Source organism: Plodia interpunctella, chromosome 2 (assembly GCF_027563975.2).
Source record: "Plodia interpunctella isolate USDA-ARS_2022_Savannah chromosome 2, ilPloInte3.2, whole genome shotgun sequence".
Lineage (NCBI taxonomy): Eukaryota > Metazoa > Arthropoda > Insecta > Lepidoptera > Pyralidae > Plodia > Plodia interpunctella.
This window is the reverse complement of record NC_071295.1, coordinates 1979128-2221221: the sequence shown is the minus strand read 5'-3', so window position 1 is coordinate 2221221 and position 242094 is coordinate 1979128. Positions and strand designations below refer to the sequence as shown.

At 35.5% G+C, this 242094-nt stretch overlaps 17 protein-coding genes and 1 long non-coding RNA gene across 31 annotated transcripts; 8 read left to right on the top strand and 10 right to left on the bottom strand.

The window, feature by feature from the left end:
• Nucleotides 1-2769: 2769 nt before the first annotated feature.
• Nucleotides 2770-5268, bottom strand: LOC128674663 (zinc finger CCHC domain-containing protein 24-like). The gene is made up of 3 exons (XM_053753405.2): nucleotides 5089-5268; nucleotides 4012-4173; nucleotides 2770-3132 (listed from the first exon to the last, which is right to left on the bottom strand). The coding sequence occupies exons 1-3, from the start codon at nucleotides 5134-5136 to the stop codon at nucleotides 2956-2958; spliced, it is 387 nt and encodes a 128-aa protein (XP_053609380.1). The 5' UTR covers nucleotides 5137-5268; the 3' UTR covers nucleotides 2770-2955.
• Nucleotides 5269-7834: 2566 nt separating this feature from the next.
• On the top strand, nucleotides 7835-27197 carry Rab6. 2 transcript variants are annotated; one of them, XM_053754942.2, is made up of 6 exons: nucleotides 7835-8058; nucleotides 8436-8494; nucleotides 10104-10263; nucleotides 18356-18561; nucleotides 19035-19101; nucleotides 25283-27197. In XM_053754942.2, the coding sequence occupies exons 1-6, from the start codon at nucleotides 7989-7991 to the stop codon at nucleotides 25351-25353; spliced, it is 633 nt and encodes a 210-aa protein (XP_053610917.1). In that variant the 5' UTR covers nucleotides 7835-7988; the 3' UTR covers nucleotides 25354-27197. The 2 variants fall into 2 exon arrangements, with proteins under 2 accessions (XP_053610917.1, XP_053610926.1); XM_053754951.2 differs by lacking the exon at nucleotides 25283-27197 and adding an exon at nucleotides 21815-24869 and having other exon boundaries at nucleotides 7836-8058.
• A 1941-nt stretch (nucleotides 27198-29138) lies between these two features.
• On the bottom strand, nucleotides 29139-113044 carry bib (big brain). 2 transcript variants are annotated; one of them, XM_053754877.1, is made up of 6 exons: nucleotides 112530-113044; nucleotides 98394-98520; nucleotides 37213-37411; nucleotides 33476-33852; nucleotides 32438-32643; nucleotides 29139-31857 (listed from the first exon to the last, which is right to left on the bottom strand). In XM_053754877.1, exons 1-6 carry the CDS (start codon nucleotides 112852-112854, stop codon nucleotides 31703-31705), a joined length of 1389 nt encoding a protein of 462 aa, XP_053610852.1. In that variant the 5' UTR covers nucleotides 112855-113044; the 3' UTR covers nucleotides 29139-31702. The 2 variants fall into 2 exon arrangements, with proteins under 2 accessions (XP_053610852.1, XP_053610857.1); XM_053754882.2 differs by having other exon boundaries at nucleotides 33503-33852; nucleotides 112530-113043.
• Nucleotides 78202-80374, top strand: LOC128675465 (uncharacterized). Its single transcript, XM_053754894.1, has 2 exons — nucleotides 78202-78610; nucleotides 79423-80374. Exons 1-2 carry the CDS (start codon nucleotides 78324-78326, stop codon nucleotides 80297-80299), a joined length of 1164 nt encoding a protein of 387 aa, XP_053610869.1. The 5' UTR covers nucleotides 78202-78323; the 3' UTR covers nucleotides 80300-80374.
• LOC128675473 (putative nuclease HARBI1) lies at nucleotides 81256-83035 on the top strand. The gene is made up of 4 exons (XM_053754906.1): nucleotides 81256-81706; nucleotides 81839-82125; nucleotides 82227-82447; nucleotides 82612-83035. Exons 1-4 carry the CDS (start codon nucleotides 81483-81485, stop codon nucleotides 82972-82974), a joined length of 1095 nt encoding a protein of 364 aa, XP_053610881.1. The 5' UTR covers nucleotides 81256-81482; the 3' UTR covers nucleotides 82975-83035.
• On the bottom strand, nucleotides 82465-84892 carry LOC128675479 (uncharacterized). Its single transcript, XM_053754919.2, has 4 exons — nucleotides 84126-84892; nucleotides 83578-83932; nucleotides 83018-83291; nucleotides 82465-82573 (listed from the first exon to the last, which is right to left on the bottom strand). Exons 1-4 carry the CDS (start codon nucleotides 84308-84310, stop codon nucleotides 82524-82526), a joined length of 864 nt encoding a protein of 287 aa, XP_053610894.1. The 5' UTR covers nucleotides 84311-84892; the 3' UTR covers nucleotides 82465-82523.
• A 1269-nt stretch (nucleotides 113045-114313) lies between the features above and the next one.
• Nucleotides 114314-125569, top strand: Cul4 (Cullin 4). Its single transcript, XM_053754854.1, has 14 exons — nucleotides 114314-114692; nucleotides 114771-114913; nucleotides 115191-115411; nucleotides 116106-116294; nucleotides 116837-116983; nucleotides 117393-117579; nucleotides 118037-118229; nucleotides 118689-118825; nucleotides 119207-119371; nucleotides 119990-120214; nucleotides 120832-120939; nucleotides 121530-121700; nucleotides 122634-122786; nucleotides 123230-125569. Exons 1-14 carry the CDS (start codon nucleotides 114452-114454, stop codon nucleotides 123323-123325), a joined length of 2376 nt encoding a protein of 791 aa, XP_053610829.1. The 5' UTR covers nucleotides 114314-114451; the 3' UTR covers nucleotides 123326-125569.
• On the bottom strand, nucleotides 125558-132874 carry LOC128675438 (uncharacterized protein). Its single transcript, XM_053754865.1, has 11 exons — nucleotides 132714-132874; nucleotides 132320-132477; nucleotides 131410-131921; nucleotides 130895-131083; nucleotides 130025-130341; nucleotides 129482-129645; nucleotides 128654-128875; nucleotides 127917-128030; nucleotides 127345-127467; nucleotides 126847-127029; nucleotides 125558-126402 (listed from the first exon to the last, which is right to left on the bottom strand). Exons 2-11 carry the CDS (start codon nucleotides 132464-132466, stop codon nucleotides 126280-126282), a joined length of 2094 nt encoding a protein of 697 aa, XP_053610840.1. The 5' UTR covers nucleotides 132467-132477; nucleotides 132714-132874; the 3' UTR covers nucleotides 125558-126279.
• A 481-nt stretch (nucleotides 132875-133355) lies between these two features.
• On the top strand, nucleotides 133356-154510 carry HDAC6 (Histone deacetylase 6). 2 transcript variants are annotated; one of them, XM_053754840.2, is made up of 19 exons: nucleotides 133356-133574; nucleotides 133647-133787; nucleotides 134361-134450; nucleotides 136623-136753; nucleotides 137199-137382; nucleotides 137766-137968; nucleotides 138358-138426; nucleotides 139458-139650; nucleotides 144099-144158; nucleotides 145437-145630; nucleotides 146108-146361; nucleotides 146989-147070; nucleotides 147893-148039; nucleotides 148506-148629; nucleotides 149889-150116; nucleotides 150419-150544; nucleotides 151281-151410; nucleotides 151896-152944; nucleotides 153155-154510. In XM_053754840.2, the coding sequence occupies exons 1-19, from the start codon at nucleotides 133572-133574 to the stop codon at nucleotides 153374-153376; spliced, it is 3630 nt and encodes a 1209-aa protein (XP_053610815.1). In that variant the 5' UTR covers nucleotides 133356-133571; the 3' UTR covers nucleotides 153377-154510. The 2 variants fall into 2 exon arrangements, with proteins under 2 accessions (XP_053610815.1, XP_053610806.1); XM_053754831.2 differs by lacking the exon at nucleotides 144099-144158 and adding an exon at nucleotides 143988-144047.
• A 2148-nt stretch (nucleotides 154511-156658) lies between these two features.
• On the top strand, nucleotides 156659-160678 carry PIG-Z (Phosphatidylinositol glycan anchor biosynthesis class Z). The gene is made up of 3 exons (XM_053755243.2): nucleotides 156659-157016; nucleotides 157250-158189; nucleotides 158880-160678. Exons 1-3 carry the CDS (start codon nucleotides 156851-156853, stop codon nucleotides 159721-159723), a joined length of 1950 nt encoding a protein of 649 aa, XP_053611218.1. The 5' UTR covers nucleotides 156659-156850; the 3' UTR covers nucleotides 159724-160678.
• Nucleotides 160679-160940: 262 nt separating this feature from the next.
• On the top strand, nucleotides 160941-167940 carry LOC128675718 (uncharacterized protein). Of its 4 annotated transcripts, XM_053755304.2 has the most exons (7): nucleotides 160941-161117; nucleotides 161213-161408; nucleotides 161571-161661; nucleotides 161848-162262; nucleotides 162418-162527; nucleotides 166622-166809; nucleotides 167713-167940. In XM_053755304.2, exons 1-7 carry the CDS (start codon nucleotides 161028-161030, stop codon nucleotides 167790-167792), a joined length of 1170 nt encoding a protein of 389 aa, XP_053611279.1. In that variant the 5' UTR covers nucleotides 160941-161027; the 3' UTR covers nucleotides 167793-167940. The 4 variants fall into 4 exon arrangements, with proteins under 4 accessions (XP_053611279.1, XP_053611260.1, XP_053611270.1 ...); XM_053755285.2 differs by having other exon boundaries at nucleotides 161213-161661; XM_053755295.2 differs by having other exon boundaries at nucleotides 161213-161661; nucleotides 166874-167833.
• LOC128675685 (osteocalcin 2-like) lies at nucleotides 162564-166463 on the bottom strand. Of its 2 annotated transcripts, XM_064436723.1 has the most exons (5): nucleotides 166164-166463; nucleotides 165734-165860; nucleotides 165456-165557; nucleotides 164935-165267; nucleotides 164548-164646 (listed from the first exon to the last, which is right to left on the bottom strand). In XM_064436723.1, the coding sequence occupies exons 2-4, from the start codon at nucleotides 165858-165860 to the stop codon at nucleotides 165017-165019; spliced, it is 480 nt and encodes a 159-aa protein (XP_064292793.1). In that variant the 5' UTR covers nucleotides 166164-166463; the 3' UTR covers nucleotides 164548-164646; nucleotides 164935-165016. The 2 variants fall into 2 exon arrangements, with proteins under 2 accessions (XP_053611230.1, XP_064292793.1); XM_053755255.2 differs by having other exon boundaries at nucleotides 162564-165267.
• Nucleotides 167941-167956: 16 nt separating the features above from the next.
• LOC128675699 (peptidyl-alpha-hydroxyglycine alpha-amidating lyase 1-like) lies at nucleotides 167957-185187 on the bottom strand. Of its 2 annotated transcripts, XM_053755268.2 has the most exons (10): nucleotides 184971-185187; nucleotides 184799-184889; nucleotides 184395-184632; nucleotides 183304-183432; nucleotides 182083-182234; nucleotides 180968-181165; nucleotides 174210-174364; nucleotides 173313-173430; nucleotides 171008-171139; nucleotides 167957-169108 (listed from the first exon to the last, which is right to left on the bottom strand). In XM_053755268.2, the coding sequence occupies exons 1-10, from the start codon at nucleotides 185043-185045 to the stop codon at nucleotides 168951-168953; spliced, it is 1446 nt and encodes a 481-aa protein (XP_053611243.1). In that variant the 5' UTR covers nucleotides 185046-185187; the 3' UTR covers nucleotides 167957-168950. The 2 variants fall into 2 exon arrangements, with proteins under 2 accessions (XP_053611243.1, XP_053611248.1); XM_053755273.2 differs by lacking the exon at nucleotides 167957-169108 and having other exon boundaries at nucleotides 171000-171139; nucleotides 173305-173430; nucleotides 184971-185185.
• On the top strand, nucleotides 174844-180779 carry LOC135309950 (uncharacterized). Its single transcript, XR_010370219.1, has 2 exons — nucleotides 174844-175166; nucleotides 180106-180779. It is a non-coding gene; the product is annotated as an uncharacterized LOC135309950 (long non-coding RNA).
• Nucleotides 185188-185868: 681 nt separating the features above from the next.
• Nucleotides 185869-191269, bottom strand: Zcchc7 (Zinc finger CCHC-type containing 7). The gene is made up of 6 exons (XM_053755230.1): nucleotides 191081-191269; nucleotides 189499-190999; nucleotides 189058-189127; nucleotides 188158-188281; nucleotides 187861-187998; nucleotides 185869-187755 (listed from the first exon to the last, which is right to left on the bottom strand). The coding sequence occupies exons 1-6, from the start codon at nucleotides 191087-191089 to the stop codon at nucleotides 186112-186114; spliced, it is 3486 nt and encodes a 1161-aa protein (XP_053611205.1). The 5' UTR covers nucleotides 191090-191269; the 3' UTR covers nucleotides 185869-186111.
• A 1447-nt stretch (nucleotides 191270-192716) lies between these two features.
• Nucleotides 192717-209071, bottom strand: LOC128675745 (uncharacterized). Of its 4 annotated transcripts, none has more exons than XM_053755381.2 (6): nucleotides 208845-209071; nucleotides 196175-196345; nucleotides 195510-195728; nucleotides 194998-195149; nucleotides 194199-194365; nucleotides 192717-193585 (listed from the first exon to the last, which is right to left on the bottom strand). In XM_053755381.2, exons 2-5 carry the CDS (start codon nucleotides 196343-196345, stop codon nucleotides 194221-194223), a joined length of 687 nt encoding a protein of 228 aa, XP_053611356.1. In that variant the 5' UTR covers nucleotides 208845-209071; the 3' UTR covers nucleotides 192717-193585; nucleotides 194199-194220. The 4 variants fall into 4 exon arrangements, with proteins under 4 accessions (XP_053611356.1, XP_053611334.1, XP_053611345.1 ...); XM_053755359.2 differs by having other exon boundaries at nucleotides 194246-194365; XM_053755370.2 differs by having other exon boundaries at nucleotides 194258-194365.
• A 5706-nt stretch (nucleotides 209072-214777) lies between these two features.
• On the bottom strand, nucleotides 214778-216259 carry Chrac-16 (Chromatin accessibility complex 16kD protein). The gene is made up of 2 exons (XM_053755404.2): nucleotides 216034-216259; nucleotides 214778-215782 (listed from the first exon to the last, which is right to left on the bottom strand). The coding sequence occupies exons 1-2, from the start codon at nucleotides 216157-216159 to the stop codon at nucleotides 215516-215518; spliced, it is 393 nt and encodes a 130-aa protein (XP_053611379.1). The 5' UTR covers nucleotides 216160-216259; the 3' UTR covers nucleotides 214778-215515.
• Nucleotides 216260-218803: 2544 nt separating this feature from the next.
• On the bottom strand, nucleotides 218804-222545 carry LOC128675731 (arginine kinase-like). Of its 3 annotated transcripts, none has more exons than XM_053755345.1 (3): nucleotides 222394-222545; nucleotides 220204-220382; nucleotides 218804-219906 (listed from the first exon to the last, which is right to left on the bottom strand). In XM_053755345.1, exons 2-3 carry the CDS (start codon nucleotides 220367-220369, stop codon nucleotides 219005-219007), a joined length of 1068 nt encoding a protein of 355 aa, XP_053611320.1. In that variant the 5' UTR covers nucleotides 220370-220382; nucleotides 222394-222545; the 3' UTR covers nucleotides 218804-219004. The 3 variants fall into 3 exon arrangements, with proteins under 3 accessions (XP_053611320.1, XP_053611310.1, XP_053611301.1); XM_053755335.1 differs by having other exon boundaries at nucleotides 221847-222436; XM_053755326.1 differs by lacking the exon at nucleotides 222394-222545 and adding an exon at nucleotides 220859-221133.
• Nucleotides 222546-242094: the final 19549 nt, after the last annotated feature.

Below are 242094 nucleotides of genomic sequence, written 5' to 3'. Positions count from 1 at the left end.
GAAATATTATATCATGAGTCATTATAAAGTCTATGATTTGTTGACGATAATTCCGAGCTAACAGAAACGGAATAATCTATATTAATATTGTCATGAACATATTTTACCTCAGCTGATTTCTCTGTCGCTCATTCACTTATGTCACATTAATAAAAAGTCTACATGGTCCCATCCATATTTTTTTTATAATTAAAAATAATAAGTCGCAACGAGTCACAGAGAAACCACTATCAACGAATAGTTCTGGAAAATTCTACTCCCGCCAACGCGTGCGTCTTTTCGTATTGCAGTTTACAAAATGACTTTATATATATTTGACGCCACATTATCGAGTTTCTGTCACTATGTTGGATATTTCTTATTAACCATTGAAGTGTCCGTATCAAAAAATATATATTTTCATATGTTCTGATATATTGTGATTTTTACAGCCAGAGTATTTATGTAATGGTATAATCGGATCGGAAATATCTGTAATCCTGAACAAATAAAGTTTCTTTCCACCGAAAATATCTAAGGAATACATATATTTTCGACGTATTATATTCAAAGACCTTATAAACATACTTTTCCTTTGCATTATGATATATTAAAGATGATATTCAGTGATATCGCGCACGGGCATAACATTGGTTAATGTCTTCTCATCGTTTCTTTCCAATAGTGTAACTCAAATGTTCTAAAACATTCTAGTATCGGTATATTACCTAATGGCCAAGTTTATGTAATAGTAGCACAATGTAGATATATCGGTCATCGATACGTGAAGTCTTATGATATCTGTTCTGTGACAATGTACATTTTATTGGCTGTACAGTAATAGTTGTATAAATATGTGGCATGTTTACTTGTATAATAAGCTTCATGATGCACAAAGTATTCTACTTTTATAACAACTCATTCTGAGCCGTTTTAAAATGGCGTTCCCTGTCGGCTAATGTCAGGTACGAACTACGAACATCTCCAAGAACGTAATTGTATCGTATCGACAAACATTTATAAGGAAAATCAACAGTTCATTTTACGAACAACAGAGGCGCTGTTCATTTTCCATATATTCCATATATTTTATATTTCACGTGTATTTTTTGTCGATGTCAATATTACGTTTTCACAAAATTGCGATGCGACCCTCTGATGTCAATATCGAGGTCATTGAAGTTACATTCAGGTCAGTTATTTTACAACTGGACATAAGAAGGAAGCGAAAAAATAAATAAAAACATTAAATAGTAAATATTGTGTAATTTTTTATTGACACGCTGAACTAATACGCGAAATAAATGCGAATCCATTACAATATAGAATTAGGACAGTTAAGCGATCCCCCGAAAAATAGCATGATCTGGATTTGAACATTCGATTTTCACTGCTTTATATTAAAATAGAAATTAAAAATACTTTTTTAGTTTCCACTTGTAGTAAAATAACTCTCTGAATGTAAATTTTACTAGTTTTACAATGCATTATTATTATACTTAGTTAAATGTTTCTGTTTGTTTATTATTTATGTAATGTAGTTATTAAACGGATATATAATGTGTAATATTGAATATAGGTGAACAAAAAGACGAATCGGATAATTTACAGCCAAAAGGTGATCATACCGTGACCTATGGTGGCAAAACTGAAGTACAATTAGCCGGTACATTGTATAAATATGTTAGATTTCAGAGGCTTATATTTTATGTGCCCGAAGTATTATGCTATCTTCACGAGTTTATACCACTTGGCTGTAAAGTGTTCCCGTATGAGGTATTTAGTTAGGGTTTCGTTTTGTTACCGTGGTAATGATGTTGTTGTGGAAGGTCAACTTGGTGAATTTTAATTGAGAAAACATAAGCAGCAACTATACAATGTGTCACTACAGGCTACATAAACTCTTGCAGTGATCAATTGATATGAAATTCATCCCGCATATTTTTAAATCACATAACACTTCTTTTTTTAATTTTACATCGAAATCTTTTTGATGTATACTTTTTTCAATAAAGATGTAATCAAAATGTTCTAATTTTTATTCTAAAAACTACCACACGTGCTACTAATGTAAAATAAGATACTTAAAAAACAAGGTTTGAAATTAAGAAAAAGGCCTTACTAGAAATTTATTTAAAACTTTATTTAAAGATGAGGTATACAAAGTTACGTTATGATAAAAAATGGTTGAACCTAAAAATAAGATTTTCAAAAATGTGCTTAAAGCATATTTTTATGTTGACAGTGCAACCAATTAAAAGAATATAAAAAACCTCTGTATCCTTATGGATGGAGCTTTAGAGGCATAAATAGCTTTAGAGATGGGAAACTAAAAATCAAGAATAAACTTCGATCAAAAAGAACTTAACATCTAATTTAGACTTATAAAAATAATATAGAATAAGACGGCGGGCTGACCTATAGTCTGTCCGGAAAGTGAAGAAAACGGATTTTTGTGGAACTACATTTTTTTGCCATTGCAATACCAAATATAATGGTCAAGATTGGTTGATACACAGTGTTGCCAGCCAACAGGAGACAGCGGCCTCATTTTATTTCTTCAGTTTCTGGATAAACTGTAAAAGTTTCAACAAACAGCCCAAGAAAAAATCAACCTAATGAAACACAATCACGTCTTTGCCCAGCAGTGGCACACATAAATAGGCTAAAAAAATACGAAAAGTGTATTGATAGTGGTTTTAGTGCAATCTTAATTATTAATTACTAAGGTAATGAGCCTTATTCACTTGTACTACTATATTTATATTGATATAATTACGAATCTTTTAATATAAGAAATAAATTCTAGTCGAAAATTAAAATAATTAAAACTTTGATCTTTCCAGTGTTCAGATAATCCTTTGAAACTAATTGAACATTTATTTTTATTCTGCAGTCTTTAAAAACTTAGCAAAATGAAACAATGGATATCTATCATTTTCAGAAGCAAAATTTAAATTATTGTCTGGAATAAATTCAAGCACTGGGATCGGAGCGTCGCTTCTTTCGCCTTCTTCTCCGTCGTTTGCCCGAGTCTGGGTCACGGCGGCGACAGTAATACCCCAGAGCCATACATTTCTCACACAGCTCCTTGGGATGGGTCTTACTCTCATCGTTCACCTCGTCCATAAAGCCGGGTTTGTCCAGGGGGCGCTGTAAGGAACAACCGTAGTGTTAGTAGTTTTGATTTAGTGAGTTATCAAATCACGAAAGCTTTTCAGGCAGATTTTGATGGCACAGATATTATAACCTTCAGGAGTAATATACGCTATTTTTTTATTATGGTTTTCTTCTTCATAGTCGTATTCCTCATGGCTGAGGGTCGTGGTCATTACGTGGAATGAAACACACACAACAACTTTAATCAACCAGTGTGCAGGTTTCCTCACGATGTTTTCCTTCACCGGAAGCAAGTGGTGGTCAATGAAAACTACTATATATAGCACGAGAAAGATTCGAACCTGGGACCTTTCGATCCACAGGCGGGCGTCTTAACTATTACACCACCACCGCCTCACCATCACTGCTTCCATACCCGAGTATTCAATAAAAGCAGTGGCTCTTTTGACGAAAGTCTCCACGCGCTGTGAACGAAAAATTCAGCATCTGACAATTTGTCAAAATGCAATTTATATAAATTGTGTAAATTGGTTTGTTTCCATTGTGTTGCACTCGTGGATTTTAGTCGTCAAGCGCCTCCGATTCTTCCTGTGCATTTGATGCCGTTGGTCGGTAGCTTGATATGATATCTATACAGGGTTCTTGCGAATAGCGAAACAAAAACGAAAACAAAGACGATGTTGTAATTTGTTTTGGTGATAAATGAGAAGACGTTAACTTCTATAACTCGTACGAATCAAGTGTGCACTCCGCTGGAATGTGACCCCTCTCCCGCGAGGTGCACAGTTAATTAGTACCGGTTGTTGTACCATGGATAAAAGAAATATATATATTGTACCGTATGAACCGGTGCAAATGCGCCGGTCAATTTGTGTCTCAATTGTCCGCGATCGACAGGTTTGTGTGACATACCTGGGTAAACGGGTAGACATTGATGAGGCATTGCTGACATTTCTGGCCGTGGTTGGCCCAAGAGTTGCTGCTAACCCAGCTGCGTGAGCATTCTGGACATCTGTACATGCCAAAACATCGCCTCTGTCCCTGATATGGAGTTAAAGGTTTGTTTCCTGACTCCTGAAATTTACAGACACATTTAACACATAGGTAAATCAATGCTGTTGCCGAAGTACAAATGTGGTCTAGCACCGCAACTGCCTGACGTGTATGAAGTCAGATAACTCTGGTACCGACGTGTGTGTGTGTAAGCTTTGCACAGAACGAGAAGCAACGAAAATATCACAACGGAAGTAGGTACCTACCAGCTAACTGTACCTAGGTATTACTGAACGGGACGTGCCACTACTACACTTGGTGCTGTGTGAGGCGTATTATTTCTGCCCTAGAAAAAGAATAGGACCTCTTTCATGCTCTCGTGGTTGTCGTACGAGGCGATTGAGAGATAAGAAGTCTTGACAGCTGATAAGAGCCACATTTTACATCGATGATTTAATGCAACCGATTTTTTAATCCAGATATCTAGTAGAATATTTCTTTTATCTATGCTAGTAGGTATGGTATGGCGTTACACAGCCAAGCAAAGGTTGCACATGATTAATGTGCGCCGCTGCGTCAGCTGTACAGAAATGTACGTCCGAAAAGTAGGTATTTACCACCATTTTACCACGTACACATAAAAAGTATAGTCACAACACAAGTACTTATCATCACAGTAAGTATAGAAATGTTTGTGGTAGGTAAATATATAAAATGTAATTTAGTTACCGCAATCATGATTGATCTCGCACTACCTAGATTTCATATTCTTATCCCTCAAGGCTAGTGGTTTTGGACGTTAGTACGTGAAATGAAACATACAAAAACGGCATTTTTTGGCATTAATGGAGTGGTTTTGCCATTCCCTTCCTCACGGTGTCTTCCTTCACCGGGAGCAAATTGCTGTCTTAACGATTACACCACCACCGCTTCTACGAGATTAAATAGGTACGTGTAACAGAACAACAATATACTTTAAAAGACTTTGCAACTAACCTCTGCATTGCCCTTGCCTTTGGACCCCCTCTTCCTCCTCCTTGGCATTCTGTACTTCCTGCAATGTTCGCTTAATCGAAAAAGGGTACTGTAAACTGTATTTAACTATTTAAATTTAAAACTCAATTTGTATATCACGGCATTTATCTAGTTAATTCCGGCTGACTGATGGGTATTGTCTTGCAAAATGCTATCCTACACTTTCTTGTTAGTGTTTATGCGGAACATATATAGGTACTCTGTGATATTATATATATCCAACTTATCAGTAGAACGAACCGAAACTACATTAAGCTTTATCGGATGTATTGATAGCAATTTAAACTAAAATAATAGAAAAAAAATATATTTTTATCTACCTACGACTTGTTTCAAGGCTTTGTAATCAAGTTGCAATGATGTTGAAGATGATATCAGGTTTCAGGAATGCCCCACCTCAGTCACGCTGTGTTGCCAGTAACGAACTATAATGTTTCCTACCAATACTATCGTAATGCTGCGTCGCGCGTCGCTCTGTCTGTTAATGCCGGCGACACATAATTAAATGTATAAGAAGGAAACGAAAGATGTGACGAAATCGAATGGTCGAGCCAACGTTGTTTTTTTATGAGTATCGTAATTCGCGCCGGTGAGCCCGTTGATCTGAAAGCTTGCCTAATGAGATATAACATAACACTAAAAACATTTACAAAATAAAGTGCATGTTGGTAATAAAATTTAATACGATACGCAAGGGATTGGCCTACCAATCTACCAAAAGGTTTTGAACGGCAATCTTAGTTTGTGGCTCGTTATAATGTGGCTTATAATTTCAAACCAATGTAGTAGACATTATATAATATACTAGCAGGCTTCGCTTAGGTGAATAAGCCTTATAATTTAGGGGTTTAAACCTACCTAGGGGTTTTTACCTATTGTCATAGCTACTGAATATATCAATAGATAAAACTGACTGACAGACAAAGTACAGCCGAAAATACTGGGCGTAGGAAGCTGAAATTTGGCATGTAAGTAGGTTCTCTGGGGAGCACTAAGAGAGGACTTTTGGAAATTCTGTGAAAGGGGTGAAAGACTTTTATATGAAAGTTCCACACTGTTGAAGTTAGTGACTTGAAAATTTGGATTTTAGTTGTTTACAATATACTTTGTTTTAGGTGTTTCCAATTAAAAAAAAAATTAACCCTCACCCTCTTCAAAAGGGGGTTGAAAGATTGTATGGGAGTTAATACATGCGGGCAAAAGCTAGTGTCCATATAAAATTGCATTTCGGAGTATAGTTACTAAAACTGTGACACGAGAATTTTACATAAGTATTATTCGGTTCCACATGTTTGGCGAACTTGGCAAATTCGCCACACATTGCTGGTTTTTCATTGCGGTAAATAAAAACATTCATACTAACTACGAAATGTTCATGTACCTATTCGTGTTGACATCTGTCTGAGTTGGGCGATAATGTATAGCCGACATCGATTGTTTTCGACGGAGTTCCACGAAACGAGAATAGCGTTTCGTGGAACTCCGTCGAAAACAGTCAACTCGTCGTATACAAAATATAGTTGGGTTGAGTTGGGTGTCAACTGATAATCAAATAATAAGGCAGCTTTATTATTTTCTTGGAACAGTAGAGTCTGTCTAGCGATTCGTGGCACAACAAAACCGCGGCAAATTTAAAAATGTTTTAGTTTTTAACACTGAATATACTACGAAATATCAATTTCATACTTTCATTATTTTATTACATATAGCTACATATATACCTAGATGTTTAAGAATCCTTGGAAGAAACTACGTAATTATGCTACACATTGAGATTTAGTAATCTCAATGTGTAGCATAATTACGTAGTTAGCTAATCTTTTAGGCGTACTTAAATTACAACGATGATGCTACTGGTACAACTAAGGTACGCAAACATTGCCAATGGAGGCAAAAAGCGCCAATGTTCAATATTGTTGCAATTTTACGACCCAAAAGGAAAAAGGAATGATTTAGTGGATTATCCTGAAAATAATAACACTATTTTAGGTTATGTTCTGCATTATTTGGTCAACTGTGGTCATAAACTGACATAAACTTGATTTTGACTGAAGATCTTACCTGTATGAAGTCCATATTTTAATAAGTTCTTCACGTGTGAATTGTTCGAAACTTTTTTTCGACCATTTACTGGCTCGTAAATTTTACAGCGTTAGGCGTATCCCATTGTTTTAGAAGTTTTTTATCTTATGGAAAACGATTTTTTCCAATATTTCGGCACCCGAATATGCGACGAATGCTTACATAATGAAAGGATTAATAAAGTACTCTAAAATAAACGCTTTAATCGACATAGCAAAAGGCGGGAAAGTTTTTGTGTACCTACCTAAACATACAGTGCTGTACTCTAGCGGGATAAATGAGTAGTAATACTCCCTAATCGAATTTTAAACCGTTGCGTGCTGGCAACATTCTAATCTGAAATCGAATTTTTTTCTTTACTCTATGTATGGTATTGTGTATTGTAGACATTGAATTGACAGCACAGAGTACTTTCTATTTATAATGAAAATTGACAGTTTCGTTCAGAAACATGCTAAACGAAATATAATTTGTTTGTTGTATCTCTATTTTGAATGTTTACCTGGATTGATGATACAAAAAATTTTCAAATAGGTATAATTATTGGTTTGAACTTTAATTACATTACATTGCAATTTGCCTTTTTTCGAAGATGAAATCAAACTATTTTTGATGAGTTGGCTTGCGCGTCGCGCCGTCAGTCTGCCGTAACGTGGCGGCGCTGCGCTCGTGTGTGTGTGCTGCAGGAGTGGCTTTGAACTGTCATTGTTCATGTAGTTTTCTGTGATAAGAATTTTATTGTGAAATTATAGTTTAGCGAATTAATTTATACAATCACTATGTCTGCGTCGGGTGAATTTGGTAATCCATTACGGAAGTTCAAGCTTGTATTCCTGGGGGAACAGAGCGGTAAGTTCTGATCGAATTATTGGTACTTGGTCATACATTTTTAATATTATATACTTTTGAGTTCTTGCTATGTAAATTTATATCTGTCTAGAGTTTATCGAATTACTTACCTACGTGGTCCTGGAGAGGCACAGGGTCTAGCTAGCGTATAAGGCTAGGCTATCATCATTTTGCAATCGTAATGTCTGGCATAGCCGAATTACATTAGATGTAGGTTACACTCTCTAAGTGCGTTATTAGACGTCGAATCGTCTATAAAGCGACGTTCTCACGCATCATATAGCCTCTGTCCCGTTATTAATTGTGTTTTTACATTCGATTTCTCTGGCATTATGGTATTGGTAGGTGCATTGACATTGTTCTTTTCTGTTTTTCAGTGGGAAAGACCTCGCTCATCACTAGGTTCATGTATGACAGCTTTGACAATACTTATCAGGTGAGTCACAGTACGTCAGAAAGCACATGAACATGTTTTGGGAGGCTGTATGGCCATTGGCATTAGGGTCATTATTACATCATGGTTAGTCATCAGGCCTCATTAACATAAACATGCAATATTCATTTGATGAAAAGATAGTGATGATATAATATGATGCAGAAGTCTGATTTATGTAAACACTGATTTTATTCAATTTTTTATTCATTAAATTTCACACACAATCATATTCAATCACAAGGGTCATTGACCAGGCTCATTATAAGTTGTTATGCTATGATTGATTTGCCTATTATTTTCATAGTACAGTACCAACTCTTGATTTATAATATCAAATGAAATTTATAATGATATTGATGCCTTTTGTTGTTTGATTAGATATTAATTTTGAAAATGTAAAAGTGAAATAATAAAAAAAAAAATAATACATAGAATAGTTAATCATAATGGAGATTGATAAAACCAACACATGATCTTCACAATAAAAATTTATATTTTTATTGCCTTGAAAAACACTTGATAACATTGTTGTGGTTTTTAGAATAATATTGAATTCAATAAGAACTTGATGAATAAATTAGGTTTTATTGCATTTATTTAATTCTCAATTAACTTATTTTAATTACATTGTTTTTTTTTTAAATAAAGCCGCACCATTTAATGCTGCACTATTTGGCATACAAAAAAGAAAAAAAAATGGTTTGGATATATTGTATCTATTCATTTTCCTTGAGAATTTCTAGTTTATAAAGACATTAATTTAAATTATATACATACTCCACAAATAAATTTAAATAAATGTAAAGTATACTTTGATCATAGCAACTTATATCAGTTTCATGTGCTGGGTTTATTTTTAAAAGTGTAAAATGTATTGTATTGTATCTAATATATTGTTTGAACTTATTTTAAGTTCAAACATTTTGACATTACAATAGATTCGAAATTCAAAAATAATTTTAATTTTGGTATATTTCATACCAACCATCCTATTTAAACAAATAAATAAATATATTAGGACAAATCGCACAGATTTAGCTAGCCCCAAAGTAAGTTTGAGACTTGTATTATATGATACTAACTCAACAATACTATGATACGATTTGTGATTGATGTTTAAGCAGTTCAGAATAACGGGAGCATGGATCTGGGAGCTGCATTACTGGATCGGGTTTATAGCACATTAATAATGTAGCTGCACTGCCAAACATCAATTGCCAGATATTTAATAAATTAAAATTTTTACCATCAATTTTCTGAATAATTAAATTTTAAATATTATTACATTTTTGATTTATTCCACTTCACCTATTGTCATGCCTTGATCTCTCTCAATCTCTTAAAACCACTTAATTTCTAAAGATTTGGCTGTTTGGAATGTTTGTTGCCTGTCAGCTGTCACAGCACAGTATTCAGGTAGTTGATTGGTAAGGAATATTATTTCCTTTGTGAATATTGTGTTTAAAACCAGGAGGTCAGTGGGCGATGTTTTCGTTTGGCCATTTTGGTCATTCATCAACCAATCTTGAATATTCAATTTGTAAAAAAATTAGTTCATGGCCTTATTCTGGGAAACTTTAGCGTAGCTAATGCATGTATCTCTGTCCAGGCGACAATTGGTATCGACTTCCTGTCAAAAACCATGTACCTGGAGGACCGCACGGTGCGGCTGCAGCTGTGGGACACGGCCGGCCAGGAGCGGTTCCGCTCGCTCATACCTTCCTACATCAGGGACTCCACAGTCGCTGTTGTTGTATATGATATAACAAGTAAGTTATGTTTTTGTATACACAAAATATTTGATAATAAGATAATGCTTTTAGCATCGGGTCTGTGTATTACACCTTTACAAATGCCTTAATTGTGCGATAAATAAATAAATAAATACATAAAATGCTGTACTGTACAATGAAGAGTCAATTCATTCATGCCACAAGTTTCGAGCTTGACAATTATTATGCAAAATCATTTTGAAAATGACAACAGTTTTTGAGGTAAGCCGCGGACAAACAGACAGACAAATGGACATGGCGAAATTATATTCATGGCATGGCATTATGAATGCGACTGTGTGCCACTGTGTGTATACAAATCGGCGGTAATCTTATTGGATAAAAAAAAAACTACAATAGTAATCAAAATATTAAATATGAATTTAGGCTAACATATGATTAACTGCTCGTCTGAACGCTGAAACTGGGGCAGCAGCCTCGGCCCACAACCGAAGGTCGTTACAGCCTGCGTAATGAATATTATATACCTAATGCAACTTGATATCCTTCGCGGCATTGCTAATTAGGTACTTGCCAAGTGTGCACGTGTTGCGCACATTGCGTACTTGAGAATCCTTGTTTTAACACCTTGATGAAAAAAAAATAAAAAAGTTTTTCAGGTAGTTTTTCATGTTCATATTTACCACGTTCTAAGAAATAAATCAATAATTAGTTCATAACCACCTGCGCCCCAAAGCGTCGCTCGTGTGGGTTTAAAATTTTGACTGTGTCCCATTTCTTGAAATTTGTATAAATTTTAAACCTGTTATAAATGAGCTTAAAGTGTGCTTTATCATTTTTATGAATAACAAGGTAAAATTTGGATCATAAATAAATAATATTACGTTTTGAATATGGAACCATGGATTAAAACTTTACACTCTTGTATCCAGTCTTGCAATATACATTGAAATAGAGCCTAAAGGAACACAGGGTTTGTTTAGCGAGTCGCGTCTCGTAGGCGTCGCGATGACCTCATCTGCCTCTGTCGGACCTTATTAAACTTTTATACGGCTGTGTACAGCCTACTGCATGTCACGGCAACCCGATTGAACCGGACTTGTTGTCTATAAAATGAATTTAAGAAAACGGACTTGAAAAATGAAAACAAAAAGTTTTGTGTCAATGTATAAACGAAAATAAAACAGAAAATAATTTTGAATAATAAGAATTGGAGCCAATTACAAAGTCGAGTAACTATTTTAATTTTTAATTTTATATCAAAATTTGAACAAAAAAAATACAAGGATTTTTTTCAATGAGTTATCTGTATGTACTTATTTTTCGTACAATAAAGTAAAACAAACCAAACAATTTGCCCTTTTCATTGAATTTTCAATTCTAGATGGAAATTTATTCTATGTTAATTAATACCGGCAATATTCCGCTGAATCCCATAAGTCTGATCGTGCCACCTTACCCCGTATGTTGGCCGTTATCGGACCAACCAAAATGGAGGTCCTAGCAACAGGTTACGTTGTTTACAAGCATTTATTCAGCTCCTGAAGGTGTCTTTCTCAAGATTTCAGCTAATTTGTTCCTTTTCGATTAGTCAGAAAATATTGCGATGAAGTGAATACTATATACACACTTAGACAATCAAAATCAAAACATTTCAATTGTATTTCAATAGCTATTGACAAGACAAGACAATTTACATGAATTACCAATTTTTAAGTGCTAAAACAAATTGGGCATTATAATCTACTCGCTCTGTTATATGTTGCCTCGCGTGTGTCTGTGTTCGCGGCTGTGACGCCGCGTAGCCCGGTTGAATCTACTAAATAAAATAATAAAAACACTCAGTTATTGGGCAGAAGTGTAATAATTGATAGCAAGGATCCATTCCTTATACAAACAGCGATTTGGCTTTCATCCTGAGTGAACACGTAGAGTACTCGTACGTATGAGTGCAGTTTTCGTAAGTGCAGTCTAGCAATGCTTCGGTGCATTAGCCGCGCGTAGTACTATACATGTATGTTTTATACAGTGAACTACCACATTATTCTGAATACAACTTTGTGGCGAATTTACAATTAGTTTGGATAGCTTGATGTGCCGGTTACTGTACCTGCAATAATTGTTATTTTCCGTAAGGATTTATAATCGATGGATTTGTCTTTTCTATTTCTTTAGTCTTGTCAAAAATATGCTCTATTTTATTAGTTTCGGTATTGTTACTCTATGGTATTATTTCAATTGTAACGATGTACACGTACTGTTATTAAAATAATAAATCCACGAGTGTGTTCGTGTGTACTGATATACAAAGTCTTTGTGGTTCAGACACCAGTCTCTCATAATCTTAAATTGATCTACCATATAATTATCATTTTTTTATAGATTAGGTATTATAATAAAGTATGTTTGAAGCCAAAGATTAAAAATTGTACCTTCACAGGCACTTTTTCAAATCAAATTTTAAATTACATTTTTGTCAAAAAGCTGCAAACTACGGGCTTGATGTTTTGTAATGACATTCCTCAAGATTGGACCCTGCCTGATTGGTGCCGAGCGAATGTCACCGGTCCCGATTCCCGATTGATCCCCGATCTGGGTGTTTGATTTACAGGCGACCTTCGTCTGGCCAGAGACAAATATTTGTCACGAGCCCGTGTCACCCCAGAATGCCTCACAGCTTTCATTGCTTTTAAATGTACCGTCACAATTTTCTCAGGAGACAAAAGCTATTATCGTCCATAGCGATAATAAAAGCTATAGTCAAACAAGATGTTTTTGTACTTAATAATACTATATCCATACATATTATAAAACTAAGTACACCTATCGCGTCTGTCTGTGTGTCTGTATGAACATGCTAAACTCAAAAACTACGGACAGATTTAATTACGGTTATTACCAATAGTATGATTCCTGAGGTAGGTTTAGGTGTGTAATTTATTATGGTTTTACTTGAGTACAGCCAGAACCGGTCGCTTGTACATTAAAAAACATTGAACAAAAATACTGTCAATTACAAAACAACCGACCAGATAAATTAAATATTTAAGGTGGTTTACGACAAGGAAGAAAAGGATTATCTCAGTATCATAGTCATTTTAATTCTTCGAAAGTAACTAATTTATAGTATATTTGGTATTTATATTCAAACGTTAAGTCCATTTCAGATATTTATGCGCGCGCCAATTGAAATAGTTTTCTTAATTGATCGTTAACGTCCGACTCGCGATTGCAAAAACACGGAAAAATCGGTTAAGTGCGAGTGCAACTTGCTTACTTAGGGCTCTGATATATATATATATATATTCTGTGTTTTCTTTTCTATTTTTTTCTGTCGTAATTATGAGAATAGATTAAAAATACAGCGGCTAGATTTTAACTTACATCGACACAACGTTTTTAATTTGTATCTTTGTCAGGAATTTCAAGATATTGTATGCCTTCTGTAACAACGTAACAACTAGCGCATGTACTTTTGCATGCGTCAAATTCACTTAACTGTTTTAAGTATTAGTTTACCAAACTATGTGCAATGGTGACCGAGTACATTCGTGTTTTAGTTAACTATAATTATTCTGAGTAATATCTTGGTAACAAAAATAAAATGTAAGGTTTTAAAATGTAAAGTAAATACTTCGTTAAAGTTTTACTAGAATACTGGATGTAATACAGGTTGTGGGGGTGGTCGTGTATCACCTGTCTGGGGGTCGCAATAAACTCGGAGGCCGAGCCTGTTTACATGGACTTAATATTGGCACTTCGAACCGACACGACTTCATGCCTGTAGACTTCTATTTGTTAGTTGGGTCCAAAAGCCCGACCCTTGGACCCAACTGACAAATATCGACAAAATTCTTGTTATTATTAAAAAGAAAATTGTGGTAGACAGAGAGAAATACATAATTCGTTGTTTTGCTCAAATTGGAGGCCGTATTTATATTATATACTTAGGGCGAAGTGCGTGTTTACATTTCACTACTCACTATCGAATCGATTCGAAGTGAGACGCAGCGAACCAATCACATTGCGGTATGGTTGTCGTTGCGTCATAATGGCACACAGTGATTGGTTAGCTGCGTCTCACTGTGAGTCGACTCGATGGTGGGATGTAAATATCAAGTCGCACTAGGCATACTGGTAATATACTAGTGAGTAGCCAAAGCTATCTTCATCTCATTTAGCTCCACCGTTATTGCCATCGCATAAAAGTGCATGAAGGGTATCTTGTTATGTGGTTGTACTATTATAGGCATCATTTCAGATTTCGAGCACAGGTCAAATATCCACAAAAGAGATATAATTTATTTTATACTAGACTTAACTTTTGCCCGTGGCTTCGCTCGCATGTATTTCCCACGGGAACATTTATTTTTTCGGTTAGCAAGGTACCCTCCATACTTCAAACTATATGTATGCAAGATTTCAAGAAGATTGATTAAGCTGGTAAAGCGTGAAGTGTGTTCGCGTAACAAACATACAAACATACTTTCGCTTTTATTATTAGTTAGGTTGGGATGGCTGGAATATATATGGATAGGTCAGAATAACTGGAAATTTTCGAAAAAAAAAAACAACCAGTTTACCAATCTGTCGCGAGCTCTAGAATCTTGTAAAAGGCCAGACTTCGTTATTTACCGAAGAATAAAAAGTTTACAGTCATGAAATTCATTTTTATGACTCACTGAAGCAGACGGCCATAGACTAAGCTTTCACTAGAGGAACAAAGAGAGATTGTTGCAAAAAGCCATTCGAGTAAGGCTGGCATAAAGTGCAATTACGTAAAAGAGTCGTTTAGCGCACATTTAATATTAAAATGCCTGTGATGACGTTTGTACAGATAAATTGTAGTCGTTAGAATTAATTTTGACTCTGATCTCATAAATGTTTTATCTCCTTCAATGTATGTTACCCAAACCAAATCTACTAGACGGATTTCGTTGAAATTTTACATACAGGATGAATCTTCGAAATTATTCTAAGGCGTACCACGCTTGTAGTATCGATTTACAATAATATATATACTATCGATAGTTTTGCACAATCGATAGTGACAAGTAATATTGCAGAGTAATACTACCGATAGTTTAACCGTCATCGAGACTATCGATAGTATTGTTCTTTAACAATAGCATGGCACTAAAATCGGCTATCGATACTATCGATCATTAGAGTATGGTGCTTTTTATTTCAAAATTCCCAAAGCGAGCGAGCCCCGCGGTATAGCGTATATAGATTCTCTCAGGTAATTATTGATATTTCTGTACCGTGTCAACTTTGTTGTTTATTATTTAGAAATATAATGGGAAGATACGTTCGTGTCGGGCGCAGTATTTTATTACGGGCCTCAGGGGTCCCTGGCAGTTTATATCTCTCTCAGAACACGTAAAATTTAATATCGACCCGCTGAGCTCTTCGCCTTCGACGGTTTTATTAAGTCGATTATCTAAAACTAGGCACTTTTTATATATCTTGTAAGTCGACATGGGATTCACTCCTGTCGGATGGTAAACTGGTGTTGTGGGATGAGCGAATCCTGAAATTATATATTTTCTTATTATTGTTTATTTGTAAAATACGGGGTATTGTTTTATTTACTGCACTTTATAATATGCTTAGTATATAAATACAAAAACTAAATAAATGAACAAACTAAATAAAGAAGAGCGAAAATTTCGACTTTCCAAAGTGGGTTCGATCCAGCTGTGCAGCCAAATTGTATAGCAGCGGACCAAAACTTTTTTGTAATTTTTAGTCATGGATTTCTTTGGATACCGACTCAGTTTCCGCATTACATATATGCAATGTAAAAAAGATTATATAGGTACATGCATGTTTAGTCGTTATAATACAGCATACAAATTGTTTAAATAGTTAATAGTTCAAAAGTTTGCTTGATAGAGAAGGCAAAATAAATTTCTATGAAATTAAACTTGAACATGTACTCGTATTAGTTCTATGAATAGAAACATGACAAAACTTGAATAGTTAGCTGACCCGTGAGTTAACCAGTGCGTATTTTAATTAAATCTGCTTGTCCCTAATCTGCATAAAAATTTGCACTGGTATACCTTTCGATCATAGGTTGGTGGTCCACGAAAGATTAAAAAAAAAAAAAGATGGATTCACACAGCTTGTCTGCATATTTATCTGCAACTCGAAGTGATAGAAAGACCTGAATTGGCGAATTTTAAACAAGTACAATATAATAGGTACTTATTTAAACATAATTAATACTTGCATTGCTTAACTTGGAATGATAAGATTACATCTGGTATTTTTACGCAACGAAAATCTGTAACGAAACACGGATAATCCCTGAAGATAAGTTTTATTCAACTTGAGACTCTGTTCGGTCGAACTCGGGGAGGAAATAAGGAAAATGAAAATTATAATATCTTCCATGTTTATCCGAGAACGGCAAACACATCTAAATTCGGCAATTTAATAAAACTGCAAATAGTTCGCCAAACTTAGAAGTTTTGACGTGCATTGCAGTTACTGAAAACAATCAAATTTTGCCATATCAAAACAAGCTCGGGCATCATAAACTATTGTGTTATACTAGCGGTCCATTCCGGCTTTGCTCGCGTAAAAACATAATAAATGATACCCCTAAACCTTCCTTAGGAATCACTCTATCCATACATGAAAATCGCATGAAAATCCGTGCAGTAGTTTTTGTGTTCATCGCGAACAGACAGAAAAATCAGAGGACTTTGTTTTATAATATGAAAGGATAACCAATAAACAATATTCTACTTGGGAATATAATACCTACCGCAATGGCATATTTAGCTATCTGACAACAAGAGTTAAAGGAGCTATGAAAACTTAACATTCTTTTTTTCGGCAGTTGTGTTGTAAACAAAATGAGGTCGTCGCACTAGTTAATAGAAAATGGTGTAAAATAATTTGGGAATGTCCCCTCATGACCCCAATCTGCGTCACTGCCTGTATACAAGGGTTTTGAGTGAACTTTCGCACCGTAACATATCGTAAAACTGTTGAGAAATGTATGTCATGATAGATAGTGAGCATTTAAATACTTTTGTCACACATGCTTCTTAACTAATATTGAAAAGGATAATGCGATGAAAAAATTCGCACGCACCACGCCCGAATCGAACCGGAGCAGTGCTCTTAACCACTGAGTTATCGAGACCATGTCAGTCGGTCGGATTAATTCATCTATTTACTTTTTATGCCGACTATAAGATATTCCATATTTTCATAAGAGAGTACTAATCCAGAAAATATAATACTGAATTGTAATGCATGTGATTTTTATACAATAAATATAAGAATTTTGCAATTGTAACTACAGCTGACTTGTAGATTATGTCACACGACAGTGATGATGATATTTAAAATTACCGAAACCAACAGGCAAGGAAAGTACTTCAACGTGGGTAATGTAGTTCCCTAACTTCAAAGATCTACTTTAAGCTTCCCAACAGTTCAATCACAAAACAGCATAACCGTAACATATCGGTTTCATTATGACGGAGTAATGTTCCGCTATATACCGCTATATATTGTGCACATTTTTTTTTTCTTTATAACTTCGCCCGCTCTTACTTGTCTAGTTTTTGTTACCGGCTTTTTATCACTACGTGTAATACTGGGGGCAAGATATTCTTGATTTTGAAGTAGTCTTGCAATACATTTGAAATACATTTTCACTTCGCTCCCGTGGGAAATTCGAGATAAAATGTACCCAACGTGTTTTAAGAAGAAGCAAGCATTTTATGTTTCTGTTTAGTTTATTTATTGCGAAAAAAAGTCTTTCTTTGAGTCTTTATTCCTTGTCAAGATCAAACAAAGATGGGATGAAGAATGGCTGTGGGTTTTCAAATCGTCCAAAAATTATATGTATAACTATAGCGATACGTCCCGGTTTTGTTCAGTAAAACCATAATAAATTATACCTAAACTTTCGTCTTGTATCATTTTATCTATAAATAAATTCAGATCAAAATCCTTCGGGTAGTTTTAAAGATTTCAACATACATAGGGAAGGGACACACAGCTAGCGGGAAGCATCTTTGTTTTGTACTATGTCATGACTTCACATAAACACGACATACATTTTGTACGGTAAATAACAAACATTTTTATTAATTTCCAGATTCAAACTCATTCCACCAGACGTCTAAATGGATCGACGACGTGCGTACGGAGCGCGGCTCTGACGTCATCATCATGTTGGTCGGCAACAAGACTGACTTGTCTGACAAGAGACAGGTGTCCACTGAGGATGGAGACCGCAAGGCCAAGGAGCTCAACGTGATGTTCATCGAGACCAGCGCCAAGGCTGGCTACAACGTTAAACAGGTACTGTGCCATCACAATACTGACTAGAGACTAGGACTCCTACTGAAGATGGTGACCGTAAGGGTGAGCTCAATGTGTCTAATCTTCAAAACTTCAATTCAATTTTTACGCTGACCGCCGGCTTCACAGCCCCGAACTTAACCGTGAATATGCGAATATGAGAGAGAGTATCACATTATTATCGCCACATAATATAAACCAAAGTCACTTCCCGCTTTCTGTCTCTCCCTATGTATGCTTAGATCTTTGAAACTACGAAACGGACTTTGATGCGGGATTTTTTAAATAGAGCGTGTTATGCGAGCGAAGCTGGTACGCGCCGCTAGTTTTAATACACGTTGAATATTTCATCTATATTTTATATATATTTGAGTTAGTATCCCATAACACAAGTCTTGAACTTAGGTACTTTAGGGCTAACTGAAACTGTTTGTTATGTCCATAAATATATTTATTTAATTTAAATCTTCCAGCTGTTCCGACGAGTGGCGGCGGCGTTGCCAGGCATGGACTCAGCCGAGAGCAAGCCCCCTGAAGACAGTATCCTTTTTATTGTAGAACACAACAATTGCCACACTGTGGCAGCTACTTCACCTCCCCCCCACAATTACGACGTACCAAAGGCGAAAGGGCAAAATTGGCTACTTGGCTGGGTATAAAATAAAATGCATATAGGTATTTAGGCATAACCAAATACAATAATGAAATGTCATTTTAATTGATCAGTTTTATTAATTACATGATTTACTATTGTTTTTAGATCTCATTTAAATTATATTACAAATGCTTTTTGATTCCAAAATCCTTGGCTAGTTGGAAAGGAGCCATTTGCCCCAGCCATCAGTTTTACACCTATCGGAGACTATTGTACACGATTTGTGCACTATAAATCAATATAAGCGGTTTTAATCACGAAGGTGATAAAAAATAAACATTTGTTTATTGCACATCTTCAAAGAGGACATAACAGGTTAAAATTACTAAGCATTGTTTTCCAGTCCATCTTTGGGATAATGCGAGAATGTTATGTGTAGGTGTGCAAACGATACCTTTACTGTACCTTTGCAATATAATAATATTAAAAAGGATTTGTTTAAATCATGTTGGGACGTGATATGAAAGGATACCAAAGTTGTTCCTTTCAGTGTAAAAAATAATACATTTTTAAATATTTAAAATATATAAAAACTCAGCCCTACTATTTAATTCATATAAAGTCATTTTCTTACTTTAGGTAAAATATGTTTTGTCTCATTTTGTCCAATTCAAATACTGTAAGTAAAGTGACAAATAAAGTAAGATAAGTGAGACAAAACATGTTTTGTCCTAAAATAGACTTAAACATTTTTATAAATACGTGTTTCACAGGCTTTTGTAGGCCCAGTGGGACTCAAACAGGCAGAAAAAATAGAGTTTCACAAAAAGTATTCCTTTAAATATAAGCTAAATTGTTTTCTTGCATTTGACGCAATAATATCCCGCAAATATATATAGTTAATAATATATAGTTTCGCGAAGGGTAGGCAAAATTTAAAGTAAAATATTATGCGAATCGACGAAAGTTGCAAGGTTGCATTCTCTTCATAAGAATTGATTATGCTGAATTTGTGGTTCACTTCATTCTTGCCATGAACAGATAAAAAAATATTTATATTAGATATATGAGATATTTTAATAAATTTTATTTCAATGGAAAATTACAATTAGTTTTGTGAATAAGATGTTTTTATTGGATTAAAAAAATCATAGTTTTAGGTCATTAAGTATATTATCTATATCCGCCCGCGGTTTGAATTTTATCAAAATCGGCCCAGTGGAATTTGCCGTGAAAGAGTGACGACAGACTTTCACATGTTGAATAATTATTATGGATATCTCGCCTAATTAATATTTTATTCTCAATAAAATATTAATTAGCCGTGATTGGGTTTATGACACATACACACATTAAAAATATCACTGAATATAATTAGATATATTTATACCACACACATATGTACCACGCTCCATACATGCACATATATAGACAGCGGTATTTACGTATTTATGTATAGTTTTGTGTGACACGTTTGGCTAGATTTCCTAGAACCAGTACCAGGAATATTGGCGGACTTGTGGAGATTAATTTAACGATAATATTTAACATTTTTTGAGATTAGCTACTGTCAGTGTTTAAAATATTACTTATATATAGGGAAGTATTAACAGCGTACTATATATGTATTTATCAGAGATTTAAATGCATCGTGCTCGCAATAAAAAACTATTGAACGCAAGTTTACATTTAACTAGTCGTTGTGTTCGCCAAAATAAGAAGAATTAATTTTGAAAATATAATATATATTTTTTTATTAAATACATTGATTAAATTGAATATACATTTCAGTTTAATCAACTGAGAATTAAAAATATCGAAATGCCTATTTGGTTCGTGTATTCGGTATTTACGAAGATTTTTTTTTAATAATGAAGATAAAACAAAATTATTCTTTTTAAAAAAACCAGTAGCCAATCTCGTGAGTGCGTGTGTCTGTCACGGTGGTGGTAACGCCTAACACGTTGTAAGTAAACTTAACGATACTAATTTTGTGCGTGATACTTGAACGCAGCGGTTAACAAATATTTAAATGTGTTTTTTTTTTAATTCAAAGTATGGCAATACATATGTTTGTATACAAAAGTATTTCTAACACGATTTATGAGTGAATTCAGTTACCGGGTCGACGTACGATTTTTCTTAAATTACTTTAAAATACCTCGGCATTAGCTGCTGCGTTTTAAGCCAATCTTTTTTTTTTTTTTTATTACATTTTGTAATCGAAGTACTAGGTATAGATAACATTCATTGGACTATCATGATAATATATTGTGTAAGTGTCAACGGGAGCTATTGATATCTTCTTAAAATCTTTTTCTTCTGGTGTTTGGAATGGCTACTATTTTTACTCAGTTTAATATATATTTCCTGTAAATCATCTAAGCCCATTATTAATTCGTACACTACTGGAAATTAAAAAAAAAATCTTTATACCTAGTAAATCGTATTTTTCCCTCTCTATTATACTGATACTAATACATTATTGAAACTATTTTTTTTTGTTTTCTTATTGCTTATTATTTATTTTTATGTCGTAGTTACTCATATACGAATGCTTCATATACCTTCATATATACAATCGCTTGATATTTAACACTTTGTTCGCTTCTCTTGGTTTCCGTAGTTTTTGGTTTTTTCCTTAATTTATGTGTACAGTGCACGAGGTGATCCTGAGACAGGCGCCCGGCGACAGCAAGGAGGCGGACGGCGGCTGCGCCTGCTAGAGCCGTTGGGATTCACTTGTGTACGGTGATGCATTTAGTTCCGAGTGAGAGCCGAATGGAATCAAATTCCCTATGTTTTTTTTTTTTTAATAAACGACGGTAATGTGTAAATTGGATGTACAGTTTCTATGTCAATAAGGCTCTGTTATGTCGCCGCGGATATTGGCATTTCCGTAACGTCATTTAAGATAATTTGGTAATACTAAAAATATACTAAATCTAATTTGGACTTTAACTCCATTTCCTCCACACAAAGTTATTTTTTTAATGCAACATAAATTCGTTAGTTTAATTCTCATCCGCGGCTACGTAAAAGTCTCGAAGGTTATGAAATCACGTCGAGGACGACAAAGTGTGGACAAAGTGGCGATCTGAAGTGTTTGTGCTATGTGCTTTTGTGTTCAGTGATATTAGTGTCTAATTCAATAGCTTCCGATCGCAGTAGGTCCTCACTAGCCTAATTATGTGAAATCTCATAAGTGCCTTAAATATACCGATGATTCGCATAGATGGCTATCATTTGTCTTGCTGAAAATTTAAATTTATGTCACAGTTTGTCAAAATTGACAACACGATGTATATTCAATTTTAATATACAATTACAATTTATTAAAAATGGCTGCTATTTTCTATGAGCGGTACGCCTATTAGGCGTGTTTTGACCTTCGTTTTCTATAAAATATTGTCGATGTGTTTAAGGCACAGATTCCTCTGAACGAAACACTTTTTTTTCGTCATACAGTTATTATGAAAAACGCGTCAATTATTTTAAAGTAATATGTACACAGAAGCACGATTTCGTCCGCTCCGCCGCCACTAGTAGCTTATTTTGTATAATATTAGGTGTAAAGGGTTTGTATCTAAGTCTAAGACTGACTCAATCGACGCCATCTTCTGATTACCTGATTTCGTGAACCCCCACGTTATTGGTCGAAATATTTCGCTTTTGAAAGAGCTGATTGGTTGCCTCTATCGCTGTTTCTGTCACTCAATATTATTCTAAAGCCCGAAATGAATTGTCTATATTATCATTCTTTTATCATCAGAATTCGTTATACACGAAAATAAACGCGCCAAGACGCGTAACAAAGTTTATATAAAAGTAATAATTTTCAAAGACCACTTTTAATTTTATTATGGTCAAATACTAATTTGTGCTAGGGGTTGTATATTCTTCAAGTAAATTAGTTTCCAAAATCTGGAGGTTCCCTACACCCGCAAGATTTATGTCAATTTTTCTTAGATTTTTCATGAGGGTTACCGTTTTCGCTCACTAGATGACGCCACTGGCGAGAGAAGTATTGTTATTGCTCACAATAAAAAAACGGTTTTTTTCCCACAGCAAATGTTGAAATTTGCCTCGGGCCCAGACCAGAGCCTCTAGCGGCAAAAATCGCGATAGCTCTCGTATTGTAGGTTTTCACGCTAAGCTATGAAATTATTCATATGTTTTTTGTTTTAAAATTTGCTCAGGTGCTCTTTAGTGTACACATCAAACGCCAATCTTTTTCGATGCAATATTATTGTGTATTTAGGTACAGATCCTATATCTTATGCACATACATGTCATGTGCGAGTGTAGTACCACAGTGCATAGATAGCGATTTTAATATTTATTATTGCTTTTTTACGAATGAAACATACGGAATGATTAAAAATGTTTTACATAGACGGTATGATCACCTAGGTTTTTATTTCGAAATTGGCTAGTGTCATACATATATTCTGTAAAATAATGCAAATCAATGGAAGCGATTATTAAAATCTCACATTAAATTAGATATGCTATTAAATATCATAAAATAAATAATAGTAGTAGGCATTCACGGTAATTTTTCACAATTTTCAATTAAAACATCTATCCAGTGATAGATGTCAATCTTCATTGATACAATTTGAATTTAATTCTTAACTCAGAATATGCAGAATATAACATATTGAAAATATTTGTATACAGATTGAGTGGTATTATTTTTTGAGTTGGTATAGATACATTTAGTTTCGTGTATATTTGCTATTGCCCATTTATATTTAGTTTTATTTATTTATTTAGTACTAAGTGATCTGTATCGATACTTTTATTCAAATTAGTGAAATTGTCAGCTAGCTTCCTATTTTAAAACTGACTTTTTGCATCATTCCGAAGCTTTTTTAAAATTACATATTACATTGGATGACATCGGGCGATCATAAGATAAATAATAAATCGATAAAATTAATATTAATGCTTATTTAAAATAAATTATTTTTATAAATGAGATTTCTATATATTTACTTTTAAGTTTTTAGTGGTTTATATGTATAATCAATTAATATAAGTTCGCCTTCAATGGTGCCAGTTAGTTAATGTGGAATACCACATTTGCGTTTCTCACCAATTGGACAATGCAACTTTGTCACTTTTACGTAGTTTACATTTAAAATTGAATTCACTTAATATGTTATCATAAAGGTATTTTTTTTTATATTATTATTATTATTATTTTATATCATTTATTATTTCTTTATCACCGTTATTCTTATATCACCTTAGTTGTCAGACCAAAGTTGTTTAAACAATTTAGGAATAAATTTAATAGTTTTTTAGAATCGATAGTTGCATTGCCCATAACTGTTACAATATTAAACAATATTTGTGTTGCATTTGCCATGAATATGTCAAGTAGATTGCGATGTGCTCTAGAAGCAACTGTGTTACACGGCTATTTTCAAAGACATAGAAAACTATAGACAATGTTTCAGCGTAGCCACATGAGATAGACTACCCAATTGTAGGCTGTCCATATGAAAGACGATACATGATGGACAATAAAGACAATATATATTATAACGCTGTCTCGTTTCTCTTGTATGAGCGAAATGAAAGATGTGACGGGGTCTATAGCTTTCTCTGTCTACAGCTATTTTACTACGCGACTGTAAAGATTTTATTTGTAAATACCGTCTCTCACGCTGATAATGTTCTCAATAAAATTTATAAACACTAATTTTTGTATTATTCTTTTCATTTTGTATATGCCTTTCTTTATTCTCTTCTGATGAGATACGTGCGGAGGTTTTTACTCTAGTTGCGTAATTAAAATGTTATAAAATGCATTCAGCATAATGTGTTTTATAAAAACATCAAATTTATGTTTCAATAATGCGTATTGCTACGCACGTGTAAATTCACTATGTAAACCTTATATGTTTTTACATATAAGGTTTGCATAGTGAATTTACAACACATTGTTTAAGGGAAGCTCATTACTAAATCAATATCAAAATAATAGATTTCCTTGGTAACGCATTATCAAATTATAAATAGGGATATACAAATTAGTTGAGAATAGAATACAATTCAGTATAATCTTATCGATGTGTACACTTTTTTCCCGTGAGTTTCTTAACTCTGGCACAGCGGTGGACCTCCAGACTCAGTCCCCCTTGGGCTCCGAGCAGGAAGGCAACGAGAGCGGCTGCGTCTGCTGAGCTCCCCCCCCCGTGCCCCCCACCCGCTTCCGCGCTGAGAAGCCCCCACGATTGCGGATCACGACCGACGCCTGAGTAAAAATTTTCCCGCCTTTACCTCGTTCACTGCGTAACTCCAGCTTGGAATAGTTGCGACTAAGTGGGACGTTATTTTGGTTTGTGTTACAAAGAAATAGTCTGTAAAGAATTGTTTCTCAATTATTTCTATTCTTTATAGACAGACTGTACAAAAGCAGTTTATGTATTGTCACGGCACAAGTTTGGTGTTGTCTTTGTCTATGATTAAGTTAAAAGGTCAATGTGACTTTTGTAAATTCAATTAATTCGAATATTGAGCTGGTAAGAGCTAAGAAGAAAAGCTACGACTGATTTAAGAGCGTCTTGAAGTTTGAGGTTTTATATATTTGGTAAACAAATCAAATAACGTGATTCACTTTGTCGATTGCAGTTGCTGAACCCAGTTATATGTATGGTATTTAAAATTGCTAAATCAATCCTTTCTACTTTTTTTCCAGTTCACGAAACAATAAATTTTCGTGGCATTATTTATGGAAACAGTTTATCGTCTGATAATTCATCAGACGATAAACTGTCTCAAAAGATATCTTTTCCTAACTTTTATTCGCCATATAATAAAAGCATAATCAACTTCATGAGTGTTTGGTTATTAATTCCTAAAATAGCCACCACTGCCTCTAGCGCCAAAATGGTGAAACTTTCAACTAAAGTCCGCGCCACCAAAAGTCGCGGCAGAGGGCGGCGCTGCTGTCGCTGACAACAACAACGAAGCCCATCTGTTATTGATAGTTCCACATATGGCCTCGGGACTTTTTTAATAGCAAGGATTCATAATAATAAGCATATGTATAACTGAGCTCAATAGCTAAATTAAAATCGATGTATGCTCTATCAAGCAAGGAAACACGAACTTATAACGGCGAATTTTTTAATGGAATTTTTTAAAGCTATTTGGATCTCTTTACGTATTGCGATTATAGTTCGATAATATTAAATCTAGGATTCATTTTAATAACACAAGGAACCCGTCACTTCCAAGTTACATGCATTTTGCACGTATGTAACAGCGTTTTGGCAATAAACTATTTTAAACGAAACTTACTATAACTATTTTTTGTAAATTTGCATGTAACTTGGAGTGGGGATTGTGCTTCGAATGGCACTCGTAGATATTTCCTATAATACATTTTAATTTTAGACGGAGTATGTCAATTTGTGATATGTAGCGCGAATTAGCTAAATTAGACTATGCTACGATGACTCTTCCGTAAATTGTACCTTTATTATTTCATTCTGACTCATACAGTATTACTTATTTTGTCATTTGATTTCTGCGATTGTAAAGACTTTGTATAATGACAAGGTATTATGAAAGGGAGACGGATTTTTGATATCTGCAATGACTTGTCTTTTTCTGTATCTGTTTCCTGTTAGGTATACGCATTTATACCTCTGATATTAGACTTAAAATGCGTTTACCTAATCTCAAACAAAAAGCATGTATGAAGATTATAAAATACGATAGAAAAATGACATATATATGGAGATTGGAGTTCCAATGTTACCTGTTGGATTGGTAGGCAGAAGCTACTTTTGGTTGGCAGAAGCTACTTATATAATAAATGTGCAAACTCCGTTTTTTTCTTACAAGTCTTGTTATTTAAATTATCTTTATATCTTTTTATGATTTCACAGCAATATAAATTAAAATATACTTTTAAGGAAATAACTTCCGTGGTTAATAAATGTTTTACTTCAGAATATACATTCTGAGGTTTCAACTAATATACGACTTATTTTCAACAAAATTAGAAATAAAAATAAAATTATTCACAGCATACATACATCACAGATGTATCACAGAAAATGAACAAAATTTTAATATTACAAAGGTACATTAAATATGCTACAAAAGGGTAACACTCAGCTTGTGACGTGACGAAGAGCCATGACGCTGATTTTCAGTGATACCAAACAATATGGCGCTACCAGAAAATAATTTGCAAGATAAATCCGCGAAACATATATACATACAATTATATTATCAAAATAACAATGCAGCGATAAGTACCTACTATGATGATTGTTTAATGTTAGGATTCGTAGAAAAAAAAACGGAGTGTATGTACATATTTTATTGATTTTCTATCGACATCTTACTAGTACTAAACGTTTTATAATTGTCTCGTGTTAAAGAAAATCTTTTTGTGTGTGTGAGATCAGTGTAACTTAACACGTCGGACAGTATTCCTCTTATTCAAAAAAAAGTTACATTCCTATCACTGTTTACATTGAAAAAGACAGAACAATACAAAATACACCTCCATGCCTTATCCCATCTCTCTCGGAGTCGGGTCACCTCGTTCACTCGCGTCAGAGACTTCTGTTTCATTGTCATGAGGTTTATAATTTGTCTCCGTATCTCTTTTTTTATACAGAACGAGACAAATAATGTGGGCTTTAGTTTTTTATTTGATTAAGAGGACAAATTGATAGTTTTTTCCTGTATCAATCCCTAAATCACTCTTTTGCCGACCATACCATCAAGGGAATATATATTGGACTGTCTTGGAATGATTTATTTCAAGAATATCTGGGTGTCTGTGCTTACGCCGACTGGTTAAGCATTAAATGCCGTGAGATTTAAAAATTAATACTAAATTTTAAATTCACGTCATAAATGTTCATACAACGTCGAAAATATGCCTCATTTTTATTACGCACTGTTTATGTAAGAAATTACGCTAAGTTACTTACAAAGAGTTTTTAAATTTTTTTTAATGCTAACTGAAGTAAAACTTATGTAATAAAATGATTTACTAGTGCCTTTCCTTGGAAGCAAATCAATAAATCAAATCATACTTAATACAAAAATGGCATCTATAATCTTCTTGACTTCGTGTAAAATTATTTTTAAATCTCATGGCATACGATACGGCGTGTGTGTAACCAAAATTAAAGTAAGCTTAATTGTTTATTTAGCAACTATTTTTTCGAGACGGGCATGTTGTGAGGATGGATGTTATATCCAGAGATGTATTTACGGAGAAGGCTAGGTTACTACAGATTGTATTGATTAACAATCGATTTCGTACCATGTCCGTAATATCTGATTTAATTCGATTAGTTATATCGAATGGAACCTTTATTAACATGTGAATGTAAGGAGTGCCCAGTCTCGATTTGTATATAGTTTGTTTTATACTGATTTCTACAAACTATTGACGCTGAATGTATAAATATCGTAGCCGATTTCTACAACACCGCTCCCACCCGGCAAAATTACGTTCATTAAAATTTGAGCTCTATGCCGTTCTTTGTAGACTTATTTTGAATTGACAACAAATGAACAGACTGGTAGGCAGGCATATAAAATTGTCTAAAGCGGAAGAATTAAAACTCATTTTTCAATGAACTTTTTTTTCTCAGAAGTCGGCTATGACTTGGATTTCATAATATAATAGTTAACGCAGGACTGCAATATTGTAGGTATTTTAAGCACAAATCGTGTAATATTTCAGTATTGTAATTATGTTTATGTGTAATTATGAGTCGAGCTTATGTTATGTTTTGAATCTTCTCCACGACAGCTGGCAATAGTTATATGTATATTTAATTAAATATTTAAATAAACTTTATTTAACAAAACAATATTTTATTGTGATGACTCAAATAGTATAATATATTCAAAAAGTATTGACACTCTTACAAGAAATCATGATTTGTCTACCATATTGCATGAGATTAAAGTTATTGAAAGAAAACGGTTGAAACTGCAAGTAAATTTATTTGTCAATTTATTTACAAAATGGATTTTGTAACATTTATTATTTTACAATAAGGGGTAGAATGACAAACATTTTACACTGGAAAATATTAAAATGTTCTAATTAATAAAGTAAATCATACAAAAATACACGAAACATATTCATGGTAAGGATAACATTTCTAACTTCACCAAAATTTAATTTAGTGTTTTCAACATTTAATTTCATAATAAGTTATATCCATTAGAACTAGAACAGTATTAGTTATCGCAAAATCCGACTAATAGGAATAACTTTTGCTGTGTCCTAAAACATGGACTCTTAATATTCCATTCCTCTAAGTTTTAGGAAAATTATCAAACGGCATGACCAACAAGAACTTTGTCGCAATGGTGTGATTGTGAAATGAAAGGTTCTTTAGTGTCACACTGACGTTACTGCGAAGGAAAAATTGAAAACATAGATTCTAATATTCCATGCTTTAAAATTTTAAATTTTTGTTAAATGTATTATCCGACATATTCTTTTTGTTACAGACTATATATTTTTTACCAACAACAACTTATGCGTAACTTTCTGTGTCACAATATTGTAACAGAGAGCCGTGAGTGCTTTTGAAGCTTAAAAACAAATACTACCCAAAATTCTAGCTAGCTTCTTAAAATAGCATGTAACTTTTCTCGTAACCACTATAACATACATATTTTAATTGTTATCCTTATAAATATAAATACTAATTAGTGGATTTTATGGAAATAGGTAAATAGAGATGTAATAGTCTTACAATATGATAGATTGCATCTTTCTCCTGAAAAGATGGTCCACATAGTTAATTTATATGTTACCTTGCAATTTTTTAAAACTATAATTGAATATATCTAGGTACCTAATCAATTTAATTAAAATTTTACAGTAACCGTTCATAGCAAATGACGGTTACAAGATATTTTCCTTATTTATATTTACATTCAACATTATCTTATACTAGTAAGTCTTTCGAGAGTTTAATTTTATTTATGAATTAGAAATGCTACATAATTATTTAGTAATTATTTTGCTAACTTACCTATTTTTCATTTTGGCAACATTATTATAGTTCAATATATGTTCGATATACGAAGACAGCTTCGTTAACATCAATTAATGTTAACAGTGGATTAAAATTTAAATATAGTATTTCGTTGGAAGCCTTATTTAATACATGTCTTAAATATATAGCAAAATGTATCTTAATCTAGTATTAATAAGGATAGCCAGATAATATTTGGTTCGTTAACGTCTGAGTAACTATAGAATCTTATCTATGAAGACATAAATATGGCACTAAAATAATATATGGCAAGCCTTAATAATATGGAATTATGGTCCTTAAATCCAGCCAGTACAGACATAACTAAATTAAATATAAGCAGTCTTTATATAAAATAACTGAGTTATTAAGTGAAAATCAATTTATTAGACATACATTTGGATTTAACAAATGAAGACTTATAGAATAAAAAGCTATTATTCATTAGACTATTTTACAAAAGTATTATTTCAAAGAAGTTAGGTAGTCTATAAATCTAGCTCAGGTTAACATTTCAAAATCTTGCGATTTTTTTTACAAAATAAAACCACTTTACAACACGCTCAATCGTCAAAGATTTGACTACGAGTACCTTTAACTTTTGCGATTTTTAATACACCATTTAGTATAATCATAAAGTTAATTTGATTTAATTGCTTGTTAATTAATGCTAGGTATTCCACAAATTGTTTGTTATACCACCGAGTCCAACATCTATCTATATATATAAAAGTACAAGCGATTTTTACTAATCATGCCCAGCCTAAATCATTGAAGCTATAAACGCGAAATTTGGGCAGTAGCTTTATGTTATTACGTAGTGCTCAGATAAGAAAGGAATTTTCAAAATTCGACCACTAAAGGGGTAAAAATTTGGGGTAAAGTTTGTATGAAAAATAACGAAAATCTTTACGGATCTATTTGAAACTTGGCACAAATGTTATGCAAAATAATGAAACCAGTGTTTCAGGATTTTTTTAAATTTGACCTTTAGGGTAGTTAAATGAGAAGAGATAGAAAGATATCAAGACAGCTCAGTGGTAAACACCATTGAATTCGCGCTGTTACTGTCGATGATTCGAATCCTGAACTTCAATTATTTTGAATTAAATCTGATTATCTATAGGGTGATTTCTGTGAAGTTTTATTGTGATTTTACCCGAGCGAAGCTGGGACGGGCTGCTAGTATATACATATATATATAGTAATTTAACTTTCGTCATTATTATTAGAACTTACCTTAACTTACCAGAATAATTTCCACTTCACAACAAATTCAAACAACACTGCTAGGTCGTCTTTACTGATATAGCGGGTCGCCATGTACAACGTACGGGAATACATACGTAACGTTCCCATGCGCGCAGATGTTATAGCTATTTCACAAACGGTTTATACTATTCTTCATTATGAGACAGTTATTACAAGATAAAACCACTTCACAAAACGTTCAAACGTCAAAGAGCAGCGCAATGTTGTGCTGCGAAGGTCGTCGCTAGTAATGGTCGGGCGGGGTGGCCCTGTAGGGTGCGCGGGAGTAGGTGCCGCTGCCGTACGCACTGTCGTCGGACGGCAGCGGGCCGCGCCGCGTCGTGCTGCTTGCCGCGCTTGCGCTGTACACCGACTCGCGACGCTCCGTTACTGCTGCACCTGAAAGGTTAATTCCTTATAGTCATATTCCTCATAGGATCATTAAGTGGAGTAAACCCACAACTATTTCCTTGGCATTAAATTTCAATACTAAATGATAAATTATCAGCTAGAGTGCAGGTTTCCTCACGATGTTTTCCTTAAGCGGTATTAAATCCACTTCGAAAGCCTTCATCATCATATCGAGTGTTATTGCTAACACTGGTCAGAGTCAGATATTATTGAAGTCGCCTAAAGTCGTCAGACATGACTTTTACGACTACCTACCCGCCATCTAGTGGCAGGTAGTAGGATACACACCAATGTGCAGGTTTCCTCGCAATGTTTTCATTAGCCGGAAGCAAGTGGTGGTCTATGAAAACGAATTTGCAATCCGATTATAACCTACAGAAGTTTCATATATAAAATCTGTAAGACTCAGGTCTCCTTGAAAGCCAGCGTCGTGACACAAATTGTGAGGACTTTTATGATTGTATAAAATTTGTCAAAATGTGTTGCAAGTATGTATAGGTAGGTATTGTTATTTAGTTGTAGGTACTGTATTAAACAAGTAATCTTTTATTTTTCAAGGTATGTTTACCCGCAGGTCCCGGCCTGATGCCATTCACCGTAGCCCCGTACGCCGGCTCGCGCTGCGCATTGTGCGCATTCTGGTTATGCGTTAATGCATGTTGCGTGTGCGCGTGCGTGTGCGTGTGTTGCGGCGGCCGCAGCAGCAGCGACTGCGCAGCCACCAGTGGCCCGCCTGCGCCCGCGCCGCTGCTTTTGCTGTATACTGACTGGGATCTGTGAAATGAGAATAGCTTAGTGACAGGTTTTCGTTATTGATAAAATAAGCAGGTAGGTATGATATTGATAAAATATAACGAATTTTATTGCCATGCTTTTTTGCAAAGTTCAATGAAGTTAAAACCTATTCATTCCTATATTTCAGATTAGTTTTTAAATCAAAGCCACAGATATAAGAACATTACATTCTTTCACTTAAAATAATGATAACTTTGGAGGATTTGTGTATCTTTTTTTTCGATAGTATTAAAATATGTTTCGCCTTTGCGCGTTTCTGCAGGTACCTACATATTCAAATCTTGTCTAAATTGATTTCTGCTTACGTCACGTTTTATTTTACAAAACATTTTCAGCCTCTGTCGATGTTTCCGATGGATGCGACTTGAAATAACAGAGAAACACTCGCAGAATCGTGGATGGCAGACAAATATTTGCTAGCTCTAGAAATTCGAAGTATATCGGAGTGGCGAACACTCGTATGTTCGGGATGGTGATGGATAGATGTGTATCGGGAATCTAACTTGACTTGAAAATCCAACTTCGTGGATTTCGGTTTGAAAGTTACAATGGCATATCTGGGTACTGTTTAATATATGTGAAATGCGTGCAAGTTAAAATATAAAACCTAATTATTAGCGTAGATGCCTATTACGCATTATATAAAAAGCATCTTTAGAAATATTAATTCCACTGCGTCTGCGTGCCTCCCACACTCACAGACAATTCAGCTGTGGTCTGGTGGTTTTTACTGGCATCAATGCTGGCAACATTCAAACAAGTTAACTAACGTGCTGTAAAGGTGCACATTACAACAACAGAGCATAATTACGTGCAACAAGTCGATCCTTCAGCTGACCTGTGCAGCGTGTGTCGAGCGGGCGGCGGAGATCTGCAGTACAGCGACTTAGTGCCAGAATACAAGGGTTCCGTGGTGTCAGGGCGGGGCGCTGATGCAGCACAATACGTTGGTGCATGCCGATAATGATGGTGCGACGTCGGGAATGACGGCTTGTCCAATTCATCGAGATCTCGAGGCGAAGACGCGCGGGAGTTTGAATGTGTTCGCGGCCGCTTCGTGCCCCACTCGTGGAGCAGTGCGCAGGCTACCCCACCGCCTAGACCACCCACCCAGCACACCCAGTGACTGTCCCAGCGGGATAGCACGAAGGATGGGCCGAGTGACCGTGCCGGGTTCAGGGAGGGCATCTGAAAAATGAAAAACATGTTGGTTAGTTAAGAAACTTAAATTCAGTGGCGTTTCACGCAAGGCTATATGGGTGATTACTATAACAATGACCTTGTACGTTGATATTTTGAAAACACTAAGTAGTAAGAGAAACGGCGGCTAGGCTAAAGTGGAACTGGGCGGGTCACGTTTACCGTATGCAGCCTGAGAGATTGGCCCACATTCTTACAAACTGGATTCCAACTGACGGGTACAGTATGGAGACATTGGATGGAGAAGGCTAAAGAAAAGGACAAGTGGAAAGAGAGAGGGGAGGCTTTTGCCCAGTGGGACATGTTATAGCTACTAAAAAAAGTAGACAATAATTCGAAAAATATAAGTAACTGTTGTGATGTTACGAGTGACAAACAAATTATCATTAAAATTAAATGTAGGACAGGCCACATAAAAAGTGTGTTAGTTAAGAAAGAAAAGAAGGTTAATTTATGTGTCCGGCCGGTACTGAAGTGACAGGTAGAGATTTCGTTGCGTATTTCGCTCTATTTAAAACGAACGTTTATTTCAATGGAATGGTAGGAAAAGAATGAGCGCCGCGTTGAATTTTGATTTCCAACGAATATAGTCGCATTTTTTGCCTCCATTCTTGAACGGCAGAACGGAAACGAACGTACGATACAAAAAAACCGCATGCATTGAGTTGAAAGGATCCTGTGCAATTACTATACACTGGCGTGGGGTATAGATATGCTTTAGAGGTAGAGATACTATACCTGCTTGATGCTACAAATTATTGAACTAACAGATACATAATACCATACGCAACGCATTCTAAATACCTGCAAAATATTACTCATATTATAAATGCGATAGTTTTTGAAGTTGTATGTGTACGGCTACTGGACGGCTTGTTATGATATTTGGTGCACGGGTAGAATATAACCTGGAATAACACATAGGGTACTTTTACTTTTTATCCTGTAATTCTCACGGGAGCAAAGTCTTGGGGCGCTACTAGTATCTACATAATTTGAGAACTCAGTGAGATACTGTTTTTCTGCTATCTAAGTAATAAATGTACAAGACTCGCATGTTCGCGTGTTTCATTCGAAGCTGTGATGCCGCGAAGACTGGTCAGCGCCAATAATAAATGTAAATATAATATAGATGAAGCAGTAGAAGTGGCTCGGCTCTGGTAAAAATATTTTAACATCCAATAACAGCGTTGTAGATATGGCATCGACACGCAAGAATAAGAATACTCTTTTTTTAGAAATTTCCTATACATTACGAATGTAGGATAGGCGGTGTTCGTCTGTCGTTGACGAATTGAACACGAAATCCCCATCTATACTTTGGTTATTTTACAATGCAGTGTTTTATTCGTCATATTTTTTTGGACGGCCATTTCACTTTTCCAAGAATAATATTGTATGTTATGCGTCACACTAGGACGGTTAATTTATATTTTTCAGAATGTTTATGTGAACTATCTCAATAAACATTCCCAAACTGGCTACGGCAAAAAATACGATAAAAACGGACACAGAATATTGAGGAAAAATCTTTGTGACTTCCATGCCTTCTTAATTATATTTTCTTTAGGAAAAATATCTGTTAAGTTGCTCTGAAGTGCTTACTTATTAACCAACTTACGATCTTATTTGGTTTTTTAGTCTCCTTATACATAATTAATGGTAATATAAAGTATATAGGGTAGATACCTACTGTATGCGAAGTTTAAAGTTAACACTTTTAAAAATTAGAGTTTAGTCGCGTCCACTGTAACGATTACAAAACAGAAGAAGAAAACAAAAGAGAAGTGTTGAAATTAATATGAAACTTCGCTTATAGAATTTTCCCAAGGAACTTTTGTTACACTCTGAGGAGCATACGGTGAAACATTTCAAAATTGTAAGGTTTATTTTTTAAGCTGATCCCGGGCTTCGCGGCTTCACAGTCCCGAACGCAACTGTGAACATACAAAGAAGAACTATCGGCTGTTCGCTAACAACAAAATGGACAGAATCTTTCAAACAAAATAAGCGTATCCACCACGCCACGTCCATTTTATTAGTTGCTGTTGTAGGTAAGTACATCTTCCAAAATCACAACCTTTGTCCCAACAGATGTTAACCAGCAGCTGTCCTACGATCGCAGACAAAGGCAGGTACCCACACCTATAGCACATCATCCAGACTCTATTCAACATTGTACTGTGTCTCGAAGAAAAAAACACCGAAGGTACAGGGCGACGTAAACGTGAACTCTTGTATTAATAAAATCGTCAATGATAATAATATCTGTAATAATCAGATTTGATTCTAGATTTGAAGTCGCCTAAAGGCATCTTCCAAAAAATAGTGCAGGGCATCTCAATGTGTCCGAAGTTATTAGACTAAGTCAAAATTAATAAGTCAAAATAATGTGCCACACTAATGTAAATATAATGTGATACACTTTATTTTATATGTATAAAGCTTTATATCTATCCCAACTACCTACTTTGTGTCATGTTATATGAAGATCGTCGATACGTTTCGTCATTCGAGCATGAGCCCTATCAAGTTTCTCAATTCATGTTTGAATGTCTACAAACGATGCATTGTTCTAGTTTAGTTCTGAGGCTCTTCCAATTGATTAAAATTTGAATAAATACACAGGAAGCCATTATTATTCATTATCTATAGAGCTTTAGTTAGAATAGCTCTAGGAAACAGTAATGGTCATCATTCATGTTATGAAAAAGGCGCGTGATTCTGCTATAAAGATAAACTAATAACTGAGCACCATTTATCTTGGAGCAAAATGGTTTCTGCCGACAGACACATAGGGCTAGAACTTCATTATAAATAAGTTTTTTTACAAAAAGTATTTTTTGACACAAGGTTTTATCGTCGTCACAGAGATGTTATTGCATTCAATGTGTGAGAAAAGAATCATCTCCGTGCAGTAAACCGTTGAGGAGTTCCCACGTTGAGACGTTTCTTGGTGTACCTTAAGGTCATGCTTAGGTATTATAATAATCATTGTCATCCAAATCAAACTAAACGTGTGCAAAATTTCAGCTCATTCGGTTGAAGATATCTGCTTTAAAATTGAGTTCTAAGATTTCATCCGAGACATAGGGACAGCGACATACACATAATTAAGTAGGTATATTGCAAGATAAATAAAATCTTTTAAAATGGCTGCTAAGTTATTCAGTAGAGATAAGTTGAAAACAATTTGGTACGTGGGATGGGTGTTTGTTATTATTTCAAGTCTCCTGGTCGAAGAAGCAACTGTTAATGAGTTTTGTTTTCAACATTATTATTTCTCTATTTTTTCATTTCCTATTTGTACTCACGTACCTCATGTTTTTCTTATAAATTTAAACTTACAGAAACAAAGCTAGCAGCGCAGTAGGCGACTCCCAGCATGGCGGGCGCAGTTCCCGACCAGCGGCGCTCCATGGCTGCGAAGTAGGCCGCGGACACCAACCCCGACAGCACCACTTCAGCTCCCAGCCGCTCCCACGCCGCTGCCCCGCCTCCAGGGAGTGATGCTGAGAGGCTACCAGCATAGCCGGGTACGCTGACGCTGCAGCAATAGGAATATTGTAAATTTTGGTTAGTATCATTGACGTATGTTTCTATATACACATCCTGCCCACTATTGAAATATAATTCGAATTAAGATCTAAGCATACGTAGGGACAGACAAACAGCGGGAAGCGACTTTATTTTATACTTTGTAATGATGATGTAGATATGATATGTGACCTGATTAGGAATGTGCGGTATGTGGCATCGAAATAATAACAGTAGCGTAAGATAAACACGCATAACTTCCTCGATGGCGATATGTTATTATCTCACACTACAGACTTATATATTACCCACACTAATTTAACATCTAGCGCTCGTCGTGTTCTAACCAGCTACTCGGCGCGTACTCAATTTGAACACGGCCTTGTAAATTAGTCCAATATATTAGAGTAACAAATAGACTGATTAGTGTCGAATCTAGTTAAATAATCTAAAATGAGGTGAATGAGGAGACCTACATTAGGCAGTGAGTGCACAATGGATTGAAGAAGTTGAAGAATATTATGTATTAGTAATAAGTAATAATATATTTTTTATGAATGGCTGGCATCTGACAAAAAATTTACACCGACATCGTGAAACGATATAATTTCGCGTATAATATGAAATTGTGGAAGTAATTGGAATGTGTTCCGTGCTACAATAGGACCACTGCATATCCTACCGTGGATGACGTAGGATGCGATTATGGGATACACCGAAACCTTCTTCTTCTATATCTATTGGTGAAAACCGTATGAAAATTCGTGCAGAAGCGCGCAGAGCGCGTGGGAATTTGTTTTATAATATGTAAAGATAAGGACACGAAAGTAAATAAATGTGACAACAGTAATGATTAATGATGATATAAGCTTTATGTACTAAGCTAACGCGAAACATATATTTAATGCTTTATTTATTCGTATGTCTTCTGAGATGTACTCGTAATTTGTCAAAAATATCATAATGTTTCATACGAATGTCATTCAGAGCCTTTGAGCGAAATATGTCTGGGTATCATCTTCCCAACCTAAGACTTATTTATTTCTATCCAAAAACATTTCATTCTCTGTTTAACTCACTCAGTTTGCGCTTCGACAACATACATGAAGCATGATAATTTAATGAATATGTGTTTACATTACTTAATAAGTAAAACTAGCTGTTATCAGTTTCACTTTATCTCGAAACACAATCAATATACAAACTGCAACTACGTAAATTCGTTTTCTTCATTTTTAATATATGTATAAGACATATATTTCTTAATTGACGTCCTTGGAGAAAAGGCTGCGGTGAAGTTTGTTGCGCCGTTTGTTCTTCACCTGCGCTTTGGAAGTCGGCAATAGACTTTAGTTTAAGTATTTTTTTGATGTTAATAAGTGATGTATATCATCGTAAATTGAATAAAGAATTTTGAATTTGAATTTGCATAGTTTATATATTGATTGTGTTTCGATATAAATGCAGCTAAACGTGGCTTTGTCGCGACTCTCTGTTTGCCTGTTCTCTGTTTCTCTATCTAAGCATTTTCCTAGTTACTTCTTCCGCCGGTAAATGTCGGACCCGTGATAGTTACTATCTGTATTAAGATTTACAAAATAAAAAAGACTGAATTAGATCGATTGGAGGACAAACACAGATTTGATTTTTTTTGTTTCGATTTCAGCGGCTAATATGTTTTTATTGTTGTACTTGTTTTTTCACAAAAATGAACGTTTTTTTTTTCAACAATGATGACAACAATTCAAGCGTTTTTTTTTCAACAATGATGTAATAAGAAAAAAAAAACTAATGCAAACATTTCGTAACATGAACAATTTAACTAACACTGGTATCAGATTTTATTCAAGTCACACTGTATCCCTAACTGTGTACCAACGAGGCATATGCAAAACGTTGCACGAAAAAGCATTCACGCGATCGGATCAAGACATACATTCTCTCACTCGATATTCACACGACACATATGACATTTTGTAGCGATACACTGGAACTCATTATTTTTAGGCTTCGAGGTTCATTTGCTGGGTATTTTTGTGCCGGTCAATATCTTTCGACCCGGGTATTATTAGATGAGGGTGTATGCCGTGGGAACAAAGGGAGATCTAACATCTGATGATTTGACGTCATCTAAACAGTGAACAGACAGACAAACAGGCATTATTTACGTTTTATTCTCACAGAAGATGTCGCTTGTTTTTTTTTTTTTAATTATACACGTGATTCGTTACGAGCGCCTTATTTTGCTAACTTTTGTTGCGTATAATTTTATGAAATCATTTAACAAATACAATTTAAAACATATCCAACTGGATATGTTTTAATTAAATTGCATATTATTATTATGTATCTTGGTTGGTGCATGTTTATTTAATCGTATCGTATTCTGTTTAATAGGTAAATAGATTCAGTGTGTAGATTCAGATGAATAAGTATAAAAATATATAGTGTTGGCCCTGATATTTCTATTTTTTTTTTGTTTATCTATGGTGTTGGCATATGAATAACACCGGATAGTTTTTATTCCAAAACTCCAATCTACGGCCCCGCAGTGCAGCCTTTAAAAATATTTATTTTCCAACCCGTAGCTAACAAGCCGGCTACAGCGAAACCGCTGTAACTAGATGACAACTTGAGCGATTAAAACTGGTGATATTTGCACTAAGCTAATTAGGAATTACGTTGGAAGGTATCGTTATAATACGCAATTTGATAACATGAGTAAAAGTTGACAAATTCGCCCCAAAAGTTCTATTATTTTTTTTTGTATTGGGGTCGAATTGCTGGCAACAAATTGATAAGGATGGACCAGGGCAGAGATGGTTGGTAGGTTATTAAATTAAATTAAAAAAATATATAAGACCTCATATTAAATTAAAGTCGGGAACAGGTGTTTATCTTTGATTTGTTTACAACTAAAGTTTACAAAAAGGCTAATATTGGCAGATGTGAGACTAAAATTGATATCACTAAGATTGATTGAAAAGAATTATAAAAAATGCTACAAAAGGGTAGGTACCACGCAGCTTGTGCCATGACAAGGAGCTATGACGCTGATTTTCAGTGATACCAACAAGATGATACTACCACAAAAGAATTTACAAGATACCTAAATCCGCAAAACATCCACAAACCCAATCATATTTTATCCAAGTAACAATATCAGGATGGATGAATACACAATATTTTAATTAATATATTAGTCGGTAGGTAAGTATCACCGCTTTTTAAAAGAAATGTAGTGAAGATGAGACACCGGAGCCAGGGTCAAGAGAGTTCAACTGGTGAATAAAGGAACAAACACCTAAAACATCTGCGTGTGTCATTGACATTGGATTATGTAGACCATGCGAGGAGATCCACAAGGCGAGGTATGATTCAATTGACTGTTTAGAAGCATGTTTACTTAGTTTAAGGAATAGGAAGGGGGCTTGTAACAACATTTCCAATAGGCTAATAAAAGAAAATATTTAGTAAATGGCAACAACTGCTAAGAAAGATGCCGTTAAAAAATTATAGAAAATTTTGGCATTATAAAAAGTACCCTATATTCCATGTGTAAGTATATATTTTTTCAATTATTTAGTTTCACAAAATATTTTGTGACAACCCTGACTGCACTGTCGACACGCTGACGGCTGTTTTGATTTTAGCAAAGTCGACGAGTAACCATCGCCTTTTATAGGTTAGATCTCGTTTGAACGTTTGATAATCTAACACCCTATATTCCAGGTACCTATATTTTGCACTCGTGTACCAAACTTCATTGAAATCCATGCCGTAGATTAGGCGAGGTTCAGTAAGAGATATTCTCACATCCAAACTCGCGTATTTACTATTTAACAGGATGTAGGACTTCCAGTTCTGTCATTTATTTTAACTTTTCTTTTTGAACGATTTAACACATTTTTCTGGTTGGCTACTTCATTACCGTCGCCATTATATGTTTTGTCCAGTTATTTCCACATGCTTTCCTCTCATTTGTATGGCCAACAGCCACACGTAAGTACATTATAGAAAGAAGATGAGAAATATTCTCTCATCATTTTTCCGATTGCTCTAGTGTTTGAACGTTGGAGCTCAGGATGGATGGACTTCCTACTTTCTCTTCTCCAAGTCAATATATTGCCACAGCTTCACTGTTCTAGCAAAATAGCTAGACTGATGAACCGACAATTAATTGAATAAATATTTAACTTGCCTAACAAAATGAACAATCAAGATTCTGACATTCTCAGCGGAATATACAAATTCATAATTATATATGTATTCATTGTGAAATAGGTACGTTAGATGGTTGATGTCCGCTATGCCTTACCACTGAGGTTTACAATGTCACAACATAGGAGAATATTTAAGAAATAAAATGGATTCAAATCATAGGATATATTAATAATTAGGTATAATAAGTAAGTTAAAATTACATTCTTCGTGAATATGTCAATTTAGGTAAATACTTTTAATGTAACATAGATTATATTTTAAGCTTAATAGCTAGACTGGTGAACTGCAAACAAATATTGAATTTGCCTAAATGAACAATCAAGATCCTGTCTATCCCGACGGAACTAACGTTATTGTATTCGCCACCATTCATCTGGTACGAAGCGACGCTCCCAATTGCTATTGTGAAATGGTACGAGCGCTTGATTCACTTCGAAAGTTCTGACTGGCGTGATTTACTTAGAGCCTAAACACATACCTAATTGAAAAATATTATTATACTTGTAGTGGATTGCATCAATTAACTTTAACGCAGAAAAAAACAATGTAGGTACGTCATTTTGTCTAAACGTCATCGGTGCGCAGTAGAAACTCACCCTTATAGTGGGTGGCACCAGTCAACTTTGACGTTAACTTTAACCTGGGCACAACAACGTAAAGTTCACTAATTTATGTAGTCAGCGGTAGTGTTCTTGTTTGAGTTTGTGTCTATTAGACTAATAGAACCACTAGGTACAAGCTTAGTGTGGACAGTTGAGGCTAGTCCATTATTAAAAAAATATCTTATAGCTAATCTATATAATAGGACTTATTGAAACGAGATATAAACAACTGACGCATAGGCTTTGATCTCGTTAAGATGAGAAGCTGTATAACGCCACTATAATCAATATATTTATTAGAATTTAATTAAGTATGTGTTACGTACGTCACAGCTCTTGCTTATAACACTTCAAGGAAATCTATTTAATTATAATCTTTATGAAGTATTAGCTTTTGCCCGCGACTTCGCCCGCATGAGTTATTCAGCGAAAGCAGAACACAAACTTTCATCCCCCATTTGAAAAAAATCTACCCACAGATTGAATATTTTCTCTAGAAATTCCGAGTAATCGAGACTTATGTTCTCTCGTATACACATATTCTTGGTTTTATACATTTTTTAAAGTGAGGTGCCGATATTCTCGGCACAATGTGATTGGAACTTTTGAAAGTATTCTTAGCCATAAAGTTTTAGTACTTACTGCTTCTTGCAATCCAAGAAATTGTAAAGTGTAGTTAGAATTTTATAAGAGTTCTTTTACCGCATGTTTCAGTTGCGTATAGGGTTACCATATCTCGGGATCAATGGGCAATTCTCGTTCAATCTCAGGACTTTTAGAGTTTTGAAGAAAATAACGATATGTACATATTTATAGAGTTAGAGTTATATTATTAGAAAGTAAAAAAAAAAACAAAAGTCTACATATATACTAATTAAACAATGAGATTTGGTGACTTTTCACAAATAAAATAAACCATAATATTTAATTAAAAAATCAATTGTGTTTGAGATGATAAGCCCCAAGGGATTCCTAGTAATAATTATGACCTATTTGATTGTAAATATGAGTTTGAAAGAAAATTCTCATATTGCAACAAAATCTCAGGATGTTTTGAAGGGACTAAATAAGCATAAAGCTTTTCCTCGGGACCTTCAAATCTCTCATTTGGTAACCCTAGTTGCATAGCTCGCATCTCACGTTTTTAAACATACAGTAAAATTGGGAAGTCCCAACTTAATATTATAAAATGTAATAAATGTTTGTTACTTCTTCTCGCCTCATCTCCTTACATTTGAACTACAGAGAAGGACATACGGTACCTTTCATCCCGAAAAAATTAATACTTCCGTGGAAAATCCACACGGGCGAAGCCGAGGGCAAATACTAGTCCTCTATATATTGGATAGTTACTTCTAAACAAACTGTTGATGGTTCCCGCCCTAGATTAGGGCCACTTGACATCCCCGGATGGATGGATGTCGTAAGAGGAGACTTAAGGGATAAGAACATACTTTGCCCCAAAGCGTTGGGCAAAGCTTTGGTTCAAAGTTAGTCCCAAATATAAGTACCCAACTTACGAAATGAAATGGAAAGCTTACTTTTTCATTTTTTAATGCTGAAATCTCATTATTGTTTATGAAAAGAATCCTTAGCGTGGACGAGCGCTATATAGCGGCCTTAATTATTTTTTATCAATGAAATGGAAGAAATGAAGGAAGTCCTCAATGCGGCCGGCAGGATGCCAAATGAAGACATTTTTTTAAAGTAGAAACAGCAGTCGAATTAAAACATAGATTTTGATAAATAAAATATTGTTGAATTCGTTTATTGCCAACAATTGAACCGTAAGTTGTGATAAATTGTGCCAAACGGTACTATTTTATGTTACCCGTCTGGTGGTCATAAAAATTAAATATAATGTATAAATATATGAACCAGATAAACTCAAAAACTACCAGACGGATTTTCAGATTGTCAGTAAATCTTCCGCCGCTAGTTATATCAATTCGAAATCATTTCATCAAAATCGATTCAGAATAACAGACCGACAGACTTTCGCATCTAATATTAGTAGTATTTTTGGTGTACTTATATAAGTATAGACATGTGCACGCATGAAGTTGATGTTTTAATTATTATCATCATTATATGTACTGACAACCCATAGCAAACTAATTACATTATCTAAATAGATAAGGGTAATTCTCCCAAACCACACCGGTACAGAATTAATGGATATTATCTCCAGAGTACTCATTAGAATTCATCATCTAACATTGCATCTAATGCCTCTTTATGCGATTACGGCCCATGGGATTTTAAGCTCATTTAAATGTTTGCAACGTTAGATACGCACGTGGACATTTGCCACAAATTAAAAACGTGATAGATGTGCTACATTGATTAATTCAATTATTCCACTTAAGGCTAAAGCAACCAGGTGCTTTTTGGTGTACTTAAAACCCAGGTGTTTTAAAAAATAGTACTTCAAACACCGCGGGTGTTTGAAGTACTATTTTTTATAAATATACATATTAAACTGAGTGATGAAGTTAAATCACCTGATTTATCTTCATCACTCATTTGCCAAAAATTTGTCAAGCCAGGATTTGCCAAAAATTTGTCTACATAACTGAAGTACCAGTAAACTTAAAACACCTGGGTGTTTTAGCTAAGTGCTTCGAGTGGAATAATTCGAATAATTCACGCTTTGAAACGGGACATAAAAAAATTATATATAATTAGATAGTTGCAAGTTAAAGACATAATTAACCAAAAATATTTAAGCAGGTACTATGCAAATCAAAATCGATAAAAATATACCTATTACTAGATACCTGATAGGAAAATGAAAAAAAAAAGCTCTAGTCAAACAGTAATAAATTAGCTTTTTCAGAATTAGAGAATCCTACAAATATTATAAATTGCGACATGACGCAAAATCTAATGTATGGATTATTATGAAATTTGGTACACGGTAAATTTGCTCCACCGACAAGAACAAAGTTCTTAAATTAACTGATCATAAATGAATTGATAATTGATGTGTACCACACGTGTAAAATATAACTAGGAATAACACATAGGGTACTTTTTATTCCGGAATCCCACGGGAGCGAAACACCCCGGGGTTTACCCGCGCAGCTAGTAAGTTTTATAAAAAGGGAACTTTTCTGTACCCTGGACATTTTGTGCCCTAATTGTTATTTTTGTGGCAAATCAAACAGATCTAATGAGCGATAGCAAACTTTTTCAATTTTTTGTTCATGTTTAGATGTTGTTGAATCGCGGTTTTTTTGGTTTATATAGGACTATTATTCACTATTCAGCTTTTTAGCCTTTGTAACTTTAGAGTGCTTTGTATTGTTCAATATTCAGGTTTGTCGGCTCTAGTAAATTCGCTGAACAACTTTTGATTTTAGTTTGAATTTTATTCCAGAATCCATATAGTTTGGGAAACTTTTTTGTATATATTATATTAGTACTAAATATAGTTTTACTGCACATTTATCTCGCCAGAGTAGAGAACTGTATGTTAGGTACACAAAAGCTTTGCTGCCTTTTGCTATGTCGATTAAAACTTCAATTCAATAGAGTGATTACAATTTCGTTATTACAATATATTTTTAGGTTATAACAGTTTATTAATTATGTCAATTCATATAACATACTTAGCTTTTGTAAATTCGGTAAAAAAGTAGGTACAGAACGACTGTATAATTATAAAACAACGTGAATTGTACAATAACTAACCTTCAAAAAATAAGGTGATAAAAATGTTTGAACGTATTGTATATAATCGCCTACTCGTACACAAGTAATGTGTCGCGTGCCCTAATTCTTCGTTCACATGCATCAAGCGCATCCCTGCATCCATGATTATGCATAATTTATGCATCGGGGGTCAAGTGGGCATGGCCCACTTGTGGCCCTTGTGGACAATGGCCCACAAATTGCTGACATTCACACCTTATGGCGGCTTGGACGCAACTTTTTTAGGGATCTGTCAGATTAGCTCCATATTTTTGGACAATAACCGTATTAGCCGTTTTTGTGGTTTGAGATAATATTTTATGCGACAATGATAGTGAAGTTTTGTGGATGACCAAGCAGTGCGTTTTGTTGTTCGTATTTCATCGTGTTTATTCGTGTTTCATCACGGTTTTAAGCAGTAAACGCTTCATAACTGCACAGAATATTGACTTGTGATAAACGGCTTTATTTATGCCATTGTCTTAAAAAAATCCTTAGAAACAATGGTACTTAATGATTGATAAAAATACGTCTAAGAAAAGACATCTTCAAAATTGATTGGACAATATCTATTGTAAAATTATCGAAATTAATATTCGTTAAATTCAGCTTCAATGTTGAATCCTTCTATCGTCCAACACAATTGTAGGCATCGATCAAAGGTTTTGAAAGCCGCGTAAATTGCGACATTTCGATTCTGAGAAAACTCGTAATTTGCCAAAAAAGTTGCAAATGGTATGCCATTAAGGCCCAAATTTGTGTAATTACTTCTTGATTGTGAGAAAGTAATCTTGTTACCTTTCGTGATATTGAAAAATGGCGACAAATTAATGTGTGAAGTTACAAAAGCGAAGTTGTATTAAAATTTGTCATATCTATGTCTAATTTGTCTTAAATACTACTTAATTAATAGAAAAAAGTTGGGGAACTTGAGTATTTTTGAATTGTATAAACTCAAAAACTGTACGGTTGTCCAATACGGTTTATGAGTTCAGTATTTAACATTTGTGGTTATCAATTGCAAAATGTCGTGAAACTGATTTTGTATTCTTTTTGTATAAAGTGGCATATGCCACGAAATCTTTTTAGATGCACAATTGAACCTTCAAAATTAGAATCTAACATTTGTAGATTCAACAATAAAAAATGTGAGCATCGGTCCCCTAGCCGGTTAACAAGCGAACAATTACATTTAATTTACCGCGTTTTTTAAAGTGTCCCAATATGGCCGCCATTACACCCTGATGTTAAACCGCTATCCAGTGGCTTAAGTAAGTCTTTGGCCCTGGTGCATAAAACTATTTGGGAGCCCGACCGAATTTTTTATGCATAAAAACACATACATTATGTATTTACTATAAGGTTAATATATTCATAGAAAGCGGTGAATGCTTGTATCGTAAAAATTATTAACGAACAAAAAAGTATCTTTGAATGCTCACTAACGACACTTATATTATGAATATTTCAATATTTTCTTATTAAGTGCTTTAATCTCAGCTTTGATATTTCAATCATTTAATCAGCAAGTGTCCGATTTTGTATGCAAAGATGTGTTTGATGAAAAAAGGTTAGGGTTCGAGGTCCCTTATCATTAGGAGGGCCCAGAGCGCGGCATCGTTTAGTCTTACGGTAAATACGCCACTGCCACTATCATTATCATTTGCAAGGATAATCCACCGCGACATTTGTTAAAAATATTTTCGAGAGGGTATCGCGAACATTTCTAAATTTCAATTGTCGTGAGTACCACTTCTCCCTACTTATTGTTATTGTAAAAACGAGATTTTGAACCTTATGATTGTACAGTAAGGTTGATTGTTGGTAAGCATAGAATAATTATAAAGATTGTTACAAGTGCAAGGTTTAATTTATTGACGTATAATTTTCTATTCAGTTAATTTTGTTGTAATGTGCATTAAATTCGCGTTTCCGATTCAATAAATTTTTATGGCGAAAAAATATTAAATTTAATAGCAACTTTAGTATTTATTGCCATAAAATCTGTAATTCTGAACTGTTTTATGTAAGTAGTATTTTTTCCAGCAGCTACACTAAATATTTGTGGTTATGACTTCTTAATAAAAGTTTACAAATTACAAAATTTTAGTTTTTTTTTATGGTGGTTGAGTTTGTTTTTATTATTTCATACTTTTTGAAAATTGACTTTTCAACCAAGTTTAAATCTTCGTATGAATGATCCAGCTGCATTGTTACAGTCCATGAATTATCATATTGATCCTAAATATATCTATTTTACGTACATTATACGTATTTTAAAAATTCCCTCACCTTGTAAACTACTTTATTGACGCCAAAACAAATTTATTACATATTTCGTAAACGACAAAATTCACGATTGTATTCCAAAATAGTATTTTTACGAAGTTAAAAGGGATTTCATCTAACAAAGCATTTCGTATTTCTTTACATTCGTTCTCAGTTCTCAGCCAGTCAACAGATGGAAAGTTCACTGCAAACTCGACTCTTTTACCATGGTATAAAGGTGCATGAAAAGTTTGATATGAACTGTACCGTATGAATGCTGCGATATTGTGTCATTTCGCAAAATAAGCGGATCCCAGTTAAGCCGATACTCGTACGTAATGCCAGGGCGGAGAGCATAGCTCATAATACGTGTGTCTTACGGGGGCCGAGTCGAGATAAAGGCCGTGTCGGCACTCTTTCTTTTATTTCTTGGCGAAAAATAAACATTTTAACAGATTATGCCACACCAGATAAAGAATTTATTAAGAAAATATTATAGTTTTCTATAATATAATGTGGTCACCTTTTTCGTTATAATATGTTAAAATATTTTGTTTACTTTTCGCTAAGAAATAAATGAAATTGATTAAAATATGAGGCGCGCTGGTGAGCGGGGACAAAGCGCCTGAACTGAAGGACTCACTTTCTTGACATTGTTGAGAATATATTTCTAAAGAAGTTTAAGCATATTATCAAGCTAAAGTATGTTTGTCTTTTTCTCTCATTATCAAATGCGATAGTGACAAAAGTACTTTAGCTTAAAGTATGCTTTAACTTTTTTACGAATAACAGGGTAAATGTTTTGTGGACGATGTGAAACTTTTGTCTCTCGTCGAGTACACACATTTCGAATTTATATTTTGTGTCTAGATGTTAATTTATTTTGTTAAATTATGTGAAAGTTTCTTGAAAGTACTTGAAATAACATTATTGTTAAGTACTTATTAAAGTTTGTGCATATTGATGGATAGAATTTTCCTTTAAATTTACTAAGTAGATATTAAGCCGCGCAAAACTTGAAAACAATCTCGGAAAAGGGAAGTCGATAATGGAATTATTCTATCATAATATTGAAGTTATAAATTGCGATGACACGTGTGAATTACACGAGTGTCCGTGTTAGATTCTCTATTTCACTATTAGAACATACTTATATTCTACGAAATTCAAAATTCTTTAATCAAGTTACAATGTCATAGGTACATCTCATTGACGTCAAAAATTTACTTAAAACAAGTTTACTGTCGACTTCCAAAGCGCAGGTGAAGGAGAAGCGGCGCAACAAACTTCACCGCTGCCTTTTCTCCAAAGACGTGAAAAATATGAGTTAATAATCTACTTACCTACTACTACTACCCTACAAAATACATAAATGCGTTACGTTAATTGTACATAATAAAATTAAATATGTTAGCTCCGACGCTCAACGGCTGAGGAGGCAACCGGGAACGCTCTCAGATTCGAGAGAGTAAAATTAAATAAGTATAAAACTATGGTCATGGTTTTATCCTTTCAACAACAACAACGAGCACCATGAATCCAATCATAACATAAATATGTCGATAAAATAAATGGCTAAAGCTATTCGGCCCACAAAAAGGTCGTACGCAAATAACACCATATGCGGGGGACATCCTCGCCTAACAATCCAACTAATGTCACAGACAGACAGACAGCACAATAAAAACTCAACTGTCACCAAAAGGGCGCAATACTCGAAAATCTGCGGAACGCTTAGCACCGTTTATATGATAGATGTATAAAACGCTAGATGGTGTATCGTTTTTAACTTGAAGATTCGAAACTAGTCTCAAAAAAAGTATTATTACTTCTCGTAAAAAAGAAACAGAAACGAGCTTTCACTTTTTCTTTTTACTAATATCATTTTCTTATATTAAATACAATGATTCATTTTATTTCAGGTAATTACATAAATGTAGTTTTAAAACCTAATAATAATGCTAGTACCAGTTTGTTTCATCTTCCATTCTGCTGATGCTCATTTTCTCGTGTTATAGAATTAGTATTTTGCCATTTTACATTTTATCCGATAGAACTTTAGCGGGTGTGATAACAAAATAGCTAAATAAATAAGCGCCGAATGACAGAACGCTCTGCAACATGTGGTATCTACCGAATATAAATCTATGGTTTAACCCTTACGCAGTCCAAATTGCAATGAATCTATCACAGTGTTGTTTATTGGCAACTATCGCGGTTACAGACATGTGTGGGAAGGGTTAGTTGAGGGTTAAAACTGCTGTTTTCTTTATGGGTTAACAAAACAAAAGGGCAAGGTTCAGAGTAACACGTTCGCGCCCGGTGTCGCCCGCTGTGCGATGTTATAACTGTAACCCCTTTTTTGGTCGAAAAAAAGGATTATTGTATGAAAAAATATTGATGTCATAATTTTGAGCTATTTTTACCCGTTTGGGGTGTTTTTTGTTTATCTCATTTTTTTTATTTATTTGGCAGATTTTGTAATTAAATTATATTATTTATAATATTACGGTAGTATGTTTTCATTTTTTTTCATATACGTATATTCCATAATAAAAACCTGGAATGATTGAGATAGGTATAATATGACAAGTTTATATGAATTATTTATCATTAAATACTAGACAGACTAGAATCAAAATCAAAATCAAATCATTTATTCAGAAATTAGGCCTTCACAGGCACTTTTTCACGTCATATTCTAAATTAGATACAAGTACAAAAACTCGATAAATGTCAAATCAATCTTACCTATAGTCATATCGAGTGCAAATCCTAGAGTACAAAAGCCATTTATGTACATAAACAACACATAAACACAACACACGAAAGTTTGGACTCAATGTCAGATATTTGTCAGACTGCAGTGATAAACCCGACATCGCATTCCGGCAGCCAAATGAATCGTGGACGAGTCCAACTTAATCCATTAATTGTGGGCGAGTTCATTTTAGTCCCTCGTCGGTATTATCTGTTTGCTTACGTGACTGTCGGACAAAGAGTATCCACGCTTTGTACTATCAATGGAGATATTAAATTATATATGAAGCGCACCAAATCAAGTAAATAAATCAAGATTTTACCAAAAAATCGAACGGCTTTGCATATTAAATGGGAATACATTAAACTACATTTATAAATTATAATTAAGGTGCTATTATTTATAGAAGAAAGAATTTTAGTAGAAAGTAGGTATTATAAGTTTTCTACAATACAATGTAGGTAACAGTTGACTAAACAGATTTTGACGGCCCCCGGTGCGATTTAGTAACACTACATTGTATAATGGAAAACTAAGATACCTATTCAATCAAATTATATTATTTATCTAGTGAGATCTTTTGTTTTCGCAAGGAAATAAAGGAATTGGTGAAAATGTAATGGTGGTGCCAGTGTGCAGCTAAATAACGCCTTAAAAAGCATATTATATAAAAATGTAAAGTATAATTAACTCACGAAACGTAATGAAAATGGAACAAAACAGATGGGCGTAGTTTGAAACAATTTAAATCGCCTACGAATTTGCTACGCCGTAGGCCGTAGATAACGAACTATGCTACGAGTGCTACGATTCGTAGAACTATAACTTTACAATTGAAACTTTTCATTCTATCATAGAATTCTGTCGTAGTTCAGAAATAGATTCCTTATGTCTTTATAAGTAAAATATTATTTTAAATAAAGAAAGATCATAATTTTTGGGAATCGGGAATCAAAATACTTATTTATTCATACAATTAAGGACAGCGGCTATATTTATCCTCTGAGTGTCAACGCAACAAACTGAGAACATTGAATTTTAATATTCATAGTTAATGTTTGCGAAGTTTCAAGATTGCAGTCTCTTAGGAAGACGAAGTGAAGTTTCTGTCTATATGACGACCTCGGTGGCGCAGTGGCAAAGTTCTTACCACCGAGAGGTCCCGGGTTCGATCCCCGGTCGGGTTATGATGGAAAATGATCTTTTTCTGATTAACCCGGGTCTTGGATGTTTATATATATATGTATTTGTTATAAAATATAGTATCGTTGAGTTAGTATCTCATAACACAATTCTCGAACTTACTTTGGGGCTAGCTCAATCTGTGTGATTTGTCCTAATATATTTATTGATTTATTATATTTCTAGCTGCTTGGCTTTACTCAAAGCTCGCAGGTAATTCTACTTTAGTATAGTTTACTGCTTTCTGGAGCTGATGCGGCCTGGCGATTTACGGCCAGCCACAACTATCTTTTACAATTTTTGTATTTCGAAAAATTTAAGAAAGCAATACTTCGTGGAATTCTGTCAATAAATTCTGGTAACTATTATAATATGGCTCTAGTAGTAGTCGACAGCACGTCGATCTGTCCAATACACATTTATTGCAAATTAACCGTTATTACCTTGCCATTGAGGTCCATGCAGAATAATTTAGCATAAGTTGAATGTAAAAAGAATCATTGATGGCCATTTAAGTAAATGATAAAACCGGCCAAGTGCGTGTAGGGACAGTGTAGGGTTACGTAATTCACTACAACAACTAAACATTATTGTTTGTTTAATATAAGTTAAATTTAAGCTGTGATAACTTATGGATAATAAGAAGTAGGCTCAAATATTTTTCATGGAGTAGTTTGAAGTTTTATATTTGAATACAGTTAGTCAACTATTACTCGTAAACTTATAAAGACAACTTGCGTGTGATATTATTCCTTGTTATTTCATTTTATATGATGAGTGTCAATTCTAATGAAAATTGGCACTTTAAAGCTTAATAGTTTACAAAACTATAAGGGTTCCTTATCACTACTTAGGGACTACAGAATCCTAAAAACTTTGTCTTTGTATGTAAACTTGAGCATTTTTCTATCATGATTATTAAGACGTTAAAATGCAATAAATTTTGTAATTTTAAACTTATCACCTAACCTATATGGACAATGAATTTATCACCGATTCGCGACGGCCCACACAACGCGACATCGTATGATAAATGATAACGTATGATGAGCGAGAACTAAATAAAGGAAGGGTTCAACTCAAAGGGTAGACATTACAAGGGTTCTTCAGAAGACCCTCATTATTAATATAGTATTTTAAAAACATTTTGCACATTGTAGACTTTTTGTGAAACAACTATATCACTAAGAAATGAGACGATGGTCTATAAATATATTATTTTTAACCCCCACGCAAAAAGAGGGGTGTTATATGTTTGACCACAACCATAAGTGTGTGTCTGTCTGTGTACATGGCACCGTAGCTCATCAACGGGTGAACCGATTTGGATGCTGTTTTTTTTATTATTTGATAGCTATTTTTTATGCGGTTGTTTTTAGATATATTTGATCAAAATCAGTTCAGCGATTCAAAATTTGTAGCGTAATGAATATTGAAAGTCGGGGTTTTTTTTAATTTGTCTGTAACAAATAAACTTGTTAGAACGGAAAATTTTAATATACAAAAACGAAATACTTCACTAAAGACATTTATAAAGCTTCCAAAATGTTTGACCTATTTTTAAATTCTAGCGCACACAATAGATTTGTGTAAGTAGATGTCCGCATCAATCATGGCATTACGCCCAACGCCAGATAACAATATAAAAAGCTGGAGTTCAACCAGTCGTGTCAGATGCCATACATCTACAGTTCGGGCGTGGGCGGCCATATCTTCAAATTTATTTTATTTTTATGGCGGGAACCCAGCTCAAATTAAGAACTGTACTGGCCATGTAGTAACGAAACATAAGATGAGAATTTAAAATATGAAAATCTAATACGACGTGGCAAAAACTGGAAGCTAGTTTGATTAATAAAAAAATATTTCTATGTAGGTACATACTTTGAATCTACGTGAATTATTTATCTTTGCCTTTATGTCGTACCGGAAAACAGTTACTTATGTAAATAGCCGCCTACATGTGTGTGCCATTAGGCAAATGATTATTATTCTAATTACAGCAGAACCAATTTGTCCCTTATAATTGAAATATTACGTATGTATTGTTAGCATTATTATCGTAAGGTTGTACAGATATACCTATTTATTAACCGTTAAAATAGACCTTCAATATTTCAAAACACATATTGAGAAGTACATCTAGCATGTCCTAACTAATAGAAACAATGGAACCTCTTATCCTCAGCCCGCATGGGAACTAATAGCAGTGGCCGAAGGGATACACATTAAAAGAGCGTAATTGAAATATCCTGTTCCACACAGATTAATATTAATTAAACTGATTTTGCGCAGATGCTCACTGGGCAGCCCGCAGCGGTTTAATTAATACATAAATCATTACACTTTCAAGGATTTTAAAATTCGGCCAAAATCCAATTGACAGGGTAATGAGGCGCGGTATTTTCACGGTGCACAGGAACTTTATATGGCTCGGTGAGGGCGTCGCTACTGTTGAACAAATTTGAAAAGATACAGATTTAAATATTTTCAATCTCCAATTTTTATTGCTCAATTTAGTACATTTGTTATGTACAGTATTATTTACCTACATTATTCTGTCAGTATGATACAAGACACGATTTTCGCGAATGCGGAGCGCGATTTTAAAGCTGATTATGTGATGATCAATGCGCGCCTTCGTCATTCATCTCTTTTAAATAAAGAAGTCAACGTTAACTATTCAGAGCTCTGATTATACGAGAAAATGTTAAAAATACCTTAATCATTTCCTTTGCCAACTCTCCATCAACAGGAACGAAGCAATTTATGTGTACTCAGTATTTCAGTTGTCCAGTAACTCTATAACTCCAAAATACCATTTAAACTAAACGCACGAAGTTGGTTTGAATGGACTTCACTAATTTTTCGTTAATTTACACTGGCTATAGTGCTTTATATCGATTATAATATGTTTAAATATTAGAAAAGGTGCACAAAATAAGTAATTTAACTTTTTTTTTTTATGTGGCATTTTTTGAATAAATATATTTATTATGATTGGTCAGAAATATAAATTGAAGTACAATTCGGTCGATTGATCAAAAGTAATCGGTAATATCGATATCCAAAAGCCATCTCGTTTCTCTTTATGAAGCTATTCGAAATATTTATCAAAGCGTTCACAAAATCGTTTGACAGTCGCGATCTATTAACCACGTTTTATGAAACGTCTATATTCATTCTATCTACGCAAAAAAAAATAATAAAAATTATCAATTGTTTTAGTTTTTTTTTTTATATTGCAAACGTAATAAACAACGGGCACTACCGTATCATAAGCAAACCCGTAATGATCATTTTGCTTAAAGTAAAAAAAGAAACGCATAGCCTTATATGGTATTTGTATTTTTACTTTCAGTGTCGTCTAACAAAATGAGTAATTTTTCTCTGTGTATATGACGACGAACGAATATAACATTCGCTATATGTATTTGCACACTTATTCCATGCTATCGAACGGAATATGGTGGCAAATGCGATATGCGACATGTTTTCGTGTAGGATAACAATTTTACTTTATTAATGTCCTGTCTGTGCTACTATATTTCTGGCCAACAAACGTTGTAGGCCTAATTATCAAGACCTAATCATAAAGGTTTCGTGAAATTTCAATAAGAGCAGTGCTCTTATTGAAGTTTCACGAAACCTTTTGTTTGTTTGAAATAACTTTTTTGCATAAGAAAAACGAAGACATAGAAATCAGAAATAGCATCAACACCTTACTAATTTATTTTCACGATGAAAATGATAAAAATAGTATATAGGTACTCGGAAGAAGTCGCTGGCAAATGCTCTGTTCAGAACGAAATTTTAGGACCTAAATATATTACAGTCTTGCAACAAGCTTTCACGACTTTCACCCGCCAGATAAAATTATATACTGCATTTAAATGTGGATGCAACATGGTAACTTTCAATTGTAAAAACGATATGGATAAAATTTAACATACATGGTTTCACATGTTCCTTTACTTGTATGAAACATGTGAAACTATTTATCTTGTAAAACATTCGTAAGACGCTGTCTGTATAGCTGAGAGACTGCCTCGGACAGGATTCACTTATCTACTGAGTCATCTCAACTCAGTGAAACCAGATATTTTACATGAAGACGCAATTTAAGTCCTTCGTAAGGGATAAAGGAGTCCAAGAGATCCCGGGACGCCAATAAACAAAAAGAACGGCGGTAAATGGACCACCGTGGATATGATTCTACATCCAAGTTACTTTTTTATGAATATTTTGGTTACAAACACATCTAATTGACTTAAAATTTGGACACCAAACATTTATTTATTGAAGATGAAGTTTAAGACGTAACTGTATGTATTTTATGGATGATACGGAGAAAGACTTGTACCTACCATATTTTTTCCGCGCCAATTACCTATTTAGGTAAGGTAGGTCAATCACTTGTCATGATGTCCTGTTCAGATCTTTATACCGCGGTGATAGGGGCGAATTCGCAATGAACTTGTGTAGTCTGACTGTGTAGATGGTTGACTATACATTGAACTTGCCATATAAAGTTTAACGCAGTGGGAATCGTTAAATTTCCGTCTAATTTGACCAGGAAAATGTAGACGTTATTCGTTTAATTTGTCCTGGGAACAAATTACTGTAACGACATTTGAATAAAATTAACATTTTTCATTTAGTTAACGAATTGGGTATTTGTTAACTGAAATTTATGTTTAAGGATATAGCTATGCTTTTCTGCCACACGAAACGGGTCAGTTTTGGCATTGTTTCTCAGCAGCGGTCGTTCTGAAATGCTAGAAAACGCTTTGCGAGAAAACTATTATTTTTATAGGTAATATATACATATAGGTGATAATGTGACGCGAATAAGTGTAAAGTGATTTTTTAGATGGGTATTATTAAAATAGTTAATACACTTACATAATCTGATGAATATTCTCAGACACAATAAGTATTAAAGAAAGCCTGTGTGGATGTAATCGATCGATTACCCCTATAAAAGATTGATCGATTAAAACCAAAGAAGATATATTGTCGACGTAAATCCAATAACCAAACACAGTGACGGCCATACGTCAAACCTGCCCAAACAAATATGGTAATCTGGGGAGTATGGTAATATTAATATTCGAAAAAAACATATTTTACCTAAACTGGCGTCCTAGGTGAGTAGCGGAACAGTGCATGACGCGACATGATACAGTACCTACACCTGCTGGTACGGTACTCTAGGTAATGTTTGACCTCGGCTCAATAACTATGACTATTCCAAATTTAATCAAAATAGGTCCAGAGATTTAGTCGTAAAAGCGTGACAGATAGAAAAACAGACTTTCCTTAGAAGTAACGTACGAGTTTTAATTATTTTTTATTCAAAACTTTTTTTTGTTGAAATTAGTAGTTAATTTAGGTAAGTCTAGTTTAGTTTTATTTTAATGATGAATGATCTTACCTTCTAATTATGTACCTGTCTTATTGTTGTCACTTAGGAGTTAGAAGCAAAAGTAACTAATTTTCACGTAATACTGAGGCATGGTGCTGCGTCGCGCTGCCTCTTTGCGCTTGTCGCTCACCTAGGACTACGTGTAATAGATAGCGGCATTCAGGGGCGTCCAATGTTTTCGCGAAATGCGGCCCGCGTGTACAATAACTCGGATAATCATAACAGGTATGTTTATATCTGGTATTAGGGGAACAAAGAAGATATTTACATAGGAGCCTTATTTTTCGTTAGTTGCGTAATGTGAGTGAAACTTAGATACATATATCCTAAATAATATTATAAATGAGAAAATTCTTTGTTACCTCTTCAAGCTATAGAGCTTGAAGAGGTAACAAACAATTTTCGTATTTATAATATTATTAATATTATTTTAAAAAGATTGGTTGAGTAGATAGCCACTCAACCAATCTTTTTAAAATTTTGCATACATGTAGTTTGAAGTATGGAGAAGGGCACGGAAAACTAACGCGGATGAAGCCGTGGGCAAAAGCTAGTGATCTATATTATAGAATCTAGTAGGTAGTTATATATAGGTTTGATGCGATGAAATCTGTAGTTAGAATTTTAGCGAGAATGTAATTGTCGATTATAATAATTTATAATCTTTGCACACCTTACCAGGGTAAAATGTAAGGGACAGGAACTGATTTAACCTCTAGTGACATGCTAAATATTACTTTGAATACTTCCCATAATATACATAATAACTATACAACGAATGAAACAAGTCAAAACCCCACTTCATAACAAAGCGAGGTTCTAAAACATTTTTATCAACTTGTTGAAGTTGAGTTGCCATTTCTGTCAGATCCATTTCTTTTATTGAATTTCGGAAAATCTATGGTCGCCCCCTCGTTATACGAAAAGTCCAGTAAATTCTCTCCAACTTTTGGGATTCAACTGTGCCAATAACTTTGTAGGGAAACGGTCGGTAGTTTTACGTTCGACCTGAGGTGATTCCAGAAATCCAGCGAAAGCTATGATTTAAACAGTTAATTTAAACAGTTTGCGGGGTTCGATCGAAATACTTAAAAACTGTGTGAATTTTTAAGTATTTCGATCACCATCATTACCCCTCTACAAATTTGAACAAAAACGAGAATGTTTTACTACCTTAATTTATGAATAAACTGTGTTGAGAATATTATAAAATTTTATCAATATTTGATTTTTAAGATTTTAGAGAAGATCTTTTAAGATTTTTTTTAAGGTTCTTTATTTTGAAGGACGGTAATGAAAATTCAGCGTTTTACACATTTTTTTAACCTAGTTTCATGCTCATTACTAATTGTTGTAATTATTCGAAATTCATATAACAACAGTCAATGTTCATTTCATTCGGCTCGCTCACTTCGTTCATCGACAGTTCATATCTCGTTCACTACACTTTCATTTTCACTGTGCTTGGTGTCAGACGTATTAACTTCCTAATCATATTTAAAAGGAAATAATAATTTCAGATTTTGAATTACAAACATCACTTTTAAACATAAGTTTCAGGTGTACAGTCCAATCCAAAATGCACTGCAATCTAGCCGAGATCCATCCGCTCAATGTGCAGTTGACTGTACAATTCTTAGATTATTATTTCTAGAGATAAAGGTAATACGCTGAAAGGTGGAAAGGTCTCGCAAAAATATATTATTTCGAGATAAATGTATTTTTGTTATAAATAGAATCTCAACCACGTTTGCGTGTGGAGGATTACAGCGAAAATTATCAGAAAATCATTACTGTCACATTATAAGCAGAAATATTCTGACAAATATTATAATGGAGGTAGTCGTTATATAATATAACTAGGGACCTGCCCCGGCTTCGCTCGGGTAAAACCATAATAAAAAAGGAGCCTATATCACTACTGAAGGTTTCGTCTCTGTGCCAAATTTCATCAAAAATAGTGCAGTAGTTTTTGAGTTTATTCATTACAATCAAAGAAACAAAAATACAAATCCTTTCTCTTCATAATATTAATATTAAGAAAATTTTTGTGTTCCGAGCTGTGCCTACGAGTACATAAAATTTTATCCATTCTTTTATCCCGTGTCAGGCGGGACTCTTCTTCATAGTCGTGGTTGTTACGTGGAATGAAACACACACAATAACTTTCTTGGCATTATTAATGGAGTAGTTTGCCATTGCCTTCTCCATTTCACATACAAGTTTTAAGAATCAACCAGTGTGCAGGTTTTCCTCACGATGTTTTCCTTCACCGGAACAAGTGGTGGACAATGAAAACTACTATACATGAGTCAGATTGGTATATAAACTCATGTGGCACGAGTAGGATTCGAACCTGGGACCTTTCGATCCACAGGCAAGCGTCTTAACCATTACACCACCACCGCTTCTAGTTAAGTTTACGTTAAGGCGGGACTAGTTTATTTATATGCGTTTTGTCATCCATCCATGTCCAAGTACCCGCAGATAATAATTTATTATTTTCTACTAACCAATCAGGAATTTATTATTATTATTATTATCCATAGGGACGGGAAGTGATAATGCAATACAATAATGAATGACCTAGCTCAATTGACAAATCTAGATGAATGAAATCCCAAACACATAAACTAAGTGTAAGTATACACAAGCTACTAAGAACAAGGATTGTCATAAATAACTTAACGACAACCTCATGAGACAATCGTCTAGGGTCTCAACCGTCCAATACCAGTGGTATAAAATTTATCTCGTAATTTCACAGAGTTTCGAATAAAAATCAAAGAAGTGTCAAAAACACGTGATTTATATGTGATCGTTTATTTTACTCACGCTTTTTATAGTCTCATTTTCTGATCGGGATATGTTATATAACCTACAAAATTATCCGGCCCGGTGACCGTGTCGCTACTCTTGAAGCAAGAAAATTAATTTGCTAATTGTTCTTTTAAAGTCTCCAATTTAATTTTTTTTATTGACATTACCATTTGTAATTTAACAGAAAGAGCGGAAGTTACTCTTTGAGTGATGCGACGCCAAGATATCCATTTTAATTTTCATCTTCGTGAGTTTCACACCATTTCGAAGATTTTTGAAAACTTTTCTAATATAAAGTATATATTAAATTATTATTATGACATTGAAAAATTGAAAACAAAATGAAACGAATTTTTAGGAGGATAAAATAGTCATTTTTGGTTATTAGTTATGAAACAGTGAATGAAATTTCCTTTTTGTAGTTATGAAAATTGATCAAAGAAACACTGCGTGTGATTTGACGACATTCCCGATTTATTATTTCGAACTCTATGTCAAGTAGAATAAGATTAACTTAGATATTTACTCAGAAAGGTCCATTTTATTAAGATTAGACTCCTGCGTTTGGACCCATTCGAGGCCAGAAGACGATACATTTGTATATAAATACGTTTTTATAAAAACTTCAGTCAACTAAGCCAAACAAGCACAAGGATTTATTTTGTCCTTTGGCATTTATTTGCTACAACTTTGTGATGTAAATGATACTCTTTATATGTATGCCCAATTTTCAGAAAAAAAAAAACACAAGTTGACGAAACAGAAATGACGTCAAAGCGATTTCTTACAACCAACCTTCGGGTGGGAAGAGAAAGAAGTGAACCAGATGGTATTAAATAAAATAAAATAAATAATATATTATTATAAATAAATAATAAAACAAAGAGATGTAAACTAACATGTCCTCTCAACCAATCGCCAGTTGACTGTAAAAGATCCCCACGTGGGATAAATCCGCCATTGTAGGTACATGTACCTACTATTTTCTTGTATTAATTACAACTTACTATTAACTTTTAATTGATGTACTTATTCTCAATAATGCAATCATTTTCAATAATTACATTACAATTTATCCATTAAAAAATCACGTATTTCAAATACATCGTCTATAAAAGCTTCGTGGTCAGAAGCTCGAGTGAATCGCTAGAAAGCTCGCTCGATATTAAAAGTTTATGAAAATACTACAAAAAGAACATTTATCTGTACTCTGATGCGATTACTTTATTTATATTGAAGTATCTTCAAAGGTTTGCTTTGAAATTCCATATAATATTTTTAATACCTATTCGAAATTGAGTCAATGAGGTCCTTGAAATACGGCGGATTTGATCAAATATGTTGAATAGGATCAGAAGGTCTGCAGCGCAAAATGCACGCTTACTTTATAATGGTCTTTTTGACTAAGTGAATGCAATACCCATACTTTCTTGATGATTTCCTATTATTTGACATTTTGCGCTCTAACATTATGCTTCTAAGCGGTGTAAAATGTTCGTATCGAGGCGCCGCGCAGGTGTCATTGAATAAATATCTCGGCTCATATAACCCTTCACCTCCCTCTTCGGACCTATGGGCTTGGATGTTAACTCGGAGGAATGAAAAAGGACGAAAGACTTGACGCCCGGGCGTGGTGACCGTTCGGCGGTCGTCAAAAGTGCTAAAACTGGGAACAGACTATAGAACAGTTTGCCGAACTTGGCCGAATGCCCGCTTTTCCTTTTACATTGTTGGTTTTACCTCGCGATAAAAAAAATCTCACATACAAACTACCTAATGTACGTTAATTCCCGTCGTAATCTGTCTAAATTTGAAGATAATAATAAATAATAATAAATAAATATATTGAGACGAATCACACAGATTGAGCTAGCCCCAAAGTAAGTTCGAGACTTGTATTATGGGATACTAACTCAACGATACTATATTTATATAATAAATACATATATAAATAAACATCCAAGACCCGGGCCAATCAGAAAAAGATCATTTTCCATTATGACCCGACCGGGGATCGAACCCGGGACCTCTCGGTTCAGTGGCAAGAACCTTACCACTGCGCCAAAGAGGTTGTCAAAGATAGTATGCAAGAGCTTTAAGTAACAAACAAATCTCAACAATCGTACAACAGAAGTAGGTTAGGAAACATCCCGTCCCGTCCTAAATAAATTTTACCAAAAAGATATAAAAAGAATACCAATCTTGCTGTAATTTAAAGTTTATTAAATTTTAATGAGGTATGAAAGGTTTTATTTTGAGGTCCTTATCCCTTGAATGATAACATTTGTAATGAAGTGGCATAGTTTGTTGGTTGTGACTTGTGATTAGTTGTACCTACATCAGCAGAATACGCTTTGCCTACCATGAGAAAATCAGGCCCGGAGCATACCTGAAACAAAAAATAATAATTGGCTTAATATTTTAACAGCAAGGTGCGAACACGCTCAGGTGAGAGGGACAAAATAGTCTATATTTTGTCCCTCTCACCTGAGCGTGTTCGCAGTATAAAAAGAAACCTTAAAATTTTGGCCGCTTATTTGACATCCACCTTCTCTAGGAATGCTGTTGTTGCCTACAGTGAGTGGTCCTATTCTAGGAGAGGAGCCACACACAAAATTATTAATATTTTAGGTATGTATTTCTCGCAATTAAAATCTGTGTATTACATTAGTTTTATGGTTTCGGTAATTTGAATTTTCGAAAATTCCAGATGGTACAAAAAGTAATAATCCAATTAGACCATACGGTTGCTGCGTTGGCTGTCGAATTTCGCTAAGAAATAACTGGATAAACCGAGGTTGCATTGCGGGTGCACGTCAGTTTCCAACTAGATTATTGTCTATCATTTGTTTAGTAACACACACACACAGTATACAGTCACCTTTAACAAATGCCGGATTAGCAACGAAATCTAGTTGGCATTTCAGTTTTATGATTGAGTTTATAGTGGGGACCTTAACGATGTGGTGGCGACGATGTAATTATAATATTTCAAGGTTCCGTGGAACCATTATAAAAAATAACCATCAAAAGAATCTATGTCAATTTGGTCCAAGATAACCCGAAATGTTTATGTGTGTGTGGTCTGAAGGCACACTTCTTGAAATCCTATGATTTATTTAATTATAACTATCGTAATAACTGATCCACTTGTTCCCAGAGATGTATCCAGGTCAGTTTGTTTGACCCGAGTACACTAACGCAGTTTGGAGTTTAAAAACTTTGGAGTCAAACTTGCCCGTATTTGGTGGTGTTCGCGTGTGACGTTCATTGAATTAAAACTTCAGGTATATGGCATTTTCGGGACATGTCAAAAAGCTAAAAATACTACAATTGTGTTTTAGCTAACTTTATTAAGTCGTGTTACTGTTTTGGTTGGTATATCATGCTAAATTGAGTTTGTTATCTCCTCGCTTTATCTACTCCTGCGATCTTCTTGAAACGAAAACCTACATTGTTATCTATGGAGTTAGGATTAGGAGGAGAGAAAGGTAGGTATATATGTATATGTATATAATAATATATATAAAGGCTATGGGCCATTATATATATATATATAAATATATATATAAAGGCTATGGTATCTTAGTCCCGGAAAAAACCACCGCTCCGGCAATACTGCAATTGTTTTTATAATTAATTGAAAGAAAAGCAAATAGGCAAATAAGAAATTGCTACTTGATAACATAAAAAGAAACAAACATTTTGTGCTTCGAATATTTAATATTCCAAGTTCATAAAACCGTTTTGTTTTACTTGTATAATTCTGACATCGAGTTGAGTCGCAGCAACTTTTTAAACAGTTTTTTTGTCGCCGCTTCAATACCCTGCCACGAATACGTCCCTGGGCGACGACATTGCTCTGTCAGAATGAAAAACAACACTTTTGCCGAGTTAATTTACATACTTATTATGATTTAGCTGCTATCTTAACAGAACAAGAATTTGTGGAGTAATGTAAGTTAAGTGTAGTAGTAAATATCATGAAACATCCTGAATCATCTATTGTGCATAACCGCGTCGCTCCATCTTCAAAAATCTCACCTCATTAAAGTCTGGTATAGGTAACATCGCGATACCTTACTTAGAACCCGAGATATTGACAATAATAAGTTATGGGCGGACTCATGAAGTAAACGAGGAAGAAGCCGCGGGCTTAAGTTCATATAAAAATGCTGTTAAAAAAATGACACAGTTTAGCCTAGTTTATTGTAACTATATATATAGAAAACCAACCGTCTTGGTTCTCCGTGACAAAAAGTCTTGTCGTGTCGCGCCGCTTGGACTTCAAGTTTGTGATATATTGCACTTTGTAGGACGCCTCGGGCGAGAACCCTTGCCGTACACTCACCAGCACATCAACCAACACAAATTCTTTGCAAATTCCTGTATTGCCGCTTCGTAGAGGACAACTTGCCTTGTAGTCGACTGCACGCGTAGCCTTGTCACGAGATCTTCAGGGTTTATGTACATTTTATGATAATTAATTGTAAAGTGTAATCCGCCCTCTTCAAGGCCATGTTATTTGTTCCTTTTTACGTTTACGTCGAAAGAAACTAGAAGGACATTGCTCTATATATTTTATATTATTTGTTTCGAAACTATTTCTGTTCACAAATCCAAAAGTAGATTGCGTGAGTATGTATGTTACTCTTTCACGCAACATCTACTGTTCGGATTGTTATGAAATTTAGTACACGGGTACATCTTATCCTGACATTGCCACGAGAGAGAAGACCCGGGGCGCAACTAGTTGTTACGTATACGTATCAGTAGTACCCAGTTGATATGAACATGACAGCTGACCTCTCTGGCATCCGTTTGTGTTTGACAGAAAGATCTAGATAAAAAGCGGTCTCCTTATCAAATGGGTGATTGGGCTTTCTCGCATGTACTTTGTGAGTGTATTGTGTTTCAATTATATGCTTTTGTACCTATGTCTTTTTGTGTATATCATGCAGTATAGGCGTCTCTCTCTCTCTCTCTCATCCTCGCGCTTTCGAGTTGCATTCGGGACCGGTGTTAGCGTAAAAAATAATAAATAATTTCTTAGCCGCCTCGTACGATTTCCATGGAAAGGTATGGTCCTATTTTCGGGGAGAACCACACACCGTTAAATACTGGATAATGTATCTATAAGATCATATGATGAGGCTTACTTTTGTGAAATGTGAATTTATCTTTAAGAAATAGCTCAGTCACGATCCTTTTATAAAAAAAACCTTTCACTAATAAAAAATTAAATAATCACAATAAAATTTAAAACATAGACAATAAAATTGAGTGAGAACATTTCATTCTATCAACAAAATAATATTATACAGTATTAATGAAGCTTCCAAAATATTTACAACTCACAATGTAACCCTGACGACTTAATTGGCTGCAGACTCTGCCTTGCCGTCGTTTTTTGACAATATTTTTTCCGCATCAGTTCTTGCAGCTGATGGCCCTTTTCGGCATTCCAAAGTATTTCTAATTTTAGATAGACAAAAAATATAATGTGCCCCGTTTTGAAGCTACCGCTTATTACGGAAGGGCTCGAATGAACTCTAATGAACGGAAACTATGGCCCTTAGATTTGTAACGGGTTTGGTAAGCACATTAAACTGTGTTTTGATATAAAAAAGCGAACCGAACCTTTTTCACTTAATGAAAGTAATTTTCTTGAGGTTTTCAGGTTATTAGTATAATTTTATGAGAATCCGGAAAGAGTTTCTAACCAATTAAATTTTACTTCTTTGTAAAATATGAAAGACAATATATCAAAGCAATATATCAACTAAACCAATCCCAACTAATATTAGAAAGGCGAAAGTAAGTTTGTTTGTTATCTCTTCACGCTTTATCTACTCAACCATCTTCAAATTTTGCATACATGTAGTGTAAAAAATGGAGAAGGACATAGCGTACCTTTCATCCTGGAAAAATGACAATAGAGCCGCGGGCGACAGCTAGTAATTATACAAATGCTTCAAGATGATACTCGATTATTTCATGTCAATTAGATGGATATGTCCTTATTTAAAACAATCTACGTATCTAGAATACACACGGCATTCATTCAGAATAGTTTATTACACATATTGCATTTTACGATTCATCGAAGTCGATGCCGATGGCCCGGATACAATTCGGTAGTGGCAAGGGCCGTCGATATCGATAGTATAACATAGACTAATGTTTTAAAATAAACGTGTTCTTAGTAACTTGGTAAGTGATAACATAAATGTAATGTTTACGTCTAAGATAGAATGGTAAATTGATAAGAATGATGCTATATAAGCTAAGCAGTTCGAATTCTTACGGAAAAATGGGTAAGTTAAAAGAAGTAACGTATTGAAAATGTAACTTTTATATCAAATATCTAGTACTGTAGCGGAAAAAAAAGTGATTTTCTGCCTCGGGCTTGTGCTTTCCTCATCCTTCACCTTCCAGAAATCTACATCAGACCGTCCGGTCCGCCATCCGACCACTCATTTGCTACATTGCTAAATTTCAAGGCACTTTATATTAGTGAGGCAGCAATAATTTTGAAACCTAATAGACAATGATGCAGTGATCATGTTAAGCTGAAAATTGGCTGTATAATTCCCAATCACTGTCATTTACATATGGGATCATATTATCGTCGAATTCAAGTAGGTTATTGTGGCTGTCACGTTAATCATTCATCTGCATATTAAAGCGTGGTTATGATGGGTCAATGATCCATTGTTACAAACAAAATCTTTTGTTACAAACAAAAGATTTTGTTTGCATAACTATGCATAATATGTCCACTACATCCCCTATTATGTATTTTCACGCTGTTGGAAAAGGAATCCCTAATAAGATGACAAATTCCTGTGAACTTAGGCAGTTCCCAAGATCAATTTGCAATACCTGTAAAAGATGACTAATTTATAACTCGACTACTAAGTAACTCTGTAATAATTTGAAGACCCTCGTAGTTAAAAAAAAATGTAGGTACCCCTAGTTGGCAAATATATGAATATGAATATCATTCATTATTTCTAATAAGTGATATGGTTAGAAAATTAAATAACCATGATAATTATGTGTATTATTTAAATCCCAATAATTAAAAATCCCGACTATTAAAATAAATACAACTCTATGATATTATGGCACAACACTACACCATGTATAGCAAATAGTACGCTAACAATTTGAGATTCTTTGCGAAAGACATATCGTACTTTATTCAATTCGATAGCTATTACAATTTGTATGTAGACAATCATTTTAAACTGTTCTTAATAGTCGTATTCCTCCTGGCTGTGGGTCGTGGTTGTTACGTGGAATGAAACACACACAACTTTCTTGGCATTATTAATGGAGTGGTTTGCCATTGCCTTCTCCATTTCACATACAAGTTAATAAGAATCACCAGTGTGCAGGTTTCCTCACGATATTTTCCTTCTCCGGAAGCAAGTGGTGGACGATGAAAACTACTATACATGAGTCAAACTGTTATACAAACTCATGTGGCACGAGTAGGATTCGAACCTAGGACCTTTCGATCCACAGGCGGGCGTCTTAACCATTACACCACCACCGCTTCTTTCTTTTAAACTGTAGTTCTACCGAAATTCTGGCGACTCGATCAAATGGTATGAAAGCTATCTAAGTCTACCTTACGAACCTGTGCAAATGCCATTCAATAAATTGTTTATCTATTGTGTCTCGATTCTTCGCGATCGAGGGGTCAATGAAAATTGGAAGCAAATTATACTCTGTCTCATCTGAACGTGTTCCCGATTCGTTCCTCAGCCGTTAATCGTCGGCGCCCAGGGTCTCAGCTGACGAAATAATGTGCCGTAATCATTATACAGCTATTTATTCGAAATCGGTCAAATCATTTCAGAATTTATCGCGGTAAAACAACTTGGTGTAAACTGTACTTGATTTTGAGGCATTTATGTTTAAATCGATCAGTTACTGAGAATTCCGAAAATTTACACGAAAAATACATTAGGAGGCGTAAAACAAAAGGTTTGCGGTTAACCTGAATACAAAATACTTCCGATCGAGTTAATATAAAAGTCAATACAGAGAGCTTTCACTAATGTAAAACAAGGCTTTTGTGGAACAATTAGCAAAGTACGGAACCCTGAATAATCCGAGTGGATTCATTAGGTAAATTGAGGGGAAATTAGTTAAAATTAACTAGGTCGATAACCCCTTGTGTTAAAATTTAACGTATTCATACAATAGTAGCTGATTCATTCACAGTAGATATAGCTGATTGCGAATTTGGTTGTAATTTAATAAGTATTAAAATCCCGGCAAGTAAAGCTCCGCCGTTTGATCTTTTTGAATACTTTTAAAAATTTACATCTCTTGTTTCCAAGTATTATTATAATGTATTGGGTTTTATAAACAGTTAAAACTTTTAAAATTCATCTTTAACGGTAAAGATCTGTGCACACAGACGCGATTGCGCGTACGTTTTTTTTTGTATTAAATTGTAACGTATGCACATGCATATGCGCGCGTGTACACGTGTTTTAAAAATCGATACAAAAAACTGCACTCATTGTGCACTAGTCTTAAAAGAGAGGCTGCGAAAAGATGTAGGGTTTTTTTCAATTGGTTTTTAATCTTGTCATAATCATAACATACTTAAATGTAATTTTATGAAACAAAGTATACCACAACTTTTATACTATACTAAATCTGATAAGGATTAAAAATGTGATACTCTCTCTCTCACCGAAGCGTTTTCCCTGTTCCTGGCATGTGAAAAATTTAAATCTCAATTTAGAGGTGATTATTCCCACTTATTGCAGGCAGGGTGATTCGGAGCCGTGCGGAAATGAGAACTGAAAGTGTGTCAGTGGCCGCATTGCCCGTGCCGTGAATGGGCCGGTGTCAAAGCCTTTTGAAGCCGTCCTGTGCTGCCTGCCATCCTTGTTGGGACGCGAAAAGCATATCTATATAGCGAATCTATATCTACTAATATTATAAATGTGTTTGTTGTCCTTTCATGTCAAAACGGAGTATTACGGTGTGGATCGTTTGAAGGCGGGAGAGTGATATAGGTAGCTTATAACCGCTGGCGGATTCGCAGGCATTAGCTAGTTGTTTATAAATAATTTTATTTATTTATTTTATTGACTGCGACACCGTGCGTCTCGCTTAAGAGTTTGTTTGAATATATATTCCCAACTAAACCCGCAATCGAAGACTCTGAGAGATGCAGCCGCTAATAAAATACACGAACATTGCGTAGTTTGTATGAGAGCTTTTATTTATCGCAAATAAAAACCATCAATGTATGTCCAATCCGTCAAATTTTAATAATACCAATAGCAGCTGATTGAATGAGAACATATCTTAAATGGGTCCTTACGGTCTGACATGAGATGGATTTGGAGATACGGCGATTATTGCCGAGGCTCGGATGGGGAGGTGAGATATAAACAATCATTTGTTACTGGAAATATGTCTTGAGTGCATCAAGTTGCATGGATCTTTATGTCGCAGTCATACAAGCTAGACTGTACTTACGTTATGGAACCGTTACAAAATGACGCATGTAAAATACCTACTTACAACGGAGATTGGCATTGAAATTCAAGATTTTCACGGTTGTTCAAAGTTGTTTTTAATACCACTAATGTGAAAGGCCGACCAGAAAACTGATAAGTACAAGCCTCTGATTGTTGTACCTTAAAATATGTTCATAATAAAATAAACAAATTCATGACAATAACAATCGGTACGAGATAATGTAGCTATGTTGAATTTTGCGAAAAAATCTTACCCCGAACTCCACAAAGGCCGCTTCTCATAATAGTCACAATAACAGGTGTGATGTCGCGTGTAAAGCATATGCGAAACTGGTTTGAGTCAGTCGTAGCCGGTTGCGGATAAATTGGCGGACATTTTTGTTGCAATAAAATATCGAACGTGGAATTTTTCAGTCATTACTGGTAACGGATTACGCTATTGGGATTTTGTTTTTATGTTTGTTGATAGAAAAGGATGATAAACTGCTGCATGCTACAGACGTGCAAGGAATAGACAAAATTCGGAATTAGTATGTAAAAGTATGAAAGCAGCACCAGTGTATGCGAAGCTAATATTACTTACAAAGTTTCGGATGGTATGGTCATATTTTTAAAACCATATTACTAAAAGGACGCTAAAATGAAAGTCAAAGGTGTGATAAATAACTATAAATATAAAAATTGACGAGAAAAAGTGCCTGTGAAGGTCTAATTTCTGAATAAATGATTTGAATTTGAATTTAGAGGAAAACCAACGAATAGATTTTGCGTTATTAATTGGATTTGCGTTAAAGAAAGTATGAATAAGAAGGGTGTCTTAAGTAAAATGGCAAGACTGATAATGACGATGTCAATAACCTTCCCATCGTGTGTTTTATTTCCCTTTTTATTATCCCTTTCACGGTTTAAAAGCTGTGAGTTTTTTTTAAACACGTGCAAGGCATGTGCTCTGAAAAATAATTACAGGAGTCTGCCTCGTCTACCGTTCATCGAGGGAATGACGGCTGCGAGGAAATATCAATGAACATCGACCTACGGACGTTTATAGGATATTCACCGCTATAACAGTGGCGTAGGGGTCAATGTTGGGTAACTTGACATGCAGTTGACTGTATGGATGTAGCCTGAGAATAATAAATAGACCACGCTGAAAATATTTTAATAAAGTTCTATATATTTCACAAGCTGAGTGACAAATGTTGCGCATCGTGCCGTTCAAATAATGAATGGCATTGATAAATCAAAGACTCACGTGCGCGGAGATACAAATTATATAATGTATCAAAACGAATTCAATACAATTTTAATGCTCACTTGATTTTATTGTATTTTAGGGCATAAAATCGACGAATTACAAAACTATTACTATGGTAATATAGTCGTATAATTAACGCTTTGCGTCTTCGGAAGTTTTAGGTTAGATTCCTACAAGAATAGAATTTCAATTTGTTTAAATTAAGATTAACCTTTAGCAAATCTGTGTTTAACTCCGCTAGAAGCCACAACCTTGCCACAACAGAAGGCTTTGTCACTCTGTTATCGAATGAACTCTACTTTCGTGAGTGACAACTTACACCATCTACACGAACCTACCTACTTATAAATTTGAGTTTTGATTACCCAGATATACAAAGGAAATATTTTACTAAGGTATCATAATCAAGGTGCCAATTAAATAATTTTGAAATCTCAATTAACTTTTTTATGTGGTCCGACTAGACTGTTGGTGCGAGCCTTTGATATTTTATTTCATCGGGCGCAGCTAATGGGGCATGTATTTGAGAAACTAGTCTAAGTTAGTACGGTACCTATATCGTATTAACTTATCATACAGAGATTAGGATGCTGTGTTCGAAGCCAGCAAACTTGGTAAGCAAAACCTTACAGATCGTAAATTATTCAGTTTGTACACAACAACGCCATCTGGCGGAAGACGAAGCGAACTTCTGGAATTTCAGTTGAGGTATGTTAATAGAACACAATATGCATAGTTTTGATTTTGGAACTGTGTGTTTAATCTATGGACCTATATGATAAGGCTGTAAGGCCTTCACACATGAGCCTTACCATAAAAATAAACAGACCTTACCGTAGGTTACCCAATAGTTAACCCACTTGTTGGTATAAGGGGATAATTAATTAATATTGCCTAAAGAACGTTAATAAGAATGCTTATTGCCTACTCCTTCACGTTACCATCATCTTAGAATACAAAATTTATGTACTTAATCTAAGTTCTCTTCAGGATGTTTCAAAGTCTCTAGCATATAATACTCGTATTAGCATATAATTTTGATTCCGAAATGTATAGGAAAGTTCTAGACCGATTCTAGATAGTCCGAGTCTAGGTAGATATCTATGACGAATTTGACTACTTTGTCTTAAGAGCCGCCGTGCAAGCTAGAGAGTCATAGATTGAAGAAACCTGAATCATATCATGACAGTGTCAGTATAGTCATAATATTCGCCCGTCTCATTAGTACGTAATTCGGGCGAATTTTCGGGTAAATAATGAAAATATATTCTGTCGCCGACTTCGCCCGCTAAATAATGCACTGGGTTCGTTTACAAATAACAGTTTTTCTGGATTTGGCGCGCCGTGGAACAGTTAGGATACAGAGAGGAAGATACGAATGATTTACTGAGAGATATATGAATTTTATCTTTTAATATCTTTGGAAGTCGACAGTAGACTTAGTTTAAGTAATGTATATCATCCTAAATTAAATAGAGAGTTTCGAATTTGAATTTATCGCTTTGTTGAAAATATGAAATGTTAATACTAGTTTTTTGCCGCGAACTTGACCTCGCGAACACAATATTATTTTTACAAAATTATGAATATTTCAAAAACGACTTAACCGATTTTGTTGCCCCACGAACTTAAAACGTCTATTGACAGATCCTACAAACCTTTTAAATTTCATCAAACGTTATCGCGTTACAAACATACATACATAATACATACAAAAAATGCATTTTTGTACAAAGTTGATTTGTAGACGTTGTTGTTCCCAAATTAGACGTTCAATAAAATAATTATATATGTATAATATGTTACACAAGTATAAATGTTATCAATAAAATCCTATTTTCTGCACTACCAATGTATTATGTCCGAGCCGCGTTATTAAACATGCAGCTCATGACCCGTGGGACTATTACGACGTAATTGCCAGAAAAAAACATTTTTCCACTTAATTGCCTGAACTTCGGCGGGAAATTGACGCCGGCTGTCTATAAAACCGGCGTTTTCGGGAAATTGCTAAGACATAAATAAGTCGTAACGCAAGTAGACATTTTGGGCAGGTGATCGAAGGCTTTATTAAAAATGTATGCCTTGAAACTTTAAAGACTTCAACGTCGTAGCTTATCGATCTTTTAGGATGTTCGTAAATTGATGATGTGAAAGTTGGAGTCATGGATAATTAATTTACGTGGAAATCATAAATGGGACCGTGTTTATCTAAAAACAAAGTATTATGAGATGTTAACCATCGTATCCATGCGTAAAATTTCGCTGTTTAAATGAATGTTACTTACATTATATCTAGATACAAAAAAGTATAGATATATATATATAATAATTTTATTTTAATAAAACTTCAATTTTAATCGAAGTAGGCCCTGGAGATGCGGGCGGAGTCAATAGGCCGCATGTCTGTTTGTTTGCTCGCTAGTATAAAAATAAATAAAAAGTACATATTCATGAAATAATACAACGAAAGATGTATTTTCGTGTCAACAGTTATTATTTTCTTAAGTGAGATGGAAATATTCAAGCATTTCTTTAAAAGAAATAAGAAATTATATTATTTAATTAAGAGTATACCAGTGATATTCCCTATGCGAACACAAGGTAAAATTAATTCCGGCAAAGTGTAACCTACACTTTGCCCCATGGGGTCGGAGGGAGGCCAGTGTGGGCCATGGATAAATTCAAAAGCCTCTAGTACTAGCTTCCAAGGCTTTTGGTAGAAGTATTTTAGTTTTTGGTAATAGTATTTCGCTATCGCTGTACAATTCGCCAAACTTTGGCGGATTCGACGTAATAATATATTGCTGGTATTCCATTGCGGTAAATAAAAGCTCTCATAAAAACTACACGCAATGCTTATTTGTTCGCGTCGACATCTGTCCGAGTGCGGCGATAAGTAGTGGGTAGCCGGCATGAAGTAGTTAGGTATTTTTTCGGCATGAAATTTACACTATGTCCTTCTCCATACTTCAAACTACATGTATGCAAATTTTCAAGAAGATTGGTTGAGTAGATAGAGCGTGAAGAGGTAACAAACATACTTTCACATTTAGGTATAATATTAGTTAGGATTCGTTCATGTTCATTTTTTTTTAACAATATGTACATTATTATAAAACAAAGTCCTCTATCGCGTCTGTGTGTCTGTCCGCCATAAACTCAAAAACCACTGCACGGATTTTCATGCGGTTTTCACCAATAGATAGTGTGATTCCTGTGGAAGGTTTAAGAGTATTAATTATTATGTTTGAAACCGAGCGAAGTCAGGACAAACCGCTAGTTAAAAATAAAAATAAATAAAAAAATTACTAGAGTTTACGCAGAAATTCCTTATGTCAATAGAAGGTGGAACGTGTTACCACACATTACCCAAGCCCACTTAGTGTAGGCGTTTGTGTGTCTGTTCCCACGACTGAGGCTCCGAAACTCCATCTACTAGTTTGTACAGAATTTGTCTTGCTGCGGTTTGGACTTACAAATATAATAATTGAACCGCTTTAGGGTTACCATATACAAATCATATTTTGAAATTAATTTACAAAAAGCAGGCTCTATCTATCTCAAATAAGGCTATTTTTTATAGCATAGTGGCCCATGGATACAGCAAACCGATACGTGTCGCCGATGCGTTGCTTTTTAAGAAGAGGGAGACTTTTTAAGAAAGCGATATGCTTAATTCGCATTCAGTAATTGAGAAACGTACAAAGTTTTATATTTTTATTAGTAGGATAAAGGGATTCCTAGCTTACCAAGCCTGCCAATCTCATCCTAGAAAAATATCCCAAATTCCCTTCAAGTCAGTGAAATTTTGTGGCAACCCTAAAACCCATGGGACACAGGACAGGAAAAAACAGAGTGATATTAGCATAGGGTCGAATATAGATCGTACTTTACATGGGAATTGTACTCAGTCGACGATAATTTTCGACTTGAAGTAAATTGGATTGATAACAAGAATTTTATTTTTATTGTCGCCATATTATTTTCTTCTATTAATCCTTGTTATATGTATTCCCATAGGTGCTAATATTATAAAAATGTAAAATCGGTCTGACTTTCACATCTAAACCGCTGAACCGATTTTGAAGATATTTGGTATGCATTTTATAAATAGTTAAAATGCCCAAATTAGGACATGGATTCATGTTTTAACTTGTGGAAGTTTTTATGATACACCGCACCCGATACATGTGTCCGCAGGCGGGGCTGCGTTCAACAGCTAATCAAATTTAAGTATATTTGAAATTATATTGTTGTGTCAAAATTAAGTGAAAACATGGAGATTTACATGCGCGTGATCTCCCGCTTCTTGGAGTTCTAAGAACGTTCTACGTCTGGTAACGTGTCCTCAGGTCGTATTGTTTTCGGATACATTTTTTCCATTTGGAATGCTTTAATAAAAGTAGAATACTGCTGGCCGTCAAATTCATACGGACTTAAGAGCTATACTTAGTTATATTTTGCAACACAAACATCGCAATTTGTATAAACCCTGAATTTATTCTACATTTTTAACGAATGGCAGTCTGTTAACTGGGTGAGAGTCAATAAATAACTGGCTACAATATATTACATGAAAACTTGTTACACTGTTTAAATTCCATACATTTTAAACGGCATTAATATTATACCTTATTTGTAAACGGAACATTCCAACAATATTTTTTTTTTTTTTTTTACGACTGGTTATAATGGGCAATGATCTCAAATGCGCTAAAGTGCCAGTTACATATTATTGTTTTCGCTGTCTTTTAACTTTCGCAAATGAAAATATTTATTTATATACAAGTTCATGAACACGAAATAAAATAAAATTATATATGAAGTGATTGTATATGTAGGCTTATTAGCATAAACACTCACACCTGAATTAACAAATTTGACCTGTCAATAATAGTTAAAAAATGTTGTAGGTAGCTTAGTATATTTTCCATCTCATTCTTATTAGAATCCTCATCATTTTCAGTATTACAGATTCATTATTATTCATTTCATCTACTGAATTGATAGATATGAATATCAGTTATGATAGATATGATTAACATAGGTTCTTTGTCCGGCAAAATATCGAAAAGTTAATTTCAACAAACCCTATTCAAGTAAAATGCCAATAGCCGGCGCGTTTTTTCTTCTTTTCATTATGAACTTCCCTAATTTAACATGAAACAAAAACTCCTTTAATTAAAATTTACGCACCAAGAACGAGATCAAATTGCTCATAGATTATTGAATTCCCAATTCAGAAGTGTCAGAACTTTGATCTTAAGTATGGTACCTATTCTTTCAATAGGTTATTACTTAAATAAACTATCTATATAATTAAGTCTATTGAATTCTAATAGTACTAATGTCAATATTATGTTGGAAGTGATTGATATATTGTATAATTTTGCATTATCCGGAGGATGTGTTGCAATTGCATTTTGGATTCGAATTCGTTGCCACGCCACAATTTTCAACAAACATTTCACTTCACACAGACTTTTAGAAAATATATTGAAATTTTACCTACTTTGCAGGTAAAAATAAATGTTTAATGAACTAGAGTATAATGGAAATTGTAATTATAAATAAGAACAAAGGAATACTGAAGTGCAATGCTGCATAAACAATGCACTAATGCGTTATCTATATTTAATATCTCTCAAATTACAAAAGCCGGTCGGAGTAAATTTGTAAAGAAACTTCAGTCATTTCGCCTTTGCAAGGCATATTGTAATGCCTCGCACCACAATTTATGAGTATGAGTTATGACATAAACTTGTATCATTAAATTAGTGCAGTCGCAGAACTCTAATTAAGTAACACACTGTTTTATTTTTTTACGGAAATATGAATCTGCAATTATATTTCCTCATAGCATTCCGTTAATAACAGAATTAATAGAAAACTTCATTGCGATGTTTATGTTTTGTTCGGTACAGAATTAATAATACCGATATTAACAATATTAATAATACCGAACTATTTTTTATAAAAAAGTTGTAAAATCACAGGTTATAAATCAAAATTTATTTTAGTCCGGTAGTGGAGAGCAGGTGACTCAATATTTCACAATCGCAAAATTAACACATCCATTAAATATATCCCACTCTTGTTCCTTCTGTTCCATGTCCTTTAATCTATGATTCTGACGGACAAGTTACAGCGTGAGACGAATAGGCAGTTAATGGCATGTTTATTATTATTTGTTTAAGTTTGCGCGTGGGAACCCGCTGCCGAGCCGCGGCGCGGCGATCGGCGTTTATGAGATCAGTCAATACCAGGCAAGGGTGTGACAGAGCCGGGATCAACGTGTGACGGGGCCCGGAGCTTCAAGGAATTAATTGAATGAATGAATGTTTATTCTCAAACAACAAAGATCTATAGTAATGTTATGAAATACTTATAATATGTTAGTAATTAAAACAAAATGTAAATTTGGTATAAACTAACGATATATATTTTAAAAAAACTAGTTACTTTGGCATATAAAACATTTGTCAGTTTATACATGATACAAGATTTACGTTCTAACATGGAATTAGTAGGTACTCGTAGTACCTACCTACTAATTCCATGCAATCTAAAATGATTCTAACATATTTTTAAATTGTAGTCGTTGCTAATACTTCAAATCGATAAAATCGATTGCAGAGAAAGGATGTAAATTGAGGCAGCCCCAACGGCAAGAACAATGTTGACGACCTCGGTGGCGCATTGGTAAAGTTCTTGCCACTGAACCGAGAGGTACCGGATTCGATCCCCAGTCGGGTCATGATGGAAAATGATCTTTTTCTGATTGACCCGGGTCTTGGATGTTTATATATAAAATATAGTATCGTTGAGTTAGTATAATAGAAAACACAAATCTCGAACTTACTTTGGGGCTAGCTCAATCTGTGTGATTTGTCCTAATATATTTATTTATTTATAATGTTCATTTGATGAAGATGACAGATTATTCATATTACAATTTTCGCTTGAGAAAACATTTTCAATTATTTTCACGACGCGCGTCTACTATTCCATAAAGGGCCCCTGGTTGATGCGGGCCCTAGTGCTTGTTCACGTAGCTACGCGCGGGCGCGGGGGCGGGTGCGGGCGCGGGAAACGTTGCGAGTTCGTGTTCACATTAACCGCCAGGCGTTCGCGCGAGTGTGACGTATTGTCAGAGGTCGTAAATATGGACGACGATCTTTTATTTTTAACCGAAAATTCATACCTAAAATGGGAGATGCTAAAAATTAGAATTGGTGTCCACGAAATCAATAAAGAAAGAGAACGGTATGGTGAATTTCATACTTTATATGGTAATTTGAGAGAACATCCTTCAAGATTTTTTGGATATACCAGGATGAGTGTCAAATGTTTTGATTACATACTGGATTCAATAAGGAGTGATATTTCAAAAGTAGACACAAATTTTCATAAAAGTATAAAGCCCGAAGAAAGACTATTTGTAACTATAAGGTGAGTTTAAAAAAAGAATTTTCATAGTAAGTAAATTATCATTTTTATCGGGGTACATATTCCAGTCATTCAAATTCAAACTCCTCTTTATTATTTTATTTAAGTAATTTACATTATCGTTATCAATAATACAAAGTTTAATTTCCATAATTAGTTGTGTTATAATCGTATGTATTGTATCCATGGTAGGACTGAGTCATGCCACTATTCATTTCATCCATAATAACTTGTGTTATATTGTTTCTAACACGTAGTTTTTGCATAGGAGATAAGTCTTTCATGTACGGCAACAAACTTTTAAAAAATAACAGATCTTCGCAATCTTGTTCTTGTCTTTCGCTGCTTTGTGACAGTTTAATTTGTAATAATTCCAACTTTTTCTTCTCCAATTCCATAAATTCCTGTCTTACATCTTGTGCACATTTACGTTTGGTGCTCGTATATTGTGTACTTGAAGATGCACCAGCTATGGATTGGGGAGTTGAGGACCGCTCATAATCATCATCATTATTATTGCAGTTTTCATCAGTAGTTTCATCTAAATTGCCTTCATTTATTTCTGGGGTAATGTCATCTTTTATAAACAGCATCATTTGAAAATATGGCCACATTGACGTGTTTTGATCTGTTCCAGCATCACCAGAACGAGAAACTGGAATTTTCTTAAATTCTTTCATAAATTGGTCCCGAATGTTCTTCCATTTTTTCCTTAAAGCCTTTTCTGTAAAATCAGAAATATTGTTTAGTGTTGATGATTAGTGTAAATACATTTAAGTTTTACATTATAATTGTATTTTTTTATTATGTTTCAGATATCTCTCCACTGGGTTGGCCTTTCGATCTTTGGCATATAGCTTTCGTATGGGTGTTAGTACTGTTGCTGAGATTGTTTATGGTACCTGTGAAGCAATTTGGAAAAAAAAATTGAATGTCCACATGCCACAGCCATCTGAAGACCAGCTTATGAATATTGCTTCAGATTTTAAGGAGATGTGGCACTTTCCTAACTGCATTGGCAGTTTGGACGGTAAACATTGTAGGATTAAAAGACCTAAAAAATCAGGATCGGCATTTTTTAACTACAAGCATTATTTCTCTATTGTTTTGCAAGCTGTCGCTGATGCGAGGAAAAGATTTTTAACTATTGAAGTGGGAGGTAGAGGAAAGCAAAGCGACGGCGGTACATTTAATGCCTCGTCCCTGAACCGGTTACTCGAAAGAGGTGCATTTAATATTCCGGAACCAAGAACATTACCCAATTCTAACATTACAGCTCCATATGTTATAGTAGCCGATGAAGCTTATCCTCTTAAAGAATATATAATGCGTCCATACCCACAAAGAACATTGAATCAAGAGAGAGAAAATTTTAATAATAGATTGTCAAGAGCGAGAAAAACCGTGGAGTGTGCATTTGGAATTTTATGCAATAAATGGCGAGTTTTGTTAAAACCTATTGAAACTGATGTTAAACATGCACGCCTGATAATAAAAACCGCTTGCTTATTGCATAATATTGTAATTGATACAGATGGTTACGATTGTGATAATGAGTTCACAACTCCAACTCGACACCAAAGGCGACAAACTAGAACTGGAAGAAACAACAATCCATCAAATCGGGCTAAACAAGTTCGGAATCTATTCACAAAATATTTTTGGGAAAATAATCGTTTAATATACACGTAAGTCGCCTTTGTATAATGTATCTTTAGTAGCCTTCAGGAAATAAAAAGTTTAAAATACCTGCAAATAATAACATAAGTATTTCATTTACTCACCCTCCATATCAGGAAACAATCCAGCAATTTCCTTCCATAGCTTATTGAGAACATTTCTGTTCATATGATGACTGTGTTTACTTTGCCAAATAGGAGTTCTAGCCTGAACAGCACTAATAAACTCTTCTGTATTGAACGACATGATTACGTGCTATCGTTTCTAGCGACAAGATCAAACTGGTTGAACTTACCTGACGTCGCGAGTGAATCGCGCGCGCCGCCGCCAGTTTGACATGAACACACACAAACGTCTCACGCGTTTGAAATTGCCGCGAGCGCGCCGCGCGTGCCAGTCGCTAGTTTGCTCGCTACTTAGACCGCACGTGCGTTTTGTACGTGAACACTCGGAAACACGTCATATGTTTGATATTTCGTGACCGCGCCCGCCACCGTGCCCGCGAGTCAACGTGGACAAGTAGCTAGTCTAGCCCACACTGACTTAACATCGTGGACCTGTATAAATTGTGTGTTAATGGAAGTTTGTTATCGTTAAAGAGTTACGTTTTTGGCTTCACCTGTGGTTGTTTACGTTTATTATCACACATGTGAGGTTATATCAGTATTGTAAGCCGAGGCGGAACGAGGGTTAGGCATGAACAAAGGGAGCTTATGTTAACTAGTGAACTGGATTTAATTATTAATGTATGGATTGCTGTGTTATGTACTTAGTTAAATATTATATTATTTGGGGCTAAATCGATCTGTGTGATTTGTCTTTATATATACTTATTTATGGTGGCATTAAAGTTTTTATCTAAAGCAAATTACTTTAAAATGTTGAACCATAAGATAAAATACGGTGTTATTTGTCATATGACTGTACCTACTGCGGTTGACTATATGAGTGCACACTTTGCAACTCTATTGCCCATTTTCACCAGCGGTACCTAAATGTTAAGTGTCCCCTAAGACAGTTTTAAGAAACACTTAGCGGACATTTTGTTTTCACCAATGCATAAGTGTCACTTAACGTGTTAAGAGGTCCCTTAGATTTAGGAGGCAAACTTTTGACCACCTAAAGTTTAAGTAACGGATATTTTAAGGTTAGCTTTTTGTAGCACAGTACGTACGTCTCAACTAAATATTTAAAAATGGATAGTGACAATGAATTATTTGAGGATTTAGAAGCATTAGAAGCGATAGAATTAATAAATAACCCAAGGTTGTTTACACGACCTCGTATATATCGTGAAAGATCGAAAGACTTCGTGAAATATGATGATAAGGATTTCTTCATCAGGTATAGATTATCAAAGGAAAGTGTTTTATTTATACTACAGAAGATAGAAAATCAGCTAGAATTCAACGACGATAGGTAAGTGAATAACTAAATATATATATTGAGAGTGTTTTCAATAGACGCCGGAGCCGGCGGCAGTGCTATTTCTTGTAGTACCTAACTAATAATAAATAAATCTAACCATCTATATTTCTTTGTTGTTCACAGAAACAATTCTGTACCACCAATCAACCAAGTTCTGTGTGCCCTTAGATTTTATGCCACTGGGAATCAATTAATGTCTGTGGCGGATTTAAATGGGATCAGCGTTGCCACTTGCAGCCGAATAGTTAAAAGAGTTTCCCAAGCCATAGTGAGTCTTCGAAGAGAATTCATTAGATTTCCTGATACTGAAGTAGAGCAACATATTGTGAAAGAAGAATTTTACAGAATAGCTCGTTTCCCAAATGTTCTTGGGTGTATAGACTGTACACACATAAAGATTCAATCACCAGGTAGGTACTTAATCGAAAATTTGAAATATACAATTTTTATATTACAAAAAGTTACAAAATAATTAAATTTCTAAATAATTAATAAAATTTTATAATTTCAGGTGGAGATGATGCAGAACTCTTTAGGAATAGGAAATCTTACATGTCAATTAACATGCAAACAATCAGTACTGCAAAGTTATTGATAACTGATGTTGTAGCACGTTGGCCTGGGTCAACACATGATTCCACAATTTATCAAAATAGCCAGAGGTATACTAAATTTGAACATGGCGATTACCGAGGGAATTATTTATTAGGAGATAGTGGATATCCTTTAAAGGTAAAAATAAAAGTACATTTGCTAATGCAATACAAAATTTTATTCTAATAGGCATACAATATATTCTAAAATAAATTTAATTCTTCTTTTGACCTCCATATAAATTATTTAAAGAGAAACCACCACCTGAAAAAAAATTAAGTTATTATTTTTTTCCTTTTCAGAGCCATCTCCTGACACCATATCTTAATCCAGTTTCTCGTGGACAGCAAAAATATAACGAGGCTCACATAAAAACAAGAAATGTAGTTGAGAGGCAATATGGCGTTTTGAAAAGAAGATTTCCTGTCTTAGCCGTTGGTATTAGACTTCAATTACCAACAGCCATTAATGTAATACTGGCATGTTGTGTTTTACATAATATATGTATTATTCGGAAAGAGCATGAACCTATAAATGATGGCACTATCCCAAATTTAGAAGAATTGATAGTAAATGGTCAAATTCCTCAGATACCAACTACAGTAAACGACCCCACTTATGGTTTTCAACGAAACCAAATAACTCAATACTTTGATAATCTGTAAATAAATTATTCTTTATATCCAATGAGAAAAATAAATACATTACCTTGAATTTGTTCTAACATTGCATTTTTTATTTCAAGATCTTTGGCTGCTGCTTGCAATTGTAAGGAGTATAACTTTTTTTTAAAATCTAACTCCTCCCTCAACAATTTTTCTTTTAAATCCTCAATATTTTCTTTTTTTTTATATACATCTCTTATACTTGAAGAAACTAAAGTCGAAGCTTCAGTACGCTCATTATAATTTGATATATGTGGCCGTCTCCGTGACCACAATGGGGTTTTTTTAAGCTGGGACTCGTGGAAATCTTTTGGCACCTGAAAAATAAAATATGAATTATTAATGAATAATGCTGCAGGGATTACCTATACAGTTTATTTATATGTATCTATAATTCTATATAGTATAAGCTGCTTATCCACACTATTAATAAAAGAAAAAAGATTTGTATTTTTGTATGTTTGTAATGAATAAACTCAAACTATGTGACCGATTATGATATATTATATAGATAGAGATATAGATGAATATATTATTATAATTTTATATGGAACGATGATGATATAGAAAAATCTACATCAACAATTAGAATTTTCAACTTACTTCACTTTCTTCAGTCAAAATTTCTTTTGGAGTATCAGTGGAATTCTGACAGTTGTCCATTTTTATTTCTAAATCCACGTCCTCAATTGTCTTCCATATATTACTGTCATCTTGAATGCATATGACCTTTGGTGTCTCAAATACTTCAGGACCAGTGTCAGCGTCACAATCAGATACACCAATGATGCCAGTGCAGCCACGACCAAGAATGGAACACACTTGTTCCAGCACGGGGTCAAATTTTATGATGGATGGCCCTCCTCCAGTTTGTGTTGTATTTCTTTTCAATTGACCAAAATACAATTTACTCTCACTCTTCAATTTGTCCCATACTTTCATGAGTGATTCTTTACTCCTAAATTAAAACAAAATAAATGATTATTTCATTTTGAATAAAGATTGTCATAATGTGTAATAGGTACTATCTACAAGACTATTGTATGAATATATTTCATGACTTTGAAAGCATCCTTAAAATTAAAATTATTTAAGGTAGCAATGGAACTTTGAAATAACCCAGTAGTTATCACACAAAAATATATATGTACCTGTATATATTAGACGACGAGTTGAATGAATTTGTAACCGCTGTCCAAGCTTCACACTTTGCTTCATTTGTAGCCCCATCGGTTTTTTTATTTAAGATTGTATCTTTGTGGAGAAGTAACAATTTTACAAGTTTATCCTTCTCTTCGAGAGAAAAGTTTTGGCCGCGTTTCCTTTTTTCAGCCATCGTCGATTTAACACTGGTATTACAAATTGGTGTAACTTGCAGTCGGCTGTAGTCCGTAATGATGAACAAAATCACCACGCTACGCACGTGTTGATTTTATGAAAAGAAACTATTCTATTGATAAACAAAGCCAACGAACCAAACAATACAATCTACGTTTAAACGAATCGACGAGCGACGATGCGCGGCACGACTTCTGTCAAACCAAATGTCAATCAAACTACATTAACTTTTTTAGGCACAAGCGATCGTCCGTACATACTAGTTAAACTTTATTTTAATTTATTTTTGCTAATTTAAGATTCAAAACGTACTGTTAATTCATGTTCTATACAATATTATAAGTAATTTATTTTATTACTGTCGTATTTTTCGAAAATATTAATTGTAAATATGTTATCGACAATCACTTCCGTGTTGGCTTCGCACTATTTGTCACTTAACTAGGAGACTCTTAATTAGGTACCCCCTGGGGTTGTGAAACAGGATTTAAGAAAGGGAATGGTTTAAGATGTCCTTAATGCTAAGAAATCCTTAGTAAAGTGTTTGTTTAGGATCCGCTGGTGAAAATGGGCATATGTGCTCTACACGTGATTGCTATAAAAATTTATAAAGCGATATCGAGACACTTTCTTTGTATGCGTGGATTTCCGATGGAATTTCAGAGCACGATCGAGAATTTATAAAATTGTATACTTCATCGAAAAGTTGGACATTTCTGAACCCAATGGCTGATAATAAAATTTTTATAGTTTATTTTACAGTCTGTGAAGTGTTGACATAATTTTAATCAGAATATCAAAATACAATCTAATGTGGGTTTCTTATGTGGTTATAATAGAAAACACGAGTCAAAAATAGGCAACTTATTTTTTATAAATTACCCCTCGGGTAATTAAATATGGGAAAGCAAAGGTGTCCTCTAATATCATGCTATCACTGCCTTTTTTAACATAAATTCTCACAGATAACTAAGCCCAAATACCACAGAAAACTGAATTATAATTAGGGGTTTTTAAATTGTAATTCAGTTTTCTATGGTATTTGGGCTTATACATGTTTCTTACATTACATAGTACTTATGTAATTTAAACTTATATAACTCTTTAAAAAAAAGGGCGCCATTATTAGCGTCAACAATATAAATCAAAACAAAAACTCGGGCACATTAGCGACCGACGCGACGTCACAAAAAGGACATGTGACGCACAAGAAAAAAGAGCTATAACAACCATATGGGGTACCCTTAATGTACTTATACCTACTTCCCGACAAGAGCCTTCTCCATATACTTCATAAATATATTCAAAACTCCCCTAAGCGGAAAAATGTAGCGTGGCTAAATTGAGTGATAGACCGGGACATTTCATATATTGAGCTGTCACTTTTATATTTACCTATGTATTCGTTATATCATTAGTCCTATGTTAGTGATAAATAGCAAAATATTATTTTTTCAGTTGTATTTTTAGATCACCCTAATCAAAGGAGTTTTAAAATTGTCAAAATTTATCATTAAATTAGTCGTTGCATGTAGCGTGGTAGCCTACGTTTGATCTCGGGTAATTCAGTATATATATATATATACCAAAATTTCATTAAAATCGGCTCAAAGGCTTAAACGTGAAAGCGTGACAGACAGACATTCACATATAAGATAATAATTTGGAAGCATGGTTTATAACGAGCATAAAATAATGAATTATCGATTCTCTCATTCGCTTCTGAATAGTTCAAGCATTAAAAAAAACCTGTTGTTGATTGAACAATATTGATTTTACTTAGATTAGAAATGTATTAAAGATAAATATCGAACAAAATTGTTTCTATTTAGGTAAGCAAACTTATTTGCATGTATCAACATAAATTCAAACAAAATTATTCCATTTAGTCAGTTTGTAATAATATTGGCTTTGAACGGGATATTTTCTTTTTATTCTTTACGATACAGGATTCTTTACAGGATTAAAAACCTTTAGGTATTTTTGTATTTATTCATGTTTTGAGCGGCAAACTGACTCACATAGATAAAATAAAATGTTTATTTATTGCATGAACAGAAGTAGAAAAAAATATAATTATCTACCATTAAAGTAAAATAAATAAAACTAAATGAACATAAATTAAATTTTAATGTTTGAAAATAAAAATTATTTTGCTTATTTGAATAAATGAATGTTTTACTTTTACACAAATGGTAACATCAATAAAATTATATAGAAATAGATAAAATTAAATTGCAAATTCTATCAATGTTTTGAGGTGATCAGATCAGTCAAGTTCTAAATGAAGAAAAAATCAATTAATTAATTTCCAAGTAGAATAATGAAAAGCAGTCAGACACATCATTCTCGGAAATTTAATTTCGAAAATTCTATAGTTTATTTTATTCGAAATACCATAGATAAAATATTTTTTTTTATCCATAGATAAAAGAAAAACGTAGTCGAAGCATGCTTTGTTTATAAACATAGGCTCGGAGCGTCTGTGTCGTTTCAAACTATGATTTTTGCGGAGGCTTTTCACGGGTGGTACAGTGGACTACATCGGAGTTTAATTTATCGAGCTTATGGCATCGCGTTAAGGGCTATGTAAATTGACTTGTGCAGCTGATTGTACGGTGCACGGTGCAGAATGCAGGTGGGCGGGATCGATACCTTCCCGTCACAATGGCTTTTGTTTGGATTTTAAATTAATGTAACTTTTAGTTGGTACATAGTGGATTTTCTACGTAATCTTGTGTTGTATTATGGACTGTTTTACACTGAAATTCTCAAATTGAATTGTGTGCGTGCCACACAAGAATTATACAAAGAATTACACAATAATATTTAATTGTGTGTTTTTAATTCAGCGCATTCAATTTTTTTTTTATAATGTTTGATGAAGGTTAGGTTTAAGATGACTTTTCAAATGAAATTTCAAATGATTTATTTGTTACATGTTTTATATTTGTTACATTATTAGTATATTACATTAATTATTAATTGCATTTAAAACTTTTCTGATATCTAAGGATGCCAAATAAGTGGAAGATAAAAGTAAAAAATGGATCCAAACCTTGGGCTCTGAAGATCTATGGCCGAAGAAGCTCGTATGACTAAACATATGAATAAGGTTTATTATCTATATTATCTATAGACTTTTAGAAAAATAGCCAGTTTATTTATACGCTACACTAAGTCAGAAGTGGGATGTAGCTCGCATTTGTAAGCAGTCATTGTACATAAATATTAATGTCATGACCTAACTAGCCCTTTGGGCCTTTATCTCCAACATAAATTTAAATATGACCACATTATTAGAAGATTTATGTTTTACGAATGTGTCTTTTGCCGTTGGAATAACTAATTATTAAGAAATTTATTTTATATGCGGTTTTATCGAAGACTAATTAAATGAAAATGTATTGTTTTTGACTTACCTACTCTACTTACGCAAACCACCGACATAAAAATATCAAAACATACCTGGAACAAACAATATAAAATTATTGTCAATATTAATTTTATTAGCGTGAAAAGTAAAACCATTTCAAAATCCAAAACCACTCATTATACGTTGTCAAAAAAGTCGTTGGAGAATGCGACGACGACGTGAAACAGAAGAAAATACGTAATAGTATTTAATAAGGGACTCTGAAATTAATTGCGGCGTCTACGTCTAAATGAAAATGTTCTATTCATTCGCAGTGCCGGTTTTAGCACAGTAACCTACCTGGGCGAAATTTCTACGTACAGACGCCCTGTCTGTAAATCTAGGATAAGGTAGGATAGCGCATCTTTTACGAACTAAATAAATCTCATTTGCAAAAACAATCGGCGGTTATTATAAGTACTAGGTATGTGTGATACCAATAAGATTGGCTACAAGCCACATGCAAGCACAACAAATGCAAATTTGTTGTCGTCTTGATCTAAATCGATCGAACACAACACATTACATTACATCTGTCAAACATTTTGTATCATGTGGACCTACTAAGTAACAAATTTGTGTAATTAAATATTATTATGTTATTAATGCGGGGTGACCCTTCGTTCTTTAATTCTGGGGCGACCGCGTACTTCGAAAACCAGCGTGGCTACTTTTGAGCCTATCTGTAATTCTAAGGCTTGTGAATCGTCGGCTGACGCCCCTTTGTACCCAGCGCCCAGGGCAGTGGCCCTGCTCTAACGCCCCAGTACTGTTCACTCCTAGCTGCGTAGTTGATTGCGGGCGGTTTAATAGCTTGGAAATAAAATGTCTCGTTATGTTTACAGGCTTCTTACGCGAACGATTATTTCCAAGAACAATTGTAGTTGGGATGGTATTAAATGTGAAGGTAGGTACTATTTGTATTGTGAGGTATAAACATTTTCATCATAGAATTAGATTTTATTTAAGTGAAAATTCAATTGTTTAAAGTTTCCAGAAAATTTAAACGATCGCCTGGTCTGCTGGTCTGTTTACAATACAATATTCAGTAGAACTACGCCCACGTCGTTCAATTCCGGCTCGATTCCAGAATATTTTCATCTCATAATTATCATTTTCAAAATTAAGTTAAAAAGCGTGTGTGACATGAATAAAAAATCTATTCAAATATTCAATAGATTGAATTTTTCCATTTTCAAATAATTCCAGGAAACGATCGGAAAATTTTCCATAATGTGAACATTCATCAGAAAATTATCGTGTCGATAATAATTTATTCAAAGCGGAAATATTCAAAGGAAGAAATTTCCAATAAAAAAGCATTTCTCAGGGGCACATCACTAGCTTACGTGTACCTATTTTGGATGATATAGATACTAGATACTATAGAACACTAAAACAAAAGACTAAAAAGACCTAGGCACTGAAAAAAAGCTCAATTCGGACTAATCCAGCTGAATCGATTGATTTTGGTCCGAACTTTGATTAAAACCTCCCACCTGGCGGCGCGTTTATTCCCGCTATGTACATTCAATAGCGCATCAACCTGTGCAAAGAAAATTGGGAATTATCACCGCAATATAGAAGTCCATATTGTGTTAATAGATATGCAGTTGTCTGTACATTCAGATTGCATTCCATAAATGCCTGCATTTGCAAAAGTTTACAAAGTGACGAAGTTTAAACCTGATCAACATGCCATATTTTTATGTAACACTGAGCTGATCAGATGAAAGAGCTATAAATGTAACGTAAAAATCAAAATAAATAAAAGAACATTTCCTAAAATCCTCCTAAAATTGTATTTCCTATCTTATAAATAAAAAAATATCACGGTACAAAAGATTAAAGACAGTTAAGTAGTGAATCCTAAAAAGAAACTTTGTTTTTGTAAAATCAAATAAATGGATTGATTGATTCTTTCATCCGAACTTTTAATCGAATTGCCACCTAAATTCTCCCCCTTCTTACGCTCACCCACTCTGCATTTTATCAGGCGTCAGAGCAAATTAACAGATAGAGACCCAGGTAAATATTCTCCGCAATAAACACTGAAAGAATCACAAATTGATGATTCATTAATGCAAAATTAAATGGTAATTTTCGCGATATTTCACGCTTCAATAACTAAAATAACAATACAAGTTTGTTAAAAATTCTATATTCAAAATTTGGAGCATTTTTTTTTTATTCATCACAATAAGAGTAGATTGAAAAGAAGTGGTTGGAAACAAAGAGGGGAGGATATTGCCCAGCAGTGGGACATGAGAGCTACATAAAAAAAAGAGTAGATTTGTAAGTATGCTATTTATAATCAAAGAAGGCCTCAACTTGCTTATTTGTCACAAACTCACAATGTTGCTGGGACTCTAATATCGCTCTGTAACCCAAGGCACAATTATAGAAGGCGTCTAAGCTGCGCGCGGTTCTTGAAAATTACATTTAATGTATTTACAAGTTTTGTTGTTTAGGCCTCGAGACGTGTAACGGGTTTATAATGAGACGTCTGAAAGACCAGCCATGGGCCTAAAAGGAGACGGATCCGAAACGACCGGTTTCCCTAAAAAGTAAGCCGTTAAAAAAACCCACATATGGTCTAATCGATTTGGGGTATATATGATCTCGCAGAAGACTACATTAGCAGTTTTCTGAAGTTTTACAAATAATAATATAATATAAATAAATATATTGGGACAAATCACACAGATTGAGATAGCCCCAAAGTAAGTTCGAGACTTGTGTTTATGGGATTATATTATGGGTGATATTTTATAACAAATACATAATCCACACATCGAAGCCCCGGGCCAATCAGAAAAAGATCGTTTTCCATCATGACCCGACCGGGGATCGAACCAGGGATCTCCCGGTTCAGTGGCAAGAACTTTACCACTGTTTATCTATTTATCTATGAATGCATCGATCAAGCGAACTTTATTATTTGTGAATGACATACATTCACATTTATGATATTAGTGTGGATAATACTTATGATTCTTGAACATAGGTTTCCAGCGGCAATTCTTTCTTTCAAAAATGAATTATGCGAAACTTGATATCTAGAAATTATTAATTTGTCCTAATATTATGAAACACTTTTTCAATATGGGTTAAATACTAGATATTTTGAGAACCAGTTTTGGTCCAGAACTTGCCCATCCACGGTTACCGGCTATTCGGACGTGTCTGATGACAGTCATAACCTTTACAAATTGTTGCTCTTAACATCGCTTTTCGAAATTGGAACCTTGTGATAATTTCACCACTGGCAACAAAGTTGTCATTTTTTTTCAACTCTTTCCTAATAAACTATGGACCATGTATAAATATAGTTAGGAACTATAGGAAGGAATAGGTTATATTATCTGTTGAAGCAATTATTCATAGGTACTAACACTAGATGTACCTTGGAACTTGGCGATAAAAAGTACCCTATGTGCTGTTTTTAGGTTTATTCTCTAGGCGTGTATCAAATTAAACAAAATCTATTCAGTATGTTATGGATGAAAAAATCACATATCATAATACTCACAAATATTCACATGTCTTATAACTATATCATCTGGCTTCTAGGACTAGGAAAATATGAAAGGTATATGAAAGGAACTATGGGTTGAAAGCTGGAATAACAGGCTACATTTAATCCTAAAAGCAAGTAATAAATATTATTACTTGCTTTTTGCAGCATTACCATATAAGTCGTCAAGCTCTCGGTAACTGAGAACATAAAGAAAGCTCGAGTCGGTAAGAAAAGAGGGTCTCTGAGTAAACGCGATAAGTGAGTCTCCGACTAATTCTTATTTACTTTCCAAGAATTTACACGTAAATGCAAGAAATGTCATTATCCTATTTATCATTTCGCAGTTAAAATGTTCAAAAGAAAAATATCAACGTTGGTCGAATAAGGATAGTGTATTTATAAGAATACACACTAACTCATCTTTGGTTATTACTCAATCACGCAAATTCTAAATTTATAACTGTCGATAAAATTTGATACACAATTATTTGACAAGTATGAGTGATGTGATGTGATGTGACTTTCGGGTTTTACGGAATCGCAATGCTGGAATAGCTACGAGAGCGAAGACAGTGTTTTGGATCTGAATATAGCCGTAGTTGCAAGCATTCCAAAACAACAAAGACAAAATTAACGACATTAACTAGTGACAGAGTAGTACCACTGACCTGGTACTTCCGACATTACGTCGTATATTTGACTAACTGACAACACGATCAGCTCAGCCAATCCTGTAATATCCTTTCCGGTTACTTTTTGATTCATTGACATCATTAGTCGTGAAATACAGCCTCGTTGATCCAGCCCGAGCCACCTGAACGATGATAAAACGCTTCAGAGCAGATACATTTTATATCAACATATTAATTTTTAGCTGGGCCATATATTCGCCGTAACGCAACAATATTTTTAGAGTTCTGCATAAAAATGCGAGACGTATTTGTCTCCGGAGCGAATGCAAACGGCTTTCACTGAATCAAATAGGGGCGAAATTTAAAACTTTCTGACGTGAAATTCTCGTACTAAAAATATGTCGCTATGGTACTATAGTAGCTAAAGCCGAGTAAGAATTTGGATGGTAGAAGAAATCGAATAATCCCGTATCACAGGATAATCGGCAGTAGACTTGTTTTAAGTAATTTTTGACGTCATTAAGTAATCTATATTATAGCAAGTTAATTAAATAATTTCGAATTTAAATATAATAGACATATATGATCTTACACCAGGAGTAGTAGCGGTGTATACGGAACCTAACACCACATATACCATCCCAGCTTTATTCACAATAAATATGAGCTACTGCTTTGAATGTTATGAAACGCAAAGTTTTGAAGTTTATGTTTTGTTATAAAGTTTGGACCGCCTATCAACATCAACCAACTTCACATGTACGATACTGAAACCAATGAATTTCCAACGCAAAGAAAAGAATAAATTAAATTACAGTTATAAAATAACATAATTTAAAAAATAAATGAACGAATTAAGTCGTTATGATATGTTATATGATATGTTATACCTATATACTTTATATAAGATATGTTATACCTATATCAGTCTCAATTATATATTGTAGACTAGATGTGCCTGCAACTTCTAATCTAAGATAGTAATTTTAGAATAGTCTTATTTTATAACAGTTTAGAAACAAGAAATACAGAAACCAGAAACTCGCGAGGAAGAGAAATAATCTCTCTTTGAGTTACGTGTTATATTAGAGAAAACAGTATTTAAAATAACATAATCTCTGTTATAACAGAGTTATGTTATAAGATTGTGTTTCCTCAAATAATGTATTATATAAGTATATCATACAGCTGAGGCGAGAGATACCAATGAGAAGTTTTCTACCCTGACGGGACCTTATAAAGTCATTGAGGTTATAACTTTCACTTTCCTTTAATTTGGTCGGAATTATTAAAAATATCACGAAGCGACGTTCCTTCCAAAACCTGATATACAGTCTAGGCAGCTTGTCTTTCATGCGGTGCTAAATGAATCCTTGTGTATGTAATCATAAGGGGCAAAATACTGTGTACACTTTGTTGCAAACATTGCACGTGCGTTGCAACATCTGCTGGCGGTTCACTGCACTGCACTTGAAAAAATAAAGTCTCCGTTTTTTTTTTCAACTTTTTTGCTTTTTATGGTGAATGACTATGCTACACAACACATATTATGAAAACTAAAATGATTATGTTGAAAATTTATTGAAATGCCAAGATGTCTGGATATTGTTAAAATAATTAATTCGTCGTCTGACTAGATAATTGCTCATCTAGATTCCTCTTAGAAAATTTTTGTTTTCGTAAAAAGGTATTAGATTTTATAACGTAAGTAGATTAGTAAATTAACTTAATTTACGTTACAGACTATTTTGTATTTACAACACATATATTTACTAAACGATCGAACCTGAAGGTAATTGGGGAAAGTATTAATATGTGTAAGCCTAATAAGCTTTGCGGTGAAAAAAACCGTAAAATGTTTCATATTACCCAGGCATCGCAGTACGGCTTACATAATTACTGGCTTTTAATCCCGCATGTAAACTTAATAATCGCTTATTTTGTATCGCTCAAGCTGAAACTTAATGAAAACAGCATTGCATACACGAAAAATGTATAGCATATTAGTTTAGTTGAAGTAAATATTCTCAATGATTCAATGTGTATTGATTAGCCGGCTGGCACATATGTAGGTGTCAAAGATACAAAAAAAAAATGTATTTTTAGGCTTTTAAATGCTCCGTGCATGCCGTTGTGTATGTTATATACCAAAAATATATTACTACTAGTTAGGTAGTAATATTTTTGAGTTTATTAAAATAAAATAGGATGCAAAATGAAAACGTTCGCGACTTACACGGAGGACAATTTAAAAGATATGAATTTATTCATAACAATAGAAAGTTGGACTGCTCTACGGAGTTCGTAGCCTTGTGATATTCATACGAGCTCGGCGCGACTCCGATAAGTTTGCATTCAGATTGTGGTCGCCATGCTTAGAAATTGAATTCTTTGTAGATTAAAAAGGAAAAACTGATAACAATATCGCAGGATTTTATAATTCCACACTTTATTTTCTAAGGCTTTGACATTTTAATGCGCTGATACAAAATGGTCTGTGAGAAAAGAAAATATGTATACCTACAATAAAAAATAAAGTATCAATTAATTCACCGATGGATTAAACATAAAACAAACAATAGTAATATAGAATCCACCAGTGTTTGAAAGAGAAAGAAAATCCACATGTGAGTAAGTTGGTGAAGAGAAAGGAGAGGATGTAATTGAGATTAATTTAAAAAAATCAATATATTACTTGGAGAATTTCTCAGATTCCAATCACATTATTACAAGCTGAATTAGTCTGAAAACTGAATTGAAGTTTCTACTCGGTCTTTTATCTAAGTTACTACCACAAGTCAAGCCAATTAACATTAAAAAATCCTGACGATAACGACCTAAATCCCTCCCTAGACGTTCATATAAATTTACATACGTTATAACCATGTTAAAATTCAGTTGAGTATCATCTACGCAACCGCGTGAAAACGTTTAAATTTAAATTAATCTAACTTGTCGGAAAGTTGAAAGTTAGACGATGTCCAACGTTTTATCCGACATAGAAACACATTTGCAGCGGTTTCCGTCCGAGTTTCGTATCAAATCTTATAAATCTACAGCAACAAGGACAGCAATTCAGCGATTCGCCACAGCCGTGAAATGGCAGAATCGTGTGAAAAAATCTCCGAGTTCAGGTAAAATATTTCTTAGAAAACAAGGTGGGTGGATCGGGACAATCATTGCTTTGTATAGAACCCCTCTTTGTCAGTTATACAAATGTGTCATGCGTTCGCAGAGGTTATAAAAAGTGTCTTATAAATAGAAGCAGGTGGGAGCGATAGTATTGTGAAGAAACAGAGACCCAAATTGTACAATGGTATCGCAGATGTCAATAGATATTGGCGACGACTGAATTATATGGTCTACATGCTGCGCTGGAATGAGGAATTTGGGAATCGACTAAATTGAATAAATATTGCCTGTAATTTTGAACTTTATTATAGTGACCACTTACACTAGATGCTACTTATTAAAATACTGTTTTAACTTCCAATTTACGGAGGATATAGAAAGTCTTCTGATTATCGATATCATAGAAGTCCCTAGTTGAGGAGCTCAATAGCGCTCAAAAGCGCGCTCGGCATTTCAAACTCACAATGGTCGGTCATTGGATGGGTGGCCAAAAATGTATAATACTAAGCTCCCCCATACTTAGGAAGTAACACGTAAAGCCGTTGGTCCTTATTACAGTCGTTTTTGGAGTCGTTAAAAACCCCCAATCAGCAATGGGCCCGCGTGGATCATGGCTCATACTCCTTCTCTTATACTGGCATTCTTATCCCCAGTAGTGGGGACGTTAATGGCTGAAGATGGTGATAATAAGGTCCCGCGGGTACGAACCCTAAAAGCCACAGAGTAAAACATACTCAATTATGTACTCTTGCATTTATGACATAACTTAGTTGGAATGGCCATCGGTCAGTCTGTGTACACAATCTACAATTCCAAATGCCAACCGTGATTACCACGAGAGAAGTCGGCAGCATAAATACATAATGTATGACTACACAGCAAACACCGCACGTTTGGTAACTGCCAGTTGTTATGCACAACCGCACCGACGTCCTTGGACTCTCATCAGTCTGAGTATACTTTCGGGTGCTTTCACGACTGTGACGTCTTTAAACCCGGGATCCGTCGAAAATATATAAGCCCTTAGAGCCATACCCCATTGCTCATTCACCTTGACATCCGTCGATGGACAACGCAGAAATTGTATGGAATTTCGACGTAACGACGTAGTCATCAAGCCAGATTGCTACACTGTAGGTCCTGTGTTCGAACCCCAGTCAGGTCAAGATGAAAAATGATATTTTTCTGATTGGCCTGGGTGATCAGTTGTTTATAAAAATATAGAATTGTTGAGTTAGTATACCACAACCCAAGTCTCGACCTTACTGTGGGACTAACTTCATCTGTGTGATTTGACCATATGTATTTATTTATTTGTATAGTAAAACTATGATTTGACGAGGGTTTCCTTTGCATAACTTATACTATATGTAACACATATATATATATTAGAGTGTTCTATCTGTTCGGAGAAATTTTATTGATATCTTGTCTGGTAAACATGTCAGTATATTTGTACTATGGCTTTAGCACGTACACCGTAAGATGTTTGACCAACAGACGGACATATCAGTTTATCGAGTGATATCGATAAAGTAAATAACCGAGAAATATTGTGATTGACAGATTTCGACATAAAAAGTCTTAGTAAAAATCTTGGTAAAAATCTAAATGTCGTCGAAAATCGAGTAATTTTCGAAAAAAATCACTTAAATTATTAAAGTCAACGGTCATGTTCCTACGTAAATCACAAAACACTGGCTTTGTTTGTGCAATGTGCTCCGGTACATTACATTTTTATCGAAGTTTATAATTATTTACAATCGCCATATAACCACTATAAATATATTTTTTTTAATTGAATATTTAGGTAGGTGTTTACACTTCTGAAAAACAATATGGCGTCTCGCTAGTCACAGCTGTTGCAACTATTCTACCTGGAGTAAAGGGCAGCGGTAACCCTTACACCCGTTATGGATTAGCCCATTAATGGGACGAGAATGCAACGATCTTATTATTTTTTAAGACCGACGTAAAAATATAGCTTGATTAATCTATACCAATCTTAAATCTGAAGGATTGGTTTCTTTATAAGAAAGAGCTAATGAATCTCTGTATCGCCTGATTGGAAAAGTATTTTTATTTATTTATGTACATACACATAAAACTTAAATTATTTGTAGACTCGTTGCAAGATAAAAATGAGTACAAGGGTGGTGTTTCTCGTACGTATTTCAATAGAAATCTCTTCCAGTAGATTTAGGAAACACTTTTCGTACATGATCCATGGGATAAAAAACATTTATCCCGAAATTTCCACATCAACAAAGGTGCGGTATAAAGCAAAAGTAGGTGTCTTCTTTTTTTAATTTACTTTAAAGAATAAAAAGCCCTATTTATATTTTCTGTTTTACAAAGTCCCGAAGCGTTACTTTGAATTCAACTACGACAATCCTAGTTCATTCATGGAAGCACAGATTAAGTATTGCACCACACCAGCGAGAGGGAATACCAAAGTCTAAAGATTCGTTTACACGAGCAACAACATTAAGTAGTAACAGTTATGAAATATTTGTATAATACAAAGGTGTTTGTAATGAAATTATTAGTGGACCTCTATTACGTTCAACAGCGAATTGAAATTTAAATTTGTGTAGATATGTTAATATATAATAAACATACACACATAAACTTGTAGCGGTAGCTACGATCGTTTCAGCCGTACTACATGTCAAAAACCGCGTGGAACGTGGATCATCGTTTTGGCGATTGGAATCATAACACGAAAATCAAAGTGGAGCAAAAATTATCACGCGCGACGTACCATTTTTTTTGTCTGTATTAGCCCTTACCCGTGAAACGGTGGTGCTCTATAACAAATGAGCTCTTTCTACGTGAGTTCAGGTTGCACGGCTGCATTTCACACTATCGCATTGCACTTCACCTCGCTTCGGTTCGAATGTCGTTTAGTGTTCCGGCTGAAAACTTATGAGCGTATAAGTTTTCTACTGAATAAAAGATTGTGGTTGTATTTCTTACACTTTGGAATTTGAAAACCTTTCAAGATGCTGATAGGATACGTTTTTTATTTCGTTGGTTAGTAGTAAATGACTAAAGTCGATTTTTGTTTCCGATCAATGGAGCGAGATTCGTACCTATTTAAATGAGACGTAAAAGTAGTGTGGTGGTAGAGATTACCATGGAGATTAGAAATTTTGTCCGTATGTGCCAAATCGTTGACCAATAACAACATAGCGCAGGAAAATTTGACCTGACGTCGTAAGGGTCAACCCTTACGACGTCAGGTCAAATTTTCCTGCGCAGTAGACGATTTACCTACACCATTCTACTATTGCGAAAGCAGTCCATAAGTCTCATCTTTATTCTTCAACTTCAGAAAACTCTCCTTGCCCCGAGGTATCAAGCTATAAGTATTGCTTACCCATATATCGCAGCTGCGCCGGCAATGGCTCCTCCGCACTGCGCAGCGATGTACAGCGCAGTGCGCAGCGGGGACACGCGCCTCCGCACACACAACGCCGCCGTCACTGCAGGGTTCACGTGTGCACCTGTCAAAAAAATATAGGTTATAAAATATGCCGCAACTTAAATATATATTTTTCTTTTAATTTCAATAAAAACCTGTGTTAAAAAAACTATGACTATTTATTGTGCAAACACCCATTTATTTCAGTACGTCACACTCACATTATAACTGAGCAATAATATTATCAAAGGCTTTAATTTGGTTCCAAGATTTGCAACAATACTACTGCAAATCTTGGAACCAAATTAAAGCGTCACTGTACAAATTGAAAAATTCACACGAATTAATTCGTCAGAATATTACATGTTAATGCATTTCACGAGCACTGAATAAATGTTTGGAGCGAATAATAGTCGAAATTGCTACCCGTCATATATATGTATAGTTAATTTCATCAAAATCGACTCTGCGGTTTAGCCGTGAAAACGTAATAGACAGATAGATTTATTTTTTTTTAAATGGGAGGTGTTTGTGTTCATTTGTTATACGTACAAATGAACACAATCATCTCCGGACCTACTTTCCAAAATTAAAAAAAATCTTTCACTAGTACATAGTTACATTATTCTTGAGTGACATAGGGTAATTTTTATTCCTATATTCCGACGGGAACGAATAATTTATAATATAATATTATTAAATTAAGACATTATAATCTACACCTAAGAATTAGTGAATATTAGTTAAACGAATGATTACTTGGCTAATATTATAACTTCAGACAGTTTCAGACTTTGGCACCACAAATACACAGAACATTAAGAAGATAACTTCTCAAGTTCATCGGGCTTGACGAGATATTTATTTTACCACAGAGCATCTATCACAATAGACTACACAGTTGTTAGTTCGAAAGTATAATTTGTGTCATAAAACGCTATGTTTGATTTTTTACTACTTCGACAGAGACACCGTGAGAAAAAACTTATCAAATTTTTAGCATCGAATTTTATCCTAAAAAATTACAAAAATCCTTCCAAGGTACCATGGATATTGAAAGGGGATTGGAAATGATTACTTCCTCAAGAAAATTAACGGATCGTAATGACAGCGCGGCCGCAGCGGTCAAAACGCTATGAGAAACACTCTTATTTAAAATTGCATTGATATTATTCGCTAATTCATATCGTTAAGTGTCATATTCGCATAAAAATATGTAATTAAAGTAGTTTTACCATTTTCGCCACAGTTTAGTTTCGCCGTTTGCTAGGCCTGAAAATTTATTGGGCTAATGATTGCGGGTTGGAGCGGGTCGTTTATACCTGCGAGGGTCGTACTGTAGTAATTTATGCCCGAAACCTAAGAATAGCAGTGAATTACAGTAAGTTCATTCTTGAACTTAAGCGACACGAGCGTTTATTTTCCATTAACGAAAAAAACTATGTGAGATACATTTGGGAGAAGATAAAATCTGACATTAGTGTTACTTCTTAATGACTTAACTATTTAATTGAATAATTTATTTTACTGTGAACAAAACTAAGTAATAATTATATGTTTAAAGTAAGCGTACCTAGCTTTGTTTGTTTTTTATTATAAGTATAGTGCATAGCTGATCAATTAGTATTAACTTTAAGCAAATGAAAAAATATGTTAGAGATGAGTTAAGTCTGATAGCGTTGTCGCTTCATGCTCTGTGTAAACCCGTGTCTAATGACGTCACTGACTTAGCCCCTCAAGGGATCCTGTGACCATCGTACCTAAACTTCGAAGTAACGCGCCCTAATACCTCCATTCCCTTCTAACTTCCAACATTACCGGAACGAGCGAATATTTCGTACTGCATGTGTCGGCAACATTTAAACGTGTAGTTTCCAAGTGCTTTTGAGTTTGCTGGAAAGTGTTAAAGAATGTTTAGGATTGAACATTTCAAACGCATATATTATTTTAAACCGACTTTTCTCTCACCAAATATCTGTGTTTATAAAATAAGTTTGTTTACGAAGACAGTAATCACCAGATGTTACTTCGAAGTATGATTATTTTATACATAAAATCATTATTTATATCTACTACAAATTATTATTATCTACTGCATTTATCATCACTGATGAGAGAGAAATAAAAGTATCATTAACAAAAATTGTTATAAGCTACGAAGTGCTACGACACGCTACGTGCTACGCTTACCCTACGAATTCCTGTACAACTATTTAACTATGCCACGATAAACCATTCTACTAAAAATGAAAATTTCCCTCCTAGCTTCCTTGTATAATTTAGTTACACATACATAATAGACGCATGTAAGATAGTATATCTCAGTAGCCAACCGCGATTAGGAATTCTCTCAGCTTTCGATGAACGCATTATATATCTTGATGGACCCAGGTGGAGCGCTAACACAAATTCATGATGCTTACAGATATATTTACAATTTGATAGTTCTACGCTAGATATTACTGAAGAAAATGGCACAATGTAAGTATACTATGTACTTTACACGGTATAAGATATAAAATTATAATTATGATCTGAGTACTGATGAAGAAATTGACATATAATTGACCAAACGAAATAGGTGCTTTTAATAAGAGACGAGACGAGTTGTCACGAGTTGACGCATGGGTCAGCCATCGCGAAGCTCAACCACAATAGAGGGAACCTCACGATCCGGCTCATAACGCCGCCACCGGTTTGACCATTTGAATAAAAAATATATAGCACGGGAGTAAAACGCGTCATTCTATACTTTTAGCATTTTATGAGCGGACAGTAATCGCTTTACTAAGAACCATAAGCCCAGCCAAGTAATGGACACGTATCTTATAACGATCGCTTTCACGAATCTACTCGCTCCTGACTTATAAATGAAATTGCTTGTTTGATACGAAAAAAAATACCGTTGCTTAGGAGTGAGGAGCAAGTGGTGGTCAAATGATAAAGTAAAATAGAAAATTTTTTTCTCCACCCGATCAGAAGGTCCAACAAGCAAAACGTCTAACAAAGCGAAACGTCTAATGAGCAATCTGTCTAGCAAAACGACTAACTGAAGGGATCTATATAATAAAACGCCTATTTAGGAAATCGACAGTTTTTTTTCTTCTTCTAAATTTATGGCCGGCCTTCTATGGCCATATAACGGATATAAACAAATTCCTACCAAAATAGCCAGAGTCAGAAAGAGGCGAGTGGAAGCAAAAGGAGGTCTTTGCCCAGCAGTGGGCAACAACATTTACAAATAAAAAACTTCGGACACCGCACAAGCAAGAACATTCAAAAGATTTCTTCTTATGGGATAGGTACAAGAATTACGTTACCTATAAAAAGTTTTATAACACTATAACATCTACCTACTCATGAATTTGCTACCATATCTACGATTACTGATATAAAAACAAATCCTCTTCTAAGAAGTCGATATCATAAGTATATTGAAGCAATTTCGTACCTAACTCAGAGCCCAACATTGATATTCCTATCAGGGGTCGCCGTAGTCCTTAATTTCCCGGTTCCGTATAAAACAACAGCTTTATGAAAACGGTGTAACATGATAGGCATTTTTATGATCAGGGTAGCGTCTCGCGGGGATTGGGATAGTAGCGTAATTTGGACCACCTGTTTGGACCTAAGCTGCTCAGACAGAATGGAGTGATATAGAATTTTAGCTGGCCGTGTATTGTGCATTTTTGCTTGTGTTACAATTCCATACTTACATATTTGTTCTATAAATTCATATAGATATAACAGTAAATTTATTAACAATTAGCTTACAATATAAAGATTTTAGAGCCAATGTTCACTATTTTTTTTTATTTATCATAGAATCAACAGCACTTGAACAAAATTACATTTTATCATACAGTGTTAATCTTAATGCCAATTACAGATTCTTGTTTTGTAAATTAAAAAGTTATAAACAGCTTAGAACAGAAAGGAAAGAAAAACAATAGACAAACATGCATGTTGCCTAGTTAGTGTGGGACCAATTGTATAAACAATGTAGCAAAGTTTTGTTTATTTAATAAATATCATTTCATTTTATTTCAAACATCACGTTATGTGTGTAATGGGTATAGACTATCACATTATATGTGTGTAATAGGTATACTAATCAATTAGACCAATGAAATTATCTGTTACGTAGGATGGAAGAAATAAATTTTTTAAATGCAGCTTTGGAGTGAAAGAAAATGTCAACAGATGATGATATAATATTATAATTATCTAAAGTCTTCACAATAATTAACAGTGAACAATTTAGAATGTACTGAAAGTTTTGTATACGTATTGCACCAGCCTTTATAAATCTCGATTTATTTTTAATATTTTCGCGTAAAATGTCTTCTGGAAAAATTGGTTGGCCAAATAAAGATGGATCGTGTTGTTGTTCTGATTTCAAAATCTTCCGCCGATCGACGCTAAAAATAAACTGTGTGGTGATCGATGACAGCCAATTTTAATATTCATTGGATTTGTGACAAAGTTTTAATACAGATGCATCCCAAAATCATGCAAGTTAAGATATCAAATCAATGAGGAACCACCAATACGAGTACATCTGTTGTAAATAGCAACATTTTAGCATTGTCTATGTTATATATATTGTCTTTGGATATATTTCCCGCGTGCTCTCCCTCTCTCGCTCGCTCTCTCCCCTTCTCATTCTGGACGAATACACGCATTTCATCACCTCCGGACCTTTTATTAAAACAACCCTATTTTAAATACAGTCCTATAAATATTTTCACCCATTAACATTGGTCCTTCGAGCCGGATATTTACTTATAAGGTTTTACTATCTCTAAGAAACTTCGTGTAGATGTGCAATATATCATGTAGACCACATATTTATTGAATTTGTCGATAATAATAAGCTATCTTCCATCTAAATAATTATTTCGACAATCTTCCGACATTTGTTGTCATCTTAAATCAATATGAGTAAAAGTATTGTAAGTAAGTATTTGGATGGGCGACCCAATAACAGGTCTAGCCTGTAACTTAGCCTGGAAACTTTGAAATAAAACACCTAAAAAGTATGAAAACTAAATCTCGGTTCCAACAATTAACGGCTAAGGAAGAACTGGGAAATCGCTCACATCACAGCAGCTAAAGTAACACAAACACAATTCCGAAAAGCCTTTGTTAAAATGCATGAATGCACAAAAGCTGAATGGCTTAATTCAGTGAGGAAATCGTAAGAGGGAATACAAAACTGGCCGCGTTTGCATATGGCCTAAAATGTACTGAAATAACTGAATGCTAATATATATATATATAGCTTTGGATTAGGTCTATCACACACAGTAACGACCTGTTTACTCGTAGTCAAAATAGCAAATGTAGTTTTAAGACAAACTTGGGCAGTGATTATGTGGTTTCAATGGGCAAATTGTGGCTTCACTCTTCCACAGATTATATAATACTTCCTGTAACTCTACAAACTGGGGGCTACCAAGGAACATAAACCACGCGGCACATCATTGCATATACACGTTCTCTTTCTTTTTTAACATGATGCGTACACGATATAGGAGAAGAAAAAGCAGAGTATATAAATAAATATATTAGGACAAATCACACAGATTGAGCTAGCCCCATAAGTTCGTGACTTGTGTGGGATACTAACTCAACGATGCTATATTTTATAACAAATACATAAACATCCAAGACCCGGGCCAATCAGAAAAAGATCATTTTCCATCATGACCTGACCGGGGATCGAACCCGGGACCTCTCGGTTCAGAGGCAAGCACTTTACCACAGCGCCACCGATGTCGAGGTGAGTGAAGAATCAGAGTAAAGAAACAGCATGTGGACGTTAAAACGGGTCGTGTTTGCATGTTTCATGGTAGACCTCCCGTAAAGGCTTAGATTATTTAACAATACCTAGTACTATTAATAGTTACTTATTACTATTCTAAAAACCTTTGCCTTTATGTAATATGGTTTAACCCGAGCGAAAATAATTTATATTCTTTCGAAAGATAACTTATAATCTAGCCTAGGGACTACAATCACATTGTGCCACAGCTGTGTTGGTGACAGGTCTTAGTTAATCTGACGCTAAAACTGGATCGTCCAGGTTTTAGTGACGAGTCTACGCTAAAATAGAAATTGTCCAGCCAGCCATTAGAAGTAATTAGGCCACATCGGTCGATGCTGTTACAAACGACAAAATCTAAGCATAGTTTTTTCATAAACTAATAGTAAAACAACTAGCAAAAACATGTTAAAATTACAATAAGATATTAATTAAAAATATATATATTTTACGTCCGGCCGCGTGCCTGACGCCAACCCTCGTTGGAAATGTTATTGTTACCTATCAGCTGCCAAGGCTGTGTCCCTTAGTCGCCTCGCACGACATCCACGCTAGGATATGTGCACTTTCGCATTAGGTACATCATGATGTGAATTATAATTATTTTGATTTTGTAACATTAAATACCTATTTAATGTGTCTATTCTGTTCAAAATGTCATTGTTCCCGCCAAAGAGACGCCGCCATGACACAAAGGGCATGTGAGAAGGGTGAGATGCAACACGTGTGTCTGTTATAAGTTTAAATGAGTTATGTGTATAATTTACCATATTAATAGCACATAACACTTAATTGCCCTTTCTTGTCGCACCCTTCCGAAGTAAGTCCCTCTCCTCTCGGACCGCGTAAGCGAACAGACGTGTGCCCCACGATTTTTTACATAAATATTTTTTAATCAATTTATTTAATTAAAATTCCCTCTAAAAAATTAAGTGAAATACTAGGCGCGCATAAACCAGTGAAGTTTATCGAAGTGTGAAGAAGACAGAAATAAAGGATAAATATATATCGTGTTGTACTGATCTTATAATTTCTAAGTTTTTGTGCGGCGATCGGCTGGTCATCTTTTGTTCTCAATCCATTTTAACAAGAACTACATTAACATAAAATCTCAGTGTCTACGGGGATCTACGCTATCTGGTCGTACTGCAAACACATAAACTGCGAAATTAGGAACAAAAAGAAAAATGTCAAAAGTTTTAAGGTCGCCACCTGGTAACAGTGTACATCAAGTTTCCTCGGAAAATGATATTACCAACCTGGATCCTGATATACCATTGAGTTATGTGAGTAAACGAATGAAAAGACCTCGTCAGGAGGACCAAGAAGAAAATAATAATAGTAGTCTATTGACGAAAGAAGAATTATTAACTATATTGACCCAGTGGAAGAAGGATCAAGATGTGGTGCTAAATAGACTATCAGTTGATATAGCGGAACTGAAAGAACAGAACTCCAGTATCAAATCATCTAGCATGGAAGTAGAAAAGTCTATTCAGTTTATTTCCAAACAATATGAGGAAATGAAGATCAAACTACTTAATATGGAGCAAGAACGTAAAGAAAACTTGTCATATATAGCCTCGCTAGAGAATCAAATTGAGGACTTGCAAAAAAGGTCGAAGTCCGCAGTTGTCGAGGTCCGCAACCTACCTGTTAGCACACAGCAAAATAGGTCGGAAACACAACAAGATCTTTGCGACCTTATGCAAAAGACCTGCGGGACCATAAATGTCGATATAACGAAATCCGACATAAAAGATATATATAGGATTAAGAATAAAACTGGATCCACAATAGTGGTGACAGAATTAACATCTGTATTATCGAAAAACAAAATACTAGATGGAGTCAAGGAGTACAATAAAATTAATCCCCACAGTAAACTCTCAACGACATCGATTGGGCTACCGGGACCACGAGTGCCAATTTACATAACTGAAAGCTTGACGAATAAGGATCGCAAACTTTTCGGGCAGGCCCGGGATACTGCCAAAATCTCGGGGTTCAAATTCTGCTGGACCAATCGGGGCCGTATTTATATGCGGCAATCCGAAGGCGGTCCTCGTATAGAGATTAAAACTGAAGAGAATTTAAAAGCACTGAAAAAGGCATGACTAATTTTTATAATCTTAGTTGATATATTCAATTTTGCTAACGTTAAGTTTACCATAACTCAGTGTATCCCAAACCTCTATTCCAATACTCGATCCGCTGTTTTAGTCAAACTACCCACTTTTTATTATTATGCTATTGATAAAGTTGTCCTTGTGTCTCAAAAATCATCTATATCGCATACTATTTACTTTTACACTTATTTAGAATTAACATTATTTTTAATATCATATATAAAGATCTACTGTTCCAACGATTTAGATTACTTCATAAAATTACAATTAGGAAATACCTACACTTTGCATGGTAGATTATGTTTACCATTGTATAAGTGCCTAATATATATATGCCTATATTATAGTAAGAAATACCATATAAAAAAATACTGTAAACATTTTATACATAAAATATGTCTATATAACGTAACTACATTATTTATTTACTTGAATACGATACTTGCCTTGTTCTACACCAATGTAAAAAGCTCTCAATCACAAATTTACAATGACTTAATTTGTGCGTTTTGTACCTCTGAAATATTAATACCTCAATTACATGACTTACTTGCCCAACTTGCAAGCTACTACTTGCCCACCGTTATTTTCTGTCTCGTAGGATTCACTGGCTTGATTCCGCATTGGATACATGAGTATGAAATGAGTCATCGATATGAGTGCGTCAAGACTGTTTCTGTAAAACTCAAATTTATGTTTTGTCAATTTTTAAGTGTATTGCAATGCTTTACTAAGGATTATCTAAATTATAATGTGTGCTATACCTATTTGAACAGTGAAGAAATTATGATTCATACTTGTGTAATTGTTTTATTTTATATATAAAATTCAATACATTAGTATCATCTATTAATGCTGAAATTGACAATTCGGACCAAATTATTTGTCATAGGGTAGAGGACCCTAGTACTTGTCCAGAATTACTGCAATATAGCTCTAAGAATGATAAATCACTCACTATAGTAACATGTAACATATGTAGTATCAATTGTAATATTGATTCTTTTTTAGTATTTGTCTCAAGGATTGAAATACCCATAGACGTTATGGTACTGACAGAATGTAGAACTAGTGAACAACGAAATCCACCAATAATACCTAATTACAATATGTATCATACTAAGATCAGTTTAAATCAAAATGATGGTGTGGTGGTATATGTGCGGAACGGCCTTGTAGTTACCTCTGTTGATGAACCCCCATTTAATGATGGAAATTGTTTACTTGTTTCTATAAATGACTATACTCTGATTTGTTCTTATCGCCCGCCATGTTTTTCTAATACTAACAATTATATAAATTCATTGGATAGAGTCTTAAAATCAATTAAAACGAAAAATATTATTTTGACTGGCGACATTAATATAAATATAATTTCTACAAACCCAGACAGTAATACTAATGAATATCTCAATCTCATAGCGACTTATGGGTTGCTTCAAGGGATTAACTTACCGACTAGATACAATAATTGTCTAGATCATTTTTCAATTAAAACTGATAGAAAGTGGCAGACAGTTGTTTTTGATAGGTTAACTGACCATTCTCCAATATTACTGTTCTTATCTGACGCTCAAGTAAATAAAAAAAACCCTGCACTTAATAAAAATAAACTAGATTATAACCGCATATTTGAACATCTGAAAATTAAATCTTGGGATGAACTATATAATTTCAAAGATGCAAATATAGCAACTGAATACTTAGTTAACTATTTGCAATGTTTACTTAACCAGAACACTAACCGTGTAGTTGTCGCTAATAAGAAACGTCCTCTGAAACCCTGGATTACTCCAGGTATAATCAAATCAATACGCAAACGAGATAAATTACATAAACAAGCTAAAAGAAATGTAAATAATGATGAACTAAGTAAAACGTATAGAATATATAGAAATATTTGCAATAATATTATCAAATATGCTAAAATACAATACTACGAGACAGAATTTAACAAAAATTTAAAAAACAGTAAAGAAACTTGGAGATTAATAAAGGAAATTTGTCGTTTGAATGGAACAAAGACAACAAATGATAATATATTAAATATAAAAGATAACCCAGTAAATTCTTTGAATGTAGTCAACAATTATTTCACGGGTGTAGGTAGTTCCCTGGCAGCTAAAACAAAAAATAAGCTAAAAACGAATGACATTTTATTAGCCAAATCAGCAAAAAAAGAGAACACACCGGTAGAATCACTAGCATTGTTTTTTACAGACCCAATAGAAGTTAGAAACATCATCAATAGCTTAAAATCAAATAGTGCTCCTGGTTGGGACCAGATATCAACGTCGTTCTTAAAAACCTTTTCTCCATTTTTAGTAGAACCCATATGTTTTATATGCAACCTAAGTTTTGAAACCGGCATATTTCCAAATTTATTTAAAAAAGCTAATGTATGTCCTGTATACAAGTCGGGAGATAGGTTGGATCCATCTAATTATAGACCAATTTCACTTCTATCTAGTCTTTCTAAAATTATTGAAAAAGTTGTAAATACTAGGTTGATGAGTTACTTAGAAAAAAAGGGTCGTATTGTGGATAATCAGTATGGGTTTAGACAGGGCAAATCGACCGAGGACGCGGTACTAAGACTGACGAGTTTGGCCACATCCTACTTGGATAAAGGAGAGAAATGTGTCGGAGTTTTCCTAGACTTTAAAAAAGCTTTCGATACTGTGTCTTTACCCATATTGATTACAAGGTTGGAGAATGTTGGTATACGCGGCTATGCCTTGGCATGGTTCAAGGACTATCTCAAGGATAGACAACAATGTGTTAAAGTTGGAAACCATGTCAGCGACAGTGCAGTTAGCAACTACGGAATCCCTCAGGGAAGTACGTTGGGTCCTAGTCTCTTTCTGTTATATATTAATGATCTGTGCAGCCTAAATATAAATCAAGCAAACATATTTGCATTTGCTGATGATACAGCGATCCTGTTTCATGGTAAAACATGGGAACAGGTTAATAACCTAACTGAAGAAGGTCTGGCTTGTATCAGCTGTTGGCTAGAAGATAGCCTTTTAACATTAAATACATCGAAATGTAGCTATATTTGTTTTTCAATAACGGATGCAACTAGTCCAGATCCTAATTATAGAATAACTCTTCACACGTACCCGTGTAACCGTATGGACCGACGGTGTTGTCTGGATTGTGCAGAGTTAACCAGAGTTCATAGTGTGAAATATCTTGGTGTATTAATCGACTACAGACTTAAATGGGATGTGCATATTACTATGCTAGCAAAAAGGGTCAGGAAACTAATATATGCTTTTAAAAACATAAGAGAAGTTGCACAATCACGTCTGTTGTTGAGAATATATGTAGCTCTTTGCGAATCTATACTGAGCTATTGTATTTGTGCATGGGGAGGTGCTGGCAAAACTATTATTATGGAGCTAGAACGTTCACAACGGGCGGTTTTGAAGGTACTTATGCGCCTACCATTTCGATTTCCAACGAGTGAGTTATACAAGGTTACCAAAGTCCTCTCTGTAAGAAAATTATATTTTTACAATTGCATTCGTAGGTATCATTCAAAAGTAGTCCCGAGCCTACCTGTGCAAAATAAAAGAGTCGACCGCTGCCCAGTTCCCTACACTAGGACTAAATTTGCACAAACTCAATATGACTTTCTTGCTCCATATCTCTATAATAAGTATAATGCAAAATATACGGCAAAAAATTTAAACAATTATAAAATAAAGACGGAATTAAAACACTGGTTAGACAGTTTTGATTATGATGGTACAGAACAACTACTTGAAATATTGGGTTAAGTGTATAATTTAAAATAACATTGCATTAAATACTTGAATAGTAATAATTTTTTATAAGTAATAAAATAGTTACGTCTATTAAATAATTAGTACAAATACCTAGTTATATATATAAATGAAGATACTGATTTACTCCGGGATACCTTGTAATGTCAAACATGTGAGGGGGACCTGGTGACCCAAGACACAGGCTTTTGCCTAGTTTGGTGTCTCCAGAGCTCCCACAAGTTTTATATTTATAATTGTGATCTGTGTGTTTATTTATGTCCTTGTATACTTGTGGAGCTAAATAAAGGTTATTTGTATTGTATTATATTGTATTGTATTGTATTGTAATTAGGGATTAAGTCTTTTAAAGTAAATATGGAGTAAGGGTTTTACATTAATTAAAATTTTAGATTATTAGAAGTGTTTTAAATTTTAACGACTACCATAGCATGATGACCGGGACTTCCTCCAAAATTTCAATGCCAGAAAATGCAATAAAAATGAGAAAAAGTTTCTACCTAGCTCAGAGTAATCGAGTAAACTATGGGATAGTGTTGTAAAAAAAAGCCTGATTGAGAACATCTGCGAATGCCGCATGCCGCTGTCCGGGCTAGGGTTGTCAATGATTCGTATTCTGCCTACTATAAAATAATATAATATAGAAATTTTTTTTTCTACCAAAAGTTCAACTCTGTAAATAGGATCTAAGTATACCAGCCTGAATGCTGATAGTTAATTGAATACTGTTATTTTACGCAGCTGCAACTTTAATTTCCATATGACATTTACCACCAATATCGGCGCGTACTTAACGCGCCGATATTGGCGCAGCTTAAATAAAACGAAGCTTCCTTCAAATTTACGATCTTTATGAAAAATTTCTTCTTTACTTAAGTTTGAAAAAAAAAACAAAGGCAATATGGCAGCCCTAGTCGTGCCCCCAGAATAAATTAGTGTGATGTGACGGCGAGGTTTAATTGGTTCGAGCCAGCCCTATCTACCCGGGGCAATTGAAGCACGCACCTTGCGTACGAAGCTAACGAAATGAAATACGCCAACCCACGGGAAAATACCCGTAATTTTATATCTATCAGCTCAAAGCTCTAATCGTGACTGATTTTTGGTGATGAAAATAGAGTCAACAAATCGATTAAAGTATGTACCTAACAAACTACATAACGTTGCTGGTTTTACTACTTACTTTCGTGTAGATATCATTTTCTATTTAAACAAATATAAATTGAGCAGAGAGATACTGAAATCCACTAATTAAAATATAACCAAATCAAATCATTTATTTATTCAGAAATTAGACCTTTAATTAATAGTATATTCTCACTGTAATTAAATACCGAAATAGGTGTTTAAATTGGGTTCAAGGATTTTCTAGATATACAAATATTAAATACAATACAACTGTAACTTTAATACGTATGCATGACATTTCAAATTAGATTTAAATTGAGCCCAAAGTATAAGGTCAATTATTGTCTAGAGGCCCCGGACCCCAGTTGTAATTGTAACTAATAATGGGACAGCCCTAGCTTGCACCTTGCGTCGAACTATTTAGAAAAAAAAACGCAGGTAGTGCACGTGCGTGCATCCTTCTTTTTGCTATATTTTTTTATTATAGTATGTAATTGTTATTTTTCTGGAATAGGTGAACTTTTGTATCCAAGAATCTGCAAAGTATATTGTCTGTGTTTTCATATGAATTCCAAACCTAATAGAGGTATTAACAGCATCCATATCTAATTAACATATAGATTTTGTTTTGTTTTATTCATAGGTTTTATAGATTGACTTTAATGCTAAACATCTGTTTTTAATATTTTTAATACTGTAAAACATAAGCAAACTTGGAATTTAACTCCTATTTCGACTATGTTGAATAGGTAGTTTGTTACCCTAAATGAATAAATAAGATAAAACCATTTTTATATGTATAGATAATAGATACACTTTATCTCTTTCCTTTTTATGATCCAATCGTAAATACACAAGTCAATACTTCGCTTTGAGATAACAAACCCTATCCATATTATAGGCTTTGATTCTTGCATTAGTTAATTGGAGGGCAGAGGGAAATACCTGGGTAAATAATGTCACTTGTTCCGGTTTTATCCTGTTTTATTAGGTCTAGAAAGGATCGCCGGAAATTACCATGGATTTATGGGCCGGTAGGTAGGGAAACGGAAGATTATTGAATTTGGAACAATGCTTTGTAATCACGTTTCGTGGCCTCACAACAACGGCGGGCTAATGGGCTATATATATGTTTTTTACTCTATAATTTTTAATTTATTACTTTATTTATCAATGTAAAAAGTAATTATACTTATAGTTTATAAAAACGAACCGGAGATGTTGACGAAGCATAAGGTGAGCGTAGCGATGGCACATCCGGAAGCGAGCGCCGTCGCCAGCAGCACAGCTGAAGCGGAAGCCCCCACGCCCGCGCCGCTCGCCGCCCCGCACACTATGAACACGTACAAGAACGACGCAGCACATTCAGCCACAACAGCCTTCCACAACGACAAGGTCCGCACTTCCAGTCTGGCAGGCACACGACCCGGCAAACCAGCATCGCTACCATCTTTCCGCAAACACTCCAACTTCTCAAACAACGTCACTATATGATGCTCGATATTGTCATCGGAAATCGTAAACGCTTGCTCACCCATTATTAAAAAATAAAAATGTCACACAATAAAAACTATTAAATCTATGATCATTCTAATTTGAAAAGCGCGCGAACGTAGTCCGGTACGTTCGGAAACGGCCGCGGGAGCCACCTACGCGACACGAGCGTCGCGAACGCAATGCCGGCGAGTGGGCGCTGAATGAAAGCGACTGAATGAGAGCGGGGGCTCCGCACATGTCCCGGACCCCCGTCCCGACACTTGTTACGCCCTCCCCGGGACCTGCACTTTCAGCGAGGGTGTAATCAATTCACTCGGCGGAAGATCACAATAGGATTTAATTAGATCGACATTATGGGATGCACTTTTTACTTTTTTAATGTTTTTAGCATTGTTAAAAACTACCCTCGTTTATTTGCAACAAGTTATCAGTTGCAGTTTTCATGAAAGTTGAAGATTACTTATTTCGTTATTACTAGCATCTCGTCCCGGTTTCGCTCGGGTAAAAACATTCACGCTTCCTGCTGTCTGTCTGTTCCCGAGAAAGGTTTTATATGTAGGTAATAAATTTATTAAGGTTACCGGAGCGAAGCCAGGCCGGGCTATCTATTGGTGAAAACCGCATGAAAATCCGTTGCCTAGTTTGTGAGCTTATCGCGACCAGACAGACTAAGGATAAAAGAAGTATCTACTATAATGAGTAACTATTGCATCAGTTTGACATTAGGGCGGATGGTAGAACTCATAGGGCGGGCGGTAACTATTGCAAATGGTGATGGGTTTCTCAAGTTTCTTTTATTTATTATGCGATTGTGCCTTCTTATTTATGATTAAGTATCTCTTATTCGTTTCTCATGTGACAAATACAATAATGCTTATTTAAGTAATATATAAGTAAGTCATCACACACACGAAAGGTAAATTTATATTTCTGCTAAAATCCAACTGACTACACTGCCAAAACCACCTATAATTTATTCCAATCATATGCATCCTTGGTCCTTTCTCTATTTTTCATGTCAAACAACTCTCAAATCTTGAATAATATTCTTATTCTTGGCGTTTTCTTCTTGTAGACATCGGCTGGAAGCCAGGTGGTTAAAATCTGTGTCCTTCTCTTTGGTTGCATACGGAAGCACGCCCCATCCAATCCCAAATCAGTCTAGCCGCAATTTTGACTGTATTTGAAAACTAAAAGAACTAAAACACGTACGCTCGTTAGCAAAAGCTCATGGTCTTGTTGAATGGCGGTTGGTTCACAAGCAATAAGACAGCTCGCACGAAAGCGTTTCCCAAAATTCCTAGAAAAACTTAATTTTTATGCGCATATGAAGTCGCGAGCTAAATATAGTTTTGCAGTAAAATTCCCCCTCACAGACCCAAAGTAAAAAAGCCCTGAAATTAAATATCTAAGACCTTTGAAATCGTAAAACGTAAAACTGTCATTTGGTTTGTCAGTTTTGACAGCAAGAAGGCCAAGTGCGCCCTCTAGCTTTTCAGATCGGTAAACTGAACGTAATGGTGGTGTGAAGATTGTTTAGCTATTGACTGATCTAATATTTTTATTATTTGTATTTTATAATTAATTAGCGTTAATTATAAATTTAGTGTTGTGGCTGCGGCCATATTATGCTTTCTTATGTGGAACCTTAAGCCGCCAGTGTTGGCCGAGGAGGGTGGCAATCAATGTAGAAAACGTTCCCTTCCGAGCAGCGAACAGTGCCTCAAAAAAGCAAAATCTGACGATATGAGTGCCAACGAGAAGAAATCGAACTTTTCATTGTTAACTCCAAATACTAATGGAGCTGTGAAATTGTCGTCAACATCTATGAACAAGCCAGGGGCGACTACAAAGAAGCTAATAATAAAAAATTTCAAAAGTGTGTTTACGGAGTATGTGTATCGTCATAGCATAACCTATTTGGTAAGAGACCTAAAATGTTGAATCTATGTTTTAGGTAAACCGAATCTGCCGGAGAACTACCAGGAGACGACATGGAGCAAGTTGCGAGAGGCGGTGATCGCGATCCAGACGTCGAAAGCCATTGCGTACTCTCTGGAGGAGCTGTACCAGGCAGTAGAGAATATGTGCAGCCATAAGGTAAACATTGAAACTTTCTGGAATATACGCACATAAAAATTATTCGGTATTCCATCATGATAATGTTGATGGACATCTGAAGGTGATTTATATTTAGATCTAAAAAAATATTAATTAAAGTGGCTGTTTCATAATGATAACAACAATTTAACAGTTATTATTATGCTAGATGCAATGAGTTCTTCTTTGCATGTAGACACTCCAATGATATCAGAATTAGATTTTCCACAAATGTTGTGCCACGGCCACAATGTATTAATTCATCCTTAACTTCCAGATGGCATCTCAACTATATGTAAACTTAACCAACCTAGTGGAAGCCCATGTCAAGGCAAACATCGAGCAGTTCCTGTCTGAGAGTATGGACCGGCAGGTGTTCCTCAAACGCATGGATGACTGCTGGCGGGCACATTGCCGGCAGATGATCATGATCCGCAGCATCTTCTTGTACCTGGACCGCACTTATGTGCTGCAGAACCCTAGCATTCATTCAATTTGGTATTCATTTTGATTTTATTTTTACTATTTGTTATTATTTTTAGTATAAAACTTTTAATATTATGCATTTGCTTAGGCATCTGCAAAACTATATTTAATGTTAGGACAAAATCTTGACATGTCTTTTTATTGAAATATAAGGGTATTCTGGTTTTGCTGGATTAAAACTTAATAACCTGCTCAGATTCCTCAGAAATCACACTTTTGATTGGTGTCTGTATGTATTTTTTGAGTTTATCCTTCATACAGACAAATGTGACTGGGACTTATTTTTATAATATGTAAGGATAGGCTTTAAAATGAATTAGCACATAAATAATGTAATTTATCATATAAATTAAGTTTCATAAGGAATATTTCAATAAAAAGATAGTCATGATTGTTAATTTTTTTAAATTCCTTAAAACATATATAAATTTACCTAAAGAAATAGTTTAGAGAGCATACAAAAGTGATTGAGATATCTAAATAACGTGTTTTATACTTTATTTCATTGTAGATATGTAGAAATTATTTGGTGTGAGTACATTTATTTACTGCACATGATTTGTGCCATTAGTTAATTTTCCTACTGGAGTTTCAATATTATTATATAGATACTTTTCATAAATCTTAGGTATTTGACAAATAATGAACATAGGCTGATTTCCTAGTGTAGTCGAACAACATATCTATATTTTTATATAATTTCCAGGGACATGGGCCTAGACCTATTCCGGCATCACATAGCTATGAACACATTAGTGCAGACCCGCACGGTGGATGGGCTGCTGCTGCTAATAGAGCGGGAGCGGGGAGGGGACGCAGTCGACCGCTCCTTGCTCAAGAGTCTGCTACGGATGCTCTCTGACTTGCAGATTTATCAGAAAGCTTTTGAAAATAAGTATGTATCCTTATTATTTTCTTGATCTTCTTCTTCATAGTTGTATTCCTCTTAGCTGTGGATCATGGTCATTATGTAGAATGAAACACACAGAACAACTTTTTTTGCACTATTAATGGAGTGATTTGCCATTGCCTTCTTCATTTCACACATAAGTTGATAATCAACCAGAGTGCAGGTTTTCCTACATAATTTTCTCGTGATGTTGTCCTTCAACAAGTGCAAGTGGTGGTCTATGAAAATTACTGTACATACATGAGTAGATTAATATACAAATTCATTTGGCACTAATCGGATTAGAACCTGGGACCTTTCGGTTCACAGGCGTCTTAACCATTACACCACCTCTGCTACAACATTATACAATTTTCGTGGTAAGACTTAATAAGACACTAGAATATCACAGCACTTGTGTTTTGTGAGTATTTAGTCTATTTTTAATACTGTTTGTACTAAGAGTGCTTATAGTTTTGACTGGCAGGGTTCTAAATAAAAGAATTTACGGATGATGTGAATCTAAATATTCAAAATGTTTGTTTTAGGTTCTTACAAGCCACCGAGAGGCTTTATGCCGCTGAAGGCCAACGCCTGATGCGAGAGCTGGCTGTCCCCCAATACTTGGCTCATGTGGAGAAACGGTTGCGGGAGGAAAACGAGCGGTTGCTGCATTATCTGGACCCATCTACCAAGTAATATTTCATTTTAGTAATATGTGAAGTTCCAATAGAAAATGTATGATACAGTCGATTATTGCGTTATGTATATTTCTGTAATATGCTAGTTAAAAATTACTATCATTCATCATCATATTGAGTGTGTTATTGCTAACACTGTTGTCAGATTTTATTCAAGTCGCCTAAAGGCATCTGACATGACATTACTATCACTACATCCTACTAATATTATAAATGCGAATGGTTGTGAGGATATGTGTGCGTATATTTGTTACTCTCTCACGCAAAATCTACGGATTGTTATGGAATTTGGTACACGGCTAGAATATAACCTGGAATAACACCTTAAAGCACATTTTATGCCGAAATTCCCACGGGAGCGAATCCCCGGGACGCGGCTAGTGACAAGTACGAATGTTGTCAGATGGCAGCTGGTGCACACGATAGAGCGGCAGCTGCTGAGTGAGCACCTGGCGGGCATCCTCAGCAAGGGGCTGGAGGCGCTGATGGCGGGCCCGCGGGTCGCCGACCTCACGTCGCTCTACGGCCTCTTCGGCCGCGTCAAGGACGGCCACGCGCAGCTCTGCAACCACTTCAACGCTTACATCAAGGTTGGTCTACCATATACCATATATACTATAAGACCGTATTGCAACATTGTACCATATTTTTTCCTAATATTGTAACCTAGTTTTTAAGTATTCAAATGTGCAATACACTACCCTGGGGTGCGGAGTAACTCTCTGGGGACAAAAAATAATAATGTGGAGTCGGTGCTCGTGTGGCATGTGCTTCTGCCCTAGAATACGACCACTCCATATCCTCTAATAGATGTCGTATAAGGAAATTGATGGACACAAACATAGCTTAGGCAGCTGATAGGCTACAAATGAATCTTAAAAATTTTAAAGGTTGCTGAACCTGGGCTTTGCGGCTTCACAACCCCGAACGCAATCGGGAACATGCTGCAATGAAAGAGATAAATTAGGAAAATATCTTTCCGTTCACGTAGTACGTAGATTTTAACCACTGGCCCACCACCGCTTCAAAACAACGATTTGTTTCCAGAAAAAAGGTCGCACGATAGTGATAGAGCCGGAGCGCGACAAAAGCATGGTGTCGGAGCTGCTGGAGTTCAAGGAGCAGCTGGACCGCGTGGTCAGCGTCTGCTTCCAGCGCAACGACAAGTTCTTGTACTCCATGCGCGAGGCCTTCGAGCACTTCATCAACCAGCGGCAGAACAAGCCCGCTGAACTGATTGGTGAGTCTCTCTCTGTACCATCGTCACTCTCTTTTATTGTATTAAGGCTGGAATTTTTTTTGATGGAAGTGCATGGGGTGGAGAAGTTGATGGATACTTCCCAATCTCACCCTGAATGGTCCGGGCTAAAAATGCTAAATTTGGTCCAGTGTGCAGAGTGCAAGTGCTTAAGGTCTCTATGAATATATTAAGCAAATATTTAGTTTTAAATATTGTTTTTTTTACTAAAACAGATAATTTCTTACAATCACTCGAAAGACAGTAAATAATTTGATTTGAGATTCAATCCAGATTCGATAAATTACTATCAAAATCGTAATGTTACTAATTTGAAGCGTTATCAAATTTAAATAATATGTATTAAATACGTACGTACCTTATTATACCTGGCACGTTTCGGATCGTGTTATAACAACTCGTGATCCCCACATTTTCTATTAATGGCTATTTTCTTCACAGCCAAGTTTGTGGACGTGAAATTGCGCGCGGGCAACAAGGAAGCGACCGAGGAGGAACTCGAGAGGTTGTTAGACAAGATCATGGTGTTGTTCCGGTTCATACACGGCAAGGATGTCTTCGAGGCTTTCTACAAGAAGGTGGGGGAATCATCTTAGGGAGTTCCTATGAAGTTACATTGTGTCAAGATAGTGGAGAAATTTTTGGCGAATTTTTTACAAATACTCATCACTCTTAATGCATGTTCTTCGGTTATGGGTGCTTCTAATATCTCCCTTACGAAGGAGATCATTTAAATTGTTTTTTATTTTTTTTTTGTTGACTTCAATGAACAATCTAACTAATATTTTTACATTATACAACTAAAAGTAATTAAAACTATCATCAATTATTTTAAGAACTTTGTTCTTGTCAATGGAGCATTTTCCATCTAATTCTGTCCTCGGCCGTTCTTCTCTCTTAAAACGAATAAAAACCAATTATTAAAATTATTTATGGTGCAATATAATAATAATTTTTAGGACCTCGCAAAGAGACTGCTGGTGGGCAAGTCGGCGTCGGTGGACGCGGAGAAGTCGATGCTGAGCAAACTGAAGCAGGAGTGCGGGGGAGGGTTCACCTGCAAACTGGAGGGCATGTTCAAGGATATGGAACTTAGCAAAGACATCAATATCACTTATAAACAGGTACGTTTTTTATTTGGAAATGGTCCAGTAAACACTGGAATAGAAGTAGGTACAGAGTGGAATACTAGTTTAATTTTTGATACAAAATAAAATTTTGTTAAGTTACTTATCGACAGAATCACTATCACTACTATAATATAAAAGCGATGCTGGTCCAGTGGTTGAGATTGTGAGCGAAATGTTCCAGGTTCAAATTTTACTTGTGCCACATGAGTTTGTATACCAATCTTATTAATGTATATTAGTTTTCATAGAGCTACACATGGATTTTTTTTTTGTTTTTTTTTTGACAACAATGAAAAATTACTTTTTATTTTACTAGCTTTTGCTCGTGGGTAATATTTTATTGATGGGAAAATTACGCGAGCAATCGCGTGATTTTCCCATCAATAAAATATTTAGACTTTTAAATAATCTGATTTTCCCACACAAACTTTGAACCCCCATTTACCTCCTTGAGAAATCCTTACTTAGTGCACCCCTAGATCACATATGAAACCTACGTGGTAAATTAGAAGTTTCTAGACCCAGCGTTATGTTACGTTAGAGTTATGTTTTGTCAGTTTGGTAATTGGCAATAGAGAATATATTTCTGAATGAACACATGAACCCGCGCAGCACCTGGCGCTGGCGACGCCGCCGACGGGCGCGCTGGAGCTGTCGGTGTACATCCTGACGCAGGGCTTCTGGCCCACGTACCCGGCGGCGGACGTGCGGCTGCCGCTCGCGCTCACGAGACATCAGGATCACTTCAGCAAGTTCTACCTCGCCAAGCACTCCGGCCGCAAGCTGCAGTGGCAGGCCACGCTCGGCCACTGCGTGCTGCGCGCCAGCTTCTCACAGGTACTGTCTCATTAACTTCATTTTCCTCTGCAGTGGCCAAAGACCACGTTTATACACCATCAATAAATATAATAACCGTTTGTTCATCGGGTCTTTTTAACCCCTGACACAAAAAGAGGGGTGTTATAAGTTTAACGTGTCTGTGTGTCATCTGTCTATGGCATCGTAGCTCCCAGCAATTTTATCCCGAGTGTCCTTAGCCATGTTTCATGAAAATCGTCAGCTCAGCCATTCAAAACTTGTAGCGAAATGAATATTCAGTCGGGGGATTTTTTTAATTTGTCTAACTCTGAATTCATGATTTTCGTATAGATTTTTATAGTTCTTTTCAAATGTTACGGTTAAGGTATATATTGCGGTTTAGAAAAATTTACAAACGAAAAAGTTCCATTCGATCGATGCGTTCGTTCGAACTTTTCGACGGTGCCTTTGTAAATGCAGGAAAATTGCTACCATCGAAAAAAAATTGGAAAAACCTGATGAAGGGAACTTCGATGTGACGGCCGCATGCCAATTTAATTGCTTGATAGTAAACAAAAAAATGAATTCCTCCAATTTGAGTCCAGATTTTTATTATTTTTCATCTAAATAATATAAATGATTGATTTATTGTGAAGGGTAACAAAGAGCTGCAAGTGTCGCTGTTCCAAGCGCTCGTGCTGCTTCTGTTCAATGATGGAGACAACCTCGCTTTTGAAGACATAAAGACCGCCACGAACATTGAGGTATGAACTGTTATGAAACACTCGTGTCATCCATACTAATATTATAAAGAGAAAAGATTTGTATTTTTGTTTGTAATGAATAAATTTCAAAATTTGGAACGATTTTGATGAAATTTGACACAGATATAGACATAGGCTACTTGTTTTACCCGAGCGAAGGCGGGACATATCGTTAGTTTATTCATAAAGTGTATAGCAGATAAACTCGACTGCCGCCTCCGCTGGTACGTAGGAAACGAATGCCTCTGCCGCTCCTGTCTGTCTGTCTGTTCGTGAACTCTAAAACGACCGCACGGCATTTCGTGCGGTTATCACAAATAGATAGTGTGATTACTGAGTAAGGTTTAGATAGGTTTTTTATGTTTACCGAGCGAACCCGTGACGGGCCACTAATATGAAATTTATTAAATATTGAATACTAATATCTAAGCTCTCTATTTTCTGGGACGAAAGGTACACGTATGTCCTTATCCATGGAGATAGATGGATTACATGCAAAATTTCAAGAAGACTCGTTTGAGTAGATAGAGCGTGAAGAGGTAACAAACAAACTTACTTTCGCATTTATAATATTAGTATTAAATATATAGGATGGCGAACTCCGGCGCACACTGCAGTCGCTGGCTTGCGGTAAAGCGCGAGTGTTGAGCAAAACGCCGCGCGGGAGGGAAGTCGCGGACGGGGACCACTTCTCCTTCAACGCTGACTTCACCAACAAGCTGTTCCGCATCAAGATCAACCAAATCCAGATGAAAGAGACGGTAATTCAGTTCTATGTATTGTTTTTAACCCCCGACGCAAAAAGAGGGGTGTTACAAGTTTGACCCCTAAGTGTGCCTGTCTGTCTGTCTGTGTACGTGGCACCGTAGGTCACGGTTAAACCAATCTGGAGGCGGCCAAATTTGGCGAACGGCGTTATATAGCTTAACCACGTATCCCCATCATCATATCGAGTGTGTTATTGCTAACACTGGTGTCAGATTTTATTCAAGGCATCTGACATGCCTTTACGACTACTTACCGCCATCTAGTGGCAGGTAGTCGCATACACACGAGTGAACTAAACTGTCCACCAGTGTGCAGGTTTCTTCACGATGTTTTCCTTCGCCGGAAGCAAGTGGTGGTCTATGAAAACTACTATAAATGAGTCAGATTGGTATACAAACTCTTATGACACGTGTAGGATACGAACCTGAGACCTTTCGATCCACAGGCGGGCGTCTTAATCATAACACCACCACCGGCACCACATGTCTAGAATTTGCTTTGGGGATAACTTTGTCATGTTGTGTATGCACGTTTTTGGATTCAGTCCAGATCGTAGTGTTAAATTACTCTGTTTACTGATGTTATAGATAAATATAAATAAATATATTAGGACAAATCACACAGATTGAGCTAGCCCCAAAAAAAGTTCGAGACTTGTGTTATGGGATACTAACTCAACGATACTATATTTTATAACAAATTCATATATAGATAAATATTCAAGACCTGGGCCAATCATAAAAAGATTTTCCATCATGACCCGACCGGGGATCGAACCCGGGACCTCTCGGTTCAGAGACAAGCACTTTACCACTGCGCCATCGAGGATCGCCATAGATTGTTGTGTATGCCTATGTAAATAAATATATAACTCAATCTGTGTGACTAGTCCATATATATTTATTTGTCAATTTTCCAATATACAGAGCGAGGAACAGAAGGCCACCGAGGAGCGAGTGTTCCAGGACCGGCAGTACCAGATCGACGCGGCCATCGTGCGCGTCATGAAGATGCGCAAGGCGCTCTCGCACAATCTGCTCATCTCCGAGCTCTACAACCAGCTCAAGTTTCCTGTCAAGGTTGGTAAATCACACATTGTCACAGGTTTCTCATACATTACTGCAGGTTTCTCATGCCTGAAGGCATGGTATGATAGGGACCAACACTGTTCAAATGAGTTTCTTCTCAGCAGTGGTCGTTCCGAAATGCCAGTAGTTTGTAGCTTGTGAGAAATAACTATAAATATAAAGATTGACGAGAAAAAGTGCCTGTGAAGATCTAATTTCTGAATAAATGATTTGAATTTGAATTTTGAATTTGAATTTAAATTTGAATTTGCCTTTCTACAGGTTTCTGATACATTTCAATAAGTCGATTGAAGAAATTTCTACAGGTTTCTCAGATATAAGACCATCACATTGAACGGAGCCGTACGAATTACGACGATCGATTAGACGATCGTCACGCGGAATCTGCAAAATTAAGACTTTTTTCAAAATGTTTTCATTTGTTTTCCTTACAGCCGGCAGACCTCAAGAAACGCATAGAGTCACTCATCGACCGCGACTATATGGAGCGAGACAAGGACAACCCCAACCAATACAACTACGTCGCGTAACCCTCCTCTCCCCCAACACTACCCCCCTCATCCCCACCCCTAGCGCGACACTCGTATGCCGCTACCCCAGCGGATTTCGACTGGCGAATCAACAAGTTCGTGTTTAATAATAAACGATACTTTTGTTTTTACATATGTGTCTAGGTTTTTCGATAAGATATTTTCCGTTTTACTAAAAAATAAAAAACGATGCTAAACAATTCCTAAACACATTATATTTCCAGTTTTGGATGGATGTTTAAATGACATTTTCTAGTTGTCAGGTATCTTATTATTTTGGGCGTATAATGTGTTTAGCAAAGTTTAAATATTGGTTTAAATCTTACGGATTGTGCCCAATAATGTTTGTTCTACAGTGTATCTAATACAGGTTTTCAAATACTATTTGGTAGGAAACGGTCTATGATTTTGAACGAATGTGTTAGAGAATTTATCTTGTAATATAATTTTGTACAAACAAGGTATTGTCGTTTCGTTCCAAAGACTGAGAAAACTATAGACGCTGTTTTGACGTAGCCACAAGACTATCTAATACACGGCAGATTGACATAAAACAGGGTCCACGATGAGGAACAAAAGATATTAGTGATCTGTATGTATCTGTCTGTATGTATCATATCATGCATTTATAATGCGCGTTAATCTTGTAAGAAATATGTGGAAGATAGACAATGTCTATACTTTTCTCTGTCTACTTTTCGTTCACACATTTACAGGGACTGAATCATTGTTCTATCGCAAAGAATGTATCGTTTATATGCTTAGTTGGTGGTGAAATGACATGCAAGGAATTTGTTTATTAATAGGTCATTCGTTCATCAGTTCAATCGTACCTATTTCATTAAAAATCATATTAAAATTTTAATTTTGAAAACATTAATATAGACAATTTTTATTGTCAAAATTAGTTAAAAAGAATGTGTGACATGCATTTTAATAGCTTTCTTATACATATAACAAAGTCATTTCCAATTCGTTAATTTTATATGTAAATGCTTATAAATTTTGTCCGTAACAACCATATTAATAGTATAGTGTAGGCTTCAGATAGTAGGAACACTTGGGCAGGAGTCTTGTATGGCATACTAGTATCATAGGCAGTGCTAGTGAGCACATACGTGTGCTCTATAAGCGATGCTAGCTCCGTGCCTTTGGAAAAATAATCACACAATATCTGCTAACAAGAAAACGCGGGAAAATTGCATACGGATGTCGGCAAACGACCCTTTTAATTTACAACTGGTTGGCTAGGTTATTTAAATGCAACTTACAATAGGGGATTTTCTGTTCCAACTTAGTTTACTTGGTACAGCTATGAATATAGGACAATTCCTTGTGAATAGAACTGTAGTGGAGCGCGAATATGGTCCTAATTGGTAAAATAATAAGGATCATGGTTTGTCCTCTGAACGAATTTGATATTGTAACGTGGGTTGGTTCTGTGATGCCAAATAAAATGGACCAGATCTAGGAGAAAGGCAACACGGAGAACGACAATTGCCAATGATTTAGTACGTGAAAATTTATTTAAATATTTTGGGAAACAAGCAACTTGTTCGTTTATGTATAAATAAATATTTATAGTTAAGTTTCATTACTTTTTCGTTTCCTTTGATCCTAATATTTCCTGTCATTTTTTTCTGTAAAACAAGATCTTTAATAAAACTGATTGATAGATTAATAATAAAATCACTTCAATGAATTCAAAAATACGAACATTTTCCAATGTTATAATATTAAAAAGCAGCTACACAGCCTGCCACTTCTCTATATTCACACTAAAAATCAATTCAAATAGACTTAGACTATGTATTTAAACATTGTTATATCGCCAACTTGATAAAAACGCTTGAAATTACTATTACCTTGGTGAGGTGATACCCAGTAATGTTGACTGGTAATAAACGTAGTATATAAAACTTAGGTATAATTTAATTACATAACGTGTGATATTAGACAATCGTTTGCCCTCCAAGGACGCATTTCAAGTTCTTTAGTTAAACTACATTAGGCTTGCCTCAAGACTGCTGAAAGTAGCGTCGGTTCGGTAACATGACAATTGGTGTGCAATGTTTCATAGTTATATGCTGTTGTGGCGTGCATAGTGATTGAATATGTTTGTGTGTATCACATTGAGTATTTATCGCAATGGAATAATACCAAATACGAGTTTAGTTGCGCCCCAGATCACTAGTTGCGTCAATACGGAGGGAATACTAATTAAAAACACTATTTATAATTTTCCGATGTTGTTTTATTTACCATGATCACAAATGAAATATCATGTAAAATAAAATTTTAATACTATAAGAACCATGCCCAATTGATTAGTCGCGTCGTCTTGACGTCCGTCAGATCGCAGAAATTGTATGAAGTTTCGACGTACATTAACGCACATCAGTGTCAAAACCTATAGACAACAACCGAGCGTAACGTGCTGCGTAGTTGCAACGCAGCACGACTGAACAATGGGGCATGGCTCTAGTCGTGATCACAAAAGAAATATCAATGAAGTAGGTAGATTGAGATTCGACGGAAGACACGTTTTGGTCCAGCTATCGCCAGAAGGCGAAGACCGAGAAAACTATAGGTAAACGTAGCCGCGTATTTGAACGATTCACGCTCGACCTTCTAAAAGCCGATAAAGATATTAAAATTATTATCTGTCTCGTTTTTTCTCAACCATTTCTATTTATTTCATGAACGAAACCAAAGATATGACTATGTCTTCAGTTTTCTCTTTCTATGTTATCAAACTATTTTCACTAATACTCGCAAATATAATTAAGAATATTCACTACATATTTACACCAACATTATACAACAATATTTACATAGAAAACAATCAACCATATCATTTTCCCATAACTCATGAGATAATATTTCGGGTCAAAGAATGATCCAATAAAAATGAAACTTTCCTCGAGTTGATATCATAATAACAAATAGTTTGTTCACTTGTCTGTCATTTTGAAGACTGTGTCGAGATGGTCTTTATGGTAGTCCAACTCGTCGGCCAACGCGTTGGCTAGCGTGTTGGGTGTGATCTCCGTGTCCAGGTATTCGCGGAGGAGTTTCTGCGGACGAATGATTAAAATCTGTGTCGGATAGTTCTCGTAATTAATTATACTACAATATAATAAAAGTATTAGCAGTATACAGTATAATAACAGTATAGCCACTTCCAGCCTGCCCTCACTTACCGGCCCAATGTGGCTGATTCAGTTATCGGCGAGCCTTCTCATAAGTTTTCGAAAACACTGCGTTTGTAGCGACAATTCTGACGTCTTAACTCACTCACATGCTTCGTACGCGTTCAACTGCACGAACTTTGCTAGTTTTCATAGCGTATTTGTCTCATACATTTTGTTGATAATATCCGACGGACACAGAAACAACAGTCCGAAAAGGATAACTGGCATCAAAATAGGGAACTAATAGAAGTATTTTTCATAACAGCGACTCCTTCCCCATGCCAGATTTCCTTGTCTTCCTGTATAAATGGATAATTTCTTCGTTACCTGTGGTGGAACAGCGCCCCCATGCCTCAGAACAGACTGCCTGAAATGGTCCCCGGCGGTTCTACTGAGAGGTTGTTCGTGAAAATGTTTCCTCCACACGCTCCAGGCCACGGCTCTGGATATGAGGTACGAGTAGTACTTTGCGCCGTAGCCGATTAAATGGCTGAAACGGTGCTGCCACGCCTGAAAGGTATTGATTGCTTTTACTTGAAGCCCTAGAACAGTGGCGCCCTCTTAGCACAGTTCGATCCTAAATGTATAGGTATAATTATCTAATTAACCAATCTTCGTATGCAGAATATTAGGAAATATTTCAAGACGAAAAAACGCACGGTTACCGTGGAAAAGGGACGTGAGAAACTACGAGCAAAAGCTAGCTAGCTAGAATATTATTTAAATAGATACATGAGAAATTCAAAATTCATTCAAACCAAAATCCAAAAAGTGTTAAGTTATTTGATAATTTTCTTTTAATTTTAAAAACAATTTTGAACTCACGGTATTCTCAACATAAGGCAGGCCGTAGTATTGTTTCTGTACTTCTTGTAACACTTGTGTTGTTTTCCCACCAAAAGATGCGTCCGGTCCGTGGTAACGCTGGTCTAGCGCTGAGTAGAACACCTGGGGAAAAGTAATTATGAAAAGTTAATGTTTACACGTACATGGGCGACCTAATGATGATAGTCAATAAAGATGATGAGAAACATGTGCAACATAGTGATAAGGAGAAACGCGGGCGACATGAATATAGAGAGAAACATGGGCACATAATGGTAGTGAGAAACATAAGCAGCATAAAGCCACGAATGCACTAGGGAACATTTGACGCGCAACATATCGTTCTTTCCTTTTCATTACAATTTGCATGAGTGAGATCGACTATGTGCTATTTCACTGGACGCGATGGTAATGCGTGAGACAGAGTGATTTTGCGTGTCAAATGTTGCCTATTGTATTCATAGCTTAAAGATGTTAGTGCAACATATGGGCGACATAATGATTATAGTGAGAAACTATAAGTATATTATTGAGTTGGTAGCTGGAATAAATGATGACGGTGAGACCCAAACCTGCAGTTGCATTTCGCTTGCACCGAAGAGATATTTGGAAGCACACAGTCGGTGGATCATATCTTCAGGCATCGGTTCGCGGGTTTGGAAGTGACGAGCGAAGCGGCGCACCACCTAAAATGTATATATTATTTTACTATTATAAATAGATATTTTCTGTTGACGTATATAAATCGAATATCTGAAACATCAGATGTGGACTTTCAAATCCAGCTGTACTATAGCATATATGAAAGTAGTTCGTATGTGTTCGTGTGCGCCAGAGTCATAGAGCCACGCGAACTAAGTGGCGGACGTCAGCTAGTTTTTTTTTTAATCATTAATCTGGTGTGTATCCGCTAATAAATAAAAGGCATTGATTAAAATGTGATGCTGGCACTAGTGGGCGGTCAAATTACATGGGCGAGTTTATCCCCTTCGGTCTCATTTATCGCTTTCCCGGGACCTATATGTATAGGACCTACATTTGTTAAAGACTTAATTAATTGAGGTCCTTGGAAAAAAGGCTGCGGTGAAGTTTGTTCCGCCGCTTCTTCTTCACCTGCGCTTTGGAAGTCAGCAGTTTTATTGACGTCAATAAGTGATGTATATTCTAAATTAAATAAAGAAATTTGAATTTGTTCCAAATAATGCTTCTCACGTTACTTAACATGTATTCCTAATATGCATGAGCGAAATAGATTATGTGACGGGGTCTATGGCTTTCTCTGTCTACGTGTGCGGTTAGGTGAGGCTACCTGCGGACTGCTAGCGAAGTACTCCATGAGCACGCTGGGCACCTCGGCCAGGTCGGTGGGGCAGCGCGTGCCGGCCACGTGCTGGTGCCGCGCGCGGCCCAGCATCGAGTGCAGCGCGTGCCCCGCTTCGTGCCACAGGTTGTCCACCGCGCCCAGCGACAGCAGCGCCGGGCCCGAACGGTGGCCCCCGCAGAGCGACAGCATTATCACTACTATCGGGTTCTGCGGCAATTCGTATCATGACTATGTGTATTTTTACCAAACAGTAATTATTTACCCGCGACGACAGACGAGAGTTATTTGTGAGATTTTAGGACAAACATTTTATGTGTTTAGCAAATGTTACCCGCGACTTCGTCAGCGTAGAATAGTTACTTTTGACAGCATAATTATACACTTTTGGTGGTTGATTATGATTTTTTTTAAAGTTACCTGTGTTTGAACGGGGATAATAATATCCATACCAAATTTCATCAAAATCGGTTCAGGGGTTTAGAAGCGGGACAGATTTTTGCATACCAAACAGCAATTATTTACCCCCTGACAACAGATAGAGAGGACATTTTTTTTGATTTTAACACAAACAAATATTCAATCGTCAATAAAGCATTTTGAAAGAGACATAACGATGCGCAGGCAAAAATGGATAGTTACACTGAAGGTGAAAGGTATCCATTTAGGATTCGAGAAAATCTTCGCAATAATCCTTCCCTTACCACAACTTCGAAAGACATGCTTCAAATTCCCAATCAAACAGATAGATCCAATATAAAAACTCCGACGATACATGGCATATTCCCCAATACCATCAATGAAAACATCACTAACCTGATAAGAGCCATCTGGCAACAACTTCCCGCCCTGTATGGTGAAGTGGCAGTCCTGGTGCGGCTTGCCCGGGCGCGAGTACAGGTCGCAGTACATGTGGCCCAGCAGACCTTCACGCTCGTGCACCACCGCCAGCTTGTACACGTCCGGGGACCACGACTCACCTTATGATCAAATGAAAGAAAGAAAGAAAATATTTATTTGCCAAAAACCTTGGTACAAATATACAAAAGAGGAAAAGATTTTTCCTGAGGTCCCATTCTCACGTAATCGATATTAGGTTTCGTCAGTTTCCTACATTTGATTTTGATGATTTTGAATCATGTGATTATAATTGGGCCCTGAACATGTTTTAATACATTATCAAACCCTGTAATGTAAAACTGTTTGTTTGCTAGTTCACTTAAAAGGACAAAATTTATTTTTCCTAGACAATAATAGAATGTTACCATATATAAAAGAAATCTTATAATTTTATAAATAATATACTGATGTGTATGTACAATCCAATGTGACAAAGTCTAAAATTGAATAAATGTTTACCTGGCAACATTTCTTCAGACTTCAACGTGATACCGTACAGTTCCTGGCATAGCATATTGAGACCCTCCATGCACCCTCCTAAGGAGAAATATGGGCTGAAATCTGAATTGGCTACATTCAGTAATTGCGTCTTGGCCTTATGTGTGAAGTATGGAGTGTCCCAGCAAGCCAGTGCGTTCTGGTATGGGGTTTCCTTCTTCTTCATCTTGAGCATAGCTTCGAAGTCCAGTTGAGCGCGGTCGTGGAGGTTGTCTGATAAGAGGTCGAGAAACTGACGCACGTTAGGTGCTGTCTCCATTGTGCTTGCATTTATCGCTCTAAAAAAAATATCAACTTTTCTTGATTAAGGTTATCCAATTTTGCCACATGTGCACTGATGTAAATCTTACGAAAGAGAGATCACATCATGTGTTTGCCACATTAATAACGCATTTATCATTGAAAGTAGCATAATGTTTAGAAGTTATAAATGCATTAGATTCAAAATGCTACTGCCTGGTATGAAAAATAAGATTGTTTTTTTATTATAAATAGAACATGGCAAATAATGTTAGAAAATATATTCCAATCAGATCTCTATTATTTCTAAGGCGGCACCTAAACGTTAAATTATATTGCGCAATATAATTGATCGTCAATAGCAGGCTGAAACGTCCCAACTTTAAAACTGATATTATAAATGCGAGAGTGAGTATTTTGTTCGTTACCTCTTCACACATTATCTACTGGACCAATTGTTATGAAATTTTGTACACAGGTAGAAAATAACTTGGAATAACACACAGGGTATTTTTTATATAATTCCCAATTCCCACGGGAGCGAAGCCCTGGGGCGCAGCTAATAGAGAATAAAAGATTATATTATCTTACCTGTCGGCATAACAATCGAAACCACATATAGAAGCCATCTCATGCCTTGCATCAAGTGTAGTTGTCAACAACTGGTCCTGTCTCTCATCCGGAGCCAGGTACAGTCTGTAAGCAGCTTCCCTAGCGGCGGCCTCCCCGCACTCAGCGTACACACCGCTCACTATTATGTCGTCACCTTCTGTGCTGAAGCTGGGAGAAGTCATAGTTTCATTTCAAAATCCTATTTGGGCATGATAAATATAACAGAGGAATTAAAAAGGCAAAGTGAAAAGTGAGTCTGAGAAATACTTAATCATGACTGTAATAAAAGAAAACAAGCATTATACAATATAGAATAGATGCAATAGCTGTTGGCCACAGCAATAAGTAGCCCTAGTCACTCAACTATCTCAACACCACATTAATAAAGCATAAACAAATTTTCACATTTAGAACATTACTATTATAGATAGTACGGGTTCATAAAGTTTTTGATAGCAATCCATAACTATAATTATAGAAAAATTGCAGCTTACAACTGTCTGACATTGGAGGGCACCACATTTCTTGGCACTCTTCTAGGCTGGGCCGCGCCCGCCATGAACCTCTGTCCTGTCTGCAGAATGAGGTCATTGAGGCCCACGACACGCCTCCTCTTCTTCTCCTCAAGCTGAATGCCACTTTGCTCAAAGTCAAACAGAAACAATTCTGCCAAATGCTGATCACCCGATGTGCCTTTCTTCACTGAATCTCTTAATGCCTCATATAATCTCTTATCTGTGTTCAGCTTTTCTACAACACCACTAATGCTGATGCATGCATCTTCAGCAGCATTTGCGAAGTGTGATTGTGGGTGGGCTATTCTCACAAACTCAGCTAAATCAGCAACTTTACATAGTGTATCGGAGAGTTCATCGAAGATCTCCACCATGGGTCTGGTGGGATTTGAAGTGGCTTCTTCAATCAGCTGCTCAGTGGCTGCAATGGCCTGTTCTTTAAGTGTATAAAAGCCTTCGAAACTGGTGAGCTCTGGTTTGTTAAAAAGACCCTAGAAAATAAGAAAAAAAACTGTTGAGATTCTTAAACAAAACTTATCATTCATACTACACTATGCTGAATATTGTCACTTTATTGTACACTATCACACAGATGGTGACATATTTTTAAGTTAATTTATCAATCATTTAAAGACAAGTGCAGTGATGTATATCATCCCCTTCATCCTCCACTCATCAGCTTAAGCTGCTATTGAATAATCCCTTGGTTAGTTGCAAATATTTAAATTCTAATGTCTGGAACGTGTCATACACCTGATACAAAAGGAATTGAATGCTTAAATAATTATCTACTTCTATGGCTTAAATAAATAAAAAAAGATGCATGGGATAGCAAATTTATCCACAAGAATATATGTTAGTTGAATAAATAACCAACTCTATTACTTACAGTTCTTTCCCTCAAATTTTCAAATATGGGCCTAGTGCTGGGTCTGGTGTTAAAGGCAGTGGCAAGTGGAGACCATGTGCTGACATTCCGGCCCAATTTCCGACGTGTCGACGGTGTCAGTAGCCACAAGGACTTTGGCAGCTTCATCGTTACAGCCCCTATATTAACCAAAAAATAAAAGAAATTTATAAATTATTTAAATAAATATACATTTAAAACACGACATGTTTTCATTACACTACAATTGCTAAGGTTTGGGAAATAGGAAGGTATAGCTGAATGATACGTACATAAAAATGTTTTATAGATCTAAAATGGGGACAGAATAGATTCATCGAATTCCATCCTAGCTAATTATTGTGTATCTAACCTTTCGTCAGATAAAAATACATACCTTTGAATTAGGTCAATTTTTAAAGATTTCTTTATAACTCCAAAAATATATAATAATATGAAAGTGGTTTAATTTAGAAAATACAATTTTTCTAAGATTTTTGGACAGATTTTTAGCCTTTTGGGGATTTACTCAATCAATCAAATCAACTGACTGAAATTGACGATTTTGACAAATTAAACCAAGGATAAAAATGACAAACGGTGACCCCAGAACCATTGACAGAGCACCCACAACCACAATTTTATACCCAATAAACATATTGGCTGCCAAAATAAAATTATTTGCAGTTTAAACAGCATAAAATAACTCATTATTTTCGCATCGCAACTTCTGGCGTAAACTATCATAATCATATAAAGATCATATTAATATGATGGTGTTTGTAAAGTCAACGCCAGAGTGAACAATACACAGATAAGGACAGCTATTATTAGAAATAGAATAAGTATATTAAAATCTAAACCCTTACCTTACCTTATTAGCGGACGCATGAAATTAACGCGGGTGAAGCCGCGGGCAAAAGCTAGTATTTTAATAAGATTCGGACAATGACATTTTGGCAGCCAAAATGTTTGTTGGGAATTTATTGTCAAACGTAGTAAGTGACAGTGACAGTTAGTTTTAACGTGACGTCTGTATGAAATTAACGAAATGTCGAACGAATGCAAGAAATGCACGCAAAAACGCGAATTGCATGCAAACAACGAATACACCGTATTTATCTTCGCTTGTTGAATTTAATGTAGTGACCATGTCTCCCATTAAGAGTATTTGATATTAATAATTCGAATAAAATAAATTAAAATAATGGAACTATAAAATTCCAGTAACAAGCTCATTCAGAAAAAGTTTACAATGGTAAGTTTGTCAATAATTTAGCGACTGATTTCCTTAAAAGTAGTACCTACTTAATTGATTCTATAATTTTAGTCGACCCCACCACCCCAGCCAAGACGATCCGCCGGCGCAGGCGATAGTAAAAAAAATACCCCACCGCCCTCCAGTATTGTTACCAGGAATGGAGCACGCAAGGCCAAGATTCAGACTCGTGCCATGTCTGCTGGTGCTAAGGTAATATGAACTGTATGTTGTGGTCATAAGGAATAATAATTTAAGTATGAAATGGCGTGGTTGATGTTTGTAAGCATTGACGATCAAAATATGTAGAGCATATTTAAACACAAAAGAATTGGTTAATTCATTTACAGTATAGTCTCCTAAACATGATAGTTTCACATTTCATGTATTCCTGGAGTGAACCTCTGGATCACAGCAATAAATTGGTGTAATTTAGGAAATTTCACCAACTACTTACGATCCTATTCTGTTAATAACCTGTATTTCATCTCTGTATTTGCACCTTTGGAGCCCTAGTTGACATTATTATGATCAAGCTGGTATGATATAATGATGACTAGGCTTTAAATATTAATGAGCTTTGTCTTTGACAATTAGATTACCACATGTATACTCTGTCAATAAACATAAATAATTTATTTAATGAAGCCAACATATAATCTTATCTTTAACACAATTATGTAATAATTAGCCTTATCATTCTTGTATTCGGTTTATTTCTTATAAACCATTTGGTTGGAACAGCTGTATTGTTCAGTGATTTTAAATGAATAATCCTTGTTTCAGCCCTCAGCTTCAGTTCTAGCTGCTAAGAAAAAGGCTTTGCATAAGAAGAAACAAACAGTCGACACTGTTTTAAGGGATCACTATCAAATTGTAAGTATGTTTATAATATTCATTCATATTATTTATCTGCCAGCAATACTCTTGATTTGAACTGCACAGAATTCAGGTATTTCATGAATGTGCCCTCTATTGACTTTTTCACTGAAAATGGAAATCATTTAAGCAAAATAAAAATATTGAATTTTACATTACATACATTTCTATTATAAAAATATATTGGTAATTGAATAAGTTAGGTGAATTAGATTGTGTGTACCATACATTTGTATTTGAAACATTATGGTAAGTTCAATTTTTTTTCTACAAAACTTTGCTAATACTACCTAATTTATTAGACCTCTTTTGAGTTATAGACAATGAAGACTAAAAATTCTAAATTAGTCTATGGATTTCATTTTGGCATATTGTTTTTGTGATATAGTACAGAATATTGTCACAATGATATATATTTTGGAATATATAAAACATTATTGCCTAGTAAGCTATGTTTTCTATATACATAACACAAGATATATATTTGTTTATTTGATACACTTTGTAAATATAATTTATAGAAAATGGTCATAATATTGATATGCAATAAGAGAGTTGTTAATGTTTCTTTATCTCTAATGGTATAAAGAATGTCTGTGCTCTTTGTGTCTACCATCGAATTATTAGGTACTCCGCTAAATCCGTGGTGTCTACTTTTTAATGATTATTTTTACAGAGTCTTAGAACCACTAGTCTTTCCCTAAAAGGAACTCTGGTGAATGTTCTGATGTCTGTGGCTTTAGTCAGTATGTTATTTTATTTTGCAATTGATTGGTTACACAAGTAACACCCACACAAAACAAACTGTTGCGTCGTATAGGCGTGGGAAACGTTCATTCATGATGTTGCACTTATTTGGTGTCACAGCTCGAAATCAATTTCACAATGCAAACCTTGAAATTCTTTAGTGGAAACTAACATGATGATAACTAACATAAGGAATTATATGTTGTATTCTATGTATGTATTGTATACCTATCAGAATTGTTTTGCTGCAAGTCAATTTTTGTTACTAAGGTGTTTATGTTTAGCTATATTGTCTATTTAGTAACTATGGCATTTTAATATCAAGACGTTGCGGGATATTGTCATTTGTTATACAATGTAGTTATTCTGATAGTAAATATTCTATTAATCATGCAAATCAGTCTGACAGTCTGGGCATAGTGTGATTATGTTGACGATATCTAAAGTATATAAGGACAAATCACACAGATTGAGCTAGCCCGAGTAAGTTCGAGACTTGTGTTATGGGATACTAACTCAATACTATATAACAAATACATATATAGATAAACATCCAAGACCTGCGCCAATCAGAAAAAGATCATTTTCCATCATGACCCGACCGGGGATCGAACCCGGGACCTCTCGGTTCAGAGGTAAGCACTTTACCACTGCGCCACCGAGGTCGTCCACTAAAATAAAAGTAAAGTATCCACTAAGATTTCATTTATTACAATACAGGCTGTTTCCAGCAGCTTAATCATAGCTCATCTCTCATCATCTATTAACCAAGTGATAATGAATCCTAAAAATTCTGCTTTCTGACATTGTTTGTGGACTATTAGTAGTTGGGTAACCATAGACGATTAAGGTAACTTGTTCACGTGTAAAAATTGTTCACGTCATCTCTAACGTCGATGTACCTTGACTGTGTACAAGCCGATATGATTGACAGTGGTTGCCGCCACTTAAGGATGCGCTAAAACCCAGACATACGATAAGAGTAATCGTAATTAACATACAATGACAGTAAAAACATGATCTTATCAGTGAAAAATTATGAATATCATTCCTTCATTCTCAGACGGATAAAGATATATTTTTATTTAACAAAAAAAAAACACATGTCATGCATCATACATAAAATTGCGTTAAAAGACAGTTACTTAACGAATTGAAATATAGGAAAGCTTGGTAAGTGGAAATGGCCTATGTCTACTGTCTGCGAAAGACATGCGTGACAACATGTACTTATTATATTAATAGAGACTGTAATCTTATGTATAAGAATACAATGCGCGCCACGAGAGTACCTGCGCTATTCCTGTATCAAAATTTAGATAAAAGTAATCTGGCGTGTCTAAAATGTCACATAAATCTCTAAATTGGCGCTGGTGCCAATAAAGGATTGTATAATTTCCACAATTATCTGACGTTCAACAGGCCATGGAGTCCAAGAACAAGGTGAAGGGCCCCACCGGGTTCGTGACGGAGCCCCGCATGGCGGAGCACCGCTGTCTCTGGGACGCCAACTACCCGGAGTGCCCGGAGAGGCTCGTCAGTGTTATCGATAGGTATCTTTTTTAAATTTAATTGACCGAGCGAAGCGAGTGACACAATTCTACTTCAGGCATTTTTTTAAATGTATGTGTGTATGTTAGTAACATGATAACTTTCGAATCGTTGGTCTAGTTGTAGGATCGTCTCTGTCAATAGAATTTTTAAGTTCCTGAAGCATCAAAATCGGTTAAGTCGTTTTTGAAATATTCACAATTTTGTAAAAATTCATCAAAAATTTATTGTGTTCTAAATTTGATAAACTAGTTTAGCTTTATTGCACAAAAATACAATTTTTAAAACTACGAAGTTCTGAACTTATTGCTATACTCATTGTCTAACAGTCAATCAGGCTTTGCGCCATCACAGCCCCGAATGACCGGGAGCACGCGACGATGATAGAAAGATAGGTCTTGTTTTTTTTTACTGTTGTAAACCTAAATATAGTATTTATTTAAACAGGTGTCGCGAACTTAACCTGATCTCGCAATGCCAAGAGTTCTCGCCGCGGGCAGCTTCCAAAGAGGAGCTGAGTTCCCTTCACTGCCCCTCCGTGTACGAGATGCTGGAGACCACTCACAACAACCACGACGCGGAGTACCTCGAACGGCTGTCCGCGAAGTTCGACGCTATTTACATACACCCTGTGAGTTTGTGAGGATTTTTTTTAATACAGATACTAACTTTTTCTCTTTGAAACAGAACATACACGATTTTCATATAAACTTTTACCCCAATTTGTGGGTTGATTTTAAAAACAAAAAGTAGCCTATGTTTAAATGGGGGTCTTTAACTATATGCATACCTTTTAGAAGTGTTAATATTAACAAGAAACTTCGTATAAAGAGATATACCGGGCAGGTATCTTAATGTATAAAAATATGCACCAGTTAAAAATATATATATATAGTACAACATTACTTTATAACAATTCTCAAAATCTAATTTTAGGCAGCTTACATCCAATCATAATGTTCTTTACGAGCATGAGAACAGAAGTAAAAAATAATTTTTAACATTTATTTTCAGAGCACGCACGAACTGGCGTTGATCGCCGCCGGGTCGACTATAGACATGGTAGACCGTATAGTCTCTGGCGAGGTACAAAACGGGGCGGCCTTCGTGCGCCCCCCGGGGCACCACGCCATGAGGGCGGAGCCCTGCGGCTACTGCTTCTACAACAACGTCGCTTTGGCCGCTAAGCATGCCATAAACAAACACGGACTCAAGCGGTGAGTGTCATAGACAAGAGAGAAGAAATGCCGAAAGAAACTAATTTAAACAGTATTGGTCCCTATCATGCCACCCTTATTTATGCATTGTGTCTCAATTTACGCGACCGAGTGATTAATTATTGTTGGGAACAACATAAAAACTAAATTTACTAAAATTCATTTTTGTGGTTTTGTTTAGTTGCTGCATGGACCCTCTTTCTCTCGCCAACCCATTGTATTCGGACTTCTAAATCCTTTGCTCCATTCTTATAACTGTTTTTCATAACCTATAAAAAAGGACGAGTAGCAACAAGCTGTTTATACAATCCCTAATTATCATTGATAAATAGTAAAAAAAAAAAGTTAAATTATTAGTTTTTTTTTTTTAAAGATTATCTTTGTTTCAGTATACTGATAGTCGATTGGGACGTACACCATGGGCAGGCGACGCAACAAATGTTTTATGATGATCCCAGGTAGGCACATACGAAATCATTTGGGTTTTGGGTCACCATAAAATATTACACTGTAGAATAATTCGATAAAATAAATAAAAAATACACTTCTCCTATTTGGGAACGCCAGTGCAAGTACCAGACGTGTGATCGATCCACCCATTTGGGCACTATTTCATTCAAGAATTTAAACAGTGATGGTCCAGTGGTTAAGAATGCCTTCAGGCGAGTTGAATTAAATCTGGCACCAATGTTTAACAAGAACACATTTGATAAAATAGATATCTATATTATTTAATAAATTAATTTTATAAATTCGAAAATCTGTTACAATCTTTCACAATTCTTAAAGCATTCTGAAACTCCTTCACAGGCACACCTTGCCAAATATTTTAAATTATATTGTATTTCTCAAAGCTACAAATTACTGGCATTTCGAAACGACCACTGATGAGATGAAATTCCTAAAGAATCTCATTTGAACAGTGCTAGTCGCTATCATGCAAGAAGGTAGGATAGATTAGTTTTACAATGTATTACAATGTGTTACAATGTGTTACAATGTATTACAATGTATCACAATGTACTACAATGTGTTACAATGTGTTACAATGTGTTACAATGTATTACAATGTGTTACAATGTATTACAATGTATTACAATGTATCACAATGTACTACAATGTGTTACAATGTGTTACAATGTGTTACAATGTATTACAATGTATTACAATGTGTTACAATGTATTACAATGTATCACAATGTACTACAATGTGTTACAATGTATTACAATGTATTACAATGTATTACAATGTGTTACAATGTATTACAATGTATTACAATGTATCACAATGTACTACAATGTGTTACAATGTGTTACAATGTATTACAATGTATTACAATGTATTACAATGTGTTACAATGTATTACAATGTATTACAATGTATCACAATGTACTACAATGTGTTACAATGTGTTACAATGTATTACAATGTATTACAATGTATTACAATGTATAGTATTACAATGAGAACGAGACAATCCACCCGCAGAGTGGTATACTTCTCCGTCCACCGCTACGAGCACGGGTCGTTCTGGCCCAGCCTGCGCCAGGCCGAGTGCAGCTTCGCCGGCGCGGGCCGCGGCGTCGGACACAACTTCAACGTGCCCCTCAATAAGACCGGGATGACTGATGCGGACTATCTCGCCGTTTGGCACCAACTGCTTTTACCCATGGCTTTCGAGGTCAGTGAAAGATCCCCTCTTTTCACATATTTTTATAACATAACGTTTCGCACGGTATTATTTTCGCATATTGTACTTTAGTCTGTCAATAAAGTGAAAACGGATTTTTAACGAAGTGCCTACAATTTTTTTGCCAATGCCATATAGAATGGTAAAGATAGGTTGATAAACTAGGCATTGCTAACCGGCAGGAGACAGCGCTCTCGATTATTTTCGTCACTTTATTGTCTGACTGTACTGTATTGTTTCGCATAATTCGGGTAAGGAATAAAATATTTGTTATTTTTTTAACCTAAAAAAATTAAAATAACCCAAGTCTTACTTGTCTTTAGGTCGCATACGATTCATAAGAATTGCCTAGTATTTTTTTACAAATTATCATATAGCACACGGGTTTCCTGGCGCCGAAGGCATGTTATGCAAATGGATAAATGACCCAAAGAAAAGTAAAAATCAAAACATTTGTTTTTTGTTAATTTCGTAAAATTTTAATTTCTTTTGATTGGGGAATAGGGTATATTACACAAAGCTCAGCGCAGATGGCGCTACTGGTACAACTAAGGTACACAAACAGTGCCAATGGAGGCAAAAAGCGCCAATTTTCAATATAGTTGCAGATTTACGACCAAAAATACCTTCTACACAATCGTGGTGCGAGTTTAAAGGAAAAAGGAAAGATTTAGTGGATTATCCTGAAAATAATAACACTATTTTAGGTTATGTTCTCCATTATTTGGTCAACTGTGGTCATAAACTGATATAAACTTGATTTTGACTGAAGATCTTACCTGTATGAAGTCCATATTTCAATAAGTCTTCACGTGTGAAGTGTTCCGAGCTTCTTTTCGACCGTTTACTGGCTCGAAAATTTACAGCTTAAGACGTATCCCATAGTTTTCGAAGTTTTTTATCTTATGGAAAACTATTTTTCCCAACATTTCGGCACCCGAATATGCTACATTAAGATAGTTCAAAAAACTATTGCTAACATGTGTTATTGGGCTTGCGATCGGCAGTTAAAATATACTTGCAAAGCTACTGCAATGACTTCAGCGGAAAGTAAAAAGAAACACATTTTAATTAAAATATCACACGAACACAACCAAGAACCTGACCCTTTCAAGAAAAAAATTGCAGAGTTTATGGAAAAAGTTAAAGCTGAAGCCATTTCTGCTGATAACCCATTAGAAGTAATTCAAAATAGTAAGGACACTGTAACACCTGAGTTATTAATGCATTTACCATCTACAACATCATTGAGACAACTACTGATGTGCATTTCGATATAGATAGAAAATTATACAATTTAGACCCTATACAAAAAAACCTTTAAAAATTAATTTGAACATAAATAACCAGGAAATAGAATGCGTTGACACATTCAAATTACTTGGCATAATCATTGATACTCACCTAAATTGGAAAGCCCATATAGAGTTAGTGAAGTCAAAACTATCTAGTTTTACTTACGCTCTGTATGAGCTGGTCCAGAGCACTAGCACAGAGGCAGCGTTATCCGCGTATTACGCATATGCATACTCTCAACTTAAATATGGGATAATGCTTTGGGGAAATAGTACGGACGTAGGAGACCTATTTTTGTTACAAAAGAAATGTGTCAGAATTATAGCTCAAATAGATAATACTAAATCGTGTAGACCTTATTTCAAAAAAATTAAGATACTAACTTTGCCATCTATATACATATACGACATCTGCATGTTTACTCATCAAAATCTAAGCTCTTTTATGAAAGTAAAGGACACACATAAAATTAACACCAGACATAAAGACAGACTTTATTTGCCTATAGCTAGAATAAGGATGCTAAAAACTAGTCCGCACTATATGGCAATCAGAATATATAATAAATTACCGGCATTTATTAAAAACGAAAATAATTTAAAAAAGTTCTCAAATGCCTTAAAATCCTTTCTGCTATCAAAAAATTATTACTCAGTAAAGGAATACCTTGACATGTAATGGAATTGTAATTGTTATTTAAAGTATTTAATATGTATTCATAAATAATCTAAGTGTCTAATATATGTATTTGAATATGAATTAATTAAATAATTTTTTTTTTTATAAATTTTTATCTATTAATCAATTATTTTAACATTGTTTTATATAAAATATACTACTGTAATGACTACATTTGCAATACTCGCTGAGTTGCTATGATAAGAACAAAATTGTACATAACACCTGTATTGTAATTATGACTCATAGTTGGCAAATAAATGTTTGAATCTTTGAATCTTTGATGAAACTCGAACCAAAATCAATGAAGAAAATTTTATAATAAAAGGATTTATGATTGTAATAAAAGAATATTGATTATGTCTACATTGAATGCAGTGACAATTTTAAGTAATTCCAGATATTGGATATTAGATTGTTTCCTTACTTTTACACTATACATGGTAGCGTTTTGGATGATAGCAACAAAACTTTTCCATTAGTTTTCTGCTTGTGTACAGATAAAGCTACGACATGATGTTTCAGTTGATTTTGGAATATGCATCGGAAAATAATATCAATATGGCACCAAATGTATGTATAGTAGACTTTGATATAAACACTGTGATGAGTTTGCTATCATACTTTGAAAATACATTGGTTCAAGGTTCTAATTTTCATTTGGCAAAAAATATTTACAGGTTGGTATTTAGTGACCACAGTATATACTAGCTGCGCCTCAGGGCATTGCTCCCATGGTAACTTCAAGAAAAAAATGTGCTATTCCAGGTTACTTTCTACTGTGTACCAAAATTAATTGAAATCTATTCAGTAGTTTTGTATGATAAGTATCAAACATACTTACACATGTCCAAGCTCGAGCTTATAATATTAATGATATTAATAATTTCAAAATATTTTTCTATCAAATAATGTGTTGTTCATTTGTTATAATGGTCCAGTTAATTATTAAGCGATAATAATTTCGTAATTTCCAGGCAAGTACAAGAAATTAATTGTATGAAAAAATACGGCAGTAACATGATCTTCAATACAGAAATTAAATATATATTAGCTTTAAGCTATTTAAAAGACAATATCCTCCATATTGTGAGATACTTCAACGAGCTCCTGACCAGTCTACAGGATCCGGACAGTATTGATATTGCACACTGGTTCTCTGAATGCTTTATCGGCATTTATAATAAACCACCAGAATTCCCACACAGTTTTTGGAGTTGCCACAAACTAGATAGTATGAATGTGCCCAGACTAAATGTTTCAGCGAAGGCATGGCATTATAAAACTAATTCATTTATTGAGAAGCTGGTTTCCTGGTGTGTACCATTTGACCAAGGAGCTCATCAAAGAAACTATTGCAAACTTCATTGCAATTGAAAAATTATCTAAAAATGTGAGAAAAAGGAAATACTCTTGCAAAAATGAACAAATAGAAAAAATTTTGGAAAACAAATTTAATCATTCAAAAGTGGAAGTTGTAAAAATGCTTGTGATACATTTAAAAGCTCTATAATTCAAAAGTTCTAATCAATTTCTAATATATACACTTTTCTCATTTGTATAAACAAAGTACCACCAACTTCTATAGTAGTTTCATGTAAATAGAAACATTGTATATTGAGATTGTATATTATGATTATAAGATAAAATCCTTTTTGTTATCTTCCTTTATTTGCATGTAATAACAATAAAGTTATTATTGCAAAAATGACATATTTGATATTTGATCTTACGGTATTCAATGCTTGACTAAAGAGTCTCATGGCCGTGAAGTAAACCGGAAGTGGAGTTCCCTCGTCGGGAGCCGTGCTTAGGTGCACCAACCGGTCATGCTTATCTTAATAATGCATTGTCACCCAAACTAAACGTGTGTACAAAATTTCAGCTCAATCGGTTGAAGATATCTGCTTCAAAATTGAGTTACAAGATTCCACAATCGAACATACATAATAATAACTTGTAAAGATAATCATCATTACAAAACCAACTCTTTGATCAATGTGAAGTGGCGGCCATGGGATCCAATTCATGTTACAGTATTTGCCTACTTTTATAATAAGTGGTACTTTGAAGTGTGTTGCTTGCGCTTACTAAATTTGAAAATACACAAAAATAATCTTGCCAGCTGAAATGTTGTTTACAACTCTGTCACATTATATCGACAAAAAAATCTATAATACCGCTTACAATAGTATAACATCTTGAATTATGAAAAATAGGTAACATATTTAAAATGTCCATTTCGTTATACTGTGTACAATATAATTATAGGCAATTCGTTCATACTCCTACATACTGACTTTCCTGTTCCAATGTGATGATCAAAAATTCAATGTTTATTTTTCTCTTGCTAGTACCAACCGGAGCTGATACTAATATCAGCGGGGTACGACGCGGCGATTGGATGTCCCGAGGTATACCATCTCTTTCTAACTTTATTATAGTACTATATCTCTTTCTTTCAGTTCTCGCCCGAGTTGGTTATCATTTCGGCCGGTTACGATTCGGCGTTAGGCGATGAAAAGGTGAAAATTAATTATGATTTATTAGGTCCGGGAAATGCATTTTTATATGAATTATAAAAACGGTGCTTCCACGCTGGTCTGAGAGGAAAGAAAGACATATATTGCACCAGAGTCTTCTCCTATGCAGATTGTAGCAGTTAATCAAGGGAAAATCATTCGCAGAAACCATATAATGAAATGTGTTTAAAAAAAAAATCAATGAAATATTTTCCCGGGCCTAATATTTTTACGCTTTTCCGCCAAGCTATGATGATTCGATAAAATGGGCTTGGGCCGTCTGCTTTACATAGTATAAAACTATTATTTTTTGTTGTATTATGATCGTGCAAATTTTTTGTTTTTTTTTTTTTTTTTGAAACCAGAACACAAGATTATTGGCCCGTTTTGTTCATTTCTAAAGTCAACTGTAGTGATAACTTGAATGAATTATAAGTTTATAATTCATTCCCTTGGAAATTTAAAGTACCTTATGTCGATTATATTTATCATAATCCATGCAGAAGATTTTGCGTGATTGAGGTTCATCTAACAGGTGGTAGTGTGTCACACAGCGCAAGCCGCCATATACATTACTGAACGCACTGCGATTATGACGTCAACTTTGGTATCACATTCGCATCTCACTCATCCATACATGCATGGATCTGTGTGCGTAGTGCGACTTTGCTTTTTACATCTCACCATCAAATCGATTCGAAGTGAGACGCAGCTGTGACGCGACGTGATCACAGTGCGCCATTGTGACGCGACGACAACCACACCGCATTGTGATTGGTTCGCTGAGACTCACTTCGAATCGATTCGATAATGAGAAGTGAAATGCAAACCCACACTTCGCCCTCTGCTCGTCCTTGTGTTGGTGTGCAACAACTTACAGCGTTTACTTTATACATATTTTCGGGAATATCATGGTATTTAGCCCGCCTGTGAATCGAAAGGTCCCAGGTTTGAATCCTACTCGCGCCATATGAGTTTGTATACCATTCTGACTCATGTATATATTCATGTATATATTGTACAGCAATTTTAATAGACCACCATTTTATCCTGGCGAAGTCATCAAACGGCTTTTGTGTGTAATGGAGAAGGAATTGCAGACATTTACTACATTACATTCCACATAGTGGCCACGACCCTCACTCATGAGGAATACGACTATAGAACTTCTCTACATTCCTTGCCTCTTCCAATTATTGGGGTCGGCCCAACTGTATGATGAAGACGACTTATGATAATACCTGTCCACGCGATAAACACTTGTCTGCACGGTAACCCCAGGGCGAAATGGAGATCACGCCGGCTTGCTACGCGACGCTGCTCCACTTGCTGTCGTGTGTGTGTGTGTCTGTGTGCGTGGTGCTGGAGGGGGGGTACTGCCTGGCGTCGCTGGCGGAGGGCGCTGCGCTCACACTGCGCACTCTGCTGGGACACTCGCCGCCTGTGCTGCAGACGATCGCCGAGCCGAGCGATGAGTAAGTTTGATCGCTAGTAGTTTGTAGCTTTTTGAGAAAAATAAAGCCACTCAATACTTTCAGATAAAATATAATTTTTTTATCGTACATGTAAACTAAACAACTTGATAAAACTCTGATGTGATTAGCCAGTTAGCCTTATCCAAGATTTGTGAAACACAATTTTTAACACTATAGGTTTGGCTGTAGTTTAGCAGCCAGCGGTGAAACAAGCTCTATATTTGACGTAAAGAAGTGTCTGCAAATGCCTAATTTCTAGACTAGCGTAGCCAAATGAGATAGATGTCTATAGATTTCTCTTTCTACGTAGTCAATAGATTGTTTCTATGTTTTATTTGTCAATAATAAAATAGAGTAAACAGTAATCAATTACTACAGTATCAGAAAACTAACGACCCATTAGAAACTACATAGCACTAACATAACTCAAAGCAACGTAAACAAAAATGACACTAATTAACGATTTTATTTTAACAGAATTCGCGAATCCATACTCAACTGCATATATGTCCACAAGCCATATTGGAAGTGCTACAACTACCAACAGACGTACAGCGTCGACAACTCGGTGCCGAACGTGTGCGACGGCAAGAAAGAGAAGCATGTGGTCACGCTGAGGTGGGAGGGAGACGAAACTAGGCCGGAGACTTTCGCCACGAGGGACTGCTATCCGTTGCAGGATGATCAGACTAAGAAGGAGATTGCTCGAAGGCTGAATCACTTGAGGATAGGTAAGACCAAAATAGCACCACTATATTATTTTTTGGATATCGTATGAGGCGACTAAGAGACACATAGCCTGATAAGTAACAATAGACAATAGCATTCCCAAGGAAGATAGTCGTCGGGCAAACGGATAATTGTAAAATCACGGCGAACTCTTCAAAAATGTAAAGTTTAATTTTGGGAACAGGAAATGATTTGAAAGAGAGAGAGCGGTGAGACGTTATAGCGTAAAAGGACATGAAAACTTGCGGGTGCTTGGAGTGGAACCGACTTCAAATGAGGCCAGGAATTTTGACATGTTATTTATCACATGATACGGAATCAAAAAAGTGAATCAATGTTAATTTCAATTACTTACGAAATTAGAAAAATATACTGTATCCCATCCCCTCCCACTAATATTATAAAGGCGAACGTTTGTATGTTTATTACTTTTCAAGCTCAAACAGCTTGGCCAGTTTTTATGACATTTGATGTTGTGGTAGCGATACCTTGGATTAACACGTAGGGTACTTTTTATCCCGAAAGTACGCGATTCCCATAGGATTTTGTTGAAGAGTCTGATAAAGTAGATGGCGTTTCTGTGCAAAAAAAGTATCCAAATCAAGATTACATACATATTTTTCTTGCAGTGACGGAGTTGAGATCGCCACTTCACTCAGTCGGCTACATATACGACGAAGCCATGTTGAAACACAAGAATATTTGTGAACCGTAAGTTGTCAACGCCCGAATTAACGTTTTATCGCTGCGAAAGAAACCGGAAAAACGCCATAATGAGGGAGATTCGGGATGTAACCATATCATATTTTCATGTGTTTTTGAGTTACAAGGGAATATTCACAATTTATGTACTACTCGAGCAAAATCGAACACTAATATTACTTATTCTTTAATTAACTTTAATGATAACCGAGATGTGCATGTTTCAAGTTCCCGGTTAAAACGTCATAAGGCCATACATAATTCAAACTATACCTTGTTTTGGGTATTTAATTTATTTTTTTTTTACTTATAACTTCTTCGTTTTTGTCACGATTTTTAGTTTGATCCTAAATTTTCCTAAATTTTATCATATAATATTAAACCCTTCGTTCACTTTATACACAATAAATATTATCATATAATATTAAATTTTATCATATAATATTAAACCCTTCGTTCACTTTCGTACCAACTTTACCTAAAAAGTTGCGACGATATTTTTTTTTGGCTGTAAAAAGTAGTATATCTTCATGCTTTGTTAATAAAAATATAATATTCACGTATCCACTAAAGTATTGACAGAAATAATTATGTGAGATAATAACTATTGTTTTTTTTTGTTTGTAATTATACACAATAAATATATATTTATTATGCAGTCAACACATCAACCTACACATAAATTCATTGCAAACTCGTCGCTATTAGCGCGCCATAGAGGTTCATGCAGGGTAACTTGATGTGCTATCGACTGTACAAAGAACACATGTTATGGATATTGGACTTATCCCATGAAGGAAATATTTACGTTGTAACTTCCTCGTCTTGCAGTGACCACGTGGAATGCCCTGAACGCATCATGAGGATACACGAACGCCATCGCGATTTCGGTCTGCTGTCTCGGCTGCATATCCTCGAAAGCGCCAGGGCTTCGGAAGAACAGATCCTGGCTGTCCATTCCCCGAAGCATCTGAAAAGGTTAAAGATATGTTTATTTTTGTTTGTTTTCGATATATATATATACTTCTTTCGTGTTTTATTATCGATATAATATTATTACGGTTTCATATCCACCCGTGGAAAACGTACGAGGCGACTTAGGGACACGGATTTGACAGCTGATAGGCAACAACTGCATTACCAAAGAGGGTTGACTTCGGCAGGCATAAAATAAGAAACAAATCTTCAAAATTTAAAGACTTACTTTTACGGGTGCTTGGGGCGCCGCGATGAGAGAAATCGCGAATGAAAGCCGAACACGCGAAGATTATATAGTGAGATTATGTTTATCTCAATAAAGCTTTATTAAGGCACTTCGTTGTCCGTCCGTCAAGGCCCGTTTTTCTTTATTTATTTATCAAGTTGAAATTGACAAATAGTTACTTTCAGCGGTGAAAGAAACTTGTGAAACTTTTGACCCTGACAGAAACCATTTCTTTTTAAGGTTAAAAGAGTTGGCAACTACAAAATTGAGGGATTTGAACAACCAGCGTGAGGATTACGATTCTATATATTTCCATCCGGACTCTCTAGAAAGTGCGGCTGTGGCTGCCGGCTGTGTCATACAGGTAATCTATTTGAGTTTTCCATTCAAGATTACCTTGAAAATACATGGAATAAATATTTAAAGAATGAAAAGTTTTTTACATCATCATTCTTTATACATTTTAACAAAATTTTAGATTTTTCGTGTGGTGTGTCAATTGCAAATCTATAAATGCCACGCCATTGGATAGCAAATATTTTCTTTAAAAATGTAGCCAAACGAGGAATATTTCAATTTGTCTGCAGTACTATGTATATAAGTATGTTTTGCAAATTTCTGATATAAGTTCAAGATACAATATTTATTACAATTAGAGGAGTATTTTCACATAACGTGTTAAACATAAAAGGGTACCACTGGACAGATTCTAATTTTTGGCATTTTGCTATTTACATTGATTTTAAGGCAATTTTCATACAATAAACGCCTCTAAATCATGTACATAACGTGAGAAAATTGCAATTGTATATTTAGTAAGTAGAACTCTAGCTATTACAGTTTAAAATTTCAATGTCTGTTTCCCAATATTTATTATTTGATTTTTGTAAATGTGAACGTTGAATATTTTTTTCCAATAAATGTTGTTCTTGGACTGTAGCTTTATCTGAGAAACGAAAGACGATTTTTATACGAAACCACACCCTAGTTGCGCAGGACGATATACCCTACAAGATTTTTACTTCTATGAATATGAACAGCCGAAATATTTACTGTTGGCGCACCTTTGGGCTGGTCTTGAAAACGTCGACAGCTTCAGCAGGTCCAACCGAATCACGGTTCCGTTAGGATCCGACCAGTGTTCACCATAACTCACTGTGCCGGTTGACCTCTCGAATACAAAATGACGATATCAGCAGTAATGGAGTTTGGAAAGTTAGTTTTATTACCGTTGGTGGCTTAATTATTTGCTTTATTTCGCACGAAAACCTTTTTGATGCGCTCGGATTATGCATTCATCACCGAAAAACGTGAACGCTAAGAAGTTAGCTATGACTTCCGACACGACAAAAATTAAAGTGAAGTCTATTTTGACCGGAAGAACCGAAGGAAGTGTCAAACTGACTTGCCATATTAATAAAGAAAATAACAACCAATGTTGTTTCTAAATTATCCTACTAATTGATAATTTCTACCATGGTCAATCCTAGACAAATGTGAAAAATGATAATTGTTTTTTTTTATATTCCGTGTGATCAATCTAAATACAGCCTTAAATCAAAACCGCAAAACTTGGAACGCCACATATTGTTAGTTGATTGAGGTCATAATTTATTCGTTCAGATGGTGGACGCGGTCCTCAACAACGTGGTGGGCAGCGGCGTGTGCGTGGTCCGGCCGCCCGGGCACCACGCCGACGCCGACGCCCCCAGCGGGTTCTGTTTGCTCAACTCCGCCGCCGCGGCCGCCGCCCACGCCCTCCACGCACACGGGCTCACGAGGGTGCTGATCCTGGACTGGGACGTGCATCATGGCAACGGGACTCAGAAGATTACTTACGAAGATGATAAGGTTAGTTATGTTCTGTGTCTAGTATAGATGGTGCTTCTAGTGTTTCATTCGTCTATGAAATTTTTGATATTTTAAGTTAACAACACAGTAACCATAAATTATACTATAACATAAATTATATTTCTATCACAGCTACAAACTACTACAATTTCGGACCTGTCCTTTAAATTAAATAATACTGAGTAAAACTAAATTCATTTTAAGCAAGTGTGTTGAAAATATTCAAATCGAATATACGAGTGACGAAGTGAAACTGTCTGTTATTTTATAAATAGTTTCTTAATCAATATCTTTTTCCACAGATCCTATACATGTCGATTCATCGTTACGACCACGGTTCATTCTTCCCGCACTCGACGGACGCGGACTACGCGGAGGTGGGGGAGGGCAGAGGGGAGGGGTTCAACGTAAACGTGCCGTGGAACAAGGTGAACACTTTATAATAACTTTATTAAACGAAAAATAAATACTGTTAAATAGTAACAAAAATGACAAAACACAGTTACAGTTTATATAACGCATGCACAATAATAAAAAATGCTTTTTTTTTCACTTAAAATAAATAAATAAAAATTTGACGACCTCGGCGGCGCAGTGGTAAAGTTCTTGCCACTGGACCGAGAGGTCCCGGGTTCTATCCCCGGTCGGGTCATGATGGAAAATGATCTTTTTCTGATTGGCCCGGGTCTTGGATGTTTATCTATATATGTATTTGTTATAAAATATAGTATCGTTGAGTTAGTATCCCATAACACAAGTCTCGAACTTACTTTGGGGCTGGCTCAACCTGTGTGATTTGTCCTAATATATATATATTTATTTAATATATATATTTATATTTATATAATATATACGCCACCTTTTCAGTGACACTTATGTCTTGCGTCTTTTTAGACAATTAATAAAACTGATCGATTAAAGTGACATTTAATTATTGTTTGTTTATTTAAATATTACAAAATCGTGACGCCATGTTAGAGTATCGTTTAGTATTGAGCGTTTGGACGAATTCAATGGTTCTTTTTTTGTCATATCTTTGGAAGTTTGTTATTATCTCACTTAAGTTTTTCACTGGTGTGTTTAATGAAATGTACTTTTGAAAAAAAATTCATCTACCCTATTGTTAATAAAATTATATTCATATTGTATAATTCTCTGTTTTAGCGCGGCATGGGAGACACGGAGTACCTGGCGGCGTTCACACAAGTGGTACTACCGATTGCTTACGAGTACAACCCTGAGTTGGTCATCGTGTCGGCTGGGTTCGACGCCTGTGTCGGGGACCCTTTGGGAGGTAATAAAAAATATATAAACAAAATATATTTATATATTTTAATCAGTCAGTTTAGTGCTTAGCATTCGTTTTAAGTTTTTTTTAAATTGTTGTTACTTATGTGTTAATAGGCTTGTGGGCGTTGAATTGTTAGAATAATTCATTCATTCAAGTAAATAAAAGATCCCGTTCCAAAAATTTAACTTGCATTAATTACGTATTTATTCCTTACGGGGTAGACAGAGCCAATTGCGAAACTCAAAGAACCCATTTTGCTTTACGCCAATATCCCATTTCTAATATTAGTACTTGCTTTGCCGCGAGGCTTCGCTCCTATGGAATGTGTTGTGCTATGTATTTATCCAGGTTTATATTCTACCCGTGTACCAAATTTCATAACAATCGTACCAGTAGATTTTGCGTGAATGAATGCTGCAATCATCCTCACAAACTTTCTCATTTATAATATTTCGTTAGTTTTGTTTGTGAACATAAACATATTCCAGGTTGCAAAGTGACACCAGAGTGCTACGGGCGCATGACGCAGCTGCTGCGCGGGCTGTCGGGCGGCCGCGTGGTGCTGTGCCTCGAGGGCGGATACAACGTCACCAGCATCTCCTACGCCATGGCTATGTGCACGAAGGCATTGCTAGGGGACCCAGTCTACCACCACTACGAAACGAAACCAGCCCCCCATTGGACCGCTGTGGAATCCATCAATAACGTAATAGCAACCCACAAGAAATACTGGAAGAATCTCAAGTTCCAATTGGCGTTGCCGTTAGAGAATGTTTTGGAAGAACCGCTGCCGTCTCGAGGTCTAATAGTTGAAGATGAAAAGACAAATCTTTCGACGGATGTGTCGTTGTCTATTACTATAGAGTCGAAAAATGGAAGCCATTTGGACGGATCCCTTGAGAGAAATATGGCGAATTTGAGCATAGACAAACCAATTTGCTCTGATGTGGTTCATTGTGGAACTGATGATGAAGGAAATAAATCTATTTGTTCAGATGGGATACATTGTGGTACTGATGATGAGAACGAAAATTTGAATTCTGGAGATAAGTCCATAGAGAAAAAAATATCTGCCAAGAGCATAGACAAACCATGTTCTGACGGAATTCACTGCGGCCTCGGAGAGGATAAGAAAGACAAAAGTGGACCGTCTAATAGCAAACAAGGAACTTCCATAAACAAAACTGAAAATACCATAGAAAAAAGTGGTCCATCAAAAGTTAAAACTGAACTGAACGAAAGCAAAACTGGACCGTCGGAAGTTAAAAGTGGATCAAGCGAAAGTAAAAGTGGACCATCGGAAGTTAAAACTACTACAGAAAGCGAAAGTACAGAGAAGGCAACTTTAGTGGATTATTTAGCGGAAAACATGCAAGCAATAGTGAATGGTGAAATGTTTGCGGTGATACCGTTACCATGGTGTCCACACCTGGAGTCGATGTATGTGATTCCGGAGACGGTGAAGTTCGAACAAGGAGTGAGGTGTGTAGAGTGCAATGAAACTGTCGAGAACTGGGTGTGTCTGCACTGTTATATCGTGAGTTGAATTTTGTGTTTATTTATGTTATTTACGCTAGTAAATAACAGGCCCGTGTCGCTTCGCTTGGGTAAAACCATAACAAATTATACACCTAAACCTTCCTCAGGAATCACACTATCTATGAAAAAAACACGCATCAAAATCCGTTGCGTAGTTTTAAAGATCTAAGGATACCCAAGGACAGAGTGACAGCAGTTCTTTTTTCAGACGGCGTGCGGTCGCAGTATAAACGGGCACATGCAATCCCACTACCGCAACACACAGCATCCGCTGGTGCTCTCGCTGTGTGATCTCTCGGTGTGGTGCAACGAGTGCGACGCGTACGTCGACCACCCGCTGCTGTACGACGCGAAGAATAACGCCCACATGTGCAAGTTTGGCGAACAAATGCCCTGGTGTTATAAGAGTGACACTATCCATATGCAGTGATGTTCGTGTAGTGCTGTGTAATAGAATAATCTCGTGTGAAAATCGTAATAAAATTGCACCGGATATTCATTCAATAATACAATAAATAAAATCTCCAAATTTTACATACACGCATCAGCTTAATTTGCTGATAGTGTTATTAAATAATAGTAATAAACTATTTACAATTCGATTTATATGCTCGAAACTTCGTCACTTTGCTGTGTAGTAGTCATTGCGTCACAATGCCATATCGTGAGATGCTATGATCAATCCTATGCGATTCAAATCATTTTAGTAACTAATCTTTTCACAGTCAACCAGTCACAGTGCGACATTATAATGACGACAACTACACCGCAATGTTATTGGTTAAGGATTGGAGTCACACTGCGAAAAAAATGTGTAAAACGAATTGCAAATTCGCATTATGGCCTCTGATGTTCTAATTATACACCATTTTTATACACCAAACGAATGAATGCCCATTCTATACTGCTATGGTCAGCCATTGGTTGGACACCCAGAGTTGGGATAGAATGATGCATCCATTTGCTTGGTGTACATCAGCCTTAATGGGATGACACTCGGCCAATGAAGGCAAATGAATGTGTGAAGAAATAAATACATATTTGTTGGACTTTGTTGAGTCTGTGTGGTAAAGTAACAGTATTGTGAAATTTCGACTTGCCATATCTTAAAATAGTAACCAAAATAACTGAAATCAATTATTTAGTGTCTATTTGTTTTTGTTTTTTGCGACGAATATTATACACTATTGGGGAAGTATCTTGTAGTTTGTGTTATAGACAGACTTCGAATTATGCCTTATTATGGATTCCCAAATCTGCCAACACTGGTGGCAGACCTTATTCCTACCGCCAAAAGGCATCTGACATGACTTGACTACTACTGCGCCTGAAATGTCGACGCATAAAATTTACTTTTTTTAATATATTAAATTGTGACCTCCATTCTTTATGTATGTATAATGTTTAGTACAGTATTAAAATTGGTGCTAACTAAACTACTAACGCACAGTACAAATGGTATGCACGCAGTTAACATCCTAATTTTAAAACAACATTATTTAATTTCACATTTGTCATCAGAGTCATTTACCTTTAAAGGTCAGATAAGGATAATGCATTTTTTTAACTAAATTTCGTGTTCAAACAAAATCTTATCTGCCCAAAAATAACATAAAGTTTGCATTAAAAGGGTTTAATAAAGGGTTTAAATTGGATTAGAATTAGTGAACTTAGATGTGTTTTTAATAGTATGTAATTTTACACTTGTTAACAATCTCACATATTCGCTGATATTTGTTGATATTATGTATTTACGCCGTTTAGCTCGCGCTCGACTGTTATGAGGTAAAAAATTATGTAAAATCCATTTACTTCTTATTATGTACACCTAACTAGTGTGAGGTGTGGTGGTGAGGCAATGTAGTTTGAGAATGAGAAGAGTGCAGAATTAAGTTAGCTTCTATATTCTTCATATAGATGAGTATATAATAACGACTTCATATGTACAGATTTATTGACGTAAATACTGACTATATCATGTTGCATATATAACTATATTACCTAGTGAATTCTAGTGCATTTGAACAGTATTCTTTCGCATTATCACTAAGTAAATGATGTGCTCTTATTTTTAAAATTTGTACTTTTCAGTTCGATGAATGATTCATTCAATTTTATTTTTATTTTCTTTAATCTTGGAATAAATTAAAGTACACTATTTAAGTACAACGAGTGGCCATTTTGCACCTAATTTTTTACTATGTAATGTATCGTCTAGTGCTGCAGTAATAAAACTATTTAACTGATAAACACCTTGAGATAATTAGCTTGATTGAGTGCAGATGAAGCTACTACAAATATATTCAGATATCTCAATTTGTTAATATATCTGCACTAAATTATTTGATGTCGATATAATTTTGTGTATTCAATTAGTATGTAAATATGTTATATTGTGTGTAAATTTAATATTTTTGTATTTATTATTTTAGATCGTAAGATTTTTAAATTCAAACGAAAATATGCGCACCATTGCAAGTTTTTGTACAAAGTTGTAGATTAATAAACACAATATTTATTAAAATAATGTCTGCATCTGCAAAACTGTATTGTACAATGATTGAAATTATTAAGGAGTGTCTTTAAATCTCAGTGTTGTGTTGTAAAGCATCTGTGTCATATATTTAAAAAGTGATTGAGCTCAATAAATCCTAATCATTTTTAGTAAGTAATATAAAAATTACTTTGGGCAATAACAAATTACACAATAGTGATAATATTGTTACGATATTGAAAGAAAAAATATACCTTTTAACTAAAAATGTATAAAAGAATACATTTTTTTCATTATGACACAATGTTATGCCACATTGCATATTTCCAGATTTGATTAATTATATTATGATATTTCCAGATTTATGATATTTAAATATCTACCTATCTGTATCATTGTATGTTGTATCTGCACTTTGCAAATATATTTTTATATATTTTGCCCTAGTATTCAATATAGATTTCTATAACAACTGATTTATTAAATCTATTAGTTTTGATAATTTGACAAGTTTGTCAAGACAATAATATCAATTGCTCATTCTTGATTTTAAAATGTATTAACAACACAATAATAATAAATATAATAAAATAATAAAATCATATCATGGTTCATTTTGTTATTATTTTTATTTAGATAAAAATTACACAGACGTAACTTGCAAATACACAAACACTGAATGTTTGTGCATTTGCATGTTTGCCGTGGCATCGTAGCAACCCATGGATTTTGTAAGTACTTCGTACAACCGGAGTACCTACTAATTCCATGTAGCAGCCAGACGGCTGAACCGATGCGGATGAAAAGCCACCTGTTTGGATGCGGATGAAAAGATGCCCGCAATTTTAATTTAATTTTGATTCAAGATATTTTTGTGTAGCCTATAATCCTTTCCGAAGATTACAAAAATCAATCGCAATCCTTAAGTAATCGTTATCCCATTACTTTTTACCCATCTCTGTTCGACGTGGTCGTATCAGCTCTGGCGGACCCTAAAATAAAAAAGTGCTGATGGGCACTATTGCTGTCTGCTGGATACCCTACATTCTGGTGCAGTCTGTTAATTTTACAGTGTTGTACGGTTATTTGCATGAGATTTGTTGGTTTGCTTTGCCAACAAATCTCATGCAAATAACCGTACCTACACTGTACTACAGCCGATCCCAAATTAAAAAAAATATATTTGACAGAATAATGTCAATGTCAATCAGCCAGCCTTTGAGTCCCCGACCGACCCGACATCTACTTATCAGCAAGCAAACGAACCGGACAACGATACAATAATGTACTTGAAATAAAAAATAATCACTAGTTAAATGGAACCGATAAAAATGATGGTATCATTATAGCCTAGCCTCCAATTCCCCGATATCGGTGTCGCCTTCGCTTGCACTTATATGCGTAGGCAACATGTTTTTAAAAGCAGAACTTCTAAAGGCGATCGCTTTTACAACTCCAGTGAAATTACCCATATCGTATTGGTTTTTAGTGATTTTGCGGTTTTTACTAACTTTACTTCCGCAACGAGGATATATCCACCCAGATGAATTTTTTCAGAATGTGGAGGTCATTGCAGGTAGGTATACTTTTCTAATCGGGATAGCTCAGTTATTGCTCATAATAGTTACCTACTTTGATTACCTACCGAGTATTATTATGCACTATATAGCCAGCCAATATATTATACTTAAAATTCTCGTTTTTTTTTGTGCCTTGAAAAGGCATAATTGGTAATCTTTCAATAATAAACAGAGTGCTCCACAAAGTTATTTAATATTTTTATTACATTAAATCCTATTCTATTTGCAGGAGATATCCTCAATGTGGATGTGTCAAGAACATGGGAGTTCAACCCAAAATTCCCAGTCAGAAATATTCTTATACCAAAAATGGTATTGGGCCCCCCAATACACTTCATCCGCATAGCCAATCCTTACACCATGTACTATTTTGATATAGATTTAAAAACCCCTTATTATTTACTAGTCATACCAAGATTATTTATTTGTCTCCTGTCTCTTATAAATGATTATTGTCTATACAAAATCTGTGTCCTTTACGGTCAAAATTATAGAAGCCGTTTAAAAATATTTGCCAGTTCATATGTAGTCTTTGTCTTCTGCTGTCGAAGTTTTTCAAATTCCTTTGAGATGATATTCTTCTCTCTCCTGCTGTTATTGGTTGCCCAAAGCATGGCCAAGACCGATAGAATAATATATCATGATGAGTTTCTGACTGAGAAGTATGAAAAGGCTACATCCCCAGTGGAAAAAGTTAAATTATTTAAGTTGAAGACACACTTGCCCCAGCATTCCTTGAACCATGTTATTATTTTGGCCACAGTAGTTGTGGCAGGAATATTCAGCCGGCCCACCTTTGTGGGTTTTGCAATCCCACCTATATTTTTCTGGCTTCACAGAGGCCTAGGGTCTAAGGTAGTGGGTTTTAAGGATTTCCACTATAGAATCTTTGTGTTCATACTCTGTGGAATACCCACAGTCATACTATTTATACTTGTTGATTCTGCATACTATGGCTACCTCACTCTGGGGGAACTAGAGTCCATTAGATTGTCTTGGGATAACTGGGTTGTGACTCCTTTGAATTTTTTGAGATACAACATGGACACGAAGAATCTAAAGCAGCACGGCCTACATCCCTGGTGGCTGCATCTGGTGGTGAATGTGCCACTCCTGTTCAATGTGCTAGGCATATTGGCCTTCAGTACCCTATCCAATCACACATACAGGTAAGCTGCAAGCTATCTCCCTCTATAGCAATTTGAAACATGAGGTAACATCAGACTGAAACATGCACAGATCTCCCATTTGCCTCTGGTGTGTATGTCACTCATGCTGTAGTGTGACAGGGTGTGGAGAGTACATACCTTAGGTATAAGAAAGAGGCTTTGTATTGTATCCTATAAGTCTGTATATAGCTTGTCTGTAATCTTATCTACCTATTGCTACTCCTCTACTCATTTTAACATTTTTGGGTCAATTTTCGAATTCTTAGATAAGTTATCAATGTGAGTTAATTTCAAAGAATCACCTGTCAAAACTCAATTTCGTGATAGCTGAGGGCTTATCTACTAGTTGTTACAAAATCAGGTCTTTAATAAAGATGGAACTTTGAAGTATACCCTTATCATTTCTTATCACAAAGTCACTATTTATTTATGAGGTATGTTTAATAATATTGCACATGTGTTAGTTTTAAATTGTATCTAGTTATAGGTGATAAAAGTGCAACTTAGAATTACATTCATATTTTATCATTCTCATCAGCTCATCTGAGCATGGTCCTAATTACATTCAAGACTGTCACATATAAGGTCCAATATCCGCTTAAAATAAACCAATTCAAAATAAACTTTTTATTTTATTCAAAAAACTAGAAAATCTCCATCATTTTTCAAAATCGAAAATCGTTTTTACAGATTCATACGAGGTCAATACAGCAAGCTGCCGAGAATCCAAAGCATCACTGGCCTGATGCTGCTGTCCCTCGTCATCCCTGTGGGCATCCTCTCTCTGATCCCGCACCAGGAGGCACGGTTCATTATCCCTGTCCTTGTCCCACTTGTCTACCTCTTCGGCAGCCATCTACACCCCAACGAAGGTGACGGACCCACCTCTAGGAAACTCAAGAAAACATTCCGTTACAGCTGGTACATTTTCAACATATTACTAACTATATTCTTCGGATTCATTCACCAAGGCGGCATTTATCCCTTCTCGTGCAGTCTCCACAAAGATATCAAAAGTGTATACGGCGTTCATACTCATGTAATAACCACACACATTTACAGTGTTCCCACGTATTTATTACAACTTGAGAGCACTACTACTGTGTGGCGAGACCAAAAGACCGGTCACAAGTACCGTTTAGCGCCAAGTACGTTTATGTACATGTACGGTTCACGCCCGACTGATGAATTGTTCACAAAAATTGACGAAGTTCTCAGCAACGCGGAAATGTTACTCCATAAAAACAAGAAGAAATACAGGTTTCTATTAGCATCTCCTTGCTCGATGGAGGAGAGAATCCGCCAAGCCGCAAGCAAATATCATTACATAGACCTTGTTGAAGACGCTTCATACTACCCTCATTTTAGCACTGAAGCTGTCCCGAATTTTCCCAACGTTCACGATCATTCTTGCACTGAATTTAGTTTAAGCAAAAATGAATCCTACACAGAAATGGGCTTACTTCAAAGGCTCACGTGCTTTTTGAATAAGTTTTGCCTTAGAGTATATAAAGTTAAGATAGCAACAAAATAGTTTTAAGGAGTATCCGCCTTATTATAGGTCTTGATATCGCTTCATTCCAGGATCTAGTCATTTGTTTTATAGTTTTACTTCAGCGAGACCATTCCATAGACATTAATGCCATAGACATAAAGACCGTAGTGTCGCATAAGAACAAATAATGCACAGTCACAATGAGCAAATTAATAGCTAAAAAGCTATTGTTTCGTTTTTTACTGTGTACTTGTGTATTCATTCATCATTAGTTATATTCATCAATTATTTTACAAAATGTGCATTCGTAATGAAAACGAGTTCGTGCCATGAAGTCCCGCTTCAAATGTGGAACTATGAATAATGGGCATGGGCCACTTTGTTGTTGTCAGCGACTATGGGGCCATATGTGTATCTCATATTTTGTGGCACTTCTATGTTCAATTTCGGTTTTTAATTATACATTCGAACTTTTGCATTTATAAAGTCTTTAATAATCTGGGTCATAAATACACATATTTTAAAAGTAATTATTTAAAAAATATATTTTATTCATTTATTTGTACTATTTAGATTTTTTTATATAAAATGTTTTTACAAAATGCTATTTGATTGAGTTCTGCTCAATATATGTATGTACATATTATTAACTAGTATATTTTGGAGAAGCATGGCCTAGTTGCCCTTTAATTAGTAGGTGTAAAAAGTATTTTACTATTATAAATTGTACAAATTTGCTTTTCTAATAAGAACAATCAATTTTCGCCTTATTTATTGTAAAGTAAGATAAGAATATTTTTTCTATTTGTTATTTTTTGTTTTCTTAAAGTTAAATCATGGCATTTATATTTTACTGGCGGCCCGTCCCGGCCTCGCTTGGGTAAAAACATAATAAATTATACTTATAAGTAAGTATGAGAAGAGCAGTAGGGTAGGCTTAGTTATAACAAGAAGTGTTAAAGGTTTTAATAAAATAAATCTGACTTTTATTTTGTATTTCCTTTTAATTTCTCACCTATTAAAATATCACAATATGGATGGCATCCCATTCCATTCCCATCCTCTTTATATTAAAATGTTTTCGAAGAGCCTCTGAAATTCTCACTATAGATGTCCTGGAATGTGGTGATCATGTCATGCATGACTTAAAATGGAAAACAATTTCAAGACTCTTCAGATGACTGGCCGTATGTCGCTTGCTGGCTTGCTTATAATTCCCCACGCATACCATGCTTTTGCATGTTTGACAGACGTTAAAAAATGTCAAAGAGAAATTTGTAAACAAAGTAGGTAAATGGAAACGTGTCGCTGTTTTTATTTACCTATATTTGGCCTCATTTAAAATGAATTTCGAAGAAACCGTGAAAAAAGTACTAACAAATTCTTTAAAAATGGTAAAAATGTATGAATGGCTATTGGATCTCTATGTATTGGTAAATATCACATCACAGCTTTTTTAATTCACTTCCATAACTAAATCTATCTAGCTATTCGAAATTAATTTGACTTTGATTTATTCCTATCTCAGGACTTCTTTGTTGACGATCACTGGAGTAAACTACCAAAATCATGGCAGAAAGTGTTTGAAAATATGGATGCCTCAAGCCTTGGAGCAATAATATCTGGAAAACACACAAATCACATGTTACCCCTGTCGTTTCTTGCTCTAGTGAGAGCAATTGAGGCCTATAGTCTGTCACGGAAAAGGCTGTTTGACCCGGAAAGTAAGATTCCGATTTCCAATTATCTTGGACATCCAAAGTTAAAGAATTTGTTTTTGAAACATGTTAAGCTTAAGAAGAGACATGAGATTAGTTTAATGGCAGATATAGTGAAGTTGACAGCTTTAGATGCTGATTGTAATGCTGTGGTTGACTTTGGCTCAGGCTTGGGGCATCTGGTGCGGATGCTGGCATACAAACATGAGTTCCATGCTGCAGGCATAGAGTGTCAGACTCAGTTGACTGAAGAGGCGAGGTCTGTACTCTTGGTATGTATGTTGAGAGACTAATTATGTTAAGATCATAATCTTTTTTTAGTAATATTTATTATTTATCAATTTTATCTTGAATTTTCTAAAACTACAAACAAACATATTACTTATTTGTACAACAATTTAACACTTTAAAATATCTATCATTGCTAAAGTTATTTTTGTTACAGAAAATTGGATCTTGAATTAGAATATACAGTGAAAAAGCATTTGAATGCAGACAGCATATCCAAACTTCACCAGCCAACCCATTACAACATCACATTGTCTTCTATCAATCAACTGGATGAACTATCACTACCAGAGACAATGGAAAACTTTGGTTTAGTGGGTCTTCATCCTTGTGGAGATTTGGGACCATTATTACTTAAATATTTTGTGAACTCCAGCAAAGTCAAGTACATATGTGTTGTTGGCTGTTGTTATATGAAGCTGAGTTGTGGTGGGGGAAACACAGGGTATCCAATGAGTTCATATTTGGCAGCTCTTGATAATGGACTGTCTTTTGTGAGCAGAGAGATTGCTTGCCATGCCATCGAGGTTTACTGTGAGAGGTTGGTGAAAGGAGACTATCAGGATTTGAAGGTACTTGTGTTTTTGTGTAAGATGATGTGATAGTTTTGTATAATGTATATTTAATTTGATTTTGCATAAATTGAAGAAGCAGTGAAGGAGGCTGTATAGCAATAAGGCTGGTAAAGATTTTGGCTTGATATCTAATTTATTGATGTGATTTTCAGGTACATGCTTACAGAGCAGCTCTCGAAAGAATATTAGTGGACAATGACCCCAAATTGAAACATGCTCCAGTGAGGAGTATCAAGCATACAAATAGCTTGACTTTTCACCGGTAAGAAAACTGAAACTTTGTTAGATAAACATATCGTTCACTTGCGACGACAATGTGACATCTCAAAAACCCCAACTTTACAGGAAACAACTTTTAAACTTTTGAACGATCTTATTTTTTTAAATACTGTTCGAACGACCTAACTCTGTTAGAACGTATTATAGGTTAACTAATGAACAAATTAATTATGTATAGTCATCGTATGTTTACAAAGAGAATACCCATAATTTATACGTTTAAAAAAAAAAGAGAAAACTTATCACCATTTTCCTGAAATATGCAAGATTTTTGATGTGTTATAATGAAATGTAACGTTGAAGATGATAAACTAAGTTGCATCGTGTTGAGTCATGAAATGATAAAACGTTGATATCGAAAATGTTTCTTTAATATAACAGCAATATGAAATATCAAAATAGTGGTAACTAGTACTTAACAAGTTTTACTTAGAAATATATTTATGATGAGATCTTCAATTACAATTAAGACATTAAAATAAGGCACATAATTAAATCACATATAACTTCTTTTCGTCTTTATTCAACAGTCAATCAATAACTAAGCTTGGCCTAGTAAAAAAAGCTTACAATAATTATCACAATCATGTATGGCACGTTAGCAGAATCATCAAAGATGAAAAAATACTGATATCAAAATTAAAAATTCTAATAATAAACTTTTAACAAAAACTATATTAATTCAGTCTTCAGACAAAAAAAGTACTCCTTATCTTAATTAATCAGGTTAATAAAAAGCTACAAACTTTCAAAATATGATCTGTAGTATTCAGGAATGTGATTACCATTCAGCAGAGAAAATATATCTTCTTTCTTCTTTTCAGCTAAACCAGGTTTTCTGTCAAAAGCCTTCTTGAGGGGAAAGTTAAAATCAACCTTCTTTTTTATTATGATAGCTCTTTTGAATTCTTCAGCGTAAGAAGTTTTGAAGTATAATGTATCAGGCTCATCTTTCAGGAGCTTAAACACTTTTATCTCTGAAATTTTAATGGTATTTTTATCTTCATCCTTTTGAAGCACGAAATTTACTTTACTTATTACAGCTTTCCAATCGCAAATATCACTATAACAGATTTCGTTGACGTGAATCGGCGTAGATTTCTTTCTGGCAGCTTTTATGGCGCCTATGAAACCTTCAGGGGTATATATAGGTCCAGATCTCAACTGCCTTTTCACATGCCGTTCAATCTGAGAGTGAACTGAGTCGCCTTCGTTTTGGGTATGCCCCTTAATGAGAAATTTATGAGTGATAGACTTTATATTTGGATAGTTCTGCACAGAATAAAAATACATAGCCGTCGTGAACTTATTCTTCTGCTGTCCAGCAGCATTATCAGAGTAAAAAACAACGTCAACTGGTTTGCCACCCTCTGAAATATTTTTTATATATTTAAAAACGCATGTGGCAATCTCGTTGGCACCTCTATGAGCCTGTGATTCGTCCCATACATAACATTCGACAAAGTGATTTTTAATATCGTAAATTGTCAGATTCAGTACGTTCCGTTTTGATTTGTAATAGAATACAGATATTTCTCCTTTAGGGCACTGAAATACTGCCTGTAAATCATAAACTGCAACAACTATATTATCATCATTATCCTTTTCCTTCTCATTTCGTGATAAAAGTTTTTCTTGGTGGTGTTTTAAGTAACTTTCCTTCTTCATTTCTTTTTCTTCTTCAGTGCTATTTTTGTAAGCCTCACAAAACTCACAGGTGTCTTTTTTAGGGATAAAGAAAGATATATTGAATTCTTGTGTGAATATTCGATAAAACATAATATAATTAACAAAACCAACATTATTAGTCTTGCATTGTTCTACATAGTCTCTGTGAATATCCGAAATAGTCTTACTTCCGTCAATGTAATGTCTTTTTGAATTAGCTCGCAAATAGTGAGATTCAATTTTAGGGATAGCTTCAATGAAACCTTTTGCACCATTGTCATCTACGTGGGCATGGTTAGAGTGACACCCACGTTTATCTTTGATTAAAGAGATGTTTGTATCTTTATTTTTCTTCTTTAGTGCAGTTTCTATAGGTCGGTTATTTATTGCCAGAGTGTTTCGAAAGAAGTCCTTGCAAACCCTTATTTTTACGCCTTGCAAAGTAAAAAAGAATGCATTATTATTGTTTCGTTTCGGTGCTGGAGTTCTATTTTCATCAATTCTAACATAACGTTGTACTGGCTTTACTTCATCAATGGACTGAAGTATAAATGACCATTGTCTTTCAATATCACCCAAATTCCAGTAATCATTTAGAATTTCTTGGCGTTGGGTTTCATTAATGAGGGATCGGCATTTAAATTTACAGGTTTCTTTACAAGGGGGCTTAAGTATTCGTTCAGGCATTACTATTTTAGTTTTAGATGATACATAGGACTTACCACAATTTCTCAAATTTTTAGCAACATTTTTCTTCCAATAACTTTCCTGTCTTGGCCATTTGTTTCCCTTTTTTGTAGGCGTCTAAACTATTTCATCTTCATTTGAGTTTGGAGTTTGATTTTCAGTTGTAGCTATGTTTGACTGATACAATAAATCTTGTGGTAGTGTATTTTCATTTATTGCGACGGTAGACATGTTTTCATTTTGGTTTATTTCTTGAGAGTTCCTTTCAGATGTCATTGGAATTTCACTAAATTCAGCTAGTGTAAATCTGAATTTTGATTTTTCACGTAACTCTTGATAATCTGGATCTTTAACTGAGTCATCGCTATCTGCCAAGAAGTATAAATAAGAGGATAATGATTTGTATTCTAGTAAAGTTATAAATTTAGGTACACTTTAGGTTATCAGGCAGTCAAAAACTTATCAGCGCAAGAAAATTAAAGAATACATAATAACAAATGGATACAAAATTTGCAAATAATTTGTTTTGGTTACTTAGCTTTTAAGTTTTACCGACCTTCTACAAAAGATGATGACGAGGAGCTACTGGAAGAACTACTGGACGATGAACTTGTAAATTTAGAACGGCGGCGATAGTTTTGAGTTGTCTCTGAATTTTCTGAAATCGATGAATAAGTATAATAAAGTTTACACCGATATTTTAATCAAAGACTTTACTCTCGATGCAAAACCAATACACGGACATCCTTCATACAATAGACTATCTATTGTAGGATGTCAATGATAGTGGTTTCTAAAGCCGCAAAGTACGGAATAGTCGTGAAGCATACTTACCGATCATTTCATTCTCTTGAGTATCTGAAGAATCCATGTTACGAGTATCATTTGAAACAACATCGCAACCATCATCATCTTTTTTTTTTCTTGCTAACTCTAACATCAATTTGGTCCTCGACCCCATCTGTAAATAATATTATTAGCACATACAGTGTAATAAGTGGAAATAAATATTTAAGCTGACTTAAAATTATTCGGCAAAATCAGCACATCTACAAATAACCCAAATTAAATTTCGCTAACGTGTAATCAAATTATCATCTTCAATGTTACAATAAGAGTTATCTAAGTGAAATTAATATTTTTTACAAGAAAACTGTGATATCAATAACCTAAAATTTTAATATTTTTTAAAAATTTCACGAACACTGTGATAACAAGTTGAACCATGTTATTGAAGGAAGAAAGAAATAATATAAATACTTACTTTTCACACAAAAACGCTGATATTATCGTGATGTCACGTTTTTGGCGAAAGCCGGGAGCACTTCACACTAGCAACAACAGACAACAACTGAGCTGTCACAGTCTTGATGCTAACTGCATCGCCGAGTGAGATAGTGCTATACAGTGATATTTGCATCTCATTCTCTCGTAACTCGGCTATTTTTAAAGTAAAAAATACCGCGATTTTACCGAAAAATAGATCGCGACATCGCGAGTTTGAATTTCAATAAAACAAAAAATTGAATATTTATAAATGTCACACTGTTGTCGCAAATGAACGATATTAATCCATATTCCTTCCATATTTCACTTCTCAATTTCAAATACTTAGAGCCTATTTTATATCATTAGCCATGCCAGGCTATGAATTTGCGCATCTTGAAAAATATTATATTATTTTAATGGATTGCATTTACATAAGAATTTTTATTTTTTCAGATATTGTGCTCTCGCCACAGAGAGATTGAACATAACTTTGCCCAAGTGTGAACGAGCGTGGGCTCAGGGCGAAGACGACCTTCAGAAGTGGCGACGCGTGGTCACAGTGTACACACTTCGACTGGCACTCGCGCCTTTAGTCGAGACTGTGGTATTACTGGACCGAGTCCTGTTTGTGTTGGAGCATGGTAAGGTTTTTTATCTCCTCTGGTTTCTTACGTTGCATATTTCTCCTAAATTTCAAATGTCTAGTAAGTTTCAGAGTTAAGCAGGTGACGAATGGACAGACTTTACAAAGCTATGGGTTCCTTGTTTAGTTCGGAACCCTGAAACGGTAACTAATACAGGTCAGGCAGTTTTACTCGTATCCTAACATATTATAAAAAAAAAGTCCCCTGCCACGTCTGTCTGTCTGTACGCAGTTAACTCAAAAACCACCGGACGTATTTTTTTATATAGAGGGTTTCCCGAGGAAATTTTAGGTGTATTATAAAACACAACATTTGCGACCAATTGATCGAGTGTCTTTAATGAAAGGAAAAAAATAAATACATATATTAACATTAAATACTTTACACATATACATTTGTACAACATACAGTTTTACATTGACTTTTAATTGAACTCAATGAACATTTAATTGTTTGGCTATTTGACGGCTGTGAATCAATTTATTTATTAGACAATGAACAGTCTACAATAAGAAATAATAAACTATGCAGGAACAGGATGTTTTGCATATTCATAAATTACAAAAAAAAAAGTAGGCTCACAATTCGTAGAAAATTGTGATTTATTTTTATCAATAAATAAAAAAACCCATTGTCCCTGACATGTCCCATTAAATCATGTTTATGAAGTTAATGAGTTTCTCTACAATTACTTCAATCTATATATTTTCTCTCATTGTCAAATAGCCCATAAACCTACCTCAATATTAGTCTTACATTTTGGCACCTATAAATGTGAGGTGATATAAATTGGCACATATAGCCGAAGTATGAGATCGTTTATTAAGAATCACAAGAATGTAATATGACTAGAATATATAACAATTATAAGTTGAATAATACCTGTTATTTATATTTCAGGTCTGTCATGCACAATACATCCAGTGTTTGATCCTAAAATTTCTCCCCGGAATCATATAATTATCGCCAGGAGAAAGTGATTTTATTATTTAAAAAAATGTAAACATGAAAAAAAAAGCCGAATTTATATTCTTAAGTTTAATTAAAAATGTTTTATAAAGGTAAAGTTTTTTTTTAGGAATAATTTTCCTTAAGTACCTAGTTTGGCAAAATAGGGAATTCATAAATGCTAACCCTTTCACGACACAAAAGAAGTTTAATTGTTATAACGTCTGCAGGCGTCAATGTCCTGCGAAGAAGATTGTGACTAAATTAATTACTTTATTTATGTACCTACATTTTTATTCCTTCTCATCGTAGCTTGGTAATATTTAGTTGAACTTTCATTTGAACTGTGTGATTTTGGACTGTGTACCATCTTGTCAGTAGTAGTAAATAATATTATTTTTGCAGCAATAATAACATTAAATGTATATAGCTATCTATTACGAGACCTCAAAAACACAGTATGAATAAGTCACAAGGCCGATTTATATCAGCTTATATCTCTTACAAGTTTGAGCCTAACGACTGCGCCTTTTGGCGCAGACGATGGTACCCAACCTTTCTCTATTTTAAATTCGCTCTATTCTTATATAGTGACTTTTTTGTAACCATAAATAGGCTGCTCATTATTTTGACCATATATTTTATTCTTATTTTATTGGTGAACGACTTTCCGTCACACAACAAAATATCCAAATCTGGTAAAGTTAGCAGTTTTAGATAACAGTGAGTGCCGCGAACCGTTTTAAACTTAAGAAAGAAATCCAGCACTCAATTTCTGTGGTGAAAGTTTCTGGAGCTGGAAAAATTAACAACTGCCGCCGGTTTGGTGCAGACCTAAGAACACTTCCATATAACAAACTCGTACCGTTACGCATTCCATTAGATGCTGGTAATCTACAAACAACTTTATCGCCTTACGGATTAAGTACTCGAATATTTTCTACATAATAGGTCCGCTGCTTTATGGCTGTGAATATGTGTAGCGTGAACTACAAAAATTTTCCATGCATAATAAGAGATGGGCTAGTCTCGTTCATTTCTATCGCACAAAAGCTGCGCGACCGAGACAGGCGATGCGCATAGACGCAGCGGACTCGCTAAAGTAGTTTAGTCCTTTTTAGTTTCTGTGGTTCGCGGCCAGTTAACGTTTAAAAACTAAATTAGATATGGCATTCAGTGAGCGTGTGGCATCAGGCGTTGGCGGGGAGTTGCGGCGGCAACATGGGCGCGGGCTCGTCGTCGGAGTCGTCCGAGTGCACGCGAGTGAAGCGGCGCCGCTCCAGCAGCCGCCGCAGCTTGAACTCGCCGTGACTGTACTCCCAACGGCGCCGGGTTATGCCTTTGCGACCTGTGGATTGCGGGTTGTTCGCGACTGTACTTTACGGAATTTCAATGTAAATATTTATTGTTGTTATTTATGTTTTATGTAGTCAAATGTTGTTCAGTTTATTACTTTCTTTTGATGCATAAATACATAATCCGATCATTATATCTAAGAGTACATCTGCATGTGTAACAGTACAATACAAATCGTTCAAACTTACTACTTATGTAACACATAAAATCTTTTATTTGGTACATACATAGCTAAAAAGATTCTGGAATAAACTGGAAAATTGCAGCCACATTTTTTTCAACAGATTCTATATATACCTAACTAGGGCCAAAGCTGAATCTAATTAACAAAGGAAGTTGTTCTCTTCATAAATGTAATAAACTTAAATTACTACATATCAATAAGACATTACTTAAAAATACTAAATATCTTCTCAAAACATTGTGAAAAAGGGTGCAAACTCGTGTACCAAGCAGAAATAAAAGGGCATGCATAGTGCATCAAAATAAAAATACCGAAGCTGCTTCCAATAAATATATTTCAATAAATATTTTACATCACAATACAGGCGTCTACTCACAATCACAAAATAGAAGCGAAACAAAAATAATATTTAATTATACGTGACCTTAAAATTAATAAAACTGTAAAATTGTGATCTTAAAAATAAACATGCTTAAATATTAAATCTATGAGCGCCAAATTATTTTAACACTAAAATCTCAATTGGTTGGTTTTCTAAAACGTTCGGTTTTAGGAAATATTTTTTAATCTAATTTCAGGTATAATTCAGAAAAGTTGGCGCTCAAAGGATTAAAATAAATACTACGAATAATTGCGTAAAATCACAAATGTCAAATTAATAACTGAATTTCAGATCAAATACGTAGGTTATTAGAGATCATTATAATTCTACAATATCTTATCGCTAATATGGACGTCGTATACGTAAGTATACATACGTATATGAAATCGCATATAAAATTGTTTAGGTATGTTTGTATAAATTGTTGATCTTTAGGAACTTCGAGTCAATAATAAATTCGAATTGTGATGTTTTTTTAATGCTATAATTAAATGCGTTTGTCTAATGTGAAATATTAAAATTATATTTGCAACTGCACAAATCGCACTAAACACCTATTACAAAATTAAGTTTAAAACATTTTTTGATCCCATGCAAAGAGCTACGGGATTTATTAATTTAATAAAGAAAGTGATGTTTAACGACTACAAATATTTAATACCCAGTGAATACATGCTTACAGTCTTTTAAATAAATATGTGGAATGTAGTTTAGCGAATCATATCGGACGTGAGCATTATAAAATTAAAAAACAAATAAATTATCTATGAAAAACAAGAATCACAAATTCGTGTAGTCAAAATTATCAGATCAATGCAAAACAAAAATAATACAATAGTGAACGCGTGCTTGGCGGTGTGGTGGCATGAGTTTCAGCCATCTAAACTTACAAGATATTTGTATGAAATTCTATTTCAAAATAATTTTTTGAACATTAGTCGGCTATTAATAAAACTCATACTCACACTAAAATCATACTCACAGCCCTATTTACAAAAAAATAACTACGCTTGCTAAGCTTTTCGGTTCAAATGTGTATTTGTTTTTAAATTTATCTTTAAACTTTATAGCACAGAATCATAAAAATACATACGCCTCTAGATATTGTAAATAAAATCTTTTATAGTACATGCATGTCATACATGCTTTTTAAACGTAATTTAATTTAAAAAATGATTTAAAAAAAAAAAACAGTACTAGATTTTCAATTTTCATCTCGCCATTTGAATAAAAAGTTTAGCAAACAGTAACTTTTCACGGATAAAACCAGCCAGTACAGGTACAAAAAGACTATGTGACTAAAGGTTCGGCCTCATCAAATTTACCAGCGTTGCGTGCGCCGCGGAGCGCCAGCGCTGCAAGACCGGCCGCCAGCGCCGCGCCCGCCCCCGCCGCCGCGTAGCCCGCGCCGCGCCACCACGACGCCGTCGGCGTCGGCGCCGGCGGCACGCTCAGCTCTGCATTATGCAATAACAAATCCCGTTATTCGTAAAAAGTTAAAGCTTACCTGAAGTATGTTTTGTCACTGTCGCACTTTATATTTGTCATAGACAGAAAGAAACAAAACATACTAGGCATGCCTTAACTTTTATATGAATAACAGCCAAAGGCTACTCGTGCGTCAACTCTGGAACGAGTGTGCTGCCAGGGCGGACTGGTCAGCTCGATTCTCATATATTTTGTTTGGTTAATCGTGCTTTATATCTATTTCTTATTAGCATTCGATTACAATCATAACATGTTTTTGGTATACCTACTTTTATAACAATTCGCACAAAACAACATATAGGTCCTTGTAAAACCGAGCACATGGTGAGGAACCAAAAATATTAGCGTTCTATCCCGTTTCTTCTCATGTATTTTTATCTAAAATCTATAGTTTTCTGTGTCTACGGGAAAATGGTGTAATTACCTTATACTGTGCATTATAGAGCACCTTTGGACTTTGCTATCGTGAGAGAAATTTAGGATAAAAATATATGTGCTATAAGTTTACAAGTTACAGACTACCTGCTCTGTACCACTTCGAAGTTCAGTAGATCCAGCGTGATTGAGTAACAAACATCCTCACACACTCAAATCCAATTTTCACATCAATACGTATAATAATTTATAATATTAGTGAGAAATGAGATGGATTAAATACGTATTATCAATACATATAATAAATTTGAAGAAAGGTCAAATTTGTACATTGGATTTTTTTTTATTCTTCATGGACGAAAATATAGTCTTGGAAATTTTTGTCTGTCTGTCTATCTGTCTGAACGCGCTTCACTCGAAATCTACTGGACCGATTTGCTTGAATTTGGTATGTAGGTACCTTATATACCGGGCTAACATCTTAGATACATTTCATCCCGGGTTAACATCTTATAGACATTTCATCCCGGGAAATGAGGAGGGTCCTGTGGGAAAAATAAAAATAACATTCCACGAAGCCGATTTCCCTTAAAATTTTGTAGATAGAAAAAGGTGTGAAAAACTGTTAATATGAAAGTTCTACACCATTGTAGTTACTGACTTGAAAATTTGGATTTTGGTTGTTTACAACAAATTAATGAATACGTATTTCAAATTTTAAAAATTAACCTTCAAAAGGGGGGTGAAAGATTGTATGGGACTTAATACAATTTTCAAGATAAAAAGCTGATAATTGGCACACTTTTTGTAGTAAATAACAGTAAGTAAATAAAAAAAAACGTAATTTACGTTTGTGGTTAATAAAAAACTGGGACGTAAAAAGTCATGGAAAATGGGACGGCACACGTTACAGAAAGCGGGAGTGGGAAATCGGAAGGAGACACGTAGTGGGAAACGGTACGGGATATCTACATTACATAGCAGGAAGCGGGATTGGACAAGTTTGCGGGACGAGACACGCAGCGGTAAACTGGAAATTGAACTAAAGATGAGAAAAAAATGCGAATTTAAATCATATATGTTTACCAGTCTCACAGAGTACGTGATAAAAAAGTTACTGAGATTTTGCTATGAAATTAATGCGGTCGAAGCCGCGGGCAAAAGCTAGTCACACACCGAAAGGGCGTAACTCACGCCCACCGCGCAGATTTTCAGTTCTGAAAAGGTTATAATTTCCTTGCATATACATGCTTTTTAGTCGACATTACATCATCCTGTCCAAATTCATTGCAAATAAACAACTCTCCGTACTCCTCTCCTTCTCATTGGTATGTGAGTTGGTATACAGGGTTACTGGTATGTAACGGATAACCTTCCAATGGCGCATAAGGTACATAGAGACTAACATTTTTTACGACTTTTGTCTAAACGTAATAGATACTAAAATTTTCATTTTTTATGTTTTAATGTTGTTTCTATAACGTTAACTCTATGTTAGATTCCGCTACATAACGCTACTGTACTGTCTCTCGTTGCTTAGCTGTTACATAGAGTTAAGATGTGTAGAATCGCAAAGTAGATTGTGTTTTTTTTATATGAAACAAAAAACCTACGAATCATGAAAAGTCGTAGAATAAAAGTTGTTAGTTTTGATGTACCCAAGTAGTCTGTAGGAGGTTTTGCGTTTGATACCATTAACCCTGTATATGTCGGCGATGATGAATAGTTACAAGAAGACATACAAAACGACACAACACACCTACTTACCGCTGGTAGCGGTGGGCTTGGGCCGCGTCGTCGTGTTGGGCTGCGACTGCCGCTCCTTCTTCAGACCCTCGTCCACGAGCTTCACCACGCGGTATGGGTCAAGTTCAGCCACGTATACCTATAAAAACAAACATCAAAATTTTTTTTGACACATGCACGGAATTTTTTCTCATAGCTATCGTAATCCTGAGTCTTCTGAGCGCTTTAGAAAAAAACGCAAATAAAAATTAAGTTTAGTTGTAATACATTCGTTTTCAAATGAAACAACTCTGCGGGGGAAGAGATTTACAAAGCTAATTAGAGAGGGACATCTGTCCCTTATCTTTGGCTACGCCTCTCCACTTAACAGCCTGGGAAAAAAACTATATACCAATGCCTAAATATCGACCTAATTAGATTAGGGCATATTCTCAGCGCAGATGGCACTACTGGTATTGTCTGCCACAGGGAAATCTAACCGCCCAGTGATGTGAACACAATCTCTTAGGGGGTCAGATTTCTCTGTGGCAGACTGTACACAAACATTGCCAATGGAGGCAAAAAGCGCCAATTTTCAATATAGTTGCAGATTTACGACCAAAAATACCTTCTACGCAATCGTGGTGCGAGTTTAAAGGAAAAAGGAAGGATTTAGTGGATTATCCTGAAAATAATAACACTATTTTAGGTTATACACATTATTTAAATGGATTTGTTACATAGCACCTGTCTCGGATAGACAGGGGCGCGGGTTCAATTCCCGCTCAATTCCAGAAGTTTTTCATCTCATTATTATTTTCAAAAATAAGTTAAAAAGCATATGTGGCATGTATGTATAGTATATGTAACAAATCCATTTAAATAGCATGTAACAGTTAGCAAATAAATATTTATGTTTAAAATGTAGCGTCCACTCACAGTAGAGCCATCCTCGGAGACGACGATGTCGTGTGGGTTCTTGAACCCACCGTTGGGGGCGAAGGTCAGCGCGAGGCGGCCGGAGTCGAACTCTATGCCGTACCCGCGCACCGGCACTTCGCCCGTCGGCCCGTTCACCACGTACAGTCGACCACCTGCCATCGCATCATTATAATTGTGTACAGTCATCCTAAGCCTAACGCCTTTTAAATTAAACATTTATAAAAATTACATTGTACCAGTACTTTACTTACTTATAAAATTGAATAATTACATTGATTAATGTAAAAACTTAATAAACACTAATGACATCCCGCGGCGGAATTAAATAAAACGCTCGTGAAATTCACTCACGTAATAGTAGATTTTGCGTAAAAGAGTAACAAACAAACATACATACATCCTCACACACAACCTTCACATCCGTACTAATATTATACCTAAAGAGGAAAAATAAACTAATTGTTTATGATACCACTATCGCCATCTATGAGTGAGAAGTCGGCAACTTTTTCATCGATCATCAGTTGTACGCGCCCCACCACTGGTAGATCGCTCTAGAAAAACTGTCTCGTCCACGCGCGCTTGAGATAGCACAAATTTAATATAATTATTCTGTTTTACTGTAAATTTCCAATAAACGTATTTTAATCGTCTAATAAAAGGAAATTATTGAAGAGCACCCCGAATACTGCACAAAATTGATCCTGCGGCCGGATGACGAAGAGGATTCTTCAATCGTGAGAAGACCACGTCGATGCGAATACTATACGTCGTGGACCTCCTAGTCAACGCTATACGTCTACGTGTGAACCAGATCAGCAGTTAAACGGTTAGGTTTCCTTCTGAATATCCTTCCCTCCCCAATCGAATTGTGTTAAAACTGTGTTATTTGTGCTAATTTCAGAATCGGTTAGTGACGTGTCGGGTGATTGCCGTTCCAGTCCCGCTTAAATCGTGAGTACTTTACCCTATTTTCCAAGCCCACAAAATGCCTGGTGATGATAATTTAGCTGTGCCTTCAGCACGATCAGTTTCTCCCTCAAGAAAAGCGATTAATTCAAATATTTCTGACCTCAAAAAACAAAGAGGTGTCTTGAGAGGTAGATTGACTCAATTTTCTAAATACTTAGATTTATTTGAAAATAATAGCCCATCTAAGCTTCAAATCAAAGAAATAAAGTTTAGAATGCAGGCGGCGATAGATATTTATCAAAATTTTAATAAAATCAATAGTGAAATTCTTTGCTTATCAGATGAGTCAGTCGATAACGAATATGTCGAGTCATTTGAGTCGTTATATTTTAGCGCTTTAGCTAATGCTGAATGCTTAATCGAAAGTGATGAGACTGGGGACAGTTCTAGTGATTTTAGGTCTAGTTCGAATACGAGTAAACCTCGCGCGCATGTTAAACTTCCCGAGATAAAGTTGCCTACCTTCGACGGGCAGTATGATCAGTGGCTTGAATATAGAAATTCCTATATTACAATGATCCACAAACGTACAGATTTAGATGCGATTCAAAAATTTCATTACTTACGTTCTTCACTCAGTGGAAGTGCCTTACAAGTTATTAGTGCATTGGAATTTACTGCGTCTAACTACCAACATGCGTGGGAGTTACTAGAAAACAGATTTCATAATGCGAGACTCCTAGTTCATAATCACATAAAATCGTTATTTTCTCTTTCCAATATAAAACAAGAATCGGCCTCACTAATTCGCAAACTTATTGATACTGTGTTACGCAACCTCCGTGCATTGAAGACACTAGAGGAGCCTGTGGACACATGGGATACCTTATTAATTTATTTAATTGTGTCGAAGCTCGATTTAGCTACGGAGAGTGACTGGGAAAAACATAAGGGCACTCTTGTTTTAAATTCGTCACGAAAGTTGAAATTAGATGATTTGCTAAGGTTTCTTAGGAATAAAGCGGATATGTTGGACATGATCAGTGCTAATCATAACAAGTTGCAATCGAAACCAACAAATAATGCAACCAATCAGGCCAATAATAAAGTTCATAGTTATGTCTCAACAAATAATAGTAATTCCAAAAATAAATTCACTAGTAATAATAATAAACGTCATAAATGTCCTTCATGTAACGGTAATCATGCTTTGTATATGTGTTATAATTTTTTGAATTTATCTGTACAAGACAGGTCCTTATTCGTAGGTAAAAATAATTTATGTCGCAATTGTTTACGATCTGGACATGTACTTTCAGATTGCACGTTTGGCCCATGCAAGCAATGTCAGGGCAAACATAATAGTCTACTCCACTTTAATAGTTCTAATAAAAACAGTGTTAACAGTGACGCCATGTCCAGTTCTCCCCAGGCTACCTCAATGCCGACCGCTGCGCTGTTATCAGTAGGCGGTGATCCCTTCTATTCGAATACATACACATGCGCAGGCGATCTACCACTGCAACCTGTTTTGTTATGCACGGCATTAGTGGATGTGATTGATAAAGATAATCGTATGCATACAGCCCGAGCGCTGTTAGACTCTGGGAGTCAACATAGTTTTATTTTAGATAGATTAAGAAAACGTCTTAATGCGCCTCTTATACAGTCCACTATTCGAATTTCGGGTGTCGGACAATCAGTGTCGCACTCTAATCATTTATGCGAAATTACTTTTAAATCAAAAATATGCGATTATACGGCGAAGGCCAGATGTATTGTCTTGCAGCGCATAACAAACGGTTTGCCCACGACATGCATTGATGAAGCCCTCATACGAATGCCAAATAATATTCAGCTTGCTGATCCGTCTTTCTGTGTTCCTTCAGATATCGATTTATTGATTGGTGCAGATTTATTTTGGAGTTTGTTATGCGAAAATAGGATTCAATTATCGAATGGTCCCTGCTTACAAAATTCGAAGTTAGGTTGGCTTATTTCTGGTCCTATAAACAACAATAAAATTTTGTCTACCAATCAAGTACATTGTCATTTGTCACAAACTCTGAGCGAACAACTTACGCGATTTTGGGAAATAGAAGAAATGCCTCAGTCAGGTAGTCCTCTGACTAACGACGAGCGTTTGTGTGAGGATTTGTTTGTTAAAACTACTATTCGAATGGCTGACGGTAGATTCTCGGTACGTATCCCGCTTAAAGAATCAGCTGACTCGTTAGGCGATTCTTATACGTTAGCAAAAAATAGATTTTTTTCATTAGAACGTAAATTAGAACGTTCTCCTGATTATAAACGTATGTATGTCGAATTTATGCGTGAATATGAAGCTTTGGGACATATGGAACGCATAGATATGCCCAAAAGCCCTAATTATTTTTTACCACACCACGGTGTTTATAGGGAAGGTGCTGTGACTACTAAATTACGCGTTGTTTTTAATGCTAGTGCTGTCACTACTTCGAATAAATCGTTAAACGATATACAGTTACCAGGTCCAGCACTTCAAAATGATATATTCGGTATTTTATTAAGATTTCGTCAGTACAAGTATGTTGCCTGTGCCGATGTTTGTAAAATGTTTAGGCAAGTCATGGTTCAATCAGATCAAAGGTCGTTGCAACTTATAGTTTGGCGTGAAAACCCAACTGATCCTTTACAGGTCTACCAATTAACTTGCGTGACTTATGGTACTGCGTCAGCCCCGTACCTTAGTATGCGTTGTATTCGTCAGCTAGCCTCAGAGTGTGAAGATAAATTTGTTGCTCGCGTTATTAATGATGATTTTTTCGTTGACGATCTAATAACGGGACACGATAATTACAAAACCTTGCTAGACATTTGTGAGAAAACACGCCAAGTCCTGCAGTCTGGATGCTTCCCACTCCGCAAGTGGACATTCAACTCTGACGTCACACGATGTGCTTCGATAAAGAATTTCGAAGGCGAGCATACTCAAAACAAAACATTAGGCGTAGGTTGGAACAGCGATAGTGATGAGTTACACTTCACTACGAAAATTGATTTTAATTCAGATAATTCAAAATTGAATAAACGTCAAATGTTGTCCATCATAGCTCAAATTTATGACCCCTTAGGATTATTATCAGCATCTATAATAATTGCAAAAATATTATTGCAAAAGTTATGGGCTAATAAACTAAGTTGGGATGATGAAGTTCCTCAGGACATTGCCGAATCATGGAATTATTTTATCGGTACATTAAAGTGCTTAAGCGAATTAAAAAATTCCACGTTGCGTTTTAAATACGGATAGATAGATATACTGAGCTCCATATTTTCTGTGACGCTTCTTCGAATGCATATGGTGCATGTGCCTATATACGTACCTATAGCGATGGCTCGTCAAATCCCACAGTAAGACTTCTTTGTGCCAAAACAAAGGTCGCACCTTTAAAGTCACTTACTATCCCAAGACTTGAGCTGTGTGGTGCTTATGTAGGTGCTAAATTGTATAAACATATTGTAGATTCGTTGAGATTGTCCTTCACTAAAACTTACTTCTGGACTGACTCGACTATCGTACTAGGATGGTTACAAATGTCTCCACATTTATTAAAAACATTTGTTCAAACTCGTGTAGCAAAAATTAAAAACATAACAGAGGAGTCTGAGTGGCTACATGTACCTAGTAAAGACAATCCAGCAGATTTATTGTCCAGAGGCGTTTATTTAAATTTATTAATTGATAATAATTTGTGGTGGAACGGACCGTATTTTTTACAGTCTCGTGAATTCAGTTTAGATTTTATACGTGATAATAATGAGTCGGTAGAATTAAATGATTTGCCTGAGTTAAAGCCTCCTACTAAAGTTAGCTTTGTTTGCATTCCAGTCGAGAACGATTTATTTGAATTCAAAAGATATTCGTCATATATTAAACTTTTACGCATAGGTGCATTTGTTTTGAGATTTATAGATAACATTCGCAGCCGACATCAGAGCGTCTCAAAACAACAAACCGGTTTTCTAACCACGGACGAGCTGCGTGCATCACAGGCATTGCTAGTAAAGTGTGCACAACGCGAATCATTCCCGGACGTTTATGACAATTTATTGAATAATACGACTGTAAAAACAAATAAATCGCAATGGAATCGTTTATCAGGTCTTAATTTGTTTTTAGATGATCGTAAAGTAATTAGAGTCGGTGGTAGGCTGTCAAATTCGTCTGATTTCAAGTACGATAAGAAACATCCAGTGTTGTTATGTAATAAACATTATTTTACGTTACTGTTGGTTAGATACGAGCATAGACGTTTACTTCATGCCGGTCTACAGCTGCTATTGTCTTCACTGCGCGAGTGTTGGTGGCCACTGAGTGCTAGGAACTTAGTAAAGAAAATAGTTCGTGAGTGTGTTACGTGTGCGCGAATAAAAGGCAAAATGTTATCTCCTATAATGGGAAATTTGCCATCTGAGCGATTGGATGGTGGATTTCCATTTATTACAACCGGCTGTGATTATTGTGGGCCACTGTTCATACTGAACCGGAAGGGCAGAGGAGCCCAGTTAACTAAAGCGTACGTTTGTTTATTTATTTGTTTTCTTACTAGAGCTATACACTTGGAACTTGTTACCAGTCTCACTACTGACGATTATATTTTAGCTCTAAAGCGTTTTATTAGTAGAAGGGGTAAACCTGATACTATTTACTCTGATAATGGGAGAAATTTTGTAGGTGCAGAGAAAGAATTCCCTAAAATTTTGAGTGAAAATTCGGATAAAATTATAAATTATTCTACAAGTAATGGAATAAATTTTAAGTACATTGCTCCGTTTAGTCCCCACCAAGGCGGGCTGTGGGAAAGTGGGGTAAGGTTATTTAAGTATCATTTTAGACGCATTGTAGGCAACGCGAAACTAACTTATGAGGAGTTTAGCACAGTTTTGACACAAATCGAGGCTGTCCTCAACTCCCGTCCTATGTCTCCTCTTTCCTCAGACCCTTATGACTTCAACCCGCTAACGCCTGGTCATTTCCTTATTGGCCGGCCGTTGACTGCTCCTGCTAGCACCGACGACGTAGCAGCTGCGACATCTACGACTCCGGCGCTCAACCGATATCGACGCATCGAGCAAATTCGTTTACATTTCTGGCAACGATGGTCGAAAGAGTACATAGCTGAGCTCCAGACGCGGACTAAATGGAAGACGAATAAAAACGATATTGCCATGGACAGCATGGTCCTTATAAAGGATGATAACCAGCCGCCTCTGAAGTGGAAATTGGGACGGATCGTGAAGACTTATCCTGGTGCGGACGGAGTTTCTCGTGTTGCTGACATACGGACGGCTACAGGAATAATAAGAAGATCGTTCTCCAAGATCTGCCCGTTGCCGCTGCAGCCCGAGAGTTGAATAAATCCAGAAGACGTCATACTTTGGAAGTCGGAGTCTTCCAAGGCCGGGGGCATGTTTATGATACCACTATCGCCATCTATGAGTGAGAAGTCGGCAACTTTTTCATCGATCATCAGTTGTACGCGCCCCACCACTGGTAGATCTCTCTAGAAAAACTGTCTCGTCCACGCGCGCTTGAGATAGCACAAATTTAATATAATTATTCTGTTTTACTGTAAATCTTTCCAATAAACGTATTTTAATCGTCTAATAAAAGGAAATTATTGAAGAGCACCCCGAATACTGCACACTAATATTATACCTAAACTCAAAAACTACTGGGCCAATTTTAAAAATTTTACACAGTAATAGGCGAAACATTCAAGAATAACATAGGCTACTTTTAAATATGGTCTTACACGAGCGAAGCCGGGAGAAGCCGCTAGTTACAACACAAAACTCACCATGTACAGGGGAATACGCCACGCTGAACACCCTGGTGCCGATCAGCCACGAACTGAAGCCAGTGACATAAGTGCCGTTGTCGTGTCTGAAGCAGGCGACGCGACCTCGCTCACGGTCCGCCACGCAGACCAATCCGCGGTCTTCGGCTAGTGTGAGCGCGTGCGGCACGTTGAACACGAATGGACCATTGCCGGATTCTGGAAATAAGTATTAGGTTGATATACATACATGCAGGTGACTTTTAATACGTTGACAATATTTTGTCTACATGCTCAGTCCATGATTCTGAACAACTTTTAATATGGGGGTAACAACGAAATCACGAAAAAAAAATCAGCTGTTCTAAAATACCAACGTGTGGAAAATTTATGGATCAGCTGATGTTTTTTTCTTTTCGCGATTTCAAGGTCGCTTCCAGACGAAAAGTTGTTCAGTACCATGGACTGAGCATGTAGATAAAATATTGCCAATGTATAAGAAATCACCATGTATTGGGATAATACAGGGTGATATGGATTTCCACTTGCCACGATCCTGACAAATCTCACTCTACACTCTTCGGTTATGTGTGCTTCTAATATCTCTTTTACAAAGGAGATTCGCAATCTAGTCGCGGTATGTTTGTGAGGTCCACCCTGACCTACTCTTTTACTTAGGTTGATATATTTCCAGAGATTTTGATGCGATTATTTGCGGCAAAGCAGGCGGCATGTGTGAGTACGTTTACAGTTACATATTTGAAAGATATTGATTCTAAAAATACATGTTTGCTATTGCAGTGTGAGTTGAATATTGTAACACCGCAAATCTTACATATAATATTTTGTTCGTAAAATGGTCAGCTGACTTTCATGAACATATTGTGCCTACTGTACTTGTAAAAAATGTGCGATAATTTAATTCTATGTCTGCTTTACACTATCTCATTCGTCTTGAATACATTGCTGGTATTTCCTTGGGGTAAAAAAGTTCATATATAAACTACGCACCGTACTTTCATTGGCGATGACACCATCCCGTTTCTGATTTCGTTTTCGTCGTAATCAGACAAGGGATGGTGTTTGATTTTGACAAAAGTTTACAGTCATCTTTAAAACAACGTGGCGATACTCACGTCTCCCCCACTGCAGTATGACCTTGCCCGCGGGCGAGAACTTGATGATCCTGTGGTTGCAGTACCCGTCGGCCACGAAGAAGTCGCCACTCTTCAGGACCGCCACCGCGCTCGGCTTGCAGAAGTGACCCTCGCTGTTGCCTGGGACGAACCTATGTAGACCAGACATACTAGTATTGTGGAAGTTGTTTGTATGTCCTTCTTTCAGGACAAAATGAAGCAAATGAATTTAATTAATTATCAGGTATCAGATCTAGTGACAAGCAGTTGGATAAACACTAGTGAACTAAATTGTCCACAACTGATTTCCTCACGGACTTAAGCACAGGGCCAATAATAAATGCTAAATATTTCGTTGATGAAGGTCGCGAGACCAGCATCTAGTTAATCTGATTACGAATTTGAATGTCGTTTCGGTAATCAATATTCGAAAACCGTCTAATCAAAATTAAAAAAAAAATTGCGGATTTTACGAATTTTGTGGTTATTATTCTGGATGTTTATCTATTTCTGCATCCTTACATCATTATAAAACAAAGTCCTCTGACGCGACTGTTCGCGATAAAGGCAACTACTGCACGGATTTGCATGCGGTTTTCACCCATAGATAGTGTGATTCCTGAGGAAAGTTTCGATGTATGATTTATTAGGTTTTACCCGAGCGAAGTCGAGACGGGCGGCTAGTACCTATGTTATAAAATAAGTATCAATGATTGATGATGATGAAATCAGTAGATCAGCAGAATCTCGAACTTTGCGGCTAACTATATCTATGTGATTGTCCATTATGTCTATTTATTTGTAGTAAACTAGTTTTTATTCGCGGCTTCGTCCGCGTGTATTTCCCACGGGAAATATTCTTTTCCTCGAAATTTCTGAATGAATGCATAATTTTTATTGCATAAAAAGTGGTACATACAATGGTTGAAAAATCAGTAGTTATTCACACATTTAGTCATTACTAATGTGCAACAGACAATGTCATAATTATTAAAAATTAAATTGAAATTAAATTATCATTAACTTATAAATTACAAAATATCAAGTCATTTTCTCAAATATTCCTTGACACTATAATAGCATTTATTTCCCCCTCTCCAACTATAGATATGTCTGAAAAATTTCAAGAAAATTAGCTGAGAGCATTAACGCATGAAGTTTAACTACTCAACCAATCTTCCTATTATAATATTACATAAACAATTATAACAAGAGACTTACTTCTCGCCAAGCGTGAGCGCGGGCGTCTGCCGCTGGCCCGGCGTGAACTTGAACACCTGATGGAGAGCCACGTCCGTCACCCACACGTTGCCGCTGGTGTCCACGGTAATGCCGTGTGGCATGTAGAATCTGTACACGTTTTAGCATAAATGTAAATATAATCCATCATATATACAGTAGATGATCATTATATATACAGTACATAACATATACACTATATACATACAGTATAATACAAAGTCGGTGTGTGTCCCTATGCTTAGATCTTTAAAACTACGTAATGGGCTACTACAGTAACTAATACTTACTTTTCAAGTGGGTTTTTTAAAGAGTTATTCAAGAGGAAGGTTTAGTTGTTTAATTTATTACGGTTTTACAGGAACGAAGTCGGGACGGGCAACTAGAGTCCAAGACCTACGAAAAAGTTTTTTTTTTTCGGAAAAAATTCATGTGTACTTGACTTCTTGCTGGCAGTAGTCGTAAGTCATGTAAGATGACTTTAGGCAAATTGAATGTAGGTGAAACTGGCAAAATATTTGAATGACCTTAACATTTAATAGTATTATATTAAACAGGCGTAATTAAGTATGTTGTGAATATTATTAACATGTTTAATAAACAAGGCTATAGGTAAACTGTCTGAGAAGCATTGAATACTAAAATGTTCAAAGAAAACAGAGGTGCAAATTGATTTGTATTTACATGGCAAATACCAAATATGTAATTTGTATTTTCCAAATAGGTAGTACTAATTTATCTGTAGAATAATATTTTCAATAAACATCCTTGTTTATACTTGAAGTTGATGTAGGTATTTACATAATCTTTTACAGGTTTAATAATAATTTAACCTTTTTTCGAAAAGACTTTAAAAAATGTCCCAATGGCAAAGATTCTTTAACATATTGATGATCTTTTTTCTATTGATTGTGTTATTACAGATTATGGCTTAAACATATAATTTATTTGGATAGCTGGTAAAATATTAATTGTTAAATAACTTAGGTACCTAATACAAATAATATTGTAAGTAGGTATGTAACTAGTTATAAATTATGTTTTAAATACAAAATAAAAATAAAACTACTCACAAATCTTGCCCCCATTTATCAACAAGATCTCCCGTGTCATTGAACACCAGAATAGTGGGGTCCGGTATAGGGGGCTCCCCAATAGCCTGGTAAACATTTCGGAGTGAGAATGTGTTGTAGTCCCACACATTGCCTGCTCTGTGGAACACCAGCAGGTGGCCAGCATTGTCTATGGCCACCCCAGACACTTGGCCGAACTTGATTGAGGGATCTGGCCAGTCATGGACCATGTTGGGAACTGAAAAAAAGAAGAATTTAAAATTTCATAGAATACTATAACAAATAAAAAAAAATTCATAGTTTTTGTTAGGCAGAAATGATATATTTTATAAAACTGCGTAGGAATTTTTATTATTATTATAAATTATTATAACAGGATAGTATCGAAAAACAAACATACAAACCATGATCTAATCTTTGTAATGCAGCATTTACTTTCTCAACTTGCTGGCGATCATAATAATTATTTGGATTATATTCTTTGTCAAACTGCAACTGTAAAAATAAACCGATTTAGCACTGAGATGAAGATTTATATGTATTAATTCAAAAATAAATAATGAATAGTTTACTCACCCCTATGCAGTGAGATTGTACCAAACATAGTGTCACAAATAAGTAGACTAAAAGTAAAATTTCAAACAAATTCATAATAAAATATGCACAAACAAACACGGTTCTTTTGGCCAAATCTTCGATTCGTTATTAAAATTGAATATAATCAACAAGTCGATTATGCTCGCTTCGGCTTATCAATTTTATTATCACACAATGCAATGACGTTTATATGATTGACGTTTGGTTGGTGACGTAGCTTACTGTAGGTAACTAGTGATGTCCATTGTGCAACGATTGTTAGTCAACGTGACGAGTAACAGTTATCGAAATATCAACTCATGTTATGTTAGCCAAATAAAGCTTATTAATTTATGCAATATGCTCTTGCAATTTCAATAACAAATTTACTTGAAAATTTAATAAAATTAGTAGTAAAAAGTATTTATCGTAATCTAGGTACCCTTTGTTGTAAATGCCAACCTATTTAAATAAATTGGGTAGAAATAGGAATTAGCTCAACTGTTACATTGCTCCCAAGACTGTGACTTGTGCGTTAACACTTTCCTGCTACAGCCCGGTACTAGTAAGGGAAGCCTTACTAGTAACGATTATGTAGGATCATCATTACAGAGCATGGGGTAGATTCTTCAGCTGCATTTCTAGCGTGCTAGGCTTCTATTGCTATACTCTAAATTTTAGCTACACTTCTATAATAGAGAAAAAAACGTTAAACTCACTCTAATAAGTGTAGGCTTTACGAAAGTTATCGCGTTACTAACAAATAAAAATACATACATACAAAAAATGAATTTTTTGCTCCAAGTTGACTTTTAGACCTCGCTCGGTTCGCTCGCTCGATCAATGATATGTAATTAATTATGATCATGTGGGATAGTTACATAATAAAACAAAGTAATGCTTTACACTAAGAAGTTTATTTCACATGCACAACATAAGTAGTGCTATTACACCTGACCAGCAAGTATACAGAAACATAAATCTGGCCCACGGATTTGTGGGATCATGAAATTACTTGCCAGGACAGCGACGTATGACACAACGCCATACACCGTAAGCATCAGACGGGAGCCCCATCGAGATACTTGCTTATATTTTAATATCGATATCCGATATTGATAGTCAGTTTTAGATTAGTACGTTACACATTGGTTAAAAACTGACGAGTTTCAAATTGTATTCTCTTCATCTTTTTCGCAGTTTTAGCGTTTACTCGTTCTTTCCGGTATAGGCAACTTATTAAAGCGTGCAGTTTCCTTACTAAGGTAGCTCGACGCGTTTTCTGGTTTTTAGTATTTAGACATGCATTTTGTAACCTCTTACGGTATGACAGCAATATACGCAATGTTCCAGAGGGAACTTTATTTAAACTGTTAGTGTCAGAGATGGGAGTGTTCTCTGGTGTAGAATTTAGCATAGCCAGTTTCGGCGACCGAGGCGAAATGCTGTTATTGATTTCATTATTTTCTGCTTTATTGTGTTCTAAATCGAATCTGTTATTACGATTCCTCTTTGGACTGAAAATAGGCGTTTCGTTAATACCTTGATATTTTTGTAGCAGTTCCAAGTAGTCATTTCTTTCAATTGCAACAAAAATAGATTGATAATGTTGAGCAATTTCCTTCCTCAGTTTGGTTGGCAATTTATTTTCGCTTTGCTGTATGAGTCTTTGCTGCAAGGCGTATAATTTAGTCAAAGATTGCCGGCCATTGGCGAGGCCGGCTTGGCCCAGAAGTACCATATTGAGTTTTTTGAGAACTTTTTTCATATCGTCGGTGCTGTTAGATAGTTTATCTGGGCTGATTACTTTTTGTTTCAGCAATATTCTGTGTTGTTTTTGGAGATAAGTCAACCTTTTGTAAAGTTCTTTTGGTTCACCCAGATCATCATTTAGTGAATCTAAAGCTTTACTAATTATTTTCAGAACTAGTTCTCTTTTTCTGGGTATGTACCTTAAAGCATGATCGTTATTATCATCCGCTTCAACTTCGCTGTTAGTATTGCGGTCACTATTAGATTTTGTTGACGTCCAATCTCTTAATTCACTTTGGAAAGACTCCTGGTCAGCTACTTTCCCTTTAATGGTCAAAAATGATGACTCATTAGCATGTTGCACAAGTACATTATGCTTATTCATAGTTATCTTCAACCACTCTCGACCCTCTACTGTTTTAAGTTTATCTAGAATATCGTTAGTGACGTAGATTCTGGCTACAGTGACGGCATCACTTGTATCTGACACTTCATTGTCCTGGATCACTTGACCCTTTTTGTCATGATTGTTGGATGAAATTGGAATAAAATCTGGTGCTTTTTCAACATTAATGTTTAGATCAATGGAGTCATTGTCATCTTTAATTGTTGAAACTTTCCGGAAATTACCATTTTTACTGGCAACAACTTCGTTGTGTTGTTTAGCTTCTAATGTCTCGGAGCTTTGTTTTTTCTTTTTAAATTCTTTTTGAGGTTCGTGTAAACATGGTGATTTTGATTGTCGTTTATTTCGAGAGTATTTGGAATTTTGTGAAGAGTCCTGCGATTGATTTGACGGCGTCTCATTATTATCCTCATGTCGGATATTAGTATCTTCTGAGTTATCTTCCACTGTGGGTAGATACAACGGTCTGTAAACGGAGACATACGGCGAATTGATTGGGAGTCCAGAAAAGGGTAATGTGATACGGCAAGTGTGAACTAAATGTCCGCGACGTGTACACCCACTGCAGTATTGTTGATGGTGTTTCTTGTATTGCCGGCTTTCTTCCAAAGGCATGTTGATGTCAATCTGAAACAAAAAACATTTTAATTTATTAACATTTGGTCATTGTTATTTTATTAAAATTGTATCTTGAACATATTAATTGAAATAACTGGATAACAAAGAGTTTACCGTGTTGTGGTAGCGGCGCCAAAGGTCGGGACAGTGGGTGGCGGGGTGGCCGAGCTGGCCGCACTCCGCGCACGTCACGCGCGGCCACGACGAGCAGTTGCGGCACATCGACGAGTACATTTGGTTTGGAGACCCACACTGAAACATTTGCCACTTTTATCGTCTGGAACGGTTTGTCTGTGACCATGTACTTCATTTGCGTCATTGATCAAATATATGGAATAATTAGTTATACAAGCGATTTATTGTCGAATGTTTTTATAATGCATCGCGACATTTGAAAAACGTTATACTCACATTGACACATATTTTCGCAGGACAACGAGGCTCATAGTGTCCAGTGGAGCCACACATGTAACAGACAGGAGGTTTAAATCGGCACGTGTCGTCTCGATGGCCCGGCCGGTCGCAGTAGTGACAGCTGTGAATAACGGAGTATAACGTCATTAATAACTAGTTATTATATATGGACATCACTATAAACTGCAAAAGCTGATGACTTCGATTTGGCGGTAATTTTAATTCATCAATGGAGAAAATCGATTTATCACACACAAACAAATGCTCATTATTGTACAAATTCGTCATAGCAGTTATTATTTTTTAAGTGGTGTGGAATATTAACATACTTCTAATAGTGCTAGAAGTTATTTCCACATTATTGAATGTATTCTAATGCATAGGTAAAACTATATTACTAGTAGATCATGTGATGAATTTCTGTGCCAATCTGGAATGTGCCAATTTATATGAATCCAATAGTTAGGTAGGCTATGGAAACAATCTTTATATCTATAATTATTTTTGTGTTTGCAGCATTTTATTATTATTATATTATTTATTTAATACACTAGCAGTTTAAAGCTGATGCGTGTATATCACAGCACTTGTGTCTTTATATGTTTATCAAGCCTATTTTTAAAAGTGTTTATATTAGGAGCACTTATCACAATTTCTGGCAGAGAATTCCACAAACGCACAACACGGTTTGGCAGAAAGTGTCTTTTAGGATTGCTAGCACACGGAAGCTTGCTTAGTTTCATAGAATGTCCTCTCAGTTGTTTGTTCATAGTGAACATGTCGCCTATGTTACTTGGAGTGCAATTTTCAAAATGACAATTGAACGCTAAACTAATTGAACTGCCTTAATAGACCTGAATGTGTAATTTTCACAACTTCTATTTCTTTATAACTTACGTTGTTGTCCTCCTTTTAGTTAGGCCAGGCATCCTATCTTTAGGGTCAATAACCCACAAGTTTTTATCCCCTGAAAAATAAATGTAGTAATTAACCAAACTGACTTTGTTCATTATGAACATGTTATACTTATAATGAACATTAATGTTGGAATTAAATTAAGAAACATTCACAAATTAATTATTTTTGTAGAGTGCATCATTCCGTTTAATTAATAAACTTTCATTCTCACATAACATCCTCATTATGTAAATTTGAAAATATTTTCATAACCTGTTTGAAATGGACAGGAAAACAATGAACAAATGCATCTTCAAATAAACAAATAATATTTATGATATCATAACCAACACAAATACACAACGCTAAATGTTTTTGAGTCTACGACAGGAAAACATTACTATGTTTTTAAATGGAATTATTCAACTTTTCACGACTTACTTGACATATATTTTTGTATCTCCCGGTGGTTGAACTCTTCCCCGCCCCAGCTCTCATTGTAGAACTTTTCCATTTCTGCACGGAGAGTTGTCAGCGAGTACCTCCGTCGTTTGCACACCTTGTCTTTGCCTTTTAAATTATCGAAGTCAAGATTGTCATACAACATAGGCGGGATTTTCGTTGATCCTAACTTTGACGGATCAGGAGCTTGGGAATCTACAGGCTCATCTCCATAGTCCATTGATTCAACAAAGCCTGTGACATTGGCCATTACAATACTCTCAGTAATGCCTGTCCTATCCAACGTTATGTAGTCATTGTCAGTTAAATCAACAATTGAATCATCAGTGACACTCTTGTCGTTTATAGATTTTGTTGTCTTAGGAGTACTTGCTTCCAAAGTACTCTCAACAGAAATGCTACTCTCGGAGCTGTTTACATCTTTATTGATATTAGTTTTACACGGTACATTTTCTTTAATTTCCGATTGATTTGAGTCTGAATCATAGACATCTGCACTCGGAAGACTTTTGTCTGTTACAATATACGTGTTTTGTTTGGCTTGGTTGCTGTCTGAATCGTACACGTCAATGCTGGGAACCAGTTTGCCAGGTACAGATTTGGATTTCTGTTTCTTTTGTTTAGCTTTGGTTTTTGGAGTAGCAAAGCACACATCAGTATTGTTGGGTGTGTCTGCATTGGGTGTAGATGTATTTATATCTTTTGATTTTTTCTTCCTTTTCTTTTTTGTTGGAGTTGTTTGTACCAACAAATCAGAGCCATGGAGACTGAAATCAAAACTGTGATTGTCTGGATGTCGAGACGAAATGTTCAAAGCTATGCAATCCCCACGGATGAAGTCATCAGACACAGAAGAAACTACAGACGGTACCGGACTGGCAGACTCCCTATCATTATTGAATTTTAATGCTTCCTTCTCTTTATCTGTTGATGGAATACTAGGTTTTGTTATAATACAGACATCATCTTCATCTGAACTTTCAATAGTTATGGTTGGTTTTGCTGGCAATGCCACTTCAATAACTTCATCCTCATCACTCGACTCAAGTACAACTGATTTGGTGACATCATCATTATCCAATATTTCTATGGTTTTTTGTATAATTTGTGGCGGAGTTTGGAATATTGACAAATCAGCTGTTGGTGGTGGCGATGCGTTCTTTTCCTCTTTCGGTTTGGGATTATCTGTGCTTATTGTCTTGACGATAGGAGGTTCTCTTGGCGTGTTAATTTTTTGGTTTTGTAATGGTGGTGTGTTAACTTTCCGATATTGTGTTGGAGGGTTAACCTTCTGGAACTGTGTCGGCGGCGGGTTGGAATCGCCACTCGTGCGCCAATAACGACGTATGGTGCTTCGCTGGGCATTCTCCACGATATTAACGGCTTCACTCTCTCCACTCGTCCTTACGTTAGCCTGCGTCTCGTCTACATGATGCAGCATGGCATACAGCCGTTCCTCCAATTCATCTTGGTTATGCTCCTGAAAAACATAAGGTTGCAAAATAGCACGCAATGGAAAGGGTTATTGTGACACGATAGATGTATTGTTTCACGAGCTTACCTCGTCCATGTTTCCCCAGCGAATTAAAACTAAACAAAACACTACACGAAACTAACATAATCGTAATTGTTATTTGGAATTAAATTGCTGATAGCATTACGAGTACAAATAAAAAGGGATTTTTGTGTTATTTTTACGGACACGTCCAACACTCCATCTCGAAATCAAATTGACTTGACTTGACAGCTGTGTCAGTATAGCCAGTATTAGATTGAAAAAAACAACCTATTTGATTTCTGAAAAAATACTACTAGGTTCTTAATTATTTTAATTTGTTTTTGTTTCTCGCACACTTTCCATGTTATTGATAAAAAAATTAAAGCATACTTCAATTTAAAGCTAAATTATATTTTGTCTTTATCGCATTTTATTATTTCACGTTGTACTATGAATTATATTTAACGTATATTGAATAGAAAGAGCCAAACATACTTTAGCTTAACCTCATTTATGGATTTTGGGTTTGCAATTTATCCAAGTTTGATGAAGAAAACGTAAATTCTACTACATATACAACTTCCCGCCCTGTTCAAGTCTGATGCTGTAAGATGAGATACAAAATTATTAGCTCCCTGTACTTCTCGTGTATTTTAAATACTACCCGTCATGTCAGATGCCTTTAGGCGATTTGAATATAATCTGAAATCAGTGTTAGCTTGCTTTCTATAAATGAATAAATACCACCCGTATCTTGTATTAGCGACACGAGAAATGACGATGTCTATCGTTTTCTCTATCTACAGCTGTGACTGATTAGAAAATCTTCTAATTAGTAGTAGTAAATAAATATAACAGCAACACAGACACTAAGTTTTTTTTTTAGTAAAAGTCAGGCTAGACAAAAGATATGGTTAAATCCTATGATTAAAACGAAGTGAATAGAATAAAATCATGTTTTATCACTATGTATCACAGATATATGAATATTATAATGTAATGTTCATTCAAATGTTTCAATTTTCATTATGAGAAAAAGCATTTGCAACATGGTGCAATAATAATTTAGGGTCTTTAGACGCCTAGTTAAAATTACGAGCAATCATTCGAATCATGCAATGTTTCTCATAGATATAGACAGGGTAGTTGACAAGTTCAAATAATGGTCAGATTAATTTAAAAAAATAGATATATTTAGGATCATTACGATAATTCATAGACTGTAACAATGTAGCTGGATCATTATATGAAGATTTAAAGTTTCAAGTTGAAATTCAAAAGTATGAAATTAAAATAAAAAAATCATTTTCTTTAAAGTATTAAATATTATAAAAACAATATCAACCATCAAATTAAGTAAGTAACAATTTAAGAAGTCATTTCCATAAACGTAGGTAATGTCGAACAAATATACTAGCTTTCTTTGCGAACATTTTAGCAAGTTGTGACGTCACTTCTACATGTTATTTAGTACCTAAGTATGCAGCGTTTGAACGAGTCCAAAAATGTATGATTTTATTTTTGTCATATCTTTAAAAGCATTTGCTTTATTACAGTAATTGTAATTTCACCAGTGTTTCTATTAATATGGCCTTTGAATAGACAACAAAACAAATTTGTCAACTAGTGATTCTAGAATCAACTTGTTATTTAAGTACTTAACTATAACTACTTATTCAGGTAAAAATGAAACAAAAGAAACCTGTAATTTATGTTTTATTTCAAATTATTAATAATAAGTAGCTACTTAATAATAACAACCTATCTACCTACTTTACTAAGAAATCTTTTCTGCCTAACTGGTGTAGGTATTATGGCAGATTCTATTTATCAAATTCCTTTATTCTTACAATATTATTGCATTATTGCTATCTTTTTACCATAGAATATAACAAATGGAATACCGCCGTTACCTAACTCTGTACTGTACATAACAATATACTTAAATGTCTCCTGCAGCTACGTGTCAGCTTATATAAGAAGTAATTGAAAATAATTAATAATCATCTATCTAAAACTTGTAAACAGACGATCCGACTGACCGACAGAAAGGGACTCAGATATAAAAGAAAGAGGATAAACGCTTATCCTGTTTCATTCCTTTCTGTTGGTGTTGGCCGGTCGGATTCAAACACCAAAATTTGAAGGCCTGTTACTTGTATTATAATAACGGAGAACGGAGAAATAAGACATTGTAATCAACAGTGTCGGTAAATTGCAATTAACTACTTCCAATACCAGTAATCGGGACATGAAACGCGAATTTAAATATTAAAAAGAGATGTTCTCAAATTTTCTTTTTACTCAGTCGTATTCTTTTAGTAAAGTCCGCGCTACGAAATAAGTTCCGAGTAGAGAGAGAAAGAGAGGGAGAGAGTGCGGCGTTGTAGTCGCTACAACAGTAACGTGGTCGATCTGTTATTGATAGTTCCACATATTGCCCCGTGATTTCTTTTGTAGTGTGACGTTTTCTCTCGTTGACTGCGGTCATATTAATGCCGGCGTTGACATCATGTTATTATTTTCCACATTCTGTCCAGGTATTCTCCGATTTTGTAGACGGCATTCCTGAAACACATAAGTTACCTATACAAATTTTTGTTGATTTATTTTTATATGAAAGTAAAATTAAACGAATCATTAAATCTCCTGAAACGTTGTTGTTCATGATATCAGCTATTTAGTCTTTCGAGGTAAAAAGGTTTTAAAATAAGTGTGAATGTAGGTATAAAACCTATACTTATCAAGTTCTAAGTGGCGTATTGGTCCCGCTCTTGAATGGGACCTTTACATGTCCTTCCGTGGAAGTCGTAAGAGGCGATAGCCTTGGCAGCAGACGGAATTTTCAGAGGGTTAATAGTTAATAGTCAGGCAGGAGGGCGACCAAAATTTGAAGCCTAATATGCAGATCCTTATGGCTTCTTGGTAACACAAGCTTGAATGTAAACGCGAAAATGCGAGGATGAGAAATATCACTCTCAACCTCACATGTTCTAGACACCTGTGTGCGTAGTGCGACTTTGCTATTTACATCTCATCATCGAGTCGATACGCAGTGAGGACCAGCTAACCAATAAACGACGCAACGACAACCACACCACAAAGTGATTGGTTCATTATAACTTCACTACATCTCACTTCGAATCAATTCAATAGTGAGAAGTGCAATGCAAATCCGTACTTCGCGCTCTGGAGATAGAATGTCAACACCCTTTCTTAGAAAGGCACCTGGGAGAGAACCTGGAGAGCGGGCGGGCGGCGGGCAGCAGCGCGGCCGCCGCCCGCCGCGCCGCGCTCGCCGCGTCGCCCGCGGCGGCGCGCGCCAGCCACACCGCCTCGCAGCGGGAACTGAAATAAATACAACATTCTCTCTCTCTCAACTGTGTGACAATTTTCAATAATTTTATTGAAAATACAACCTTTTTATTTTTTATTTATTCATTTAAATTTTGTCATTTTTAAGAATGATGTAAATTCGTCCTCCTAATTTTTAATATTTTTAAGATCTATTTTTGCTAATAATGTGCCGCTTCTTCTTCACCTGCGCTTTGGAAGTCGGCAGTAGACTTAGTTTAAGTAATTTTTTGACGTCAATAAGTGATGTATATAATAAATAAAAATAAAGTAAAACTAAATTGAATAAAGAAATTTGAATTTTAATCTCTCATCTGAGCGTTTTCCCAGAAGATATTGTCCCAATGTACGCTTTACTACTATTTCGTCTCCACTTCGCACAGTCGTGGGCATCCCTAGTTATCAAACTATTTAGCACGCATATCATCCTTCCTCATCTTTATAAAGATCGCAAAGTAAGATCTAACTTATATATAGAGATCTGATGTAATGACTCATGTAAGAAGGTCCTCAGGTACCTATTCTTTATAAAATGAAAGATTTCACAAAGCAACGTCATGATGCACCCTGAAAGTACAAAATGTAATGTATGTAAGTAAGTATATATTGCAATGTTTAGTACCTACCTCTTGGCGACGTGCTGCAGACCGGCCTGTATTACGGCGTCGAAGGCCGCGCCCGCGACGCTGAACGCGGCGCCGCCGCCGGCCGCTGCGCCCGCGCACGCCCACACTATCGTCCCGCCCGGACGGACCAGCACCGACGTGGTTTCTAGGACCTACAATTATTTATGGTTATTTAGGCTTTCTTATTAGGATCTTTCTATATTCAGGCAAGATCTACTTTATTGCACAAAGTAAAAAAAAAAGTGAGTAGAGGAGGATTAAATTATGACTCAGGTGGGGCCTATTTGGTTATAAAAATCTCAGGCCGACGTGTTTTCGGGTTTAGAGTTGGTATAAAAACTCATGTGACACGAATAGGATTCGAACTTTCGGTCCACAGGCGAGCGTCTTAATCATTACACCACCACTGATTAAATTTAGTTAAAAATTCGCAAATTTTATTTAAAAAAACCTATATTTTACATATAGGTTGTTATTATAAGTATATTATTGAGTAAATTAATAAAAATTACCTTCAAATTGCTGTACACGTCCTGCGACACGAACTCAGACATCCCATTAAGACAATCCGTGCTGGGCTCTGCGCCTACCACCACCAGCGCGTCCACCCTGCTTTCAGAACAGCTGCTGATGTTCTGCATCAGCTCGTCGGTCACACTGCTGACCGTACAGCCTCGAGATTCCAGCTCATTCTTCAGCTGTTGGCCCAGTTCGTTTGTTGTGTTCGTTATCTGAAAAATGCAAGTGATAAATACACATAATAAATTGAAATTCGGATGATTCTGACGGAGATGTCGACTAAGTTTGGTTTATTTAGAAGACCTTTCTCAAGACAACGATGAGTTCAATTATATAATATCATTTGATATGTGGTAAATTAATGCATAGTAGAGTCCGAATGAGAGAAGTTCCGCAGACATGGTAAAGTCCCTGATAAGAACATCATGGAAAAGCTAAGTTTAGGTACCTAATTTTATTTGGATTGGGAACAACATAACTACAGTCTGATCTCATGATAAACTCCAGAATTTATTGTAGACCAAGTCAGTTAAACAAAGTTCCTGCTTCACTGGTAACAAACAAAATGTATTTATTTTATTTAGTGTACCTACACTTGGCTAGCAGAGCGCGCCAGGCCAGGTTCTTTCCTTCACGCCAATTAGAATAATTATCTTACCAGAACACTTTTAACAGGTCTCCTATGACTATGTCTTTTTCTAGCGACCTTCCTCCGGGCGGTGTAGGCCAGGAGTGCAGACGTGGCCAGCAGGAGGGAGCCGCCTTCCAGCGTGGCCAGGAGGCGCCAGGCCAGGGACGCGCCTCCCTCCACCGCCGTTGTCATTGTCATCTAGAATTATAATTATTGAGATTTTAGATATATGTGGTCGTCCAAATCAAAAGGGACCTTATGGCGGCTGGCACTTAGGTCTTTATTGCTGTTGATTTGAATCTTGATTCGAATACAATACAACGGCAAAAATAGTGTAAGTGCCGGGCGCCATAAGGTCGCTTTCGATTTGGACGATCACATATGACCTGAATAACTAAGATGAGGGAGAAGAATTTGTCTCTTTACAAACAAGCAAAATGACGACCTCCGTGGCCTAATGGTCATCAAGCCGGACACGGGGGGGTCTTGGGTTCTAGCCCCGGTCAGTCAAGATGGAATAAACTCAGATGGACCTGGGTCTTGGATGTTTATCTATATATGTATAAGTATATTATAAAATACAGTGTTGTTGAGTTAGTAACCAATGACACAAGTGACGAACTTACTTTGGGGCCAACTCAATTTGTGTGATTTGTTCTTATATATTTATTTATTTAAAATCTATCATACACGTGGAGTTTGTTTGCCTCGGTATATGAATGTGACGCCTACTGTCTGCCTTCAAATGGCAATGAGAGATACACGAGTATCGTGAGGACATCTGACAAAAAGAATACTGACTGTCAAAAAGAAGGGTTTTTTAGTTAGTAACTAGAATATCTATGACAAATGTTAATATGACTTATTAATAAAAATAAGCAGTTGACATTTTCCCTAAACCTATAAAAAATATGACATTGGGACACGCAATCTGCAGGCTATTTTTTTTATATTGAGTAACCTCTGTTTGATCACGACGACCGAGGGCAGCCTTGACGCAGATCGCTCTTGGCTCATTCATAATTAATCGAAAGTTGTGACGCGTGGCTTGCACTCTTACTTCATTCATCTTTGTAACCCCACATGAAATTTTATATAAGTACATTGTGTTAGAAAGTCTTACATATAGAGTAACAAAAAATATTTTATACTAGCTGAGGCCCGCAACTTCGTTCGTGTGGCCGAACAATTTTTTGTAAGGAGTCAAAATGTTTAGAGAAATTTAACTGTACAGACAAAGCGTAACGATATCTATACAGAAGATGCTCATACGACTGAAATATATTTCCTATGGTTTAGCTTACTCTGTTACTATGACTCTATCGCCTAATTTTGTTTTTATGTAAATGTACGGAATTTTTTATATGTATTGATAGGTATGTATATAATAACAATAAAGACGCAGTTCCGCGAATTTTGGCGGACTCAGCATATATTTTTGGGGTGATTCAGGTGTATGAAGAAAGTCACAGATAGATCATATCATTATATTGTAGTTATGTAGTAACAAGCAGCTCACGTCACTAGTTCTATCGTGGTTGGCATTTTATTGCTTTAAATAAAAGCGCTCAAACAAACTATACGCAATTTTCGTGAATTCGCGTCGGCATATGTCCGAGTTCGGTGATAGTTTGTGGTCGGCGTAACATACTGTGGCAACCCCACATGACTGGGAAAGGTGTAAAAGAAGAGAAGAAGAAAGCGTCAGTCGAATTTTAGGGTAATATTTTCTCATCATCATCATCATCTGCAGCCCTCCGTGACCCACTGCTGGGCGTAGACCTCCTTCCGTCACCGCCAACAATCTCTGTCCTGGGCCATCCCCATCCAGTTGTTGCCAGCAATTTCCTTTACATCGTCGACCCATCTAGCCGCCGGATGTTCTACGCTCCGTTTTCCAGTTCTGGGGTACCACTCGGCTACAGCTTTACTCCACCTTCCATCATTCCTTCTAGCCAGGTGCGCCCAGCCCAATTCCACGCGACTCTGGAGACCACATCTCGAACTTTCGTTCGACGACGTATCTTATTATTCTTATTTTCTCATGGTATTGGTATTATTTATGGTACTTCCCTTTACTTCCTCGATAACTATCTCCATCCCACGCGCTCTTTCTAAATCTGTAATCTCCACAGTCACATTTACATTAATTAGTACGGAGAAATTACAATAACATATAACCGCTGAAAAACCACGGTTATGTGGGTAAATACGACTTATTTACGTCGATGACAGCTAGGTGGTAATTTGCATGGGATGATGTTGAATAATCACCCGTAATTACTGTCATTCTCAATGATGATTTGTATGCAACCTTTGTCACCTGTATTCCGAGGATGGTGTCTTCGTCACGGCAGCAACAAGCAAAAACTTAAGATCGTTTTCAAGAATTAAGGTATTTTTTTCTAACAATTTTTGTATCGAATTTATTCAAAGCTTACTACCTATCGCCGGTTGACTGTAAGAGATCCCAACATGGGATAAGTCAGTCCGTCGTTGTACATGAATCTTTATTGTATAAATTTTAATTGATGTAGTTACTTATTTTCGTGCAATAAAGTTAGAACAAACAAACAAGTACACGCGACAAAAAGTTGCCTTTGACACTCTCCTTCCTTCTATTCTAACTATCTCTACACAAAAAAATCCCAATAATTGATCTGGTTTGGCATGAAAAACAGATAGACAAACAAACACTTTTTTTTAATTATATTGGGTTTCAGCACGTCGAGAAGTGGTTTTGTCACAATTAAAAAAAAAGTTTACACATCCAAATACTCGCATGTGACTCAATACGTCACGAAACAATTGTCGTGCCATTTGGTTACGTAATTAAAATTGAACCAATAAAATTATTTTTTATTATTTATTTTGTTATATGAGAGTTATTAATTTTTTTGCAACGCGTTTATGTCGTTTGCAGGCGCTGCGCTTGCGCAAAACGGGCACACTGTTTCATTAACCTTTGTTCGAGAAACAAATATTTTAATGTACTAACTCAATATAATAACTAATATGAAAGTAATTCGTTTTACACAATTGCTAGTTATAGTATAGTCTTTATTTTGTACACTTGTTTGATATTTTAAGATTAAGTATAGTTTGCTGAATCGATTAATAATAATTATACATGCCTACATTTATTCGTAAATGATTGATATCGTAATATTTGATTCGTCAAAGACCTTATGAAAATTTTCCAGTTAAGTAGGTATAATAAATCCTCCATAAACTCCAAAACTACTGGGCCCACTTTGATGAAATTTGGCACAGAGATAGACGAAACCTTCAGCGCCCTGCACTAACGTGCTCATAAGGCTTGACACGTACGTTGAAAGGAAAACCTAATTTATTTATGACTTGAAGTTTTAAACTTCAAGTCTCGCACGTTTTCCATTTCAAATTTAAGTCATTAAGCCAGATCTTTATGTAGATCTTGTTTTATGTTTTTTACAAAAATGTGTCAGCCAACGGTCGTGCCGGACAACTAGGGACGCCGACGATCATGCGAAATATGAAGACGAAAAAGTAGAAAAGCGGACCCTGCGGTTTCCGACGCTCAAAAGCTGGGAAAAACCAGGAAACTCAGAAGAGAGATCTTTACAAAGATCTATTGAGACCATGACATTACCACACAACACAAGCAGGCCCATATTATCGTAAACGTAAACAATGTCATCTTTATCTATTTGACTGTGATGGTTTGCGGTAAACGTGGTTATAATAAACTAACCTGACCTGACTTTAAAGTTACTGCTATAATTTACTGAGATGAGAACAGGAAAATATTATCTATTGTTGCGTACAGTATCTAGTAATTATGTGTGTGCATTATAATAAGCCTCAAACAAGGCAAGGCGTCGATTACAATTATAAATATTTATTCATATTAAAAATATTGAAAAATCTGTGATGTCAAAACCTCCTGGCGATCCATTAAAAATGTCTACAATTCATTTTTAACTATAAGTGATTTAATTAGTTACCTCGCGTGTTGAGTCTGATTTGCTTCAAAATACAACATACTAGATGTTGCCCGGGGCTTCGCTCTCGTGGAATTTTGAGATAAAATATAGCCTATAGCAATATTGTATAATGTACCTTTCTAATGGTGAAAGATTTTTTGAAGTCGGTTCAGTAGTTTCTGAGATTACCCGCCTCAAACATACACACAAACGCTTACCTCTTTATAATGTTAGTATAGATTAAAAATATTGATGTATGCTGGCACTTATGTATGGAATATTACATAGATTGTCTGTAAAAGAAGATGATGAATTGGAAATAATGATTAAAAGCGAAAGAAAAGAGCTCAATGCTTTCCTTTGTTTATTAAACCTTCTTTAAGTCGTCAAAATGACGACTTAAAGAATTTAATATCTTTAAATATAATAACAATATCTTTAAAAATAATAATAAATAGTCAAAAAGTGGGAAAAATAATCAAAAATAGCTATTTTTATTACAAGTTTTTAAAGCTGTTTTTATTACAAGTTACTGCACAGCATACATCATCGTGGTCCTACATAGTACTAATGTAAGTTTAAGCACGTTATGTCAACATTAAACCAATATCCTTGAAAAGTATTTACTGACAGATGAACTTAGCGACCCAGGTGGCAGGTGTTGCAACCATCCTTGAGTAGGGTAGGTTAACTGCACCTTAATAACATTGAACATTCCTAACTAACAGGTCCATATATACTAACTGGTATTAGAGTTGTTTTGTTATCAGAAAACGGGTGATAGATCTAATTTATAATATCACTAGCTGTGCCCCGGGGCTTCACTCCTGTGAGAATTTTGGGATAAAATTACTCCAGGTTATATTCTCCCCGTGTACCAAATTTCATAACAATCCGTACAGTAGATTTTGTGTGAAAGAGTAACAAACATGTATGATTTATTACTCTGTCGCGCAACCTATATCATCACAAATACATTAATAATATTAGTTGGATTCCTTGGGCAATTGTTGCAAACAATAACACATTGCACCGTTCGATTTAATAGTACCTAATACCCTGAAGCGGCGGTGGTGTAATGGTTAAGACGCCCGCCTGTGGATCAAAAGGTCCCAGGTTCAAAACCTACTCGTGCCATATGAGTTTGTATACAAATCTGACTCATATATAGTAGTTTTCATCGGCCACCACTTGCTTCCGGTGAAGGAAAACATCGTGAGGAAATCTGCACACTGGTTGCTTATTATTAACTTGTGTGTGAAATGGAGAAGGCAATGGAAAACCACTCCATTAATAATGCCAAGAAAGTTGTTGTGTGTGTTTCATTTCACGTAATGACCACGACCCACAGCCATGAGGAATACGACTATGAAGAAGAATACCCTGTTATTTTTATAGAGGAAATATTTCCTTCTCCAATAACGGCAGGCACAATGCTAATTTATCCATCTTGTCAAGGAAAATTAAAAGAAAATGTACAATAGGAGGGAACCGAGTGAGCCCGTTGGTACTAGCATTGTTTTCCGTCGTTGCGTGCGATTTCAATCGACAATTTAAGTACATATTCTCATATCGGTGGCTGTTTTTCCTTTCTCACAATATACCATATGGGACTTATTGTTAAGTAATTGTTTTTTGCGATTGGATCGGCAATTTCAATAGTGAGGGAAAAGATGAAGAGTTTTATACTAACTTTTGTCCACGGCTTCGCCCGCGTAACTTTCCCATGGGAACAGTTATTTTTCCGAAATGAAAGATATAGTGCAAAATTTTAAAAAATATTGATTGAGTAGATAGAGCTTGAAGAAAAACAAACTTACTTTTGCATTTATAATCTTAATTAGGAATTTATCTGGATATTCTCATATACTATACATTTTGTAGGAATAATAATTTTGTAACAAATAAAAGGCAAATCATCATAATTTCATTGATCCTTTCTCTGCCTACTGCTGAGCACAAAAACAAAGTAAACTAAAGACAACCAAAGAAGATGAACATTTCCATACAACTTCCCGATCTATCTCACATACACGACTTATAATCATAACTTCATAACTAGACAAAATAATTGCCTATATACATCACAATAAAATACCTACAGGTAGGTCTAGCAGGACATTTTGCGAGGACTTGAATTGTATCACTATCGACTAAATTCATATGGAAATTGAATAACATGTGTAAACTATTAATTATCCATATTTAAATGTTGATGTCGTTGATACGATTACGTTCTTGAGATACGTGCTAACCCCACCGGTCTTACTCTACCTGTGAACTAAATTTCATCAAACTGCGCTCAGTGCTAGTACAATTAAACATCCAATCAATCCATCCATCCAATATAAGTAGTAGTTAATATTGATAAAATGGTTAAACTACAAAATCAAAAAGTTGTTTGCCTCAAACTAAAATACAAACACGAAGTTAAATACTGAGGTCGTCGACGTTTTAGGTAAGTAAATGCATAATATTTATTCAAACGCATATAAATGTCTCGGATTGGATTAATTCGTGTCCGGTGGAAGCCGTACCCTGTGCGATGTGTGGAGGTTACAGATGGATACCCTGGGAAACTCATGTTTAGAGTAATTTTGAAGGTCCCATATTTCAAAACGCGTTAAGAAAGAGTGTCGTAGGAAATAAGATCAAAACGGCGACTGAAGATAAAGAGAGATGGAAAGGACCAACGTGCCTTGAAGAATAAATTCAAAAGGAATAAAATAGATCTTATAAAGGACTAGATGCTTGCCCGGTGCTTCGTTTCCGTGAGAATTTTGAGATAAAATATAGCCTATAGCAATCTTGGATAATGAACCAATCAAAGAAAGAAAAAATGTGAAAGAATTTTCGAAATCGTTTCGGTAGTTTCGGAGATTACCTGCCTCAAACATACAAACTTATAAATGCTTACCTCTTTATAATAATAGTATAGATTATTTTGTGCGAGATGCAAGACCAACCGTTCTGGGACTGGATTGTCGTCTGTTGAACCCAGAAAGACAAAAAATGTTTGGCTTCAAATGTTCGACAATTTTTTGAGACTACGTCCATTATTACCTTGACAAAATGTTGATAAATCTGAAGAACTCTAATTATAATTTTACTTTATTAACTAAGTACAAAATTAAACATTAAAGTCACATATTCGAGTCCAGTCTTCTACGATCCCTTTAATTTGTTCCCCTCGCCTTGTAAAGAGAGAGTTGGGTCCGCACTTGTGCCTAATAAGGTCAATGCTGGCTGGTCAGGTAGCGCAGGGTCTAGAACGGGGGTTATTTGATAACTTGACACGAGGTATAAGACGTACGCGTGAGTACTTAAATGTTAAAATGTTTTTCGTAGAGACTACAAGTTCTTCTGAAATATGGTTGTGCCGCTTCCGCCGCCAGTCCGGGCAGAAAGGGAACGCCTGCTGGCTGATAAAAAAGGAAATGCGTGAATATATATAAAATAACTAATCTGTTTAACCTTAAACAACTTTATAAATATAGAATGTGTATTCTCGTTGAAAAAATTCTTACCAATAAAATCCACTCACAAATAAGTTTCAGCAAAAGAAATTTTAAGCATAATTTAAGAAATACTAATAAGATAAAAACTACTACACCTAGAACCAATTATGGCAAGAGAGACATATTGTATGAAGGGGTGCAAATGTACAACAAACTACCAAACGAACTAAAAGAGTGTAAATCTCTGACTTTGTTTACAGAAAGATTGAAGAAACATATTTACGACCAAGTTTAAAATTATTAAAGTGACAACTGTGCCTGATTTGAACACTGTTTTAAAGCTAATTATTTAATATGATTTGTATTAGTTTATAAGACTCATTGTAAGTGAATTTATTCTTTATGAGTCAATCAATAAAGATCTTTAAACCTAATGCGTGCTATGCCAATGGGCTGACAACAAAAAATACCGAGTAGGTATGAAAGCTGACCTTGGTTAGGAGCTTTTTAATGGCTAAATAAGAAATCGGGAATGATCTAGATGAGATAGGTATTACATGGAGATTAAAAAAGAGAGTGAACTTTTAATCAGTGTCATGATTCCCGGTAATTCATGGTTCATAATTTGCGGTTACTACTTATACCCCCAGGCCCCTCTTCGTGGGCCCCCAGCTAAATGTCTCGCGTGCCTGTTATCCTAAGTGACTAAGAAAGTATCAAAAATACTAGAGAACTATGCACACAAACACAACTAATAAAATCAGCTGCACGACCAAACGGAAATTTCTTTGAAACTACAGCTGAAATCCTGATGATAATAAGTATGGCTTACATCAAGTACATCTATTAATTAAACACACGTAAATATCATTAATTAAACTTGCCGGCCTTAGCTAACTCGTAACATACGTATTTCCATTCAAAAAGTTCGAGAGAATTGGGAACGTCCCTGAATCAAGTTCCACACGCGATCGTTAAAAAAATTGCTATCTTACGCGATTGATGCACTCACCTTGGTTTTAATCTGTGATGCACGCAATGCCTTTTTAAAAAACACGCGGGAAATATTGCGCCATAAATAATTACTGTTTTTTTTTTAATCAAGTGACTGAGGAATATCGTATAGCTTTGGCATTAAAAGTATTTCGTTTGGTCATATATTTCTGTTTTTATGATTAGTACTCGATCACAATCATAATATTATGTTTCCACATATTTTTTGATGGTGCATGTACTTACATTGTTATATTACTGAGAAAAAAATAAATATATTAAAAAAATAGTTAGCACTTCTGGCATCCGAAAGAAACTCATGTTTGGGACCAACACTGTATAAATGAGTTTCTTTCGGCATTTCTTCTCAGTGGTCGCAGCAAAAATTTATTTACCTAATGTGTTTTTCATCTTTGTAAATGTAATGTTAGAATAACTACCTACCTAACATAACTAATCTACTAATAAACGTGATCTTGAATCTCACTTGACAGGATTATTCATAAACATTTGACTATGTAATATACACTAATTGTTAACCCTCAAACCACGGACATAATATCCATAGTTCACTAAAGTCAATTGCATGTCAATTTGCTGCATAAACCTTTATTTGGAGGTAATAAGGACTAGTTTGCATTGAATTTGGGTAGGTTGTGTGTTGTTGATTGTATGGGTGTACGAGTTGACTGTTGTCACAGCCTGACAATCAAATTAGCAGCTGTTTAGGGTCAAGTTCAAAGCAAAGACCACGACGATTGCTCGATTTCGTTTATTGTTGTTTGCTCAGGTTGTTTCTTTAGCCTTAATTCTTAAAATGGACAACATTGCTTACATTTATTTGTGAAAAAAATTTAAGATTATGTAGACAACGAATTCTTAGACGGGTAAGTAAGTTATATATATTGTGAAATCTAAATAATTTAGTCTTCCTTTACTTTACAAGTATGATACTCTACTTCTTTCCCTATTTATATAATGTACCTATACCTATACTATTTTATTTATATACCTACCTATGTATATAAATAAAATACCTACACTGTATTAATTGCACTTAGTTATTAGCATTTGTTAGATAAGTACCTACCTAATTACTACGTAATTTGGGATACTCACCTAAGTTAACTTAACTTACTTAGGTAGGTACATTATATTATAACGTTATGGTTTGTTTAAAGCTGAAGAACTTAAATAATCTTTAACTCTTTCGTAATTTTTTATAAATACAAATAAGTATAAAATAATCCATATTGGTAAGCTGTATATGACCTATTCGAAAGCCAAAAACGAGCGACCCGCAGACTGATTAAATCACAAATCTATTGCAAAACAACAGCCTCCATTTTGTAACACCAACATTGCCGTTCGCGGAGTGGCTACACGATTATTGCACTCTTTTTTGTGAAACAAAACATAGGTACATATAACAAACAAAACATTCAAATACCTCTCTCTCCAAAGCGTATTTCAGGTTACTTCCTTTTCTTTCTTACTTTTTTCCACGCTCTTTAGCGACGTCTTCAGTTGTCAGTTTATTAGCTCGCATGTCCAGAACTTTATAACTAGGCTTATTCAAGTTTTCAATTAAATATCATTCGACGGAAATCTAGGTATGATAATAATGAGATTCGAGAGAGAAAAAAATTCTGGAATAGAGCGAGAGAGACAGAGAGAAATTCCGGAATACAGCTGAATTCCTGCTCGATTCCAGAATTTTTCATTTCATTATTATAGCCAAAATTTGATTAAAAAGCATTGTGACGTGTGACATACCTATAACAAAACCATTTATATGTAGGCATGGATCGTAACATGAAATTTAAAATGAACGGCTCTAAATGTGCTAAAGTACAGTCAACAGCACATCAAGTTACCTAGCATGAACTTCTATGGCAATAGCGGCGAGTTTGCAATGTATATAGTTGTAGGGTACGTAGGTAGGTAGGTGAATGGGTAGGTTGATAGTGCTGTTGACTGTACCTACCCATATTGATTTTAGACCGAAATTAGTAAAACTATCAACAAGGCCAAGACACGAAATAGTTTGCCCCAGTCCGGATCTGGATATCCTTAGTACGGCCGGCGGCGATTTGAACAAGTAGCATTACAGACTGTAAAGAAACACCTACCATGAAGCATTAAACACGAAGCACAATCATTGCGTCTACACGTTCTCTTTTTTATACGATGCGTTAACGCTATATGAAGCAAAAAGAAACAGCATGTGGCCGTTAGCAACGTGCCTTCTGATTTAAACATGACTAAATATTAGCTTTCTATGTTATTGAATGGCTAGCGGCCCACCGAATCATTGAACTACGGAGACAGTCACTGATTGCAGATTAGTGCACAGGGTACCGGCACTAGGGAAGGCATAGTTGGACCACCCAGGGCGCTGGATACTCTAGAGCGCCTCCGAACACAAACACACTAGTAAGTAATCCGAACATAAAAGACAATCGTCCTAGAATTAAACGTATAGAAAGGTGTACAGGCGTATCCAATGCTGGTAGTTTTAGCGAGTGAGGTTATGACGATTGGCTCCAGGAAAGAGTCAAGTTTGACAAACTTTTGCCGATGTGCCGTGCATCGGCAAACAGATCTTCAAACTTGACTGTCGACCTACATTTCTGGTTTTTCTTTGCTGTAAAAAGCAAACGAAAATTGCACGTGCAAGCCATGCAATGTACTTATGTTCATTCGCGATCGGCTGATTTCGCCTATAGATAGTGTGGAGCCGGGATTCTGTCGTAAAAGAAACGACCGTACTACGCTTATAGACAAAAGACGCCATAAACTTTTCGCTCAGGGGCTGCAACAGGCTCTTGCATATTACAGTTGCAATATTACGAGATAGACAAACCAGTTTAGTTTTACAATAAATTACGTATATTACACGTAGCTCTCTAGTCCTCAGAGTATAAGGTCCAGGACGTTTTGTAACTGGATTTACGTCACTGGTCAGCGGTGTTGGATAATTTGAAACTGGTTTAGCCTGGTCAGGTGTGAACCGCGGAAGACTAGGGACTTCAACCTATTTCTCAATTTCTGTTAGGTAATTGCAGTGAAATGGCTGTTAAGATTTTATTGGACTAGGTTACCTATTTGTAAACACCACTTGGTGCGAAATTAAGACATTTACGAAATATTTATATTTAGATTTTAGACGGTGTGTGCCAACAGGATTGTTATGGGTTATGGAGCGCCGTGTGTCGTAAACTGTACTTTTAATGGTAGGTTTTTTAACTAAGTTACTTGATTTCAGTTTCAGATTTATTTATTGATAATCACAAATCTGAAATTGGTAGATCGATTGATTGTAAGTAGTTTGATTTCAGAATGCGTCGATAGATTTTTCTGTTAGTTAAGTACTATATGTAGATAATTTAAATATTTATGCAAATCATTATTATTTACAGATAAAGTATCAGTGTCAGATCTTTATCATAACGGGGTAGACAGAGTCACGAAACCTGAAGGTCCGGAAACCACGTTTAGCTGGATAGCGGGCTTACAGATGGAGTTGCTAGCACATCGCCAATGAGAGGAATTTATCGACCTATCCCTTGATTGACTTTTACAACCTGCGCGGGAGAAGAAGCAGCTTGCACAAACTGTTTTTCTTTTTCTGACGTGTAGGTTTATTAAATTGTGTTATGTAATTTTATGATATTGATATGAAAAACAAAAAAAAAAACAAATGAATCCGCAACACGCTTCGTTTATTTTTCGAATTAGAGCTAATTACAACTTCATTCTCACTTTATTACCTACATAAACTAAGTAATCTGCACGTATGTAAGTTTTCTAATTCATAAATCGATATTATAATCGCGCTTTACGTTCAAGTTTATAGTAAGTAGGTACTTAATTATTTTATAGCTTTTTCGTTCAATATTGGATTTTCATTATCAATTTTAGTATGTAGGCTTGTATATTATTAGAATATGAAGATAATAAATCCCATCCATCCATACTAATTGTAAAGAGAAAAGAATAGTATTTTTGTTTATTGGCTCGTAATGAATAAACTCAAAAATGACTGGACTGATTTTGATGAAATTTGGCACAGCGACAGACGAAACGTTCAGGAGTAACATATAGGCTTTACCCGAGCGAATCCGGGGCGGGCCCCTAGTCTATATAAGCGCATGCGAAAACAATTGTTGACTTTATCAGCGAAAATAATCTAACCATAGAAAATATATATCTGTATTGTAACTGTAATATATACACACCTATAATCAAATGGTCAAAAAGATATAGATTTATAGGTACCTTTTTAATGATGCAGTTTTTCCATGAATATAATTTTTAAAATCAAATACTGACCAAAATTATTTGGACAATTTTGCTGTAAATCGTCATTTTTTTAACACTAGACTGAAAAAAAAATAAACTGGCTTGAAATAAAAATTTGAATTTCGAAGTTTTCCGCGGGACGAGGCGCGGAATCGCGTTCGTTCCGAAACGCGCGCGGTTATCGAATGCACGCTAACGTTTTGACTAAAAGTGACTCACCTTGATTTTCCCGATCTTAGGTTAGTATCAAATTAAGTTCGAGTAAGACACATGGGCATTATATTTACGTAGTAATTTATTTATTTAGCTCAATATAACGGTACACAATATGTATCGTATTACAGTATTTAGTAAGAAAAAAAACTTGGTTCGATACAGTATCCATTTTTATCTTTACGTGGCAGACAGAGCCAAAAGATGCGAATTTCACAGGCCATGGTTGATTACTTAACTATATGGTGGAGAAACAGAAATTTTAAAAATACCAAACGTGGGAAATTAAGCTTCACGTTGGATTTGATAATATTCACGGTACTAATATTGTTACCTATCTATCTATCGAAAATTCAGGCGTAAAATAGTACAGAGTAAAATACTCAAATAAGTGAAATTCCTTAATGTAACTAATTATCTTATAGTAAGCAGATATCCTTCTTAAATATATAATGAAAAACTTAAGCATGGATTTTCATGTGCTTTTCCCCAATAAGTAATGTTCTGAGAAAGGATTAGGCGTACAATTTGTTGTTTTTACCCAAGCGAAGCCGGGACGCGCCGCTAGTTAAGGATAAATTGATTCTATTATCAATTAATGTTGGCCGTCGATAGGGCCATAGAGTAGATACATTTTTATAAAACACTACTGTGTAGAATAGAAATTCTATTGAACGTGTCACACTTTCGATTTAACACTGCAATCGTGTCAACTGCACAATAGGCGGTGACTGCAATCAGCGTGCAAGCAAATCACTGTGTAGGAGATGCAACGCGATTGTGTTCAAAGTATCGTTGTAAAGTTGTAATTGTGATTGAGTTAGGGATTCTAGCGCGTGCAGAAGCAGTAATAGATACTTATGAGGTTTAAAATCCTGCGATAGTAAATGAGACTGTGAGGTGAATCGAGAGATTGCTAGATTGATAAGAATATTTCGCCCGGCAGTGATTGCGTTCGTTGATAAATTTGGACATTCCATTTCATTCAAAGAAAGAAAGAAATCATTGATTCGGCGAACATATAAAAATCCAAACATTAACACTTAAAGGTAAAGTACAAAAGAGTATCGAATATAGATCGAATACAATATGTCAACCGAAATGGCGACCAGCCAGCTCAGCATGGTGCCGTGGTATCGAGCCAAGGCGCTGATTTTCAGTTGGAACCAAGTACAAAAGTAGGTGAGGTGGCAAAATAAACAAGTTAATATGTACGGAAACAGAAACAAACAACAGCAAACATTAGGACTAGATAGGAGACTAACGTACAAGTGTTGTGAAATAATGTTAATATGATGGAAGGTACATAAATAGGAATAATACTTGAGGAATTTAACTGAGGAAAAAATTCCGTATTATTCCATTCGTAAAATGATATTTCAATATGACTTTTCAAAGTTTTTGATTTTGATCAAGCGGTCAGAGCCTAAGTACTTATATATTCTTATCGGTTTGTAGTATTTAGTGCATATTTTCTTTTCTTACGATTGGAAATTCACCTCCTTGCAACAACGCTGTAATATATTGCGAAGAATCATCCGATTGTTTATTTGGCTAAATTTGATTATATGATCCTTCCAGTAGCATAACAGTTTTATTTGGCTAAATAAACACTTCATAAAAAACAAGTGATAAAATCAGTACACGTGCACGTCAAAAGGTTCGTCTTTAGTAGGCAGAACGATCCATACGATACTATAATTTTTCCACAAAAGAGCAATCTAGTAAAAATAGTTACTCTAACATTAGTTCCATAATTACACATACCTACTACCGTCGTCGCCGTGTTACGCTTGGTCGTCGTGCGTGACGCACTACGTACTTAGAAATTGTGAGACTCACGTCCTGGGCTGGAGAAACAGCTCTGCCTAGCCCAGGTTATGAAAGACAATATAGCACTCGCCATTTTCAGATGTACAACATTTTTTTCCTCGTAGCTCGTAGCGTCACGGCTGATCGTTAGTAAAAGTGTCTAGAGAGAAAAATGAAATTAAACACCATTTACATTTTTCTCTCTGGACCCTTTTACTAACGATCAGCTGTGATGCTACGATGCCATAGAAATCTAAGTTATAGTTAACATTAACTTTTCCCGAAAATCTGCGAGTTAGAGAGAATACCCTCAATTTTTTATTACCATCAAGGATCTTAAGTAAGTAGGGAGACATTACACAACCCAAGAAGTTCTGGTGTAATGTCATCAAGGACGATATGCGTGCCAATGGTCTGACAACCAGGTAGCCGACGACTGTGCAAAGTGAAGTCGAAAAAGTAGGAAGCGGCCCCTGGGCTCCAACGCTCAACAGGTGGAATGCTCAGATGAAAAAAAGACACAATTACACAACTCGGATGACTACAATCGGGCCACAACCTTTAGATTTCACAAAATTTAGCAAGCCCAATTTATTTTTTGACGTCTAAATTATGGCTTTCATCTAATGAGGCTATAATAAAGAGCATAGTTCAAATTAGTCGACAGCAAAGCATGTGGTTCGTTTTCGCCGTATTCTGTCGGACGTGTCCCAAAAGTGGCCGTGAAACGTGAACGCAGATCGCATTCTAGTTACACAATCACAACGCAATGTCAATAAAACCGGCTTGGAACAATGTTACACTAAAATTGGGTAAACATTGAGTCAATTTTCCGTTTAGTGTCAGCCGCAGACATCTTAAATAGGTAGGTATATATTTGCTGAAGCGATTACTTCAGAGAATAACTTAAGTTATTAGTTGCGAGAAAAGTTTGTTTTATGCTGAGTTATGTTTTAAATTAGTAGTATTTTTCGAAATACAATGCTCGGGGAAATCAAAGTGTTGGATTCCAATCAGTTTATTCAGATTGTCGGAAATGATTAACTATTGAATCTACTACAACTTCTAATGGAAGGGTTAGGTTTTTCAAGATTTTTTAATAATTTAATTAACATTAAGTACCTAAGTAGGTACATATTATTATTCTCGAGAATTTCACATAATATTGGTACTAACGAGTCTCAATTATTTTCTGAGTAGGTTTAAACGACGGCCTGTTTTTGAGTAAGACAAATAGGTAATATGGGTTACAATCAATTATGTTCAGCAAATATAGCTTGGCTATTGTCGACCTATTATTGACCTATTGTTGAGCTATTATTGACGACCTCGGTGGCGCAGCGGTAAAGTTCTTGCCACTGAACCGAGAGGTCCCGGGTTCGATCCCCGGTCGGGTCATGATGGAAAATGATCTTTTTCTGATTGGCCCGGGTCTTGGATGTCGATTTATATATGTATCTATTTATAAAATATAGTATCGTTGAGTTAGTATCCCATAACACAAGTCTCGAACTTACTTTGGGGCTAGCTCAATCTGTGTGATTTGTCCTAATATATTTATTTATTTATTTATTTATTGTAGATGGCTGATGACCCAAAGTCAGTCATGGCCCCCGATATTAAGTGCCTCCACTTAGGTCCTGGATCTATAAGTAAACATTCAACTAATTAGTGAAGTAAGTAAACAGAAGAGAATGACCCAACACATTTAAATAAATACCTACTTTGTATTAGGCACTATTAAATTGTTAAGACTCGTCTGTGATATTACGCCCGCCAGCCTAACGACAACCCTCTTTTGGAATGCTGTTGTTTTCATATCAGAGGCTTAGCCGCCTCATGCGACATCCAGAATATATGGATTCTTATATTCTCGTAATCTATTCTAGGCACGGAGCACGTATATAATACTTCGATAGAAACCCCTATGGCACAGAAGTAGCACTGACATACCACAGAAAACGGAAGCAACAAAAAAAAATACAAAAATCTGATCTTGACCCGTTTCCTTGCTCACGTCAGTCCCCAACTTTTGTTTAATCGGATGTTAGCATTGACAAACAAACACAGTAATATTACGTCTTCACGCTCGAGAAGGTTAAGCATCTCGAGGTCTTATAACATAGGATTTTTATGTCATTGAGCTACGAATTCGCTTCTGTTTGCATTCCAATACTAAATAAATTGTTAGTTATTGCCTGGCTCACTTAAAGAATATTGTTGTAGTTACTTAACTATCAGAGTGCATACTATTAAAATCGTGTGGTTCCGCCCTAGAACCACCATACGCTGTGGACTTTGGACCACTCCATTTCCAACCACGAATGTCGTACGAGGAAACTAAGAGAGCAATAATAACATTCCCAAGAGAACCTTTGGGATGTCAGGCCGGTCAAAGGCAAAAACAAGTTTATTTGTTAGACAAATTAAAAAAACCCCGACTTTCAACATTTATTTCGCTATAACTTTTGAACGGTTGAACCGATTTTGATCAAACATATACAACCGCATAAAAATTACCTATCAAATAAAAAAACCACATCCAAATCTGTTCACCCGTTGATGAGCTACGGTGCCATGTACACAGACAGACAGACACACTTACCGGTCAAACTTATAACACCCCTCTTATTGCGTCGGGTGTTAAAAAACAAATAAAAATAAATGATAAATGCAACAAAGTAAGTATAATGCAATTTCTTCCAGACACGAATGCAATGGTAGATTAAACTTGTGGTTAGAAGAAACCGCACGCGTATTGCTCTGAAATAAATAATTGAGACGTGATATAAACTGGGTTAACGGAGGGTTTCTACAGTACTTTATGGTATGGCCCCGGCTTCACTCGGTTAACACCATAATAAAAAAGTAGATGTTACTCCTGAAGGTTTCGATTAACTCTGTGCCAATTTCATCAAAATCGGCCCAGTAGTTTTTAATTTTATTCATTACAAACAAAGAAACAAGAAATACAAATCTTTTCTCTTTATAATATTAGTATGGATTGTTGAATCCGGCTCGAAGGATCACTTAAAAAGGGACTTCCCTATTTGAGATGTCGTGGTAAGTGAAAGCTAAAGGAACGAAGAGATGTACAGAAAACTAGCGGCTCGTCCAGGCGTCGCTCCGGTAAATCCTATAAATAAATTATATACACCAAAATCTTCCTCAGGAATAACATACCTACAATTGGTGAAAATCATGCAAAAATCCATCCGGTAGTTTTTGCGTTTATCGCGTTCAGACAGACGCGAAGAGATTTTCTTATTATTATAAAGGTTAGTATGTAAGGTTGTGTATTGTTGATGATCCGTGCTATATGCAAATCGGCCGTAATAATAAAGTAAATCTTATTTAAGACAAATAAAATTTGAATATCATTGCGTTTAGTATGACGCATTGTCTTGTTGAACAGCCATACCTCTAATGAGGGTTAATGTCAACGAGCATTCAATCAGAGTCGAATCTTCGAAAATCAAATATATTATTTTTTACGGCTCTAAAATTACAGCCTAGAATGAAACAGAAAATACACAAGAATGAAAGGGTTAATTTAAAACAAATAATAAAAACAAAACAAAAACTGCATGATTACAGTTATTGCACCAAATGAATAACCTCAAAGCTAGGTTATCTTCATCTGACTGGCCAAATATAAAGATAACAACCAAAACAGTCATTTTTTTAAGCCAGTGTGGAACCAAGGAAGGCTCTATACATATTACTGTTTGCCTATGTTTGACCGAGTCATTAACTATATCTATTCCAAATTTACTTAATAATATTATCATAGTACGTATGGAAGTATGAATTAAAAAACAGACAGATAATAAAGTGATCCTATCCCATTAGAGCTCCATAAGGAACCATAAAAATAAGACATGTATTCACATAATACTATATTTATTGGAAAAATGATTTCATAGTCAAGTTACTTACAATTAATGTATCCTATTAATTTACAAAAAAACAGTCAACATGCACAAAATGTAACAGCTTTAGTCAACACATCAAAATGGGAAACTTAAACCACACATATAACACACTATTTACTTAATAACGTTGTAGCCATTGTTCTGTCAATTTACATATAGGTGGGTGAAGAAATAAATAGATGATAAATGATAAATTTGGTAATTTCCACACTACAAAATAAAGTTTCAAAATAGTGGAAGAGTGTCAGAGTTCATACATCACCAGGAGTTTTAAAAAGTGACACACTATATTGTGAAATTTATTGAACTAATACTATAATTTCAGATTTTCTATACTTACTCATGACTTCTTAATACATGATAGTTACTTAACATCACTTTTGTTATTCTTCACATTGCTATGAACCGACATCAGACCCACATAACAAGCAATGCAGCTTGTATTGTGGGTCCGATGTCAGCTACACACTATCCCCAAACTCAAACTGAGGGTTAGGCAAATGAATGAACATTGCAAAGTTTGTATGAGAGCCTGTATTTACCTCAATGAAAAACCAGCAATGTATGCCAAATTGGGCAAAGTTTGATGAACTGTTTACCAACAGTGTATAGCCAGCAATGGATTTTAATACCAATTACAATTTCAGAGTTTCATAAAAACTTAACCTATTATTTGTTCCTTTTGTGTCAGTCTTGATCGTTTCCACTGGAGCTCTCTTCCGTGCTTTCCTCCTCACTGGAGTCCGAAGAAGTTTCATCGGAATCTTCACCTTTTGCTGCCTTTTTTGCCATCAATTCTTTAAATTGCCGTACAGTGATTTTCTTTGGCATAATTTCTCGCAGGAAGTCCAAGGTATCATCGCTTTGTACTACTTCGGCAATGTGTTTGTATTCTAGCATGTTTCCGTTACTGTATTTGTGAGCCCTTTTGGCCAAGTCTGTTACAAAGAGTTCCTGAAACAGAAATTAACATATTTTTAAACAATTTTACTGCCTACCATTTCATGAGTAAGTAATGGTTATTAAAAGTGTACTATCAGGACTATTTTAAATAAAGTATGTGGAAATAATATATAGTCGTCTGTTTTCATTGGATTTGATGTAATTAAAATGATTTTGGGAGCACAGCACGCACTTAATGATAGGATAACGATAATATAAGGATTTCACAAACAGAAGATGTTTTTTTAGGTTACAAAACTTACGGTCACTTTCGTTACTAAATAAAGAGGTTCGGGCCCAACTGCTTCTACATCAGGCGAACTCTTCATTATAGTTTTTACTCTTGATAGTGGTAAATTAAAATCTTTCTCACTTTTCGGCGTAGCCATTATCTTAGTATTTGGAGTTGTTTTTATTTATAATTTCAATTCAATTCAAATTGCGCCAAATCGTGAACTCGAGAAATCAATGTGTCAAATCGAACCAGCCAGCCAGTCAGTGTCAAACAGTCAAACCTTTAGACGATGGAACAACCTACTACTAAATTGCTGATATTGTCTGAAAAAGGGTGACGCTGTTGAGCCAATTTTGACAGTAGGTTGTGAACGTTTTGCTAGGCGTCTTAGCTAGTGATATATTAATTTAAACATAGTAAGTCAATAATCCATAATACTCTTAATTTTGTGTATATTGGGTACATGCATATAAAGAACACTTCACAATGTTAATGAAAAATATATTAAAAAATTTTTACTTTTCTCTAAAGTTTATTTCATGTAGCAAACATTATGAAATGTTTGTAAATTTTATTTTGATTTCTAAAAAATGGAAATGATTATAAGAAACTGGATTGTATGTGTAGTCACTAGTTTATGAAATTTTACGACATAAACTAATAAAAGCTAACAATTCATTTCTTAACCACTTTTTCTTAATAAATGAAGCTCTGTAATGGTGTTTAATAGATCGAGAAACACCTCTAATACATCTTGTTTAAACAAAAACCCCGTTATTCATAAAAAAGTTAACAGTATACTTCAAGCCAAAGTATGTTTTGTCACTGTCGCATTTTATAATATAACTTTTTTATGAATAACAGGGCTATAGTTACCTATGTAAAAAAGTGTTCACCTCAAGTTGTAGTGGTATAAATGGATATAATCACTCTATCATTACTTTATCCATATCAAATTCACACTCAATGCAATGCTCACAAACAAACGTCAAATTAAACTGTAATGTCAAAGTCATTTCGATAACTTTTTTATGGACTTTTCAAACGAAGCTTAAACGTCTACGCTATAATGCTTACCTACACACGTTCGTTGCATTGCACTGCAAGCAACTGTTGCTACATTCTTTATTTTTATTTTTATCGAAGCCTACTTGCAGTTGGTCGGTACGTCGATCTTTAGTGCTTAACCGGAGGAAATATGGGGACAGTTGCAAGGACCGTCCAGCCGAAACAGTAATAGCTCAAAGGGCTCTCAGGTGGGAACGAACCTCGGCTTTGGGCGTTATATTGCTCAAGGTGCCTGAAGGGCCTATTGACAGAAGCGTCCTGGTGCCGCCGGGTGGTACCGAGTGAACGCTGAAGATGTCTTATTGCTCGCACTCGATTCCAGCGAGTGCGATTTCTGCTATTTGAACTACTCTGGGATCTGCGATTACCTCGTGAGTTTTCGGAAGGGGGATTAGCAACCGTAATGGGGTCGTCTGGATCTGTAAGAACATGCCGCGGCCGGCGATGCCGGTAGCGACGGATATTAGCTGTACTTTGGTACATTGGAATGGGATGCAGTTATATACGAGAGAAAGAGAAGTCTTTTATTTACGACATCTTTATAGAATAGTTAAGTAAACCTTGTAACTTGCGCCTGCCAAATTTAATTACCAATTATGTATTTGTGTATGATAATTGTAAGAAAATATCAGGCTATTATTAAAAATAATCTCAATCTCTTTCAAGAGATCTTTCGCTTGTTTCAGTTTACTTAATTAATACGTTATTACTTTTTAATGTGCCCCGTGGCTTCGCTTTTATAAGTAAGTAAGCTTTGCTTTTCTACCTCGGTAGTTAATTGGACGTGTGAAAACCTAATATGGTCAGAAATCGTACGTTCTTTCTTCCCACAAAATATTATCAATGCAATCATCAGGGAGGAGGAGACGAGGCAGACCGCGTAAATGATGGCGTGACGACATAGAGAGATTTCTGCGGGGGTGGCATTTGCACTCGAAAGAGATCTATGGAAGCAGAAAGGGGAGGCCTTTACCCAGCTGTGGGCTATTAAAAAAATATATACTATCAATGCCAATTAAATGCAAGTTGCGCTGAAATGCCGACTACCTGCGTGACTGGATTTAGATATTCTTATTTATTAATAACAAATAATTATATTAATAGCACCAGCTGCCCAAAATCTTTGCAAACTCGCCATTTAGCCAGAGAGATTCCCATGGTATTAGCCCAGATTATAATACTTCCAGTACGTAATATTAGTATTGGCCGGTGTTTTAAAATACTACCCTGTATTTCTATTATGTAGGTTTCTACTAAAATTCCACAGCAAATGGCCGCTATTATGTAACTTTAGGATCGGTCGGCTCTCTGTACTTGCTTCATGGTCAGTCTTTAACGAATATGCAAGTGATGCTAGATGATGTCATTCGTAATAATGATTCATTAATTCTTGCAGTTTTCGTTATTTATCTACTTCCAAGAAAAATGTGGATTGAACTTTGAAATTGAGGATAGAATAATTTTTGTAGATTTTTTAAAATTCTCCTTTCGTATGATGGCATAAAATCAAGGGAATGGTCGATGATAGGCTCGTGTGGACTTGCAACTTGTCATTATATATCAGAATTTCAAGACGTGATTTCTCACTTACTGTACTGTACCTATGTTATAATTTTAATTTATTTTAAAAAAGCAAAGCATGTAATCAAAGATTTGGTTTCAAATGTCATTACTTCAATTTATTCAATTAAGTTTTTCCTAGATAAAAATAAATAAAAATAAAACAAATGTTGGTCTTAACGCTAGCTGTCTTTATTTTCCATTTCCTTATAGAAAATACTTTTACGAAACAGTATAGTGGGCCGCCCGCGTGCCCGGGCGCCGCTCAGGGCGCCGCTGACTAGTGTCGCCCTCGCCCCTTCACATCCAATACTTATGTGAAAACGATAAATAATACAAAAAATACTGATAGCGCGAGATCGTTAAACATCTTACAGGGATTTCTCGATTTTGATCAGTTCAGCGATGCCGTCGTACATCTCCTTGACGGCTTCGTACTCGGTGAGTCCCATGCGCCTCTTGTTGGAGATGTCGTAGACGCCGCCCTCGGCCTCCGTGTGCTCGCCGCGGGTGCCGCGCACCTGCAGGTGGTACTTGCTGGCCACCTCCTCCAGCTTGGCCTTGTCGGCCGCCAGCTTGGGCAGCTTGATGTGCACCGATGCGCGCACCGTTGTGCCCAGGTTGGTGGGGCAGAAAGTCAGGAAGCCCAGCCGCTCGTTGTGCGAGAATGGGATCCTCTTCTCGATGTCGTTCACTGCCGTCACCAGCCTCTTGTACACCTGCTTCAGGTCGCCGCCCATTTGCATGGAGATCAGACGGAGGTGGTCCTCCTCATTGCACCATACCAGGAAAGTCTTGTTCTCATTGTGGTAGATGCCACGACCGGAGGGCCAGAAGCGGCAAGCGTTAGCGGCCTGGAGGAAGCGATCACCCTCCTTGAACAGGAAGTGGTCATCAATCAACTGTTGTTGAGTCTCCTTGGACATGCCTGTGAGTGGGAAAAAGGTGCCTTTCAGTTCACCCTCGAGGCCGGAGAGTGTGGAGGAGACTTTCTCTTCCATTTCCTTGTATTGGGCCTCTGTTAAGCAGGGGTTGAATGGGTAGCCTTCCATGGAGCGACCGCAGCGGACACGGGTGGAGACAACAAATTCACCAGCAGGATCCAAGTTCCCGAGGGTCTCAACATCTCCCCAGTTCTTGGGAGGGTGCTTGTCGGTTTTCTTGAAGCCATTGTGGTAATCTTCAATGATGGGGTCGAACAAGTCTGCAAATACTACATATGCCTCAGCATCTGGGGCATAAATTCCAACACCCGAATCTAAGTTCTCAACACCTGGAAACAAAAAATAAATCAATTTAGAATAATAAGTGCAACTTAATATAGGAAACCAAATCTTATGACATCAATCAACATCGTATTTTTAGAAAAAGAAAGTAGGTAATAAACTCTTTCTATCCAATATTATCAAAGTATAATCCTAAAATGTTAGCGTTACGATAATAGTTTATAAATGCAGAATAGTATGCAGATAAGATAATAAAAAGTAGGTATGGATGTATTTCAATGCCTTACATAACAATTGAATGAAATAACATAAAATCGAGTTGGTTACTATTATTGTAAACTGACCTGACTGGATACAATCCAGGAGAGTTGAACCAAATGAGGTCTTCTTGTTCTTGAGAGCATCAAATACCTCCCTGGTGAGGTATTTCTTCAGCAGCGACTTTGAGTCGGAGGCGGCAAGCTTGCTGAAGCCAGCCTCCAATTTCTCAAGGGTAGCGGCGTCCACCATTGCTGCTGCTTTTCTGTAAAAAGCAATTACCGACATCACAACCACATCTTAATTTGTATAAAACCACAATTTCTTAGTATCTATCAAATAACATTTCTAACGCTTTTAACGCCGCACATGTAGCCCTGGTGCACATACTGACAAGTTGTTTAATTATCTTAATTATTCAAAGTAAAATGCACAAATTAAAATAACTTCTAATTCCGGAAAACCGAATTTAAATTTTTTATGAAAACCGCCGTTAGTTTGTCTATGTCCTGTCAAAATTTCAATATTTTCAAAACGCTAGTGACGTACCCATTGATTCGTGAATCGAGGGACTCCGCTGAAAAACTATTAAAAAAAATAAAAAGTGTTTATTGTTCTTTTCAACCTAATTAAATTTGTTTGCGCTGTAATATTGAAAAAATTAAGGTACTCGTAAATAAAATACTTAAAAGCTTCAACTTAATTAAGAGTATACATGTACAGTTATGAAAGATTACAAACCTCCTGATGAGGTAATATGCAAGAACAGCGCCACCGCAAACGACCACTGGGATTGTGACTTTAAGTTTATAATTCATTGCCACGAATTTAGTCTAAGCCACAGTTATGAATTGGAGAAAGGGTGCAACGTCTACGGATACAGGAGTTGTCACGCGGAATGGCAATATAATTTTTTGAACACACCCAAGTATTCACTGGATTTTGTGGTGGAATTACGTAATTTAGCCAGAGGTCGCCTTGACCGAAACGCGCAAGTCGAACGGATGTGTCAGCTCACTGCGCACCGGTACTGCTTCGTGGCGCGCAGCCGTACCTCCCACTCGTATACAGCGAACGAGCGTGTTATCGCGAGTTTCTTGTTACCATTATGCATTCATGTCTGTACAGCAACAATTTAAGCTTCAGATTACGGAGTTCACTTATCTTACCACGAATCATAATTGATTGATGGTATCCAACCCACGTTTACGTATGACTAGGTGGTATTTCCTTTGCTATTGGTATTTATAAGTAAGTATTGAGAAAATGCAGGTAGAAACTTCAAAACATTATTTTGTACTAGCTGCATCAACCAAATAATACAAAAGTAAGGCAATCAATCCTGCCAATATTTTTGCAATAAAATTAACATGTAAATTAAGTACCTACTTAGTCATCATTATTCATGGTGTACATAAGTAGACAAGTATTAGATAAATTATTGATGCTAAGGATGATTGAAAGTAGATACGTGTTATTTAGGTATTTTCAATATATTATTGATTAGTATAAAGGAATAGATATTTGTCCCATACTTTGGGTCAATAGACAATACTTACAATACTTTTATATACAAGAGGGTAATCAATTATAATTTGTATGACATGCAAATTTAAATCTAGTAGATATATTATTCGAAAATCTTCAAATCGGATTAGGATTTTATAAGATCATATCAAAAGATTTTGACCAAACACAAGAGATAAATGCCGGCCGGAGACATACGCACCCGTCGGCTTCGTCAGCCGGTTTGTTTTCCTTGTTTTCTTTCGTTGCACAGCCACCCATTTTCACAAGTACAAATTATAATAACTAGCGTCTATGACATGCACTAAATCACAAAACTACGGCAAATAAATAAAACGAATGTAGAATCTAAATGCAGTGATGGAATGATATTTTGTCCAAATGAATGTATCGGACCCGGGAGTGGTAAGGGCGAGGGGTGGCTCGATCGATGCGCGACACGCAGCACGCACGCGGCCTTACACTTCCCGCCCTTCGGGAATCACTTCAAAACTTTTTGGGGGAACTTTTGATTGCGAAAGCTACCGCTTACTCTTACTTGTTGTATTTGAATGCAGCGGCAGGTTCCTTTCGCGTGATATCTTCTTATCAATGAGAAAACACACTCGACATTATCTTTGCACATCTCGAAATGGTTAAAGCTGTCACAAAGTTGATATCTAAATTCATACGGCGATACAGCACGGCGGCGGCGGTTGATATATATCTATCACGTCGGTAGATTAGGATTTAAATTGACCACCGCTTACCTGACACTTGAACAACCGTCAGAGTCGACTGCGAGGTGCAGAATGGTCGCAGTGGGAGCGCGCGGAACGTTAAGCCCGCGTCTCCCCGCGCCCGCACCGCAGCCCTTCCTCTGTCAACCTTGGCTTTGGCATGAGCTAGCCTGGCCTGGCTGGCCAGCATATAGGCAGATCATTCGTTAGTATCGTCAGTGATTTTCGACCATCATAATGATACATTCTGATTGAGTGGATCCAAGGTTTAATTTGTATGTCAGTAGTAAATAAATTGCATCGTTCCCGTACAATAATAACAATTGCAATAAAATTTTTATCACATAAGAAATAATATTGGCAGTTGTCTATAAATATTATATTCATTATTCCTACAAAATCAGGTAAAATAAATATTAACATTGATAAAAAATTATAACGTCTTTTCAAACTTATTCATATGCGTTACCACCAGGTATGTAAATATTTTACTTATACAATTATTACTTTACATATTTCAATGTATAATAATACGATAAAATGGTTTATTTATATATAGGTAGTCATTTGTAAGTTGTACCTTATTGTTGTCTTTACAACAATACAAAATCATTTTTTTCTAAACTATCAAAACAATTATAACTTTTATGACAATGATATCGTAATATCATTATTAAGTTGAAAAAGAAAATAATTCCTAATATACTTTAAAATAACAATATAAAAGACGATATAAGTATGTAGTTATTAAAATTATTATTGATCAATTAGGTAAAGTGACAATAAAACCTTTTGGTATAAGGTATACATATTTTTTTTATATAGTAAATATACTACATTTACTATATAAAAAATAAATGTATAATGTGGGTATAATATTGAATGTAGAAATATTTTATTCGATTACAATAGGAAGCATATTTTATCTTAGTATTTTTTTTATAATCGATAGATTCTCGTATTTTGCAAACCTTTCTACCGACTTATCTATATTGTCTATGTACGCCATTATAATGGAAAACGAGGGAAAATTAAATTTAGAATTTCGCCGATTCTTTTTCGTGAGCTGGATGATTTCCAAGTCGGCATCAACTTTTATCGTACGATGCCAATGTCAAGATCGTATTTTTCGCTTTCATTGCATAATAGTGTCGAAGGCCTCAATGAAGGTTTCTTTGAATAATAAACCAATTTAGGTGTCTATTTATTTACATAACCTAGGTAGGTAGGTATTTATATTTGCAAATTTTAACTTGAAACTCATTGGCAATGAAGTCACAATTCACAAGTGGGAGGTACGTATTCTGTCAACTCTATGGTGAATTTCTTTGTAGGGACCTAAATGTCCCAATCGTGGTTATCTATTTATATTACGTAAGTATACCAACAATACCAGTTACCAGTGTGATGTCCTTGACCTCGTGTACAAGGGTAGCGTGGCGGGCGGTCATAGGAAACCATAAAAACACCCTTCAATGTGGCACATTGCAGTTACATAAGCTGTAACCTTTGTCTTTGAACTCGCGAGGCTCTTTCACGCTTGAAGTTGTATTTAATTGGATGTGTCAAGGTGAAATATCCGCGGGAAAATTTCATGTAATTTTATACATCAAATCTATAAAATTACATGAAATAACCGTGAAATAATCGTGAAAGTGTGTTTGTCCGTCTATCATGTCCGTCTACATTATGCAAAAGCTAGTAAGTCCTACAATTAAATAGAGGCCTATTAACTTATTTCTTCAACTTATTTCTCTTTTATTTAGAATTTTTCCGTTTAATCACATTTAATGTAATTCGGTGCGGAAGCGGTGGTGGTGTAATTGTTAAGATTGTGCCCGCCTGTGGATCAAAAGGTCCCAGGTTCGAATCCTACTCGTGCCATATGAGTTTGTATTCAAATCTGATTCATATATATTAGTTTTCATCGACCACCACTTGCTTCCGGTGAAGTAAAACATCGTGAGGAAACCTGCACACTGGTTGATTATTATTAACTTGTGTGTGAAATGGAGAAGGCAATGGCAAACCACTCCATTAATAATGCCAAGAAAGTTGTTGTGTGTGTTTCATTCCACGTAATGGCCACGACCCTCAGCCATGAGGAATACGACTATGAAGAAGAATGTAATTCAAAAAATTACATTTATATAAAATACGTTTTATTCAAAGCATTTAAATTTTTACCACCAGAAAATTCAACTAGTCTTAACAGGTTGCAGGATAATATCCGGCTCGAAGGACAAAATCTAGTTGATGATTTTGACAAATGCATATGACAAGTGGTCATACATTCAGAGAAATTAAAAAATCCTGACAGCTATCGAGAAATGACTAACTATCCTTACCCACCGCAATATAACACCTATGATAGTCACATTTCTAACAAAAGTAGACCAAAAACAGCTTGACTGACATAGGTACACCATTATGGTTAATCATATCAAAAAGCCCGTATCAACTGGCTCAAAACGAAACCAAGGCATCTCCACTCATTGCTGTCGGGATGAGAATAGATTAAAATTTAGGAAAAAAACCTCGAACCGTGGGATTTGCAGCCTTGACAATGACAGCGGCGACGGGCCTTGACGTTGAGCGTACAAAAATAATTTGACCGACACGGCTCGATGGATTTTTGAATGTTTGCAATGGACATAGGTACCTAACAAACTCAATATTAGTGATAGTTATGTGCGTGCGGCAATAGTTTAGAAGCAATAGTCGCAGTCTGCTATGCGTAGAACTAATTAAGCCTCTGTCCAAATATTTTCATATTTATAGTAATCAATTTTGCCGTGGATTCAATAAAACAAATGTAGGCATATTTACATGATTCTAGGTGATTACCAGGCGTTGACGATAATCTTAGCCGGATTTTCACAATCGTATACAGACATGATTCATCAATGATTTTAAATAATTTAGTATAAGTATTATTTTATTTTATAACACATTAGATGTTGCCCGGAACTTCGCTCCCGTGGAAATTTTGAGATAAAATATAGCCTATAGCAATCTTGAATAACTTACCTTTTTAATGGTGAAAGAATTTTTGAATTCGGTTCGGTAGTTTCAGAGATTACCCGCCTCGAATATACAAACACACAAACGCTTGCCTCTTTATAATAACAGTAGGTATAGACATAGCAGCTATAAGCTGATGCGTGTAAGACATTTTGAAGCACTGAACATTTTAGGAAATGGATCTTTTGACACTGGACTTTGTAAGACACTAGACATTGTGAGACTGGACGTTATAGGACACTGGACTCTTTAACACATTAGACATTGTAAGAGACTAGACTCTGTCAGCTTAAATATGTGTCTAGAAGTTTGGGGTTTTTATCTAATTTGTTCTTAAGGCTGTACCCGACTTTATCATAAATTCTGCTCCACGCCTGGCCTTGTCCCATTTCGGAGACGCCAATGTCAATGTCGTCGACCTTGGCCTTCGATCGATGGCGTTGAACCGCGGAGGCTCGCACCGATTATTTTGTACCTTATCACGCGATGACGTGGAGGCCCCCCGGGCTCCGGCCCATACTAAACTAGGCAGTTTAGTATGGGCCGGTATTATACTTAGGCAAGTATTCTACCAAAAACAGGTAGAAATCAATACATCCATACTATATCCATACTAATGTTATAAATGCGAAAATATATCTATCTGTCTGTCTGTAGGTATATTCCGCTTTCACGGCTAAACCGATGGACCGATTTTGACGAAATTTGGTATGCATATAGTTAAAGGCTCCCGTTCCAATAAAGGGTAGATATTTTAAAAAAATCAACCCCCAATTGACTATAAAGGGGGGCAAAAGTTTGTGTTCCGCTTTCGCAGAATAACTCACTCGGGCGAAGCCACAGTAGTAAGCAACAGAAGTCTAATACAAAAAAGCCTATTAGACCGTGCTTTAAGCCGGGCTAGTTTTATAAAAGCCTGCGTCACTACCTGTTCCTTAGAATACCTTTTATTTATTTATTCAGTAAAACATTTCTCAGATCCTACCATCAACTTTTACAGAACGATTAGGAACCTAAAATGAATGGCATTCATAATAAAAATTAATTTTGTAATACAGTTTAGTTTAGGTCGTAAAGTGGATCGTGTTAAGAGATTAAGTCTCCATAACCTGGTGTTCTGTTTATTAAAATTTTCCAATTTCAGTTTCCACTGCTTGCGAGGCTGTTTATGTAGTGACAGTCGTGAGTCATTTCTAGTGATGCGTGATTCACACATCATGATAAAACTAATAAAACTGTGTTTTTCCTATTATTAAATTTGGTATTGCAACTTCGTTAGGTAAATAAAGGTTACGGTCAAATGTGATTGTAAAGGTTTAGGAAATAGCATTTTTCTTAATCTAAGGGCAATATTTGCATATTTCTGAAATTGATTTCTGATTGAGATTTTATTGTGAGAAACATAAAACTCGAGCGAGATATACCTAATAATGTTAGTTTAATATTGGACAAAGTTTACCTGTTTTAGTCATGGCATTTTATAACCGATTTCAAAACAAAGCAGGAGGTTCTCAATTCACACTTTTATCATACTTATCTACCTAGAGACAATACCATGAAAGTAGGCCCGTGGCAATATGAAGAACTATCAATAACAGATTGTTGTTTGCAGCGACTGAAGCGCCATGTCTGAGGGACTTCTTTCGTGTTACGGACTCACTACTAATTCGCAATCGTAAAGGTGCAGTTCTTATCAGCCACTTGAATATTTAGGTTATATTGAGCAAGCCTGTTTCTGTCAGGCGATCAACCATCTAGACTTGATCATGATAGAAATTAGTTTGATAACTTTAAGTCCGTTTAGGTAAAAAGATGTGACAGAAGTGTTTTTTGACACTTCTTTGACTTTAATTAGAAGGTAATCAAAGACACATTTTAAAATGCATGTACATTGTACGCCGAGACGTGGATGTAGTTGAGTCGCATTGCTGGGCAAAGGTCTACTCTTTCTTCTTCTGAAAATCTCTTGACTGTAGTATACTGTCGGGTGGCAATGGCATCACTTGTTAACCCACCATCTCTTTCATCCTTTCCCTCTACTCTTATGTCCTTCTTGTGGCTATATTAAGTAGCCTAGTCGGGCCCATATCAATGGCGGCATGCGGCAAACACGTACAGCCCAATCCCACTTTAATAACTGGTATATTATTCGTCTAAATTTGATTTTACCACCCATATATCATAATATCTATGGTTTTGCACTTCATTCGTATCAATTTTAGTCAAATGATAACTCACCGCGTATCTCCGTGCCTGATAAGATTGATCATGAAGAGAATCAGAAGGAGAAAAAGATACAGCCGCAACCATTTTCTCGTAAGCACCCTCGCGAGATATGAGATCATCATGGAAGTTTCGCGAATCCACTTGAATTTCATCAGCCATCTACTATCACTAGCCACGTAGGTATCAGTTCTCGATTTCGTATCGATAAAATGATAAGCCGATGGAGCGATGGAGTCAATCTTTATCGACGCTTGACATCATCGTATTTTGGCCGATTTTGTAACAATATTTTCGCTATAAAGTTAGTGGTGATCCGGTTTAATTAGATGAATCACATAATTTTGTATTCGTAATAGGTTATTTGCATCGATTTAAGCAAGACACATAATATGTGACTAGTTGTAAAAAATGTAAAAAGTAATGCGTCTCACCTTGCACGATACGTTACTGTGTTACACGTAATAACGTGCGACCTCTAGAAAACACGTTCATATAAATCTTTACATTACTAACCTCAGAAGAATTAGAATAATTAAACAGGCACTATTTAAGGTAGACATAACGCATTACCTAGTGCGTTATCTACAACAACAAGCAGGCACACACACTTGATAAGAAACAAATTATTAAGTAGCGGTGTATTAATATTTTTATTGCTCTTATACGACAAATGCAAGTACAGAGGTCTTCAATGGGAACCGGTTCAAAGCGGTAATAACCGGTGTTTGGCCTGCAAGTCAGAGGAGGGGCTCGCATACATCCGGCCGCGCCCGACGCGCCTCGCAATTTGCTGTCGTCAATCTCAATGAGCCGACAGTTCCCACACTTTTTGTTATTGAATAGGGATTAAATGATACTATTATACCTACTAGTATACAGCGGGTCAGATCCTACCGACGGATATTTAGAAAATGTCGTTGCTTCAATTTTCCTCTTTATGACCTCTCCCCTTCTTCTATCTACGTTCTAAGTATTAGGATCAATTTGCAGAGTATACATAAATTCGTCTGGATTCTATTTTATTCCTTTACATACCCATATTATTCTTAGTAATAATATACGTAGGTATAAACAAAATCATTCTCAGCTAACCATCACGAGAAACGGAAAAAAAATTGCGGCACAAAAAATAAAATAGGTATTCTATCGTAATGTAAGTAGGTAATACGAGTACCTACGCCTCTTTTTTGTTCGACTTGGCGATTTTAGTGAACAACAACAGTGACAGATTTCAATGATTTTTTTTTCTAATATCTTCAAAAGGATTTGTGTAAAATATGGTCATATGTAACTGGACAATCTGAAATATCGTCTTAATATTTTATGAAGTGGTATAAAAAAGTCTTGCGCAAACTCAGAATAGTGCGCAAACAGGAATGCTGTATTGTAGTCGCTGATTGGTTATTTATTGGTTATAATATAGCTGCAGGAGAAATTTCGGAAAGAATAGCACTCTATTGCTATGTTATTCTAGGTTATATATTACACTCGTGTAGTTAATTGAATCGAAATCCAAAGTTCTTTCACAAATAGTCAAAATTTCTCATTTAAAATATTATACCTATATCTAAAAAGGACAACGGAGACTTCCCTAGGTTATTAGGGCCTTCGTCAAACTCACATCAGCAATCTGAATGATGAGATCACACCCCTTTAAATAACTAAATATTTAAATTATTATAAATATTATTATCACCAAATCTACGATTCTTATCTATTAATATGTCCACAGCATTACAAGACTTCCTCCTTTCGGACTGAATAAAAAGCGACACAAGCTCTCCATACTTTATTTAAAGAAAATTACATATACATAATTTATCAAATTATGCAATACATTTCTCGTCCCATTAAAAAATTCATAGAAAAATCAATTGAAATATATTTTATGTGATGTGATTTAATACATACTGAAAGTATAAGTATAAGTAAGTAACCATGAAGTTCTTGTTCAACACGTGGCGGTCGATTCAATTCAATTGATCCAATGGATTGTATTTTCTGAAAGTAAATAAAATATGGATTATAAATCATGAATAGGAAAAAATATTATACGAGTAAGGTTTTTTAAACCTAAGTTCTACCGTCTTTAATACATTATGGAGAAAGTGGATTTTATGCACATAAAAGTTGTGTGTTTTTAAGAGTAACAACAGTCCAGTACCATTATATTTGGCCCTGTCTACTTTTCTGAACTAAATGTTTCTTAAACTTGTAGTGCTAGAGCACACGGCACCTTGTCCAGAGACAAGGAATTCTTCATTTCAAATTAATTTATAATTTGAAATCGATTTCAAATTTCGATTGATTGAAAACGTCTCTCAACCTAACCATAGTTAGGTACACCCACTTTTTAAACATCGCGACATCTGTTCTCATGTCTGCGGTTTGGTATTTCGCCACGCGGCCACGTCTACCGCAACAGGAGCCTGTGCGATGATTCACCAGGTCGACGACCTCGCTGCACGCTGCACTCTCCGTTAAGTAGCTTTGCAAGTAGTATTGTAATTGATAAAATCAGTTATTAATCCCTCGCAGTGATGTAGACTTTGAGGATGAGTTTGATTGATATAATAAGCTATCACATACATTTACTTCATAATAAGCATCCTATACAAAAACTATCGAATACGCACAAACAAAACAAATTATAAAAAGTAATGATTATAGAGATAAGAAACGGAGAAGACACGATGAATAGAAAAATCATGAGGGTCTTTAATTAAAACAAAGTGAAGAGACTCAGGAAAGAACAATAAGGAAACTCAATATACCTAATAATTGTTTGGGCTACATAATTATTATGCGTAGCGTCTATGCCAAAGAGGAAAAAGCAGTACCTACCTAAAGGATTTATGAATAAAATCCACTTAAATCACTATAGGAAAATGCATGTGATGTTTAACGAGAACATTGAAGCACACTCTGAAACCTGGTCTGAAGGCAGGAATCCGTGCGTGGGTGTAGCCAACTTAGTCTAAGCAGCTTCCATTACTTAGCATTATTTGTAAGCTAAGCTCAGTTAAGCTGTCCTTGTGGGAGTCTCGCAAATGCGTTTTACTATTTTATAGAACGATCTGTGAATGTAAATTGGCCAAGAATTTAGATCCTCTTAATCTATTTGAAATTTTTGTTTCTTAGCTATACCAGGCAGATCTTCTGAGAATTTGTAAGGTAACCAGGATCATGTTTAAAAAGAAGGGAGAAAATTTATAGGATTATTCAGTGACTTCTGCTCGGCCAGGAGTGGTCACACGAAGTTTTGATTTTTGGGCATTTGTTTTGGGTGATATAACTTTATTGCTTAAGAAAACATAATATATAAAAATACAGAAATAGTGATAACAACGGCTGACTTATCCCATGCTGACTCATGCCAGTGAGAGTGTATCACGCCAAATGAGAGTATTTTGGGTATGTTTTTAGTAAGTAAAGATTTCTAAAAACTTTGTATTTTTCTCTTCATTTCATCTTGATAAAATATTATGGCAATGATAATAAAGAAAACAGTTTTGCAAAGTGTAGAAACCAGAGTTGTCCAGTTCTATACAATTTCTTTTAGAAAGCGGATAAATAAATAAAATAAATAAATATATTGGGACAAATCACACAGATTGAGCTAGTCCCAAAGTAAGTTCGAGACTTGTGTTATGGGATACTAACTCAACGATACTATATTTTATAATAAATACATATATAAATAAACATCCAAGACCCGGGCCAATCAGAAAAAGACCATTTTCCATCATGACCCGACCGGGGATCGAACCCGGGACCTCTCGGTTCAGTGGCAAGAACCTTACCACTGCGCCACCGAGGTTGTCAATAGTGGTATCTAACGGACAAGTCGATCAGTTTCAACAATAGCCCCGCTGTACTAGATTCATCATTGCCTTTATTATTTTGGCGATCAGTATCGGAAATCGTGCTGGTTTTTGGAATAATTTGCTAAGTGTAAGTGTGCTCGTTTACGATATCTACTGTCGATAAAGCATAACGAAGTAAAAAATAGGCACGTGGCTAAGTTTGTTCCTCAAAGATGAAGTAGGTATGCTTAGTTAATTTAAACCGTAGTAAGGTATCTTATTGAAAACAACATGAAATTTCTAACTCAAATTTTGGTTAATATTATTCCTAATTCGTTGATAAAGGTGAAACAAATAAATTTGATAAAATACAAACGCATATTGAAATGATATCAGAAAATCAAGATTTGGAAAAATATACTAATTACGTATGCCACTTTTCAGTACTTGGTGATTAATATCAGCTACAAAATCAAATAGCCTCCAGAATCTTCAAGGTCCACGGAACCCACCAGTGGGGGTTCCCACTCCGTCTATTTCCCCAGAAAAACTTTCAATCGGTCACGGCATACTACAATTTTGCTTATAAAAAAAACAGCATTGGAATTTCAAACAATCACAATGAATCATTGTACAAGATGCTCTGTTTATTTTTTGTCAAATAATAATGAATTTGTTCAACGTTTGCATTTTATAAAATTAGAAAGTGTAATAGAAATTAAAATGCATTTATAGTATAACCGCCTAAATGAGTCCTCGCCCGCGGAGTACAAGGGGCGCGGGGGTACGACGACGAAGGGGAACGAAAGAGGTGCGGGCGGCGGTCGAGCGTAGCGTGTAATACAAGAGGCGAAATGTTACTGGACATTTCTTGAGATATGTGAAGTCATAGTGGTTAGCGGCAAACAGGTGAAGATTTTTATTAAAAAATTAATAATGGCTATACAAAATTTGAATGAAACAACTGTAAACTATACAACGTGTTCCTTTTGTTATCCCATATCTCCATGGTATCAACGAGACCACGTACATGAATTAAATAGCATAAGCATTTTTCGATTATTGTTATTTTCAAATTTTTATTTTTCATACAAAACAATTCGATAAAAATGTGATTTTATGATATATAGGTATGATATGTAGGTAAAAAAAAGGTAATAAAGTTATGTATGTAATATTTATTTATGCAAAATTTATCAAAATTATAAATCAATCACTTATGTCCATAATATCAGTATCACTGGAACTTGATTCTTCACTTTCGAAACAGCCATCATCAGAATCATCAGAATCGTCTTGCACATTAATAATAAAATCAACAACTTCATCTAGTGCTCCATCATGTTTGCAATATTCGTCTTCGATTTTAATCACGTGTTTAACACAATTCTCCCATTTCTCTTTGGGATATTCAGCAAATAATCTCTCTAATATTTCTTTTTTCTGGTCCAAATTAGAGTCGATACTTTTTTGTGCTAATTGTCCTTTGATATCACCCCAGACCAACTCAATGGGGTTCAGGTCTGGGTGATATGGAGGCAAACGCAATACTTCGTGTCCGTTTCTTTTCAATACCTCGTCAATTTTGTAAATATCTTCTGTGAAATGGCTTTTAATTAATTTATATAAGTCATCTTTTCTAAGTTTTTCATCAAAAGGCACGTTATGTCGTCGTAGCCATTCTTGCATAGTTGGCTTGGTAGAAGCCATAGTTGGCTTTTTCTCTTCTCGAACCGAATGATAAGCTGCGTTGTCCATTACTATGACAGAATTTTGCGGTATATTAGGCATGAGCTTTTCATTTATCCATTTACTGAAATTTGCGAAATTCATAGAATCGTGATAATCACCTGTTTTACATTTGGATTTGAATATCACAAGGGCTCCGTCTACAAATCCAATTTGACCTCCACAATGTACGATGATCAAACGGTCCCCTTTACCAATATGAGATAGAACGCCAAGTTCATCCTTTGATTGCCAACATTTTGAAACGTTATGAGACGCGTTTACATAAGTTTCGTCAAGGTATAAAATATGTCTTCTTTCTCTACGATATTTTTTAATAGTATTTAGGTATTTCCACCTCCACGATGTGATATTTGGCTGTTCGATAAGGAGTTTCCTTTTAGATCCGCATTTCTTAAATTTAAAACCTAGATCATGTAATAATAGCCTTAAATATTCCCTGCCGCAGTGTAATATATTCTCTTCTCTAAGTACAGCGTTCAAAGTTTTCAGAGTAGGTATTTTTTTGAAAATTGTGTAAAACTGAGTGACTTTTCTTCTTACCACTCCTTTTGTGAAATCGTCTATTTCCACTCTTTTTCTACGAACCTGTTTTGGTTTTCTTGGTGATTTAAATCTCTCGTTGTCATTTAATGCTTTCCCTTGTTGTACAATTCTAGATACAGTCTTTTCTGATAATCCAGTAACTTCTGCTACAGTTTTATTTAAAGGTATATCTTGTTTATATTCATCAGAATTTGGGTCGAGTTTCTTTTTTCTAAAATATTCATATACGTTAAACGCCATTTGTTTGCACTGACTATTAATTCTATGTCCGAAAACATTTCGACTCATCTTGAGAATGTAATCTCATGTATAACTTTCACAAGGCGTCCGCAACTGTCAACACGTGTGATCGCTAACCGCGTAGCGAGCGAACTGAGTTTTTACAAGAATGCGCCCGCCGCCCGCACCTCTCTCGGTCCCCTTTGTCGTCGTACCCCCGCGCCCCTTGTACTCCGCGGGCGAGGACTCATTTAGGCGGTTCTACTTTAGTATTGATTTCTATTCATACTTGATAGATATATATTGCCGCTTGTTTTTTCGTTCGTAGTCAAATTAGATTCATCAAAAATGGTTTTCATTGCCGAGTGTCTCACATTCAGCAGTGTCATCAACGCTGGTACGGTCACGTCTTGCATAAATTGGTAAATTACTTAGGGTTCCTATTAAGATAGTTCCTGATAGAAACAGGACAGGATACTCCTGTGGCTCACCCAGTCTGACTGGGTGGAAATTCCAAAAAACCGGCTTGATATCACCAAGAAGATAACACGACGAAATCTACAACAGTTTTGAAGATCATATGTACCCACACATAATGTTTGACAGTTAGCAGCGTTATAAAGGTAGTTATTAGTTGTTGAACTATAACGCGCTGTGCACATTAACACGTGCGTTTCGTCATCGTCGTCGTTAATGTGGTTTCGTCTGATACTGGCAAAAGGGGCACACCCAGGAAAAACTGGCCTAATATAGTCAAGGAGGTGGTAGACAAAATCTATAACAGCTTTGAAGAACAAGTGTATAAGTGTTATATGTGTTATAACACATAAATTACATACCAGTGTAACAATTTTAACGCACCGCGAACAGAGTGTAACGAGCATTTCAAATTCGGGATCATGAAGGAGCTCGGTTAGAATTCAAGAAATAAATCATCGTAATGTCTGTTTCAGAACCGCGCCTCTTGGTCTAACGCCAGATGCGTCAAACTGGACTACAGATGTGGAAGTTACATAACGGAACATATAATTGTTTACGCAAATCGGTTAAGAATGAACTTACGTCAACTGTTTGGTCTCCAAGATTTTTAAAGGAAGTAGACAGGCATACTGTCCAATAGTTGACAACCTAAATTCTGGAGAATGTGCGTCTTCGTTTTGAAGAGATCATTCATTCATGTGATTCGGCGTGAAATCCGTTAGTATCGCTTTGAAGCATGCGTTTGGATTCTAAAATAAATGGACCCAGAGTAGCAGCATATTTGAATGGTTTTTGTTAAAGTCACACATGTTTTTTATGATGAAAACATTCTGGATAGGTTTCAGAACATTTTCATTCATTTCATAATTAGTTTCACAACATATCCTACTAGTGTGTGCCACATGAGTTTGTATACCAACCGAATTTTAGTACGTGCTTCCGCAAAAATTATAAAAATAAAGTCAACCATCATTAAATTTTGATTTAATTTTGATTTAATTTTAATTTTGATTTAATTTTGATTTAATTTTATTTTAAATAATGTTTTCTAAATTTAATAGGTACTAATATTGACAAGATTATGTACGCCTGCCAGGCAGAAAACAGAGTTCTGTTATATTAACATTTTTATCGAGCCATTGTACCTGTTTTCACGAATAAATGAATTTTGATTTGATTTGATTTGATTAAACACTAAAATTTTGAAACAATTTTTACTTCTTCACTGGTGTTCCAGTGGGAAAGAAATTTATTTTGGTGTGTTACCGACAGATGCGAGACTATACTTAATTACTATACTTACTCAGGCGTTATTTGCTGGGAGGGACGATCTCAGTGGGGCCTGCGGTGCTCCTGTTGTCGGGAGGGGCACCGGGGGGTCTCGAACCCCCTGGATCCGCGTCAGCTAAGGTGGTAGGTAAGGTTCCTCTGAAATTTTAATTTTATTATCAAATCTCCACTTTTTAATATTTACTTATGGATATAAAACTTCCTCTGTCAAACGCTAACTCCAACATTGTTCTACGTCCAACAGTGGAAATCTAGTAGCTTAGATCTAGAATTAGTCGAGAAGCTGCTGATCCTTATACTATGCAATCAAAACAGAGTAATGAAAAGCTAAGTTTAACGTTTTGTTTGAGACGGCTTCGTGATCAGGGAAATGTTTCAATAGAAGTCAAAGAAGCCGACTTTGAACTTGACTGCTAACAAATGTGTAAACAGCTCGACGAACCTTATTAAATCAATTATCATATTCGCCGTGCACTAATATGATTAGGCGAACGAAGCAACATGTTGTAAACATGCAATCCAATCGCATCTTCGAACATTCAGCTGCTAAATAATTTTAGACTTTATTCTAAGGTCGTTTGAAGTAATTTTTACAGTTACTATGCCATTTATGACTTTCATGGCCAGATTCATGAAAAATCTATTATGAAACCTAGCAATACAGCTCAAATCTATACGTATAAATTTATTGTTGGTGATCTATTGCTTAGTAAAACGATCTAAATTTTCCTCTACAAAAATTTGCAATGATCTCATGACTTAAAGATTTTGTAAGATGTCTTTAAACTCACCAGTAGCAGATAGGCCAGAAAAAAGTTAAAACTAAAAATACCATTCAAAAACCAATATATTCAGTAGCAAAATAAAAAAATAGAATAAAAATAGCTCAAAACAAAAATCAGTCATGGTTATTCATCAGCCGGTGGGGGTTCCTCTGGTTCCTCTGGTTCCGATTCTGAGTCTGGATCGATCATGGGGAGCTCCACTGATCCACGCAGAGCTACCTTTCCTTCTCCAACGTCCTTAGATGGAGCCTTACATGGCGTACATACTTTTTCAGATCCATCATCCCCATTACCCAAATCTCCTCTGAAACGTGAAAAGAGGTTGGTATTGGTTTACTATTACTGAATAGACTAGAGAATGAGTGAGTAACGTCACGACACGAGGCAGCCACACTAGGCATAGACAAATGCCTCAGTAAGGCTGCCTCGTCGACCATGTTGTGCCTCACTCAAGGCATACGCGCTAATGCCTCGCCCGCAAAGTGGAACTCAGCTCGAGTTTTGCGTCTGCTTACTCAACCAGAACTCATAGTGATAAATATTTGAAAAGAGATCATTAAAAATGCAAAATTTTGTCGTTAATCTACATCAGAGATCTACTTTTCTAAAAAATATAAAATAAACATCAACAAAACAAAAATAAATAACATACCTTTAAGTATATTAATGACGGAACCTTTCAACGGTTAACTTGTTATTTTCACTACAGCAGACTTTAAAAATATCTTGTTTACAGGGCGGTAAGGTATATTTTATGATGCCAAATGACACCAGCATTGGCACGAAGCGTAATAGTTGTTATAATCGTCAAAAGAACGCATAGCAACGGCTATCAGCTGATTATAAGACTGGTATATTTGGATTGTGTCCAAGTGATTTTCTGAATGTGTTGGTTTTTTCACTTCGATATCTGATTAAAATAATAATAATCGACGAATTTCTCATTGATGAGGCATCACAGTCAACACCGGGTCAATTGACCCTGCATTTCTAATACCAGGGTAATGCGGTGGTGTGATTTCAAGAATGTTAGTTAATTTGTATCATTGAAAACTTTTTATTTTCAAAAATCCAAATAAAGTCAAAAAAATATAAATATTTTTTTAGTTCTTTAACAAGTGCTACAATTTACAATTTAGTATTATTATAAGTATACTTTTACATTTAACATTATTAGATTTATCTAACAACCCAAACCACGTCATTTGAGGTATAGTTACTAGGTATATATCTCACTGAATTTTCAGCTGTGTGATATTTATAATTCCTTTGTCCACTTCCTGCAAAGTGTTTACAAAATATTGTAACCTTAGTTATTTTCAGATTCTGCTCGATTTATTTTACACTTCCTGAATAATTTATAGCAAAAAATTGATTTATTGAAGAACTATGTTTTTGCGCAATGAATAATTCAACAATAAAACAGAAAAATAAAACTAGAAAAATCACGCTTAAGGAATGCGAGTGTAATTACCTACTTTAATGAAAATTACTTTAAAGATATAAAAATAAATTAAAAAATGGGAACCCAAAATGCTTCTTTCTTTTTAAAACACATAAGCATACCTTATGTGTTTTAAAAAGAAAGAAATATTTATTTGCAAAAAAACATGAATAATACAAATTTGTGATTAAAGAAGAAAGGTAAGTCTATATGTTTCACCGACTATGGATAACTTAACTTTACTTAACAATAAAATGGTTATTTTATATCTTGGTATCTAATCGGAAACCCATTGATTGAACACTTAAATTTTACATCGTTAAAAATTTTCCAAGAAATTAAAACAAAAGTGAAATTTATAGATATTCATGGATTGATGATGACCTATTGAAGAAGTAGGTTTTACAGAGAAAAACACGTCTTGATGTTTCTTGCATTAGAAAAAAGAATTGTTGTTACATTATGCCAGAGCTCAGGTACAAATAGCTTGAAACATATTTATTTTGTATCGGTATTTATTATCAGAAAAAAAGTTTGCAAGTTTTAGAAGATTGACATTGGATGGGCAAATTTATTTAGAGGATAATTAAATCATTTATATGTCTATATATTTCATCAATAAACTTGCTAATTGATTTATAACACTGGGAGTAAACAGGAGTACACAGATTATATGTTAACCTTGCATATGTCAAGGTTGCTTAGGTATGTCTGTTAGTGCAGCAATTTTGTATTATCAAATCACTCACCGTTTCGCAAGAAGGTCCCCTACTCTGATCTCCCCTGGTCATCATTAGATGGACAGTCGCAGCTGAAAGAAAACACGGATCTAAAATACAAAACAATTAGTAGTTCAAACGATGTATATTCTTAAATCTATTCGTTGATATGTCACGATAAAATAAACATTTCACGATTATTATCGTTTAAACTACTAATCAAAGTTCATTTTAGATCCGTGCTTCCTTTTTACGTAAATAATTTAAAAAAATACGTTAATACAATTTTGAATGTAAATATAATGCGTATCCGATAACTTGCCATTAGACGATAGGTAGTCATAAAAAGTCATGTCAGATGCCTTTGGGCGACTTGAATAAAAACTAACATTAGCGTTAGCAATTATCACACTCGAAGAAAAAGAAGAAGAATTTTAGATTTATGCAATGTTACATTATGATAAAAAAATAAGTAGATTATTTTTCTGGACAGAAGAGACAGAATTAAGTGATGACTTGACGTCGTCAAGGAGGATGTGTGTGCCAATGGTCTGACTGACGGAAGACCATGCGAAGTGGAGAAGAAAAAACAGGAAAGCGGAAAAAGGAATTCAGGAAAGCGGACTCATGGCCCCGACGCTTTGCTGCTGAGGAAAGAGCCGGGAGTACTCTATTAGGGATAAAGCAGGATATAGAGAAAAAAACGCCCACAACAATCGCCGGTAACCTCAGGACAATAACTGAATGGCAGGAAATCAGGACATACAGACAAAATTTGCAATGCAGCAAATCGATTACAAGCTGGTTGCTCGTGACACACTCGTGTCTGCGCCGGCGCGGCCTATAGGAGTATAAAGTTGGCATTATGCAGCGCGCTTCAAATAAATAAATGTGTATCTTGACTTGAGCAATCGATATTTTAACGTTTGGTGATAATACTTTATTATCTGTTCTGGAAACTGTTGAAGAAATACTAGCTAGAAAGGATCGATAGTATAACTTTTGAAGAATCAGATTGCATGATGATTTAAAAACCAGTTTCTGAAAAAAAATAAGTAAAATTACCCAACTTTTGTTTATAATAACAAGATATTTAGTGGTGGTATTACTGTATTTTTCTATAGTTCTTGTTCGTTTCGAACAATATTTACAGTTTATAGTGTTTCTTCAGATGAAAATAGCTCGTTATAGTGCTCTGGCAGCCATTTTGTTATGAACATTGATGATATGTCTGGAATTTGTATATTGTCTTGATGTTTTCTTTCTATTTATGCTACACCTGTAATTTGGACTACCAATGCTAAGTCAATAAATATATAAATCTCTTCCTGAGAAATATATAAATCTCTTTCGTTACTGAGTGACTGACTGACTGACAGACAACGTACAGCCGAAACTACTGGGCGTAGGAAGTTGAAATTTGGCATGGGTAGTGTAGGTGAGCACTAAGAGAGGATTTTTGGAAATTCCACCCTGAAGGGGGTGAAAGGGATGAAAAACTTTTATATGATAGATACTACACCGTTGAAGTTAGTGCCTCGAAAATTTGGATTTTAGTTGTTTACAACAAATTAAACAACACGTGTTTCAACTTTTTCTGAAAATTAACTCTCAACCCCTTCAAAAGGGGGGTGAAAGATTGTATGGGACTTAACACAATTTTAAAGATAAAAAGCTGAAAATTGGTAAACATACTCTTCATAATTTTTCTTAAGGAATGACCGAGATTTTACTATGAAATTTACGCGGGCGAAGCCGCGGGCAAAAGCTAGTACCCCTTATAAATGCGAAAGTCGTCTGTCTGTTATGATTTCACGGCTAAATAACATAGCCAATTTTGATGAAATTTCGAATAGATGTAGTTAATGATTCGAAGTCGAATCGAGTATACGGGTAGGCTACCGCGGGCGGAGGTGCAGGCAACAACTAGTATATTACATGTTGTTGATTCATGTCCTTCAGGTTACCAGAAATTCAATTATAGATGTCATCTTTATTAATAAGCATTTGAAATATTTACTTCTTAAGACTATATAAATCTTTAACACGTGTCTGGCAGTGTAATTTTCATTTTCTCGTTACCTATTAATTTTTAACTCGTCTGTTTATCATTATCGCCTGTGGTTAAGTGTCCGATAAAAAGTATTATATCTCGTCTCTCAACACCAGATCACCATCACTCCCGAGGTGTTCCTGGCGCTTTGCCAAAATAGACGCTCTTAATGTCACAGCCTAATGTTTTTGCTTGTTTTTCTGCTAGTTTTATAACGATGTTATGGTTACAAAAACGCTTTTGTTCTTTGACATCTACGTTCTCTTTGTGATGCATGATGACGACTTTTTGTATATCAACTGCTTAATTAGCATTTCCTATATTATTATTAATTTACGGTATCATAGTATGTACGTCAAAATCTTTAGTGTGATAAATAAAAAATACTTCAATAGAAAGATGCATTAAAATTTCTTGGTTTGTTACAAAAATTATATACATATTGAAGATAAAATGAAGTGACGGGAAACTAACAGTTACATAACGATAATTTTAAAAGAACCGAATAGACATTTGGCAACGGTTAGAGATCTGAAATACACAATGGCAGCCATAGACGCACAGATTTCTCTTTATTTTAATTTAATAGCACATTGTTGTAAGTCTTTTAAATAATGTTATTAGTGCGGGGTTGAAAGCGATAGTCATTCCAAAGATCATATTAGTTAAATTAATTATTGAGCCTCTTTTTCTGCTTAAATTCTCGTCTCATTAGATATTGGTCATATGCCATTTCGGTCATCTTGACTACTCGAGTCGAGGTTTCTTGAATCTCTTTTCCTTTGTTGTTGACGGACATCCAGGTTTGAAGCGGTCAGTAATAGCGTCTCTGTATCTATTCTCTTTCTCAGTTACATCCTGAAACACAAAGCTTCGTCAGAGCCCGTAACAAGTTCTTCTGCTATTCATTCCTCATCAGTCGCGGGGTCAGTGGCGTTAATATTACAGATTATTGGTATTATGCACATCCTCCTTGACAATAATAAGCCATAACTTCTCGGGTTTGCCACATCACCCAAGACCAGATCAGGTCGCATTATCCATTACCATCCATTGTCTAAAGCACAAAACATTTCCTAACTGCTGGCATTAAAATATATATGCTATCACTAAAGAAGAAATCTCCAGTTTATTGCCCTTGATTGAATTTTACAAGCTGCACGGGCGGAAGAGCAGCTGGCACATTCTGTTTTATTTTCTCCCAAATCAAGGAAGACCTTTTAATATTAATCGATCGTGATAAATATGCCCGTGAATGGCCAGCTATAGGCGACGCACTCCGGCCTACCGTCGCCGTCTCGTTGCACCCAGCGACCGGCTATTTCTGTACCGCGGTGCATCAACCTCGCATCCATGACATTACACTACGGATTACTACCAGTGTCAGCTC

Coding starts and splice junctions, on each gene's coding strand:
- LOC128674663 (XM_053753405.2), bottom strand. CDS start 5,136: ATGCCAAGGAGGAGGAAGAGGGGGTCCAAAGGCAAGGGCAATGCAGAG. Junction 4,174..5,088: donor AAGGCAAGGGCAATGCAGAG/GTTAGTTGCAAA, acceptor TGTAAATTTCAG/GAGTCAGGAAACAAACCTTT. Junction 3,133..4,011: donor ATGTCTACCCGTTTACCCAG/GTATGTCACACA, acceptor TGTTCCTTACAG/CGCCCCCTGGACAAACCCGG.
- Rab6 (XM_053754942.2), top strand. CDS start 7,989: ATGTCTGCGTCGGGTGAATTTGGTAATCCATTACGGAAGTTCAAGCTT. Junction 8,495..10,103: donor GCTTTGACAATACTTATCAG/GTGAGTCACAGT, acceptor ATCTCTGTCCAG/GCGACAATTGGTATCGACTT. Junction 18,562..19,034: donor CTGGCTACAACGTTAAACAG/GTACTGTGCCAT, acceptor TAAATCTTCCAG/CTGTTCCGACGAGTGGCGGC.
- LOC128675465 (XM_053754894.1), top strand. CDS start 78,324: ATGGACGACGATCTTTTATTTTTAACCGAAAATTCATACCTAAAATGG. Junction 78,611..79,422: donor AGACTATTTGTAACTATAAG/GTGAGTTTAAAA, acceptor ATTATGTTTCAG/ATATCTCTCCACTGGGTTGG.
- LOC128675473 (XM_053754906.1), top strand. CDS start 81,483: ATGGATAGTGACAATGAATTATTTGAGGATTTAGAAGCATTAGAAGCG. Junction 81,707..81,838: donor CTAGAATTCAACGACGATAG/GTAAGTGAATAA, acceptor TGTTGTTCACAG/AAACAATTCTGTACCACCAA. Junction 82,126..82,226: donor CATAAAGATTCAATCACCAG/GTAGGTACTTAA, acceptor TTATAATTTCAG/GTGGAGATGATGCAGAACTC.
- LOC128675479 (XM_053754919.2), bottom strand. CDS start 84,310: ATGGCTGAAAAAAGGAAACGCGGCCAAAACTTTTCTCTCGAAGAGAAG. Junction 83,933..84,125: donor TCGTCGTCTAATATATACAG/GTACATATATAT, acceptor GTTTTAATTTAG/GAGTAAAGAATCACTCATGA. Junction 82,574..83,017: donor AATGTTAGAACAAATTCAAG/GTAATGTATTTA, acceptor ATTTTTTTTCAG/GTGGTGGTTTCTCTTTAAAT.
- bib (XM_053754877.1), bottom strand. CDS start 112,854: ATGGGTGAGCAAGCGTTTACGATTTCCGATGACAATATCGAGCATCAT. Junction 98,521..112,529: donor ATGCTTCGTCAACATCTCCG/GTTCGTTTTTAT, acceptor TTTTTTTGACAG/GTGCACACGTGAACCCTGCA. Junction 33,853..37,212: donor GCGCTGCTAGCTTTGTTTCT/GTAAGTTTAAAT, acceptor TTCATTTTTCAG/ATGCCCTCCCTGAACCCGGC.
- Cul4 (XM_053754854.1), top strand. CDS start 114,452: ATGTGGAACCTTAAGCCGCCAGTGTTGGCCGAGGAGGGTGGCAATCAA. Junction 118,230..118,688: donor CAAGCCCGCTGAACTGATTG/GTGAGTCTCTCT, acceptor TTTTCTTCACAG/CCAAGTTTGTGGACGTGAAA. Junction 118,826..119,206: donor TCGAGGCTTTCTACAAGAAG/GTGGGGGAATCA, acceptor AATAATTTTTAG/GACCTCGCAAAGAGACTGCT.
- LOC128675438 (XM_053754865.1), bottom strand. CDS start 132,466: ATGAAGCTGCCAAAGTCCTTGTGGCTACTGACACCGTCGACACGTCGG. Junction 129,646..130,024: donor GTCTGAAGAAATGTTGCCAG/GTAAACATTTAT, acceptor TTTGATCATAAG/GTGAGTCGTGGTCCCCGGAC. Junction 127,030..127,344: donor TGCCTTATGTTGAGAATACC/GTGAGTTCAAAA, acceptor AATACCTTTCAG/GCGTGGCAGCACCGTTTCAG.
- HDAC6 (XM_053754840.2), top strand. Junction 138,427..139,457: donor ATGTTTTATGATGATCCCAG/GTAGGCACATAC, acceptor ATCCACCCGCAG/AGTGGTATACTTCTCCGTCC. Junction 150,117..150,418: donor TTACTTACGAAGATGATAAG/GTTAGTTATGTT, acceptor CTTTTTCCACAG/ATCCTATACATGTCGATTCA.
- PIG-Z (XM_053755243.2), top strand. CDS start 156,851: ATGTTTTTAAAAGCAGAACTTCTAAAGGCGATCGCTTTTACAACTCCA. Junction 157,017..157,249: donor GAATGTGGAGGTCATTGCAG/GTAGGTATACTT, acceptor TTCTATTTGCAG/GAGATATCCTCAATGTGGAT. Junction 158,190..158,879: donor CTATCCAATCACACATACAG/GTAAGCTGCAAG, acceptor TCGTTTTTACAG/ATTCATACGAGGTCAATACA.
- LOC128675718 (XM_053755285.2), top strand. CDS start 161,028: ATGAATTTCGAAGAAACCGTGAAAAAAGTACTAACAAATTCTTTAAAA. Junction 161,662..161,847: donor CAGTTGACTGAAGAGGCGAG/GTCTGTACTCTT, acceptor TTTTTGTTACAG/AAAATTGGATCTTGAATTAG. Junction 162,263..162,417: donor GAGACTATCAGGATTTGAAG/GTACTTGTGTTT, acceptor TGTGATTTTCAG/GTACATGCTTACAGAGCAGC.
- LOC128675685 (XM_053755255.2), bottom strand. CDS start 164,899: ATGCCTGAACGAATACTTAAGCCCCCTTGTAAAGAAACCTGTAAATTT.
- LOC128675699 (XM_053755268.2), bottom strand. CDS start 185,045: ATGAATTTGTTTGAAATTTTACTTTTAGTCTACTTATTTGTGACACTA. Junction 181,166..182,082: donor CATACTGCAGTGGGGGAGAC/GTGAGTATCGCC, acceptor ACTTATTTCCAG/AATCCGGCAATGGTCCATTC. Junction 169,109..171,007: donor CCGCGGCGCACGCAACGCTG/GTAAATTTGATG, acceptor CGCAATCCACAG/GTCGCAAAGGCATAACCCGG.
- Zcchc7 (XM_053755230.1), bottom strand. Junction 188,282..189,057: donor ACTAAAAGGAGGACAACAAC/GTAAGTTATAAA, acceptor CGTTATTCACAG/CTGTCACTACTGCGACCGGC. Junction 187,999..188,157: donor CTGCGAAAATATGTGTCAAT/GTGAGTATAACG, acceptor CAAATGTTTCAG/TGTGGGTCTCCAAACCAAAT.
- LOC128675745 (XM_053755359.2), bottom strand. CDS start 196,345: ATGACAATGACAACGGCGGTGGAGGGAGGCGCGTCCCTGGCCTGGCGC. Junction 195,729..196,174: donor GACCTGTTAAAAGTGTTCTG/GTAAGATAATTA, acceptor TGCATTTTTCAG/ATAACGAACACAACAAACGA. Junction 193,586..194,245: donor CTCTCCAGGTTCTCTCCCAG/GTGCCTTTCTAA, acceptor TATGTGTTTCAG/GAATGCCGTCTACAAAATCG.
- Chrac-16 (XM_053755404.2), bottom strand. CDS start 216,159: ATGGCTACGCCGAAAAGTGAGAAAGATTTTAATTTACCACTATCAAGA. Junction 215,783..216,033: donor ATTTAGTAACGAAAGTGACC/GTAAGTTTTGTA, acceptor TTTCTGTTTCAG/GAACTCTTTGTAACAGACTT.
- LOC128675731 (XM_053755326.1), bottom strand. CDS start 220,935: ATGAATTATAAACTTAAAGTCACAATCCCAGTGGTCGTTTGCGGTGGC. Junction 220,383..220,858: donor GCATATTACCTCATCAGGAG/GTTTGTAATCTT, acceptor TGCTTTTTACAG/AAAAGCAGCAGCAATGGTGG. Junction 219,907..220,203: donor CCTGGATTGTATCCAGTCAG/GTCAGTTTACAA, acceptor TTTTGTTTCCAG/GTGTTGAGAACTTAGATTCG.